This window comes from Stomoxys calcitrans, chromosome 2 (genome assembly GCF_963082655.1).
Source record: "Stomoxys calcitrans chromosome 2, idStoCalc2.1, whole genome shotgun sequence".
Lineage (NCBI taxonomy): Eukaryota > Metazoa > Arthropoda > Insecta > Diptera > Muscidae > Stomoxys > Stomoxys calcitrans.
In genome coordinates this window covers 210,960,714-211,249,071 of record NC_081553.1, presented here as the reverse complement: position 1 = coordinate 211,249,071, position 288,358 = coordinate 210,960,714, and the positions used below count along the sequence as shown (strand labels likewise).

At 37.4% G+C, this 288,358-nt stretch overlaps 1 protein-coding gene across 1 annotated transcript; it reads left to right on the top strand.

The window, feature by feature from the left end:
- The first annotated feature begins 76,654 nt into the window (after positions 1–76,654).
- LOC106087691 (circadian locomoter output cycles protein kaput) lies at positions 76,655–268,532 on the top strand. The gene is made up of 11 exons (XM_013252829.2): positions 76,655–76,985; positions 157,837–158,027; positions 211,608–211,741; positions 246,832–246,921; positions 257,237–257,634; positions 257,692–257,798; positions 261,878–261,956; positions 262,012–262,339; positions 262,401–262,784; positions 262,857–263,432; positions 267,345–268,532. Exons 1-11 carry the CDS (start codon positions 76,930–76,932, stop codon positions 268,044–268,046), a joined length of 3,045 nt encoding a protein of 1,014 aa, XP_013108283.1. The 5' UTR covers positions 76,655–76,929; the 3' UTR covers positions 268,047–268,532.
- The last annotated feature ends 19,826 nt before the right edge of the window (positions 268,533–288,358 follow it).

Here is a 288,358-nt window from a genome sequence, read left to right as displayed (position 1 = left end):
AATTAAAGATAGCACAGAGCATGAACCGATTGTTCAATTTGGCCGCCATGAATGTCCAAATACAATGTATTTTCTCATTATTTTCATAAAAGCTAAAGCAGCCATTTCTAGCTTATCAGCTATCTTTTTTTTTGGCAAAAGGGGAGAAGAGGACTTAATTTATATATATATTTTTATACCCTCCACCATAAGATGGGGGGTATACTAATTTCGTCATTTTGATTGTAACTACTCGAAATATTCGTCTTAGACCCCATAAAGTATATATATTCTTGATCGTCGTGAAATTTTATGTCGATCTAGCCATGTCCGTCCGTCTGTCCGTCCGTCCGTCCGTCCGTCCGTCCGTCTGTCCGTCCGTCTGTCTGTCGAAAGCACGCTAACTTCCGAAGGAGTAAAGCTAGCCGCTTGAAATTTTGCACAAATACTTCTTATTAGTGTAGGTCGGTTGGTATTGTAAATGGGCCATATCGGTCCATGTTTTGATATAGCTGCCATATAAACCGATCTAGGGTCTTGACTTCTTGAGGCTCTAGAGTGCGCAATTCTTATCCGATTGGGATGAAATTTTCCACTACGTGTTTTGTTATGATATCCAACAACTGTGCCAAGTATGGTTCAAATCGGTCCCTAACCTGATATAGCTGCCATATAAACCGATCTTGGGTCTTGACTTCTTGAGCCTCTAGAGTGCGCAATTCTTATCCGATTGGAATGAAATTTTGCACGACGCGTTTTGTTATGATATCCAACAACTGTGCTAAGTATGGTTCAAATCGGTCTATCACCTTATATAGCTGTCATATAAACCGATCTTGGGTCTTGACTTCTTGAGCCTCTAGAGGGCGCAATTCTTAACCAATTTGAAAGAATTTTGGCACGTAGTATTTCGTTATTATATCCAACAACTGTGCCAAGTATGGTTCAAATCGGTCCATAACCTGATATAGCTGCCATATAAATCGATCTGGGATCTTGACTTCTTGAGCCTCTAGAGGTCGCAATTATTATCCGATTTGCCTGAAATTTTGTACGACGGACTCTCTCATGACCATTAACATACGTGTTTATTATGGTCTGAATCGGTCTATAGCCCGATACAGCTCCCATATAAATCGATCTCTCTATTTTACTTCTTGAGCCCACAAAGAGCACAATTCCTATTCGAATTGGCTGACATTTTACACAGGTCTCCAACATAAATATAATTTAATTGTGGTCCAAACCGGACCATATCTTAATATCGCTCTAATCGCAGAGCAAATCTTTTCTTGTATCCTTTTTTTTGCCTAAGAAGAGATGCCGGGAAAAGAACTCGACAAATGCGATCCATGGTGGAGGGTATATAAGATTCGGCCCGGCCGAACTTAGCACGCTTTTACTTGTTTTTAATTAACTTTAAGAGTTTTGGTTTGGTTATACCATCTTAAAAAGGCCAACATTCCTATGCGGTGGCTGTTGTCATGGTGCATGGCAGCCAATATGGTTGCACTCATTCGCTCATTTGCTATGCATTTTGTGCACTGTCTAATTTCAGGCATTTTCGCTATTATTTTAGTGTTTTTTACTCTTCAGCGCAATCTAATTAAATATTTATAAAAAAATTTATAGTAAATAACAAAATCTCATATAACTAAGGTGCGCCTTTGAGCCACAATTTCTGAGGCACTTCTCTTGGGAAGTTGCCAGTAGCGCCTTATAATGATGGCTGCCAGTTTGCATCAAGGCAAGCCTTAATCACTTCATTGGTTCGTTGATGGTGGCGTTGCAGTTGACGGTTATTTTCTTCTATGGCGAAGAAAAAAATCTATAATCAACCGAGTTTTCTTGCTTGGTGACTGGGAAGAGGGGGCTTGTTTTGATGATTGTCTGCACACATAGTTTAAACTTTTTAATTGTTTGATATTATCTCAGAAGTTATGATAAGTTATAGACCATTCAATTTCATTTTAATGAAAGAAAGCAAAAGCTCTTGGAGTTCATAACACAGTCATCAGTTCTTTCAAGCAGAATTTATGTCGAATTCTTAGAGTGGATAACACATTTTCATTAAGTATTAAAATATTTTGCATGAGCCTGACTGAAAGCCGTTAAAAATCTAATGAAGATAGAGATGAGATATTTGGCCTTAAGATTAAAATTTCCTTAGAAGAGAAAAATCTTACACACACAGAATATATAGCCCTCGCATGGGAGCGTCTGTTAATAGATTGAGGTGAGAGTTCTTTTGCTTGCCCGTGCATACGGGCACCCAGCAGTTATTCCACATTTTTCTCTTCCTTGACTTCTTAAAAGCTTTAAAAATTGTTACTTGCAACCTTTAGTGTATCAGCATGTTTTCCAATCAGACAGTGACCTGTCATGACAGACACAATGACTGAGTCGTCTGTTCTAGCCAGCGACAGCAAGGCGATAGACCTCTTCAAGTCTAGATTAAACCACATAACTTTGAAAAGTTCACAATCTCCCCTTTGTGACCATCCGTCATTCGTTGCCCTTCGCATCTGTTCCTGAAGACTTAACCTCCATGTCGCTAGAGGCATACTCACAGATTCCTGTTGACCTTAAATTTGTATGGTAGTTGCTAGTCTTACAAGCTCATCTGCTCTACGACTCTCTGGAATGTCTCTGCAGACCTGCACCAAGAACAGGCGAAATTTTGAACTTTTCAGCCATCTTTGAGGTGAGAGTTCTTTTGCCGGCCAGTACATACAAGCAGATGTTCCATAGTTTTTTGTTCCTCGACTTCTTAAAAGCTTTAAAAATTGTTACTTGCAACCTTTAGTGTATCAGCATGTTTTCCAATTAGAATGTGACCTGTCATGACAGACACAATGACTGAGTCGTCTTTTCTAGCCAGTGACAGCAAGGCGATAGACCTCTTCAAGTCTAGATTAAACCACATAACTTTTGACTTCCTTTGGAACCCCTTTGTGACCATCCGTCATTCGTTGCCCTTCGGACCTGATCCTAAAGACTTAGCTTCTATGTCGCTAGAGGCATACTCACAGATTCCAGTTGACCTTTAACTTATTTGGTAGTTGCTAGTCTTACAAGCTCATCTGCTCTACAACTCTCTGGAATGTCTCTGTAGCCCTGCACCAAGAACATGCAAAATTTTGAACTTTTCAGCCAACTCATTCATAGAGTTGGGATAGTCAAGAGTGGCTTTTAAATCCAGAAATATATTCCCCAAGAAATTTAAGGGCTACCTATCCGTCAGAGAAGATATTAATGACAATCGTCATTATGACATTATATCTTAGCCAATCCACCGTTTAATTGCAAGGATATTCGCTTGATACAGTGGTCGGGTAACCTTCTCGATATGACCAGTCCTAGTTCTTCAGAGTACATCCCAAAGCTCACGTGGTCATCCCATCTGCAACCATCTGTATAGAAGTCTACGTAAATTCTTTTACCAGAGATATTGTTCGGTTCTATCAGGTGGATGAGCGTGCTCGGACTATGTGTAGTCCAGAGATCTGCAGCGTGGCATCGAATTTGCGGTACATCGCAAAAATATTTGTCTTTTTGAATCAACGCAACCTATGTATCCATTCAACGCAAACGCCTTGTACAAGAACACAAATGATTTTGCGGTTGTGCTTATGGGTAGGTGTAACATAATCTTCCAAATGGCAATACTAGGGTTCCGTCAATCCAAGACTGTACCGCTGGCAGCAGTGCCTTGCACTCGACCTCATGTTTCATCTCAGTTATCCGATCGGAAACCTCTTCCAGGTTCCCTATTGTTGCCTCGATTATAACGCGATGGTATGAGCTGCTACTATCCTCAATTCATTCTCCCATCGCTTTAAGTCTCACAACCGCAGTGGCTGCCTCTGGGGGTCTACTTTGAGAACTCAGGGACTGAGATCTGTTTTAGACTGTCTGACCATAATATGGTCCTGCAGGCGGAGATGCACACACGCTAGGACGTCGAATGTGAACACCATTGCAACATGAACATTCCATTAAGGAACTGGGGCCAACTTTTCACAAATCAAAGAGTGCTGTCCGATTCAATTTTATGCTCAATGATAAGGGACCTCCTTTTTATAGCCGAGTCTGAAAGGCGTGCCGCAGAGCGACACCACATTGTGGAGAAGTTTTTACATGGCAAAGTACCTCACAAATGTCGCCAGCATTAGGAGGAGATAACCACCGCTGAAAAATGTTCTGTAGGTCCTAACAGGATTCGAACCCAGGCGTTCAGCGTCATAGTTGGACATGCTAACCTCTGCGCTACGGTGACCTCCAAACATATTTACGGACAGTAAAATTGTCATAAAGGCAATAACAACCAGAACGGTAAGATCACGAACAATCTTGCGGTGTATATCGGCGATTAACGCCTTCTCTGAGAATTGCAAAATCCGCATCGTTTGGGTGCCGGGCCATAACGGAGTAAGGGGGAATGAAAGGGCAGACGATTTAGGGGTGAAAACCAGAGGACTGTCGTCAATAAACTTGGTTAAACCGAAATCTTTCGGGTCGACGCAGTTCGAGTTAAGGGCGTGGGCGACGAATGCGCATGCAGCACTGTGGAACAACGAAACGGTCGGTAGGACGGCGAAAATCCTATGGGGGGATCCATATAGTGAGAAGACGAGGCTATTATTGAAAGGCAGTAAGAAGGTACTCAGTATAGCAATTGGTGTATTAACGGGACACATTAGAATGCAAGCTCACTTAGGTAAAATCGGTGCGGCAAGTGATAGCATGTGTAGGGTATGCGTGGAAGATGAGACGTTGGAGGCTTCCTTCTGTCATTGCCCGGCACTTAGGGAACTGGCATGCAAAACAATAAAGGATTTTGTAAGTTGCACGGAATTCCTAATTTGAAATTTTCTTTTTCGAGGTTGCTCTTTTTGTATTTAGAGCGCACAACAAGCCGCTTACTAGCTTAGGTGTATGTCCATAGTGGCATGGGGCAGATCAATACCTACACCCTCTTTTCAACCTTACCTAACCCAACCTATGGGTAGGTGATTGTATCGCTTTCAAGCAAACGAGTGTTGCCTGAGTTGAAACTACCACCGCAAATACTTATGCTGATGTGTCTGTTGCATATGCGGTGGTATGATGAGTTTTTGACAGAAACAACGCAATCACAAAAATAGTAAAAATTTTTAATCAGAAACGAAAGTAAATATAAGCAAAGTTAAAATATATTTTTGTTAAAATAAATGGGTTTTCTCATCTCACCATAATTAGGATTCGGGTCAATGTGCTGTGTGTCGTCTTACATTTACTCATAACACCGCCATGGGTAAAAATGATGTTAAAAGCGGTGGTACGCGAAGCATACAAATTAAGGTACGAGAATTCATACGATCGCCATTCATATCAGAGTGTTGAGCATAACAACAACAACAAATTTGCCCATGAACATTCCATTAGGGAACAGGGGCAAACTTCTTACATATCAATGACTGCTGCCCTATTCAAATTTGAGCTCAATTATAAGGGGCCTCCTTTTATAGCCAAGTCCAAATGTTGTGCCGCAGTGCGACACCTCTTGGGAGAAAAGTTTTACATGACTGTCATACCATTTTTTCAAATGGCGTAGTTCCTCACAAATGTCGCCAGCATTAGGAGAGGATAACCACCGCTTAAGTTTTATTAAAAATGCATTTACTTTCTTTTAAAAAATCCGCAATTACTTTTTGGGCAACCCAATATATGCGAGTTTTTTGACCGTGCTCTAAACTGGGGCAGTGTCGCCCGAAAGATTTCTTAAGTTTACTGATGGCAGCTATTTAGCCCCCAATTCGTTGCCCTTTTGTTCGCTCAAACGATGTGGATCGGGCTATTCTTAGAGAAGATGTTAATCTCCATGTTTCACTTCTAGACTGCCCCTTACCTACCCTACTGTCTTGGTTGTTATAGTCCTGAAGGACAGTTTACTGTTTGTAATGATGTTCACACTTGATGTCCTTGTCATGCTACCTGACGCATTTCTTGATGTCCCAGATCTTTGCCTGCAGACCCGTATTATTGTCAGGCACTCGGAAACAGATCTCAGTCATTGGGTTTTCCACATAGACCCCAAGACCAACCCTGTCTTTTAGCTTTGATCCATGCGTATAGCATGAACAGCCAGATGCCAATACCAGACTATGCCGTGGGCAGCAGTCCCTTGCACTCGACCTCTTCCATTCCATACAGGTTTCCTATTGTAGTCTCGATTATATCGCGATGAAACTGCTGCGTCCTCTATCCATTCTCCCATAGTCTCTAGTCTCACAGATGACAATACCAGACTATGCCGTTGACAGCTGTGCCTTGAACTCGATTGAACTTCAATTCATTCAGGTTTCCTCTTGTTGCCCCGATAATATCGCGAAGATACAATGGCGCTCCTATTCTCTATCCATTATCCCATCGCCTTCAGTTTCATAGCAGTGACTGGCTCATACTGTGTCTATGGGCCGGATATCTAGAATAGTCCTCATCACCCCGCCTGACCTGTTGTTTGGTCCCTATGTTGCACTTCATCCATCCAAGTATTGATCTAATCTGATCAATGGCCTCCTGTAGAGTACCCCGTGCCACTTTGTCCATGATCTATATGTTATGGGACCCACAATTTATCCATGCAATCCTTAGAATGTGGTTTATCCAATCTCTGCAGACCCGGTTCGGCCGGTACTGTTCTAAGGATTGGATTGAATGAGGCCTTATATAATGTGAGGACCGACAACCTCACATTATTTAAGGCCTCTTCGATGTCAATGCATACCGGAAAAGTGTACATCTAGGCTTCGAAGGATTCTTCTATTTTAGGCACAACATGTGCAGCGTGGTCTCTACCGACCTTCCCTTGACATAGACATGCTTAGTAGGTTGCCCAAAAAGTAATTGCGGATTTTTTAAAAGAAAGTAAATGCTTTTTTAATAAAACTTAGAATGAACTTTAATCAAATATCCTTTTTTTACACTTTTTTTTCTAAAGCAATCTAAAAGTAACAGCTGATAACTGACAGAAGAAAGAATGCAATTACAGAGTCACAAGCTGTGAAAAAATTTGTCAACGCCGACTATATGAAAAATCCGCAATTACTTTTTTGGGCAACCCAATAGTTTGCCCGATGTCCAACTCTTTGCCATGGTATCCATGATTACTGGAAGAAATGGCGTAAGGCTTATAGGTCTATAGGCCTTTGGTACCATATAGCTTGCCTTGCCGGTCCTGCCAGGCTTTCGAAGTGTGTACGAGTCCTAGGCCTGCGGCCAGATGAACGCAATGATACTTCGCCTCTTTCTGTAGTGATGCCAGAAATATTCCATCAGGTCTGTAGAAATACCGGAAATATTCCACTATCCTATGGTGGTTTATACCTACCGCTAGGGGATAGTGGAATATTTGATATGTTGCATATTGAACTTGAATAAAATTATAAAAAATATTGGAATTCCCCATTAACCAATGCAAAGAAAAGAGACGGAGAGAGTGTCGAGAACTTTGCCATTTGCCAACGTTTTCTTGGTTTGGAGATTTTTGTCCTTTTTTCTTTTGTTGGTTGAAAACTAAATACAAAATAAAGTCATAATTCATAAATGATTTATTTAATGAATGGGAATGTACATAAAAATGCGCTTTAGCCTCACGAATTTGCAGTGAATTTGAGGGTTTTTTTTGTTTTTGTAATTTTGCCAACTTCTCTTTTGTTTTTGGTCATTTTTTATTTCATCTCAGCGGTTTGACTGCTTGTCAAGCCTTCTTTGGAAGGGTCTTTTACAAGCAATCGGAGTAAATATATGAAATGGGACATTTTATACACAGAATGGACGGGGAGACTTAAATGTGTCCACAAGAGCCCCTTATATATATGCACATGCTGGTAGGTATGTATGTAGGTGTATATGTTTATATGGTGGCTATATTGCCTATATCAACAGCATTAACTGCCAACAACTTGGCCATATTCATAATGTCGACAATGACGACGAATCGTCGACAACATTAGCATATCAGTGCACGCACGCATTAGCTTTAAAGTGAAGTGAATTGAGCCAACACCACCACCACCACCACCACTTCCACCATGGCCCCTCGAAAGAGGTGCAAAGAATACCACTTGCCAGGGAACAGCCTTTCTTGCCTTCCAAACCAGCCCAGCCCAGCTAGCTAGCCTTCAAAAGTTTTCAGTTTTCTTATTTAAGGCTTTATTCCTTTTTTTTTTTCTTAACATCCTCCACAATTTTCACTCGTTCCACCAAGTCACAGCAAGTGCAACTAGCAGGTGCCATATGTTTAAGCTTCACTTTGTGGTGAGTTGGGGGCTTTAGGTACATTTTTTCGCCTTAAGCTGAGGAGGAGTTTTACTAGAATGAATGCATCCAGCCATGAGTCTATATTTTTATCTGTTTTTGTTTTTTACACCAAAAAGAAGCAACAATGTTGTGAAAAATCAAAAAAAAAAAAAAAATCGAACTGAACATGCCAAAGGGTAACACTTTGACAGCATAGACACAACTGACAGCCCTTAAGAAACGTCTTCTGAGAAAATATGTTCTCAAGTGTGACTAAGTTTAAGAATTTTTTTTACAAGGTTTGTTAATTTTTTTTAATTAAAATTGACAACAATGTTTATAAATTTTACATAATATTTTCATAAACTCAATATAAGAAACTTTCTACGCTTGGGACAGAAAAAAGAAATTGAAAGCCTTGGATGTACATACAGATTGTAATGAGATCAAAAAATTGTAGCAAAGAGTGAAACATTGAATGCTTCTATATCTGTAGGTCAGGTAAGAGTGGCAGTCCTTTACAGCAAGTCCATTGCGATACCACAGTAGCGACACACCAAGGCTTCTGGCGGGAATCGAACCCACGACCCCTGCACTGGTAATCCAAGCACTCTACCAACTCGGCTACCGAGGCGCCCTATATCTGTAAAACAAATGCAAACTCAAATTTGGCCATGATCATTCCATTAAGGAACGGAGGTAAACTTCTCACATATCCGATTCAAATTTAAGCCTAATGATAAGGCATCTCCCTTTTATAGCCGAGTACGAACGCCGAGCCGCAGGGCGACGCCGTTTTCAGAGGACGCTTTTATATGGCATAGTACCTCACAAATGTCGCCGACATTAGGAGGGGATAACCACCTCTAAAAAAATTTTCAGATTTTTTCGCCAGTATTCGTACCCAGGCGATCAACTTCATAGGCTTGCATGTTAACTTCTGCTTTGGTAGGCTAGGAGCTAAGCACCTAGCTGAGCTCCTTCGAAAGCTGATGTGCTTTCCATGGACGGACAGACGGACGGATATACATATCTAGATCAATGTAATAATTTATTTACGAAAATTTCGTAGCATAATTTTTCGCAATGAAAATTTCCTTATGAAATTTTCGCTGTGAAAGTTAGCAACGAAATATTCACAGCAAACATTTACCAATGAAATTGTGTTAATGAAATATTTTTCACAAAATTTTTGCAGTGAAAATTTTTAATTCTGGGCGAAATTTTCGCAGCAGAAATTTGCTAACTAAAATTTCGCACGGATTATTTATCAACGAAATTTTCGTAGCAAAAATTTACAAATGAAATTTTTGGTTCAAAAATTTGCCAACGAAATTTTTCAAGCAAAATTTTTTTTTTTTAATGAAAATTTCGTAGCGAAAATTTTTTAACGAAAATTTCGAAACAAAAATATAGTAATGAAAGTTTAAGTCTACCAACGAAATTTTCGCTTTAAAACTTCGCCAACAAAATTTTCGTAGCAAAAATTTACTGACGAAATTTTTGCATTGCAATTTTTCTTGGGAAACTTTTATAAGTTGCAGCAAAAATTTACGTACACAATTTTAGTATTGAAATTTTTCTTACGAAATTTTTTAGTGACAATTGGGAACGAAATTTTCGCAACAAAAATATTTAACGAAATATCGCTGTTACAATGGGTCAACGAAATTATTGTAGTGAAAATTTAGCAAAAAATTTTCACAGTTAAAACTTTCTAATGAGATTTTCGCAACGCAATTGTTGCAGCAAAAATTTGGAAACGAAATTTCCGCAGCTAAAGTTTACTAACGAAATTTTCATAGCGAAAATTTACTTACGATGGTTTTACAATCAAACAGTGCAAACGAATTTTCGCAATGAAAATTTAGCAAAAATTTCCGCAGTCAAAATTTACTAACGAAATTTTTGCTGCGAAAATTTACTAACGATGTTTTAACAATAAAACATTGCCATCGAAACCCAGTTACAATTTACTAAAAAAGTTGTTAGCAAATAATGCGAACGAAGTTTCCACAGTCAAAATGTACTAACCAAATTTTTGCAGCGAAGATTTTCTTAAGAAGCAGTGCTAACGAAATTTTTGCAATGCAAATTTACCAAAAAATTTCCACAGTCAAAATTTATTAACGAAATTTTCGCAGCGAAAATTTACTTACGAAGTTTTCACAATAAACAGTGCTAACGAAATTTTCACAATGAAAATTTACCAACAAATTTTCGCTGTCAAAAGTTAACTAACGAAATTTTCACAGCAAAAACATTGCTAACGAAACCCAGTTACAATTTACCAATAATATTGTTACAGCAAAATAATACTATCGAAATTTTCGCAGTCAAAATTTATTAACGAAATTTTCGAAATTACGAAATTTTCACAATGAAACAGTGTTAACGAAATTTTCGCAATGAAAATTTACCAAAAAAGTTTTCGCATTAAAAATTTACTAACGAAATTTTCACATCAAAAACATTGCTTACGGAACCCAGTTACAATTGAAGAACGAAATTGTTACAGCATAATAATAATAACGAAATTTCCGCAGTCAACATGAAATTTTCGCAGCAAACATTTACTTATGAAATTTTCACAATGAAGCAGTGTTTACGAAATTTTCGCAATGAAAATTAACCAACAAATTTTCAGCAAAAATTTACTTACGAAATTTTCACAGCAAAAATCTGCTAACGAAGTTTTTAAAATAAAACAAAGCTAACGAAATCCAGTTACAATTTACCAACTAAATTGTTGCAACAAAATGACACTAACGAAATTTCCGCAGTCAAAATGTACTAACGAGTTTTCGCAGCGAAAATTTACTACGAAGTTTTAACAACGAAATAGCCCAAACGAAAACTACGACGTTTTCACAACGAAATAGCGCTAACGAAATTTTAGCAATGCAAATTTACCAAAAAATTTTCTCAGTCAAAATTTACTATCGAAATTTTCACAGCGAAAATTTACCAACGAATTTTTCGCGTGAAAATTTTTTAACGAATTTTTCGCGTGAAAATTTTTTAACGAATTTTTCGCGTAAAAATTTTAAGCTGTTAAAATTTACTGTTTAATAGTTTACTGCATATATTCCTCTTATTCTAGTTATACCCACCACTATAGGAAGAGGGGTGGGAGGTAACATACTCTAATCTAGTCATTCCGATTGTTACACCTTGAAATATTGATCTACGACTCTATAAAGTATATGCATTCCTGATCGTCTTGACTATCTGAGACGATCTAGCCATGACCGTCCGTCTGTCGTTCGAAATCACGAAAGCGGTGCATAAAGCTTTTGATTTTGCCAAGATATTTCTATAGGTCATTGGGGATTGCAAATGGGCCATATCGTTTCAGATTTGGATATATTGCCCAAAAAGTAATTGCGGATTTTTTAAAAGAAAGTAAATGCATTTTTAATAAAACTTAGAATGAACTTTAATCAAATATACTTTTTTTACACTTTTTTTCTAAAGCAAGCTAAAAGTAACAGCTGATAACTGACAGAAGAAAGAATGCAATTACAGAGTCACAAGCTGTGAAAAAAATTTTCAACGCCGACTATATGAAAAATCCGCAATTACTTTTTGGGCAACCCAATAGCTTACATATAAAATGGTCCTTCGGCTAGACCTATTGAGCCCATATAAGCTGCAATTGTTATTCGATTTAAACGAAATTCTGATGCTGAGTATGATCCAAATGGGTATATAACTTGATATAGCCACCAACCTACTCATACAAACGGATCTCATGATTTGATTTCATGAGACTCTGGAGGACGGTATTTTTATTCGATAATTTTTGCTTAATATGATTTTTATTACATTTTGCTATTCCATTGTGGAAATAATAACTCAAACTGCTGATAAAAATTTGTTTATTAGCCTAAGGCACGAGCCAATGAGCATGTATTTTTTTTTGTAATAATTAAATGCTCTTTTTAATCATAGGATATAAATAACAATAAGAAATATATTTCAAGTAAAGCAATAAAATAACCTGCTTATGCAGCGATTTCTATTTTTATTTACAAATTTCTTCTTTGTCTCTCGCTGAGGGGTTTCCGCTCTGGAAAACATAAATTCCAAATCCGTATGCATTTGTTTTCTAAGACTTCTTGTGTTTGTTTTTTTTTTTGTCGTTTTACTGTGGCTAACTGTTGTGTGGTTGCATCTTTATTAATATTTGCGTTTAAACGCTTCCTAAGCATGCGCACCTCAAAAAGAGTGCCAAGCGTTGAGCATGCGCACTAAGCGCCATCACAGAGCTAGTAAGCCTGGCACATCAAAACACAAATGTAGAGGAAAATAACCACAATCTGCATGTGGCGCCTAAGCACTCAAGCATGTGTGCTACACGCTGTTTGCCGTTGTTGCCCCCTGCTTCCTCAGCTCTTTTGCATTGCTGCTCAAAATCTTTTAGCTGTAGTTAGGGATATGGGTTCGCCTGGTAATGTAGTCTGTTTTGAAATGTAGAATCTTTCTGTGTTTCTTCTGATTTTATGAAGTTCAAGTCCAGCTGTTTTGATGCAGGTTTTTTGTTTGTTGGCTTGCAAATATATTTCGAGGACAGTTTTGTTCAAATAATGGGCTTGAAGGTATTTTGGTTTTTTAGGAACCTGGAAAGTTGTGCATTGCGAGGAACGCATAGAAACCACCGAATATTGGAAGAGTTTTAGTTGGAATAATATTGGGTTTTCTCCAGGGTCTATTAATGCCTTGACAGCCGGTCCTATGCATTGGATTGACTAGATGGGGTCCCTCATTATCCAGGGACTGCCACCTCAGCGTTTATTGCTTATGATAAACCTTTCACATTAGGATGGATTACAAATACGCCCTCTTGAATGTACTCTAACTGGATATGGCAGAACTTTGTCCCTTTAGCTTAAGACCTCTAGAGGCTCAATAAGTTGAACGGGTTTTAATGGGCCCTCTGTCGGGACGAATATCGATTTGGACTATTCTCATGGAAAGTTAGGTTGCCTCCGAAAGGCAGACAGATAGACGCAAGACAAAAGCCGTTCATTGTTAGTTCGGTAGTACCACCGAATTTACCACCGAATTCGTCTTTTAAATACCGTCCGACCTATTTTTTTTTATTGCGCTTTGCTATCCTGCGGCTTACTTAGTTTCATGTTGTTATTTTTTCTTACTCCCATTTTTGTTTTGTGGTTTTTTCTTCAATGTTGCAAATGTTTGCAACAACTATGTAGTGTTGTAGATATGATCATGTTGATGTTGTTGCTATTGCTGTTGCCGCTGTTGTGCATTGGCATTGCGGCGTTGTTGCCGACTGTTTGTCATTGTTGTTATCGAAACATATTTTATATGTTCGACATAACATCTGACAAATTTCTCTGTTGGACATTTTATACTGTCCCCTTGATTTGGGAACGGCCCAAATCAATGAAACAGGCAAGACAGCCTATAAGAAAAAAAAAACAAAAACAACAGCATTATAAAAAAAGACAACAATTGCAATCTAAAAACAAACACTGGGATACCCTTGATGAAGGCTAGGTAGCTTTCTTCTACATCAGATCTCTTGCTCCCTATCATTTATTGAAATGATTTGTTGATCAATTCAGATTTTATAAAGTGTTTATTAAGGCAATGGGGGTATATAACAAGGCGAAACAAGGAGATAAGATACTTGTGAGAATTTTTTTTAGAACGAAATAAATGGGGTGCTAGGTCTAAGTACAGTATAAGAACAATGTACAGTACATAAAGGGTTTTTATGCCTACCACCATAGGATGGGGGTATACTAATCTAGTCATTCCGTTTGTAACACCTCGAAATATTCGTCTAAGGCCCCATAAAGTAGATATATTCTTGATCGTCTCGACGTTTTGAGTTGATCTAGCCATGTCCGTCCGTCCGTCTGTCAAAATCACGATAGAAACCGAACGCGTAAAGCTAGCCGCTTGAAATTTTGCACAGGTGCTTAATATTGAAGTAGGTCGTTGGGGATTGCAAATGGGCCATATCGGCTCAGATTTAGATATAGCTCCTATATACACCAATCTCACGATTTGATTTCTTGAGCCCCTCGAAGCCGCAATTTTCATCCGATTTGGCTTGTGGTGTTCCGTTATGACTTCCAACAACTGTGTTAAGTACGGTCCAAATCGGTCTATAACCTGATATAGCTTCCATATGAACCGATCTCTCGATTTGACTTTTTAAGCCCCTGGAAGCCACAATTTTTGTCCGATTTGGATGAAGCTTTGCATGGGATGTTCTCTTATGACTTCCAACGACTGTGTTAAGTACGGTCCAAATCGGTCTATAACCTGATATAGCTCCCATGTAAACCGATCTCCCGATTTGACTTCTTTAACCCCTGGAAGCTGCAATTTTTGTCCGATTTGGCTTAAACTTTGCATGGAGTGTTCTGTTATGACTTCCAATAGCTGTGTCTAATACGGTTCAAATCGGTATATAACCTGATATAGCTTCCATATAAACCGATCTCCCGGTTCGACTTCTTGAGCCTTTATAAGCCGTAATTTTCATCCGATTTAGTTAAAATTTTGCATGTGATGTTCTGTTATGACTTCCAACAGCTGTGCCAGGTACGGTCCAAATCGGTCTATAACCTGATATAGCTCCCATATAAACCGATCTCCCGATTTGACTTTTGAAGCCCTTGGAAGCCACAATTTTTGTCCGATTTGGCTGAAATTTTGCATGGAGTGTTCTGTTATGACTTCCAACAACTGTGTTAAGTACGGTTCAAATCGGTCTATAACCTCATATAGCTCCCATATAAACCGATCTCCCGATTTGACTTATTTAACCCCTGGAAGCCGCAATTTTCGTCAGATTTGGATGAAACTTTGCATTGGATGTTCTGTTATGACTTCCAACAACTGTGTTAAGTACGGTCCAAATCGGTCTATAAGCTGATATAGCTCTCATATAAACCGATCTCCCGATATGACTTCTTGAGCCCCGGGAAGCCACAATTTTTGTCCGATTTCGCTTAAACTTCGCATATAGCGTTCTGATATGACTTCCAACAACCGTGTGAAGTACGGTCCAAATCGGTCCATAACCTGATATAGCTCCCATGTAAACCGATCTCCCGATTTGACTTCTTTAACCCCTGGAAGCCGCAATTTTCGTCAGATTTGGCTTAAACTTTGCATATAGTGTTCTGTTATGACTTTCAATAACTGTGTTAAGTACGGTTCAAATCGGTCTATAACCTCATATAGCTCCCATATAAACCGATCCCCCGATTTGACGTCTTGAGCCATTACAAGCCGCAATTTGTGTCCGATTTAGCTAAAATTTTGCATGCGATGTTCTGTTATGACTTCCAACAGCTGTGCCAGGTATGGTCCAAATCGGTCTATAACTTGATATAGTTACTATATAAACCGATCTGCCGGTTTGACTTCTTGAGCCCCTGGAAGCCGCAATTTTTGTCCGATTTGCATGAAATTTTGCATTTGGTGTTCTGTTACGACCCGGCCCGGCCACCACGAATACGATGAATGTCTCCTCACTCTCGGAATGCACAGTACATTGATGGTTGAACAATCTGCCGCATCCCTTCGGATCAGCCACAGCCACAGTTACGTCACCAAAAAGGACTGAGTTCCTGTCATCGCTTTTTTCAGGGTTCGAGAGTAAACCAGTACCTAAGTTACATTGCTCTAAGTGGTCTAGCCACAAATTTCGCTTGTGTTCGTTGACTACTACGTTGTGTATTGCCAGATTTCCTCGCTGATTAATAAACGTCCGGTGCTCAGAGATTATTTTATTTTTTTTTATTCTATTTTAATTTATTTTATTTTATTTTTTTTTTTTATTTGTATTTTAATTTTTTTTTTATTTTATTTTATTCTATTTTATTTTAATTTATTTTAATTTATTTTATTTTATTTTATTTTTTTTTTTTATTCTATTTATTTTTATTTTATTTTTTTTTTTGTTTTATTTTACTTTATTTTATTGGGTTGCCCAAAAAGTAATTGCGGTTTTTTTAAAAGAAATTAAATGCATTTTTAATAAAACTTAGAATGAACTTTAATCAAATATACTTTTTTTTACACTTTTTTTCTAAAGCAAGCTAAAAGTAACAGCTGATAACTGACAGAAGAAAGAATGCAATTACAGAGTCAAAAGCTGTGAAAAAATTTGTCAACGCCGACTATATGAAAAATCCGCAATTACTTTTTGGACAACATTTTATTTTATTTTATTTTACTTTATTTTTTTTATTTTATTTTATTTCATTTTATTTTGTTGTATTTTGTTTTATTTTATTTTATTCTTTTTTTTATTATTTTATTTTAATTTATTTTATTTTATTTTATTATATTTTATTTTATTTTATTTTATTTTATTTAATTTTATTTTATTTTACTTTATTTTATTTTGTTGTATTTTGTTTTATTTTATTTTATTCTTTTTTTTATTATTTTATTTTAATTTATTTTATTTTATTTTATTTTATTTTATTTTATTTTATTTTATTATTATTTTATTTTATTTTTTTTATTTTATTTTATTTTATTTTATTTTATTTTATTTTATTTTATTTTATTTTATTTTATTTTATTTTATTTTATTTTATTTTATTTTATTTTATTTTATTTTATTTTATTTTATTTTATTTTATTTTATTTTATTTTGTTTTATTTTACGCACCTCATGCGTGTATGTAGTGAACACTGTGGCTGAAGATTTGGTGGCAGATATCTTCAAATTTCTCCCCGCACTGGGGAACTCCCTGTTTATTTTATTTTATTTTATTTTATTTTATTTTATTTTATTTTACTTTATTTTATTTTATATTATTTTATTTTATTTTATTTTATTTTATTTTATTTTATTTTATTTTATTTTATTTTATTTTATTTTATTTTATTTTATTTTATTTTATTTTATTTTATTTTATTTTATTTTATTTTATTTTATTTTATTTTATTTTATTTTATTTTATTTTATTTTATTTTATTTTATTTTATTTTATTTTATTTTATTTTATTTTATTTTATTCCGACAGTTTTCTGGCCTTCACTGCTAAATCGTCCGCCCCTTCATTCCCCCTTACTCCATTATGGCCCGGCAATTAAACTATGCGGATTGTGCAATCCTCTGAGAAGGCGTTAATCTCCTTCTTACACTGCAAGACTGTGCGTGACCTTACCTTACTGGTTGTTATTTCCCTTATAGTCATTTTACTATCTCTAAAGATGTTCACACTCAAAGTGATCGCCCGGATCTCCGCTTGCAGGACCGTATTATGGTCAGGCAGTCTAAAACAGATCTCAGTCCCTGGGTTCTCAATGTAGACCGCCAGGCCTTGAGTATTAATGCAAGCTTATTCCGGTCCAAAGGACCAATCGCCGCTTGAACATGGTGCCCATTGGGTATTTAAAGGCGGCAATACCTCGCCTTGTCGTATAGAGCATCATAGGCACTCAGTATTTGTGCAAGAGCCTGTACCGCCCGGCCTCTCACTGAGATTCTCTGCTCAATACCGCGAATGCCGTTCCAGCTACTCCGTATAGGGCATTCCACTATCCGCAACCTGTGTACGCTCCCGTAACATCAATGAAAACCACACAGATTGGACCTCTATGTTCCAGCCTGTGTGGATCTCACAGCTATACCGTGCCGGGTGATTTTTACGGCATTGCCTTAAATTTAAAGCCAGCCAATGCCCTCCTTACTATTATCATTATCAACCTGTCATAATTTCTTTAGGGATTATGATTTCAAGCCGGTGTCTTTGGTTTGATCTGTTGTGGCGCCTCCTTCTTCCTCTATGCAGTAAAGTAGCATCATTGCAGCCACAATAGGTAATCAGGCAGCAATGACAATTAGGCTGCTTAGAAGAACCCAATGCAGATAATTGCATAGGACGACAACAAATGTCAATCAATGTCATCGAAAGATTCCCATCCTCATCCTCATCATAAGCATCAATTTCGATAGCAGGGACAAAGGTTGGATTTGATAGCAAAATGGATATGACAGCATCTTGCCACTACTCAAAATGTGGATAACTTTAAGAGCCATAACAAAAGCAACAACAACAACAACGACAAAAGACAACAGAAAATATGACGAATGAATAACCATAAATTAAGGTTAATTTTCTACTTTAGACGAGTAGCGATTCTCCAAATGGTCGAATGGCGGCAACAATTGATCTTCAAACACACACACACACACACACAAAACCACCAAGAAACACACAATAACAAAAATTCTAATTATAATTGTTTTTAATTTTTTTCCTTAAAAAACAATTATGGCAGAGCAGACCAGAGCAGGCATCGAACAACATGGCAAACACATATAAAAAATTTAGAAAAAAAATCTCAAAATCTTTAAATCATACAAAATCATAAACGATTTATTTCCTCTAGCCACGGCTAGGTAAAGAAGTATGGCAAGGCCTCCAGAAAAGGGTAATCGAATATCAGCAATCGTAAGAAAAGTCTTTTAATGAGAAATAAACGGAAATTTTTTTTTTTCGATTTTTTTTTTTGTTTCTCAAAAAAGTTTAATAGAGTTCACCTTACAATCGAATGTTCAAATCTCTCGAACAGCCTCAAAAAAAAAAAGCTCTTTAAATCACACAAAAATCAATCAGTTAAATATTATGTTGCTTTCTACTGCCAGCCTTAGACAAATAGAAATCCTTTGGAAATTTAAAACCTCCATTAGAAGGCGGGAAAAAAACTACATCTAGCCTTAAGGTCAGTCAGTTGGCTTTGTGTTTGAGCTATGTTTCTATTCGCCAAGATGTTCTCATAAAGATCTATGAATGAAGATCTCAAAAATATGAAATACTAGACTTCCACTTGCAGCATTGCGGCCAAGCATCATCACCAGCACCTACAACGTTTGCCGCAAACGTTGTTGTTTTTTGTTTGTTTTTTTTGCTTCGGTTTCCACCTTTGAGAAATTTGAGCAAACATTTAAGTTTGTGGTGTCTGCTGCCTAGTCAGTTATCTAAATTGTAAGTTTGTTTTTGAAAAAAGCCAAAGGAAAATATAAACACAGTGGTATTTCTGTAGGAATTTTTTTTTTTTTAATAATTTCTATGGCCTATTTTCCCAAAATTTTATTTCCAAACAAAATTGAGACAAAACTTTAATTCTAGAAGATATTTTGCCAGAATTCATTTCTATAGAAAGTTTTTCAAAAACTAATTTTTTTTGTTTTGTTTTCTCTTTTGAGACGAGCTCAATGATCGGAGATTTTTCTTTGCAAATGGAAAGCCAGATATAGCAACACACACCAACCACCATGGGACGCGTTTCGTAATTTGGTTTAGAATAACCCATCACCCATATTAGGTTTGAAGGCTTCAAGGGCCGTACGTTGGTACGTTATACAGAAACTAACATCCCGTTGGTCCGCTTCGTTGCCTCCGTTTATGACACCCCCTTTTTAGTGTAGAGTCCTACCTTGGTAGTCACTCGATTTATAAGATTATGAAGTTTTGTAATATAAATGTGTCCCCTCCTTATAGAAAGTACCAAATAGTACCAAGAATAAGAATACATCGGAAACATCATTAAGTCGCCCATTGTATATTGTCAAGGTATAAATGAATCCCAATTTTGAGCACTTCAGATCATTTCGTAAAGAAAGTACCATTGCGTATGTTTTTGTACCTAAATGTACGATTTTGTAAAAAATCTTCTGGTCGCCCAAAATTTATAGTCCTGGTGTAGCTGTATCCCAATTTTGAGAACTTAAGTTTGGTCTTAAGTAAAGAAAGTACCATTTTGTATGTTTTAGTACCTAAATGCACGAATTAAAAAAAATCTTCTTACCGCCAAAAATTTACTGTCAAGGTGGACCGTATCTTAATTTTGAGTGCTTTAGCTCAATTTGTAAAGAATGTACCATTTTGTAGATTTTAGTACCGAAATGTACGATTTTGAAGAATCTTCTGGTCACCCAATATTTATAGCCAAAGTGTACTTGTATCCCAATTTTGAGAGCTTCGGTTCAATCCATTAAGAAAGTATCATTTTGTACATTTGAGTGCCTAAACATTCAAATAAATAATATCTTCTAGTCGCCCAATATAATTCTTACAAGGTAACAGTTACACCAAAATTAGTACGTTTTCTTCCACATGACGTGTTTTTGTTAAGTCTAGAGAAATGTTTCTCAAATTACTTAATTTTATCGGTTATCGTTTGCTATAGGCGAAGGTTAGTTATTTCGTACTACTTTAAACATTTTGATACCAAAATGTACTAATTTTGACCTCTGGCTCCATCTGTAAAAAAAAGCACAAAATGGTTCGAAAATGTGCGTTTTCTGAATAGAATATTTAGTCACCCTAGTTGATCCTGAATGCCAAATTTCAGACCTCTAACTCCGTCTGTAAAGAAAGTACGAAATGGTACCAATTTTGGTACCAAAGTGTATGAATGTTGAATAGATAATTTAGTCACCTATCAAATATCCCTTAGTTTTACATACATGCCTAATTTCAGACCCCTAGCTCCATTTATTAAGAAAGTACCAAATAGTACCAATTTTGGTACCAAAATTTTTGAATTGCGAAAAAGTAATTTATTCGCCCATCATATATTTCTTAGTTTTAACTACATGCCATATTTCGGACCTCTTGCCCCATTTACACAGAAAGTACCAAACGGTACCAATTTTGGTATCCCAAATTTCAGACCTCTAAATCCGTCTGTAAAGAAAGTACAAAATAGTATGAATTTTGGTAACAAAATGTATGAATTTTTGATAGATCAGTGCCTACATGCGAAATTTCGGACCTCTAGCTCCATCTATAAAGAAGTACCAAATAGTACCAATTTTGGTACCAAAATGTTCGATTTGTGAAAAAGTCATTTATTCGCCCATCATATATTTCTACGTTTTACCCAGATGCCAAATTTCAGATCTCTACATCCATCTGAACAGAAAGCACCAAATGGTACCAATATTGGTACCAAAATGTCTTAATTGTAAAAAGCTCATAGTCACCCATCATAGTTTTCCTAATTGTACCCACATGCCAAATTTCAGACCTCTAGCTCCATCTGTGAAGAAAGTACCAAGTAGTACCAATTTTGGTACCAAAATGTACGAATTTTGAATAGGTCATTTAGTCACCCATCATATATTTCCTAGTTTTACCTACATGCCAAATTTCAGACCTCTTGCTCGATCTGTAAAGAAAGTACCAAATGGTACCAATTGCGGTACTAACGCACGTTTTCTGCCTTTACCTGTACTATTTTTCCATTTTTTCTTTTCATCCTCATCCTTTTGTACCAGATGTGTTTTAAGTCAAATTTAAAAATTTTACCTATATCCATCTGTACCATTTCGTACCTTTTTTGTACCTAAATGTACAAATTTCCAAAAACTCTTATAGTTACCCAATTATGGTGGCCAAAGTGTACCTAAGTTCCAAAACTGATGTCAGTTAGTCAGGATTTCGCAAATTCAAGGCCCCCTTGGTCGGAGCGGTTACCGACGGTAATCGATTTATAGTTGATCGGGAACTTTCGGTGGGCTTGGTAGAAGGCTTCGGTTATCGGTACGGGCTTCGGATGATGTTTGTGATAGATAGCGTGCGTGATAGATAGCGTGTTATCGGACTCCCGTTGTGAGCAAATTGGGTGCCGGCCTGGTTGACCTCGGGATAGTCGTGTCCGGTGGAATTGGAAAACTGGTCGGCGTATACGATGACGACATCTTATGTTTCGGTGGTAGGGAAAGGCAGGGACGTTCTATACCTATAAAGATATAACATACATTCGGGATTTCGCTACTACAAAGTCTACGGGATAAAAGATCTTTAGTAATTCTATCTAGAGACGCAACTAGGTGCGGATGCGAGCTAGGGGCGAATGCAACTGAGTGCAGATGCAAGCTAAGTGCGTATGCGAACTAATCGTGGATGAAACGGGGTGCGGATGCAGGCTTAGTGCGGATGCAAGCTAAGTGCGGATGAAGGCTAAGTGCGGATGCGAACTATACGCGGATGCGGATGAGTGCGGATGCGAGCAAAGCTCGGAAGCAAAAGGGTTAGGATGCGAGCTAGGGGCGAATGCAACTGAGTGCAGATGCAAGCTAAGTGCGTATGCGAACTAATCGTGGATGCAACGGGGTGCGGATGCAGGCTTAGTGCGGATGCAAGCTAAGTGCGGATGAAGGCTAAGTGCGGATGCGAACTATACGCGGATGCGGATGAGTGCGGATGCGAGCAAAGCTCGGAAGCAAAAGGGTTAGGATGCAACTAAAGTGGATACAACTAAGTGCGGATGCGAGCTAAGCGCGGAAGCAACTGGGTGAGGTTGCAACTAAGCGCGGATGCGAGTTAAGCGCGGAAGCGACCTAAGCGCGGATGCGATCTAAGCGCGGATGCGATCTAAACGCGGATGCAAGCTAAGCGCGGATGCGAACAAAATATCGCGGATGCGAGCTAGACGCGGAAGCGAGCCAAGCGCGGATGCAAGCTAAGTGCAGATGCAACTGGTTGCGGATGCGAGCTTAGCGCGGATGCAACTAAGTGTGGAAGCAGGCTAAGTGCGGATGCGAGCTAAGCTCAGATGCGAGCTAAGCCCGGATGCAACATGTTGCGGATGCGAACGAAGTGCGGATGCTACTAAGTGCGGATGCAGGCTAAGTGCTGATGCAGAGTAAGTGCGGATGCAGGCGAAGTCCGCTTCTGAGCTTCAGATGCGAGCTAAGCGCGGATTCAACTGGGTGTGGATATGAACTAAGCGCGGATGCAATTGAGTGCTGATGCAAGCTAAGTCCAGGGCAAACACCTGGAGCTATGTCGGGACAAGTTGTTTCGATTGCGGACACTGTCACTTATCTATTTAAGCCCGTCTTTCTCTAGAACCAGAGAGTACACGATTATGGCAACAAAGACCCAACTTTAAGAGCACTGACGAAAACAGACTGATTGAGAATTGTCACCAGCATTGGAAAAAGTGCAAAGAATAAGATAAACACCCAATGTCAATGCCAACACTCAATGGTCTTGGGGGAGTTGTCATGGATATGGTATAGTAGTAAAGACAAGCCATGTGTGTTTTTGTCTGATAGTATCAGTAATAGGCAGCCGGGGCGTAGTCATAACCAAATACGGTTCGTTTGACGGAATGAAGTAGCCGAAGAATAAACAAATGGTACGTATCGCCGACCCAATAAGTAGGAGGCGAACGAGTATTCACGAGGCATGTGAGATTGGTAAAACAAGTCGGAAATAGCGGGTAAATGTAAGTAGCCTGCTATGAAGAGTATCTATGTTTGGCCAAATGAAATTTGTCACGTTACTTCTTTTCCAAACGAATGTGTTTTTTTGTAGTGGCATATTTTTTGTCTACACAAATTACACTACTTCCATGATAAACACATGATTATGTGCATCTGTTGGAAGTTGTATTGACGGCTTCGAACGCACGACAACTGTTCTCGCTATTGCTCCGTGTGCCCGGGTTCGAATCCCGGCCGGGCTCTGACGATTTTCTTCGTTCTCAATTTTTTTGCCTTTTGAGCTAATATTAATTTTATTTAATTTTATTTTATTCAATTCTTTATTGTAATTAATTTTTATTTATTTTTTTTTTTATTTAATTTATTTATTTTTTTATTTATTTATTTAAATTTAATTTTAATTTATTTTATTTTTTTTTGTTTTATTTTTTTATTTTATTCATTTTTATCTAATTTTATTTTTATTTTTATTTCATTTTATCTTATTTGATTTTGTTTTATTTTATTTTATTTTATTTTATTTTATTTTATTTTATTTTATTTTATTTTATTTTATTTTATTTTATTTTATTTTATTTTATTTTATTTTATTTTATTTTATTTTTATTTATTTTATTTTATTTTATTTTATTTTATTTTATTTTATTTTATTTTATTTTATTTTATTTTATTTTATTTTATTTTATTTTATTTTATTTTATTTTATTTTATTTTATTTTATTTTATTTTATTTTAATTTATTTTAATTTATTTTGCAAATTTGTCCATGAACATTCCATCCAGGAACAGGAGCGAACTTTTCACATAGGTAACAATGAGTGCTGTCAAATTTTATGCTTTATGATAAGGGACTTATTTTTTTTAGTCCGAACGACATGCCGCAGTCGACACTTCTTTGGGGAGAAGTTTAACATGGTATAGTACCTCACAAATGTCGCCAGCATTAGGAGGAGATAACCACTGCTGACATTTTTTTCTGATCTTCTCGCCAGGATTAGAACCCAGGCGCCTAGCGTGATAGGCGGACACACTAATCTCTGCGCTGCGGTGGCCTACAAATTTTATTTTATTTTATTTTTCCCATATATCTCCGTCCATATCTTACCACAGTGCCTTAGTCTTATTTTTTAGAATTACTATCCACATAGTCTCCTGCAAGTCTATCGCTGCATATTAATCTTTGCTCCATACAACAAAAACAACAACAAAATATCTTTCGCACAACAAAAATAAAACAACAAAAAAAGAAATTATAAGTATATTTAAGATAAAATAGCCGCCTTTTTATTGATATCACTTCACTTTACAGCATTTTACTCGTACTTCACATTGGTCGTTGTTGTGCTTTTGTTTGGTTCATTTCTGGTTTCCCTCAGACGCAAAAGCAACGCTTGAACTCATTCTGCTTGCCACCATTCACACTGGCTGTATGTTCAGGCAGCAGCACAGAAGAGGTACGCATTCTTGGTTATTGTTACCTGGCGAAACGTTTTGTAGCTTTGAAGCGTTACAGAACGTGCTGGTGTTTCTTTTTTTTTCCTCTAAAACATATTTTTTGTAGGCATTTGTTTTGCTTTCTGGAGTTTATTTATTTACGTTGTGGCCTGGATTGAGATTGATCTGCGTTAAACTATTTTGTGCAGTTATGTGTAGTACTGTAAAAGGGGTCGAACCCAGTGAACAATTCGGAATTTAATGATTCTGTTTTTTGTCTGAGGGCTATATTTTTATTGTTATTGCATACTTAAGAGGGTTAAGAGGTTCAAGTTGCCTTTTCCAAAGTAAAGGCTAATTTCAGTACCCCTTTTCAAAGAACGGGGAAATTTAAGTACTCTTTCCCAAAGAAAAGGGTAATTTAAGTACCCTTTGCCCAAGGAAAGGGTAGTTTCAGTACCCTTTGCCAAAGGAAAGGGTAGTTTAAGTACCCTTTTGCTAGGGAAAGGGTAGTTTTAGAACTCTTTCCCTAAGCAAAGGGAAGTTTTTGCAGAGGAAAGGGTATATTTAGTAGCTTTTTCCAAAGAAAAGGGTAGATTTAGAACCCATTCGCAAGAAAAAGGGTAGTTTTAGTACCCTTTGCCAAAGGAAAGGGTAGTTTAAGTACCCTTTCCCAAAGGAAAGGATAGATTTAGTAGCCTTTCCCAAAGGAAAGTGTAGATTTAGTACCCTTTCCCAAAGTATATGGTAGATGCAGTAGCCTTTCCCAAAGGAAAGGATAGGTTTAGTACCCTCTCCCAAAGAAAAGGGTAGATTTAGTACCCTTTCCCAAAGGAAAGGATAGATTTAGTAGCCTTTCCCAAAGAAAGGAAAGGGAAGTTTTAGAACCCATTCTCTAAGGAAAGGGTAGTTTTAGAACCCTTTCCCTAAGCAAAGGGTAGTTTTGCGGAGGAAAGGGTAGTTATAGTACCCTTCCCATTGGGAAAGGGTAATAAATCTACCCTTTCCTTTAGGAAAGGGTACTAAATCTTCCCTTTACTTTGGAAGGCGTACTGTTAATCTGCCCTTCCCATTGGGAAAGGGTACTAAATCTAACCTTTCCCTTGGGAAAGGGTACTATAACTACCCTTTCCTCCGCAAAACTACCCTTTGCTTAGGGAAAGGGTTCTAAAACTACCCTTTCCTTAGAGAATGGGTTCTAAAACTTCCCTTTCCTTTCTTTGGGAAAGGCTACTAAATCTATCCTTTCCTTTGGGAAAGGGTACTAAATCTACCCTTTTAGTACCCTTTCCCAAAGGAAAGGATAGATTTAGTAGCCTTTCCCAAAGGCTATGGTAAATTTAGTACCCTTTCACAATAGAAAGGGGTAGATTTAGTACCCTTTCACAATAGGAAGGGGTAGATTTAGTACCCTTTCCCAAAAGGAAGGGTAGATTTAGTAGCCTTTCCCAAAGGAAAGGGTAAATTTAGTACCCATTCGCAAGGAAAAGAATAGATTTAGTAACCTTTCCCAAAGGAAAAGGTAGATATAGTAGCCTTTCCGAAAGGATAGGGTAACTTTAGTACCCTTTACCAATAGGAATGGTAGATTTAGTACCCTTTCCCAAATGATGTGGTAGATATAGTAGCCCTTCCCAAAAGAAGGGGTAGATTTAGTAGCCTTTCCCGAAGGAAAGGGTAGATTTAGTACCCATTTGCCGAAGGAAAGGGTAGATTTAGTACCCATTTGCAAGGAAAAGGGTAGATTTAGTAACATTTCCCAAAGGAAAGGGTAAATTTAGTACCCTTTCGCAATAGGAGGGTAGATTTAGTACGCATTCCCAAAGGAAAGTGCGGATTTAATATGCTTTCCCAAAGGAAAGGGTAGATGTAGTACCCTTTCCCAATGGAAGGGTAGATTTAGAAACGTGTCCTAATGGAATAGGTAGATTTAGTATCCAATGGAAAGGGTAGATTTAGTATTCAAAGAAAGGCTAGATTTGGTACCCTTTTCCGATTGAAAGGGTAGATTTTGTACCCTTTCCCAAAAGGAAGAGTAGATTTAGTAGCCTTTCCCAAAGGAAAGGGTAGATTTAGTACCCTTTCCCAAAGAAAAGGGTGGATTTAGTACCCATTCGCAAGGAAAAGGGTAGTTTTAGTACCCTTTGCCAAAGGAAAGGGTAGTTTAAGTACCCTTTTGCTAGGGAAAGGGTAGTTTTCGTACCCTTTCTCTATGGAAAGGGAAGTTTTAGAACCCTTTCTCTAAGGAAAGGGTAGTTTTAGAACCCTTTCCCTAAGCAAAGGGTAGTTTTGCGGAGGAAAGGGTAGTTATAGTACCCTTTCCCAAGGGAAAGCTTAGATTTAGTACCCTTTCCCAATGGGAAGGGCAGATTAACAGTACGCCTTCCCAAAGGAAAGGGTTGATTTAGAACCCTTTCCCAAAGTAGAGCGTTGATTTAGTACCTTTTCCAAGGAAACGGTACGTATAGAACCCTTTCCCAAAGAAAAGGGTACATATATAACCCTTTCCCAAAGGAAAGGGTACATATAGAACCCTTTCCCAAATGAAAGGATAGATTTTGTAGGCTTTCTCAAAGGAAAGAGTAAATTTAGTATCCTTTTTTAAAGGAAAGGTTAGTTTTAGCACCCTTTCTCAAAGAAAAGTGTAGATTAAATTGCCTTTTCCCAAAGAAAAGTGTAAATTTAGAACACTTTCCCAAAGGAAAGGGTAGATTTAGTAGCGTTTCCCAATAGGAGGGGTAGATTTTGTACCCTTTCCCAAAAGAAAGGGTAGATTTTGTACCCTTTTCCAAAGAAAAGGGTAGATTTAGTACCCTTTCCCAAAGGAAAGGGTAGATTTATTTGCATTTCCCAAAGGAAAGTGTAAATTTAGTACCCTTTCCCAATAGGAAGGGTAGATTTAGTACCCTCTCCCAATAGTAAGGGTAGATTTAGTAGCCTTTCCCAAAGAAAAAGATAGATTTAGAAGCCTTTCTCAAAGAAAAGGGAAGATTTAGTACCCCTTCCCGAAGAAAGGGATAGATTTAGTATCCTTTCCCAATAGGAATGGTAGATTTAGTATCCTTTCCCAAATGATGTGGTAGATATAGTAGCCTTTCCCAAAAGAAGGGGTAGATTTAGTAGCCTTTCCCAAAGGAAAGGGTAGATTTAGTACACTTTCCTAAAGGAAATGGTAAATGTAGTTCCCTATCCTAAAGTAAAGGGCAGATTCAATACCACTTCCCAAAGGAAAGTGTAGATTTAGTACCCTTTCCTAAAAGAAAGGGTAGATTTAGTACCCTTTTCTGAAGGAAGAGGTAGATTTAGTACCCTTTCCCAAAGAAAAGGGTAGTTTTAGAACCCATGCCCAAAGGAAATGGTAGATATAGTACCCCTTCCCGAAGAAAGGGGTAGATTTAGTACCCTTTCCCTTTTTTCATTTTTCGTTTTTCTATTTTTTTTATTAACAGTTTGTCTTTTTTAAAGATTTTTTGTTAAAATTTATGTTTGTTGTTTTTGCAAAAATAATCGAAAAGATCCAATTTTTTTAAAGGAAGTCTAAAGTTGTTATGGTTCACAATTGTATACATAGTAATAGTTAAGCTGCTTTCGAGTCACATGTTTTGCTGGGTTATCTTACAAATGCGTCACTCTGGCTGCGCTTTAATCTAACGCGTGAGTCTTTGTTTTCTAACATAGTCTTAGAGCTGTTTCATTACATTCTACACTATTGAACTTAGCAGTGATTGCAGTTAAGATTTATATATCCCCCCTCACTTCCATCACAATGAGCCGAGTGAGCCTTAGTTTTATGAAAAGGGAGTTTGGCTTAACTTCTTTTTGAACCAAAGTAGATTGATTATGGAAAGAGGCCTCTGTAGAAGGACCATTGACGCCGCTTAACAATGGGATTGACTTTATGCCCCCAAAGCCTTGTTTTCTTTCCTTCACCTAATGGAGTTTTCTTTGATTTTCTTCTCTTTCTTGGTCGTATTTCTTGTGTTTGCGAAATGAGATCCTTCAGCTGTGATATATTTACACACTGTGGAAGCGCTCATAATTTGTTATCATGATGATTTATGAACTGCGCTCTTTAAAGACCCAAAGACGAAACGAGAGGGATTTTCAAACAATTGCCGGGATCAATGATGGGCATGTAATACTTTTTTTTGCAAAGTCTAAGAAGGCAGCTCGGTTGGCTAACTGAAGTTTTTATTGCGAGTTTGGTGGTGGGTGGAAACGTAAATAAAGCCAATAATAAGTATTACATAATACTTATTCGCCGCTATTAAACATAAACCTTAAAACAACCAAAACAAGAAAAAAAACACATCGAAATGTTCGCACAGAAAATCTACAGACTCTGAAAGAAGGTTAGCAAATTGTTTATGGCCTCCTTCATTTTTGGTGTGAGTTTGATTTTCGCTTAGAAAAAAAAGAAAAAGATTGCAATGAAAAGCTTAAGGCCATATGTTTGCCTATTATTGGTGTGAGAGTGTTTGGTTGCATAGTTCGCAGGATGGAAAGATGCACAGACAGTCAGTCGCTCTCTGCAGATGGCGCTCAAAAGTTTGCAGTTGAAAAAAAGCGTAGCTTGGTTTGATGGATTTGTGCTAAAAAAGACAAAAATGGTCATAGTCAAGTAAATATATTTTTATTTCGGCGTTGGTGCTTTTTTTACCATTGGTTTTATGTTGTGGCCCAAAGAGATTTCAATCGGATTGGGTTAAATTCGCATTGTTTGTGTAATGGGGAGGTATATTAAGTTCGGATGAATTTTTATACCCACTACCATAGGTTGGGGGTGTACTAATATGATCTAAGTATATATATTCTTGATCGTCTCGACATTCTGAGTCGAACTAGCCATGTCCGTCTATCCGTCCGTCTGTCAAAATCACGATAGCGGTCGAACGCGTAAAGCTAGCCACTTGAAATTTTGCACAGATATAGATGTAGCTCGTTGGCGATTGCAATTGGGCCATATCGGTTCAGATTTGGATATAACTTCCCATATAAACCAATCTCCCGATTTGACTTCTTGAGCAATTGGAAGCCTCAGTTTTTATCCGATTTGGCTGACATCTTGCACACTCCTAACAATTGTGTCAAGTACGGTTCGAATCGGTCTTAACCTGACATAGCTCCCATATAAACCGATCTCCCGATTTGACTTCTTGAGCCCCTGGAAGCCTCAATTTTCATCCGATTTGTCTAAAATTTTGCACATAGTATTCTGTTATGACTTTAACAAATGTGCCAAGTGCGGTCCGAATCGGTCTATAACCTTATATAGCTCCCATATAAAGCGATCTCCCGATTTGACTTCTTGAGACCCTGAAACCACAACTAACCAAAAACTAAGGCAAGAACAGTCGGAATCGGTCTATAACCTGATATAGCTCCCATATAAAGCGATTTATTACCCTCTCCCAAAGGAAAGGGCAGTTTTAATACTCTTTCCCAAAGGAAAGGCTAGGTTTAGTATCCTTTGCCTAATGAAAATGTAAATTTAGTAAGGTTAGTGTTAGTAAGGTTGGATTTAGTAACCTTTCCCAAAGAAAAAAGTACTTTTACTACACTTTTTCAAACAAACAGTTAGATCTAGTACCCTTTCTCAAAGGAAAGGGTAGTACTAGTACGATTTCCAAAGAAAAGGGTAGTATTAGTTACAATTCCCGCAGGAAAGTGTAGATTTGGTACCTTTTTCCAAGGGAAAAGGTAGTTTTATTACCCTTCCCCCAAGGAAAGGTTAGTTTAAGGGTAGTTTTAGTACCCTTTCTTTGTGGAAAGGGTAGTTTTAGTACCCTTTCCCAAAGAAAAGGGTAGTTTTAATACCCTTTCCCAAAGCAAAGGGTAGTTAATGTATCCTCTCCCAAAGAAAGGGTAGTTTGAGTACCTTTTCTTAAAAGAAATGTTAGCTTTAGTACCCTTTCTATATGAAAGGGTTAGTTTTAGTACCCTTTCTTTGTGGAAAGGGTAGATTTAGTACCCTTTTCCAAGGTAAAAGGTAGTTTTATTATCCTTTCCCAAAACAAAGGGAAGTCAATTTCCCCTTTCCCAAAGCATAGGGTAGTTAATGTACCTTCTCCCAAAGAAAGGGTAGTTTGAGTACCCTTTCCTAAAAGAAAGGTTAGTTTTAGTACCCATTTCTTATGAAAAGGGAAGTTTTAGTACCCTTTCTTTGTGGAAAGGGAAGTTTTAGTACCCTTTTCCAAAGAAAAGTCAATGCCCCCTTTCCCAAAGCATAGGGTAGTTAATGTACCCTCTCCCAAAGAAAGGGTAGTTTGAGTACCCCTTTCCAAAAGAAAGGTTAGTTTTAGTACCCTTTCCTTATAATAGGGGTAGTTTTAGTACCCTTCCTTTGTGGAAAGGGTAAATTTAGTACCCTTTCAGAATAGGAAGGGTAGATTTCGTAGCCTTTCTCAACGGAACAGGTAGTTTTAGTACCCTTTCCCAAAGGAAATGATAGTTTAAGTACCCTCTCCCAATGAAAGAGTAGTTTAAGTACCCTTTCCCAAAAGAAAGGTTAGTTTTAGTACCCTTTCTTTGTGGAAAGGGTAGTTTTAGTACCCTATCCCAAATAAAAGGGTAGTACTAGTACGATTTCCGAAGAAAAGGGTAGTATTAGTACCAATTCCCAAAGCAAAGGGTATATGTAGTACCTTTCCCCAAGGGAAAGGTAGTTTTATTACCCTTACCCTAACGAAAGGTAGTTTAAGTACCCTCTCCCAAAGAAAGGGTAGTTTGAGTACCCTTTCCCAAAAGAAAGGTTAGTTTTAGCACCCTTTCCTTATGAAATGGGTAGTTTTAGTACCCTTTCTCAAAGGAAAGGGTAGTTTTAGTACCCTTTCCCAAAGAAAAGGGTAATTTTAATACCCTTTCCCAAAGCAAAGGGAAGTTTATGTACCCTCTCCTAAAGCAAAGGGTAGTTAATGTACCCTCTCTCAAAGAAAGGGTGGTTTGAGTACCCTTTCCCAAAAGAAATGTTAGTTTTAGTACCCTTTCTATGTGAAAAGGGGAGTCTTAGTACCTTTTCTTTGCGGAAAGGGTAGATTTAGTACCCTTTTCCAAGGGAAAAGGTAGTTTTATTACCCTTTCCCTAAGGAAAGGTTAGTTTGAGTACCCTTTCCTTATGAAAAGGGTAGTTTTAGTACCCTTTCCTTGTGGAAAGGGTAGTTTTAGTACCCTTTCTTTGTGGAAAGGGTAGTTTCAGTACCCTTTCCCAAAGAAAAGGGTAGTTTTAATACCCTTTCCCAAAGCAAAGGAAGTTAATGTACCCTCTCCCAAAGCAAAGGGTAGTTAATGTACCCTCTCCCAAAGAAGGGTAGTTTGAACACCCTTTCCCAAAAGAAAGGTTAGTTTTAGTACCCTTTCCTTATGAAAGGGGTAGTTGTAGTACCCTTTCCTTATGAAAGGGGTAGTTTTAGTACCCTTTCTTTGTGGAAAGGGTAAATTTAGTACCCTTTCCGAATAGGAAGGGTAGATTTAGTAGCCTTTCTCAACGGAGCAGGTAGTTTTAGTACCCTTTCCCAAAGGAAAGGATAATTTTAATACCATTTCCCAAAGTAAAGGGAAGTTAATGTACCCTCTCCCAAAGCAAAAGGTAGTTAATGTACCCTCTCCCAAAGAAAGAGTGGTTTGAGTACCCTTTCCCAAAAGAAAGGTTAGTTTTAGTACCCTTTCCTTATGAAAGGGGTAGTTTTAGTACCCTTTCCCAAAGAAAAGGATAGTTTTAATACCCTTTCCCAAAGCAAAGGGTAGCTAATGTACCCTCTCCCAAAGCAAAGGGTAGTTAATGTACCCTCTCCCAATGGAAGGATAATTTAAGTACCATTTCCCAAAAGAAAGGTTAGTCTTGGTACCCTTTCTTTGTGGAAAGGGTACTAAAACTAAGTTTTAGTACCCTTTCCCAAAGGAAAGGGTAGTACTAGTACGATTTTCGAAGAAAAGGGTAGTATTAGTACCAATTCCCAAAGCAAAGGATAGATTTAGTACCTTTCCCCAAGGGAAAGGTGGTTTTATTAGCCTTTCTCTAGAGAAAGGTTAGTTTAAGTACCCTCTCCCAAAGAAAGGGTAGTTTAAGTACCCTTTCCCAACAGAAAGGTTAGTTTAAGTACCATTTCCTTATCGAAAGGGTAGTTTTAGTACCCTTTCTTTGTGGAAAGGGTAGATTTAGTACCCCTTCCCAGATGAAGGGATAGTTTTAATACCCTTTCCCAATGAAAAGGGTAGTTAATGTACCCTTTTCCAAAGAAAGGTGTGGTTTAAGTACTCTTTCCCAAAGAAAATCGTAGTTTTAGTACCCTTTCGAAAAAGAAATCGTATTTTTAGTTCCCATTCCAAAGTAAAGGGTAGTTTGAGAACATTTTCCAAAGGAAAAGGTAGTTTTGGTACACTTTCCCAAAGAAATGGGTAGTTTAAGTGCCCTTTCCCAAAGAAAGGGTAGCTTTAGTACCTTTTCCCAAAGCAAGGGGTAGTTTTAGTACCCTTTCTCAAAGATACTGGTAGTTTAAGTACTCTTTCTCAAAGGAAAGGGTAGTTTTAGTACTCTTTCCCAAAGGAAAGGGTAGCTTTAGTGCCATTTTCCAAAGAAAAGGGTAGTTTTTGTACCCGTTCGCAAAGAAAAGGGTAATTTTAGCACCCTTTTCCAAAGGATAGGGAAGCTTTAACACTGTTTCCCAAAGGAAAGGGTAGTTTTAGTACCCTATCCTTATGGAAAGGCTAGTTTTAGTACCCTTTCCAAAAGAAAAGGGTAGTTTAAGTACCCTCTCACACAGGAAAGGGTAGTTTTACTTCCCTTTCCCAAAAGTAGGGATAGTTTTTGCACCCTTTCCCAAAGGAAAGTGTAGTTTGAGTACGGTTTCCCTTTCCTTGTGTGAAGGGTAGTTTTTTGACACTTTCTTTATGGAAAGGGTAATTTTAATAACATTTCCTTAGGGAAAGGGTAATTTTTGAATTTCCCTTTCCCAAAAGAAATGGTAGTTTTTATACCCTTTCCCTAAAGAATAGGGTTTCACTTATCCTAAGGAAAGGGTGGTTTTAATACTCTTCTCCTGCGGAGATGGTAGTTTTAATACCCTTCCCCTGCGGATCGGGTAATTTGGATACCTTTTCCCTAAGCAAAGGGTAGTTTAAATACGCTTTCCGAAGGAATTGGTAGTTTGATTACCTTTTTTCTACGGATAGGGTAGTTTCAATAGCATTTCTCCGAAGAACGGCTGGCTTTAATACCCTTTCTTTTAAGAAAGGGTATTTTTTATTCCCTTTCTCTTAAGAAAGGGTTATTTTAAAACCCTTTCCTTGAGGAAAGTATAGTTTTAATACCATTTCTTTTAAGAAAGAGTAGTTTTAGTAATTTTTGGCTAAGCAAAAGGTAGTTTTAATACCCTTTTCTTAAAATAGGGCAGTTTTAATAACCTTTCCCTCAAATAGGGCAGTTTTAGTGCCCTTACCCTCAAAAAAGCGCAGTGTTAGTACCCTTTCCCAAAGGAAAGTTTAGTTTTAGTACCCTTTCCTATAGTAAAGGTATCCTTTCCTAAGGTAAGGGTAGTTTTGAAAATTTTCCCCTAAGGAAGCGGTAGTTTTAATACCCTTTCTTTAAGGAAAGGGAAATTTTAATACCCTTTTCCAAAGGAAATGGTGGTTTTAGTACCTTTTTTAAAGAAAATTTTTGTTTTAGTACCCTTTTCCAAAGAAAAGTATAGTTTATAAGCACTTTTTGAAAGAAAAGTACCCTTTTTTGTAACCTTTTTTAAAAAAAGGTTAGTTTATGTACCCGTTTGAAAGAAAAGATTCGTTTATGTACCTTTTTTTTAAGGAAAAGGGTAGTTTAGGTACCCTTTTTATAGAAATTGGTGATTTATGTACCCTTTTGAAAAGAAAAGGGAAAGGCTATTTTTAGAGTTCTTTGTCGCAATTTCCCATTGGTATGCCCTTTACATACCTGCCTCGATTTTGGATGCACTCTATTCAATGGCCCAACGCAAGTTTTTCATTGATGTTAGATTTGCCAGCAAATTCCAAATGGAAGACTGGCATTATTTGTATGGATGCAGTCTTGGGTCCTATTTAGCAAAGATCGCAAACCAAAGCGATTATTAGCAGTTACTTATAGCACGTTTCCCCTATTAAAGTGAGACTTGGCTTAGGGCTTTTTCACTTGATAGAGCGAGTTTTAAAATATTTCTTGCTGAACTAAGCGCAGTATGCCGCTCCTTATGCTTCAGTCCCCCCCCATAACTCCATTGCCAGTGTAAATACATAGCCCCAAGGCCTGGAACTTTACAAGAATTGAAACGCTTTGGCTTCATTGTTTCGTTACTTGTTACCCTCAAATGGGTCATTCATTGTGGTCATCCAAGCTTCTGGCTGCAGTTGCCTTTATTTCGTGGCCACCACACAAAGCAAACAAAAACAAATACTCACACTTTGTCCGCTATTTGTAATGGCTGTATGGTGGTGTTTTTGCTGTTCCTGTTATTTAGGGGGCCTAAATAATATTTGTGTCTAATATGCTGTCAGATATAATCTTTTATTATTGGGCCCTGACCACAAGGCAACTATTGTAGATGAGGCAGCAGGATTGCAAGCATTACCATGGCAACCCACAATGCTTGTTTAAGCTGTCCGGCCCCAAGTTGATATCTAAATATTGGTTGTTTGCTTTGTTCGGTTGAGGCCAAAGAGGTCTTTAAGTCTAGAAAATAAAAATTCGTATTGATATGCTGACATAAAAAAATTAAGTTTTGAGCTGAGAAAGGCCACAGGGCTAATATACTTTTGCTTCACTTATTGTAAACATCGAGTGCGAAACTAAAAGTGTTAAATTGATTTCTTTCAACGGGGAAAAATGAAATATAGTGCTCAAAGAAAACTTTTATTAAAATTTTGTGTTCAGAAAAAATTTCCCAAACATTTTGTCCTTGGAGATAATTTTACTGAAATGTTTGTCCTTAGAGAAAATTTCCTTTTGTCCTTAGAAAAGTTTTTTTTTTAGAAATTTTATTGCACAGGAAAGGTTGTGCAAGTTTTACATTTAGAAAAAATTTCGTTAAAATTTTGCCTAGAGAATATGAATTAAAAATTCTGTCTTTAGGGAAATGGGGTTAAACTTTTTTGAACGGACACTGTACATTCTCCCTGATTTTTTAATTTATGATGATCTCATCCTTTTCAACACAGAATGCTCTATGTAAACGGTTTCCCAAATTGTCTTTGTTAGGGATTAGCCAACGGTTTGTTGTCGCTACTTGTTGTGCCTTTTTTCGGTTGTTGCAGGTTCAATGGCTGGCATGTGTGTGGGCGTATTGCCTCTGGCGATCTCCTTACCAGACCTTGGCTAAAGGGTATAGGCTTTCGCTAACCACAAACGCGAAATTCAAGTAGTCGATATCAAAGCCATAGAATTTCTATGTTAAAGGATATTTCGGATACGCAATGCTCCATTGCAAAGGAGCTTGAGTGCCTGATATCCCTAAAATGCGTTGGCGTTATGGGATCCGATGATCATGGCAATGGTTTGCTGTTGCTACTTGCCATTCGGTCAGAGTAAACGGAAAACCACAGAGCAGAGATGTTGTTGTGACAACAAGTTGTTAATGCGATTAAATTAAGCATGATGACCACAATAAAAATATCAAAGTCATGATCCTCGTTCCAAGATCAGATTACCAATTGTGGAGGATCACATTACCCAGCACACAGCTACACTGCTGCCAAAGGTAGTCAAAGATAAGGCAAAGGCAAAGGCAATGATGAAGCAGACAACAACAATGATGACAACAACAATGACGGCTGAATGACGTGCAACAATTTACACCCTCACATTGTAATCCGACCGCAACCATAACCTGTCAACTATACCACAGCTAGAATACCTCAACAAGTGAGTTGGGCCAACAAGTTTAGCTCGTGATATGCAGACAAAAAAGAGAGATAGAGAGAGAGTCACAGACGCGCAATGAAAACATTTACGGGACTTACGGCCATGTCGAGAGTTGTCAAATGCCTTTCATTGAATGAAATTATACAGTGGCTCAAAGAGAAGGTATCTTAAAACGAAAGGAAATGGTTGGGAAGATTAAAAGGGGATTCATTCACCTATCACCATAGGCTGGAGGGTAAGCTAATCTAGTCATTCCATTTGTAGCACCTTGAAATATTGATCTGCGACCCCTTAAAGAGAATGTATTCTTCATCGCCTTGACATCTTAAATTTATTTAGCCATGTCCGTCCGCCAGTCTATGGGAATCACGATAGCAGTCGAACGCGTGAGGCCACCATAGCGCAGAGGTTATCATGTCCGCCTACTGACTCTGAACGTCTGGGTTCGAATACTGGTAGGGGCATCAGAACAAATTTTCAGCCATGGCTATCCCCTCCTAAAGCTGGTGACATTTCCGCTGTACAAAGCTATGTTAAAACTTCTCTCTAAAGAGGTGTCGCTCTGCGGCACGTCGTTCGGCCTCATCTACAAAAAGAAGGACCCTTATCATTGAACTTAAATATGAATCGGACCTCACTCATATGAAGACGGAGGTCTCAGCTTTCTCAAATACGATATCTGTCTTCCAATGCTCTCTCCCGGGAAAGCGGATCCTGAAGACCATAACTTGAATTGGGCTCGGTGCGTGGTAGTCAGAGATCTTTGCTCATTTTGTCATCCGCATCTATAATACCCAGAAGGGATCTTTGGTCGTATCAGTGCTTTGGCCGTACCCGCATACCGAGCTTGGCGATACTAGAAGATGACGGTTAGGTTAAGTTGAATGGGTTGCCCACCATAGGTGAGTTTACTCGGAGGTAATTTTGACGATAGTCAGAGATCTTTGGTCATTTTGCCCTCTGCATCTACAATATAAAACCCAGAATGGAACTTTGGGCGTACCCGTCCTCGCATACCGAGCTTGGCGATACTCGTAAGTGAAGGTTAGGTTACGTTGAATGAGTTGTCCACCAAAGGTGCATTCATTCGGAGGTTAGTTTGCTGGTAGTCAGGGATCTTTGCTCATTTTGTCATCCGCATCTTTAATACCCAGAAGGGAAGTTTGGTCGTATTCGTCCTTTGGTCGTACCCGCATGCCGAGCTTGGCGATACTCGGAATTGATGCTTAGGTTAGGTTGAATGGGTTGCCCTTCATAGGTGAGTTCAACCGGAGGCCAGTTTGTCGGTTGTCAGAGATCTTTGCTCATTCTGCCATCTGCATCTATAATAGCCAGAATGGAACTTTGGCCGTACCCGCATGCCGAGCTTGGCGATACTCGAAGGTGAAGGTTAGGTTAAGTTGAATGGGTTGCCCACCATAGGTGAGTTCACCCGGAGGTCAGTTTGCTGGTAGTCAGGGATCTGTGCTCATTTTGCCCCCCGCATCTATAAAACCCAGAAGGGAACTTTGGTCGTACCCGCATGCCGAGCTTGGCGATACTCGAAATTGATGCTTAGGTTAGGTTGAATGGGTTGCCCTTAATAGGTGAGTTCAACTGGAGGCCAGTTTGTCGGTTGTCAAAGATCTTTGCTCATTTTGCCCTCCGCATCTATAATACCCAGAATGGAACTTTGGCCGTATTCGCATGCCGAGCTTGGCGATACTCGAAAGTGATGGTTAGGTTAGGTTCAATGGGTTGCCCACCATAGGTGAGTTCACCCGGAGGCCAGTTTGTCGGTAGTCAGAGATCTTTGCTCATTTTGCCCTCCGCATCTATAATACCCAGAATGGAATTTTGGCCGTTTCCGTCCTTTAGCCGTTCCCGCATGCCGAGCGTGGCGATATTCGAAAGTGAAGGTTAGTTTAGTAGTTGCATGGGTTGCCCACCATAGGTGAGTTCTCTCAGAGGTCAGTTCGATCCATTGTGATTCCCTAGAAAGAAAAAGAAGAGAGAGAGAGAGAAGATCTGAGACCTCGGATCATATCCAGAGATTATATACGAATAAAAGAAACAAAAGTAAATGAGAACCAGAGCGGGTGGGTTGAAACATCCTTCCCCACGTAAGCACGTATGTGCCATCGCCAAAGCTTATGGCACCCTCTGACGTAACCATCCCATCAACAAATCTCAGGGGACCTCCCAGAAGTACTTTCGCAAGATCACCCAGATCGAAGAATTGCGGCAACCCCAGATAGGAGAGCCTGCGTCTCTGCACACCCCCCCAGAGCAGGGGGGACGCCCTTCCTCACGGCACCCCGTCCCGTCAATAAATCTCAGGGGACCTCCCAGAGGTATGTTCTCAAGATCACCCAGATCGCAGAAGAACTGAATCCCCAGAAAGGAGAGCCTGCGTCCCTGCGGACCCGGACATGAACATATGAGCATAGGAAAACCAGAGCGGGAGGTGGATCGCACTTTCCCAGGCAAGCATGTAGTTTCCTTCGCCGGCGCTTACGGGACGGAATGATTACTTCGCACCCCGCGAAGTAACCATTCCGACCCGTCAACAAATCTCTGGGAACGTCCCAGAGGTGCGTTCGCAAGATCACCAGATCGCAGAATAACCGTCTCCCCAGAAAGGAGAGCCTGCGTCCTTGCAGATCTGGAAATTAACATAAGGGTGATTTTTTAGCTTATTGGCAACACTGGTCTAAACAGTTCACGCCCGTTACGTGTTTTGTTACATCTGTCAACCATCTTCAGTTTGGTCTCTTCTCATCTTCTGGCCTGCGTCCCTGCGGACCCGGACATGACCATATGAGCATAGGAGAACCAGAGCGGGGTGGTGGAACGCACTTTCTTAGGCAAGCACGTAGTTACCTTCGCCGGCGCTTTTGGTACCCCGCGAAGTAACCATTCCGTCCTGTTAACAAATCTCAGGGGACGTTCCAGAGGTGCGTTCGCAAGATCACCTGATCGCAGAAGAATCGCCTACCCAGAAAGGAGAGCCTGCGTCCTTGCAGATCTGGACATGAACATAAGGGTGATTTTTTAGCTTAGTGGCAACACTGGTCTAAACAGTTCACGCACGTTACGTGTTTTGTTTCACTGTCAAACATCTTCAGTTTGGTCTATATTTTAACCATGAATCGTTTTACCAACGAACAACGCTGGAAAATATTTGAATTTCATTATCAAAATGCGTGCTCTGTTAAGAAAGTTCATCGGCCACTTCTTCCATTTTATTGACGAAGCTAATTTTTGGCTCAATAGGTACGTAAATAAGTAGAATGGTCTATTTTGGAGTGAAGATCAGCCAGAAGCATTGCAAGAGCTACCAATGCATCCAGAAAAAGTCACAGTTTGATACGGTTTATGGGCTGGTGACATCATTGGGACGTACTTCATCAGAGATGATGCGAATCTTTGAAGATGATGCGAATCTTTGAAGATGATGCGAATCTTTGAAGATGATGCGAATCTTTGAAGATGATGCGAATCTTTGAAGATGATGCGAATCTTTGAAGATGATGCGAATCTTTGAAGATGATGCGAATCTTTGAAGATGATGCGAATCTTTGAAGATCATGCGAATCCTTGAAGATGATGCGAATCTTTGAAGATGATGCGAATCATACTTCATACCGTAACTGTGAAGGGTGAGCGCTATTGTGCGATACTATAAAACTTTTTTATGCCTAAAATGCAAGAGCTTGACTTGCATGACATGTGTGACATGCGGATATTAAACCCCCTACACGCTTACGTAGAGTGCGAACTGAAGAAAATATTGCAGCTGTATCGGTCAGTGTTATTGATGACCATCAACTATCGATTCGTTGCCGTTCGCAGCAATTGGGCCTCTGTTACTCAACAACGTGGCAAATTTTTTGAAAGGAATGAGGTGTGAAGCTTTTCAACATACAATTGATGCAAGAATTGAAGTCAAACGAACTACCGCTGAATTTTTGGTGAACGGGCTCTTGGAAAGTTGGTCGAAGATTAACTTTTTTTTATCGAAATATTGTGTTCAGCGACGAAACTCATTTTTGGCCCAATTGGTACGTACATAAGCAATTTGCGATTTTGGAGTGAAGATCAACCAGAAGAATTGCAAGAGCTTCCCCTTGGAAAAAGTCACAGCTTGGTAGGGTTTATAGGCTGGTGGCATCATTGGGACGTACTTCTTCAAAGATGATGCGAATCGTAACGTAACTGTGAATGGTGAGCGCTATCGTGAGATGATATCCAATTTTTTTTTTGAACAAAATGCAAGAGCTTGACTGGCATGACATGTGGTTTCAATAAGACGGTGCCACAGTCCACACCGCACGCATAACAATGGACTTAACTATGAATTTTATTTCACATTTGGGAAACCGTGACCGTGACTGCACCTCAAATGGTCCATCCGCTTAGTCCAAGTTCGGCATACTCTTTCTAACTTTCCGGCCGGTATCTCACGAATTAATACTTCAATGTTCCAACATTTCGGCCGGTATCTCACGAATAAATGCTTCAATGTTGTCTTCCAATGCGTCAATTGAAGTCGGCTTATATGTATAGACATGAGCTTTAACATCGCCCCACAAAAAATAGTTTAAAGGCGTTAAATCGCATGATCTAGGCAGCCAATTGACCGGTGCCTAAATCATGCGATTTAACGCCTTTAAACTATTTTTTGTGGGGCGATGGTAAAGCTCATGGGTATACAGACTAGCCCGCTTCAGTTGATGCATTGGAAGACAACATTGAAGCATTTATTCGTGAGATACCGGCCTAAATGTTGGAAAGAGTATGCCGAACTTGGACTAGGCGGATGGACCATTTGAGGTGCAGTCACGGTCAACATTTGCATGAAATAATCTTCAAGCTTTGAATAATATGGACCGTACCTTTGATTCAAATAAAGATTTCATGCATTTTTCTGAATTTGATGTGTTTTTTTTTTTTTTGAAAAACTTTCCTATAGCTCATTAGTAGGTCTTCTTCAAGGCAACTCCTGCAGAAGTCATTGTGCGGTATTCCAATGATCGCCGCCATGCGGTCTACGGCACAGTGTTCGGTTATGAGCCCTGTTAAGGTACTCTTCGACCTCTTATCGAACGCCGGTAACACCCTCGTCCTCCCCCGGTCGATGACGGGCCAGAGCACTCTAGCAGTTCGGCAACCATCCGCCGAGTCCCATCATGTCATCGTCACCGCTCTGACCATTTCTTTTACTTTGTTCAGTAGCTCGACAAATGGCCCGTAGGCAAAACCGTAGACTGGTTCGCCCGTCGAAGATGAACCCCTCCTGGCGCCTCATTTCCTGGAATCCTCTTCCGCCCGATAACCCATGCCAGAGTACTGACAAGTGAGATTCCCATTGAATTTTCTTCAAAGAAAATTTTTTTACAAAATTTTATCTTAAACCAAAATTTCTATTGGGTTGCCCAAAAAGTAATTGCGGATTTTTCAAAAGAAAGTAAATGCATTTTTAATAAAACTTTGAATGAACTTTAATCAAATATACTTTTTTTACATTTTTTTTCTAAAGCAAGCTAAAAGTAACAGCTGATAACTGACAGAAGAAAGAATGCAATTACAGAGTCACAAGCTGTGAAAACATTTGTCAACGCCGACTATATGAAAAATCCGCAATTACTTTTTGGGCAACCATAGGAAATTTACAAAATTTTATCTTAAACCAAAATTTCTAGAAAATTTTCTCTAAATACAAAATTTTTAGGAAATTTTTTCTAAAACCAAAATTTCTAGAAAATTTTCTCTAAAACCAAAATTTCTAGGAAATTGTCTCTAAAGGCAAAATTTTATGAAATTTTCTCTAAAAACTAAATTTTCTCTTTTTTTTTTGAAAAATTCTCATTAAATTTTTGTCGTTAGAGATTTTTTTTTTGGAATTCTCTTTGTATTTGATGTAGACACTGTATTCAAGTGGAACCCATCATTAGAACAAGTGTGAGTATATGAAAGTGATTGTTGAAAAGTGTGACATAGGATATTGAAAGGTAAACCACTTGAGACTTTATTTGATTTATGGTTCAAACGTGTGCCTAGTGAAGCCAAAGTTAGACATAAACAAACGCTTGGAAGGACAGACCGACAGACAGACAGAGAGACAGACAGAGAGACAGCCAGAAAAATATTCGCATAACATTAGGCAGGTAGCATGAGACACTAAGAAACCAGAGCTAAGAGCTCAGGAATGCAAAATATGAATGAGGGGCACGGTTGAGTAGATGTTTGCTACGACAGTATCAATGTCATGGCCATCATTGACTGCCAATGTCGCTGCTGTTGCTTATCATCACTCCCAAAAAAGGTGATCTCTTTCATAGCCTTGGTGGTTTAGTGGGTTTGGGTTCTGGTGATCTGGGTTTCGTTTTGTGACCCCAACTCCCGAACAAAGAAAAGAAAAAAAGATGTGTTGCACGTTTTGTTAAACATTTTGTCAACATTAAATGTGTTCTCAGTCAAATGGCATTTTGGGCAGACGAATATTGAATTACAGTAGCCCAGTGGAAAAAAAAGTCAACATTGTAATCATTGGTGACAGGCAAACTTGTTTTTTTTTTTCATTTAAACAGTGGCGGCGGCGACTGCGGTTGCCTCCATCAATTTCTGAACATTGCAGAAGCTAAAGTGAGCTTTTGCTGTCACATAAGTCACAAGGCTCCTTCAGCCAACTCTTGGGGAGACCGGCCGGTACCAATTCATAACTTAGGCTAAATGGGCCAGACATTGAAAGCAACGTTCATCACTTCGCTTCATATTGATTGTGATTATAGTCATTGTAACACAGATGATGATGACTTGTTTTGATGCCCGATTGGTGCTTCCTGGGCAACTCACCTGGTCGCGTAGTTGCTCTTTTGCCACCCATTGCCAGCCACTTTTATGTTTTGCCTTTATGTGGGGCAGCAGCCCATTTACTGCGTCACTTTAGTCAGAGCTCCCGTTTCATAATCATTATCATTTAAGGCTATTAGGACAAAAAATATCGTTGTGCGTATATGAGAAGCAAAACTTTTCCTTTGTAACTTTTGTGCCATCAATTAACCGCAACCGATTGCCAATGACGATAAAACCGACTGATAATACGTTTGATGTAAATTTTTATGGTTTTATGCTACTTATGAGCACCACCAAGGCCAGGGATGAGAGGATTTATTAGGGGGTCATCATAATGGCAAAATATTATGCAAATCGTTATGCCTGATAAACATCTGAGATATTTGCATTCCCTTTGTACTGTGCATCCTCTTGTGAAAATGCCAAGTGTTGGTCACTTGTAAATGCAAGGTGCAAACATTTTTCACCCTTGGATGAGGAAAATTTTTTCTGTGGAAAACCATGCAGTGATGATGACTCTTCTCCCGCCATTATTAGGACGAGCAGACCAAAAAGAGAGGGCTATGCGCTGTATTCAACTTGAGAGCACAAAACTATTGGGTTGCCCAAAAAGTAATTGCGGATTTTTCATATGGTCGGCGTTGACAAATTTTTTCACAGCTTGTGACTCTGTAATTGCATTCTTTCTTCTGTCAGTTATCAGCTGTTACTTTTAGCTTGCTTTAGAAAAAAGTGTAAAAAAGTATATTTGATTAAAGTTCATTCTAAGTTTTATTAAAAAATGCATTTACTTTCTTTTAAAAAATCCGCAATTACTTTTTGGGCAACCAATAGTACGAGATTTAATCAAGTAAGGAAGTGCTTGGCCGTGCCGTATCTTGGAAACCCACCACCATGGTTTCTGACACAAATGACCTTAGCAGAGGGAATCTTGTATACTTTACATACCAAATTTCTACCAAATTAGGCAACATTTAAAATTCTTGAGGCCTCAGAAAACTATTCGCTAGATCGGCTTATATGGCAGCTATATCAGGTTATAGATCGATTTGAAGCATACTAGATATGGCTATTGGTAGTCGTAACAATAAACACCGTGCAAAATTTCAGCCAAATTGAATGACAATAGCGGCTCCTGGGTGTCAAAAGGTCAACTCCGGTGATTGGTTTATTTGGGGGGGGTTTATTTAAAGACCTATATGGGCCGAATTTGGTGTTATAACCGTTAGTTACGGTTAGGTTGAATTGGTTGCCCACCAAAGGTGAGTTCATTCGGAGGCCAGTTTGGTCCATTGTGGTACCCTAGAGAGAGAAAGGGAAGAAAAAGAAAATGTGAGACCTAGCACTAGAGGTTATACACAAATAAAAGAAATAGACAGGAGGGGAGATACCTGAGCTTGGGGTGAAGAACCGCCCTTCCCTACGCTAGCACGGATCTACCTACCCTAGAGCTTGTGGCACCACCCGTCGGAACCATGCTGTTACCTCAACAAAACTCAGGAGAGATACCAGAGGTACGTTTGCAAGTTCACCCAGATCACAGAAGAAACATCTTCCCAGAAATGAGAGCCTACGTGTCTGCAGACCCGGACAAGAACACAGCAAGTGCTCAATAATCTCCTCTTCATCCTCATCGCGGCAACTCCTACAGAAGTCATTGTGCGGTATCCTAATGAGCGCCGCCATGCGTCCTATGGCACAGTGTCCGGTTATGATCCCTGCCAAAGTACTCATCGACCTCTTATCGAACGCCAGCAACTTCCTCGTACATCTCGATGACCGGCCATAGCGCCTTCGCAGTCCGGTAACCATCTACCGAATTCCACCTCGCCACCGACGCCTCCCTGGCCATCCCATCCACTGTGTTCAGTAGCTCGACAGTAAGACCGATGACTGGTCCGCCCAGCGCAGACGAACCCCTTGTCCGCCCTCTCATTTTCTGGAACCCCCTTATGCCCACCAACCCATATCAGCGTCACATCGATGACCGGCCATAGCGCCTCCGCAGTCCGGTAAACATCTACCGAATCCCACCTTGCCACCGACGCCGCCCTGGCCATCCCATCCACTGTGTTCAGCAGCTCGACAGCAAGACCGATGACTGGTCCGCCCGGCGCAGACGAACCCCTCGTCCGTCCTCTCATTTCCTGGAACCCTCTCATGCCCACGAACCCATTTCAGCGTCGCATCGTGGTCCCGGAGCCTATCCAGGGATTCCATACAGTCCGCCACTCATCTCGTCCTCACCATTCTCGACTCCAAGGCCTTGAGCGCCGCCATACTGTCCACATAAATTCTGAGTTTCGAGGGCGGTAAGCCCCTTACCAGAATTTCTATTGCGGCCACTGCAATGGCACAGACCTCTGCCTGAAAGACCGTACATTCGTCCGGCAGTCTCAGAGACATACTGATATTGAGTGCATCAGAGTAGACCCCCAATCCAGTACCTAACTCCTTGAAGCCATCTGTGTAGAACGAGTTCTCGTCCTCCTCAAGTACATCATCCGCCCTTCATTCGTACTTTGCGTACAAAATTTCAGCCAAACCGGCAAAAACTTAATCTTCTAGAGGCTCAAGAAGTCAAAACCGCAAATCGGTTTATATGGGGACTATAAAAGTTTATGAACCGATTAAGATCATACTTCGCACGGATATTTAGAGTCATAACAAAAGTCTTTGTGCTAAATTGGAGCCAAATCGGATAAAAATAGGGCTCTAGGGGCGGAGGGAGACATCTCTCTGAGGGGAAATTGTCGGGCAGTGACATAAAAGGATTTAATCATGTACAACTCCTACTCGTCACCGCCACTCTGCAAAAGCCTGCCTCTCCCTGTGTTCAGCGCTACATCAAAAATCTGATGCTGCAGCGACCAGTTCGGATTTCCATCAGCAGTTTGATAAGCACGGTCTGTTCCACGAAATGCTCGGCCGTAGGGCCTTTGTCACACTGCAATCCCCATCACCAGCACAGGCCTCATTCGCTTGGTTTTCGTAGAAGGTGTCCACCCTACCACAGCCTCCCTGTGTCCAGCAGGCGACGCTGCAGTGACCAGTTCGGAATCCTATCAGCAGTCCGAACTCCTTCTTCCTCAGTCTCAGAATAAACAACGTTCTGTTTCCCGAAATGCTCGGCCACAGGGTCTTTGTCACACTGTCACTGTCACCCTATAACCAGCTCAGGTCTCATTCACGCGGTTATCGTAGAAGCTCGCACAGGGTAGGGCTCACTGATAATGCACAGCCTGCAGAAGTCGGTCACTATCAGTGTTCAGCGCTGTCAATAAGGAATCGTATCAGCAGTCCGAAATCTTTCTTCGTCAGTCGCAGTATAAGCAATGTTCTGTTCCGCGAAATGCTCGGCTATAGGGCCTTTGTCACATTGCAATCCCCATCACCAGCCCAGGCCTCATTCGCTCGCTTATCATAAAAGGTGTCCAACCTACCAAGAAGGTCGCACAGAGATCACTGATTACGTACAACCTGCAGAAATCCGTCACTACCAGTGTTCAGCGCGACGTCAATAAGGACTTGTATTTACAGCCCGAAGCCCCAGGATAAGCAACGTTCTGTTCCGCCAAATACTTGGTCATAGGGCCTTTGTCACACTGCAATCACCATCACACGCCCACGCCTCATTTGCGAGGTTTTCGTAGAAGGTGTCCACCCTGCCAAGAAGCTCGCACAGGGTAGGGCTCACTGATTACTTACAGCCTGCAGAAGTCCGCCACTACCAGTGTTCACCTCGACGCCAATAAAGACTGGTATCAGCAGTCCGAAGTTTTTCTTCCTCAGTCCCAGGATAAGCAATGATCTGAGAGCCCTTCTCCCTCAGCAACTGAGGGTGGTTATTGTCTTGCGGGGTAGGGAGGGGTAGGCTAATTGATTACGCACAGTCTGCAGAAGTTTGTTACTACCAGTGTTCACCTCGACGTCAATAAGCAACTTTCTATGTCACTTTGTAATTGCCATCACTAGCTCGGGCCTTATTCGCGCAATTATCGTAGTAGTTGTCTACCCTACCAAGAAACATGCACAGGGTAGGGCTCGCTCACTGATTACGCACAGCCTGCAGAAGTCTTTCACTACCTTTGTTCAGCGCGACGTCAGTAAAGACTCGTATCAGCAGTCTTTCTTCCTTAGTCCCTGGATCAGCAACGTTCTATTCCACGAAATACTCCACTACAGGATATTTGCCACACTGCAATCCCAATCACCAGCCAGGCCTCATTCGCGCGGTTATCGTAGAAGGTGTTCACCCTACTAAGAAGCTCGCACAGGATAGGGCTCGCTGACTGCAGACGTCTGTCACTACCTTTGTTCAGCACGAGACAGTGAGGACTCGTATCAGCAGTCCGAAGTCTTTCTTCCACAGTCGCTGGATGAGCAATGTTCTGAAAGTCCTTCTCCCTCACTAACTGAGGGTGGTGATTGTCTTGCGGGGTAGGTAGAATTGGTCCGGAGGCGTTCCCCCATTCTTGGATCACTCTCTCTCTCTCACTTACATCTCACACGTCCCCATTTTTTGTTTAATTCCTGGGAATTAGGGAGTCACATTGACTTCTGGATGGGTACAGTGTCTTTCAGGCGGAGGTTTTTGCGATCCTCAGGGCCTTAGATGTGATTCTGAGTCAGGAGAGGTGGCCCTCTCAGACTGTCAGGGTATATGTGGACAGTCAGTCAGGTGGTGCTGAAGGCTCTGGCTGCGTGTCACGTAAGGTCGAGGTTTGTCGACTACTACACGACGGATCTTTCTTCGATAGCGACCTGTTGCTTGTCTTCCCCGGGTAGGGAAGTTTGGTCTGGGGGCGTTGTAGCATTCTAGGGTCACTCTCTCTCTTTCACACGCTTGGGTCCAGGCTGGATGGGGATTCCGTGGCAAGGCTTTTTGTTGAATACCGGAGAATTAGGGAGTCACATAGACTTCTGGATGGGTGCAGTGTCTTTCAGGCTGAGATTTTTGCGATTCTCAGGGCCTTGGACAGGAGCGGCGGTCCTCACAAACTTCAGTATTTATGAGAAAAGTCAGGTGGTGCTGAAGGCCATGGCAGCGGATCACGTGAGTTCGAGGCTTATCGACTACGTCCTGACGGAATATGTGCCAGACGGCAGCGGTTCGCGTGAGTTCAAGGGTTGTCGACTGCGACGCGGCGGACCATGTTCTCTTCGGATTTTTCATCGATGGCGAACTGGTGGTTGTCTTCCCGGTAGGGAGGTTTGGTCTGGGGGCGTTCCGGCATTCTTGGGTCGCTCTCTCTCTCTCTCTCTCACACGCGTATGGATGCAGTGTGGTTTAAACAGAGGTTTTCGCGATTCTCAGTACCTGGATGTGATCCTGAGTCAGGAGCGGCGACCCTCACAGACTGTAGAGATTTATGTGTACAATCAGGTGGTGAAGGTCATGGCAGCGAATCACATGAGTTCGAGGCTTATCGGCTACGTCGTGACGGACTATGTGCCACACGAATCTTTTTTCGATGGCGACCTGGTGCTGGTCTTCCCGGGTAGGTAGGTTTTGTCTAGGGGCGTTCTGCCATTTTCGGGTCCCTCTCTCTTGCACACGGATTATTGTTGAATTCGGAAGGTGCAAGGAGCGACTTGAGCTGCGTTCCGCGCCATCAAGAAGTGGCGGGAAACTGGTCAGCTTGTCAGCCGGTTCAGGTTTGGGTCGCGGAGGGACTCTCGGTGGGCGACGCCGTTGGTGAACCCCGCTCTGTGTTGGCTGTTTTGGATGGTGGATTTCTACTATAACTAATGTGCTGATTCAGCCTGAACTGGCGTTGTGGGCTGCAGGGTTGCCAAGGCCCTATGTCCTAGGTTTTCCGGAACGAGGACGTCGATTGTCGTCAAGCTGGGGAAGCGTGACCTTGGATTGTTGGTGGGAGTCCTGACCGGCCACTTCAATGACAGGTTGCTGACATGATGGCGGGTTTGGGAAGATGTGAATGAGGTCAATTGGCAGCGCAGAGGTTAGCATGTCTGCCTGTGACTCTGAACGCTTGGGTTGTCTTCCAAGAGTTGTCGCACTCCGGCACGCCGTTTGGACTCGGCTATAAAAAAGCAGGTCCCTTATCATTGAGCTTAAACTTAAATCGAAAAACACTCATTGATATGTGAAATGCTTGCCCCTGTTTCTTAATGGAAGATTCATGGCAAATTTGCCATTCACTGAGCTCTCTACAGTCTTTCTGGTTTTTCTGCAAGGGTCTGTAATGGCTGACGGGTCAACCCTCTAGACTTCTTTTGGTCTCCATGCCGGCTCTTTAGTTTTGCTTCATCTTTTTCTAATGGTTCGTCTCTCTCTCTCTCTCTGCTCTCAATTCCTTGTAGGACGAACACAATGGACCAGAGTTCTTTGAGTGAAGCGGTTGCTAGGCGTGTTTAACCTAACCTAACTTAACACCCTCCGGTGCTTGATTCATAGTCCCTAATCTCTATGAGACGCTTGTCGAGCACATTGTATTACAGACATGGCAGGTGTAGGTCTTCATCGATTCCAAGAGGCGAAGATTACTCTGTGGCATAGGGCTTCGGGAATCTGGCGCCCTCTTCGAATTTCGGATATTTGTTGTTTCTGCGCGATACTTCAAGTGCGTCACGGTTGCGGTTCATGGGTGGCATTACATACTACATTCCAGGGTAGTTATTCCAAGTTGACGAGTTGGAAGTCGTCTTCTTTTATTGCAAGATTTTGTCTGATGGCACCCCTCTCTTCATTTGACTCTCAATATGTATGGACTGAGGATGGAATCTTTGCTTAAGTTAAGAGTTCTTATAAAGTCCTTAAAGCCGTTTAGGCTCCTGGGAACAATTTCGGGACATAAGCGATTTCACTGTCGGACTGTCATTATCATCGCAGACATTCATAGAGATCATGTGAACTCGAGGCTTGTTGAGGCATACAAGGAACAACTCCGTAACATGGGGAAGATTGTCGGTCTGTGCGAGGCCTGAAGCCTTCAAGGATAGCAGGAAATGAGGTTGTTGTCGTTCAGGCTCCTGGGAACGATTTCGGCACCTAAGCGATTTCACTGTCGGACTGTCATTATCACTGTGGGCATTCAGAGAGATCATGTGAATTCGAGGCTTGTTGAGGGATACAAGGAGCAACTCCGTGACATGGGGAAGATTTTCAGCCTGTGCGAGGCCTCAATCCTTCAGGGATAGCGGGAAATGAGGAAGATTATGGGCTTATGGATAACTGATGTTCGTGTCACCAAATGTTAGATTTGCAAATTCAGGTTCGAATCCCTAGCGTGTGCTTTAGTGCGTGAAAAAGTCTAAGGCGTCACCTTATCTGACAAAAAGTCAGTGTGGACATGCGGTAGCGAGAATTGACGCCCTTACTTACTTTACTTTAATTGGCTATGATAGAACATTTGTTCCACTAGCCGAACGGAAAATAGCGTTTGAAGCGCCTCGATCTTCTGCGCTCATTTAAAATCTCTGACACCAAGTCTCGAATTGACATCCACTGCTGCTTATATTGACACACATCCCCAATGATTGCATTATGGAAGTGATTTAAGGACTTCCACTCCATACTTCGGTTACACCTGCCACTGATTTTAACAAACACAAAGTCCTGGATTTCGTAGCTAATGCACACCCAGTGATAAAAAAACGCCAAAACGTCTCTTGGTCACTTTCCATTAGAATTTTTTATTTTATTTTACCCCAACATTGCTATTCCCCCAATGATGAAAAAGTGAAAAAAATCGCACATCGATTATAGGCTTAAAACTCATAATCGTCTTAGCATAATAGTTTTAACATTTTCTTCCAAAGGCAAAATTATCATCTTTGTAGTCTTAACCTCCACCTGTTGTAATTTCAATACCGCCAACATTGTTTCTTTCATCAGCCACAACAAGAAGTGCCTCACCTACGGAGGCTTCTTCTGACATGGCCAAGAACAACTAATTGTGCGGCCCAAATCCAATTATCTTCTTAGCAAGGCTAAAGAATATTACAAAACATTACATTGAAGTACTTATGTACAAGTCAGCAAGCACCTTTGTAGGTACTTGTGGCTGGTGAAGTTAAAAACTACCTTCTTAAGCATATTCTTCAGGTATCAACTAAGTGGCCATCTTCACCTTTTTGAACTAAAAACTGTTCATATCATAGTCCTAGAACAAACAAAAACTATGATGAACACGCATAAAGGGGTGTAACCTTATAAGCCGCTTAACAATTGGCAATGGTGTAATAGATCCTTGAAAGCGCACAAGGACATACAGAATTTTTTTATTGCAAAAGTTGTCAGGCAAGCAGTTTCAATAGCCGTGTTTTCCACATGTCCTTTTTTGCACAAAGACTTTAAATGACTTGTTTAGACTATGAAAACTCATCTCTTTTGAAAATAATTTAGCCAAAGGCTGTATTTTCCCCTTCTATGGATATGGCAATCTTATTGTCTAGGTCTGAAATTTTGTCCAAACATGCATTTTTTGTTGTGTCTTCCTTTTGTCATATTCTGCCTTTTGCATAGAGTTCGAAATTACTTGATGACATGTGGCCATATTTACGTTGACCAAGAAGCAAAAAAGACAAAAAAAAACTAAGGACTTGCAACAGGAGAACGAGAGCTTTGGATATGCAAGAAATAATCTGACAAGTTTTTGTATAAAAAGAATTTTTTTTTAACAAAATCTTATACATAACCAGTAAGGAAAGGCAAAAGTCAGGCGGAGCCGACTAAATAATACCCTACACTACCCTACGTGGTACATTTAATATATAGAACTTATCTCCAAATCTAGTCAGACTTTAATTTGGATACCTATTGAAATACCAAACAGAACCTTTGTAAGATTTTCTTACGATAGGACAAAAAATTTTGATTTCCACATCCTTCAAAGGCCTTATCGGATTAATGGTTATATGGGAGTTATATATAAACCTGTGTCAATTTTTATGAAATTTTGCACACATCCTGGTACGTTAAAAAGAATATCTCACTCCCATTATTTGAGAGATGTGATCAAAATTGTGACTTTTACTGCCTTATATATTTTATCCGAATATATATATGGGAGCTATATCTAAATCAGGATCGATTTTAATGAAATTTTTTTGAAATTTCAAATAAAACGTCTCATCTCAATAATCGGACGAAAATTTTGACTTCTACAGGCTAAAAGTCTATTTCGGATGAAATATATATCTGGGACCTATATCTAAATCTAAACCGAATCTTGTTAAGATGGATCTAAAATTGTGGCTTCTATAGCCTTAAAAGACCATATCGGATAAAAGGTATATATGGGAGCTATATCTAAATCTGGACCGATTTGTATGAAATTTGCAACTCGCGTTGGGACTTTAAATAAAACACGGCACGCAAAATTTTTTAGAAATCGGACCAAAATTGTGCCCACTACAGCCTTAAAAGTTCAAATCGGATGAAAGATGTATATGAGAGGTATATCTAAATTTGAACCGATTTTTATGAAATTTTGCACACATATGAAGACGTCAAATAAAGCACCTCATGCCAAATTTGTTAAAGATCAGACCAAAATTGTGGGTGCTACAGCCTTAAAACTCCATATCGGATAAAAGATATTTATGGTTGCTATATATAAATTTGAAACGATTTTTATGAAACTTTAAAGAAAACACTTCTTGCAAAATTTTGTAAAGATCCGGCCAAAATTGTGCTCCTATGGCTATTCCACATCGGATGAAAGTTATATATGGGAGCTATATCTAAATATGGGCCGATTTTGGCGAAATTGCCAAATTTTGTAAAGATCGGACCAAAATTGTGGCTTCTACAGCCTAAAAAGGCCATATCGGATGAAAGATATATATGGGAGCTATATCTTAATCTAAACCGATTTTTATGAAATTTTTCACACATATGAAGACTTCAAAAGAAGCAGCTCATGCAAAATTTTGTAAAGATCGGACCAAAATTGTGGCTTCTACAGCCTTAAAAGGCCATATCGGATGGAAGATATATATGGGAGCTATATCTAAATCTGGACCGATTTTTATGCAATTTTGCACACATAAGAGGACGTTGAATTAAACACCCCATGCCAAATTTTGTGAAGATCGGATCAAAATTGTGGCTTCTACTGCCTTAAAAGGCCATATCGGATGAAATATATATATGGGAGCTATATCTAAATCTGAACCGATTTCGTTCAAAATCAATAGCGTTCATCCTTAGGCCAAAAAAGAAACTTGTGCAAAATGTCCTGACAATCGGACTATAAATGCGATCTGTAACTTGATAACAAGAATACATGGACATACAGACGGACAGACGGACATAGCTAAATCCAATCAGGAAGTGATTCTAAGGTGATCGATATACTTATCAATGGGTCTAGCTCTTCTCCTTCCAAGCGTTGCAAACAAATGCACAAAGTTATAATACCCTGTACCACAATGATGGTGTAGGGTATAACAAGTAAGAACGTGTTAAGTTTGGTCGTGCCGAACTTTGAATACCCCAGCACCATGGATAAGTTAATCATCATCTTTAATAAGAACTCCACTACCATATCCATAGTAATATGCAAATGGGGGCTAGTCTGGATCATATTTCATTCAGGTTCCGAGAACTCTTGAACAAGTTACAGTTTGAGCGAAATCGGCCAACAAATCCCGCTATTTATGAGATTAAAACCCTAAATTGGAAGATCGGTCTATATGGCAGCTATATCTAAATATAGTCTGATCTAAACCATATGCTGGTCGGATGATGGGATGCTTAATGGAAGTCACTCTGTAAAATTCCAGCGAAATCGGGTAATAAATGCAGGTTTTATGGGCTAAGACCCATAATCGGTAGATCGGTCTATACGGCAGTTATACCTAAATATAGTCCGATCTGAACCATATTTGAGTCAGATGGGAGGGAGCCTTTAAACAACTGACTGTTTTAAATTTCAGCGAAATCGGATAAAAATTACTGCTTTTATGGTCTTAAGACTTAGGCGGATCGGTCTATATGGCAGCTATACCCAAACATGGTTCGATTTGACCCTTTCAAGAACTTAACCTTCGTACCGCAAAAAGACGTATCTGTACCAAATTTCAGCTCAATATCTCAATTTTTGAAGACTGTAGAGTGATTAAAACAGACGAACCGAAAGACGGACAGACACACGGACATCGTTTAATTGCCTCAGAATTTTACGACGATCCAAAATATATATAATTTAAAGCGACAGAAATGGAAATTTCGAGGTCTTGAAAACGGAATGACTTAATGAATATGCCCCCTATCCTATGGCGGTGGGTATAAAAATCAATTTGTGCTTTTCTGCTATGCCATAGGAAGGGGGTATACTAATCTAGTCATTTCATTTGTAACACCTCGAAATATTGATCTGCGACCCCCTAAAGTGCATATTATCGACATTCTGCGTCGATCTAGCCATGTCCGTCCGTCTGTCGAAATCGAAGGCGTAAAGTGAGTCGCTTGAAATTTTGCACAGATACTAAGTATTGATGTAGGTCGTTGGGGATTGTAAATTGGCCATATCGGTTCAGATTTTGATATAGCTCCCATAGCCCCTAGAAGGCGCAATTTTCGTTCGATTTTGCTGAAATTTTGCATTGTAGTATTTTTTTACTGCTTGTAACACCTGTACTAAATACGGTCCAAATCGATCTATAACCTGAAATAGCTCCCATATAAACCGATCTCCCGATTTGATTTCTTGATCCCCTGGAAGCTGCAATTTCCGGATTTGACTTCTTGAGGCCGCAGTTTTTGTCCGATTTGGCTGGAATTTTGTATGTTTCGTTCGGTAAAGACTTCCAACAGTTAAGTATAGTTAAAATTGGTCTACAACCAGATATAGTTCCCATATAAACCTATCTCCCGATTTGACTTCTTGATCCCCTGGATGCCATATGTTTGTCCAATTTAGCTAAAATTTTGCACATAGTGTTCTGTTAAGTACGGTCCGGATGGGTCTATAACCTGATATTGCTCCCATATAAACCGATCTCCCGATTTGACTTCCTGAGCCCTTACAAACCGCAAGCACGTTTCAAATCGGTCTATAACCTAATATAGCATCCATATAAACCGATCTCCCGATTTTACTTCATAAGCCCTTACAAGCCACAATTTTTGTCTGATTTGGCTAAAATTTTGCACATAGTGTTCTGTTATCACTTCCAACAACTGTGCAATGTACGGTCCAAATCGGTCTATAACCTGAAAAAGCTCCCATGTTGACCGGTCTCTCTCAATAATCCTTGTTCGGTTCTTAGAAGCTTTAAGTTTTGCTGGTTAGACAGGAGTTTAGTATGTAGAATAAAATTATGGACATCAACAAAATTTTTTTTTTATAAATCTTTAGCCAAATCCATTATGGTGGGTTCCCAAGAACATAGCACGCTTTTACATGTCTGATATCGGAAGGGGGGCCCTTATCGCAAATATACCACTCAAATTCAGAAGTGGACCGATCGTGACAAAATGGGTATCAAATGAAAGGTATTGGAAAGTTGAAAACGAATGTGGTATAAAAAAATTTGGTCAAAGTAACCTAACCCCAAAACTCCTCCAAGCAGACAAATTGATCGTCCGTTTCAATATTGGGGCTCAAATGAAAGGTATTCGGGAGTATTTTACAAATCTGGTATACAAAATCGAACCGATTGTCTAGAAATTTTCACAGATTGTGTAGGTTGGTCTGGAGGGAAACGTAGGCTATACAATATGTTTATATTGGAAAGGGGCGGACCCTGTCCCGTTACCCCAAAAAACACCACCCAAAATCAAAAGATGACCGGCCACGACAATATGCGTATCAGAAGAAAGGTATTCAGAAGTAGAGTACGAATTTCACATTTAAAATTGGGTCCATTTAACTCGAGGTAGATGGTCGAGTTTAGCTCCCTGGTAAAAATAGGGTACCCCATTTTTGATATCCAAAGGGGGTGCGGACCCTCCCCCTTACAATCATTTTCGAAAACGCCACGAAGGTGGGTGCAGCGATTTAATCGAAATTTAGCATGTCACCTTATGGTACGCCAAAAACACAAAATTGGTATAAAATTTTGGAGTCAAATAACTTGGGTGGACGCCCTATCCCAGAACCCATCCGAACGGACAAGTTTACCGATTGAGTCAATATGGGTATCAAATGAAGGGTATTTAAGAGTAGAGTACGAACTTGGCATAAAAATATCACACTAAGTATTGGGGGGGTCCCCCACCCCCAAAAACACCACCCAACTCGGCACTTTTACCGCTTTGGGTAATATGGGTATCAAATGAAAGGTTTTTTAAGGTAGAGTACCAATCTGACACAAAATTGTTTTCCTTTGTGTGAGGGGCCTCCCCACCCCCCCAAAACCCCCAACAGAACACATTTACCGATTGGGACAATATGGGACTTAAATGAAAGGTATTTGAGAGTTAAATATGAATATGATATTAAAAATTGGGTCCAAGTATTTTGGAGGCCACCCCAGGCCCAAAACCGCCCCAAAAGTAGCAACCAAAATCAAAAGTGGACCGATCGGGACAATATTAGACTCAAATAAAAGGTATTTGGGAGCTGATAAATAAAAGGTATTTGGGAGTTGAGTTGAGCAAGCCGTGCAAAGCCCAATACCACCACAGAAATGCCACGAGAAAACAAAGTTTACCGATCGGTACAAAATAGGACTCAATTGAAAGGTTTTTGGGAGTAGAATACAAATATGGTGTCAAAAATGGAATCCAATTATTCAGGGCGACGCCCCAAGAGTACCGCCCAAAATAAAAAGTGGACCGATCGGGACAATTTTGCACCTCAATAAAAGATTTCCGTGAGTGGAGTATGAGTATGATATTATAAATTGGATCCAAGTAGCTAGGGAGAAGTCCCAAGCCCAAGAGTGGACCGATCGTGGCCATATGGGACTCCAATGAAATTACCAAAGGGGCCGCCCCAAAACCAAAACCGTCCCAAGTGGTCTTATTAGACCATCATAACAATATGGGACTCAAAAAAAAGGGTTTCGGGAGTAGATTATAAATATGGTATTAAAAATAAGCTGCAAGTAATAGGAGGTTGCCTACCCCCCAAAACACCTCCCAAAATTTTAATATTTGTCAATCATGGCTATATGGGGTTCAATAAAGGAATTTGGTAGGTGATAAACAAATTGTACTGGGGAGATACATATGAAAATTGCTTTTGGCTTGATGCTAATGAAGGCGCAGTAGAGAGGATCGGGTACTATTAAATAAACATTTTCGTATAGCTGAATGTTGAATATTTTTGCAGCGTGCAAAATTTTTTAAAACCAGATTTCTCAAAAAAAAAAATTTCTAAAAAAAATTCATTTGTAACAAATTTTTTATAAATTTTTAATTAGAAATGAAATTTTGGTAAAAATTTCAATAGAAAAAAAAAACAGTTGTACAAAATTTTCAAAATATTTTTTCAAATTTATCACCCCATTACCATTACCAGTGTTTTCCCAAAAGAGAGATCTCTCAAACTGCCTGTTGAAGATACTGCTTTTGCAGCTCCAAATATCATCATCACCACTACCATCCACTACCATTGCGGCAGCACTCACTCCGTCTTTAGTTTGAAATATCAGCAATTTTGTTGCGTGCAACAATTTTTGCTGCAACTTCTGAGGATGCAAAAGGAGAAACAACAAAAAAGAAAAAAAATTGAAGCTGAACCCACTGTTTTGGCTGCAGTTGTTACTTTTCAAACCAATAGGCGGAGAGATGTAAGAGGAGGCGAAGGAGTCACTCATACCAGAAGCCTCCAACTCCATAAAAACTTCTCTAGAAGGCAAACTATGCATATATTAAGAAAACTAAAACAAAAGCAAAAAAATTGCCATCTCCTCTTTAAACCTCGCATACGAGTACATGGGTGTATCGTATATAGAAAAAATGTTTAAAAATAATTTAATGATATTTAGCACTGCATACCAATACTCCAGCTATGGCAATGGCGACGAAGGATTTCAAAAACAAAGGCTTTTGCAGATGTACATAGGGAAAAAAATCATTCTGTAGTATGGTATTCAATGAAAATAGAACCATCAACCTAGGTAATTATTGATCTCAATGTTGCTATAGGGTGACTCCGAAAAAAGTTGCGGAGAGATGAACTAAAGATACCCATCTTTCCTATTGGGTTGCCCAAAAAGTAATTGCGGATTTGTCATATAGTCGGCGTTGACAAATTTTTTCACAGCTTGTGACTCTGTAATTGCATTCTTTCTTCTGTCAGTTATCAGCTGTTACTTCTAGCTTGCTTAAGAAAAAAAGTGTAAAAAAAGTATATTTGATTAAAGTTCATTCTAAGTTTTATTAAAAATGCATTTACTTTCTTTTAAAAAATCCGCAATTACTTTTTGGGCAACCCAATACATCCCATCAAATCTTAAAAATAATTTAATAGTTATGCCGACTGGCAAAAAAATCGTAAGCTCTCCCTCTCTAGGTCCTTTCGTCGTCCTTAATCTGATCCTCCGCTTTGATCACATGGTCACACATCAGATTAATTATGAAAAATTTAGGTTTTTGCCGCATAGAAACTAAAGATAAGCTGCTTAATAAGATAAGCTTACAGCTGACTATGAATCCACAGCCAAACTCACGTCCACTGTATACAGTACCCAATCTGCTCGGTACTATTGTGACACCTTTTTATACCAATTGCTAATATGTATATTATGGTCATTTGTAGTTTTTATGAATGGACTCCAAATTATTTTTTTCTCTGTGTACCTTCAGAGGCACTGCCTTTACAATTAAACTTCAACAGCAATTTTCATTTCACTTGAAAAAAATTAACACAAAAAAAAAATACAAAAAGCAGCACCAACCACTGATTGGTGGGTTAACTTACAGCTCCATATCAACATGGTTTGCTTCTAAGCTGCCATGAATCAAAACTTACATGGGCAGTGGCCAGGATAGAATTAACAAGGAGACATTAAGGCTGCTTGGTTGCTGTAAATGTCAGGTTTTCATATCTTACAACAAAAAAAAAGCTCTCATTTTCTTTCCGTATTTTGTTTTGAGCTAAGGTCCTGCTGTGTATCTTCTCAATATATTCAACGAAAATTTCCTAGGGAACTGCCAAAGTTGTCTACAGCTTCTCATGCAATTTGTGAACTTTGTCTGCCAATTCTCAGCCTGATTGTTTGAATGATGGCCTTTCTGTGATTATTTGCAACAATTTTGCAGTCATCATTTATGAAATGCTTCTTGCTAACTGATTGCTGACATTTTGGAATTGTCTTTGTCTGCGTTTTTATTTGTATGCCATGATTGATTCAGACATCGCCTATATGGCTGGGGTTTGAGGCAACAGGTGCAGCTCAAAAATTTACATAACCGACATAAAACAAGAGGTTCATCAATTGTTAACCATGCAATCAAGCAAATGACTGGTTGTTAAATCGGCTATTAAATGGAATCGTTAACGAAAGAAATGATACCCTTTCTCATGGGAAAGGCTAGTAAAACTAACCCTTTCAAAAGAAAAGGTTAGTAAAACTACACCCTTCCAGAGGAAAGGGTACTAAAACTAACCTTACTTTTGGGAGATGGTACTAAAACTACCCCTTCCTTTGGGAGAGGGTACTAAAACTACCGTTTCCTTTGGGGAAGGGTACCAAACCTTCGCTTTCCTTTGGAAAAGGGAAATAAAATGACCCTTCCTTTTGAGAAGGGTACTAAAACAATCCTTTCTTTTGAAAAAGGGTACTAAAGCTAACCTTTCCTTTGGGAAAGGGTACTCAAACTACTATGTTTTTGACAAAGGGTACTAAAACTATCCTTTCCCAAAACAAAGAGTACTAAAACTTACCTTTCACAAAGAAAAGGGTATTAAAACTACTTTTTCCCATAGGAAAGGGTACTAAAACTGCTCTTGCCTTTATAAAAGGGTACTAAAACTACTATTTTCTTCGGCAAATAGTACTAAAACTGTACTTTCCCATAGCAAAGAGTACTAAAAATACCCTTTCCCAAAGAAAGGGGTATTAAAAAACCTTTTCCCAAAGAAAGGGTACTAAAAATACCCTTTCCCAAAGACAAGGGTACAAAAACTAGCGTTTCTTCCTAAAGGAAAAGCTACAAAAGTCATCCTTTCCCAAAGGAAAGTGTACTAAAACTACCCTTTCTCAATGGGAATCGTACTAAAACTACCCTTTCTTAAAGGAAAGGGTACTAAAACTAGCCTTTAGCAACGAAAAGGGACTTAAACTGCACTTTCCCAAAGCAAGCTGTACTATAACTACCATTTCTTTGGGAAAGAGTACTAAAACTACCTTTTTCCAAAGGAAATGGTACTAAAACTAGCCTCTTCCGGAGGGAAGCGTACTAAAACTAACCTCTCTCAAAGGAAAGTGTACTAAAAATAGAATCTCCCAAAGCAAAGAGTAATAAAACTACCCTTTCTCAAATGAAAGGGTACTAAAACTACCCTCTCCTAAAAGGAAACGGTACTAAAACCACCCTTTCCCAAAGAAAAAGGTACTAAAACTAACCTTTCCCAAAAGAAAGGACACTATAACAACCTTTTCCTTTGGGAAATAGTACTAAAACTAAACTTTCCCAAAGAAAAGGGCGCTAAAACTACTCTTTCCCAGAGGAAAGGGTACTAAAGCTACCACTTCCTTTGGGAAAGAATACTAAAACTACACTTTTCCAAAGGAAATGGTAAGACTATTACCCTTTACCAAAGGAAAGGGTACTAAAACTACCATTTTCTAAAGGAAAGGGTACTAAAACTATATTTTTTCAAAGGAAAGGGTACTAAAACTACCCTTTACCAAAGGAAAGGGTACTAAAACTACCCTGTACCAAAGTAAAGGGTACAACAACTACCCTTTCTCAATGGAAAGTGTATTAAAACTACCCATTTTCAAAAGAAAGGGTACAAAAACTACTCTTTTCCAAAGGAAAGGGTACTAAAACAACGCTTAACGAAAGGAAAGGGTACTAAAACTACCCTTTACCAAAGGAAAGGGTACTAAAACTATCCTTTCCCAAAGAAAAGGGTTTAAAAACCACCCTTTTCCAAAGAAAAGCGTGCTAAAACCACCCTTTCCGAAAGGAAAGGATACAAAAACTATCCTTTTCCAAAGGAAATGGTACTAAAACTACCCTTTCCCATAGTAAAGGGTACTAAAAATACACTTTTCCAAAGGAAAGTGTACTAAAACTACCCTTTTTTTAAAGGAAAACTAAACTAAAACTAAGGACAGGATACTAAAACCACCCTTTACCTAAGGAAAGGGTACTAAAACTAACCTTTCCAAATGAACGGGTACTAAAACTAGCCTTTTTCAAAGGAAAGGGCACTAAAACTACTCTTTCCCAAAGGAAAGGGTACTAAAACTACCCTTTCTTAAAGAAAAGGGTGCTAACGCTGCACTTTACCAAAGGAAAGGGTACCACAACTATCCTTTTTCAATGGAAAGGGGTACTAAAAATACACTTTTTCAAAAGAAAGGGTACTAAAACCACTCTTTTTCAAAGGAAGGGGTACTAAAACTACCCTTTTTCAAAGGAAAGGTTGCCAAAACTACCCTCTCCCAAAGGAAAGGGTTTGAAGACCACCATTTCCCATAGTTAGGGGAACTAAACTATCCTTTCTCAAAGGAAAGGATACTGAAGCTACCCTTTCCCAAAAGATTGGGTAATGAAACCACCCTATCCCAAAGGAAAGGGTTCTAAAGCCACCCTTTTCCAAAGAAAAGCGTCTAAAACCACCCTTTCGGAAAGGAAAGGGCACAAAAACTAACCTTTTCTAAAGGAAATGGTACAAAAACTACCCTTTCCTTAGTAAAGCGTACTAAAAATACACTTGTTCAAAAGAAAGGGTACTAAAACTACCCTTTCCCAAAGAAAAAGGTACTAAAACTACCCTTTCCCAAAGAAAAAGTTACTAAAACTATCCTTTACCAAAGGAAAGGGTACTAAAAATAAATGAAATTTTATCTTAAGAAAAAATTTCCGAGAAATTTTCTCTAAAGACAAAATTTCCGTAAAATTTTTCTCCTAAGACAAATTTTCCGTAAAATTTTCTCTTAAGACAAAATTTTCTCTAAAGACAACATTTCAATGATATTTTTTTCTTGCAAATTTTGCAATCTAAAGCTAGTTAAGCCTATGCAGTGAGATAATTAAGTCTTAGTGAAAATTTTATGAAATTTTTTTTTCTTCTTAAAGAAAATTTCAGGGAATATTTGTCCTAGAAAAAATTTCATGGAAAAGTTGTCTTTAGAAAAAATTACATGGTTAGTTTATGGAAATTTCGTCTTTCATTGAAATTTTGTCTTCAATAAAAATTTTATTGAAAGTTTAATTTTTTCTTTTGAAAATTTCAAATTTTTTCTTTTGAAAATTTTCACTGAAATTAGTGAGTTAAGAAAAATTTGGTCTGAAGTTTTGTCTTAAGAAAAAATGTAATTAAAATGTTGTCTATACAAAAAATTTATTAAAATTTTCCCTTTTTAAAAATTTTCACTGAAATTGAGAGTTTAGGGAAATTTTCACTGATATTTATAAGCGAGTTTAGAAAAATTTGCACTGAAGTTTTGCCTTTAGAGAAAATTTTAATGGATTTTTGTCTATACAAAAATTTCATTGAAATAGTTTCTTTTTTAAAATTTTGACTAAAATTAGAGTTTAGAAAAATTAGCACTGAAGTTTTGCTTTAGAGAAAAATTGCAGTGAAATTTTCTCTTTAGAGAAAAAAATTTTGTAAAGAAAAAATTTCATTGAAAGAGTCACCGATGTTTTGTCTTCAGAGAAAACTTTGCAAAAATTTTGTCTCAAAAGTAAATTCCACACAACTGAAAAGTTCCATCATATTTCAAGCACAAAATCTTGTTTTTCCTCACTCATAAAATCTCTGCTACTTCAAATTTGTGACCATATTTCAGCGTCTAACCTTGTTTTGCGAAAAATGTTTTTCTTTTCCATGCTCCATTTAAGGCCGACAACGCCAACAGCCCTCCCACCATGGTGAAAAAAACCTCAGCAACAGCTATAGGTGAATAATTGTATCAATCACCATTAAAGCATAACTGCAGCCAGAGCATTTCAGGCGGCCTGACACTGTGCGTTTATAATGCGCCCACAAAACTACAAAGATAACAACAACAAAGAAAATAAATTACACATTGGACTTAAAAACAACAAATTAAAAGAGTTAAATAATAGACCATGGATGACTCCTTTTGCCCATGAACAACGACAGCGAACGACTACCATCATAGTATTACCCCCAGAGGCGGAGGGTGAGGTAGATCGGGGAAATATGGAACTGAAGCCGACAAAGCCGGCATTAAAAGTTGGATGGTCTAGACGCATTCATAGTCACTTGGCTGGGTGCACAATCATCAACAACAAGCAACAGCAACAACAGACGCTGCAGCGACATAAACTACTGAAGCGTGATTTATTGCGCGAAAGATGCAAATCCAAAGATAAGGCCAGATTGTTTAAATTTAAAGCAAGGCAACCCTAGCAACACAAATCTAACAACCCCAACGTATGTTTATACCAGCGACAATGACCCATTGTGACATCAACAACAACAACAGTAAGTAATAAAGTGCATTGAATGCAGAAAGAGCACTCCTCCAACAACAACATATACAAAGCCAACATTTGAAATAAAAGCCTAACCGCAAAGCCCGCAATGCCAAAATAGGCTTTGTATGTTGTTGTTTGGGCTTTTTGTTGTAGTTTTTGGTTGATTTTTAATTACCTTCACAAAACCATAATTAATTAGAACAAACAAATGGACAAGTAGCAACAACAACAGCAACAATAAATAAAAAAACCGGGAGCTACGTTGCTTGAAATGGATGTTGCCATCCATCGCAATAGCCAAAGAAAAAAACCCCAAAGTTTTTTTTGGAGTGGGTGGCTGTTGTTATTTTGGAGGAGGGCAAATGAAATGGTCGTCACACACACACATCCATACAAACTTCAAAGAAGAGCATAGCTTTATTAGGGCAAGGGAGACACATATTGCAGTAGCTTAATGAACTGTTATTCATTGAAAGAAACCAGAGAGAGAGAGAGAGAGAGAGAAATAGAGGGAGAGAGCGCAAAACTGGGAGTAAGTAAGTTACCTAGAGTTGCCATTAGTAATGAATGTGTGGGGCTTAAATGAAGGGTGTTGAAGTGTAGATGACGAATCTGATATAAACAAGTAGACTCAAGAGTTAAGGCTGCTCAACGATAGGGGGCGCTCAACCGTAAACACACCTCAATCGGGCATGTATATTTATACGAATTTTAAGATATTGAAAAGTCAATTCCAGTTATGGAGGAGACCTAGGTTAGGTTAGGTTTAAGTGGCAGTCTGCCATCAGACTCACTCAGACTTTTTCGTCCATTGTGAAACTATGGGAACAGAAGAAGAAAGATGCCTTCTTGTTCCTACCATTGAACCAGCCAGATCGCTTTAAAAAGCCCAAAAACTTGCGAATGTTCAGAACCGCTTAATCAGATAGGTTCTCAAAGAAATTAGGACCTAAAGTGTAACTCCTTCTGACTGCTAGTCAGAAGAAGTACTATAGTTTCTTCTTCTTCTATGTCGTCACAGCTTCTGAAAAAGCCGTTACTGGTAACCTTCAGTCTGTCAGCATATTTTCCGATTAGACAGTGACCTGTCATGACTGAGACGTCTGTTCTAGCCAGTGACAGCATAGCGGTATACCTCTTCAAGTCTAGATAAGGTCACATAGTTTTGTAATGCTCACATCCCGCTCTTTTTGACCATTTATCATTCGTTGTCCTTCGGGCCTGGCCCTGAAAACTTAAGTTACATGTCGCTTGAGGCATACCCACAGATTCCAGTTTCCCTGGAATGTGTAGGGTAGTTCCTTGTCTTGCAAGCTTGTCCGCTTTGCGATTCCCTGGTATATCTCTGTGGCCCGGCACTCAGAACAAGTGAATTTTGAACTGTTCAGCCATCTCGTTGAGAGATCTGCAACAGTCGAGGGCGGTGTTTTTTTGTTTAGAAAAACGATCTCCAGGGATTGAAATTTGGCGCATTAAGTTCTGGTAGACCCCTACACCTATTTGTTTAATGTGGTTCAAATCGAATCATATTTGGATTTAGCTGCCATATAGACCGATCTGCCGATATAGAGTATTGAGCTATAAAAAGAGCACTTTTCATCCGATTTCGGTGAAATTTGAAACAGTGAGCTTTGGTAAAACCTACCCATTCTTGTTAAATGTGGTGTAGATTGGATCATATTTGGATAAATACCCAACCATTAAGTATTTACCCGGTAAAACCCATCTTTCCAATTGAGCCATATGTCAGATTTGGATATAACTCGCTTGTAAAGTGATCCTTCGACTTAAATTCTTGATATCCTGGAAGCCGCAATTGCTATCCGATTTGGCTGACACTTATCATGTAGTGTTAAGTTACGACTTGCAGAAATAGTCCCAAGTACGATCCAAATTGGTCTATAACCCCATATAGCTTCCATACGAATCGATCTACCCACTTGGGTACTTGAGTTCATGGAAGCCGTAGTGTTTTGTTATGACTTCATACATCCATTATTCGAATTCCTAAAAGCTTAAATTTTGGTGCGTAAAATACAACTATGCTCTGCAAACAGGGCTGCAGAGTCGACCGGATTCGAGGTTGTAAGGGTGGACTCGAAGTCGGAGTTCGGTTCAGGGTTGAGCACGCTTGCCTTGACCCCAAACCGCTCTCCGACTCCGGCTTAATACCCCGACTCTGACTTAGATTCCGACCAGGGGTCGGAGTCGAGGTTCAGACTAAGCAGCCCTGTCTACAACTAAGCTATGTTCGGTTGTTCAATGTGCGACGAGGCCGAACTTGGCACATTTTTACTTGTGTTAACGTTAAGGTGATCAGTATGGTTCAATCGGTTTCATGAAATCAATTTCATGAAAATTGCCATTTCTAGGGTTTCTGATAAATCGGTTTCTCGCCAAAATTAACCGGTTTCTTGCTAATGGTTCATTTCAACAATAATTTTTGATAACCATCATATGTGTACACATCATAGATTTTTTTTAAATATTTCCTTAGGTTTTGAAATTTAGAGCAAATTTCCTATAAAAATTATCCAAATTCTGTCTTTAAGGAAAATTCAACGAATATTTTGTTTACAAAAAAATATCTATCGCATTTTTGCCTTTATAGAAAAATTAATTAAAGGTTGTTTTTTACTGAATTTTTGTCTTACAAAAATGTTATCGATTTTTTTCTTTTGAAAAAAATACGTTTAAAAACATTTAATTAAAAGTTATTTATGGGAAATTTCGTTGAAGTTTTATTTTCCTCTCAGGAACATCGATTAGGATATTTTTTCAGCAAAATTTTAGCTAAATATTTTTGTTCTGTATAGAAAAATTAATTAAAATTTGTTCTTTTTATTAAAATTTTGTCTTACACAAATGTGATCGATTTTTTTTTGAAAAAGTATGTTTAAAAAATTTCATCAAAATTTATTTATAATAAATTTCATTGAAATTTTGTCTTTAGAGAAAATTTATTAAAAATTTCTTTTCAGAAAATTCATAAAAATTTTTTCTTCAACAAAATTTTAGCGAAATGTTTTTATTTTGTTGTCTTCGAAACTAAAAAATTTTAGGCTGGTCGATTTTTTCATTTATCTAAAGAGGGTTTTATATAGCAAAATAATGCCGGTTTTTTGATCACTGTAGTTAACATCACGTCGCGATATAACCTTTCACATTCGGTTAAAGAAAAGTTTTATTTTATTAAAGCACAAAAAATTTTTAAAAATTTCTTACGGACAATTTCATTTAAACTATTTAATTACGGTTTTTTAACACACAAAATTTTATAAAATTCTTTTGCATATTTTACAGCTTTTTCGTTATGTATTCCTACAACATCTATGTGTATACAGTATGTGTATGTGTGTATCGACTATGTATAAGTAAAATTTTATTTAAATTAATTAATAATGTTTCTTTTACACACAACATTTTATATATATTTTTTTTACATATTTTAAAGGTTTTTAATTTTTTATTCTTACAAAAACTATGTGTGTATGCGGCAACTCTGTTAGCTTACTAGACTACAATATGCTGTTTGTATGACACATTGTACTAAACTCCGCCCCATATGCTATGTCAAGGCAAAAAAAGTTCCGTTTTCCCTTGCTTTGATAGAGGGAGTATGGAAGAGTATGTCAAACCTTGTTTTCTCTCTGAACATAAGCCAGAGAGGGGAATTAGATTTTAGAGAATTGCCATATGCCATTAAAAGAAACAAAGTGAGAATGAAACATAGGCGTTTAATTAAGGAAGAAAAGAATAGTCATTTATAGTCACTCATGCTCTCTCTGTTTATCTTTAGCATTGTTAGGCATCATTGTTTTCAAGGGCCATAGCCTTTGTTATTTTAACTCTCTTTAAGTCTCTCTCTCCCAGTTTACTGGAAGTTTGAGTTTGTTATACCTAACAATGGACTCAGTGTGTAGTAAGTAACCAGGACAACATGTGTTGGCTTTTGTTTTCAATTTTTGCCTGAATGAGTGAGGTTGCAATGTGCGGCCTCCCTCCTAAGAACCTGCTAAAGCCTAATGTTTGCGTTTCTATGTGTGTTTGTGCTCTTGTGAGAGGAGAAACATCATTTTATTTGAGTGCAATTTCAAGTCTTGTTTGCTGTCAGTGTTGGGGAGGTTTAATATTTCTTGTTGTTGTTGTTATGCTTGTGTTTCTTTATGTTTTCGAGCGTTGCTGTCTGTGCTTGCCCATTGTGTTTTGTTGTTGTTTATAGGGTATTTTTTGAGTGTTTTGTGGCTTTTGGCCAACAAGCAGGACTGGTTTTTCCCAACTTCAGTTCTTGTTGGATTCTCAAAGAGATCGCGTGTTTGGTGAATAGTAATAACAGGCGCGTGTTTAGTTGTTGTTTAAGTTTTGTTGTGTTTTTGGACTCCCTTTTTGGTGGATATGCCTAACGAACGAACGAACCACAGCCCCAACCGCGACCACATCATCATCTACGAGCCAAACAAACCAACCAACTGACCGACCGACCGAACAACCCAACTAACCATACATCGTTCTCAGCGCTGTTCTTTATTCGCATTCATTCATATTCGCCCGCTTACAATTACAAAATTTCTTTGACGGGCTCGGTTGCGTGCGTGCGTGTAAAACTTTTGATGATTTAACAAAAAAAGCAAAAAATAAACCAAAAACGAAAAATGAAAACCTCTAAAACAATGTAGTAAGAAAAAAAAAACAAAAATCGGTTAAGAAAAATTACATATAAAAAGAGAATTTGAAAAAAAAACAAAAATTGAAAAATGTGAAAGAAAAAAATTTAAAAAAATTAAAAAAAAATCAAAAAGTTTTGAAACAAATATGAAATTTAATAACAAATATTTAAAACCTCTGCAAAATCTAAAAAGAATTCTTAATGAGTTCTAAAGCCGTCGGCTTAAGTTTACCGTTATCATTGGAAATTGCAACATACAAGGCTTTAGGGTTGCCCCAGCAACGTTTACCCCACAAACGGAATTGAAACATTTTGTATTTCCGTTGGTTTAAGAAGGCTTAGCATTAAAATAACAACAACAAAATCAATTTGTCTTGTAGGAAAACAAGGTGCGTGTCATAGTGGTGTACATAAGTAATACTACTTTTTTTTCTTCTTATTTTTTGTAAATAAAAAAATAATTTTTGTTTTGTGCAAAAAAATAAACATGAACAAAATGTAAACAAAAAGTTGATACCGCCTGGGAGTGGGGTGACTGCCATTATACATAAAAAAATCGACGTCAACAGCAACAACAACAAGAATTAATATTTTGATATTGAAAATATTTGTCATAAACAACACGCAATGATTTTTTATTATTATTTATAAAAAAAAAGAATAAAAATAACTAAAGGTTTTAAGTTGTTGAATTATTTTCGCTTCATAAAAACTAATGAAACCTAAATTAAAAAATAAAAAATAAATAAAATTCTTCAAAATTTGCCTCCTTTCAATGTTTCGGACTCGAACTTTTATAGTAAGCAAATAAAATTGTGAAAATTAAAACCTCTTTGTTGAAGATGAAACCAGTAAGGAGGTCTCAAGTCGGGCGGTGCCGACTGTATAATAACCTACACCTACCCTGTAACCACAATGTGGGAACTACATCCAAATCTAAACCAATTTTGATGGACCTCGGCGGATGTTTTCAATTGGGATATTAAACATTCCGTATCACAATTCGAGCATATATTCAAACTTTAATAGCTACGGTTGACAAATGACAACATTAGTGCAAATTATCCAAAATCTGACGAAATTATGAGAGCTGAACCGATTTTGGGCAAACTTCTCAGATATTGTGGTAGTCGCCGATTTCTATGAAATTCACCTTTCTGCCAAATTTCGAGAGAATCGGTTAACAAATGAGCACTTTAATGTAATATTTCTCAAAATCTGACGAACATATATATGGGAGCTATATCCAAATCTGAACCGATTTCGAGCAAACTTCTCAGATATTGTTGTAGTCGTCGAGGAAAGCGTTGTGCAAAATTTTGGCAAAATCGGTCAATAAATGCGCTTGCAGTGGCTCTTGGAGTGAAAATTAGGCGATATACATATATGACAGCTATATCTAAATCTGAACCGATTTCTATGGAAGTCACCACAAATGTCGAGCGTCAAGAAAATATCCTTTCTGCCAAATTTCGAGAGAATGGGTTAACAAATGAGAACTTTAATTGAATATTTCTCAAAATCGGACTAACATACATATGGGAGCTATATCCAAATTTAAACCGATTTCGAGCAAACTTCTCATATATGGTGGTAGTCGTCGAGGAAAGTTTTGTTCAATATTTTGCCAAAATTGGTCAATAAATGCGGTTGCAGTGGCTCTTGAAGTGAAAATTAGGCGATATACATATATGACAGCTATATCCAAATCTGAACCGATTTCTATGAAAATCACCACAAGTGTCGAGTGAGAAGAAAAAATCCTTCCTGCTAAAATTCGTGAGAATCCGTTAACAAATGAGCACTTTATTGGAATATTTCTCAAAATCTGACGAACATATATATGGGAGCTATATCCAAATCTGAACCGATTTCGAGCAAACTTCTCACATATTGTAGTAGTCGTCGAGGAAAGCATTGTAAAAATTTTTGGGAAGATTGGTCAAGAAATGCGATTGCAGTAGCTCTAGAAGTGAAAATCGGGTGATATATATATGTGACAGCTATATCTAAATCTGAACCGATTTCCATGAAAATCACCAGTAATGTCAAGATTCAAGAAAAAATACTTCTTGCTAAAATTCGTGAAAATCAGTTAACAAATGAGCACTTTATTGGAATATTTCTTAAAATCGGATGATTTCGAGCAATCTTCTCAGATATTGTGGTAGTCGTCGAGGAAAGCGTTGTACAAAATATTGGCAAGATTGGTCAATAAATGCGCTTGCAGTGGCTCTTGGAGTGAAAATCAGTCGATTACATATATGACAGCTATATCTAAATCTGAGCCGATTTCTATGAAAGTCGCCACAAATGTCGAGAGTCAAGAAAAAATCCTTTCTGCCAAATTTCGAGAGAATCGGTTAACAAATGAGCATTTTATTGGAATATTTCGTAAAATCGGACGAACATATATATGGGAGCTATATTTAAATCTGAACCGATTTCGACCAAACTTCTTTGATTTTTCGGTAGTCATCAAGGAAAGCATTGTACAAAATTTTGGGAAGATTGTTCAAGAAATGCGTCTGCATTAGCTCTAGAAGTGAAAATCGGGTGATATATATATGTGACAGCTATATTCAAATCTGAATCGATTTCCATGAAAATCACCAGTAATGTCAAGATTCAAGAAAAAATCCTTCTTGCTAAAATTCGTGAGAATAGGTTAACAAATGACCATTTTATTGCAATATTACTGAAAATCGGACGAACATATATTTAGGAGCTATATCCAAATCTGAACCGATTTTTTCCAATTCACATACCTGCACCAAGTTTTAAGACTATCGGATGAAAACAGCGACCTGTACTTTGTACCTCTAGCATTTCAAATTTTGAAGTGCTGCCAAATTGGGATTTATCGATCGGCACGATTTTACAAAGGATTTTTTTTTACATGTCTGGATGTCTGTATTATCTATAACGGTTTATGAGATATTGGAGTTATAACATTTTTTTTTGTAAGATTTCAGTCATGATATGGTCGGCATGTTTGGAAAGGTTACAAAGTTCTCCGATTAATAAAAACAAGTAAGAGCGAGCTATGTTCGGCCGGGTCGAATCTTGTATACCCTCCACCATGGATAGCATTTGTCGAGTTCTTTGCGCGATATCTCTTTTTAGATAAATAAAGAATAATAAATAAGAACGGTTATGCTATTGGAGCTATACCAAGTTGTAGTCCGATTCGGACCATAAATGAAATGAATGCTGAACATTGTCAAAGTCATTGTGTAATATTTCAGTCCATTTGGACAAGAATTGCGCCTTGTAGGGGCTCAAAAAGCATAATCGGAAGATCGGTGTTTATATGGGAGCTATATCAAGCTATAGATCGATTCAGACCATATTGGACACGTATGTTGAAGGTCATGGGAGAAGCCGTTGTACAAAATGTCTGCCAAATCGAAAGAGAATTGCGCCCTCTAGCGGCTCAAGAAGTCAAGATCCCAGATCGGTTTATATGGCAGCTATATCAGGTTATGCACCTATTTGCGCCATACTAAGCACAATTGTTGGAAGTCATAACCGTACTAAGCACAGTGGTTGGATGTGACATCAAAACACAACATGCAAAATTACGGCCAAATTGGATAAGAATTGCGCCCTCTAATAGCTGAAGAAGTCAAGAGCCAATATCGGGTTATATGGCAGCTGTATAAGGTTATGAACCGATTTGAACCATACTTAGCACAGTTATTGGAAGTGATACCAAAACACCACGTGCAAAATCATTCAAATTCAATCAAATCGGATTTGTATTGCGTCCTCCAGAGGCTCAAGAAGTCAAGACCCAAGATCGGTTTATATAGCAGCTATATGTTCGTCAGAGTTTGGGTAATTTGCAATAATGTTGCCATATGTCAACCGAAGTTATAACAGTTTGAAAATATTTGCTCGAAATTTGATACGTAATGTTTAATAATTCATCTGAAAACATCCGCCTTCCAGTTTGTACTTATAGGGTAGGGGTAGGTGAAGTGTCATATACAATTGGAACCGCCCGACTTTTGCATTTCCTTACCGGTTTTGAATTTCAATAGGCTTTGTCTCTAGGCCAAAAAAGAAAAAATACCTGTGCCATTTTTTATGACAATCGCTTGAAAATTGTGACCTATAGTTTGTACACGGATAGACAGACAGACGAGTTTATCTCTGCTTGCAAGGGTACAGCTCACCGGTGGCAGGGTCACTCACAGAAATGTCCTTATTTCAGTGACAGAGAGAAAAAGGTTATATTCGTTTTTGTAGGATTTTTTTGCGGACTCAGCGACTTTTATGTCTGAAGGCCAAGTAACCGAGGTCTTGGCTATGTGGTTCTCGGTGATGTTATTCATACTACACTAAATCACGGTGTGGCGGTCGAAGACAGATAGTTCGAGCGTGTGTCCGTGGCAGCCCTTATGTCTGGGGGACAAAAGCGCGGTGGTGGCGGTCGTAGACAGATGGCATGATTGTGTGTTCGCGGGCTCAGCGGCTTTTATGTCTAAAGGACAAAGGCGAGGTGCTGGCTACATGTATTTCGGTGACGTGATTCACTCACGGCGTGGATAGGGCACTAAGTCATGAGGTGACGGCCGTAAACAGATGGTACAAGCTTGTGCTTGCTAGCTTAGCAGCTCTTATGTCTGAAGGATAAAAGCGGGGTGCAGGCTACATGTATTTCGGAGACGTGATTCACTCACGGCGTGGATAGGGCACTAAGTCATGAGGTGACGGTCATAGACAGATGGCACGAGCGTGTGTTTGCAGGCTCAATGACTCTCATATCTGTAGGATAAAGGCGAAATGCTCGTTACAAATAGCTCGGTGACGTGATTCACTCACGGCGTGCATAGGGCACTTAGTCATGAGGTGACGGTCTTAGACAGATGGTACGAGCTTGTGCTTGCTAGCTTAGCAGCTCTAATGTCTGAAGGATAAAGGCGGGGTGCAGGCTACATGTATTTCGGAGACGTGATTCACTCACGGCGTGGATAGGGCACTAAGTCACGGGTTGGCAATCGTAGACATATGGCACGAGTGTGTGTTCGCGGATTCAGCGGCTCTTATGTCTGTAGAATAAAGGTAAACTGATATTACAAAACTGTATTCGTGGCGTTCAGTGGCTCTTATGTCTAAAGGACAAAGCTGAGGTGCTGGCTACGTGTATTTCGGAGACGCGATTTACTCACGGCGTAGGTAGGGCAATACAACGCTACCCACATTCCGACGATATTCAAGGGAACCAATACAGTTGGATAGCCCACTGTCCTCAACAACACCATCGCTCTCTGTTGAACCCGGTCAAGTAGCTCCAAGGATGATTTTGGAGCTCCTGTCCATATATGTGAATTATATTCCATCCTCGGCCTGATGTGGGTAGTATAGATATTGAGAAGATCAGAAGAGGTGAAATATTTCTTGCACCGCTTAAGAAAGCCCAGACACTTGAATGCTTCTTTCGACAACGGACATCACATTGTATCTTCATGTCCAGAACATCAAGAGCATCTGACTGCTCAATATCTATACCGTCGATAGATATCGACGATTGTAGTGGGTCAGTGATTCGCTTGTGAGACAAGAAACAGCACTGCGTCTTCTGTGCATTAAAGTCTACTCTGTTCATTCTACCCCACTCGAAAATGGCCATCAAATCCTGGGAGAGCGTCTCATCCATAATGCGCCTTCTGTTCACAATTTCTTGAGGACTGGGCCTATGATCGAATGAATATGAATGACACAAACTACTGTCGTCGGCAAATGAGTAGACTGAATTCGAAGTCTGACCCAATTGATCGTCAATGAAAATAAGAAAAAGGGAAGGGGAAAAGATAGAGCCTTATGGCACATCTGCGGTCAATGTATACTCATCGGATGAAAACCCATCTACAACAACTCGTTTAGTGCGATCTTTGAGAAAGCTCGATATAAATCGAACAAAGTTATTACCGACTCCAAAAGCGGCAAGCTTTGATAAAAGTGCACCGTGCCAGACCCTATCAAATGCCTTGGAGATATCCAACGTCACGACCTTACTCTCAACAAATTGGTGGATAGAGCGACTCCATCGTTCCGACAAAAATGCCATTAGGTCTCCCGTAGAGAGTTTTCTGCGGAACCCATACTGTCTATCGCTAAGAAGGCCATTGGACTCTAAGTATTTGACAAGATGATGGTTAACCACACTCTCCATAACCTTGGAGAGCGCGTAGCATATCGCAATTGGCCGGTAATATGCAGGGTTGTTCGCCGCACCTTTTTTGGGGATGGACTGAACGTTCGCAACCTTCCAACGCGCCGGGAAAACTCCCGCACGGTAACTGAGGTTGAAAAGACACTTACACTTACAAACACCAGTGTTGATATACCGTCCGGGCCCCTGAGATTTATTAACGTCGAGATCCGCATATCGGGAGATCGGTTTATATGGAAGCTATATCAAGTTATACACAGATTTTGACCGTACTTAGCACAGTTGTTGAAAGTCATAGCAAAACACTACAAAAATTTCGGCAAAATTTCAGCCAAATCGGACAAAAATTTCGGCTTCCAAGGGCTCAGGAAGTCAAATCGAGAGATCGGTTTATTCGGGAGCTATATCATGTTATAGACCGATTTGAACCGTACTTGGCACAGATGTTGGAAGTCACAACAAAACCACCACATGCCACATGCAAAAATGCAGCCAAATCCGAATTGCGGCTTCCAGGGGCTCAAAAAGTCATATCGGGAAATCGGTTTATATAGGACCTATATCCAAATCTGAATCGATATGGCCCATTTGAAATCCCCAATGACCTACATCAATGTAAGGTATCTGTGTAAAATTTGAAGCGGCTAGCTTTACGCTTTCGACCGCAATCGTGATTTCGACAGACGGACAGACATGGCTAGATCGAGTCAGAACGTCGAGACGATCAAGAATATATGTACTTTATGGGGTCTTAGACGTATTTTTAGAGGTGTTTCAAACGGAATGACTAGATTGGTATACCCCTATCCTATGGTGGTGGGCATACAAAATGTCGAAACTAAATTTATTGAAAATTAATTACAGAAATCGGTAGGCCTATGAGCAGTAAGACGGACAGGGCGAAGTGTCATGAGAATTGACAAAAATTTAATACCATATACACTACTGTTGTGAAAAACAGAACCCAAAGTTGTATTTTAATTTTAAGTTCCATTCTCCTGAGTTTTTTTTTTAATTGTTTCCCTCTGGAAGCCTTTAAGCACCAGCGAAATCTAAACTTGAAATAGTTTTTTCTACTTATTTCCCATCAACACACTTTCTAACTCAGTCTTTAAACTTTTTCTTTGCAGATCTTAATCGTTATATCAAGACAAAACAAAACTTCAAGAAAAACAAAAATAATAAAAAATGTGCAATAATTAAAAGTAATAAAAAAAAAGAAAAACAAACAAAGAAAAATCATTTGAAGTGAGCAAACAGCAACAACAACAAGAAAAAATCACAAGCATTTTTTTTATTTAATTAATTAAAAAATCTCTTAACTAATGACAATCGTGTTAAAAATAACATAAATTTTAAGATAACAAACCCTCGACAAAAGCCTCCACACAAAAAAATACCAAAAGCAAAAAAACAGATAAAGAAACTTCAAGCTTCCAGCTTCCTTGGCAATAAAACTCAAAAAAAGGAAGAATTCTTTCAAATCCAACTAAAAGCAGAAAAAAATCAAGCAACACAAAAAAAGTAAATCTCACGCCTTAAAAAAATTACAGAAAAAAAACAACAACAAACCGATTGCAGAGGCAGCATAAAAGGAGATTTTTTTTTGGAGAAAAAAAAAAAAAAAAACAGACACCAAACAGCAACCCAAACCCTAAGTGTTTGGGTGTTGCTGCTGCACTTTGTTTGAAGTTGCTGTGTTACTGCTGCTTCTGCTGGCGGCGTATACTTTGCTGACGCCACCGTAGCCGCTGTTGTTTTTGTTTTTAGTTTTTAAGTTTTTTTTTTTTTTTGCTTATCCTACGGGAGGTGAAATCTTTGCTGCACAGTGATCCCCACAGAATCCTTCAAAACGGCGACCATAACGAACTCCGCCTTAGCAATGAGCCAACTCGGCACCGTTTATGCCACCAAACGGAGGCGACGCAATGGCAAAAGGTAAGTGCAACACCTTGAGAAAACCCCTATCATTTACACTTTATCAAGGAACAAAAAGCAAAACAACTGAAAAAAAACCAAATCTTTATTCATTCAGAAAAACGGTTTCTTAAGAAAGTCTCAAAAGCAGATAACCAAAGATTTGGAAATTGTGGGATTTTGTGTGATTTTAATTTCATTAAGAAAATCATTCACCAGAACTTACTTTTAGTTGTAGATGGTGGTAGAAAAATCCTAATATCATAAAGACCTAGAACTGGACATTAGGGTGGGTTTATATTAAAGGACCAAAAAGCAAAAGTGTAACCATGGGCCTAAAACCAACTTCTAGGATGTTTTGCCCAAGAAACCATGGGTCTCAAAACAAAAGTGTCATCAACTACAATTTCTAAGGGGTTTTGCCCATGTAACCAAAGGTCTAAAACCAAAATCATCAAAAGTGTCATCTACGACAATTTCTAAGGAGTTTGCCCAAATAACTAAGGGTCTTAAGCCAAAATCAAGGTTCGACAGACATGGAAAAATAGTTATTGGGTTGCCCAAAAAGTAATTGCGGATTTTCCATATAGTCGGCGTTGACAAATATTTTCACAGCTTGTGACTCTGTAATTGCATTCTTTCTTCTGTCAGTTATCAGCTGTTACTTTTAGCTTGCTTTAGAAAAAAAGTGTAAAAAAGTATATTTGATTAAAGTTCATTCTAAGTTTTATTAAAAAATGCATTTACTTTCTTTTAAAAAAATCCGCAATTACTTTTTGGGCAACCCAATATATGGGACCAGAAGTAAAGTTTGTTGTTGAAAAGCCCGAAGCTCAAATTTAATTTTAGTCTTAATGCAGGTGGAATATTGAATTGGGCTTGGATTGTAAATATTAGGGCAAGATGAGTTAAAAGACTTAATTCTTCCGAATTCTTCCATTAAAGTACTAAAAAAGTGCAAATTAGTACCAAATGGCTCAATTTCACCAAGGGTGCACAAATATACATAAAGTTCCTTAAAATTAAGTTCTAGTAAAATTAGTTTATTGAATAATCACATAAAATTTTTTTACAAAGAGTACATTTGATAATACTTTTGGTACCATTTGGTACCATTTTATGTTGGTACCTTTTTGTACAATTTTACTGATTGAGCTGGAGCATAGAAGTGAAGTGCCTGGATATCTATAGAATATTCAGAAGATAGTTAAAAAAATGTTTTTTTTTTCGAAATTTTAACAATTAGCTAAAAAAAGTACTAAATAGTACGAAAATGGTACTAAATTATATAACTTTTTAGCCAGAGGAAACGGATGGAGCTTAAGCGATGAAAAATTCGGAAAAAATTCAATGTCATCTCGAAAATATAATTATTGAAAAATCTCACTAAAAGTGATAGAAAAGTACGTTTAATCCCACAATTAGTACCATTTCGGTACTTTTTTTTACTTTGGTACCATTTGGTACTTTTTTACGTATAGAACTAGATCACCGAATTTTGGTACTTTAATATCTCATGCGAATTTTGAGCTGATGACTAAATGTTTTTTTTTCAAAATTCGTACATTTAGGTAACAAAAAGTACAGAATAGTACGAAAATAGTACTAAATAATAAAATTACATCCGGAACTAAGGGATATATCTACCGCTATGAAATACGGCAGAATTCATGGTCGTCTCAAATAATTTTTTTTTTTTTTTTAGTTTGTACTGAAAGTGACAAAAATGTACGTTTAATCCCACAATTAGTACCATTTCGGTACTTTTTTTACTTTGGTACCATTTGGTACTTTTATACGTATTGAACTAGAACTATGGAACTCTTCTACCTCACGTGAATATTAGTCACATAACTAAATTATATTTATTTTTTTTTAAATCCAACATTTAAGTAATAACAAGTAAAAGCGTGCTAAGTTCGGACGTCCCGAATCTGGGGTACCCACCACCACAGATTCCGTTAACTAAGTGTGTATTTGAATTATTTTGGTCTCAAGAAGTTATATCGGGATATCGGTACTTAGGGGCGCCTATATCATCACATTGACAGATTTGGGATAAAACTTGGCACTGATATTGCAAGTCATAAGATAGATTTCTGAGTCAAATTTCAGTCAAATCAGATGAAAATTTAGGCTTCTAAGGACTGAAGAAGTCAAATCGGGGGATCAGTTTATATGGGGGCCATATCTGTTTATAGACCGATTCGGATCATAATTGGCATGGTTGTTCGTACATTTAAGTAACAACAAGTAAAAGCATGCTAAGTTTGGCTGTCCCGAATCTTGGGTACGTTGGGTAGTTATATTGGGATTGGTAAGGGAGCTATATCAGTTTAAGAACCGATTCGGATCATATTTTGCATGAATATTGAGAGTCATAATACAAGTATTTGTTTCAAATTTCAGCCAAATCAGATGAAAATTGAGGCTTGTAAGGGCTCAAGAAGTTAAATCCGGGGATCGGTTTATATGGGAGCTATATAAGGTTATGAACCGTTTCGAATCATATTTGGCATGGTTGTTCAAAGTCGTAACTCAAGTCTTTGTTTTTGGATGAACATTGCCAAATTGGATGAACATTGATGCTTCTAAGGGCTTAAGAATTTAAGTCCGCGGATCGGTTTATATGGGGGCTATATCTGTTTATAGACCGATTCAGATGTATGTTGGAAGTCATAACTTAAGTCTTTGTCCCAAATTTCAGGTAAATCGAATGAAAATTGAGGCTTCTAAGGGCTCAAGAAGTCAAATCCGTAGATCGCTTTATATGAGGGCGCGAAATCTGTTGATACACCGATTCGGATCATACTTGGCATGGATGTTGAAAGTCATAAAACAAGTCTTTGTTTCAAATTTCAGTCAAATCGGATGAAAGTGGGGGCTTCTAAGGGCTAAAGGAGTCAATTTCGGGGATCGGTTTATATGAGGGCTACATCTGTTCATAGACCAATTCGGATCTTACTTGGCATGTATGTAGGAAGTCTTTTATAGTATTACCTAAAAGGATTATTGTATTTTGTAGTTTAAGTTTTAAAATGACTCTTACACCCAGAGAAAAGTTGATACCGAACGTGCTCATTTCAATACCATACGGTATTGATAGTATAGCAACACCGTATGGTTCAAAAATAATACCGTATGGTATGGATGAAACATAAAATGATTAGTAGCTTTTGGTACTAGACTTATTACCGAACTGGTATTGGTTTTAATACCAATCTGTTATTGGTTTTAGCACCAGACCGTTATTGGTTTCAGTACCAAACCGTTATTGATTATTCCAACCCCTAATGAACCAAAAAAAGTATGGCGAAGGGCTTAACACAACTCACTGTCCCCAATTTTGGCTATATCGGACAATAAATGCGCCTTTTATGGGCCCAAAACCTTAAATCGAGAGATCGGTCTATATGGCAGCTATATCCAAATCTGAACCGATCTGGGTCAAATTGAAGAAGAATGTCGAGGGGCCTAACACAACTCACTGTCCCAAATTTTGGCAAAATCGGAAAATAAATGTGGATGTTATGGGACCAAATCCTTTAACCGAGAGATCGGTCTATATGGCATCTATATCCAAATCTAGACCGATCTGAGCTAAATTGAAGAAGTATGTTGAGGGGCTTAACCTAACTCACTGTCCCCAATTTCGGCGACATCGGACAATAAATGCGCCTTCTAGGGGCCTAAAACCTTAAATCGAGAGATCGGTCCATATGGCAGCTATATCCAAACCTGAACCGATCTGGCTAGATCGTCTTAGATTTTTACGCTTCTCAAGAATATATACACTTTATAGGGTCGGAAATGGATATTTCGATGTGTGTAAACGGAATAACGAAACATTTTATTGATTAAATATTTAAAGATGGCATCAATATTTTAAGAACAAAGCTCAACAACATTTCTGGCACGATGATAAGAATGGAAATGTGACGCCGTCAGTTCTTAATAGCCTCCTTTGTCTGATATTAAAATGATACCAAATGGTATTAAATACCTTTGCCTAAGACGCGAACAAAATAATACCAGGCGGTATTGGAAAAGTACCGTCATTTTTCTATCAATGTATAGTTACTTTCTCAACGAAGAGAGAAAGACGCAGAATAAAATGACAATTGTGTGAAGGATTAAACGTAAAGGCTGATAGAGAAAGTGTGATGATAAGGCGGAAAATGCATAAATGGAAGGACGGACATCTACATGTCGGGTTGCATAACAAACTTTGCCTCTTATAACAAGCGAAAGGAAATCGAAGGATACTGATTACAGCAACGTAATTTTGTTTGCCTCTATTTAAAAAAAAATCCTTTACCACCAATTAAGCCTTTTAATGGCCTCAAGAGAGATGTTTCACACAAAGAGAATGATACATAGAGACATTTTAGACATTTCTTCTATTTCAAGATGACAAATTATCCTTCTTTAACAACAAAGACCTTGCCTTTGATATTGAAATCCTACTGATTTGACTTCATGACTGCATAAATGTCATAACATCATTTCATCATCATTAATATCGGCTGTTGAACAAAACTCGAGGGTTAAGAAATCCAGGCAACAACAAAGGAAATGACTACCTAACTCCTTCTAACATTTCTCAAATACCATAGAGAGTCTATGGGGGAGAGAAAGAGAGAGAGAAAGAGTGCGAGAGTTGAAGAGAGAGTGAAGCCCAACAATTTGTTATAATAAATAGTTAACAATTACACAATCATTAAACAATTACACAAAGGGAATGGATGGTAATGCCAGGAAAGGAAGCCACCATTTGAGGAAAGGGTGTTAGCAAGAAGAAATCAAAATTTTCTAAGGCCAAGAAGTGCGAACAAGCAGGAAGTGTAGAACCCCAGGAGGCTTTTCACAAACACAGAGCCTTGTATCATTTGGGGTTTTCTTTTCTTTTGCTTTGTTAGGATAAACATGCTGTTTGCACAGAGTTTATGATATGAGGCAGATTAATCAAATTTCAATAACAAGCTGTTCAAAGCAGCCACTCAGCCAGCCAAGTCAAGCCATATCTTAGCCATAAACTCTGGGTTTTATGAAATCCATGCCCTTTTCCATCCATTCAAACCATTGAAGTTGGAGCTGGCATTGAAGGTGGACAAGTGTAATAAAGTTATCACCAATGAAATCTCAATCAATGAGGAATTGATTGAAGAATTCAAAATGCAGCAAAACTGAGAACTGAGAACCGAAACCATTGACTGGCTTCGGTTGCCTTTAAATGGCAATTGGCGTTCAATGAGTTGCTGCTTCGAATGGAAAGGGTATATGGGGAAAAGCAGACAAAAAAGACCCAGCAGGTGATGTGGTTGCCAATAGAAAACACACACCCCGCCCCATGACCATAGTAATCTCTTTTAGCTTATGAATATCATTTGCTGGCAGTGTTTACACATGTCACAAATCAATTAATCAGTCAACAGATATCAATTTGAGGCAATTTGTGTCTTTGAAGAAAAATAATTTTGAGATTGTAAAGAAAATCGGACGACAGGAATAAGCCATAGACTTTGAAGGAGAAAAATTGTAGCCCTGAACAATTTAAAGCATGCTAAGTTGGGCCGGGCTGAATCTTGGGTACCCACCACCATGGCTTCCGCTAAAAATGTAACCAAATTAACTCTGTTGGTATTTGAATTATTTTGGTCTCAAGAAGTCATATCCGCACATAGGGTGGGCCTATAACACCATATTGATCGATTCCGAAAAAAACTTGGCACTGATGTTGTAAGTCATAAGATATGGTTTTGGGACCAATTTCAGCCAAAAAAATTAGGCTTCTAAGGGCTCAAAAAGCCAAAACGAAGGATCGGTCTATATGGGGGCCATATCTGTGTATAGACCGATTCGGATCATATTTGGCATGGACGTTGGAAATCATGACAGAAGTATTTGTCCCAAATTTAAGCCAAATCGGAAGAAGATTGAGGCTTCTGAGGTCTCAAGAAGTCAAATCCCGAGATCGGTTTATATGGGGGCTAAATCTGTTTATAGACCGATTTAGATCAAACCCGGCACTGATGTTGGAAGTCATGGCATAAGTCTTTGTATGGGGGCTATATCTGTTTACAGACCGATTCGGATTATACTTGTAATGAGTGTTGGAAGTCATAACGTTAGTCTTTGTTCCAAATTTCAGCCAAATCGGATGATAATTGAGGCTTCTAAGGTCTCACGAAGTCAAATTGGGGGATCGGTTCATAGGGGGGCTATATCTGTTTAAAAACCGATTCGGATCATACATGGAATGAATGTTGAAGTCATAACGTTAGTCTTTTTTCCAAATTTCAGCCAAATCGGATGAAAATTGAGGCTTCTTAGGGCTCAAGAAGTCAAATCCGGAGATCGGTTTATATGGGGGCTAAATCTGTTTATACACCGATTCGGATCATACTTGGTACGGATGTTGGAAGTCATGACAGAAGTATTTGTTCCAAATTTCATCCAAATCGGGAGAAAATTGGGGTTTCTAAGGGCTCAAGAAGTCAAATCCGGGGATCGGTTTATATGGGGGCTGTATCTGTTTACAGACCGATTCGGATTATACTTGTAATGAATGTTGGAAGTCATAACGCTAGTCTTTGTTCTAGATTTCAGCCAAATCGGATGAAAATTGAGGCTTCTAAGGGCTCAAGAAGTCAAATTGGGGGATCGGTTCATAGGGGGGCTATATCTGTTTATAAACCGATTCAGATCATACCCGGCACTATATCTGTTTACAGACCGATTCGGATTATACTTGTAATGAATGTTGGAAGTCATAACGCTAGTCTGTGTTCCAAATTTCAGCCAAATCGGATGAAAATTGAGGCTTCTAAGGGCTCAAGAAGTCAAATTGGGGGATCGGTTCATAGGGGGGCTATATCTGTTTATAGACCAATTCGGATCATACATGGCATGAATGTTGGATGTCATAACATAAGTCTTTGTTCCAAATTTCAACCAAATCGGATGAAAATTGAGGCTTCAAAAGGCTCAGAAGTCAAATCCGGGGATCGGTTTGTAGGGGAGCCATATCACGTTATATACCGATTTGGACCGTACCTAGCACAGTTGTTGGAAGTCATATCAAAACACTACATGCAAAATTTAAGCCAAATCGGACAAAAATTGCGGCTGCCAGGGGCTCAAGAAGTCAAATCGGGAGATCGGTTTATATGGGAGCTATATCAGGTTATGGATCGATTTGAACCGTACTAGACACAGTTGTTGGAAGTCATAACAGAACACTTCGTGCATAATTTTAGCCAAATGGGATAAAAATTGCTGCTTGTAAGGACTCAAAGTTTTAAATCGGGAGGTCGGTTTATGTGGGAGCTATATCAGGTTATAGACTGTTTTGGACCGTACTAGGTACAGTTGGGGGAAGTATGTGTAAAATTTTAGCCAATTCGGACAAAAATTGCGGCTTCCAGGGGATCAATAAGTCAAATCGGAAGATCAGTTTATATGGGAGATATATCTAAAAACTGAACCGATGTGGCCCACTTGCAACCCCCAACTCAAGTAATCAAATCGGGAGATCGGTTTATATGGGAGCTATATCAGGTTATGGATCGATTTGGACCGTACTAGACACAGTTGTTGGAAGTCATAACAGAACACTTCGTGCTTAATTTCAGCCAAATTGGATAAAAATTGCGGCTTGTAAGGACTCAAGAAGTAAAATCGGGAGATCGGTTTATATGGGAGCTATATCAGGTTGCAGTCCGATTTGGACCGTACTTGACACAGTTGTGAGTAGTCATAACAGAACACTATGTGTAAAATTTTAGCCAAATCGGACAAAACTTGAGGCTTCCAGTGGCTCAAGAAGTAAAATCGGCAGATCTGTTTATATGGGAGATATATCCAAAACTGAACCGATGTGGCCCACTTGGAACCCCCAACTCAAGAAATCAAATTATATCAGGTTATGGACTTATTTGGATAGTAATAGGCACAGTTGTTGGAAGTAATAACAGAAAACTAAATGCAATTTTTTAGCCAAAGCGGACAAAAATTGCGGCTTGTAAGGGCTCAAGAAGTCAAATCGGGAGATCGGTTTTTACGGGAGCTATATCAAGTTATAGATCGATTCAGACCGTACTTGGCACAACTGTTGGAAGTCATAACTGAACACTATGTGGAAATGTTTTTGCCACATCGGACAAAAAGTCCGGCTTCCAGGGGCTCACGAAATCACATCGGGAGATCGGTTTATATGAGAGCTATATCAGCTTATAGACCGATAAGAACCGTACTAAGTACAGTTGTTGGTAGTCATAACAGAACACTTGACGCAAAATTTCAGCCAAATCGGACAAAAATTGCGGCTTGTAAGGACTCAAGAAGTCAAATCGGGAGATCGGTTTATATGGAAGCTGTATCTAAATCTGAGCCGATATGGCCCATTTGCAACCCCCAACGACCTACATCAATGGGAAGTATCTGTGCAAAATTTCAAGCTGCTCGTTTTATGCGTTCCACCGCTATCGTGATTTCGACTGACGGATGGACGGACATGGCTAAGTCGACTCAGAATGTCGAGACGATCCAGAATATATATGCCTTAATGGGGTCGCGGATCAATATTTCGAGGTGTTATAAACGAAATGACTGGATTAGTATACCCCCACCCTATGGTGATGGATATAATAACAAAAACAAAACAAAAGGGATTTTTTGGCATTTTTATACCCACCACCGAAGGATGGGGGTATATACATTTTGTCATTCCATTTGCAACACATCGAAATATCCATTTTCGACCCTATGAATATACATATTTTTGATCGTCGTAAAAATCTCAGACGATCTGTTAGAATCACGCTACAGTCTTTAAAAATAGAGATATTGAGCTGAAACTTTGCACAGATTCTTTTTTTGTCCATAGGCAGGTTAAGTTCGAAGATGGCTTATATCGGACTATATCTTGATATAGCCCCCATATAGACCGACCTCTCGATTTAGGGTCTTGGGTCCATAAAAGCCACATTTATTATCCGATTTTGCTGAAATTTGTGACAGTGAGTTGTGTTAGGCCACTCGCAATTCTTTTTCAATTTGGACCTGATCGGTTCAGATTTGAATATAGCTGCTATATAGACCGATCTCTCGATTTAAGGTTTTGGGCCCGTAAAAGGCGACTTTATTGTCCAATGTCGCTGAAATTTGGGACAGTGAGTTGTGTTAGGCCCCTCAACATCCTTCTTCAATTTGGCTCAGATCGGTTCGGATTTGGATATAGCTGCCATATAGACCGATCTCTTGATTTGAGGTGTTGGGCCCATAAAAGGTGTATTGATTATCCGATGTCGCTGAAATTTGGGACAGAGAGTTGTGTTAGGCCCATCGACATCCTTCTTCAATTTGGCTCAGATCGGTTCAGATTTGGATATAGCTGCCATATAGACCGATCTCTTGATTAAAGGTCTTGGGCCCATAAAAAGTGCATTTATTGTTCAATTTTGCCAAAATTTGGGACAGTGAGTTGTGTTAGGCCTCACGATATCTCTTTGCAATGTTGCCTTGATCGGTCCAGATTTGGATATAGCTGCCATATAGACCGATCTCTAGATTTAAGGTTTTGGGTCCATAAAAAGCGCATTTATTGCCCGATGACGACGACATTTGGGACAGTGAGTTGTGTTAGGCTTTTCGACATCCTTCTTCAATTTGGCCCAGATGGGTCCAGATTTGGATATAGCTGCCATATAGACAGATCTCTCGATTTAAGGTTTTGGGCCCATAGAAGGCGCATTTATTGTCCGATTTTGACAAAATTTGGGACTCGGCGAGATTTGGATATAGCTACCATATAGACCGATCTCTCGATTTAAGGATTTGAGCCCATAAAAAACGCCTTAATTGTCCGCCGTTTTACTTGTTTTTTCCAATTTAGGTCTTCATAGGAAATTTTGGAAAAATTTAGATTTTTGGACAAAATTTCTTCGAATTTTCATTTCTTTAACAATGCCATAGAAATTGGACTTTCATAGGAAAAACAAGTTTCAGCTAAAATTATTTTTTTTTGCTTAGCTTTGTTTTGTTTATACTCTTATTCTAAAGCTAGAGAGCATTTCCCCTATGCTTCTCTATTCTCTATAAGCATAACTATTTTTCATTGCTGTGCTATTGCTACCTTTCATCTTTGCCGCTTTCTATTACAAACTCCTCTGCTACTCTCTTCTTCCCCCCTTTTCCTAGACCATTTCCCTTTTTTCATATCAAAAAATCCATTATGTTTTTATGCCATATTTCATAAATTATATCAATTACATAAAATTTAAAGCAACCACCACCACCACCACCACACATAATAAAATCATAAAAATAAAAAATGTTTTATGGCATTCTAGGTGAGCATTTTTCTTTTTGTTTAAATTTTTAAGCTTGAAAGCGTAAATTAATTGTTTAAAATATACAATCCCTTATAAAAAAAAATAATAAAAAAACATTATTTATGCAAAAACCCCCAATGGCATAAAAGAACCTAAAAGCCCAGCAACTAAAGTCACATAAACCAATGAACGTTCACTGGGTTTTCAGCAGGAAGATGTCGATTTTAAATGCTGTTATTAAAAGGCCACCGTTGCATAAAAAAAGTTAAAAAAAAAAATACAAAACACTTACATATTACAAGCGGCAAATGCTCATACAGGTTGTGCCATTCATGTTGCCACAAAAATATCACAAACGTTGCACAAACGTATGCAACTTATCGGCCCCACAAGATCTGCCCATCCATCCATCCATCCGTCGTTGTAATGATGAGGACGAATGAAGACGTGCCGCTGATCTTCTTTTTATATAAATTGTTGCAACATTTTTTTTTTTTTGGATGGGAATTCCATTTGAGAAAGGGTAGAGGGGTAGGCCAATGGCGTAGGAAGTGAAAAGGGGCCAAAATGAATAATAAAAAAAAATTAAAAAAAAAATCGACACGAATGTCGAAGGCCTTAACACAACTCATGGTCCCAAATTTCGGCGACATCCGACAATAAATGCGCCTTTTATGGGCCCAAAACCTTAAATCGAAAGATCGGTCTATATGGCAGCTATATTTAAATCTGAACCGATGTGGGCCAAATTGAAGAAGGATGTCAAAGGCCCTAACACAACTCCCTGTGCTAAATCTCGGCGACATCGGAGAGATCGGTCTTTATGGCAGCTATATCCAAGTCTGGACCTATCTGGGGCAAATTGAGGAAGGATATCGATGGCCCTTACACAACTCACTGTCCTAAATCTCGGCGAAATCCGACAGTAAATGCGCCTTTTATCGCCCCAAAACATTACATCGAGAGATCGGTCTATATGGCAGCTAAATCCAAGTCTGGACCGATCTGGGCCAAATTGAGGAAGTATATTGAAGGCCCTTACACAACTCACTGTCCTAAATCTCGGCGAAATTCGACAGTGAGTGCACCTTTCCATGACATTAAATCGAGAGATCGATCAATATGGCAGCTATATCCAAATCTTCACCGATCGGAGCCCAATTGAAGAATTAAGTCGAGTGGTCTAACACAGTTCACTGTCTCAAATTTCAGCAAAATCGGATAAAAATGTGCCTTTTATGGGTCTAAGACCTTAAATCGCCTGATCGGTCTATATAGGGGCTATATCAAGATATAGTCCGATACAGCTCATCATCGAACTTAACTTGCCTATGAACAGAAAAAGAATCTGTGCAAAGTTTCAGCTCAATATCTCTATTTTAAAAGACTGTAGCGTGATTTTAACAGACATACGGACGGGCATGGCTAGATCGTCTTAAATTTTAGCGACGATCAAGAATATATATATACATTATAGGGTCGGAAATGGATATTTCGACGTATTGGAAACGGAATGACAAAATTATTATACACCCATCCTTCGGTGGTGGCTATAAAAATAATAGAAAATTGGAAGAAAAATTTACTGTATGAAACACTGTGGAACAGCGAAACAGTCGGTAGAACGGCGAAAATCCTTTTGAGTGATCCGGATCGTGAGAGGACGAGGCTATTACCTAAAGGTAGTAAGAAGGAGGTCAGTATGGCTTTTGGTATCATAACGGGCTACGAGCTCATTTATTTAAAATCGGTGCGGTAATTGATAGCATGTGAAGGGCATGTGGGGAAGATGATGAGACGTTGGAGCATGTCCTATGTCGTTGCCAGGCATTCGCGTCTAAAAGATACCGGCATTTAGGTGGGGACATAATACCTTACTTAAAATTTTCGTTTTCGAGGTTAGGTTTTAGAGTGCGCAACAAGCCGATTACTGGCTTAAGAGTATGCATGGGACGGATTAATATCTGCACCCTCTTTTCAACCTAACCTAACCTACTCATGTCAATGTGCTGATCATATCACCGCATCAATTGCATTGGCGATGCGTACAAACACCGCATTATTATGAGTATACCGCAAAGCAGAATAATACCACCGCTTGCAGTTCTCTGCACCTGGGGGTGGAGCAATCCCCAAACACTTGACCCGAAATTGGATATTAGATTCGATTTTTTTGTGGGGCGGATTGTGGGGCGGATTAATATCTGCACCCTCTTTTCAACCTAACCTTATCTAACACCAACTTGGACAAAGATTACGTTGGAAGCTTTGGTACACGATGCTTGAAAATGAATGTACGAGCACTCAAATGATCGCTACTCATGTCAATGTGCTGATCATAACACCACATCAATTGCGTTGGCGATACGTACAAACACCGCATTTTTATGAGTATACCGTAAAACAGAAAAATACCACCGCTTGCAGTTCTTTGCACCTGGGGGTGGAGCGATCCCTAAACACTTGACCTAAAATTGGATATTAGATTCGATTTTTTGTGGGGCGGATTATGGGACGGATTAATATCTGCACCCTCTTTTCAACCTTACCTTATCTAACACCAACTTGGACAAAGATTACGTTGAAAGCGTTGGTACACGATGCTTGAAAATGAATGTACGAGCACTCAAATGATCGCTTCTCATGTCAATGTGCTGATCATAACACCGCATCAATTGCGTTGGCGATACGTACAAACACCGCATTTTTATGAGTATACCGCAAAACCGAAAAATACCTTCTAGAGGGCGCATTTACTATTCGATTTGGCTGAAATTTTGCATGAAGTGTTTTGGTTTGCCCATTAACAACTGCGCCGAGTATGACCTTAATCGGTTCATAACCTGATATAGCTCCCATATAAACCGTTCTCGGATCATGACTCCTGGAGCCGCTAGAGGGCGCAACTACTATTTGATTTGACTGAAATTTTGCATGAAGTGTCTTGGTTTGACCATTAACAACTGCGCTGAGTATGGCCTTAATCGGTTCACAACCTGATAAAGCTCCCATATAAACCGTTCTTGGATCATGACTTCTTGCGCCGCTAGAGGGCGCATTTACTATTCGTTTTGGCTGAAATTTTGCATAAAGTGTTTCAGTTTGCTCATTAACAACTGCGCCGAGTATGGCCTTAATCGGTTCACAACCTGATATAGCTCCCATATAAACCGTTCTCGGATCATGACTTCTGGAGCCGCTAGAGGGCGCATTTACTATTCAATTTGGCTGAAATTTTGCATGAAGTGTTTTGGTTTGACCATTAACAAATGCGCCGAGTATGACCATAATCGGTTCACAACCTGATATAGCTCCCATATAAACCGTTCTCGGATCATGACTTCTTGAGCCGCTAGAGGGCGCAATTAGCTGAAATGTTGCATGAAGTGTTTAGGCGTGATCATCAACAACTGCTCTAAGAATGGTTCAAATCGGTTCTTAACATGATATGGCTCCCATATAATCCGATCTTGGATCATGACTTCTTGAGCCGCTAGAGGGCGCAATTATTATCTGACTTGGCTGAAATTTACCTTATCCATTATCGGTCAAAGAACTTGTCAAATGTGATGCATGGCGGAGTGTATATAAGTTTCGGCCTGGCTGAACTTATCACGCTTTTACTTTATAAGAAGTTTGTATACAAATTTTCTTTCTTATAGAATTTTTTCAAGATTCCTTGACTCTTGTTCCTACGCCTCTGTAGAAAGTATCATAGCTGCGGCGTCTTGCCACACTAAAAATTAATAATAATTATAAAGTGCAGTATTTGTGGCTCATTTTTGCCTTTTACAGCTAGTGCTGCCAGTGAGCCTGCTGCTGCTGCTTCACATCTTGGGCCTCCCTATTCATGTTGCAACATAAAATGGAGGAAAATGAACAAAAAAAATTTTTGCTATAAAAACATAAAACACCAACAACAAAGGAATGCCAGCTTACAAAGTTTGGTATGAATTAAAAAGAAGAACCCCTCTAGACCCTTGTGGCCAGCAAGCCAGGCAGTTCAAAAAGGGTTCTTTTTTAAAGTTAAAGAAGCCCAAGCAAGGTGTCTTCGCCTTGCACTTCCATTTGTATTCTGAATAAAAGGCTAATTGCAAAAACGAATTGACAGCAAGGCGGACGCAGGCTAATGATGAATGGACAATGGCGATGGGGCAAGGGGTTTAAAGGCAGCAGCAGCAGCGGCTGCGTCGACTGCCATAAATTGTAATATCCACATTATATTACCACACTTTTATAGGCAAAACACTCAATGGCCAAACAACCCTTCTGCTCTCCGCTCAAAGTGTAATTATGTCAATAAAAAGTTTTTGGCCGATCTTGAGGGTACCCTCTGACAACCGTGCCATCTACAATTACCACTAAATATGAGCCTCAAAGGCTTTAAGTAAAAACTCTTGACAAAAAAGTAGAAAAAATTTTCAGAAAAATTTTATGATCATGTTTTGCTAAAACTTTTAATCACAAGTGGAGTGTAAGAAACTTAAGAAAAAAAAAACACAAAACAACTTAAATTAGCAGAAGCAAAACAATTTCATTTATTTTGAAATTTATAACAACCTTAGGGTGCAAGAACCTGCACTTTTCTAAGCTGTGGGGTTTTTGTTTATGGTCGAATGCCAATTTGAAAGTGTCACCAACCCTTTTTAGCAGAGAAAAATAAAGAGCCTAGGGTTTTTATTTCAAACAAAGCCGACGTTGATAACAATTTAAGTGTGGGTTTATTTAATGGACACCTGTAATTAAAACAGAAACTTATTTTAGCACAAATTCCAAGGTGTAGTAAAAAATGGGGTGGAGGCCACCGTAGCGCAGTGGTCCGCTACGACGTTGAAAACCTGGCTTCGAATCCTGGCAAGACCATTAGAAAACATTTTCAGCGGTGGTTTTCCTCTCCTAATGCTGGCAACATTTGTGAGGTACTAAGGCCATGTAAAAACTTCTCTCCAAAGAGGTGTTGCACTGCGGCACGCCGTTCGCGTGAACTTGAATCGGACTGCACTCATTGATATGTGAGAAGTTTGCCCCTGTTCCTTAGTGGAATGTTTATGGGCAGCATTTGTATTTGGTTCTCCAATGAAGATTGGAAGGAATTGGAATTGGAAGGAAGAAGGAATCCAGTAAGGAAAGGCAAAAGTCGGACGGAGACGACTGTATAATACCCTACACCACCTGGTGTCAGGTTAGGTTAGGTTGAAAAGAGGGTGCAGATATTAATCCGCCCCATGCCACTATGGACATGGACATACACCTAGGTCTACGTAGTACTTTTTATATGTAGAACTTATCCCGAAATCTAGTCAGACTTTTATTTGGTTACCTATTGAAATATCAAATAGAACTTTGAAAGATTTTCTTACGATGGGACAACAAATTTGGTTTTCCACATCCTTTAAAGGCCATATCGGAAAAAAGATTATATAGGAGTTATATGGAAACCTGTGACAATTTTGATGACACATACTGGGACGTCAAATAGAACATCCCACCCCCTATATTGTAGAGATGTGACCAAAATTGTGGCTTCTACCGCCTTAAAAGGCCATATCGGATGGAAGATATATTTGGGAGCTATATCAAAATCTGAACCGATTTTTATGAAATTTAGCACACATATGAGGACGTTGAATAAAACACCCCATGCCAAATTTTGTAAAGATCGGACCAAAATTGTGGCTTCTACAGCCTTAAAAGCCAAATCGGATAAAAAATATATATGGAAGCTATATCTAAATCTGAACCGATTTTCATGAAATTCAGCACACATATGAGGACGTTGAATAAAACACCCCATGCCAAATTTGGTAACGATTGAAGCAAAATTGTGGCTTCTATAGCCTTAAAAGGCCATATCGGATGAAAGATATATATGGGAGCTATATCTAAATCTGAACCGATTTTTATGAAATTTTGCACACATGTGAGGACGTTGAATAAAACACACCATGCCAAATTTGGTAAAGATCGGACCAAAATTGTGGCTTCCTCAGCCCTAAAAGGCCATATCGGATGAAAGATATATATGGGAGCTATATCTAAATCTGAACCGATTGTTATGAATTTTTGCACACATGTGAGGACGTTGAATAAAACATCCCATGCCAAATTTTGTAAAGATTGAAGCAAAATTGTGGCTTCTATAGCCTTAAAAGGCCATATCGGATGAAAGATATATATGGGAGCTATATCTAAATCTGAACCGATTTTTATGAAATTTTCCACACATGTGAGGACGTTGAATAAAACACACCATGCTAAATTTGGTAAAGATCGGACCAAAATTGTGGCTTCCTCAGCCCTAAAAGGCCATATCGGATGAAAGATATATATGGGAGCTATATCTAAATCTGAACCGATTTTTATGAATTTTTTCATACATGTGAGGACGTTGAATAATACACTTCATGCGAAATTTTGTAAAGATCGAACCAAAATTGTGGCTTCTACAGACTTAAAAGGCCATATCGGATGGAAGATATATATGGGAGCTATATCTAAATCTGAACCGGTTGTTATGAATTTTTGCAAACATGTGAGGACTTTGAATAAAACACCCCATGCCAAATTTTGTAAAGATCGAACCAAAATTGTGGCTTCTACAGCCTTAAATGGCCATATCGGACGGAAGATATATATGGGAGCTATATCAAAATCTGAACCGATTTTGGCGAAATTTAGCACACATATGAGGACGTTGAATAAAACACCCCATGCCAAATTTTGTAAAGATCGAACCAAAATTGTGGCTTCTACAGCCTTAAAAAGGCCATATCGGATGAAAGATATATATGGGAGCTATTGTATATCTGAACCGATTTCGTTTAAAATCAATAGCGTTTGTCCTTGGGCCAAAAAAGAGACTTGTGCAAAATTTCATGACAATCGCACAATAAATGCGACTTGATCCCAAGAATACATGGACAGACAGACGGACCGACGGACAGACAGACGAACAGACAAAAAATTGCAAATTTTGCCCATTAACATTCCACTAAGGAACAGGGGCAAACTTCTCACGTATCAATGAGTGCAGTCCGATTCAAGTTTTAAGCTTAATGATGAGGGGCCTCCTTTTTATAGCCGAGCCCGAACGGCGTGCCACAGTGCGACACCTCTTTGGAGAGAAGTTTTACATGGCATTGTACCTCACAAATGTTGCCAGCATTAGGAGGGGAAAACCACCGCTGAAAATTTTTCTCTGATGGTCTCTCGAACCCAGGCTTTCAGCGTCATAGGCGGACATGCTAACCTCTGCGCTACGGTGGCCTCCATACGGACAGACGGACATAGCTAAAGAAGTGATTCTAAGCCGATCGGTATACTTATCATTGGGTCTAGCTCTTCTCCTTCTAAGCTTTGCAAACAAATGCACAAAGTTGTAATACCACAGTGGTGGTGTAGGGTATAAAAAATGAATCCTAAATATCCTATATTGAGTCGACCTTAATATTGTTTCCTAATACTGATCTGATAATCTGAGTATCCCGCTATTCTCTTACAGCATGCCTATTTCCCTCAGCCTATGCGCAACCTTGGCATTTTATAGACCTCAAGGGGGTTGCCTTTTCAGCCTAATGAGGTCTGTATTGAGTTTGGCCTTCAGGGGTGGACCTTAGGGATTTTGTTATGCCCTCGTAATCCCATCCTTAAACCTTCTAAGCTTTTCTACCATCCCTTGGAAGTTTTTTTCTTAAACTTTGACACCTCGACTTAAAAGTACGAATATCTTGAGTAAACACCAACTTAATTCTCCACATGACTAACAAAGATTTGGATAAGAGAAAAACAAAAAAAAATAAGCGACCAACGAATGTGTTATGCAGCAAAAAGGCGTTGACTGTTTGCCATGGAATGAATGTTTAGCTACCTTTTCTGTTCGAAAATCTTCATTGTGAGACAAGCAAAAGGCAGCATTAAATAAACTCTCCAACGGTGGTTGGCATTTTTTGTTCTTTTTTTTTATTTTATTTTTTAATCAAACCGACTTGCAGTTTGTTTTGTTTTGTGTGTCTTGAAAAAAAAAATTGAAGAGGCGTTTCGGTGGCATTTAAAACTGTGCCGAATGATTTATAGAGCAAATGCTTATTAGAAATAAATTAGAGCTTGTTCATTGACTTGGGAGAAAAACTGCTTCATTTTAAGGAAGTGATGAGTTGAGTAATCGAAAAATTGCAACTAAGAACTTTTTCTTTAAAACTTAAAGGCCAACTGTGGTACAATTAGTATAAGCCAAGTCTCTATAAAAAAAACTTTAATTCGAATTTTCTTCCCTGGGCAGTAGAAAGGTGCTATCATTTAATTTTTTTGGTCTTCTTTTAGTCTTTGTTAACTGGCTGGCCAAAGGCTTGGGGCAAATTATTTCTCCGCGTAACTGCAGTAGTAATGAATATCATAGATATTCATTAGCTCTGCTCAGCATAGGTGTTACGAAGTGCCAGTAACTTTAAGCTTTGTAGGGTAGCCAGAGAGAAAAGATATTGATATCAAACTCAAACCACAGACTTCACATGAAATTTCATAGAACAATTTTGCAATTTTAATCCCTTCTATTGTCCACTTGGAAATAATGTCCTGAGATGATATAACAAGTAAAAAGGCGTTAAGTTTGGCCGGGCCGAACTTTGGATACCCCCCACCTCGGGTATATATGTAAACCATCTTTCATCAAAATTCGGTGAAAATTTCATACCTTATACTCATATACCTCATACCGATCTGAACTATATACGACACGGATGTCGAAAAGCCGAACATAAGTCACTGTGTCAAATTTCAGTGAAATTGGATTATAAATGCGCCCTTTATGGGGCCAAGACTTTAAATCGAGATATCGGTCTACATGGCAGCTATATCCAAATCTGGACCGATTTGGGCCAAGTTGCATAAACATGTCGAAAAGCCTAACACAATGCACTGTCCCAAATTTCGGCGAAATCGGACATAAATGCCTCTTTTATGGGCCCTAAACCTTAAATCGAGAGATCGGTCTATATGGCAGCTATAGGCAAATCTGGACCGATCTGGGCAAAATAGAAGAAGGAAGTCGAAGAGCCTAACCAAACTCACTGTGTCAAATTTTAGCGACATCGGCCAATAAATGCGTCTTTTATGGCCCCAAAACCTAAAAAAACTAGATATCGGTCTATATGGCAGCTATATCCAAATCTGGACCGATCTGTGCGATATTGCAGAAGTATGTCAAGAGGCTTAACTTAACTCACTGTTCCAAATTTCGGCGACATCGGACAATAAATGAGCATTTTATGGGCCCAAAACCATAAATCAAGAAATCGGTCTATATGGCAGCTATATCCAAATCTAAACCGATCTGGACCAAATTGAAGAAATATATCAAAGGGTCTAACACAACTCGCTGTCTCAAATTTCAGCAAATCAGATAATGAATGTGGCTTTTATGGGCCTTACACCATAAATCGGAGGATCGATATATATGGCAGCTATATCCAAATCTGGACCGATCTGAGCCAAATTAACGAAGGAAGTCGATGGCCCTTACATAATTCACTATCCCGAATTTCATCAAAATCGGATAATAAATGTGGCTTTTGTGAGCCTAAGACCCTTAACCGGAGGATCGGTCTATATGGCAGCTATATCCAAATCTGAACCGATCTAAGCCAAATTAACGAAGGATGTCGACGGCCCTTACATAATTCATTATCCCGAATTTCATCAAAATCGGATAATAAATGTGGCTTTTGTGAGCCTAAGACCCTTAACCGGAGGATCGGTCTATATGGCAGCTATATCCAAATCTGAACCGATTTGGGCCAAATTGACAAAGGATGTCGAAGGGCCTAACACAACTCACTGTCCCAAATTTCAGCGAAACCGGATAATAAATGTGGCTTTTATGGGCCTTAGACCCTAAATCGGAGGATCGGTCTATATGGCAGCTATATTCAAATCTGGACCGATCTGAGCCAAATTGACGTAGGATGTCAAATGGCCTAACACAACTCACTGCCCAAAATTTTAACAAAATCGGATAATAAATGGCTTTTATTGGCCTAAGACCCTAAATCGGCGGATCGGTCTATATGGGGGCTATATCAAGATATAGTCCGATATAGCCCATTTTCGAACTTAACCTGCTTATGGACAGAAAAAGAATCTGTGCAAAATTTCAGCTCCATATCTCTATTTTTAAAGACTGTAGCGTGATTTCAACAGACAGACGGACAGACGGACGGACATGTCTAGATCGTCTTAGATTTTTACGCTGATCAAGAATATATATACTTTATAGGGTCGGAAATGGATATTTCGATGTGTTGCAAACGGAATGTCAAAATGAATATACCCCCATCCTTCGGTGGTGGGTATAAAAATGGTCTTCACATGGTTTAAACCATATCTATGGGGCCGTCGGTCTGTCTGTAAGTCTATTCGTCCGTTCGCCAGTCAGATTGTATGTCTGTCCGTCTGACAATCTGTCCGTACCCCGTATGTTAGTCTCTCCGTCCGTCTGTCTGTCCTTGTATCCGTCTTTCTGTCCTTATGTCCGTCTGTCTGACCTTCTGTTTATACCCTACACTACCACTGTGGTATAGAGTATTATAAGTTTGCGCATTTGTTTGCAACACTAAGAAGGAGAGGAACTAGACCCATTCATAAGTAAACCGATCGACTCAGAATCACTTTCTGATTCGATTAAGCCATGTCCGTCTGTGAGTCCATGTATTCTTGTAATCAAGGTACAGGTCATATTTGTTGTCCAATCGTCACGAAATTGTGAACATGTCACTTTTTTGGCTCAAAGACGAACGCTATTGATTTTGGTAAAAATCGGTTCAGATTTAGATATAACTCCCATATATATGTATCACCCGATTTGCACTTTAATGACTGTAGTAACTACAATTTTCAACCGATCTGCACAAAATTTGGCACGGATTGTTTTGTTACTGATCTTAACATTTCTGCAAGATTTCATCAATATCGGTTCAGATTTGGATATAGCTCCCATATATATGTATCGCCCGATTTGCACTTTAATAGCTGTAGTAACTACAATTTTCAATCGATCTGCACAAAATTTGTCATGGATTGTTTTGTTTCTGATCTTAACATATCTGCAAGATTTCATCAAAATCGGTTCAGATTTAGATATAGCTCCCATATATATGTATCACTCGATTTTCACTTTAATAGCTGTATTAACTACAATTTTCAACCGATCTGCATAAAATTTGGCATGGATTGTTTTGGTACTGATCTTAACTTATCTGCAAGATTTAATCAAAATCGGTTCAGATTTGGATATAGCTCCCACATATATGTATCAGGCGATTTGCATTTTAATGGACATAGTAGCTACAATTTTCAACCGATCTGCATAAAATTTGGCATGAATTGTTTTGGTACTGATCTTAACTTATCTGCAAGATTTCATCAAAATCGGTTCAGATTTGGATATAGCTCCCATATATTTATATCGCCGGATTTGAACTTATGTGGCCGCAGTAACAACAATTTTCAAACGATATGTTCGAAAAAATTCGGATCGAATTTAGATATATTGTAGCTCTCATAGACATATCTCTATTGCCCGATAGGGATAGGGTATTATATAGTCGGCTTCGTCCGACATTTGCCTTTCTTTACTTTTTTTTTTTTGTTTTTGCATCTCTGGAGGTGTGGAATCTTCTAGAGATGTATTCAGCCCTTGCTGAAAAAAATGCACGATTTCTAAGTACTAAACCTCACCACCATCTTCTATCTCCGATCCCGCACAATTGTCAGATATTATTGGGTTGCCCAAAAAGTAATTGCGGATTTTTCATATAGTCGGCGTTGACAAATTTTTTCACAGCTTGTGACTCTGCAATTGCATTCTTTCTTCTGTCAGTTATCAGCTGTTACTTTTAGCTTGCTTTAGAAAAAAAGTGTAACAAAAGTATATTTGATTAAAGTTCATTCTAAGTTTTATTAAAAATGCATTTACTTTCTTTTAAAAAATCCGGGCAACCCAATATTACTTTGCGGATAGTGCAGATAGTGTTCCACTTTCTCAGACACTATCTGCACTTTGGTAGCTCTGTGTTGCTTGTAACGCCTTTTGGGCAATCTCTTCTTTTTTTAGACTTTTTGGAACTGTCGTTATTTACGCATCTATTGCGTTCCAATTCTCTGCCATTAACCATTTCACAGTGCGGTAGGAACAACAAAAAACCAGCATAAATATGTCGTGTACAATCGGGTAGGGATATCTCTTTGAAATTCGGAATGGTAAGAGTTTTGTGGGAGATTTTGGCCACTATCCAGAATTGAAAATTGGACCACAAAAGAAGATTTGGCTGCCCCAACATATTTTCGAAATACCGAGCTGAGCCACTTTTGGGCGGTCTGTCAAAATGTGCCCGGACAACCTAGGGCCTTGGGCACGATCTCGCTAACACCTCTCTCATTCGTAGCAATGACCATACTTGACGCACTTCCGTCTTGAATACTCTCCCATATATATTGGAATGTTCCCTAGCAAGCATATCTAAGTGGATCATCCCTGCTACCTCAGGTGCTGCGTCATTTGAGATGGTTCTGCTTAGTCGGATATAGTTTGTAGTCTAGCCTAGGATGTCATGTGGGATCTTGAAGATGTTTTAAGCTTCGGTTCCCAAATAGGGTCTCTATACAGTAGACAAGGATTCACGACACTTGCGAGCAGCACTCTTTGAATTTTTCTTGGGTCTCCTATGTTTGGCATCATTTTGAAAAGTGCGCTATACACATTCGATGCCTTTTTTACAGTGTGCTGATTGAATTTCAAACGTTCGTCTATCAGGACTTCAAGGTATTTCAAACTTTCGGCTGATTTTATATTCACTCAGCTCACTTTAGTAGATACTTTCTTCTTTTACCTCTTCAGCCTCTGTTTTATGTTCCACCAGATGTAAGTTCATTGTTGTTTACCAGTTTTTAACTATTGGGTTGCCCAAAAAGTAATTGCGGGTTTTTTAAAAGAAAGTAAATGCATTTTTAATAAAACTTAAAATGAACTTTAATCAAATATACTTTTTTTACACTTTTTTTCTAAAGCAAGCTAAAAGTAACAGCTGATAACTGACAGAAGAAAGAATGCAATTACAGAGTCACAAGCTGTGAAAAATATTTGTCAACGCCGACTATATGAAAAATCCGCAATTACTTTTTGGGCAACCCAATATTTTGGTTGCCTCGTTCGAGTACAGTTCTACCTTATATAAGTGAGTTGCTTACGAGTTGCAACGATTGTAGCTTCTTCTGGTAATTTAATCATGCATGATGTTTTACAGAAACGGACCAAGTAAGATCATTGTGGCACTCCAGAGGTTACATCAAATGAAACGACGCCCTTGTCAGTGTCGACATATAGTACTCGGTTCGAGAAATATCTTTTTATAATTGCTATAAGGTACTCGAGATCAGTCTATCTGTGTGTCTGTCTTTCTTTCCATCTGTCTGTAGGTCCTTCTGTCCTTCGATCTGTCTGGCAGTCTGTCTGTCTGTCCACTTGCCCAAATATGTTGAAGCTCCTAAATTTTCTACCTGTCCATCTATCTGTATGTCTATCTCTCTCTCCCAGTCGGTCAGACAGGGTTCGTCTGTCCGTCCTTCTGTATACCTAATCGTCTGTCTGCCTGTCCATCCGTCTGCCAGTCAGTTTGTCTGCCAGTCAGTTCGTCTGCCTGTCCGCTCGCCTGTCCCTCCCTCTGTCCTTCCATCTATCCGGCAGTCGGTCTGTCTGTCCGTCCGCTTGTTCAAATCTATCAGTGCAGGTAAATTGTCTGACTGTCCTCCTATCTATAAGCCTATTCGTCCGTCCGTACATCTTTTTGTCTATCTGTCCACACGTCTTATAGCCAGTTCGTCTGTATGTCTGACTGTCGGTCTGTCCTTCCATCTGTTCGATAGTGTGTCTGCTTGTCCGTCCAGTTCTCCAAGTCTATTCATGCCAGTCTGTCTGTTTGTCTGTTTGTCTGTCCGTCTATCCGAATGTCTGCCTATCTGTATGCCTGTCCGTACGTCCATCTGTCTTTTTGTATGACTGCCTATCTGACTGTCCGTCTCTCCATCTGTCGATTCGTCTGCCGTCCGTTTGTTTGTCTATTCATCTGTCTGCCTGTCCATCCATCTATTAGAGAGTTCACGTCTGTCCTACCATTTGCCCCGCATCTGTCCATCCACGAGTCCACGTCTTACCATGCTTGAACATTTACCCATGCTGGTAAATTTGTCCATGCTTGAAAATTCCATTAAGAGTTAGAGAACTTGTACGAAGGGAATGCAGCTGGGCGACACCACTTAGAAAAAAAGATTTTGATGGCAATGTTAAAGCTACAGCTGAAACATTTGGTTGATAGTTTTGTCCGGGTTTAAGACCAGGATTTTATGCATATAAATCTTTACGTCTCGGTGATCTCCAGTCTGTCATGATAAATCCTCCACATTTTGGCATTAGCATTTGGCCTATTGGTCCTATTTCGCAAGCTTACTGGGTTCGATCCTGGCCTCTACCTTTCTGTTTTTCCTTTGGAAGTTCGCAAATGCAAATTTGCCCACCAACATTTCTTTAAAAAATAGGGGGCAAACTTCTCTCAAATCAATGATTGATGTTCCATTTAAGTTTTAAGCTCATTGAAAAGGGAGATTCTGTATATTGAGGCCGAACGGCATGCCGCAAAGCTAAAACTCTTTGGGGAGAAGTTTTTGCATGGCTTCTATTGCATAAAACCTCACACATTTTCCTAGCCATGGAGGGGAACACCACCGCTGAGTATTTTTTTTGATGTTCTCTCCAGGATTTCAATCTGAGAATGTAATTCCGGCGGGCATGTTAACCTCTGCGCCACGGTAAAGCATCATTAGTAATCAGGAGTTCTATTGAGCCCACGCCCATAAGTCATGGTTTGGATAACAACATTGAAACATGGGTGGAATGACCTCTCAAGTACCAAAATTTGTATTCTACTTTTCAACTACTTTCATTTGAGCTCCATATTGTTTCGATTGGTCTACATGTCCTCTTAATGAGGTTTTGGGGTAGGGCGTTCGCCCTTGTTGGTTAAGTTAAGAGAATGATGCATTGCTGACTTAGTTCTAATGGACCTAAGGCTCCTGCCAAATTCCTTTTTTCCGAATATAAGCGCGTATACCTACTTATTATTGTTTTGTTGTTCTAAAATGCATCCAGGTAAACCGTAGGCTCCTGTTGCCCTAACCTGATTTCTCAAAATTCGTGTTAGTTCATTGGCTCTTGCTTATTGCTATTTAGCCGGGTAAACCATCGGCTCCTGCTGCATTATTGTTCTTAGGCCGGATATCTGTTAACTCAATATAATCAGCTTTTGCTGCCATAACCTAAGTTTGTACAAAATATGATGCAATATTAGCTGAATATACCATCGGCTCCTGTTGCCATAACCCAATTTTGTCAAAATTTTACGTTTTTAATTTCTTGGATACTGCTTCCTTATTGTTTTAAATGGGAAAACCATCGGCTCCTCCTCCCTAATTGTTCTTACGCCGTAGGCCTGTTAAGTTGATATCATCGGCTTCTGCTGCTGTAACCTTAGTTTGTCAAAATATGACGCAATATATCAGTTTCTGCGACCTTATCATTCTTTAGCTATGTAAACCGTCAGCTCCTGTTGCCATAACCCAATTTTGTTAAAATTATGCGTTGTTTGTTGGCTCCTGCTGCCTTATTATTCTTTTTGTGGGTAAACCATCGGCTCCTGCTGCCTCATTTTTCTTAGGCCGGATGTCTATTGATTTGATATCATTCTACACTACACTCAACATCGTTGCAAGAGATAACCGATAAAACGATGTCTTATTATTTTTTAGTCGAATAAACCATCGGCTCCTGCTGCTTTCTTGTTCTTGAGCCATGTTACTTTGCCACTGTTACTTGTCGAATTCCGCTGCCATAACCCAAGTTTGCCATAATTTGATCCAATCTACTACTGCATTATTATTCTTTGGCCGAGCAAACCATCGGAACCTCTTGGCAAAACCCAATTTGATCGAAATAAGAGGCAATATTTTGGCTGCTGGCGCCTAATAATCCTTTCATCGGGTAAACAATCGTATCCTCTTGCCAAAGCCTAATTTGTTCAAATTTAGAGGTAATTTTTTGCCTGCTGCCTCCTTATAGTTCTTTTTATAAGGTAAACCATCGGCTTCTGCTGCACTAGTGTTATTGAGCCGGGGATTCTATTTATTTGCTATTAATCTCGAACGATGATTTTGGTTATAGTTACCAAAGTCATGAACGAAATGTTCCTTCGATATCCTAGACACAAACCATACGTATGAGTTAGCAGGTTACCTAAACTACCACTATAGGAGGATGCAGCTGAACTTAAGCTTTTACAGTATCTTGGTTGTACCATACATATGTTATCACATTTATGAGGAATGTCGAAGATGATATTCGAAAACTTTGATTTTTCTTTAAATTTCTACCCCCGATTCCCAAAATTTTTCATTTTCATATATTTTAAGAACACTTTAATGTAATTATGGTTACCCTTTTTTATAGCCTTCCTCAGCTCGTTCTCCCTCGAATGTATGAGTAAAAAAATCTCATAAAATATGCATAAATTTTCAATTTAATTTTTTTTCATGGCTTTTCAAAACCGCACCATGAGTGAGTAATAAACCTAGAACAACTGGTGTCCGTCCTTTGAATTTCTGTATGGGCCTCAAAGTAAGACAAAATATCCTACACTCCAAACAAAAAAATTATCTCCTAGATTTTCTTGCTTTGCTATTTTTTGTCTTCGATATCTGGTTCTTGGCTTTGAATTTTTATTGGTTGGATTTTTAGCCAACATTGGCAAACTGGCATTTTTCAATTGCCAAATTGGCTTGCTCCCCTAAGATATCTCCACAATTCATGGGCAGAATTCTTAAAGCATGCGTTTGCTCTTGCATGGGCTTTACATATAGCGCACATTTACTTTGTGTGTTAAATTGAAGTTTATGAGTGTCGAGCATTTGCTACCAATTGAAAAATTTTTAGTTGATTTTTTTTTGCCCATGTTCTGTTTGTTTGTTTATTTGTTGGCTTGTTGTGTGTTTATGCTACTAAATTTTAATAAAATATTAGCACGCAATCGGCAAATTCAGGTAAAATAGATGTTAAAAAATAATTTTCGTATAGAAAAAATGTGTGAATGCCGGGCGGAAGAGTTTGTGATCTTTGAAAGATGATGGTAATGATAGTTGGGGTGGTAGGAGCATGAAGTAGGGTTAGCAAAATCAGAAAGGATGTGGGGGGCAGATTACTATTTATATCGATTTTTAGTGGAAAATTGGTTTGAGTTTAACAAATTCAGATTGGATCTGTTTTCGGCCTCTTGAGTTAGAATCAAAGTCATTTTAAATTTCTTTAACTATATTTTTATACCCTCCACCATAGGATGGGGGTATACTAATTTCGTCATTCCGTTTGCAACTCCTCGAAATATGCGTCTAAGACCCCATGATCGTCATGACATTTTAAGTCGATCTAGCCATGTCCGTCCATCTGTCTGTCGAGAGTACGCTAACTTTCGAAGGAGTAAAGCTAGACGCTTGAAATTTTGCACAAATATTTCTTAAAAGTGTAGGTCAGTTGGGAATGTAAATGGGCCAAATCGGTCCATGGTTTGATATAGCTGCCATCATTAGCAAAGCCGGCACAGCTTTCTTGGGGGGGCTAAAACCCTTTGAATAGCAATAAAATTAGCAAATTTTGACGAAAACATTGACATTCCTGGGGACGGGGGCTAAAACTTTTCGGGGGTTGCTTAGCCCACCCCCAGAGGCCCTTCTACACTTATGGCTGCCATATAAACCGATCTTGGGTGTTGATTTTGTTAACTTCTAGAGGTCGCAATTCTCATCCGATTTGGTTGACATTTTGCACGTGGTGTTGTTGTTGGTATCACTTTGAACAATTACGCTAAGTATGGCTCAAATCGGTTCATAACCTGATATAGCTGCCATATGAACCGATCTCCCGATTGGATTTCTTGCGATTCTAGAGGGCCCAATTCTTGTCCTATTTGGCTGAAATATCACACATATCATTTTGGTATGACTTCCAACAACCTTTTTAAGTAAGGTCCAAAACGGTTGATAATTCATGATAGAGCGGCGATATGAACCTATCTCTCTATTTGACTTTCTGAGCCTCAGACTTCTTTTGACTTCTTGGGCTTCTAGAGGGCGCAATTCCTATCCAATTTAGTTAAAATTTTGCACATATCGTTTTGGTATGACTTCCAATAACTTTTTTAAGTAAGGTCTAAATAGGTTCATAACCTGATATGGCGGCCATATAAAACGATCTCTCAATTTTACTTTCTGAGTCTCAGGAGGGCTTAAATTGTACTTAATTATCGATTTGCCTGAAATTTTAGAGGTGGTGTTTTCTATGACTTCTAACAGCCATGGCAAGAACGCTCCATATTGGTTAATAACTTGATATAGCTCATATATCTTTGAAAAAAAGATTCAAAGAATTTGACAAATGCGATCCATGGTAGAGGGCATAGAAGATTCGGCTCAGCCGAACTTAGCACGCTTTTACTTGTTTTGGCTATTCTATGTAAGATGAAACTGTTGTTGTTTAATTCAAAATGCTTTGGTTGAATCGAACTACGTTGATTGAAATCAAGCTACTCCGGTTTGAATCAAACTACTTTGGTTTGAATCAAATTTCTCTGGTGTGAATCCAACTACACTGGTTTGAATCAAACTACACTGGTTTGAATCAAACTACTCTGGTTCATACTATTTTCGCTTGGGTCAAACTTCTCTGGTGTGAATCCAACTACTCTATTTTGAATCAAAGTTATTTGGTTTAAATCGAACTACTTTCGATTGAATCGAACTGCTTTGGTTTGAATCGAACAACTTTAGTTTGAGTAAAACCATTTCCCTTTGAATCAAACTACTTTGCTTTGAATCGAACTACTTCAGTTTCAGTAGAGCCATTTCCGTTTGGATCAAACAACTCTAGTTGGAATCAAATAACTCTTGCTGGAATTAAACTACTCTCGTTTAAGCTTACCTACCTAGTCCTAGCTTAAGTTAAGTTTAAGGCACAGTGTACGATCAGACTCACTTTGAAGTCTTCCTTCATTGTGATCCCCAAGTCCTCACAGCTTCTGCAAAAGTCATTACTGGTGACCTTCAGTCTGTCAACATGTTTCCCGATTAGATGGTGACCTGTCATGACGGACATAATGAATGAGACGTCTGTTCTTGCTTTAACTCTCCAAGTCTATAATGCAAATTTACCCATTTAGGGGGCAAACTTCTCAAATATCAATGAGTGCTGTCCGATTCAAGTTTAAGCTCAATGATTAGGGGTCTCCTTTTTATAGCCGAGTCAGAACGGCGTGCCACAGTGCGACTCTTCTTTGTGGAGAAGTTTTTACATGGCTTCTTTGCATGGCATAGTACCTCAAAAATGTCGTTAAAATTCGGAGGGGAAAACCACCGCTGAAAATTTTTTCTTATGGTCTCGCCAGGATTCGAACCCATGCATTCCACGTCATAGGCGCTACGGTGGCCAACATCTGCTAAATCAGACAAGTTCGTAAGTTCGTAAGAAATGCAAACTTGAAGTAGAACTCCTTTTGACACAGCAGATGTTCTATAGTCTTTTCTTCCGCAAGTCCTCATAGTTTCTGCAAAAGTGGTTACTTGCAACCTTCAGTCTGTCAGCTTCAGTTTTACGATCAGACAGTGACCTGTCATGATGGACACTATGACTGAGACGTCTATTCTTGCCAGACCTCTTCAATTCTAGATTATGCTACATAATTTTGAAATGTTCACAACCTCCGCTTTGTGACCGCTATCAGTCGTTGCCATTCGGGCTTGATCCTGAAGATTAAGCTCACATGTTGCTAGAGGCATACCATGGACACCTAGTCTTAAAGAGAATGATTTTGGTTTGATTTGGAATGCTAATGAATAAATTCGCTGTTTCGGAATCAAACTTCTCTAATTTGGGGCAAACTACTCTAGGTTGAATCAAACTACTATTGTTTGAATTAAACTTCTTTGACTCAAATTACTCTTGATTGAGTACAACTACTTAGGTTTGAATCAAACTGCTAAGGCTTAAAGTAAATTACTATTTTTTGAACCAAACTTCTCTAGTTTGAAACAAACTACTCTAGTTGAAATCAAACATACTTAAGTCCAAATTATTTTGATTTGGTTCCAACTACTCTAGTTCGAATCAAACTACTTAGGTGGGAATCAATTTTTTCTGTTTGAATCAAACAATTCCTGTGTGAATCAAACCATTCCTGTGTGAATCGAACTATTCCGGTTCTAATCGAACTATTCCGGTTTGAATCGAACTACTTTGATTGAAATTAAACTACTCCTGTTCGAACCAATCTATCTCAGTTTAAAGTGAATAATTTTGGTTCGAATTACAATTCTAAAGAAAAATTTGACCAATTGGCTTACTATTATCCCCTTTTTTACAAAAAAGAAATCCAATTGAGTTTAAAGATATCTCTCTATTAACTTTATATTTCAATTTTCATTTTAGCGCTAACTTTTTTATATTCACATCCTTTTCATTTCTTCATCTTATTAATTTTTTATTTTTCCCCTCTCTCTCTCTCTGTATTATGCTCAAAGGATAACATCATACAACTTCTTTCTATACTCTACTTCATACAAGTTTTCCCATACAACAAGCAAGGTGCTTTGTAAGAAATCCTCCAAATGAAAGAAAAACAATGTTAAGCACCTAGCCTCTGTTACTTGCAACGAGAGAGTGAATGTTTAATCGATAAAAAAATAAATGAATCTTTTTAAGCTGCTTTCGTTGCTCAGCACTGCAAAGGTATAGAAATGCCTGCTTAGGTGCTTACTTGGTTGGTTGACGTTGTTTTGCAAGTTTGTTGTCTGATATTCCCATCGTCTCTCCTTGTGGCTGGCTGTCTGCATATATCTCTACCCTAGGAATTTCAACTAGACTGTAGTCTTTGTTATTGTTTTCCTCATTTTAATTCCCTGCTACCATTGAAGGCAAATTTTTATATGATTTTTATTGTAGTTCCTTATGGAGTTTCTTATTTGGCAAAATAGTTTTCATAATATTTACGACAGTTTTATGGAAAACTTTTTGTTTTTGTTTTTTCGATATTAAAGCTAAAAAAAAATCGTATGAAGATGGAGAAACATTGGATTTTCTTTAATATTTGAGGAATTTTATAGGAATTAAGGAAAATTTAGTCTTCAAGTTTTTATGGTTATAGGGACGAAATGAAGAATCTCTCAAATGTCTTATGTATTATTCAAACATGAATCAAACCAATCCTATTGGAATCATACCACTCCAGTTTGAATCAAACCACTCCAGTTGAAATCAAATCACTCCAGTTTGAATCATACCACTCCAGTTGGTATCAAACCATTCCAGTTCTTGCCAAGCCCATCTTATTGGAATCAAGCCAAGTCAGATAAAATCGAGTGCTCTTAAAATTTGGATCAAACTCTTCTACAGTATGAACAAACCACTCCAGTTTAAAAAAAAGTATTTTCTAGTTTGAATAAAACCATTCCCGCTTAAGTCAAATCATTCCACTTCGAATCAAACCACTCCAGTTGGCATCAAACCATTCCAGTTCGAATAAAACCACTCAAGTTTGAATCGAATTCTTCTCCCACTCCAGTATGAATCAAATTTTTCTCCAGTTCGAATAAAACCACTCCAGTTTGAATCGAACTCTTCTCCAGTTCGAATCCAACCACTTCAGTATGAATGAAATTTTTCTTCAGTTCGAATTAAACCGCTCCAGTTTGAATCGAACTCTTCTCCAGTTCGATTCAAACCACTCAAGTTTGAATCAAACCTATGCAATTTGAATCAGAACACTCCAATTTGAACAAATCCATTCTTGTTCGAACCAAATCATTCTCATTGATATCAGGCGACGATGCACAGTGGGAAGAAATTAAAAAAAATAGTAAAAAATATGTGGGAACAAAAAGATTTTTTGGGGAATTTTTGTAAAAAAAAATGGAGCATAATTTATTTTTGGTTTTTTATGACACTTTATTGAGATATCTCTATTCGTTTTTTTTTTTTTTTGTGGAACTATTTTTCTAGAAATATCCACTAAAATTGTGATATTCGGACCAACAACAAAGTTCTGGCTGTCCCAACAGATCTTCGAAATAGTGAGGTGACCAACTTTAGTGGCTTGAAATTTTTCTCGCTAAACTTCACGCTTGCTAAAACCTCAGCGATCTCGCTAAACCTCAGCTCCAATAATCTTAAATAACTCTACCCGTTGTCATACGGTGTATTTTTTACTAATTTTTTCGATTTTCTCCCACTGCGCGACGTCAGATAAAATCAAAGGCTCTTTAAAATTAAATCAAACACATCTCTGGTTTGAATAAAACAACTCGAGTTCGAACCAAACCATTTAAGTTGGAATCAAACCACATTTAATCGAAGGATTTTTTAATTTCAATCAAACTCTTTGAAATAAGCTATTTCGGTTTGAAGTAATCCACTCCAGTTTGAAGCAAATCACTTCCGTTTTAATCGAGATACTCTGGTTCAAATAAAGTTTTTCTGGTTCAAGAGATGCAAATTGGTGTCAAAACATAGACGAAATACCATTAATCTCTTTCCGTACAGAAAAGAAATTAAGGGTATTTCGTTTATGTTTTGATTGATATATTTTTATGCTCCAAAAATTGTAATCGGAAGGATCTAGTATGAATAAAACTAATCCAGTTCGAATCAAACCTCTCTAGGTTGGATGAGACTTCTCCAGTTTGAATCAAACTAGTCCTGTTTGAATCATACTAGTCCAGTATGAATCAAACTAAACTAGTATGAATCAACCTAGCCCAGTATGGATCAAACTCCTAAAATCTGAAGCAAACCACTTTGGCTCGAAGCAAACCAGAACTGTTCTAGTCAAGCCATTTTGGTTCGATATAAGATAGTCAACAAAAAAAATGTTGTCCGATTCAAACTTTCCAATTTTAAATCCAATTTCATCAGTTTAAGTCGAACTTAAGTTAGAATGAAACATAAGAAGTCAACTTCCTCTTCACTTCACCAATCAAACATCAATCACTTTTTTGTTATTTAAAAATTCTCCTTCTTTTTTCTTCAATGATATCATCATCCTTCGAATTGATGTTTTGTCGTTTCCACATCCCTACCACATTAAAAAAAAATAAATTTCACATTCTAACCGAAAATAGCTAAAAGTAGAATTTAATCCATAATAAACTCTTGGTGATGACCATTCAAACAGACCATACGGTCTGTCGTTTGGCTGGTTGGTGGTTCAAATTGAGAGTTCATTAATAAACTACAGCCATACGAAGAGGATGAGGTAAATAAAAGTGGGGTTCCCTTGAGGGAAGTAACCATTGACCATATGTTCTTTCTGGCAAGAGCCAAAAAGGTGCTGGGGTGGTGAAATGGCCAGACGGTCATCGGTCACCAGTGACCACCATACTCCATACAAATGTTTCGAATGAAAGAAAAACATAACAAAAATAAATTTCCGAAAACGTAAAACATTTATACAAAATAAATAGTTGCAAGAATACAAAGAGAGCGAGAGAGAGAGAGAGTAGTAAAAAGTGAAATGTAAGAGGGAATAGTGTGGCCAACAGAAAGGACTTTTGGAAATAGGAGAACTCCAATTTTGTCTGACTTTCATTGACTTCGAAATTGGATTTTTAAAGAAAATGTTTGCCAAACTATTTTTATAAAATTGGATATTATCCAGCTGCAGACCTTGGGGTAATCTGTTTCTATTATAAATACAAAAATCCTTTTTTAAAGCTCAGCCGAATACGGGTTTTAGCTTTGCAATAGCATTTGACTGGTTTTCTAGATCGCGATGTCGTTTGGTCGTTTGGGCAGTCCAAAAGACAATTGGGGACTAATTTTTGTATCAAATTCGACTCTACTTCCAATTACTTTTGAGTTGATACTCCTAATGTCCTAATCGGTAAGCACGCCCGTTTGGGTGGGGCGTTCCCCCGTTGAACCCACATTTTTGAAAAAATTCACATTTTTAGGCTACCATAAAATTGCTAACAAAGTTTTCTTTAAAACGGTGGTCCTGTTTAGTTCTCTGGATGTGAAAGTGGAGTGCCCTTTGGGGTTAAATTCTACACGCTACAATTTCAGGATAACCGGTTTCGTTGTTTTTGTGTCTATACATGCAAGCAAACTGTATCATCAATATTGGCTCTTTCTCCCATTAACTTTGTTCTAATATTAGTTTTGGATTTTTCTCAACTGACACAGACCCACCATTTGAGTCCCATAAAATCCCGATAGATTTATATGTGATTGTTGGGGGTTTTTATGGAAGAGAGGGGTGCCTAAAGATACATACTTGAGACCTGATTTTTTTTGTATCAAATTAGCACTGTATTTCCACAGACCTTTCATTGAATGCTCATATGTCAGTTTAGGGCGTGTTTTGGTTGTGGGCCGGCTCCCCATACACTTGGAGTCTAGTTTCTACACAGATTAGCACTGTACTTCTAACAACCTTCCATTTGATACGAATATTGTCTAAATCGGTAAACATGTCCGTTTCGATGGGGCGTTCCCCCATGTTACTGGCACCAAAATTTGGGCTACCATAAGATAGCAAAGAAAATGTAGCTTAAATCCGGACTTCCATCTTCGAGATCTGTCGTTTGTGGAAATAATGGTAAATATGAGGATTCTCTTCCCCTTCCTTTGGATATGAAAATGGAGTGGCGTTTTTCAATGGGAAGTAAACTTCACGTGTGAAAATTTCAGGAAAATCGGTTCAGCCGTTTTGGAGTCTATACGGAGCATACAAACAAGCCGTAGACTAATAGGGGCCCGTTCACCCAGATACTTCGTCCCTAATATTAGTTTTGGGTAAGTCCTCTGCTGACAACGACCTTTAATTTAAATCCCATATTGTCCCGATTGGCCTATATGTAATTTTTTGGGGGTCTTATGGATGTGGGACGGCCGACAAGTTTTTTTTTTTAGATTGGCACTGTACTTCCACTTACCTTTCATTTGATACCAATGTTGTCTCAATCGGTAAACTTGCCCATTTGGGTGGGGCATTCCCCTGTTTGCTTGTATCCGAATTTTAGAACCAATTCGTGCTTCGATTCGTGTTACCATTAGACTGAAAAAAAGTCTCGCTTAAATTGGTGGTCATATCTCCGAGTTATGCCATCTATGAAAATTAAGGTAAGTTGGAAGGTTCGCTCCCTCGTTGTAAATCAAAATAGACTACTCTCTTTTCAACGGGTGGTTTAGAAAAATTGGTTCAGTTGTTTTTGAGTCTATATGGAACATAAAAGCAAACCGTTCGCTCCTCGTTACGTATCAAAATGGATTAATCTGTTTTCAACAGGTGGCTCAGGAAAATTGGTTCAGTCGTTTTTGAGTCTATATGGAACATAAAAATAAACCGTAGCACTAATATTGGGCTGTTCTCCCACGTACTTGGTCCTTAAAATTGGTTTTGGGTTTTTTTCTTTACTATATGGAGCTGGGACTCCAGCCTAGATACTTGGGACCTAATTTTTGTTTCAGATTCCGACAGTTATTTAAATAGCTTTCGCTTGATACCCATATTGTCCCAATCGATAAACATGCCCGTTTGGGTGGGGCGTTCCCCCCGACTACTTGACCCCAAATTTTTTCGTGTTTTTGGGCTACCGTAATTGCATTAAATTGATTACCTTACATGTCATAAAAATAAACCGTACCACTAATATTGGGCTGTTCTCCAACGTACTTGGTCCTTAAAATTGGCCTCGGACGCCAGCCCAGATATTTAGGGCCTAATTTTTGTTTCAGATTCCGACAGTTCTTTAAATAGCTTTCACTTGATGCTCATACTGTCCCAATCGACAAACAGGCCCGTTTGGATGGGGCGTTCCCCCCGATTACTTGACCCCAAATTTTTTTGTGTTTTTGGGCTACCGTGATTGCATTGAATTGATTATCTTACATGTCATATTGGGGATGTTTTTTTTGTGAGTATGGCGATCCCAGTCTTTTGGGGTTTAATTTTAAGACCGGATTGGCACTGTACTTTCCAATACCTCTCATTTGATGCCTATATTGCCCGTTTTGGTGGGGCGTTCCCCCAGTCTCTTGGCGTTTAATTTTAAGACCGGATTAGCACTGTACTTTCCAATACCTCTCATTTGATGCCTATATTGCTCTGATCGGTAAACATGCCCGTTTTGGTGGGGCGTTCCCCCTTTTAAGCTTAACTCCAAATTTTTGCCGTTTTTGGGTTACCTCAACATTGAAAATCAAAATTCCGCTTATATCAGTGCTTTCTATTTTGCGATATAGCATTTGCGAAAATTAAAATAAAGGCGTTGGTTCGCTCCCCCTATGGCTATTTTTTCACAAAAAAAATTTGTCGATATTTGCCTTTTTTCAATTTGTTTTTAAATTTTCTTAAAATTGTAGAATTTTCAGAAGTTTTCTCGAAACTATTTTCACAAAAGAGAATTCAAAAATTGATTTTTATAAAACAAAAAATTTTTTAAATTTTTTTTAATACAAATTTTAAATAAAATATTTAGTTTTCATAAAATTTTTTCGATTTTTTTCATGAAAATGTTTTCTATATTTTTTTTAAATTTTGTTGAAAATTACCAGCGAATTTTCTGAAAATTTGTCCATATTTCTTTAAATTTTTTTTTAATTCATTAAAAAAGTGTCGATATTTGATATTAATAGAAAATTGCTTAAAAATTAAGTTTTTTAAAAGTTTTAATAAAAATTTGATTTTTAATAAACATTTCTTAGAAATTTAAGAATTTTGTTTTTTAAGAAAAAATTTTACCAATTTTTTTTTTGTTTTAAGAAAAAATTTTAACAAAATTTTGTTTTCTGACAGAGTTTTTGCTAACCTGAAATTTTCATAGAAAAATTGTGAAAAATAAATAAAATTTCATACAAATAATGACTCCCTTCAATTTGAAGTGATGACCGACCGTCTATGTTTTATTACCTTAGGGAAATTCAAAATAATTCGCTCTTCCCCTGCCCCTCCCCAATGAAAAACATAAAAATGTTTGTAAAAGAAAACACCAACTGACCACACCAACAGACCAGAGAAAATCTACTATGAGTGTCCTAACCATAGTTTGATGATGAATGCAAGGAAATGCAGGAAACTCTAGAACACATGGCCATGGTCAGCAAGCGACAGCGGTTACCACTGCCTTTGCATAACGAATGCAAAGGCAATGGTGGTGGTGGTGGTTGATGTTGCATCTGATGGCTGGTAAATGATAGCCAAAAATTCAAATTGAAATTAGTTAAGGCTGAGTTAAATGTAGAACAAATATCACAAACATGATCTATGACAGGGAGCAACAACAAAACTACAATAAAAGGCAAAGGACCCTCTTGAAGGTGTATGTGTGTGAGTTTATTTTTCAAGAGTGTGAATTAAGTTCATGGGGTTAAAGGTCGAACAACATTATTTTGTGAAATAATTAACTAATATCACCAGCACTAGGGTTAGAATATGAAAATGAGAACACTCTTTGTTTGTTTGAAGGTTAAAGGACAAAGAAAGAAGAAAAAAGAAGGAGCGAAAAATATTCCTAATTAAAAATTAAATTTTCAAACGTCAGCTGTTTTGGCTTGTGGGCTAGGTAAATGAACCTCCATACCACCCTTATCATAGACAGTGTAGATGTAGAGAAATGTTGGTAGCACTTTTTCATTTTCCTTATCCTTTTGCTAAGTGCCAGGACCTTTAGTTGTTTTTTGATTTTAAAGCTGACACTAAATAAAATTTACATTTTAATCCTTTTCTAAATGTCTGTTGCTTTGAAAATGCTTTCTTTTTTGTTTCACTTGTTATCCTGTCTGCCATGTTCTGTGTCCATCGATTGCAGTCTTTTGCCAATGTGCCGTATTGCCATAATGCTTAGCAGATTAGTTTCTTAATGCCCTACTAAGCTTTGTCCACAAAATGGATTTTAATACCCCAATGCTTCATATCGAGGAATTTGTGATTTGTTGTAAGGATTTTGTTTGGCAAATGGGTGTGTGAGCTAAACCACATACAGTTGGGTTTAAATATATAGCAACACGTGAAATAATCAAAGCTTACAGCGAACAAACAGAGCCAGCATTATAATATTAAGTTAAGTCTCCACCATTGGCATACACCTTAGCCAGTTTTTGGCTTTTAATACGCTCTTAGTATAAAAAGTAACCAAAATCTAGTTCAGGAACTTCGTGCTACTTATTTTCGTAGCTTCATTTTATTGTAAACTAGCCGAACCGGGCCCGCCTCGTTACCTCTTCTTTAACTCTCTAATATCTTATTAGGTTGGGGACCCTTCGCCCTGAATGTGGATATCGAATTCGTGTTACTGTAGCCCATGTCCGCCTATGACGCTAAATGCCTGCGTTCGAATCCTGGCTGGACACATTTGCGAAGTACCATGCCATGAATGGTTATGCAAAAAATGCTCCTCAAAGAGGTATCGCACTGCAACACGCCGTTGGGACTCGGCTAAAAACAAAGTTTAGACTTGAGTCGGAAAACACTCATTGATGTGTGAGAAGTTCGCCGCCCCTGCTCGGTTCATGGGCAAATTTTAAAACTACTCCCAAATGCCTTTCTTTTGAGTCCTTTTTTTACTATATTGGTAAATATTTCCTGTTTATGGGGTTTTTCGGGGTTGGACCTTAAAGTAAATATAAGCTTCGTGCTGTTGGGAGGAGAGAGTCGCTCTCCCCGACGCTAAGAGCCAAAAGACAATTTATTTCAGTCCTTTATTGTCGCGATATACATGTCCTGCTGAACAGCAGAACGGAAGGACGTGACCCAGATTCTTGAATCCTTATATCAACATTAGATTCGAACTCTACTGACATAGTCCTTTCTTTTAATTCACATATTATCCCGCTCGAACTACACGTCCTATTGAAGGGTATTTAGTGGGTGGGCCGGTCTCAGACTCAATTCCAAATATGTGTACCAGATTTGTAGTCAACTCACAAAGAACTCGGACACCAAGGAATACATTTTTATGTCAGATTTGTACTCTACTTTTAAGTATCTTTCATTTGATACCCACATTGCCCAAAGCGGTGAAAGATTTATGTTGGTGAGTTTTTTGGAGATGAGGGACCACCCCGAACACTTTGGGTGAAATTTGTATATCAAGTTTGTACTCTACTCTTGAATACCTTTCGTTTGATACCCATATTGTCCCAATCGGTAAACATGTCCGTGCGGGGAGGTTTTGGGGGGTGGGGAGGCCCCTCAGATACCAAGGACTAAATTCCTATGTCAGATTTGTACTCTACTTTTAAATACCTTTCATTTCATACCCATATTGCCCAAAGCGGTGAAAGAGTCCTGTTGGGAGGTTTATTGGGGGTGGGGTACCCCCCCCCCCCCCGAACACTTTGAGCGAAATTTGTAAACCAAGTTCGTACTCCACTCTTAAATACCTTTCATTTGATACCCATATTGTCCCAATCGGTAAACATATCCGTTCGGGTGGGTTTTGGGATGGGGCGTCCCCCCAGGTTTTTTGACCCACAAATTTTATGCCAAATTCGTGTTCTTGGGGTACCATAAGGTTTCATACAAAATTTCGCTGAATTCGGTGCACGCATCTCCGAGATCAGGTGTTTTTGAAAATTGGGGTATGGGGGAGGGTCCGCTCCCCCTTCGGATATCAAACTCTACCATCTGTGTAAATTTCATGAAAATTGGTTCTGCCATTTTTGAATTTATACGGAACAGACATACAAACAAATAAACAAAGCGCAAGAAATTCATTTTTTTATAATAGATTTATTTTATTTTTATTTAGTTTTTTTATGGGGGATGGTCCGCTCCCCCTTCGGATATCAAACTCTACCATCTGTGTAAATTTCATGAAAATTGGTTCTGCCATATTTGAGTTTATACGGAACAGACATACAAACAAATAAACAAAGCGCAAGAAATTCATTTTTTTATAATAGATTTATTTTGTTTTTTATTAAATTTTTATTTATTTAATTACATTTTATAATTTTTCTAATATCTTATTTTATTTTAATTTATTTTATTTTATTTTATTTTATTTTATTTTAATTTATTTTATTTTATTTTATTTTATTTTATTTTAATTTATTTTAATTTAATTTATTTTATTTAATTTTAATTTATTTTAATTTAATTTATTTTATTTTATTTTATTTTATTTTATTTTATTTTATTTTATTTTATTTTATTTTATTTTATTTTATTTTATTTTATTTTATTTTAATTTATTTTAATTTATTTTATTTTATTTTATTTTATTTTATTTAATTTTATTTAATTTTATTTTATTGTATTTTAATTTATTTTATATATTATTGTATTTTAATTTATTTTATTTAATTTAATTTAATTTAATTTAATTTAATTTAATTTAATTTTATTTTATTTTATTTTATTTTATTTTATTTTATTTTATTTTATTTTATTTTATTTTATTTTATTTTATTTTATTTTATTTTATTTTATTTTAATTTATTTTATTTTATTTTATTTTATTTTATTTTATTTTAATTTATTTTAATTTATTTTATTTTATTTTATTTTATTTTATTTTATTTTATTTTATTTTATTTTATTTTATTTTATTTTATTTTATTTAATTTTATTTTATTTTATTTTATTTTATTTTATTTTATTTTATTTTATTTAATTTTATTTAATTTAATTTTATTTTATTTAATTTTATTTAATTTTATTTTATTTTATTTTATTTTATTTTATTTTATTTTTTTTTTATTTTATATATTATTGTATTTTAATTTATTTTATACATTATTGTATTTTAATTTATTTCATTTTATTTTATTTTATTTTATTCTATTCTATTTTTATTTTATTTTATTTTATTTTATTTTATTTTATTTTATTTTATTTTATTTTATTTTATTTTATTTTTATTTTATTTTATTTTATTTTATTTTATTTTATTTTATTCTATTTTTATTTTATTTTATTTTTTTTTATTTTATTTTAATTTTATTTATGGCTATGTTGACTAAGCACAAGTGTTATTTTTGTTATTCAATTGCAAACAGTTTCCATTTCTGTTTTCTCTGGCCAATATCTATGCAATGAAAGTTTTAGTGCAGCCAGAATAGATAGCATGGAGTGTTATCGGTTTATTTTAAATCCTACAAGTTTTAGTTAATAACAAGAATAGCACAACAAACCAATGGAATGTTTCCTCTAGGACTTTGAGAGCCCCTCAATGGGGAGGAAGTATTTTTGCCCTCTCAGCTGTCTAATGATTAGCACTGCTAAAGGGTCATGTGTGGGTTATTGAATGTTGTTGGATGGGTGTGTCGCCTTAGAGTTGGGAGTCCTTGTCCAACGTTCAGTTGGCTTAAAAGCTTGCTACGACTAAAGGTTCAGACATTTTTATGCGCCCTTTTTGCTATGGATTTTCAGCTTTTATTTTATTTTTATTTTTTTTTTTTTGCTTGGGATTTTATTCACCTTTCTAATGTGGCCATATGAAGGGTGTTTGCTGTATGACAAGTGGTGGCAGCTGATATTCTAAAGGTGGTGCGGCTAAGGTAGCCTGTTACCCTAGCATAGGGTGTTGCTGGCTGACATACCCCCTGATATGAGGAAATAGAAAACAACCACACTTAAATCCAACTCCCTTTAGCATATGGCGATTTGCTGATTTGAAGGGGAATGAATGAATGAATGAATGAGTGAATGAATGAATGCCTTAAATGCCATTACTAACGTTGTTTTGTGCTAAGCTAGTGCCAGTGTTGTTGTTATTATTAGACGCTTATCTAAATCTGTCGCTAGCTGACAGACGACTGACTGACTGTTGGCAGGATTGTTATTGTAAAGCTTTTCTCTTTTCGTTGCATATGGCTGGCGGTTTGTTGTTTTTCTGTTTGTTCTGCTCCATAAGCGGTCTATTTGTATTGGAATTTACCGGAAAGGCAGCCGTTACCAAAGTGGGTGAGTGGCTGGGACTTTTGATTAAAAGTAGAAGGTAGGAGGTGGCAGTAGCAGGTAGCAGTCATATTGTGTTAGTAATTAACACCATTGCGTAATGTAGCGTATCGAAGCCACTGTAATGCCCCGATTCAATTCTTTCTCCCCTTTGTTTTTTTTTTTGAGCTTCAACTCGGTGCAGCACAGTTAAGATTGGGTTCTGATTTGTAAAATTACTTGCCTTTACTGCTGCCTGGGGCTGTTGCTTTCTCTTGAAGAAGGTCCATAGGTTTCAGTTGGTTTAGGTTTTGATGTTGTACGCAAAACTGTAGCCAGTGTTTATGCCTTTGTCGTTTGGCGATTTTTTCTCCTTCATGGCTGTTAGAATTTGTTTTGAAATTGATTTGATTGACAAGGTTTTTGGAAAGGGTGATGATGATGTTGACGACCCTATAACCCAGTCGCAGATTAGTTGAGTTAAATGACTTTTAAAGCAGCAGCAGTCATATTAATGCAAATCTTGGGCGACATAAAGGATTACAGAAATTAAAGCAATTCGGCAATGGAGAACACATTTGAAATGACATAGAAAATTTACAAAAAAATCATAAAAGAAGTAAATTTTAAATCAAAATTCAGCACAAAATGTTTGTTAATGTGCTTGAAGTCATTTCAATAGAAATGGAGTAGAAGATCTGCTGGTATTTGATGAATGATAGCACAATGCAACTAGTGTCTCCTTCTCAGACTATATTTGGATGCAATAGGGAGGGAGAGAGAATAATCTCCTAAAGAGAGAGTGATCTCGCCAGAGAGTGTCATCTCGGCAGAGAGTGTGATGTCGGTAGAGGCAGTGATATCGACAGATAGCTTACTCGGAATAGGGAGGGAGAGGGAATAATCTCGCAAAGAGTGAGGTATCTCGTCAGAGAGAGTGATCTCGGCAGAGAGTGTGATGTCGGCAGTGGCAGTGATCTGCTCAGAGTGTGTGATCTCGGCAGAGAATGTGGTCTCGACAGAAAGAGTTGTGTCCGCAGAGAGTGATCTCGAGTGAGAGCGAGAGAGAGAGAGATAGTGATTCCGGTAAAGAGAGCGAGAAAGGCAGAGAGGTCCCCGTAAAGGGAGAAAGATAGTGAGCTTGGCATAGAGAGGGAGAGAGTGTGATCTCGGCAGAGAGAGTGATCTCGGCATAGGGAGTGATCTGATCAGAAAGTGTGATTTCGAAAGAGAGAGTGATCTCTACAGAAAGAGTGAGCTCGGAATAGACAGGAAGAAAGAATAATCTCGCAAAGAGAGAGTGATCTCGGCAGAGAGAGTAGTTTTGGCAGAGAGAGTGATATCGGAAGAGAAAGAGATCTCGGCAGAGAGAGTGATATCGGCAGAGGGAGTGATCTCGGCAGAGGGAATGATCTGGTCAGAAAGTGTGATCTCGGCAGAGAGAGTGATATCGACAAAAAGAGTGAGCTCGGAATAGGGAGGGAGAGAGAAGAATCTCGCAAAGAGAGAGTGATCTCGGCAGAGAGTGAGTAATTTTGACGGAGAGAGTGATCTCGGGGAGAGAGAGTGGTATCGGGAGAGAGAGTGATCTCGGCAGAAAGTGTGATGTCGGCAGAAGCAGTGATCTGGTCAGAATGTGTGATCTATGTAGAGATTGTGGTCTCGACAGAAAGTTTTGTGTTCGCAGAGAGTGATCTCGAGTGAGAGCGAGAGAGAGAAATAGTGATTCCGGTAAAGAGAGCGAAAAAACAGAGAGGTCCCCATAAATAGAGAAATATAGTGAGCTCAGCATAGAGAGGGAGAGAGTGTGCTCTCGGCAGAGGGAGCGATCTGTTTAGAAAGTTTGATCTCAGAAGAGAGAGCGATCTCGACAGAAAGAGTGAGCTCGGAATAGACAAGAAGAGAGAATAATCTCGCAAAGGGAGAGTGATCCCGGCAGAAAGAGAATAATTTTGACGGAGAGAGTGATCTCGGGAGAGGGAGTGATCTCTGGAGAGAGAGTGATCTCGGGAGAGAGAGTGATCTCGGCAAAGTGAGTGATCTCGGCAGAGGGAGTGATCTGGTCAGAAAGTGTGATCTCGGAACAGAGAGTGATCTCGACAGAAAGAGTGAGCTCGGAATAGACAGGAAGAGAGGATAATCTCCAAAAGAGAGAGTGATCTCGGCAGAGAGAGTGATCTCGGCAGAGAGAGTGATCTCCGCAGAGAGAGTGATCTCGGCAGAAGTGTGATGTCGGCAGAGGCAGTGATGTCGGCAGAGGCAGTGATGTCGGCAGAGGCAGTGATGTCGGCAGAGGCAGTGATCTGGTCAGAATGTGTGATCTAGAGAGAATAATCTCGCAAAGAGAGAGTGATTTCGGCAGATGGACTGGTCTCGGTAAAGAAAGCGTGATTCCGGTAAAGAAAGCGAGAAAGAGAGAGAGGTCCTCGTTAAGAGAGAAAGATAGTGAGCTCATCATAGAGAATGAAATAGAATTTTTTTAAAAAGAGAGAGAGTGATCTCGGCAGATGGAAAAGGCGGGGACTTAGAGGCCCGATATCATTCTTTGTTTTGCATTCGCGAGACCTGGTCTCCGAATTCCATGTTTATATCTTTGTAATATTGAGTGACATTGCCAGTTTAGTACTTGCCTTTCACGGTAAATACATGGCCTTATGAAGGATTGCATTACTGCTTAAAAACATCAAAAGTTCAATAGACACTCATATGTGTCCCATATGTTTTATGGGGTACTTGGGAAGGATTACATAAAGATGGTAGAGGAATTCATTGCTAAAGTTTTAGATGTTGCAAGGTAGTCCTGTTAGAGGCTTCCTTTTTTAGAAGGATTTGAAACCTAAGAGAGGCTTCCTTTTTTAGAAGGATTTGAAACCTAATTTAAGTTGGCCTTGCTAGTTTTCCCACTGGGAGGAGTGATTGGGATATGCCCAATAGAGTTCGGAATATTATCACAACAAAACAACATCGCCAGGAGTATAGCAGAAGTTGTTTCCTTATCTAATGTTGTTTCCTTATCTAAAGCAGTAGGGGCAGATGGATTTCCGGTTCAGTGGTTCCAGCGACTAGTTGATAGACATATACAAGGTCTAGTCGCTTGAACCTCTGAACTGGAAATCCATCTGCCCCTACTGCTTTATTATTGGTCGTAACTAAGTTGAACAATAACTGAAACGAAACGGGAGTTGAACAAACACTGAACTGGAAATCCATCTGTCCCTACTGCTTTATTATTGGTCGTAACTCAGTTAAACAATAATAAGAGCAGTAAAAGCCGATGGATTACCGGTTGACTATAGATGTTGAAGCAACAGTCTGATCAGATCATTCCGGCTATACTTTATACACCAAAAGCTCATAATTTTGATGAAATATTCTGTCTTCATAACCCTCTAAAAGCAAAAATTCTCCTCCGATTTGGTAATTTATGCTTTCGAATTTGTCTGATTAAAATTTTACCATAACAAATCAGTTCATAGCAAATATTGAGTAATGGCCATATTAAAATAACATATCACCTCTTGATTACGATAGTTTTATGTCTTTTAAATGACTGCATACAGAAGTAAAATAAATTTTATTGTTACAACTGCTACGATAGTTCTTTTTTGTTTGTTTGTTTATTAATTCCACCATTTGAGTGTTATGGTAAACATTTTGTTTCCAACTTTAATATTCTTTTTTCTTCCTTTATTTACCACTTCTTTGAAGTTGTACTGTTTTGTTTATACATTTGATTATCTCCATATAATCGCTAATATCGATAAGAGTGCTACCCCATAACAAAAGCTTAGGTAATAGAACGACTCTGACTGACCATTCAGGCAACTGACCGCCCCCCCCCCAAAAGCAAAAAAGGTCATTGTCAATAATGTCTACAAATTTGTGCTGTTATTAAACTCAATGACCCCATAATCAAATAACTATTGGGTGTAGGATTTTCTTTTTTTAGTTACTTTTATGAGAAAGTTGAAGCGTTACCAACTGAATGGGAAGAGTTTAGTTTTAGGTAAAAGTTGATATAAAAAGGATACACATTTCATTTGAAATGATTTTTTGTGTGGAGAAATAGATTTTTTAAAAAACAATTTTTTTTTAAAAAATAAAGTAAAGTAAAATAAATTAAAATAAAATAAAATTAAATAAAATTAAATAAAATAAAGTAAAATAAAATAAAATAAAATAAAATAAAATAAAATAAAATAAAATAAAATAAAATAAAATAAAATAAAATAAAATAAAATAAAATAAAATAAAATAAAATAAAATAAAATAAAATAAAATAAAATAAAATAAAACAAGTAAGAGCGTGCTATGTCGGGCTGTATCTTGGGTGCCCACCACCATGGATTCGGCTAAAAATTTACCCTTCTTTACTGAGTTTGTATTTGTATTATTTTGGCCGCGAGAAGTCATATTGGAATATCGGTATTTGGGATATCGGTACATACTGACCGATTCGGATATTGTAGGCATAAGATGGGGTTTAGGACCAAATTTCAGACAAATCAGGTAAAAATTTAGGCTTCTAAGGGTTGAAGAAGTCAAATCTGGGGATTGGTTTATATGGGGGCTATATCTGTTTATAGACCGATTCGCATAATATTTGGCACGAATGGTGGAAGTCATAACTCAAGTCTTTGTTCCAAATTTCAGATAAACGGATGACAATTGAGGAGTCCCTTGGGCTCAAGAAGTCAAATCTGAAGTCGGTTTATATGGGGGTTATAGCAGTTTATGGATCGAATCAGAACATACTTGGTATGGATGTGGGAAGACCTAACACAAGTTTTTTTTTCCAAATTTCAGCCAAATTAGATGAAAATTGAGGCTTCTAGAGGCTCAAGTAGTCAAATCCGGGGATCGGCTTATATGGGGTATATATCTGTTTATAGACCGATTCGGATAATACTTGTCGTGGATTTTGGAAGTCATAACTTAAGTCTTTGTTCCAAATTTATCCAAATCGGATGAAAATTGAGGAGCTCCTAGGGCTCGAGAAGTCAAATCAGGAGATCGGTTTATATGGGAGCTATATTTAAACCGATATGGCCCATTTGTATATTTAAGTATCTGCGCAAAATTTCAAGAGGCTAGCTTTACACGTTCGACCTCTATCGTGATTTCGACAGACGGACGGCCTGACATGGCTAGATCGACACAGAATGTCGAGACTCTCAAGGAATATCTCGAATATTTCGAGTTGTTACAAACGCAATGACTAGATTAGTATACCCCCATCCTATGGTGGTGGGTATAAAAACAAGTGAACACGTACTAAGTTCGACAGCATCTCTGCATTCCCGGTTAAACCAAATTTTATCTTTTGATTTAACCGATAAAATTGATTTAACCGATAAATGAACGATCTCATTCCTATTAATATTACTTCCTGCACCATTTCGGCTGCAGCATTTACGTTACCTTTTAGAAATCAAAGTTTCCAATTAAAATGCTGGAAAAATTCGTTGAGTTCATGCCAACGTGCTCTTTCGTATATACAAAAATTGACCGCTTCGGGGCTGGGAAAGAGGCGACGCGAAGAGCAAAATACGAAAAGGACGCTAAATTGGTGTAGTGATCGGAGTTAACAAGAAGCGTAAGGACATTACCTTCATACTTCTCAGGGTGCGAAGTTAAGAAAAGATCAATAGTGTTATGTTGGTGCCCTTCGACACATGAAACGTGTGTCGGTTCATTCATTAGTTGCATCAGACCATTCTGCGCGGCGAATAGCTCGGCGTATTGACCCTCCGGAGTCGTATGTGCCGAATGGAAAAGCCAAGAGGAATTATGGACATTGAAATCGCCAGCAACAACGATTTAACGGCTTTAAAGCTAAGACAAAGAACTTCTCAATGCATTTAAATGCAAAAATTGGTATTTTATTGCCCAAACATCCACAGTGTTATAAGACATCAATCTAAGTAGAATATACTATCATTTAGGACAAAAAAACTTTAAAATTAAGTAAAAAAATCTTTAAACAAAGGAAATTTTTCCTTAAAAATTCGGAAGTTTGGGTGTCGTTAAAGTTAGAGCAAATAAGTTTTCAATGTAGAAAAATACAGAAATTGGATTTTTATTACCCAAACATCCACAGTGTTATAAGACATCAAGTTAGGAATCTAAGTAGAATATACTATCATTTAAGACAAAAAATTTTAAAATTAAGTAAAAAAATCTTTAAACAAAGGAAAATTTTCCTTAAAAAGTTGGAAGTTTGGGTGTCGTTAAAGTTAGAACAAAGAATTTCTCAATGCATTCAAATGCTAAAATTGGTATTTTATTGCCCAAATATCCACAGTGTTATAAGACATCAAGTTAGGAATCTAAGTAGAATATAGGACAAAAATATTTTAAATTAAGTAAACAAATTTTTAAACAAAGGAAATTTTTCCTTAAAAAGTCGGAAGTTTGGGTGTCGTTAAAGTTAGAGCAAATAAGTTTTCAATGTAGATAAATACAGAAATTGGGTTTTTATTGCCCAAACATCCACAGTGTTATAAGACATCAAGTTAGGAATCTAAGTAGAATATACTATCATTTAGGACAAAAAAAATTAAAATTAAGTAAAAAAATCTTTAAGCAAAGAAAAGTTTTCCTTAAAAAGTCCGAAGTTTGGGCGTCTTTATAGTTAGAACAAATAATTTTTCAATACAGATAAATGCAAATATTGGTATTTTATTGCCCAAACATCCACAGTGTTATAAGACATCTAGTTAGGAATCCAAGTAGAATATACTATCATTTAAGACAAAAAACTTTAAAATTAAGTAAAAAAATCTTTAAACAAAGGAAAATTTTCCTTAAAAAGTTGGAAGTTTGGGTGTCGTTAAAGTTAGAGCAAATAAGTTTTCAATGTAGATAAATACAGAAATTGGGTTTTTATTGCCCAAACATCCACAGTGTTATAAGACATCAAGTTAGGAATCTAAGTAGAATATACTATCATTTAGGACAAAAAAAATTAAAATTAAGTAAAAAAATCTTTAAGCAAAGAAAAGTTTTCCTTAAAAAGTCCGAAGTTTGGGCGTCTTTATAGTTAGAACAAATAATTTTTCAATACAGATAAATGCAAATATTGGTATTTTATTGCCCAAACATCCACAGTGTTATAAGACATCTAGTTAGGAATCTAAGTAGAATATACTATCATTTAGGACAAAAAAAATTAAAATTAAGTAAAAAAATTTTTAAGCAAAGAAAAGTTTTCCTTAAAAAGTGGGAAGATTGCGCGTCTTTAAAGTTAGAAGAAATAAGTTTTCAATGCAGATAAATACAGAAATTGGCATTTTATTTCCCCAAAAAAAAAGCCCACAGTGTGAGATAAAGTTTGAGGTCTTATATAGTAAAAAATCTTTCAGCTAAGAAAATTTTCCGTTGGCAAGCCGAGTTGCTTTAAATGAATGAATGAATGAATTTCAATACAGATAATGGTAGATTGTTGGAAAAAAAATCGAGACTGTAGAAACATAGGCCAAAAATCCTTTACTTCACTTGTCAGCCATTAACTTAAAACATTTGCTAAATTTTTACATCTTACTGACATTGCTTTCTGTTGACTGGGGAGACCAAAGTAACCGCCATCAGTTATATCATATCTTAAATATTTTTTTTCTCATGTATCATCACTTGACATTTAGCCTTAAAAGACCAGACCTTGACTCAAAAAAAAAAATTGCAAATTTCAATTAAAATGTACACATGCATCGGTGATCAATTAATATGCAAATGTGTAACAACATTACTGCCCAAAAACAAAAAAACAATCGCACCTTCATCATTGCAACGTTTAATGAATGGCAAGGAAAGATGAAGGGAATATAAAATAAAGATATCAATGGCATAAAATAACTTTTAAGAAACAATCAAGGGCCAATATCTCAAAAGATACGGAAAGCTTTAAGAAAAAAAAAACACCAAAAAAGGATAAAAATAAAAAGGGAACAAGAAACAAAAAAATACTTCAAATATGCAAATAATGTGTTGACAACTTAATTCTTTTCTTTAAAGCAAAGGACAACAACGGCGGCGGCGGCATTTAAATTCAAATACATAACACACAAGTGTAGCATATTTCGCAGCAGTACGAGTATAGCTTTGAACCACAACTCTAGCCAGTAAACTCCACTAAAAATAAAAGCAAAAAATTGGAAAAATGGAAATAAAAAAAATCAATTAAAATTCATGGAGATCAGACAATACGACAGACAGACAGACGGACAGAGAGACCACAACAATACGCAATGCCTTTCAGCCAGTTTGCTGTGAAGCCAGGAATTCGAAAAACTTTAGCATTTACAAAACGTTTTTTCCTTTACTGCCCGCAGCCCGCAGAAAGGAAAAAACCAAAACAAGAAGCTTTGCTTAGGGTATCTCTACAAGTTTTTGGTGGCAAACAGTAGCCCAAAAGGCCAAGAAGATTTGTTGCCATTGAAGTTGGGAAATGTATTTTGCATTTGCAGCTTCCAAGCCTCCTCAGGGACCGACCATCTGCACTGAAACTTATTGTCCGTCCTCAACTTTGTCTGTCTGTCTGTCTTAGCATCTCTAAGCCATATCTCTTTTGCAGTAGGATTTTGGTTTTTTTCATTTTAGTAAGACACTATTAAAATCCTATAGTCTTGGCCAAATGAAGATCTGCTATGGCTCATTCATACCGCCAGAGGAACCCTTAGTGGTCCCTCTTATCTGCGACACTTTTTGCACGTTTTTTTTTTTTATACTCAGCTTTTCTGGTCTTTTCCTTTTTTTCCCAGTTTGATATGGACTTTGTTGGTATTTTATTCGCTTGCTGCGATGATGGTCCATTCGAGTTCATAGCTACTGTAGTTTTTTAATGATTTTTTGCCTACTGCCTACCACCAATGTCTGTCATTGCACCAAGAAAAAACCTTTTAACCAATTTAGCTGTTTTGGCTAAAAATCCAAAAAAAAAAATCAAAACCCAAACAAACTCTACCAAATAACGAGTCATTTTGTCTGCTTGATTTGGCCAAGACTCTGTAGGCTTTTTAAGAGGTGACAAATATTTTTTCACAGCCAATTTTATTTTAGCCTGATTTTTTGTTTTGTTTTTGGGGATCCTCACTCCACCAAAAAAAAAAAAAAACCTTCATTCATTTTAATGAGTACCAGAGAGGTATCTTTTTGAAGCCATTACTTAACACCAACTCTTTGCTGTTTTAAATATCCGCGCCTTTTTTTGTTAAGTGCGAAATTTATGCGTGAACTTGACACAAACGCATTAAGTTTGCCATCAAACCAATTTTTAGTCACAAGAAGGTGGTGCTGGTATTGCTTTTTGCATATCTGGCAGTTTAAATGGCCAACAAACCGTTGCCAAAACAGTAGCCACCCGTTGTCGGAGTTGACTGAGTGCTTTGATATTTCTGGAAATTTTAAGTTGATTATTTTTGATATCTTGTTTTTAGTGACAGATATTTTACATTTAATGGCGCTTCATTTGAATTTTTCAAAGTCAAAACAAAACATGGAAAGGATCCTGGTAGCCCATTTTATGGTTGCAGCAAGTTCAGGAAGATGGGGGTTAGGTTAGGTTAGAGTGGCAATCATTTACAGACTCACATAGACAATTTTGGGTCCATTGTGATACCACAGTAGTGACAGACCAAGGCTTCTGGCGGGAATCGAACCCACGACTCCTGCCCTGGTATTCCAAACATTCTACCAACTCGGCTACCGGAGCGCCCTTAGTTGGAGGTTATAAGAAGTCAAAATGGATGGTCATTAATAAGGGGGCTAGATACATACTCGTGGCCAACGTAGCGCAGAGGTTGAAGTGTCCGCCTATGACTCAAAACGTCTGGATGTGAATCCTAGCGAAAACATCTGCGGGGGTTGCAAATACAAATGTGCCCATGAACATTCCATTAAGGAACTGGGGCAAACTTCTCAAATATCAATGAATGCTGTTCGATTCAAATTTTAAGCTCAATGATAAGGGGCCTCCCATTTATAGCCGAGCCCGAAGGGCGTACCGCAGAGCGACACCTCTTTGGGGAGAAGTTTTAACACGACATAGTACCTAATAAATGTTGCCAGCATTAGGAGGGGATAACCACTGCTAAAAATTTTTTCTGATGTTCACGCCAGGATTCGAACCCAAGCGTTTAGCGTCATAGGCAGGCATGCTAAGCTCTGCGCTACGGTGGCCACCATCTGCGGTTATTCCCTCCTCATGCTGGCAACATTTGTAAGGTACTATACCATGTAGTATGGCAGCCCTGCAAAAATTTCTCTAAAAGAGGTGTCGCACTGCGGCACTCCGATCGGACTCGGCTATAAAAAGAGGCCCCTTATCATGGAGCTTAAGCTTGAATCGGACAGCAATCATTGTTTTGTGAGAAGTTTATGCCTGTCCCGTAATGGAATGTTCATGGGAAAATTTTAAAAAATTCGCAGGTATATACCATAGGGGGCAAAGAAGTCCTTTAGTGGGCTTGAGCCCACATATGCACCCTCTCCCTATAAAATTGGGAGAGTGGTCCATATGCCTGAGGTCCATAATCATGCAGCTATAAAAAGGAGGGAGATCGGTCCATATGCCTATATAAATCGGTCCATATCTTCCTATAAAATTGGGAGAGCGGTCCATATGCCTGAGGTCCATAATCATGCGGCTATAAAAAGGAGGGAGATCGGTCCATATGCCCGAGGTCCATAATCATTCAGCTTAAAACTTGAATTGGACAGTACTCATTGCTATAAGAGAGGTATCACTGTTGTTCCCTAATGGCATGTTCATGGGCAAATTTGCAATTTCAGGTGGAGGTCTTAGCGATCCTGAAACTTGCCGCCCGTTCTATGGTGTTGATGGTTCTGGCATCGCGCTATGTGAGTTAGAGATTGATGAAGCGGTGCAATGAATTTCTTCGGGTCTTGGGAAGGCGGTCAAGCACTGCTAGGTCCCTGACTGTCAAATCGGACGGCACTTATCGCTATGAGAGAGCTATCACCGTTGTTCCCTAATGGAATGCTCATGGGCAAATTGGCAATTTCCATGGGCTTCTTAACCGGATTAGCATATTTCAGGTGGAGATCTTAGCCATCCTGAAACCGGCTGCCTATTCTGTGGTGTTGACGGTTCTGGCATTGCGCCGTGTGAGGTTGAGAATGGTGAAGAGATACAAAGAATTTCTTCGGGCCATGGGGAAAGCGGTCAGGCTCTGCTAGGTCCCTGGCTGTCGAATCGGACAGCACTCATTGTTATGAGAGAAATATCACCGTTGTTCCCTAATGGAATGCTCATGAGCAAATTGGCAATTTCCATGGGCTTCTTAACCGGATTAGCATATTTCAGGTGGAGGTCTTAGCCATCCTGAAATCGGCTGCCTGTTCTGTGGTGTTGACGGTTCTGTCATAGCGTCATGTGAGTTTGAGATTGGTGAAGATTTGCAACGAATTTCTTCGGGCCATGGGGAAAGCGGTAAGGTTCTGCTAAGTTCCTGGCTGTCAAATCGGACAGCACTCACTGTTATGTGAAAAGTATCACCGTTATAATTTTTCATGCGAAGGCCTTAGGGTTTCTGGACTGGCTGCCTGTTCTGCGGTTCTGGCGTACCGCTATGTGAGCTTAAGATTGGTGAAGATATGCATAGAATTTCTGCGAACTGTGGGGAAAGTAGTCAGGCTCTGCTTGGTCCCTGGTCATCCTTGGCGGGGAATAAGACAGAACAAGTAAAAGCGTGCTAAGTTCGGCCGGGCCGAATCTTATTAACCTTCCACTATGGATCGCATTTGTCGAGTACTTTTCCCGGTATCTCTTTTTAGGCAAACAAAAGATGAATGAAACCTGTGACTAACCCTATGCTAACTTCTTGAAGGGATGACGCATTCTACAATAACCGTTCAATTGAGGCGTAGGCTTGCGCCATGTTTCCAGGTTGTCAAAGGCCCTGTGATCGAGTGTTTTGCGGAACAGGACTTCATTTATCCTGTAGCTTAGAAATCATGATCTTAGAAGTCGCGCTATACACAGGGCAAAGCAGAATGTTGAAGGTTCTGTGGTTATCAGGACATGTTGAAGAGCACGTTGCGTATAATTGCTTAGCAATTGGGAACAAAAAACAAAGGATTTTGGGTGAATACCTCATTTAATACCTGGATTCCATCTAAGCACTCAGCCTTCATGTCATTCTGAAGAACTGTAGAAGTATGAAGTGTATAACTCAGCTAAGTTCTCGCATATGAGAAAATGTTGTAGCTTCTGTGGTGACGAGTTTGCGTCATTGCTTAGAAATTGCAAGCGGGGGGATTTTGGGTGAATACCTCATTTCATACCTGAATTCCCTCTAATCACTCAGCCCTTTCGTCATTCTGAACGACTGTAGGAATCTGAAATGCCTAACTGGCTATGTTCTCGCCTATGAGAGAATGTTGTAGGTTCAGTGGGGACCAGGCCGAGTTGAAGAACACATTTTGTGTCATTGCTTAGCAATTGGGAACAAAAAGCAGAGGATTTTTGGTGAATACCTAATTTCATACTTGGATTCCCCCTAAGCAGAGAGACCTCTCGTTATTCTGAACTACTACAGAAGTCTGAAGTGTCTGACTGGGCTAAGCTCTCGCCTATGAGAGTTACTTTTTGGCCCGCCTGGTTCCCATAATTTTTTTCTTTTGGGGGTGGTCCCCTCTTTACTTCTATTTATACCCTACACCACAACTGTGGTACAGGGTATTGCAACATTGTGCATTTGTTTGCAACGTTAAGAAGGAAACGAACTAGACCTATTGTTAAACATACCAATTGGCTTAGAATTACTTCCTGCTTCGATTTAGCTATATCCGTCTGTCCGTCCGTCTGTTTGTCCGCCTGTCTGCCTATGTATTCTTGTAAACAAGGTGGAGGTCGCATATGTAGTCTGATTACCACCAATTTTTGCAATTGCCATTTCTTTGGCTCAAAGACAAACGCTATTGATTTTGGAAAAAACGGTCCAGATTTGGACATAGCTCCCATGTACATATATCTTTCAACCGATGTGAGCTATTATGGTTCTAGCAGCCATAGTTTTGACCTGATCTTAACAAAATTTTGCGCAAAGTGTTTGATTTGATGTTTCAACTTGTTCGCAAAATTTCAGCAATATCGGTTCAGTTTTAGATGTATATCCCATATATATCTTTCATCCGATATGGCCTGCTATTGCTGTAGCAGCAACAGTTTTGGTCCCACCTTTACAAAATTTTGCATGAAATGTTTGATTTGACGTTTCGACTTGTCTGCAAAATTTTATCAAAATCGGTGCTGAAAATTTTCTGATGTTTACGCTGGAATTGAAACCCATGCGTTCGGCGTCATAGGCGAACATGCTAACCTTTGCGCAATTGAGGCCTTAATTAAAAATCACTCTTCATAAACATTTTTGAACAATCCTTTTTTTAATTTTCCAAATTCACTCATGGTTACTTTTCACAACCATTTCATTACTTGAAGTTCAAGAAAATTTTACAAAAGTACTTAATATGAAAATAATCATTTTGCGTACTTGGTTACGTATGATCATTATTTATTATGGAGTTTTCTTTTCTATTTCCTTATATCTCTAATACTAATAATGATATTTTTATGTTTTTAACGGAAATTGAAAGATCACTGTTGAGGCTTTTAGAATAAATTGAAAAGGTGTCAACATTGATCCTTAAAATCTTCCGCAAAGCTCAAATATTATTTGCTTTTCAACTCCAACTCGTCACATTAGTCGAAAACTGCGTGTAATAATTTCAATGTCATGGTTAAAATTGCGTATGCGTGCCACAAATATTCCGCATGAAACAGTTAAAACAGCAAAAACAGGCTAGGTGGTCTAGTATGTCTGTATATAACAGCTCTTGACTCTTGGAGAGCAAAATACAAAAAAAAAACCAGCGTCTGTCTGCATGCAACCAACCGCTAAGAGAGTGTTGAAAAATACCTCCAGACACGCCGACCACTTGACACACATACTGACTGACATATAACCAAAATGTCTGGACGGGCTGAAAGACAGACAGACAGAAATCATTCACGATTTTTCAAATTCAAACAATACGTTTTTATTTTGATTTTGAAATGCCAGCAGAAGAAGAAGAAGAAGAGGACAGAAAAAAGCAAGTAAATAACAACAAAATAGAGAGTACCAAACAAACAGTAATGGAAATAAAACGCAAGTATAGGAAAAACGCAAGTTAGCGTGTCCAAAAAATTATGCGAATCCCTAATGTTAAGCAATTTTGGTATGAATGAAACGCAATCGGCCAATAAAGCCGACGGCACAATGTTAATGCCTTATAGAGGCTGAAGCTAAAGTCAAGGATAATACCAAAGGGTTAAAAGGCTATCTGAAGCTCCTGTCAAATGACATCAAAAGTTCAATTCTGGTTATCTTAACTCAAACCATGAGCTAACTAAGCTAAGATTCTGCTATGCAATTCTTCTTTTTTCTTTATCCCAGCTGAGATTTTTGTCTTTTCTAATATTTGCTCTAATTTAGGTTTGGGGGTGTATTTGGCTCTCTGTTTGTCTTGATTGGTGGTTAGTTGTATGCGTGCGTGTTACTATTTTCAAGTGCATGTCGATTACTGACTGCATGGTTTTTTGCATGCATTAAAGCAGCGACGGCAAAGACGCCCAAAGGCACTGCATGTCGCAGCAAATTCTTAGGTTCGTGTTAAAATATTATTTCACACTAGCTCATGCTCTCTCTCTTTCTCTCTTGTTGAAAGAGAAGCACGCACACACACACCTAAAAATACCAAAGGAAATTTTCTGTTTTTTAAATTACCACACACACACCTATACATATGTACTCTCGCCCATATACGTGTTGATAATTTGTTATATTTGTTAACAATTTTTTTTTACAAATTGCAATTGTGTTGGCAACAATGGCAGAGAGCAAGGCGCTCTAGTTCAGTGGGTCAGGTTTGCATGAAATTCATCAGTTTTCATGTTGTTTGTAGTCACACTTCTGGGGAGGACCGCCGCCAAGCCAACCTACTAAACCATAGAGATATTCTTTGCTTTAACAGCCTGATCATGCGAAACATGCACAAAACCAAACAATAATACCTGGTCGATTTTTTTTTTGTTCACTGTTGTTGTTGTTGTTGCCATTATTCTGTGTTTCACTTTCGTCCAGTGCGTATAAAAATAATGCCGTGTCGTGTTGTAAACCACAAAAAAAAGAAGAAAAATAAATACGAAAAAATATGACGTGTTTCGTTTTCGTCAGACACATACGCGCAGAGGCCATCATATCTAACACTTGGCTATGAAAAAAAAAAAAAATACCAGAGAACCCCGTTTTCTTTGTCGTCATCAATGTTGCATGTTTGAAGGAATCAAACGCAACGAGAAGAATAAAAAATAAAACGTGAACAAATTAAACGTACATAGCACTCACTCAATGTCTTTGAAGTAAAAAATACAACATTCATGCGAACACACATGTTTAGCTGTAGCAAACTGACATGTCATGTATAAGAGTCAATGACGTATTGGCAAATGTGAGTGGCGCATTTGCCTACATCAAAAGGTGAATGACCTATGTGCCATGCAGAATATTTTAATTTAATCAAGAAATTTTATCAGTCAATAAAGAAGTTTTTATGGTTTTATAAAAGATGAAAAAGTTCAAAATATTTTTCTAAACAAAAAAAATTCTTAAAAATATTATACACTCAAATAGATGCTTTTGTTTGTTACAAAAAAAAAGACTGAAATGTCACCTTGCTGCTGTATTTTAAAACTTCAAAATACCTTAGCTGGTTCCAAAGTTATAATCAATTTATTCGAATAACTTGGGAATTAATAACAATCATACGCACCCTACAACGATATGCGAGTATTCAAAATTAAAGATATTGCTAAAAATTAACTACTTTTTTTTAATATTATATGCTATTGAAAGTTTTTTTCTTAAGTTTGAAATGTCACCTTGCTTCTGCATTTTAAAATTTCAAAATATCCCTTTTGGTTCTCAAGTTATAGTTAAATTAGTCAAATGATTCCACAACAAATAACAATCATACGCAACCTAGCACCATTTAGTAAATTTTATTGATATGGCTATAAATATTTTAATACCCACCCCCATAAGATGGGGGTATACTAATCAAGTCATTCCGATTGTAACACCTCGAAATATTCGTCTAAGGCCCCATAAAATATATATATTCTTGATCGTCTCGCCGTTCTGAATCGATTTAGCCATGTCCGTCCGTCCGTCTCTCTGTCAAAATAACGATAGAGGTCGAACGGCGCTTGCACAGATACTTACTATCGATGTAGATCGTTGGGGATTGCAAATGGGCCACATCGGTTCAGATTTAGATATAAACCGATATCCAGATTTGTCTTCTTGAGACCCTGGAAGCCACAATTTTTGTCCGATTTGGCTGAAATTTGGCTCGTAGTGTTCCTTTATAACTTTCAACAACTGTGTCAAGTACAGTCCAAATCGGTCTATAACCTGATATAGCTCCCATATAAACCGATCTCGCGATTTCGGATAAAACGGATAAAGCGGATAAATTTTTTTATGGTAAATGTACTCAAAATTAAAGAAAATTTACTTTAAGGCATGATAACGCAGATAAATTTTATTCGTTATGGTCAATGGACCCAAAACTATCATAAGGCATGATCAAAACGAAACAAGTAGAACGGCGTTTAGTTCGACCGGGCCGAACTTTGGATACCCACCACCTCGGGTACGAATGTAACCCACTTTTCGTCATAATCCGGTGAAAAGCAGCTTTATCGAAATATGGTCCGATTTGGAAAAAATTCGACACGGATATTGAGAGGTCTAATAAGTACAAGTCATTGTTCAATTTTGTAGATCAAAATATTGGTCTTTTTGGTAGCCATATCCAAAAATAGACCGATCTCAACCATATACGACACAGATGTCGAAAAGCCAAACACAACTCACTGTCCCAAATTTCAGCAAAATCGGACAATTAATGCGCCCTTTATGGGCCCAAGACTTAAAATCGAGAGATCGGTCTATATGGCAGCTATATCCAAATCTGAACCGATCTGGGCCAAATTGACGACGAATGTTAAAGGGCCTAACACAACGCACTGTCTCAAATTTCAGCAAAATCGGATAATAAATGTGTCTTTTAGAGGCCAAATATCCTAAATCGGCGGATCGGTCTATATGGGGGCTATATCCAACTAACGGCCGATCTAGGCCAAATTGAAGAAGGATGTCAAAGGGCCTTACACGACTCACTGTTCCAAATTTTGGCAAAATCAGGCAATACATGCGCCTTATATGGGCGCAAGACCTTAAATCGGTAGATCGGTATCTATGGCATCTATATCCAAATCTAGACCGATCTGGGCCAAATTGAACAAAGATGTCGAAGTGTCTAACACAACTCACCGTTCGAAATTTCAGCAAAATCGGATAATAATGGGTTTTATGGGCCTAAGATCCTAAATCGGCAGATGGGTCTATATGGCAGCAATATCCAAATCTGAACCGATCTGGGCCAAATTGCAGAAAAATGTGGAAGGGCCTTACACAACTCACTGTCACAAGTTTCAGCAAAATCGAATAATAAATGTGGCCTTATGGGCCTAAGACCCTAAATCGGCGGATCGGTCTTTATGGGGGCTATATCAAGATATAGTCCGATATAGCCCATCTTCGAACTTAACCTGCTTATGGACAAAAAAAGAGTCTGTGCAAAGTTTCAGCTCAATATCTCTATTTTTGAAGAATGTAGCGTGATTTCAACAGATAGACGGACGGACATGGCTAGACCGTCTTAGATATAGGATATTTTGATATTGTTGCAAACGGAATGACAAAATGAATATACCCCCATCCTTCGGTGGTGGGTATAAAAAACAGGGATTAGCTGTGTTATTAATTTAATATTAGTTTTCCATAAAGCTTTGCTATGATTCAAATAAAAAAAAATACACAAAATCTTTTAAAGAAATTCTAATTGATATCTCTTACTTAAAAACCTCTACAAACATGAGTTTCTCTCAAGAGTTTTTGGTATTACTACAGAAATTATTACGAAACCTGTTTTTGAGCAGAACACTAGTGGACATATCTAAAACTGCCATTTCGGATAAAACGGATAATGCGGATAAATTTTATCCATTGTAATAAATCGACTTAAAACATAGCGAAAAGAATTTTAGGCATGACTTAGATATAAGCCAATGAAAAATTTTTAACAAAATTTTTATAAAAACATTTTCTTTTATTTTATATTTATTAAAAATTCTTTAAAAAATACTTTCATTGAGCGTAAAGCCGAATCCTTTAAAATTCCATTTTATACCAACAATTTGTTTTCTATTGCAATGAAAAGTGGTTAGAACCGTGTTTTTGAGTAGAACACTCATGTGAATTCCAAAAAATGCCATTTCGGATAAAACGGATAATGCGGATAAATTTTATCCGTTGTGCCCAATGGACCTAAAATGATGGAAAATCAATTTCTAAGCTTGATTTTCGCAAGAATTTTCAAAAAAATTAGCTCGGATAAGCTCTTTTAGAAGTTTATTAGTGGTTTTTTCCTTCATATCCCATCCTTCGTGAACATATCTAAAACTGTCATTTCGGATAATGCGGATAAATTTTATTCGTTGTGATAAATCGACTTAAAACATGGCAAACAGACTTTAAGCATGACTTAGATATAAGCAGGTGACAATTTTTTCATTTATAAAAACATTTTTTTTATTTTATATTTATTAAAAATTCATTAAAATAGATTTTCATTGAGCGCAAAGCCGAATCCTTTAAAATTCCATTTTATACCTAAAATTAGTATTCGTTACCATGAAAACTGGTTGAAACCGGTGTTTTTGAGCATAACTCTCATGTGAATTCCAAAAAATGCCATTTCGGATAAAACGGATAATGCGGATAAATTTTATCCGATGTGCCCAATGGACCTAAAATGATGGGAAATTGATTTCTAAGCTTGATTTTCGCAAGAATTGGCAAGAAAATTGGCTCGGATAAGCTCCTTTAGAAGTTTTTTAGGAGTTTTTTCCTTCATTAGAATGTGAAAAAAAATTTTTTTTACAAATATTCTAAATATAAAATTTTTCATATGTTTCTGTTACTTATTATTTTGTAATTAGACGATTAGCAATAAAATCTCTGATTTTCTAATTTAAAAAAATTACTTACAATTTCATAATTACCAGTTTAATATGCCTCTAAATATATACATTGCAAAGTTTGAAAAGGCCTTGCAATTGACCGGCATATAAGCTTTTTTGACTTATCATCAAAATACTTTAAACTCATCTATTAAATTATTTTAGGCCATGTGATTCTCAAAACAACAACAAAAAATAACCTTTCGAAAAAACTTGTCACAATAACAAATTACAAAGATTGGAAATCAACAACCCCATTCAATAGCAAATAACTACAAAAAAAAACTGAAAGCTATGAAAAAACAGACCATACAATGACATCTAATAACAAGCAATTCTAACAACCCTAATAATGGCTTAAATAGCAACAGCAACAACAACTTCAACCAAGCGATGAGGTTTGCTTTGGTATAAAGGCAAAATATTCCATGGATAAATAAATAACCTGTAATTTTTTGCAGTGCTTTTTTTTGTATTTTTGTAAAATGTTGAGAAAAAAATGCACAGCAATCACATAAATATTTGATGAGATAAAAACACCCTTTTTCCTGAGGTGCCATACTAGGCGACTACAAACTGCCGAGTGAGTATCCATCCATCCAATCAACTCTATGTGAAATGTTGATGAATGTAAAACTATTAAGTATGGAGCTGCCATAGTATTAGTTTTGTGCCTTGGGTGAACAATTGAGCTGCATTTAAATGTAAGAAATCCCCATTGCAATGCCATAAATGAAAATATGAACGAATAAATGAATGACATACATAGATTGTTTGCCCTGTCAGTTGATTTTTTTATGACAACCTTTAAATATGATATTTTTTTTAGAAATGGACAATATTGGCTCACAGGATAAAGGGCTTGTCAAATGTTTACACTTCGTTTAGTGGGGAAACAAGTGTGTTTAAATATATTTATTGTAAAGAGCAAAAAGAAGAAAATGGTCAATGTTTAAATTTTAAAATTTCGGGAAGGACTCCTATTGTGAAATCTTCTAATGAAATAACTTAAAATGCTTTTATCTCCTGCAACAAAAATTAACAGGCTCATAAAAGTTCCTTTCAACTAAAGAAAGCTTTCTTTTGAGTCTGATTTAATTTTTAGAACATGGTTGCGTATGACTATTATTAATTAATAAAATGTTTAGGAAAATACTTCAAATCTATAGAAATATTGATTTTTTTGATACCACCCACCATAGGATGCGAGTGCACTGTCTTCGTCTTTCCCTTGTAATATCTCGATGTATTGTTTTAAGGCTTTATAAAACATATGTTGAACTGGCGATGTCCGTCCGTCTATAGAAAAAGCTATACATTTATAAAAAATGAAGCTATATGTTCCCAAGTACATATTATTGATCAATGATGTTGAGGATTCTAAAGGCCCAAATCGAGCGATGTTTGCCTATAGTCTAATCAATCTTCAAACCATATTCTTACTGGTGGTCACTGGGCCCAAATATTAGATTATTTTCATTATGACCATGGTTGCGTATGACTATTAATAATTATTGTAATTTTCAAGAAAATCTTTTGTATCTTTGGATATGTTCTATATTTTTTAATGGTTTTAAGTGCTTTCGATTTTGTAGATTGTCGAGAATTAACAACTATAAAGGCAACGTGCCAAACTTTGGTACCTACCACCCCAGATATATATAAATATAAATATTTCGTCAAAATCAAGTGAAAGAATGTACCATTTATAGACCCATAGCAGCTCTGTCGAAATATGATTCGAAAGATAGTGCTAGAGAAAATTCGGTATATCCAGGGTTTCGTAGCGGCCCTGAGCGGAGAATGGATGGAGCATAGATGGGGATTGCAAGCCATTCCGCCCATCAAAGAGAATTTTCACTCCCTCTACGGCAAAAACTGGGCCGCTTCGCTTTAGCCTCGACCCCGCTCCGCGGCCGGAGCGGTATTGAAATTGCAATCTATTCCGCCCATCATAGTAAATTTTCACTCCCTCTACGGCAAAAACTGGGCCTCTCCGCTTTAGCTCCGGCCTCGCTCCGAATCCCTGAATATAACTCATAGTACGATATTTCATCAAAGTTATAGTTGCTCATTTTATAGCTCCAAGACCCTAAATCAGAAGATTGGTATATATGGACGATATATAGAAACATAGTCCTATCTGACCCATACCCCGAAGGGTTGTCAAGGGACTTAACTCACTGTGCAAAATCGGGTGACAAATAGGTCATTTATCGCCCCAAAAGTATCAATCGGATGATCGGTGTACATGGGCGCTATATACATATAGAGTCCAATCTGAATCATACATCTCGAAAACGTCAATGGGGGTAATAAAAATTCATGTGGAAAATTTCGACGAAATCGTATAGGGTTATATGGCGGTTCTATTCAAATATAGATCGATCTAGAAGATATTAGCAAGTTATCGAGGGTCTAACAACAATCATTGTGAATCGCAGAATCACTCATATCAGCGAAATCGGACAAAAATGCGCTTGTAAACCATACGCAGTACGGACGTACAGGGGTTTTATACAATTCGCTGTGCCAAATTTTTACGGAAATTAGACAATCTAGACGGCTTTAGGGGCGCCAAGAACCTAAATAAGAAGTTCGGTATCAAGGGTCATAACATAATTCGCTGTGACAAATTTCAGCATAATCGGGTCGTAAATATTTCTTTTATGAGCATAAGACCCTAATTCGGAAGATATTTCTATATGAGGGCTATACCACGATATAGTCGTATATAGCCCACAATCGTTACGGATGTCAAGGGGCCTTTTACAACTTACTGTGCCAGATTTTCAAGGAAATAAGACTATCGATACGGCTTTTATGGGTCCAAGATGCTATAGAATTGCGCTCTTTAGAGGCTCGATAAGTCAAAATCCGAGGTTGGTTTATATGGCAACTATATCAGGTTATGAGGCAATATGGACCATCCTTGTTACAGTTGATGGAAGTCAAAACAAAACATCTTATGCCAAATTTCAGCCAAATCGGTTGAGAATTAGGCCTTCTAGAAGCTCAAGAAATCAAGATCCGATTTCGATTTATATGACAGCTATAACAGTTTAGAATGTTGAGTTTCAAGAAGTCAAGATACTAGATAGGGTTATATGGGAGCTATGTCAGGTTATAAACCGATTTGAACCATTCTTTGCAGAGTAATTGGAAATCCAGAAAAGACCTCATGCGAAATTTAAGCCAAATCGGATAACAGTTACGCACTCTAGAGGATCAAGAACTCTTATCAGGAGATCGGTTTATATGGGAGATATATGAGGTTATAAACCGCTTTGGTCCATTATTGGCACAGTTATTGGTCGAAACAAAGTCGAAACAAAAAACTTCATCCGAAATATAAGCAAAATCTGAAAAGAATTCCGCCTTTAGGGGTTCAAGAAGTAAAGACCCGAGATCGGTTAATATGGCAGCTTCTCAGTTCATTAACCGATTTGATCCATTCACGCCACAGTTTTTGAAAGTCAAAACAAAACACCTCATGGGAAATTTCAGCCAAATAGGATAAGAATTGCGCCCTCCAGATGCTCAAGATCCGAGATCGATTTATATGGCAGTTATAACAGCTAATGCACTGATTAAACAATAATAGCACAGTTACTGAAATCAATTTTTTTAATTTTTCCTAGCTTTGTTATGCCTATTATGGGTAATTTTCATTGACTTACTTTCATGAACATGGGTGCGTATGACTATTATTAATTATTATGATTTTTAGAAAATCCTTGATATCTATGGACCTATGGGGATTTTTTAAAATATTTAAATTGAATTTTAATTTCAAAATGCTAGGCAATTATTGGAATATTGCAATGCCTGCCATTTTTTTCTATATGCACAAAAAATATTAAGATTTTAGGAAGTAGTTAAAGCACATGCTTAACTAAAGTGTGTTTCATTCGAACTCAAATATGGTATAATCCGAGATGGAACTCGAATTTATAAATTTCAGAAAAAATTGCCTGCCTTATTACTAATTATTTTTTAAGCTTTTCCTTGCTTAGTTTTCTCAAATGCAAATTTTTCCCATGAACTTTCCTTAAAAGAACAGGGACAGACTTCTCAAATGTCAATGAGTGCAGTCCGATTCAATTGTAAACTCAATGATAAGGGGTCTATTTTTTATAGCCGAGTCCAAACGGCGTGTGGCAGTGCGACACCTCTTTTGGAGAGAGGTTTTTTCATAGTACCTCAGAAATGTTGTTGGCATTAAAAGGGGAAAACACCGCTGAACTTTTTTTCTGATGTCCTCGCCAGCGTTTGAAGCCAGGCGTTCAGCGTCATAGGCGGACATGCTAAACTCTGGGCTACGGTGACCTCAGAAATGTTGCCAGCATTAGAAGGGGAAAACCACCGCTGCTAAACTCGCGCTACGATGGCCTCGAGTTTCCGCTTAGTTTGTTCTATTCAGGCTAATTTGCATTAATTTCAATTGTATGAACATGGGTGCGTATGACTATTATTAATTATTGTAATTTTAAGGAAAAGCCTTGATATCTATGAAACTATTGGAAATTTTAAATACTTTTAAATTACATCTAAGTTTTAAGAGCATAAGAAATTGAAGTACTTCGATGCCAATATGCGTGGAACTCGTTTACTTTTGCATGGTCACCACGGGCACGATTGCAGAAATCCAGATACTGAACGCAATTTTCGCTGATTTTCGAGCATAAATTGGCTGATACTGCTTCAATTTTACGTTTGATATTCGTACGAAATTTATCAATCGTCGCACAGTAGGATGGTAAAAAAATAAGTGGAAATAAGTCTGCCATTGTGGAACGGATAGAGATAGCTTCATGAAATTGCATATGGTTATAGCTGAGGTGTTGTCCAGTTTATTTGCAATAGCCTCTGTGAAAATTTCAAAAAGGAAAATTTGTTAGTAAAACTTCTTGGAAACTTTAAAAGATATCCCGCACATTTAGGCCTGGTTTTTGCCTTTTTAAGCACTTTTTAGCAGCCCGAACAAAATTTTGGTAGGTCCAAGGTGACCAAGTTTGAAGGCTCACCAATAAGCGTCTGGGACTTTTAAGGCCCTGAAATAAACTGGATAACACATTTGCTATAACCATGTAAAATTTCATAAAGATATCTCTATCCGTTCCAAAATGGCAGACTTATTTCCACTTATTATTGTCCCCATACCACTGTGCGTCGCTGGCTTGTTGGACTTCTAGGGTCCTGATTTGCATATAAACTGAATAACATCTCGGCTATAACCATGTAAAATTTCATAACGATATCTCTATCCGTTCCAAAATGGCAGACCTATTTCCACTTATTTTTTTTTTTCGCCATCCCAATGTGCGTTGCTGGATTGTTGGCATTGACCATAGACTTGACGTAGCCCCACAGGAAGTAGTCTAACGGCGTCAAATCGCACGACCGAGGCGACCAATTCGTGAGATAACACTTTCTCCAAATTTGGTTTCCAATAAATTGATTGTGACATTCGCAGTGTGGCTGGTGGCGCCGTCCTGATGGGACCACTTGTCCTCCAAGTCCATATCATCCAATTGGGGCCAAAAATATTGTGCTATCATTGAACGGTAGTGATTCCCATTCAAAGTAACGTGTCGGTCTTGATTATTGCGGCAGAAGTACGGCTCAATGACGCCGCCAGCCCATAAAACGCAATGATGCAATGATGGCTCATGGAGTACGTGTGGATTGCTGTCTGCCCAACAACGCATATTTTGCTTATTGACGAAGCCACATGAGCCTCATCGTAGCACTCTTAACTGTCTCCGAATTTCGGTAGTAAATTTTAATCTAATTTAATCTTTCCATCATGAAATGGTGGGAGGCCACCGTAACGCAGAGGTTAGCATGAACGCCAGGGTTCGAATCCTGGCAAGAAGATCAGAAAAAATTTTCAGCGGTGGTTTTCCCCTCCTAATGCTGGCAACATTTGTAAGGTACTATGCCATGTAAAACTTCTCTACAAAGAGGTGTCGCACTGCGGCACGCCGTTCGGACTCGGCTATAAAAAGGAGACCCCTTATCATTGAGCTTAAACTTGAATCGGATTGCACTCAATTATATGTGAGAAGTTTGCCCCCTGTTCCCTAATGGAATGTTCATTTGAAAGTTGCATTTGCACCATGAAATGGCAAGCTTAACTGAAGAGAAATATCAAAGGAGCGGCAAAAATATGGCGTCGTTTGCTGTCCCTATTGGTCTTATTTTGTAGCGTCCCCGTTTAAAAACCCCTAATTATGCTCACTCATATAAGTCCAGAGTTTATTTTCGACTTTTCACTGATTATTATTAGAATTTTTCCTTTTTTAATTTAAGGAACATGGGTGCGTATGAATTATAATAATTATTCCAATTTCTTAGAAAATACTTAATACCTCTGGAAAAAAAGAGAATTCCTAAAACTTTTAAACTGCATTTCAATTCTCAGTTCCTCAGCAAGACTTAAGATATCTAAAAGCTTCTCATTTCCTGGTGTATATCACCAAAACTTGCCATTTTTTGCAGGAAATTGAGAAAAAAAATCCTTAAAATAATTAAAGTTGTTTTCATATACCATATGCCTCTTCAACTATTAACATTTCAATACAAAATTCTGCTTAAAACGCCAACACACATAGTTCTATGCTCAATAAATAATGAATAAAGAAAATTAAATGTGTTTTTTTTTTTAGGTCTGGTTAGGGTTTGGGTGAAGTAGGGTTGATGATACAACCCAGTAAGGCCAGGCAAAAAAATCAGAAAAGAAACGAATAGAAAAAACTGTATAATTTTCTTATTATCTATACAAACCCACAAAAGTATAACCTCCCATCCAACCATCTAGCCAAGCAACCAAACAACCAGTCAGTAATCCATTCATCCCTTAACCCCTGGCACCCCCCCATTCAGATGGAAATTCATCGAAAAAAATGCCCTTCAACCCATACCATCTTTAAAGAAACCCCAAAGTTTTGGATAAAGACAGAAGCAAACAAAACAAAAAAAAAACTCCAAGTAAAGAAAATTTGTAATAAACAAAATATATTTCAACAAATTTTCCCAAAAATGCCAGGAGAAATGCCAAACAAAAAAAAATTTTTTTTCAAACTAAAAAAACCGAAAGAATATGGAAATAAAAGCAGTAAGTAGTAGAAAGAGAAGTAGTCATGGTATTTCACCAGCAAACAAAGGATAAACGATGGGTATAGCACATAGAAAAAGAAAAACAAAATTGGCAGGATCTTACTCTGCCCTAAGAGGAGAAGAGGTGAAGGCTATTCACTAGAAACTCAAAACCACTGAAATACAAAGGCCAGCAAAGAAAGAACTTTGCAGTAACATTTGGCGAAATTACCAACACCATCAGCACTACCATCATGAAAAACCAGAGCAGCTATTGTATTTGGACATGTTGTTGACCAAAAATTCTATACAGCTAAATAAAACCGAAAACGTTTAAAGGTTTTATCTGTGCAATAGCTGCTTGTTATGCTGGTGTTTGTGGAATGTATTGTGTTGCTTTTGTTTTTTCCCATTGCCTTAACTAGACTTGAAGCAAAAATGCTTTTACGAAAATTACCTTGTCCAAAAAAAAAAAAAATGAAAAGAAAAGAAAACATCCACGAAATAGTAACAATTACAGTATTTCCCTGGAAAAATATCAAGAAAAACGAAGGAAAATGAAATGTTTAGGAAAATGACCACAGTAGATTTTTGTCTGCTTTCTTAGTTGTAAACATTGTGGAACAGAAAAGGCGTGTTTGGCACTGCAGCATTTTCCGCCTCATATACCTCATCGTTTAATTTGAATGTTGTATTTAATATTTTCGTATTATTTACTATTTATGACTACTTTAGGGGAGTTCTTGAAGTGCAATTTGTTGTTGTTTGTAAGGCTGTGGTTAAAAGAAACTTGAATAAGGATTGTATAATTTGTTTATCTTCTACCAAATACCTTTTATTGAACCCCATAGAATTATGAATGACAAATATTCACATTTTGGTAGGTCTTTTGAGGGGTAGGCAACTTCCTATCGCTTGAACCTCATTTTTAATTCCATATTCGTAATTTACTCCCGAATACCTTATATTTGAGTCCCCTATTGTTATGATAGCTTGAAATAGCCCACTTGGGACGGTTTAAGCTTTGGGGTAACTGCACCCAATTTTTAATATTCGATAATCATATACGTACTCTACTCTCGAATACCTTTCATTGAAGTCTCATATGGTCCCGACTGGTCCACTTTTATTTTTGGCGTGTAGATACTTGGACCCGGTTTAAAATATCATATTGATACTCTACTTCCGAATACCTTTCATTGGAGTCCTATATTTTCTCCATCGATCCAATTTTTATTTTGGGAGTACTCTTGTGGCGTCGCCTTAGGTACTTGGATCCAATGTTTGACACCATATTCGTATTCTACTCCCGAAAACCTTTCATTAGAGTGCCATATTGTCCCCATTGGTTCACTTTTGGTGCGGATTTAGGCTTGGAGCGGCACCCTATGTACTTGGATTTAGTTTTTGACATCACATTGGTATTCTACTTCCGAATACCTTTCATTTGAGTCCCATATTGTCCCGATCGGCCACTTTTATTTTGGTCGGTACTTGTGGGGCGGTTTTGAACTTGGTACGGCTCCCTAGGTACTTGAACCCGATTTCAAATATCATATTCATACTCTACTCCCGAATACCTTTCATTGGAGTCCTATATTTCCTCAATCGGTCCACATTTAATTTTGGGCGGTACTCTAGGGGCGACGCCCTAGGTACTTGGATCCAATGTTTGACACCATATTTGTGTTCTACTCCCGAAAACCTTTCATAAGAGTCCCATATTGTCCCGATTGGTTCACTTTTAATTTTGGGCGGTACTTTTGGTGTGGTTTTTGGCTTGGGGCGGCGCCCTACATACATAGACCCAATTTTAAATATCATATTCATACTCTACTCCCGAAAACCTTTCATTAGAGTCCTATATTGTACCGATTGGTTTACTTTTAATTTTAGGCGGTATTTTTGGTACGGTTGTAGGCTTGGGGCGGCGTCCTATGTACTTGGATTCAATTTTTGACATTATATTGGTATTCTACTCCCGAAAAACTTTCCTTTGATTTTTGGCGAAAATTTTGGGTCGGTTTTGGACTTGGAGCGGCTCTCTAGGCATTTGGAGCCAATTCATTCTCTACTCCCGAATACCTTTCATTTGAGTTCTATATTGTCCCGATCGGTCCACTTTTTATTTTGGGCAGTACTCTTGGGACGGCATCCTAGATACTTGGATCCAATGTTTGACACCATATTCGTATTCTACTCCCAGACGCCTTTCACTTGAGTCCCATATTGTCCCGATTGGTCCATTATGATTTTTGGCGATACTTTTGATGCGGTTTTGGACTTGGCACGGCTCTCTAGGTACTGGAACCTAATTTTAAATATCATACTCCTACTCTACTCCCAAATACCTTCCATTTCAGTCCCATATTGACCGTACTGGCCCAGTTTTGATTTCAGCCACTACTATTGGGGCGTTTTCGGGCCTGAAGCGGTCTCTTAGGTACTTGGACCTAATTTTTAACACCATATTCGTATTGAACTCCCAAATACCTTGAATTTTAGTCCCATATAATCCCAACCGGTAAATATGTCCTTCTGGGCGGTATGGGGGGGGGGATGGGGTGGCTCCTGAGACACCAAGAAATAAATTTTTATGTCAGATTTGTACTCTACTTTTACACACCTTTCATTTGATACCCATATTGCCTAAAGCGGTATAAGAGTCCTGTTGATGGGTGTTTTTGGGGATGGGGGGTATCCCCGACACTTAATATACCATTTTTATGTTAAGTTTGCACTCTACTCTTAAATACCTTTCATTTGATGCCCATATTGTCCCAATCGGTAAATATGCCCCTTCGGATGAGTTTTGGGATGGGGCGCTCCCACAGTTTATTTTACCCTTGGGTTTTTGGGGTCCCATAAGTTGGACTACAAAATTTCGCTTACATTGGTGCACGCATCTCTGAGATCTGTCGTTTTTGAAAATTGTGGTAAAGGGGACGGTCCGCCCCCTCTTTGTATATCAAAAAAGTAGTACCCTTTTTTCAACGAGGGCTTCAGCTCTACCATCTGTGAAAATTTCATGAAAATCAGTTCAAACAAACAAACAAACAAAGCGCAGCAATTTCATGTTCATAAAGGGTGATTTTTTAGCTATTATCTTTTTGACAACACTGGTGAAACATGTTTAGTTTGGTCTATAATTTAACCATAAATCTTCTTACAAAGGAAGAACGCTTGCAAATTATTGAATTTTATTATCAAAACGCGTGCTCCGTTAAGAAAAGTTAAAAAAAGAAAGGAAGTGCACGGCGAAGAAGCTCATTTTTGGCGCAATGGGTACGCAAATAAGCAGAATTGTCGATTTTGGATTAAATACCAGCCAGAAGCATTGCAAGAGTTACCAATGAATCCAGAAAAAGTCACAGTTTGGTGGGGTTTATGGGCTGGTGGCATCATTGGACCGTACTTCTTCAAAGATGATACGAATCGTAACGTAACTTTAAATGGTGAGCGCTATCGTGATGATATTCAACTTTTTTTTCCCAAAATGCAGGATCTAGACTTGCATGACATGGGATTTCAACAAAACGGTGCCACCTGCCACCCAGCACGCTTAACAATGGACTTATTGAGAGGGGAGTAAGGTGAACATTTTATTTGGTCGCCTAGATCGTGCGATTTAACGCCTTTTTTTCTACCGCTATTTGAAAAAGAAAAGCAAAACAACAAAATCACTTTAAAGGGTAAGGGTAAAAGTGGTGTGTAAATATATTGGGGATGTCTGCACTGATCGCGATTTCGGCCTTTGTCAGAGGACTTATTGAGAGGGGAGTAAGGTGAACATTTTATTTGGTCGCCTAGATCGTGCGATTTAACGCCTTTTTTTCTACCGCTATTTGAAAAAGAAAAGCAAAACAACAAAATCACTTTAAAGGGTAAGGGTAAAAGTGGTGTGTAAATATATTGGGGATGTCTGTACTGATCGCGATTTCGGCCTTTGTCAGAGGTCTCATCAGGTTGCGATGCCACCAAAAGATTACATCTTCCACCCACTCACTTATCAGTGACAGTGGAATCTTTATCAGAAATTCTTAAAATTTCATCTATGTAAAAGATGTTGCAAAAAAAAAAAAATTATAAAAATTTTGTTTTTAAGAAACCCCCAGAATTTTAAAATTTTTAATGTTTTCACAATATTAAATTTGATAACTTTATAGCTATTTAAAGGGTGCCGAAATTGGCATATTTTTACTTGTTTATTATGTTTATTTATATTCAAATATAGGCCGAACTGGATCATATTTGGTTTAGTTGTCGAGAGACCTTATTGAAGACACTATTTCAAATTTCTGCGAAATCGGGTAATAAATGGGGCTTTCATGGCCTTAAGACCTTAAGCAAATCGATCTATATGACAACAGTATCCAAATATGGTCCGAACTAGACCGTAAGAGGTTCGGATATCGCGGGGCACAATAAGTTTGCTGTTGAAATTTTCAGCAAAATCGGGTTATAAATGGGGCTTTTATGGGCTTAAGACCCTAAATCGGCATATCAGTCTATATGTCAGCTATATGTAAATGTGGGCCGATATAGACCATATTCGGGTGGGATATCGACGGACCTAATAAAACTCCATGCACAAAATTTCTGGAAAATCAGGTAATAAATTCGTCTTAAAACCCTAAAAAGGCAAATATGGGCCAATTTGGACCATATTCGAGTCGTATATTGGCGGCTTTGGAATAACTCACTGTTCCGAATTTCAACGAAATCGGACAAAATATGGGACTATTATAGGCTTAGTCCCCAAATCGGCAGATCGGTCTATATGGCGGTTATAAAGGGTGATTTTTTTGAGGTTATGATTTTCATGCATTAGTATTTAACAGATCACGTGGGATTTCAGACATGGTGTCAAAGAGAAAGATGCTCAGTATGCTTTGACATTTCATCATGAATAGACTTACTAACGAGCAACGCTTGCAAATCATTGAATTTTATTACCAAAATCAGTGTTCGGTTCGAAATGTGTTCATTCACCGTTCAGCGATGAGGCTCATTTCTGGTTGAATGGCTACGTAAATAAGCAAAATTGCCGCATTTGGAGTGAAGAGCAACCAGAAGCCGTTCAAGAACTGCCCATGCATCCCGAAAAATGCACTGTTTGGTGTGGTTTGTACGCTGGTGGAATCATTGGACCGTATTTTTTCAAAGATGCTGTTGGACGCAACGTTACGGTGAATGAACACATTTCGAACCGAACACTGATTTTGGTAATAAAATTCAATGATTTGCAAGCGTTGCTCGTTAGTAAGTCTATTCATGATGAAATGTCAAAGCATACTGAGCATCTTTCTCTTTGACACCATGTCTGAAATCCCACGTGATCTGTCAAATACTAATGCATGAAAATCCTAACCTCAAAAAAATCACCCTTTATATAAGTATGACTGGATATATGGTTCATATTCGGCTCGGATATCGATAGGCCTAATAAAGCACCCCGATCCAAATTTCTTGGAAATCAGATAATAAATGCGGCTTTTACGGACTTAAGGCCCTATATCGGCAGATCAGTCTATATGTCAGCTATATGTAAATCTGACTCGAATTGGCCCATTCAAGAACTTAACCTAAGTATGGAAGATGTACGAGTCTGTGCCTAATTTCTGCTAAATATCTCCATTTTTAAAGACTGTAGAGTGAAAACAACTCGGGGACACATTGACGGACGGACGGACAGACACACGGACACCACAAAATCGTCTTAGACTTTTAAGAGATCAGAAATATATTTGCTTTGTAGGTTCAGAAATGGATATATCGATGTGTTGCCAACGGAATGGCTTAACGGGTATACCTCTTATCCTATGATGGAGGGTATAAAAAGATTCTTAATTATTTTTACAACTTCGTTACAATAAATTTATGGCTATAATGGTGGTTGAAAATGCTTGTTAAGCATATTTGCTACCTTCATTCACAGCCTAACAACCCTTAGAAGAATACACAATAAATTGAGATAAATGAGCAGCACCATTCTGAATCATCCACAAATTGCACAATTGGCCTATTAAGGCCTTACACCATGGAAACTTAGAAGGATACATGCCCTAATTTCCTCTGAGGGTGTTTGTAACAAATGTTCTTGAAGCACAAACAATTAAAAGATCAAGTGGCCATGAATAATCGACTTGGAAACCTTAATGCACACAACTGAAAAGGTTAAGGCATAACACAAAATGTAAGGTAATAACTACAAGAATTTAAAGAGCGTTATTTTGGAGGTTGTCAACATAACATGAAGGCTGCTGAACAGAGCAATGTGAAATGGGGAATTATGACTATAATGGATAATATTGAAATATTTTTTATATTATTTTTTTTTTTTAATTTAAAGTAATTTTTTTTAACTTTAAGTTTAAGTTTTCTTAAAATTAAGTTTCTATACCCTCCACCATAGGATGGGGGTATACTAATTTCGACATTCTGCTTGTAACACCTCGAAATATGCGTCTGAGACCCCACAAAGCAAGCATATTCTTGATCGTCATGTTCTTGATGTCGATCTAGCCATGTCCGTCCGTCTGTCTGTCCATCCGTCCGTCTGTCCGTCCGTTTTTCCGTCCGTCCGTCTGTGTGTCGATAACACGCTAATTTTCTAAGGAGTAAAGTTAGTCGCTTGAAATTTTGCACAAATACTTCTTATTAGTGAAGGTCGGTTGGGATTGTAAATGAGCCATATCGGTTCATGTTTTGATATAGCTGCCATATAAACCGGTCTTGGGTCTTGACTTCTTGAGCCCCTAGAGGGCGCAATTCTCGTCCGATTTGACTGAAATTTTGCACTTGGTGTTTTAGTATCACTTCCAACAACTGTGCTAAGTATGGTTGAAATCGGTGGATAACCTGATATAGCTGTCATATAAACTTATCTGGGGTCTTGACTTCATGAGCGTCTAGAGTGCGCGGTAGTTCCTATCCGAATTAGCTGAAATTTTGCACAACGTGTTTCGACATGATTTCCAACAACTGTGCTAGGTATGCTTTAAATTGGTCCATAACCTGATATAGCTGCCATATAAACCGATCTTGGGTCTTGACTTCTTGAGCCTCTAGAATGCGCATTTCTCGTCCGATTTGACTGAAATTTTGCACGTGGTGTTTTATTATGGCTTCCAACAACTGTGCTTAGTATGGCGTAAATCGGTACATAATCTGATATAGCTGCCATATAAACCTATCTTGGGTCTTGACTTCTTGAGCCCTTAGAGGGCGCAATTCTCATCCGATTTGGCTGAAATTTTGCATGTAGTGTTTTGGTATCACTTCCAACAACTGTGTTAAGTATGATTTAAAACGGTTCATATCCTGATATAGCTGTCATATAAATCTATCTTGGATCTTGACTTCTTGAGCCAATGGAGCGCGCAATTCTCATTCGATTTGGCTGAAATTTTGCACGAGTTGTTTTGCAAATCGGTCCATAATCTGATATAGCTGCCATATAAACCGATCTGGGATCTTGACTTCTTGAGCCTCTAGAGGGTGCAATTGTCATCCGATTTGTGTGAAATTTTGTACAACGGTTTCTCTCATGACAACATACGTGTCTTACATGATCTGAATTGATCAATTGATTGATACAGCTCCCATATAAACCGATCTCCCGATTTTGCTTCTTGAGCCCCTTCAAAGCGGAATTATTATCCGAATGGTACTTAAATATTACACAATGACTTCTACAATGTTCAGCATTCATTTAGGGTCCGAATCGGACTATAACTTGATATAGCTCCAATAGCATAACAGTTCTTATTCAATATTCATTGTTTGCCTAAAAAGAGATACCGCGCATAGAACTCGACAAATGCGATCCATGGTGGAGGGTGTATAAGATTCGGCCCGGCCGAACTTAGCACGCTTTTACTTGTTTTAAATATTTTTATACCCACCACCGTAGGATAGGCGGTATATTCATTTAGTCATTCCATTTGCAACACATATCAATTTCCGACCTTACAAAGTATATATATTTCGGATCGTCGTAGACGATTTAACGATGTCCGTGTGTCTGTCCGTCTATCCGTCTGTGCTTCTATCCGTCTGTCCGTCCGTCTGATGTTATCACTCTACAGTCTTCAAAAATTGAGATATTGAACTGAAATTTGGCACAGATACGTTTTTTTGATGCACGCTTATTAAGTTCTTCAACGGGCCAAATCGGACCATATTTAGATATAGCTGCCATATAGACCGATCTCCCGATAAAGGGTGTGAAGACCATAAAAGCTTTATTTATTACCCAATTTCGCTGAAATTTGAAACTATGGGTTATTTTAAACCCCCCGACATCTGACAGAAATTTTGATTAGATCGGTCTATACTTAGATATAGCTGTCATATAGTCCGATCTCTCGATAAAGGCTATGAAGCCCATAAAACCTTTATTTATTATCCGATTTCGCTGAAATTTCAAACAATGGTTTATTTTAAGCCCCCCGACATCTGACCCAAATATGGATTAGATCGGTCAATATTTAGATATAGCTGCCATATAGACCGATCTCCCGATAAAGAGTATGAAGGCCATAAAAGCTTTATTTATTACCTGATTTTGCTGAAATTTGAAACAGTGGGTTATTTTAAGCACCCCCGGCATCTGACCCAAATATGGATTAGATCGGTCTATATTTAGATATAGCTGCCATATGGACCGATTTCTCAATAAAGGGTCTGAAGCCCATAGAAGCTTTATTTTTTATCGGATTTCGCTGAAATTTGGAACAGTGGGTTATTTTAAGCCCCCCGACATCTGACCCAAATGTGGATTAGTTCGGTCTATATTAAGGTATAGCTGCGATATAGACCAATCTCCCGATAAAGGGTCTGAAGCCCATAAAAGCTTTATTTTTTAACCGATTTCGCTGAAATTTGAAACAGTGAGTTATTTTAAGCCTCCCAACATCCGACTGAAATATGGTACAGATAGGTCTATATTTAGATATAGCTGTCATATAGACCGATCTCCCGATAAAGGGTCTGAAGGCCATAAAAGCTTTATTTATTACCCGATTTCGCTGAAATTTGAAACGGTGAGTAGTTTTAAGCCGCCCGACATTTGACCTAAATATGGTTTAGAACGGTCTATATTGAGATATAGCTGTCATATAGACCGATCTCCCGATAAAGGGTCTGAAGACCATAAAAGCTTTATTTTTTAACCGATTTCGCTGAAATTTGAAACGGTGAGTTATTTTAAGCCTCCCAACATCCGACTCAAATATGGTACAGATAGGTCTATATTTAGATATAGCTTTCATATAGACCGATCTCCCGATAGGGGGTCTGGAGCCAATAAAAGCTTTATTTTTTAACCGATTTCGCTGAAATTTGGAACGGTGCGTAGTTTTAAGCCTCCCAATATCGGACTCAAATATGGTACAGATCGGTCTATATTTAGATATAGCTACCATATAGACCGATCTGCCGATAAAGGGTCTGAAGCCCATATAGGCTTTATTTTTTAACCGATTTCGCTGAAATTTGGAACGGTGCTTAGTTTAAAGCCTGCCAACATCCGACCCAAATATGGTTCAGATCGGACTATATTTAGATATAGCTGTCATATAGACCGATCTCCCGATAAAGGGTCTGAAGCCCATAAATTTTTTAACCGATTTCGCTGAAATTTGAAACAGTTCAGTTGTTCTGATATCCGACCTTAATATGGTTCAGATCGGTATATATTTGGATATAGGTGACATAAAGACAAATATTTTGATCTACAACATGTAGTGTCTTATACATATTACACCACTCAATATCCGTGCTGAATTTGGTTGCTTAAGTTATCCAATTTTCACCGGATTATTTCGATAGGGGGTTAACATATATAACCGAGGTCGCGGGTATCCAAATGCCTTTATTATTTTTTTTATATTTTTTTTAATTTTTTATTCTGTTGTTTTTTTTTGTACTACAGATTTCACATATAGATACGGGTATATGTATATCCCTTCCCCCTTTTATATTTTGATAATATGTCTTGGTTTTGTTTTAATTCTTGAGAAATTTCCACTTGGCCCTCATAAAAGTTTGATAATAAACGGTTTTTATAATTGCATAAAATATTTGCAGGAGCATTAACAATGGCTTTCATAGCTAGGACAAAAGTAAAGCAACACACTCAAAGAAAAAAGTTTGTTCAAGCAGAAATTAGAATGTTATTGCTCAACTTTTGTTAGAACAAACTCGTTTCCCCCAATGTGTGCTATGTTGAATTAAGGATTTTTCATATGCCAAACTTCTTAGTAATAAAAACAATTTTTCTTTATTTTTTCGAGCGTATTTACTAAAGAAACTGCTTTCCTGTTACTACCCTAATATTTATGAAATGTTGTTTTTTATTCACTTATGTTTGTGCGCTTTATTCTTTTTCCACAACAAAGGAATACCCACCGCAACGAAATATCCATGGCAAATGGACAGACACTCCGTCATTGAGACCATTTGAAAGAAGGCAATAATAAGCAAAAAAAAAAAAAAAAGAGCCACAATAAAGCTCACAGTAATGTTAGCCCCCGCATCAGTTTAGACCAAGAATTTGGGGCCATTAGAAGCATAAGAAAGAAATGCCATAAACGCCACCAAAGCAATCAGACATACGAAAAAAAAACTTAAAAAAAATCGATACGTGCATGAATCCCAATAAACTTGAAGCTCTTCCAAAAGCCTTCTCTAGGGTAGCATACTCTTATTTCTGCTAATTTATTTAATTAAATGAATAAACGAGTCACTAATTTCATTTCATTGGGATTGAGGGTGCCATGAGTGATGATGTTCCATAACACCGTGCAGCACAATCATTGGCCATGACTTGAATTTCATTCATTCTTCATTATCCTTTGGTTGTCTTCATACTCGCTCACACCCAGCATGGATTGTTATTATGTTGAAGAACAATCATTTGATGGCCAATTATCAGAGCCCAATCCAAAAATCATTAAATAAAAACTCAATGAATTCAACTGTGATTTTCTAATATAAAATTATACAAAATTCCCCATGGCAAAAATTTTACAGTTTAGTTAGTTAAGTGCTCTTTCAATTAAATAATGCATAACGGCATATTTTGAGTTTAAATAAAAAGGCTTAAGAGATTTTCATTTGAACTTTGAGTATTATTAAGCCAGATTCAGTGAAGGATAGGAGGCACTACAATAGACAGACGGGAAAGATGCGAGATAGACAGATGGCTGGGCAGCCAATGAATTGAAGCAAATCAATCATAAGAAACCTATAACACACCGTATGGAAACAGATGAATGAAAGAATAATAGAATTCCACATAAGCATGGATTGTGGGAGAAAATTTAGCCCAAGTAACGAGCAAAAGCGTCCTAAGTTCGGCCGGGCCGAATCTTGGGAACCCACCACCATGGATTCTGCTAAAAATTTATACAAAATAAATTTAGTTGAGGACCATAATTTTATTCTAAATACTTGGAGCCATAGCGAGGTGGATCCCACTAACCACCATCCCCCACCCGAAAAGAAATTCAAGCTACGGGCCTGATTGCCACACATATTTATGCCCCAATTTACGCATATGAGAATGTAGTCACCATAATTTTCCACCGATTGAGGGGGTCTCTGTGCGACATAATTTTTTCTAATGCCACATTTAAGAAAACCCGTTTTTGAGCCAATATGGGGGGGAGGTGGGGGTTTCTCCACCTCTCTACCCAAAAAAAGAAAAATATCTGTCTTTGGGCTTTGTTGCCATACATTTTTATAGCCCGATTTATACATATAAGGATGTAGTGAACACAATTTTCAACTGATTTGCGCGAATTTCGGTATAGAATGTGAGTGTCACCCATCTGAAAGCCTCTGCTAAATATCATCTGATGGTGGTATAGGCCTAAAAATTTTATTAAAAATTTTTCTGTAAAAAATTTTTTTAATTTTTTTTTTAACAAAAAATTTTAATTTTTTTTTTTAATTTTTATAACAACTGGTGACTTTAATCGTCAGAAATTAATTTCGTATTCATTAAAGGACGACCTTTGAATGGTTTTCTTTTTTCTTCGTTTTCAATTTCAACCATCTTGTTTCCCATAACAGAAAAAAAGTACCACAATTAATTCTAAAAATAAAATTAAAATTTTGTCACTACTGTTGCCTTGGTATGTGATGGTGGCATTCAAAATGATTTAAAAATACAAATTATAACATTACATATTGTAATTATGTTCCATTTAATGAGTTATTCTTACGTTTTTCTTCTTCTGGTTTTTCTTTTTAATTCACAGTTTAAAACCACCCCCCAAAGATGGCGTCACAAAAAGTAATCCCTCAAAACGTCATCGAGAGCGTTTAAATGCCGAATTAGATTTATTGGCGTCATTGTTGCCATTCGAACAGAATATTTTAAGTAAATTGGATCGACTGAGCATATTAAGGCTGTCTGTTAGTTATTTAAGGACAAAAAGTTATTTTCAAGGTGAGTACACATAAATAATTTAAGAAAAACAAAATTATATGGGAAATTTACTGGAAATTGGGTATAAATGTTGAAATTTCAATAAGAAAAGGAGTATTTACCTCAAAAGCATTTTTTTTTTGTTTTATTCTGTCAAAACTACATCCCATCAAATCTTAAAAATAATTTAATAGTTATGCTAGCTGGCAAAAAAAAATCCATTAAAAATCTGTGTGAAAAACTTAAAAACTGTTTTATTTTCCACAGAAATCACTTTCAAGTCACGCAATTTATGATAATATTTGCCATAGCCGACCATCGGGGTTGGTATTTCATTCGTTTGACTTCGAGCTGATGTTGACGTTTTTATTTTAGCCTTAAAACTAGCGTGACCGACCGTCAACACGGACTGTTTGACTGACTGACACTCCACTATTCTTTTTTCACTTCCTACCATGCAATCAGAAATAGCAAAAAAACAAAAAAAAACGAAAAAAAGACAACAAGAACATTAAATGTTGTATGAAAGATTGTTGCCATTTTGCCGGGGAGTATGTCAAAATTTCAAGGAAAAAACCAACAAAACTGGAGCAAAAAATTGGAAAAAGACAATTTTTCTGTAAGCATTCAAAATTTTTTTAGTTAGTGAGTCAAAATTGATTTTTCAAAAATTTTATATAATGTCCAAATTAAATGTTTATAAAGTTTTTATTTTAGATTTTATTGTCACAAACTATTGAATATTTGATTTTTTTCCATAAACAAAAAAAAAATATTTTGTGCAATTTTTTAAAGATATTGGGTTGCCCAAAAAGTAATTGCGGATTTTTGCATTCTTTCTTCTGTCAGTTATCAGCTGTTACTTTTAGTTTTCTTTAGAAAAAAAGTGTAAAAAAAGTATATTTAATTAAAGTTCATTCTAAATTTTATTAAAAATGCATTTACTTTCTTTTAAAAAATCCGCAATTACTTTTTGGGCAACTCAATAGTAGATGGGATCAGTAGGAATCTAATCATTCCAACTTATACGTTATTGACAACAAATATTAACGATTTTATTTTTTATACTCGACTGTCGCAGATCTCTCAACGAGTTGGACGGACAGTTAAAAATTCACGTGTTCTCGGTGCCGGGCCACAGAGATATCCCAGGGAACTGTAAAGCGGACGAGCTTGCGAGACTAGGAACTACCCTACACATTCCAGGGGTACTGGAATCTGTGGGAATGCCTCTAGCCACATGTAAGCTAAGTTTTCGGGACCAGGCCCAAAGAACAACGAATGATTGATGGCCACAAAGAGGGGGCTGTGAGCATTCCAAAACTATGTGGCCTAATATAGACTTGAAGAGGTCTACTGCTTTACTGTGATTGGCTATAACAGACGTCTCAGTCATTGTGTCTGTCATGACAGGTGACTGTCTAATCGGAAAACATACTAACAAACTGAAGGTTGCCAGCAACGACTTTTGCAGAAGCTGTGAGGACATCGAAAAAGAAGAGCCTAGAGAACACCTTCTGAGTGTGTGTCCCACACTATCAGTCAGAAGGAGTTCCACTTTAGGCTCTCATTTCTTTGAGAACCTATCCGATTTAGCGGATATGAACATTCGCTAGTTATTGGGCTTTTCAAAGCAATCTGGATGGTTCAACGGAAGGAACTAGAAGACATCTTCCTTCTTTTGTTCCTGTGGTATCACAATGGACGAAAACGCTTGAAATTTTGCATAAATACTTCTAATCAGTGTAGGTCGGTTGAAATTGTAAACGGGCCATATCAGTTCATGTTTTTATATATCTGCTATATAAACCGATCTTAGATCTTGACTTCTTGAGCCACTAGAGGGCGCAATTCTCATGCGATTTGGCTCAAATTTTGCACGAAGTATTTTGTTATGACCTCCAACAACCGAGCGAAGTATGGTCAAAATCGGTCCTTAACCTGATATATAAATCGATCTGGGATCTTAACTTCATCAGCCTCTAGAGGGCGCAATTGTTATCCCATTTGGCTGAAGTTTTCCATGAAGTGTTTTGTTATGAATTCCAACAACCGAGCGAAGTATGGTCAAAATCGGTCCTTAACCTAATATAGCTGTTATATAAATCGATCTGGGATCTTCACTTCTTCAACCTCTAGAGGGCGCAATTGTTATCCCATTTGGCTGAAGTTTTCCATGAAGTGTTTTGTTACGACTTCCAAAAGCTGTGCTAAGTATGGTTCAAATCTGTCCATACCCTGATATAGCTGTCATATAAACCGATTTTGGATCTTGACTTTTTGAGCCTCTAGAGGGCGCAATTGTTATCCTATTAAGCTGATGTTTTCCAAGAAATGTTTTGTTATGACTTCCAATAGCTTTGCTAAGTATGGTTCCAATCGATCATAACCTGATCTAGCTGCCATATAAACCGATCTTGTATCTTGACTTCTTAAGCCACTAGAGGGCGCAATTATTATCCGAGTTAGCTGAAATTTTGCATGTGGTGTTTTGTTATAACTGTGCTAAGAATAGTTCAAATCGGTCCATAACCTGATAAAGCTGCTATGTAAACCGATATAGGGTCTTTACTTCTTGAGCCTTTAAAGAGCGCAACGACTTCTCTCATGCCCTTTAACATACGTGTCGAATATGGCATGAATCGGTTTATAGCCTAATAAAGCTCCCCTATAAACTAATCTCCCTATTTTACTTCTCCAGTCCTAAAGTGCGCAATTCTTATTAGATTTGGCTCAAATTTGACACAATGACTTCTTCTAGGTCTCCAAATACAGATCAATTATGGTCCGAAATGAGCCATAACTTGATATTGTTCCAATAAAATAGCAATTTTTTTTTATACTTTGTTTGCCTAAATGAGATACCGTGACAAGAGCTCGACAAATGCGATCCATGGTGGAGGGTATATAAGATTCGGCCTGGGCCGAACTCCCTCCCTCAGTCTACCCGCCACATCCATAACACCCAGAATCGAACCGTGGCCGCAAGCATCCTCCTTTAGCATGCCGAGTTCCCTCAGCCTAAGCGCGACCTTGGCGGCGCAATTCCGAACATAGGCCCCAATGGACTGCATATCCAACATTGCCTCCATACCTGCCTGCGGTGCGTATCGCAGTGCTCCTATGACCCCGATGCAGGCAAGTCTCTGGACCTTCTTGAACTCCCTCGCTCGCGTCCTCTTCTCTACAGCATACCACTGCACTATAGGTCAGTACTAGTCTCACGATGGCAGTATATATCCAATAAATCATCTCGGGGTTTACCCCCCACTGCCTACCGAACATCCACCTGCAGGAGGTAAAAGCTCACAGTACTTTACGCCCTCTTTCCTGGTGTTCCACTTCCGGGACTGTTTCGAATCGAGAACTATCCCTGTGTACTTCGCCTCCTTCGACAGCCGCAGGGTGACCCCGTCCAAAGACGGGAGTCTGAACTCCGGTTACTTATATCTGCGTGCGAAGAGAACCAGCTCCGTCTTCCCTGGTTTGGTCGTCAACCCATTTCTGTTAGCCCATCGCGACAACCTCCTCAGTGACCCTTCCATGATCTCGATAATCGTCGACCGAAACCTGCCTCGGACCATCTAAATTTTATTCAAATTTGATTGTCATAGAATATTTAGTCAAAATTTAAATTTTTTAGAAATTTTCATCACAATTCGATTTTCATAAAGAATTTTGTCCAAATGTGTTTTTCTAGAAAATTTTATCCAAATTCGAATTTTATGGAAAAATTTTGATTTTCATATAAATTTTGTCCGAAGTTGATTTTCTCTGAAAATATCACCAAAATTTATTTTTCATAGTAGATGCAAATTTGATTTTTTTCGCAAATTTCGTCCAAAATTATTTTTTTCTTTCAAAAATCTGGTCCTTAATAAGTTTTCCTAGAAAATCTCGTTCTTTCAGAATGAATGTCTAACTTTACCTTCAATTTAAAAAAAAAAAACTACCCATCAGAATTTCATCAAATGTGCGTTTGAAAGCGTTTCGCTTTCATTCTAAACCCCCTTCCCGGTAGAATGAAAACCAAATGCAAATTTCTGTGGGAATTCACAAAGAGATTGCCTTCAAAATCACTCCCTTTTTGTGGTTCATTGTTGTTGATGATTTTTTTGCTTTATTTCAGACTAATAGGCCTCTTTTGAATGTAGTTGTTAACAATTTGTTACCAATTTTCATACACTTTAGAGTTGCTTTTTGTATGTTGTATTTTGTTTCCATGTAGCTGAAGTTTCGGCAGAATATATGCCTGTGTGTGTGTGTGTGTGTGTGTGTGTGTGTGTGTCTTTGTGTGTGTATGCGTCTTATACTGCCATGGCCTTTTTTTAAACACGCAGGTTCCTCCCAGCGGCTATGGGGCTCAATTTGCGTTAAGGCTTCAATTTGAAGTTGGCCTATCTACTGTCCGTCCCTCCTCTACCTCCATGCCTGCCGCTGTCTGGCCGTTCGTTCGCTTCACTTCTGCTCCTTCTGTCTGATTGTCTTAGAACCGTTATGTATTTATGTTGATTATAGTCCTTTTTTACATTGACCAGATGACCTTGAAAGGCGCTGGCAATAAAGGTAACAATTTTCTTTCACTCTCGCTCTTGCTCTCCCTCTCTCTCTCTCTCTCTTTCACTTTAGAGCAATTTTAGCATTTATTCGGCTCAAGTTTGATAGCTGTAAAAATATGCCGCAGTTTGAGTGAATATTGAGAAACAAAGTACCAACAAAATAATCATAATTTTGCAAATTGAGGTGGTGATTTTTGGGCAAAAAAAAAAAAAGTTTTAATAGATGAATTTAAAGAACTGCAATATATAAGCTAAAATATTGGAAATTTCTACAAAAAAAAAAAAAACAAAAATAAAAAACATTAAACTAAAGCAAATATACTCGAGTGTTGTTTGTAAACTGCGCCATGCAACTAATCGATCCAAACGAAATTGGAGGAATAAAGAAAAAACCATTTATAAATTGGATACTGGTCTCACCGAAAATGACAAAGACTGAATTTTTTGACTAAAATTTTTTTTCGCAAATTTTCATGGAAACTCTTGATTAAGGCAAAATAAATCACAAGAAAATAAAAAGACAGGAACTTCTTAATATCAACGAAATAAAAAAAAAAAATACCAATACAAATGACTGAGTGTGAATGACGATATTCCTACTGATCCCATCTACTATCAACAAAAAATCATTTAAATATTGTATGAAAATTAAATTAAAACAAATTTCTCTATTTATTTGATTTAAATAGCAAAATTTTGTCATAATTGAATTTTTTTTACAACTTCTGAATGATTTTTTGTTGATAGTAGATGGGATCAGTAGGAATATCGTCATTCGCACCCAGTTATAAGTGTTAGTATTTTGTTATTTGTATTTACTTTTTTTAAATTATTTTATTGCTATTAAGAAGTTAATGCCTTTTTATTATACCCTCCACCATAGGATGGGGGGTATACTAATTTCGTCATTCTGTTTGTAACTAGTCGAAATATTCGACTGAGACCCCATAAAGTATATATATTCTTGATCGTCGTGAAATTTTATGTCCATCGAGCCATGTCCGTCCGTCTGTCCGTCCGTCCGTCCGTCTGTCTGTCGAAAGCACGCTAACTTCCGAAGGAGTAAAGCTAGCCTCTTGAAATTTTGCACAAATACTTCTTATTAGTGTAGGTCGGTTGGTATTGTAAATGGGCCATATCGGTCCATGTTTTGATATAGCTGCCATATAAACCGATCTTGGGTCTTGACTTCTTGAGCCTCTAGAGTGCGCAATTCTTAATCGATTGGAATGAAATTTTGCACGACGTGTTTTCTTATGATATCCAACAACTGCGCCGAGTATGGTTCAAATCGGTTTATAACCTGATATAGCTGCCATATAAACCGATCTTGGGTCTTGAGTTCTTGAGCCTCTGGAGTGCGTAATTCTTATCCGATTGGGATGAAATTTTGCACGAAGTGTTTTGTTATGATATCCAACAACTGTACCAAGTATGGATCAAATCGGTTCATAACCTGAACCTCGCAATTATTATCCGATTTGTCTGAAATTTTGGACGACGGATTCTTTATGACCATCAACATACATATTTATTATGGTCTGAATCGGTCTATGGCTCGATACAGCTCCCATATAAGTCGATCTCTCTATTTTACTTTTTGAGCCCCCAAAGGGTGCAATTCTTATTCGAACTGGCTGACATTTTACACAGGTCTCCAACATATAATTTAATTGTGGTCCAAACCGGACCATATCTTGATATCGCTCTAATAGAAGAGCAAATCTTTTCTTATATCCTTTTTTTTTGCCCAAGAAGAGATGCCGGGAAAATAACTCGACAAATGCGATCCATGGTGGAGGGTATATAAGATTCGGCCCGGCCGAACTTAGCACGCTTTTACTTGTTTTCTTGTGATTTCTCTTTAACAAGTTCATAGTTTTTGTTGTTATCAGTAACTTCCTCGAATATTTGATTGCCATGAAATATATTTTAAATGATTTTTTTTTCTTTGTTGATAGTAGATGAGATCTGTAGGAATTTCGACATTCGCAGTTGAGTACTTGTTTTAGCATTTGGGTCTTTCTTTCATTGAGTTGATGTCCTTTTTATGATTTTTGCTTTTTATTTTTGTTCCTGTAAAGCGACTTCCTCAAATGCTCAAATGTTTTGCGAAACTTTAGTTTAAAATCAAACTATAGTCGAAATTAAGTATTTTTTTCTTTAATTTTATGGTTATAAGAATGTAGCGTGCTTGGATTACCAGTGTAGGAGTCGTGGGTTCGATTCCCGCCAGAAGCCTTGGTCTGTCGCTACTGTGGTATAAAGAACTGCCACACTTACCTAACCCAACCTATAAGACTGTCGTTGAAATTGTTGTACGGACAATGAGGAGCGAGTAAAAAACGCATAAAAATGGAAAAAATTTCTGGTTAACAACGGACGGAGCACATTAAGTTCGCCTGTACCGAATTTTGGAACCCACCACCTCAGTTTATTTATTAACCACATTTGGACAAAATCTGGTGAAAATTCACCATTCAAGAAACCGTGTTAGCTATATCGAAATATGGTCTGCTTATGATCAAACCCAGTACGGGCTTCAAGGGTTCAGCGCAGTTCACTGTTCCAAAATTCAACGAAATCGGATAATAAATAACTCATTTATGGGTGAAAGACCATAAATCGGTAAATCTGTCTATATGGCAGCTTTTTCCAACTATAATCCGATCTGAACCACTTTTTGCATGGACGACAAAGGGGCTATCACAGCTCACAATAACGAATTTCAGCAGATTCTATGGGCCTTATACCTTAAATCGGGTGATCGGGGAATAGAGGGGCTATATCAAGCCATTGTTCGATCTAGACCATATTCGATAGCAATGTCGAAAGCCTTAAGACAACTCATTTTGCCAAATTTCAGCGAAAAAGGGTGATAAATGCGGCCTCTATGGGCCTTAGACCATTTATCAAGAGATCGATTTATATGGGAGCTGTATTAAAATTTTTTCCAATCTGAACCTTATACGGATTTCGAGGTTTCCAAAACAACTCACTATGCCTCAAATTTTAGCAAAATCAGGTAAAAAATGAGGCCTTTATGGGCCCATGACTTTAAATCTGGAGATCGGTATATGTGACAGCTATATCCAAATATTATCCGATCTGTACCATATCAAGGGTCTTAACATAAGTCGCTTTGCCAAATTTCAGTAAAATCGGGTAATAAATGAGGCTTCTTTGGGTCCGTAACCTTAAATCGGGAAATCGGTATAGATGGCAGCTATATCCAAATATAGTCCAATCTGAACCATGCTATGAACAGATATCAAGGGTCTTAACTCGCTGTGCGAAATATCAGTAAAATCGGGTTATAAGACCTTAAATTGAAAGATCGGTCTATATGGGGCTATATCTAAGTATAGCTCGATATAGCCCAACTTCGAAACTGTCTACAGACCAAAAAAAAAAAGAATTTGTGCAAAGTTTCAGCTCATTATGTTAATTTTTAAAGACTGTAGCGTGATTTTGACAGGCGGACAAACGGACGAAGAGACGGTTGGACATGTCCAAATCGTCTTATGATTTTACAACCATATGGGGTCGGAAACTTAAATTTCCATATCTGGCACCCTCGTCCTTTGGTGTTGGGTACAAAAAGACATAGATTTTGATAAAAATTCTTAAGTCAGAATGACGAAGTTCCTACTGATATCCCTTCTATTAGTACCAAAAAATTAATAAAGTTTTTTATAGAAATAAAAATTCAACAAAATTTTAAAATTTTTTATTATACCCTCTACCATAGGGTGGGGGTATACTATTTTCGTCATTCTGTTTGTAACTTCTCGAAATATTCGTCTGAAACCCCATAAAGTATATATATTCTTGATCGTCGCGACATTTTATGTCGATCTAGCCATGTCCGTCCGTCCGTCTATCCGTCCGTCCGTCTGTCCGTCCGTCCGTCTGTCTGTCGAAAGCACGCTAACTTCCGAAGGAGTAAAGCTAGCCGCTTGAAATTTTGCACAAGTACTTCTTATTAGTGTAGGTCGGTTGGTATTGTAAATGGGCCATATCGGTCCATGTTTTGATATAGCTGCCATATAAACCGATCTTGGGTCTTGACTTCTTGAGCCTCTAGAGTGCGCAATTCTTATCCGATTGGGATGAAATTTTGCACGACGTGTTTTATTATTATATCCAACAACTGTGCCAAGTATGGTTCAAATCGGTCCATAACCTGATATAGCTGCCATATAAACCGATCTTGGGTCTTGATTTTTTGGGTCTCTAGAGGGCGCAATTGTTATATGATTTTATTGAAATTTTGCACGTTGTGTTTTGATATCACTTTCAACAACTGCGCTAAGTATGATTTAAATCGGTCCATATTTTGATATAGCTGCCATATGAACCGATTTCGGATCTTGACTTCTTGAGCCTCTAGAGTGCGCAATTCTTATCCGATTGGAATGAAATTTTGCACGACGTGTTTTGTTATGACATCCAACAACTGTGCCAAGTATGGTTCAAATAGGTTTATAACCTAATATAGCTGCCATATAAACCGATCTGGGGTCTTGACTTCTTGAGCCTCTAGAGTGCAAAATTCTTATCCAATTTGAATGAAATTTTGCACGAAGTATTTTGTTATGATATCCAACAACTGTGCCAAGTATGATTCAAATCGGTCCATTATCTGATATAGCTGTTAGATAAACCGATTTTGGGTCTTGACTTCTTGAGCCTCTAGTGGTCGCAATTATTATCCGATTTGCCTGAAATTTTGTAGGACGGATCCTCTCATGACCATCAACATACGTGTTTATTATGGTCTGAATCGGTCTATAGCCTGATAGAGCTCCCATATTTTGGACCATATTTTGATATCGCTCTAATAGCAGAGCAAATCTTTCCTTATATCCTTTTTTGCCTAAGAAGTGATGCCGGGAAAAGAACTCGACAAATGCGATCCATGGTGGAGGGTGTTACTTGTTAAAAATTAAAATTTTCCTTCTTGGAAATCGTAAAATATTTCCAAAATTTAATTTTCATCCAAATTTGTGTTTATATTTGATTTCCATTTTAAGTTTGTCGTTTTGAGATTTTTATATAAATTACAAAAATATTTTTTGTATAGTAGTTGGGAACAGTAGGAATATTGCTTTTACCCTTAAGTATCCATATCAGTATTTGTTTCGTTTTTATCTTTTAATCAATTTGTTTTTAATCTCATTTGATTGTAAACACAAAGATTACGCCATTTTCTTTATGTATATCATTTTCCTCTCATTTTTTTTGTGTTTTGGTTTTGTCTCTTCTTTTGTGTGTTTTTCTCCTGGGGTTACATCTTTGGCTGATATGTGATTTGTTTTTGTGTGTTTGTGATATTTGCAGCACTATTGAGGTGGGGTTGTTCTTCATTCCACCTTAAAGCAGAGATAAATGTGCCTTTTGCGATTTCCTTCAAGCGGAAATTCTTTTTAGGGTGTGTTTTCTTCTACTTCGTTGTAATCGTCTTCTATGGATGGCTCGCTAAATGCTGTGGGCAACAGCAACAACAACAACAACAGTGAAAACATAAAAACCCATCTAAAACAGCACCCAACGGCGACGACGCCATTTTTGCCATTGTCTATATCGTCTTTTTGCTCTTGGGGGCAACCTTTATGACCCTTGCCGACACTCTTTCCTCCCCACCTCCCATGGTCTTCTTGCCACCCTTAATGGCAAGATTTCTTTTTATGGCTTTTCTTGGGATGGAGTTTACCACCAATTTGGCTTTCATAAAATTTTATACAACTTTAATCATTTTGAAGGATTTTTCATTCAAAATTAGCAGGAACCACAATGAAAACAAAAACAAAAACACAAAAATGTAGAACGCTTTTAACCTTTAATATAGAGACTCTTGGGTCGATTAACCTATCCTACGGCAGTCATCCTGGCTGTGGCCAACATTGGGTTTGAGTTTGAGGGTCTTTAAGTTTTGTTTTCTGTGTAACATGCCCTGTCATTTCCTAACGCTCCCCAGGTGCTACAGCAAAAAAATTAACAACAAAGAGCCAACAACAACAAGGAGAACAACATAACGCCAGCACACTTTAATAGCACTTTGTCTGACGCACCCGTTCCTTAGAAGGCAAAATGAAAAAAAAAAAACAGCTAAACGTAGCAGAATAGAAAAACAAAAATGCCAAAGCAAGCAGCACAAATGGTCGTTTCATACAGCCAGAGTGGGGGGAGGGCTTTGGACTACATAAACAAAAGAAGAGCTTTTGGGAAATGGGCCACAAATATCCAAACACACACACACACATACGCACACACACACACCATGGCCATAGAAAGACAATATATCTCATACTACTCCCTCTGACCAACAGTTACTACTCCCCTAACTCCTACTGCTAATCCACAGCAGCAGCAATAACAGCAGCTGAGTATAGAGCCCAGCAGACCGACCGACCGACCTGCCGACCCTGCTGTCTCTAATCGAGGGTTGTTCTGCTTCTTCTGTTGTTGTTGTTTTTTCGACTTCGTTTAACGCTTAAACTCCGGGCCAAAGCAAAGCCACTATGAATTTCTATAGAAAATACATAAAAACTGAAATAACAAAAACAAAAGGGATAAGAAAAGCGAAAACAAACGCCAACAACAACTTCTAACAACAGCAACAACACTTTGACCCTGACTTGCGCAGTTTTTCGCAAAAATCATATAAATTGTTCAGCCATCAAAAGATATGCCGAGGCTATATGATAGAGAATTTTCCAAGGAAGTCTTCGAAAGAAAAATCTCAAGTTAATGAGTTTTTGGAAAATTAGCAAAAATGTTTATTTTCGAAATTTTTCTTATTTAACAAAAATACATAAAATTTGAAAATTCGTAGAAAAATGGGAAACCTTTTGATTTTTATACCCTCCACCATAGGGTGGGGGTATATTAATTTCGTCATTCTGTTTGTAACACCTCGAACTATGCGTCTGAGACCCCATAAAGTGTATATATTCTTGATAGTCTTGTCATTTAAGTCGATCTAGCCATGTCCGTCCGCCTGTCCGTCCATCCGTCTGTCTGTCTGTCGAAAGCACCCTAACTTTCGAAGGAGTAAAGCTAGCCGCTTGAATGGATGGGGGTATACTATTTTCGCCATTCTGTTTGTAACACCTCGAAATATGCGTCCGAGACCACATAAAGTATATATTTTCTTGATCGTCATGTCATTTAAGTCGATCTAGCCATGTCCGTCCGTCCGTCCGTCCGTCCGTCTGTCCGTCCGCCTGTCCGTCCGTCCGTCTGCCGAAAGCACGCTAACTTTCGAAGGAGTAAAGCTAGCCGCTTGAAATTTTGCACAAATACTTTTTATTTGTGGAGGTCGGTTGGGATTGTAAATGGGCCAAGTCGGTCCATGTTTTGATATAGCTGCCATATAAACCGATCTTGGGTTTTGACTTGTTGAGCCTCTAGAGGGCGCAATTCACGTCCGATCTGACTGAAATTTCGCACGTGGTGTTTTGGTATCACTTCCAATAACTGCGCTAAGTATGGTTCAAATCGGTCCATGTTTTGATATAGCTGCCATATAAACCGATCTTGGGTCTAGACTTGTTGAGCCTCTAGAGGGCGCTATTCTTATCCGATTTGACTGAAATTTTTCACGCAGTGTTTTGGTATCATTTCCAGCAACTGTATTAAGTATGGTTTAAATCGGTCCATGTTTTGATATAGCTGCCATATAAACCGATCGTGAGTCTTGACATCTTGAGCCTCTAGAGGGCGCAATTCTCATCCGATTTAACTGAAATTTTGCAAGTGGTGTTTCTGTATCACTTCCAATAACTGTGCTAAGTATAATCCAAATCGGTTCATGTTTTAATATAGCTGCCATATAAAGCGATCTTGGTTCTTGACTTCTTGAGCCACTAGAGGGCGCTATTCTTATCCGATTTGACTGAAATTTTGCACGCAGTGTTTTGGTATCACTTCCAATAACTGCGCTAAGTATGATCCAAATCGGTCCATGTTTTGATATAGCTGCCATATAAACCGATCTTGCATCTTGACTTCTTGAGCCTCTAAAGGGCGCAATTCTCATCCGATTTGAATGAAATTTGGACGTGGTGTTTTGGTATCACTTCCAACAACTGCGCTAAGTATGATTCAAATCGGTCCATAATCTGGTATAGCTGTCATATAAACCGATCTTGGGTCTTGACTTCCTGAGCCTCTAGAGGGCGCTATTCTCATCCGATTTGGCTGAAATTTTGTATGAAGTGTTTTGTTATGACTTCCAATGACTGTGCTAAGTATGGCGGAAATCGGTTTAGAACCTGATATAGCTGCCATATAAACCGATCTGACTTGACTTGACTTATTGAGTCTCTAGAGGGCGCAATTCTCATTCGATTTGGCTGAAAATTTGTACAACGGCTTCTCTCATGACCTTCAATATACGTGTCTAATGTGGTCTGAATCGATCAATAGCTTGATATAGCTCCCATATAAACCGATCTCCCGATTTTGCCTCTTGAGCCCCTACAAGGCGCAATTCTAATCCGAATGAACGGAAATTTTACACAATGACTTCTAAAATGTTCAGCATTCATTTATGGTCCGAATCGGACTATAACCTGATATAGCTCCAATAGCATAACAGTTCTTATTCAATATTCTTTGTTTGCCTAAAAAGCGATACAGCGCATAGAACTCGACAAATGCGATCCATGGTGGAGGGTATATAAGATTCGGCCTGGCCGAACTTGGCACACTCTTACTTATTTTTTTTCATAGTATAACGCATTGCATCATTGTATATTGACATACTTGCAACTCAGCATTCGTTTTCTTTTTCGCTTAATAAGCTTTGGGATATCAAGTTTCCAAAATACATTTTATTTATGTCCCGATTTTATTTTTTTCTCCTCAATAATCTTAACGGTACGGCATGTCTTTGCAATAGCTTTAATATGAAAAAAATTTCTGTCGGTCTCTTTTGTTCACAGCGCGGTATCATAATGCGCTTAAATCGATTTTATAGTAAATGCAACTGTCTACTTTTGTATTGCGAAAATTTCCCATGAAAACTAGGATGGATGTGTGCGATTGCTTTTTTTGTATCTTAGCACAATAATGAGACTTTGACAACATTGTATGAATTATGGTATGTCGCAATTATTTGGTGGAATTGCCAAAGTCGTAAATTTTTATTCTCATTCATTAAAAAGGCCAATCAACAATTGTGCAAAATTTTCTAAGAAATTTGCAGTTTTAAGTTAGGAATTCCATGGCATTTTACAAAATCCTTAATTGTCTTCAATACCACTCCCCTGAGTTGGTTCATATCTGATATTGTGTCTCCACCTAAGTACCGGTATCTGTTGGACGCGAAAGCCGGGCAATGACAAAGGAAATGCTCTAACGTCTTATCATGTTTCCCGCATGCCCTACACTCATCATCTTCCCCGTATGCCCTACACATGCTATCACTTGTCGCACCGATTTTACATAAGTGAGCTCGTAGTCCTATGTGTCCCGTTTGTGATACCAATAGCAATACTGACCTCCTTCTTGCTTCCTTGCACTAATAGCCTCGTCTTCTCACGATCTGGATCCCCCCATAGGATTTTCGCCGTCCTACCGACCGTTTCACTGTTGCATGCGCATTCGTCGCCCACTCCCTTAACTCGGACTGCGTCGACCCGAAAGGCTTCGGGTTAATCAAGTTTAATGACGGCAGTCCTCTGACCTGCACCGCCAAATCGTCTGCCCTTTCATTTCCCCTTACTCCGTTATGGCCCGGCACCCAAACGATGCGGATTTTGCCATCCTCAGAGAAGGCGTTAATCTCCTGTATACACTGTAAGACTGTTCGTGACCTTACCGTCCTGGTTGTTATTGCCCTTATGACAATTTAACTGTCGGAAAAGATGTTCACACTCGACGTCCTCGCGTTAGCCCCACACCACTTCACGTATTCCGTGATCGCCCGGATCTCCACCTGCAGGACCGTATTATGGTCAGGCAGTCTAAAACAGATCTCAGTGCCTGGGTTCTCAATGTAGACCCCCAGTCCCACTCTGTCCTCTAGCTTTGATCTATCCGCGTGACATGATCTTCCAGATGTCAAAACTAGAGTTCCTTCAATCCAAGGATGTGCCGATGGGAGTAGTGCCTCGCACTCGACTTTAAGGTTCATCTGAGGTATCCGATCGGAAACCTCTTTCCTTCCTCTTTCCATCCTTCTCGTCGCCTCGATTATACCGCGATGGTATGAGCTGCTCCCATCGCCCTAAATCTCATCGCTGCAGTGGCTGCCTCACACTTAATCTGTATGTCAATGGGCCGGATATCTAGAATAGTCTCCAGTGCCCTAGTGGGCGTGGTCCTCATCGGTCCGCCTATGCCAAGGCAACATGTTCTCTGAACCTGTGTTGCACTTTTTTTCCATAGCAGTCCACCAAACTACTGAGGCGTAGGTAAGTATTGGTCTAATCACGCTCCTGTAGAGCCAGTGGACTATCCTAGGATTTAGGCCGCATTTCTAACCTACGCCCCGTCTACACAGTGCCCAACATCTGTGAGCCTTCTCAGTACGCTTCTGAATGTGACACTTCCAATTCAGTTTTCTGTCCAAGATCACACCTAAGTAAAGGGTGATTTTTTTGAGGTTAGGATTTTCATGCATTAGTATTTGACAGATCACGTGGGATTTCAGACATGGTGTCAAAGAGAAAGATGCTCAGTATGCTTTGACATTTCATCATGAATAGACTTACTAACGAGCAACGCTTGCAAATCATTGAATTTTATTACCAAAATCAGTGTTCGGTTCGAAATGTGTTCATTCACCGTAACGTTGCGTCCAACAGCATCTTTGAAAAAATACGGTCCAATGATTCCACCAGCGTACAAACCACACCAAACAGTGCATTTTTCGGGATGCATGGGCAGTTCTTGAACGGCTTCTGGTTGCTCTTCACTCCAAATGCGGCAATTTTGCTTATTTACGTAGCCATTCAACCAGAAATCAGCCTCATCGCTGAACAAAATTTGTCAAAATTTGAACACATTTCGAACCGAACACTGATTTTGGTAATAAAATTCAATGATTTGCAAGCGTTGCTCGTTAGTAAGTCTATTCATGATGAAATGTCAAAGCATACTGAGCATCTTTCTCTTTGACACCATGTCTGAAATCCCACGTGATCTGTCAAATACTAATGCATGAAAATCCTAACCTCAAAAAAATCACCCTTTATTTGACCTTGACAGATATCGAAATCGTCTTATTGAGGAAACGTGGTGCGTTAAATTGGCCCACCTTTGTCTTCCTCGTGAACAGGCATATTTCAGTCTTCTCTGGGTTAGCATTGAGATCGCTGGGTCTAGCCCAGTCATCTTATATATAAAAATCTATTTGTGTTTGTTTGTTTGTTTGTATGTTTGTGTGTTCCTTGTAGACTCTGAAACGGCTAAACCGATTTTCTTGACATTTTCACAGATGGCGCATAATGACCCCATGGTGAAAATAGGGTACTAAATTTTTTGATATCTGAAGGGGGGCGGACGCTCCCCCTTACCCTAATTTTCAGAAACGCCTGATCTCGGAGATGGGTGGTGTGATTTAAGCGAAATTGTTTGTGCTCTCTTATAGTAACCTAGAAACAAAAATTTGGTATCCAAATTTCGGATGGGATACCTAGGGTGAACGCCCCACCCCAAAGCCTACCAAACATATATTTAGACCAATCACGACAATATGGGACTCAAATGAAAGGTATTTAGGATAAGAAAACGTATCTGATATCCAATTGTCGGATCAAGTGCTAGGGGGACCACCCCAACCCCCAAAACACCCCTAAATCGGACATATATACCGACCATGGCAATATGGGACTCAAATGAAAGGTATTTGCGAGTAGAATACGAATCTGATATCCAAATGTGGGACCAAGTTACTGGGGGTCTATCCCTTCTCCAAAACACCCTCAAATAGGAGTTATTTACAGACCATGGCAATATGGGGCTCAAATAAAAGGTACTTGGGAGAAGAATACGAATCTGATATCAAATGTGGGACTAAGGGGCAGCCTCTCCCCCAAAAAAACCCTCCAAGAGGACAAATTTACGACCATAGCAATATGGGTCTCAAATGAAAGGTCTTTGGGAGTAAAGCAAGAATTTGTTATCAATATTCAAAGGCGCCACCCCAATTACACCACCCATATAGAAGGACGTATTTGCTGACCATTCCAATATGGGGCTCTAATAAGAGGTATTTTCGAGTAGAGCACGAATGTGATATACATTTTCAGGGCGAAGTCACTGAACGGCCGCCCCCTCCCCCAAAACGCCTGCCCAAACCGGTCATGTTTGCCTACTATGGAAATATGGGGCTCAAATGAAAGTTATTTAGAAGTAGACCAAGAATCTGATATTAACATTCGGGACCAACTGCCTAGGGGACGTTCCACCCCCATAACAAACCCCAAATAGGATGTATTTGCTCACCATAACAATTTGGGTCTTAAAGGGGGTGGATCTCGATATTGATAGTTTTTAGGCCCCATACCCCAACGGACATATTTGCTGGCTTTTTCATTAAAGGATTTAAGTGAATGGTATTTGAGATTAGAAAACGAATTTGATATCCAATTTTAGGGCCAATAGCAATATGGCGTTCAAATATATGAAAATAGAGCACGTTGCTGATATATTTTCAGGGCTAAGTGTTTGGGGGACCACCCCACTCCCCAAAACACCCCTTAATCGGGCATATTTACCGACCACGACAATGTGGGACTCAAATAGAAGGTATAGGAGAAGAGGAAAAGAGTACGAAATTGATACCCACTTTCTGGATCAATTTTCTGAGGGTCTACCCCTCCCCATTTTCTGAGGGTCTATTATTTACTGACTATCGCAATACGGGGCCCAAAAAGTAATTGCGGATTTTTCATATAGTCGGTGTTGACAAATTTTTTAACAGCTTGTGACTCTGTAATTGCATTCTTTCTTCTGTCAGTTATCAGCTGTTACTTTTAGCTTGCTTTAGAAAAAAAGTGTAAAAAAAGTATATTTGATTAAAGTTCATTCTAAGTTTTATTAAAAATGCATTTACTTTCTTTTAAAAAATCCGCAATTACTTTTTGGGCAACCCAATAATTAGAATCTGATATCCAAATGTGGAACTAGGCATTTGGGGCGCCGCCACTTTCTCAAAACACCCCGAAAAGGGTAAACATTTTGGGGCCAAGTGCTTGAGGACGCCTCATCCCATAAACTCTCCTTAAACCAATGGCAATGGCAAGACCACGATGCTGATATTTTTTCCAGGGCCAAGTGTCTAGGGGACCACCTCACCCCCCATAAACACCCTAAATCGGACATCATGACAATATCGGGCTGAAGCAAAGACTTGTAAGAATGGAGTATGTCTAACATCCAAACGTTAATGAGCCTAAACCCTCCGAGCGAATTCATAGACCAATAAAGATCAAGGCATTTACACTGTTACTTACTTTAATTGGCTATGACAGAACATTTGTTCCACTAGCCGAACGTAGAATAGCATTCCAAGTGCCTCGATCTTCTGCTCTCATTCTAAAACCTCTGACACCAAGTTTCGAAGTGTCTCCCACCACTTGATCTTTCCACCCGGCTTGCGTGTACCACCGTGTTTGCCTTCAAAAGACTACTTTCCTGGAGCTTCTTCATCTATTCTGACAACATGACCTAGCCAACGCAGCCGTTGTATTTTGATGCCTGTTACTATAGTATCGTCGTCATATAGCTCATACAGTTCGTGGTTCATACGTCGCCTATATTCTCCATTAACGCACACTGGTCGATTTACGATTTACGAAGAATCTTTCTCCCAAATACTCCAAGCACTGCCTCATCTGGGTCTGTAACCTGCTATAGCTCCCTTACCATCCATTTTGATATGATTTCTGGAGCTCATTTGTTATACGCTTTGGTTTGAAATCTTATATTTGGTTTGCGCTATAGCTTTTTTTCTTTTCATATCTGCCGCCAGAATACCTACCTCAGCTATTAACCCAGCTGACCTCTCATGCGCGGGGTCATCAATAATAAAGAAAATGGTTGTGATGATAAATTTTGTGCGTTTTTGTGATATCTTTGCAATTGGTTTGCTTGGTGTGTTTTGCGTTTTGGTCTCACATAATTTGTGAAAGACATTTGCTGATCATTTGTCCGTCCGTCCATGCCCATGTTCAACCATCCATCCACCTACCCATTTGCCTTCTTTCATTATTTGAGTATTCTTTGTGTGTGCTTGCGTCTGAAGAGGCATATTTAATGAAGACATTGTTTTAATGATCAAAAACAATTCATCAAATTATTGTCGCTTTTATTATTGTTTTTGCCACTGATGTTGGTATTTAATTAATTTAAATTTTTTTCCCTTCTTTTTTTTCCAATTTGGTTTTCCCCCTTGGTCTTTGATGTCTTTCTTTTGTTTGTAGTCATTCATTCATTAATGGGTATGGCCCCTAAAAATCATCAACGTCATCCTCATAGTCATGAACGTTTTGTGGGCTGAGTAAATTTTCCTAAACCTCCTTGAAGAGGATTGGTTGTCATCTTTCGATGTAAAATGCGTGAGGCTATTCTTCTACTAGGAGGTATTGGAAATTTTGGGTTTTATTTCTTATAAAACCCTCCACAAAACAAAGACTCAGTCCTTTAATACCTAAAATGATTGTTATTAATGCTGCTACCGCGTTTTGCATTTTTTTTATTCCTTATTTTTGTTTAGCTGCTTATGAGTCAATGTCCTCAATGGTCGGTCTATTAACTCTTACTTTTTATATTCATTCAAATGTTTTATCCTTTTTGTGTGTAGTGCTGCTGCTGCTGCTGCTGCTTTTCTTTGGCCCGTGCTAGCCCAGCATTGAGGCACCATCAAACCACCCTCGATTTAGGCCATTAGTTACATGTCCGTACGGCCACTTCAAATTGTGGCTCTCTTTGGCATTTTGTTAAGTCTGTCCGTCCCTTCGTCCGTCCATTCGTTTGTCTGTCTGCCTACCTCGGCTAGTGACCTGAACTTAGCAGGATAAACAAGGACCCTTAGAGAAAACATATGTTTTGCTTTTTTCTTTTGCTCTTATTGTTGTTGTAGTTGATGTTAATGTTAATGTTATTTTTTGTTTGTTAGTTGTTGTTATGGCCTTTCATGTGTGTGTGTGTGTGTGTGTGTGTATTTGTTGCTTGGGAGGATTGTATTTGTATCTAATTTTTCTTTTTCTCATTTTCATTTAGTTTTGGGTAATATTTTAACCGAAAAAACGTAAAATGCCAACTCAAATATTCCATTTGTAATTCATGTTAATCCAGCTTTAGGTACAGTGGTTAAATGAAGGAAAAAATTTGAAGAAAAAAGAATTGAAAGGGGAAAAAATCGAGATTTGCACAAAATGTTTATAAAGGCAAATTTTTCTTTTTTTAATATTTTAACCGAATAAACGTAAAATGCCAACTCAAATATTCCATTTGTAATTCATGTTAATCCAGCTTGAGGTACAGTGATTAAATGAAGGAAAAATTTTGAAAAAAAAACTTTAAATGGGAAAAAAATCAAGATTTGCACAAAATTTTTATAAAGGCAAATTTGTCTTTTTTTAATATTTTAACCGAAAAAACGTAAAATGCCAACTCAATTATTCCATTTGTAATTCATGTTAATCCAGCTTTAGGTACAGTGGTTAAATGAAGGAAAAAATTTGAAGAAAAAAGAATTGAAAGGGGAAAAAATCAAAATTTGTACTAAATGTTCAAAAGGCAAATTTTTCATGAAAAAAATCAAAATTTGGACAACATTTTTAATAAAAAGAAAATGTTCACGAAATCTGATTTATAAAAATCAATCAATTGAAAATTTTTCAGAGGGCGTAGAAAAGGTAAACTAGGGTATTAAATTTTTCAATATTGAAAGGGGGGACGGACCCTCCCCCTTACCCTAATTTTCCAAAACGCCAGTACTCAGAAATGGGTTGTGGGATTCAAGTGATTTGTATTTTTAAAGTGACCTAAAGATAAAATGTGGTTTCTAAAGTTGGTTTGGGATTCCTGGGGGGAGGGCCCGTCCCACTCCCAAAATCGAAATTTATACTGATCAGCACATTACAGGACTCAAATGAAAGGTAATTTAGAGCAGAAAATGAATCTGGTATCAACTTTTGGTCCCAAGACTCTATGGGCCCCCTACCTCAAAAACACCCCCGAACGGTTCATATTTACCGACTATGGCAATATAGAGCTCAAATAAGAGTTAATTGAGAGTAGAGCGCCAATCCAATAGCCATTTTCAGGACCAAGTGCCTGGGGTGCCCCACCGCCAAAACACCCCCCAAAACAGGGCTTATTTACTGACCGCGGCAAAATGGAGCGCTAATAAAAGGTATTCAAGAGTACAGCACGAACATTTTCGGGGCCAAGTATCTAGGTGGCCACCCTGTCCCCAAAAATTCCTCCAAACCGGACATATGTACCGACCATGCCAAATTTTGCCCATGAACATTCCACTTAGAAACAGGGGCAAACCGACCATGCCAATATACTCAAATGAAAGGTATTTGGAAATAGAGAATGAATTTGATATCCAAGTTCGGGTCGAAATATCTGAGACACCTTCCAACCCTAAAGCACCCCCAAAAGTGGCTTATTTACCGCTCATGGCAATCTAGGGCTTATATAAAAGGTATGAAGGAGTGAAAAATCAAGCCATAGTGGAGCAGGCCAAAAAATTCCAAATTTGATAAAACTTTCTATAAAAATCACATTTGAGCGAAAATTTCCAAGATAATCGTAACTTTAGCAAAAAAATCGAATTTGGACGAATTTGGACCCTCCCCCTTACACTTATTTTCAGAAACGCCAGATGGGTGTTGCGATTTTGTGTGATCTCTCATAGTAACCTAAAAACAAAAATTTGATCCAAATTTCGGATGGGGTACCTAGGGGGGGCCGCCCCAACCCCAAAACCTACCAAACATATATTTACACCAATCACGTCAATATGGGACTCAAATAAAAGTTATTTAAGACTAAAACCGTATCTGATATTCAATTGTCGGATCAAGTATTTGGGAGACCACCCCAACCCCCAAAACACCCCTAAATCGGACTGCAATATGGGATTCAAATGAAAGGTATTTGCGAGTTAAATACGAATCTGATATCTAAATGTGGTATCAAGTGTCTGGGGATCCATGCCTTCCCCAAAACACACCCCAAATAAGACTTATTTACTGCCCATGGCAATATGAGACTTTAATGGAAGGTATTTGCGAATAGAATACGAATCTGATATCCAAATGTGGGGCCAAGTGTTTGGGGGGGTCGCCCCTCCCAAAACCACAAATCTACGATCATAGCAATATGGGGCTCAAATGAAAGGTCTTTAGAAGTAATGCACGAATTTGATATCAATATTCGGGAAAGAGTTTCTATGGGACCACCCCACCCCCATAACACCACCCATATAGGACGTATTTGCTGGCCATTCCAATATGGGGCTGTAATAAGAGGTATTTAAGAGTGGAACATGAATCTGATATATATTTTCGGGGTCAAGTCACTGAACGGCCGCTCCATTCCCCAAAACACTCCCCAAACCGGTTATGTTTGCCGACTATGGAAATATGGGGCTCAAATGAAAGGTATTGGGGAGTAGACCACGAATCTGATGTGAAAGTTCGGGACCAACTGCCTAGGGGAAGTCCCACCCCCATTAACAACCCCCAAATAGGATGTGTTAAAGGGAGTGGTTCTCGATATTGATAGTTTTTAAGGCCCATGGCTCAAACCGGACATATTTGCTGACTTTTGCATTAAGGGGTTTAAATGAAAGGTATTTGAGATTAGAAAACGAATTTGATATCCAATTTTGAGGCCAATGGCAATATGGAGTTAAAATAAATGATATTTGAGAGTAGAACACGATGTTGATATATTTTCAGGGCTGTTTGGCGGACCACCCCACTCCCCAAAACACTCCTTAATCGGGCATATTTACTGACCAGGTCAAAAAAAAAAATTAAACCAAAGCTTATTTGTCCAAATATTATTTAAAATCCGAATTTTATACAAAATTTTTATAAACATCGACTTTTAGCTAAAATTTTCAAGAATATCTACTTCTGACGAAATTTTGTGTGGAATCGAATTTAAACGAATTTTTCCATAAAAATCAAGTATCGACGAAATTTTTTATAGAAATCAAATTTTGACAAAATTTTCTAATAAAATCAAATTTCGAGGAATATTTCTACAAAAACAAATTTTGAAAAAATTTTCCATAAAAAACAAATTTCGACGAAATTTTGAAAAAATTTCTTTAAAAATCGAATTTTCATAAAAATCACTATGGACGAAATTTTTCTTAAAAATCAAATCAATCAAAAACAAAATTTTCGAGGGAAATCAGTACAGCAACAAATGTTGATTAAAATTTCCATGAAAATCAAATTTCAACAAAATTTTTCTATGAAAACCGAATTTCGGCAAAATTTTCGATGAAAATCAAACTTCGACGAAATTTTTTAATGGAAATCTAATATGGGCGAAATTTGATTCAGACGAATATTTTATAAAAATGGAAATTTTAAAATATTTTCTATTAAAATCGAATTTTTATAGAAAATTCAAGAGAAAATCTGCTTTTGGTGAAATTTTGTATTAAATTCAAGTTAAGACGATTTTGTCTACAAAAATCAAATATGAAAGTACTTTTTAATGAAAATAAAAATTTGGCAACATCTAATATATAAAAATGGAAGTATTGCGCTTTGTTTGTTTGCTTATTTGTTCCGAATAGACTCAAAAAAATTTTCATGAAATTTTCAGAGATGGTAAAGTTTGGCCCCTGGCGAAAAAATCGTACTCCATTTTGTGATATCCGCATGGGGCGGACACTCCTTTAACTACAATTTTCAAAACCGCCAGATTTCGGAGGTGGGTCCATCAATTTGAGTGAAATATTGTCATTTGCTACCTTATGGCAACCCCAAACCACAATCCTTATATACAACTCTGGGATCAAATTACCGTGGGGGGACGCCCTACCCCAAAACCCACCCAAACGGACATGTTTACCGATTAGGACAATATGGTTATCAAATTATAAGTATTTAAGAGAAGAATACGAACTTGATATAACAATTTGAGCTCACATGTCAGGGGGACCTCCCCACCACCAAAACCCGCCCAAAAATTAAATGTTTACCGGTTGGGGCAATATGGGTATCAAATGAAAGGTAATTGGAAGTAGGAAGCAACCCCAAAATTATGGCCCAAATGGGCATGTTTACCAAGCGGGAAACGTAGGATTCCAAGAAAGTTATTTAAGAGCTAGGTTAGGTTAGGTAAGAGCGGCAGTCCTTTATGGACTTATATGAACATTTGGAGTAAAGACCCCGGGTGGACGCTCCACTCCAAAAATCACCCTCAAAAGGACCTTTAGACCTATCAAGACAGTATGGGATTCAAACGAAAAGTAGTTGAGAGTAGAATACGAAACATTTATACGCCACCCCAAAATTATGGCCACCCCAAATGGACATGTACAGCGAACGGTACAAAATGGCATTCAAACGAAAGATATTTAAGAGCAGAATACGAAAATGAAACTAAAATATGGGGTCGATTCTCGAGTGAGGGGTAATCCCAAAATTATGGCCCAAATGGGCATGTTTACCAAGCGGGGCAATGAAGGATTCTAAAAAAGTTATTTGAGAGCTAGGTTAGGTTAGGTAAGAGTGTCAGTCCTTTACAGACTCACTTAGACAATTTTGAGTCCATTGTGATACCACAGTAGCGACAGACCATGGCTTCTGGCGGGAATCGAATCCACGACCCCTGCACTGGTAGTCCAAGAACGCTACTAACTCGGCTACCGGGGCGCCCGTATATTAAAGAGCTAAATACGAATATAAATAATTTTCAGAGTTGGAACATGTCAAGAGCATAGTTTTTGATGGTTCCAAACGAAATCGCGATCTAGGAAACCAGTCAAATGCTTTAAAAAACAAGGGGTGCTCCATTTGTAATAGAAACTGATTGGCCTATGGTCTGCAGCCGAACAATATTCGATTGTATAAAATCAAATTTCAACAATAATTTTTTTAAAAAAGTAAATTTTCAAAGCTTTTCTTGAATATCAAATTTTGAAAACATTTTCCAATCAAAACTAAATTTTAATAAAATTAACAAGTAAAAAGGCGTTAAGTTCGGCCGGGCCGAACTTTGGATACCCACCACCTCGGGTATATATGTAAAGCACTTTTCATCAAAATCCAGGGAAATTTGCATACCTTCTGTCCAATAGCAGTCATATCGAAATATGATCCGATTTGGACCAAATACTAATAAGTACAAGTCAATGTTCAATTATGTATAACAAAATATTGGTCTTTTTAGTGGCTATATCTAAAAATAAACTGATCTGAACCATATACAACATGGATGTCGAAAAGCCTAACATAAGTCAATGTGTCAAATTTCAGTTAAATCGGATTATAAATGGCTCTTTTTTGGGACCAAGACTTAATCGAGATATCGGTCTATATGGCAGCTATATCCAAATATTGATCGATCTGAGTGAAATTGAAAAAGGATGTCGAAGGGCCCAATACAACTCACTGTCCCAAATTTCGGCGACATCGGACAATAAATGCCCGAAAACCTAAAACCGAGAGATCGGTCTATATGGCAGCTATATTCAAATCTTGACCGATCTGTGCCATAATGTAGAACTATGTCAAGGGATTTAACCTAACTCAATGTCCCAAATTTCGGCGACATCGGACAATAAATGCGCCTTGTATGGGCCTAAGACCCTCAATCGAAGGATTGGTCTATATGACAGCTATATCCAAATCTGGACCGATCTGAGCCAAATTGACGAAGGATGTCGAAGGGCAAAATATAACTCACTGTCCCAAATTTCGGCGACATCGGATAATAAATGCGTCTTTTATGGGCAAAAACCCTTAAATCGAGAGATCGGTCTATATGGCAGCTATATCCAAATCTGGACCGATCTGAGCAAAATTGACAAGGGATGTCGAGGAGCCTAACATAACTCACTGTCCCAAATTTCCGCAACATCGGATGATAAATGTGGTTTTTATGGGCCTAAGACCCCAAATCGGAGGATCGGTCTATATGGCAGCTATATCCAAATCTGGACCGATCTGGGCCAAATTGACGAAGGGTGTCGAAGGGTCTAACACAACTCACTGTCCCAAATTTCAGCAAAATCGGATAATAAATGTGGCTTTTATGGGTCAAAGACCCGGCGGATCGGTCTATATGGGGGCTATATCAAGATATAGTCCGATATAGCTCATCTTCGAACTTAACCTGCTTATAGACAAAAAAATACTCTGTGCAAAATTTCAGCTCAATATCTCTATTTTTGAAGACTGTAGCGTGATTTCAACAGACAGACGGACAGACGGACGGACATGTCTAGATCGTCTTAGATTTTTACGCTGATCTAGAATATATATACTTTATAGGGTCGGAAATGGATATTTCGATGTGTTGCAAACGGAATGACAAAATGAATATACCCCCATCCTTCGGTGGTGGGTATAAAAAAAATAAATAAAATTTTGACAAAATTATCCATGAAATTCAAATTTTGAGGAATTCCTTTTGATCTCTCGTTTAATTTTTTTTAGTTTTTAACCACAGTGCAACACCGCCAATGCTGTTGTCAATTTTTAAGGCACGTCTGTCTTTGTCTATATGTCCGTCCGTCCGTCTGTGTTCTGTCTTTCTTGCCTTTTCGAGTAGTAAAAATTCCAATTGGTTACGCAGTAACCCAAAGACCATAGAGCTGAAAACAAACCAAAAACCAAAAAGAACCTAAAACAAAACAAACCCACCAAAGGGTGTTGAACCATGGTGTACCGTTCTTAAGCACACCTGGATAAAGAATACAAAAAGAAAATTCTTGTTCGATTTTTCCTATTTGCCACGAAAAAAGCTTAATTAAATTCTTAAGACAGATTGCATAAAAATTACCACCAGGTTAATGCTAACATTCAATATGTTGAGTCTCTCCTTCGATGTTTGCATTTCCCCATGGAACAATGATGAGTCATGGTTTAATATCCTTTATGTCCTTTTTATCCTTACTCATTGGATTTGGTGCAAACAGATGACGCGCTACAACAGTGTTGTCCATATGGTCATTAGGTAAAAGCATGATTTGTTCCAACAATCCATGACTGGGGTTTCATGCATCACCGACATGGATACGGGTAATCATCATAAATTGAGATGATGTTTAATTTTGAGAAGGGGTGTGAGATGGGATATTGGATGGCATACAATGTTATTGTTGAGATGAAAGGATTTATCATTGCTGGTTATTGGAGATAACATATGTATAGTCAATATAAAAATTGATAATTGATATGAAAATAAATATACTTAGGCCATAGGTAAGCATGATGTTCAGTAACTAGGATAGAAATTTGGGAAGAACATCAAAACATAATCCATAGAATATTATGGAATTTTGATTGTAATATTCTCCGCTAGCTTGACCCTGTTCCTTAATAGAATGTTCATGGGCAAATTTGCATACCTTCCGTCATAGAAAGAGGGTATACTAGGTTGCCCAAAAAGTAATTGCGGATTTTTTAAAAGAAAGTAAATGCATTTTTAATAAAACTTAGAATGAACTTTAATCAAATATACTTTTTTTACACTTTTTTTCTAAAGCAAGCTAAAAAAAAAAAACAGCTGATAACTGACACAAGAAAGAATGCAATTACAGAGTCACAAGCTGTGAAAAAATTTGTCAACGCCGACTATATGAAAAATCCACAATTACTTTTTGGGCAACCCAATAACATCTCCATTCCGTTTGCAACTCATGGGAATATTGAGCTGAGACCCACCAAGGTATATAAATTCTTCATCGTCTTGACATTCTAAGTCGATTTAGCCATGTTCTTCCGTCTGTGGAATGCACTCTTATTTTCGAAGGAGTAATGCTAGACGCTTGAAATTTTGCACTAAGATTTCATATTAGTGTAGGTTAGTTGGGATTGTAAATGGTTTAAATCCGTCCGCCCGTCTGCCTGTCAAAATAACGCTAACTTTCGAAGGAGTAAAGCTATCCGCTTGAAATTCTGCACAAGTACTACTTATTAGTGTAGGTCGGTTGGGATTGTAAATGGGCCATATCGGTCCATGTTTCGATATAGCTGCCATATAAACCGATATGGGATCTTGACATCTTGAGCCATTAGAGGATGCAATTCGCATCCGACTTGGCTGAAATTTAGCATGAGGTGTTTTGTTATAATTTCCAACAACTGTGCTAATTATGACTCAAATCGGTCCATAACCTGATATAGATGTCATATAAACCGATATGGGGTCTTGAATTCTTGAGCCTCTAGGGGCGCAATTCCTATCCGATTTGGCTGAAATTTCGCATAACCTGTTTCGTTATGACTTCCAACAACTGGGTCAATTATGACTCAAATCGGTCTATAATTTGATGTAGCTGTCATATAAACCGATATGGGGTCTTGACTTCTTGAGCCTCTAGAGGCCGTAATTATTATCCGATTTGGCTGAAATTTCGCATGAGGTGTTTTGTTATGACTTCCAACAACTGCACCAAATATGGTTCAAATTGGTCCATAAACTGATATAGCTGCCATATAAACCGATCTGGGATCTTGACTTCTTGGGCCTCTAGGGGGCGCAATTCCTATCCGATTTGGGTAAAATTTTTTACAACGGCTTCTCCCATGACCTTCAACATACTTGTCAAATATGGTCTGAATCGGTCTTTAGCCTGATACAGCTTCCCTATAAACTGATCTCCCGATTTTGCTTCTTGGCCCCCTACAAGGCCCAATTCTTATTCGATTTGCCTGAAATTTTACACATAGACTTCTACTGTGGTCTCCAACATTCAGTTAAAATAGCATAGCAATTCCTTTCTTTTATCCAGTGTTTGTCTTAAAAGAGATACCGGGAAAGAACTCGACAAATGCGATCCATAGTGGAGGGGATATGCCCTCTTTAACGCTCTTATACCTTTTATTTGAGCCCTATATTGCAATGCTCAATATAAAAGTCCCGTTTTGGTAAAGTTTTAAGATGCGGACATTTCGCCCCGAATGCGGACATCGAATTTGTGTGATTGAAGCGCAGTGCTAAGGAACTCCGACAATGATGCTAACCGCGTGGGTTCAAATCAAATTGAAAAAAAAAATGTAAGAGGTGGTTATCCCCTTCTAATGGTGGCGACATTTGTGAGGTACTAAGGCATGCATAGAAGTCATGTAAAAACTTCTCCCCATAGAGGTGTCAAACTGGTGACGTCTTTGGGACTCGACTATGAAAAGGAGGTCCTTTATCATTGAGTTAAACTTGAATCCGACAGCATTCATTGATATGTTCTTTAAGGAAATATTCATGGGCAAATTTTTGCTCTACTCCCTTAAACATTTCTTTGGACTCCTATATTGTAGTGGTAAATGTGTCCGGTTTGGGGTGTATTTTGGGAGTAAAGTGGCCAACCAGACACCTGGCCCTTAAAGTAAATATAAGCGTCGTGCTAAACTCTCCAATACTTTTTATACGTATTAACAAAGTCGGTAAATAAGTCCTGCTTCATTTAATCCCTAAATTGTTGTGATTGGTCTCTATATCCATTTGCGGGGGGTTCTTTTTGGAGAAGAGAGGTACCTCAGACCTTTCGCATTTGTCAAATTCGTGCTCTACTCCCAAATACCTTTCATTTAAGCCCAAATTTTGGCATGGTCGATAAATATGTATGGCGCTCCGCAATTTTGCCCTAAAAATAGGTATCGACTTCGTTCTTTACTCCCAAAAAGCTTTTATTTGAGCCCCATATTCATATGTTCGGAAATAAATTCAGTTATGTGTGTGCTTTAGGATTTACCCACAAACTTTAGGGTTTACCCCAAAACCGTATTCCTTTTCTACTCAAAATACTCAAATACCTTTGATTTGAGTCCCACATTGTCGTTTTGCGTCAGGTTACTTGAGGTGATTTAAATAGGTTGAGTGCCACCTAGATTCCTTACCACAAATTTCAATGTCATTTTCCTAATCTACTCCCAAATTCCTTTCGATTGAGTCCCATATAGGGGGTGAGAAACCACCCATTACATGGATTTAATTTTTTGCTATATTCGTAATCTACTCACCGATGCCTTTAATTGGACATGGATTCCCAACGTCTGTTTGGAGAAGTTTTGTGTTTGGGGCAGCCCGCTGAGTACTTAGACTCTAATATTTAGACCATATTCATATTCTACTCTTCAATACCTTTCGTTTGATACCCATATTGTTCCGACTTTGAATTTGGGTGGTGTTTTTGGGGTAAGGGGGAGGGTGCGCCCCCCTTCCGATAGCGAAAAAATATTTAGCCTATGTTTCCTTACGGACCAACCTAAACAATCTGTGAAAATTTGGAGAAAATCGGTTCTTCCGTTTGAGTCTATGCGGAATAAACAAAGAAACTGATTCTTATATGGTCGTGATTGGTTAATATGCCCATTTGGGGGGTTTTGAGGGGTGGGATGACCCCCTATACTTCAACCTGATTTTGTATGCCAGATTCATAATCTACTCCCAAATACCTTTCATTTGAGCCCCATATTGATATGGACGTTCAATATATCTGCTTTAAGACATTTTGGGGTTAGAACCACTTCCTGGGTACTTGGACACAATTTTTAATTCCATATTCATATTCTTCTCTTCAATACCTTTCATCTGATATCCATATTGTCCTTATAGGTGCACTTGTGATTTTGGGTGGTATTTTTGGGGTAACGGAGGAGGGTCCGCCCCCTTCCGATATCAATAAATTATAAAGCATATTCCTTCTTGCTGACCATATTCGTAATCTACACCCAAGTACCTTTCATTTGAGTCATGATCGTCCAATAAGACTATTTTAGGGGGTTTTGAGGTTGGGGCGGCCCTTCAGTTAGTTGGACCTAATTTTTATGAAGAAGTTCGTACTCTACTCGCGAATACCTTTGATTTGAGTCCCATCTTGAAACGATCGGTCGACTTTTATTTTTGGGGTAATGGGGAGGGTCCGCCCCCTTTCCGATATTTACAACTTATAAAGCCTATACCCCGTTTCTGACCAAATTCTTAATCTACTCCCGATTACGTTTCATTTGAGTCCCATAGTGTCATGCTCATCCAATAAACCTTATTTAGGAGGGTTGGGGTTGGACCCTATGTTTGATATCAAATTTGTATTCTACTCGCGAATACCTTTGATTTGAGTCCCATCGATCGGTCCACTTTTATTTTTAAGGTAATGGGGAGGGTCCGCCCCCTTCCGAAAAGAACAACTTATAAAGCATATACCTCCTTTCTGACCAAATTCGTAATCTACTCCCGAATACCTTTCATTTGAGTTCCATATTGTCACGATCCGTCTACTTTTATTTTTGGGTGGTACTTTTGAGGTAAGGGGGACGGTCCGCCCCCCTTGCGATATCAACAAATTATATAGCATATACCCCCTCCTGACCATATTCGTAATCTACTCCCGAATACCTTTCATTTGAGTCCCATATTGCCATGCTCGTCCAATAAATCTATTTTACGGTGTTTGGGGTTTGAAGCGGCGCCGCAGTTACTTGGACCCAATTTTTAATACGAAATTTGTGAACTACTCCTGAATACCTTTCATTTGAGTCCCATATTGTCACGATTGGTGTAATTTAATTTTTGGGTAGTATTTTTGGGGTAGGGGGAGAGTCCGCCCCCCTTTTTCCTTCGAAATCAACCTATACAATATGGGAAAATTTTAAGGTAATCGGTTCGGCCGTTTTTGAGGCTATACGGAACAAACAAACACAAATTGATTTTTATACCCACCACCATTGGATGGGGGTATACTAACCGTTTGTAACACCTCGAAATATTGATCTGCGACCCCAAAAAGGTATATATATACTGGATGGTCTCGACATTCTGATTCAATATAACCATGTCCGTCTGTCGAAATCACTATAGCGGTCGAACGCGTAAAGTTAGCCGCTTGAAATTATGCATGGATATTAAATATTGATGTAGGTTGTTGGGGATTGAAAATGGGCCATATAGGTTCAGATTTGGATATAGCTTTCATATAAACCGATCTCCCGATTTGACTTCTTGAGCCTCTGGAAGCAGAAATTTTCATCCAATTTGGCTGAAATTTTGTACTTGGTGTTCCGTTATGATTTTCAACAATTTTACCAAGTACGATCCAAATTGGTCTATAAACTGATATAGCTCCCATATAAACCGATCGCCCGATTTGATTTCTTGAGCCCTTACAAGCCGCAATTTTTGTCCCATTTGGCTGAAATTTTGCACACAATATTCTGTTATGACTTCTAACAATTGTCTAAATCGGTTTATTACCTGATATTGCTCCCATATAAACCGATCTCCCGATTTGACTTCTTCAGCCCCTGGAAACCGCAATTTTTGTCCGATTTGGCTGAAATTTTGCATGTAGTGTTCCGTTATGACTTCCAACAACTGTGCCAAGTACGGTCTAAATCGGTCTATAACCTGATATAGCTCCCATATAAACCGATCACCCGAATTGACTTCTTAAATCCCTGAAAGCCGCAATTTTTATCCGATCGGGCTGAAATTTACGGTCCAAATCGGTCAAGAATCTGATATAGCTCCCATATAAACCGATCTCCCGATTTGATTTCTTGAGCCCCTGGAAGCCGCAATTTTTGTTCGATTGTGCTTAAATTTTGCACATGGTGTTCTTTCATGACTTCCAACAACTGCGCCAAATACGGTTTAAATCGGTCTATAACCTGATATTGCTTTTATATAAACCGATCTCCCAATTTGACTTCTAGAGCCCCTGGAAGCCGCAATTTTTGTCCGATTTGGCTGAAATTGAGCATGTGGTGTACCTTTATGACTTCCAACAACTGCGCCAAGTACGGTCCAAATCGGTCCAAAACCTGATATAGCTCCCCTATATAAACCGATTTCCCGATTTGACTTCTTGAGCCCCTAAAAATTTTATTCTATAGAAAATTTTGTCTAAATATAATTTTGTAAAATCCTTTTTATTTAAAGAATTTTGTAAATTTTTTATACCCACCACCGACGGATGGGGGTATATTCATTTTGTCATTCCGTTTGCAACACATCGAAATATCCATTTCCGACCCTATAAAGTATATATATTCTTGATCAGCGTAAAAATCTAAGACGATCTAGACATGTCCGTCCGTCTGTCCGTCTGTCTGTTGAAATCACGCTACAGTCTTTAAAAATTGAGATATTGAGCTGAAATTTTGCACAGATTCTTTTTTTGTCCATAAGCAGGTTAAGTTCGAAAATGGGCTATATCGGACTATATCTTGATATAGCCCCCATATAGACCGATCCGCCGATTTAGGGTCTTAGGCCCATAAAAACCGCATTTATTATCCGATTTTGCTGAAATTTGACATCCCTCGTCAATTTGGCTCAGATCGGTCCAAATTTGGATATAGCTGCCATATAGACCGATCCTCAGATTTAGGGTCCTAGGCCCATAAAAGAAACATTTTATATCCGATTTGGATGAAATTTGGCACAGTGAGTTGTGTTAGGCCCTTCAACATTCTTCGTCAATTTGGCCCAGATCGGTCCAGATTTGGATATAGCTGCCATATAGACCGGTCCTCCGATTTATGGTCTTAGGCCCATAAAAGCCTCATTTATTATCCGATTTTGCTGAAATTTGGGACAGTGAGTTGCGTTGAGCCCTTCGACATCCTTCGTCAATTTGGCCTAGATCGGTTGAAATTTGGATATAGCTGCCATATAGACCGATCATCCGATTTATGGTCTTAGGCCCATAAAAGCCACATTTATTATCTGATTTTGCTGAAATTTGGGACAGTGAGTTGCGTTGAGCCCTTCGAAATCCTTCGTCAATTTGGCACAGATCGGTCCAAATTTGGATATAGCTGCCATATAGACTGATCCTCCGATTTATGGTCTTAGGCTCATAAAAGCCACATTTATTATCCGATTTTGCTGAAATTTGGGACAGTGATTTGCCTTAGGCCCTTCGACATCTTTCTTCTATTTGGCCCTGATCGGTTCAGATTTGGATATAGCTGCCATATAGACCGATCTCTCGATTTATGGTTTTGGGCCCATAAAAATCGCATTTATACTCCAATGTCGCCGAAATTTGGGATAATGACTTTGTCTTCAATTTGGCTCAGATCGGTCCAGATTTGGATATAGCTGCCATATAGACCGATCTCTCGGTTGAACAATGACATATACTTATAAGCATTTGGTCTAAATCGGATGATATCTATAGAGCTGCTATGGGGCATAAGGTATGCATTTTTCACTGGATTTTGACGAAATGTGGTTCACATATTACCCCAAGGTGGTGGGTATCCAAAGTTCGGCCCGGCCGAACTTAACGTCTTCTTACTTGTTTGTAGAAAATTTTGTTTCCATAAAATTTCCAAATAAGAGATATTTTAAAAATTTTATTTCTTTGAAAAATTGTGTCAATTTCTGAATTCTATGGGACAAGTATCAAAAATTTTTAAATATTTTTTAGAGATATTTGCAACTAATTAAAAAAACCTTTAACCTCACTTTGATCTTCAAAGGTCATTGGATCATTACACAAAGGTTCAGTGGCCCTTGACATTCATCCCCTAGCGGGCTGTATTGAGTAGATGGGCCATAAGTAAAACATTTGACATTATTTCTGGTCCATTAACTTTTCAGCGAAAATACACTAAAACCAGGCATAAATAAACAACGTCGTTGCCCCGACGGAGGGCACAAGAAAACAACTCAAATGACAATAAACAAAAGACCACAACAGAGGAGAGCAGAGCACAGTACCACTTAAGTAGTCCTTTGAAGGGTTTAAGCGTAAAATGAACTACAAAGGAGCAAAGAGGGCAAGGGAGAAGAAGGTATGAACGAAGGAACAAATGAACGTATGCCGGTTAATCAACGTAAACTAAAAACAAACACAAATGACAACAATAAACATGAGAAAGGAAAAAAATGTGGAGGAGGAGTTCTGCTGCTACTACAACGAAGTATAGGAACTTCTAATACCAGCCTGTGTTAGGATTGGCAACACCAACCACAGCATGTCAACATATGTATGTCCTAAAAGGGCAACCGAGCGCGCTCTCATGCTTACCTACAGACACGTGCCAATGGCCAAAGGACAAACAGGAACTTTAGGACAAACATTTAAGAACAAAATCTAACAAACAAAAGGTGAAATGCTCCTCAAAGTCCAGTTCATCAATAAAGTACTAAAATTTGTGGCACACGTGTTATAGATTTCCCAAGGACTTTGTTTTGGGGGGGGGATCATACCAAAACCAAGAAAAGTTGCAATAATTTTTTGTCTAAACTATTAATTGATGAAGACCCTGGCGGCAAAGACACTTCCAAGAGTTCTTCTTTGAGGCCCCCCCCCCCAACTTTGGCAGACGATTTCCATTTAAGATAATTAAACATCAAAGTTATTTGACCGCTAATTGTCCAAATATTTACTTTGGCAATTATTTTTCAAACTTTTTTTTTTTTTTTTGTATTCTTAACTTTCTTATGGACTTGAAATAATAGCCTGCCTAGCAAGGGGTGGGGAGGGGAGGAGAGGCAGAGGCAGGGGTTGTATGAGACTTCATAAAATTGCAATTGTAAATTGGAAATTAAAGGTGACCATCTCCGGCACGTGATTAAGTCATTTACGTTAATGTCAATACAATTGTCTCGAGGGTTATACTGCTGGATGTTCTGGGGAAGGGTAGCGGGTTTCCACCGACATTCTACTAAATTTGTATACCTTTTTCGTTTTTCCCCACCCCAACAAAGGGTGATGAGTTAAAGTAGCTATAAAAACTATGCACGCATTTTCGAAATTAATACCCGTTGGTGTTTTTCAAATGCCCGCGTTTAACCCTTTTCGGTCAGGTGGAGGGGGAAGGGGGTTGTGTGGGAAGGCTATTGCTATCACAAATAAAATAATAGAACATTTATTGATAATTTAATTAAGCTCTTCTATAGGCAATTAAGGCAATTTAGGTTGTAAATAAAGGCAAGCAACAAAAACATTTCTTATATGAAGTGCTTGGGAGTTGTTTTGCCTCAGGTATTGATGGTACGGATTGTTCTAAAGAGCCTCAGGCTCTCAGCTTAACAAAAAGCAAGAACAACATAGGGTGAGCATGCTATAATAAAATGGTCAAACTTTGAGTTTTTGATATCATGGAGCCCAACGTAGTGTAGAGGCTAGCTTGTCCGCCGATGACGCTGTACGTCTGGGTTCAAATTCTGGCGAGAGGAGTTAAGGAGTTAAGTGCTTTTCCGTCGATTTTTAACCCCCTTCTCGACGTTCCTTCTCCAGCTTAATTTCTGGTCAATGATCACGCTTCAGTGGAGCCCACCATGGTGCAGAAGTAAGTATGTCCGCTTATGACTACGAGCACCTGGGTTCAAATCCCGGCGTAAACATCAGAAAAATTTTTCATTTATGGTTCACCGGGGTAATGCTGGCGATATTTGTGAGGTACTTTGCCAAGTAAACATTTCTCCCCAAAGAGGTGTCGCACTGCGGTACGCCGTTCGGACTCGGCTATAAAATGGATGTCCTTCATCATTGAGATTAAACTTAAATCGGACAGCACGTATTGATATGTGAGAAGTTGTTGTCAAAATCTGATATTAACTGCATTTTTGTTTGGAAAATGTTTCTGAACTTTGTTTTTGTGCTTTTTATGAAATTTACATAATTGTGGTTAAATTTACGTTGAACGACCAGTAGAGTGCTCTCTATGACAAAAACTTGTGAACCCGCCACAATGGATTCTGCTAAAAGTTTACTCATATCAACTTAGTTGAAGGGTATATTACTTAGCAAGTTTACCGCCACAGACTTATCTGGAGATTGGTATATATAGAGGCATATCAGGTTATAGGCCGATTTGAACAATACTAAAAATGGAATTTGGAAGTGATAAAAAAACCCAGTGTAAGATTTCAGAGCATCTATTGGGTTGCCCAAAAAGTAATTGCGGATTTTTCATATAGTCGGCGTTGACAAATTTTTTCAACGGCTTGTGACTCTGTAATTGCATTCTTTCTTCTGTCAGTTATCAGCTGTTACTTTTAGCTTGCTTTAGAAAAAAAGTGTAAAAAAAGTATATTTGATTAAAAATGCATTCACTTTCTTTTAAAAAATCCGCAATTACTTTTTGGGCAACCCAATATATTAGGTTATAAACCGATTTGAACCAAACTTGGCCCGCCTGATGGGAGTGTTACTAAAACATTGCGTGCTAAATTTCACCCAAATCGGAAAACAATTGGGGCTTTCAGGTATTAAAGATGTCAAATCCGAAGACAGGTTTATATGGGAATTATATCAGGTCACAGACCGATTTGAACCGTTTTTGGCATGCTTAAGTCAAAACAGAATACTACGCAGTTTGCATGCGTTTGAACCAATTGTCACAGCACTTTTAGCACTCTATTTGAGATATCTCCAAAACACGTATTCTGAAGCATCCGCTTCTTCATGTGCCGAAAAACGTTGGCCTCTTATTTTATTTTTTACATACGGCGCCACACCACTTTGCGGCGGATGACTCAACAAATCGATGTTTTGAGCCCTCAAAAATGCAGTTATTTGAGCCTATGTGTGAGAGCTCGCATTGTCGTGGCGAAGCGTGATCCGTCTTCGACGATTGGTTTTCCTGATTTCTTGGAAGACAACTCAGTGTACAACTCAGAATTGATCGTTCTGCGTTGTTCTAGTGGTACGACTGCGACATGTCCAGTTTTTCCGAAAAAACAGACTATCATTTGCTTGGAAATGCTTCGTGCGCGAGCAACTTTTGTTGGATTTGGCTCATCTTGAAACACTCATACAGTCGACTGCTGTTTACTTTCGGGCTCATATGCCTAAATCGACGACCATCACCTGCCACGATGTCATAGACGTGTTTCGAAGCACCGCGTTCGTATTTATAGAGCATTTCTTTCGATCAATCGACACGAGCCTTTTTTTTAAGCGATTGAGAAATTGTGTGAACTATACGTGGCACGTTTGTTCTTTGGCATAACAGAACACTACTTGCGAAATTTCAGTCCAATTGGATAGCATATCCGGCTTCTAGGGGCTCAAGAAGTCGGGTCAAAGTAACTCTTTATATGGCAGCTATATCTTAATCTGAACCGATATGACCTATTTGCAATCTCCAGTGACCTACATCAACAGGAATTAGCTGTGCAAAATTTCAAGTGGGCATCTATATTCGTTTGTATAAAAACTGTACAATACATGTTGTCAGAATGTGAACAGCTGTGGACCGTTTCGAACGTTTTGTTCACAAAAGACAATGGTTGATTTATGGACTTTTGTGATTAATCTGATAACATCTGTGTGTTGATTGACTTTTATGAACCTTTGGTGTGAATTTGACACCGCCGTGTTCGACTTTTTTATGCAGGATTTCTGAATTGGAGAAATGTTTGCTGTTTGATGAGAGAGAAGGAAATAGGGAGAAAGAGAGGGTGACAAAGTGACAGAGAGGAAGATAGAGTGAGAAAAAGGAAGAGAGAGACAGAGAGAGGGAGAAAGAGAGAGCCAAATAAATTCATCTAAGGCACTCACAAAGTGATGCAGATTAATGTTCACCCTTCCTACCTCGTTTTTAATACCCACCACCATTGGATGGGAGTATACCAATCTAGTCATTCCGTTTGTAACACCTCGAAATATTAATCTAGAACTCCATAAAGAATATATGTACTTGATATCGAAATTATGATTCGAACTAGCCATGTCCGTCCTTCCGTCCGTCTGTCGAAATCACGATAGTGTCAAACGCGTAGAGCTAGCCGCTGGAAATTTTGCACAGATACTTTATATTGATGAAAGTCGTTGGGGATTGCAAATGGGCCATATCGGTTCAGATTTAGATATAGCTCCCATATAAGCCGATCTTCCGATTTGACTTGAGTCCATGAAAGCCACATATTGGTCCGATTTGGCTAAAATTGAGTATTGTAATGACTTCCAACAACTGTTCTAAGTATGATTTAAATCGGTCAAGAACCTGGTATAGCTCTCATATAAAGCGATCTCCCGATTTGACTTCTTGACCCCTGGAAGCCTCAATTTTCATCCGATTTGGCTGAAATTGTGCACATAGTATTCTGTTATGACTCCCAACAATGGAGCCAAGTAGGGTCCGAATTGGTATATAGCCTGATATAGATCCCATATAAATCGATCTCATGATTTGACTTCTTGAACCCCTGGAAGCCTCAATTTTCATCCGATTTGGCTGAAATTTTGCACATAGTGTTCTATTTTGATTTCCAACAACTAAGCCAAGTACGGTTCAAATCGGTCAGGAACATGATATAGCCCCCATATAAACCTCCCGATTTGACTTTTTAAGCCCTTAGCTGCGATTTTTATCCGATTTGGCTGAAATTTTGCATAAAGTTTTCTATTATGAAACTGCGCCAAGTACGGTCCAATTCGGTCTATAACTAGATATAGCCCCCATACTTTAGCAGAATCCATGGTGGTGCGTTCCCAAGATTCGGCCCGTACGAACTTAACACGCCTTTACTTGTTTTCACTTCGGGAGTCGGTCATGGCAAAACCGAAAGCCTACCTTACCCTGTGCTCCCTATTGCGAGCATCCCTTTCTACCGATGTCCTGTATTTCTTCAACTTTTTGCCATATTTTAGCAGAATCCATGGCGGTGGGTTCCCAAGATTCGGCTCGGCTGAACTTAACACGCTTTTACTTGTTTTCACTTCCGGAGTCGGTCATAGCATAACCGATATCCTACCTAAGCCTATGGCTCCCTATTGCGAATCCCTTTCCACCGATGTCCTGTATTTCTTCAACTTTTTGTCGAGAAACGTTTACCGAGACATTAAGAAGAGAGAGAGAGAGCGGGAGAAAGGGAGGGAAATAAAGAATCAGTTAAATTTCATCCAAAACATCCACGAAATGATGCAGACTAAATTTTACCACTCCAACCATTCTCAGTTTAACTTTTCTTTGACTTTGGGAGCTGAAATCTGATCTAAGCCTCCGCTCCACATTCCGCGTTCTGAGTCATAGTCGATTCTCACATTTTTGGATATTTGATTAAAGTTCATTCTAAGTTTTATTAAAAATGCATTTACTTTCTTTTAAAAAATCCGCAATTACTTTTTGGGCAACCCAATAACATCCGCACGCAGTGCCCCACAGTGTCAGCAGCCTTTTACTAATGCGTTTATAGGTGGTTCAGATATTGGTATTGGATACATGGTTAAAACGTCAAGATTTCATATTTGTTGGGTCCACCGATGTGCTTTGCCAGCACTTCAGCAGGTCCCACCCAATACCTTAATTCGACAAACACGAACGTAGTGAATTTCCGAACATCGCGTTCTCTGACAGGAGAACATTTCCCAATTGAGCACTTCGTAAACACTCAAAATGATCGTGTTTACTTAACCGATCGCACCTACGAGAATTTGAGCCTACGAACGGATATTCGAAATAATTTTCCATCTCAAAGGGAAAATTATTTCGGATGGGTAACACTTTGTTTCGACTACCCTGTAGATGGAAAACATTTAGGACGAAGCTCCTAAAATAAATCTGACGCCTTACTAAACGAACTTTTATTTATGAGGTGTATATATTCTCCATCTTTTCAACAATAGTGTGTCCATCCTTCTTTGTTGCGATAAAATTTATTTTATAGAAATATGTGTTTCGGGTGTCTTGTGGGAATTTTGCCGTCTGAATAGCTGTAACCACTCGATATGGGTCAGACATTTTTTTCATTTCATTGCCTTTTGGCTAATCAATTTATCATCACAGGAGTCTGTGCCGAGGTAATTCTCTCTAAAAAGCAGAGTGGCGTGTATCCTACGGTTCCTTTAAGTGTGTCAAAGGGACCGACTTCATTGGTTTCTTTCACCCAGGGTCATAACTTTGGCTTTTCTTAGGCGCTGGTTCATCTGTCCCTCATTATGGAAGTCAAAGTCGAGATAGTTCTCGCGAGAGAATCTGCCTGTTGAAAAGTAGACTGTTACTCGGCCTTTGGCTGACCGAAAAAGGAGCCTTCTTTAAATTATCGGTAGTTTTCTCTCCCTCTCTTTCTCCCCATTTCCTTCTCTCTTATCAAACAGCAAACATTTCTCCAATTCAGAAAAAAGTCGAACACGGCGGTGTCAAATTGACTCCAAGGGTTCATAAAAGTCAATCAACACACCGATGTTATCAGATTAACCACGAAAGTCCATAAATCAACTATTGTCTTTTGTGAACAAAACGTTCGAAACGGTCCACAGCCGTTCACATTCTGACAGCATGTAGTGTAGAATTTTTATACGAACGAATATAGATACCCACTTGAAATTTTGTACAAATAATTCCCGTTGATGTAGGTCACTGGAGATTGCAAATAGGTCATATCGGTTCAGATTAAGATATAGCTGCCATATAGAGGGGTCCTTCTACTTGGTTCTTGAGCCACTAGAAGCCGGATATGTTATCCAATTGGACTGAAATTTCGTAAGTAGTGTTCAGTTATGCCAAATAACAAACGTGCCACGTATAGTTCACACAATTTCTCAATCGTCCAAAAAAAAAGGGTCGTGTCGATTGATCGAAAGAAATGCTTCTTTTCTCTTCCCTAGGCTGGCATCAGAATCCGTAGGGTTGATATGGCAACACTGGTCGCAGGCATTACCTTTTCTAGCTCTCTGCCCATTCGTTTGACAACTATCTGGACAACCTTTCGTCCTTCGGGTATCTCATGTGGTGTTAGGTAAGGTTTGGTTGAAAAGAGTGTGCGGATATTAATCAGCCCCATGCCACTATGGCTTGTAGTGTGTTCTAAATGCTAAAAAGCAAACTCGAAAAAGAAAATTAAAGTTAGGAATTCCGTGCTGCTTACAAAATCCCTAATTGTTTTCCATACCACGCCCCTAAGTTGGTTCATGTCTGGCATTGGGTCCCCATCTAACTACCTGTGTCGGGAAAGGCGGGAAAGCCGGTCAATGACATAGGAGTTCTTCAACGCCTCATCATCTTCCCCTCATGCCCTACACATTCTATCACTTGCTCGCAGTTCTATGTGTCCTATTATGATACCGAAAGCCTGGTCTGGATCTCCCCATATGATTTTCGTCGTTTTACCGAACGTTTCGCTATTCCATAGTGTTCGTCGCCTACGACCTTAACTCGGACATTGTCAACCCGAAAGGCTTCGGGTTAACCAAGTTTATTGAGGGCAATCCTCTGCCATTCACTGCCAAATCGTCTGCTCTTTCATTTCCGCTTACTTCGTTATGGACCAGCACCCAAACAATGCCAATTGTGTCGCCCGCAGAGAAGGTTTTAATCTCCTTCGTACACTCCAAAACTGCTCGTAATCTTACCGGCCTGTTAGTTATTGCCCTCATGGCCAGTTTACTGTCCGTAACGATGTTCACACTCGACGTTGGCACTACACCACCTCACGCATTCCGTCATATCCGGCGATCACGGAATACCTGCAGGACCATATTAACATCATTTAGTAGGAAATGGATCTTAATTCCTGGTCCCCCAGACTTACTCTGGCCATGCATACCAGTCCACCCTACAGGAGGGCATTTTATCGCCATTCCTATGAGTGACCATCATAAAAAACCTATTACGGATGCTGGCTGAGGAGGGAATTTAAACTTGTCCGGCTACATGTCGGTCAGTTCAAACCTCTCCTCAGTCAGCATACGTAATAGGTTTTTCATGGCGGTCACCCATAGGAGTGCCGAAAAATGCCCGCTTGTGGTGTATCCCGTGCCATTTTCTTCCTTATCCTTATGTCATGAGACTCACAATTTATCCACCTTTTCCTTTGACTTTGACTGGTTAACCCAGTCTCTAAGGACCCGTTACCGGTCTAAGGATTGGATCTGTGTGGTGGTCCACACATTGTACGGGGCAAGGTATTGGGTTTTTAATACTCACATTTTTCATCCGATTTCGACGAAATTTGGATAAGATGCACATTTATGATGGCGACCGTAGTGCCGAGGTTAGCATGTCCGCCTATGACGCTGAACGCCTGGGTTCAAACCGCGGCGTTAACATCAGAAAAAATTTCTGTGGTGATTATCCCCTTACTAATGCTTGGTACATTTGTAAGGTACTTGGCCTTCTCCCCAAAGAGGTGTCGCACTGTGGCACGCCGTTCGGATTCCGCTATAAAAAGGAGGCCCCTTATCAATGAGCTTAAAATTGAATTGGACATCACTCATTGATATGTCAGAAGTTCGCCCCTGTTCCTTTGTGGAATATTAATGGGCAAATTTGCATTGCATTGCATATCGATGATGCCTGTTTAACTTACTTTTATAAAATTTTCCTAGAAACTAAAACCCAAACATCGTCTATCCTATAGCCTCTTGGAGTCAACAAGGAGTTCTAATATTTTTCAGCCACCTCCCATAAGCTATGGCATTTCTTTTCTAATTAGCACTTGTAAATGTGGTTATATTTTAGATTACCCTAAATAAAGTTTATGACATTTTTTTGTAAGGTCTGCTAAACCCACACCCTCAAAGGCAATTGTCCGTAGCAATAATTCTAGGAATGTTTGTTTTTTTTTTTGGTCAGTTATCAAAATTAAAAACAAAAACTCAAAAGTGACCCCAAAAGAAAGGTGGTTTGAGAGAGGCCAGCAGTGATTCATTGAAGTGTAAGAAGGGCGATAAGGTGCAAAAAACAGAAACAATGTCAGCAGAGTGCAGATTGTATGACTGACCAAGAGTTCATATGAACGGCTGTAGGTACTCCCTTTCTCTATGGTTTTTGGGCAGAATGTTGAGTGGTTGGTTGTTGTTGTTTTTTTTTTTTAGTATTTATTTAAAGGGATTTGCTGCTTACAAGCCCTGTCGGTAATAAAAATCCAACTGAGATTGCATCACATCACATCAAGGTGCGTGTTCTTATTTAGTATCGCTGGCAGTTGATTCGTTGTCGTCCCTACGTTTGTTTTTTTTTTTTTTTTCTTCATTCATTTTGCAGAGCCTTGTTGTCGCCCAAGTACTTTTACATTTAATTTTTTTTTTTTTGTGTTTTGGTTAATTTTCATATCAGCGTAATGCGAAACCCTTCCTTCCTCTGGCACAGAGAGAGGGCCAGAGTATGAAAACAAGCCGCTATAAATGTGGGCTTTCTACACCTTTCCCCTCCCAAGAATGAGAAACTAAGTGAAAATCCCCTGCCAAAGTGCATGTAGTGCTGCGGGGTGGGAGTATGAGTGGGTGGGTGGTCTGGGCTAAGTAAGTAATTAATTCATAATTTTAATTAGACCCAACATTATTTTATTTCATATTTAATTTGAGCCATTTGTTGTTGCCATTGTTGTGTGGTTTCTTACGTGCTTAAATATATTAAATTAATTTTTTTTTTATATGTCCACTTTTGCATATGATTTTCCTCTACAACTACACCCGCCGCCATGGGTATGTGGGAGTATAGAGTATATGGTAATCCGCTTGTAGCTGTTACCAGAGCAGGAGCAAGGGGTGGGGGGCTCATAGTGTTGCTGTTTGGCTAGAGGCCTTTTGTTTGCCACATTTTTATGATTTCGGATAACAAATCTGTGGCCGTTGTTTGTGGCAACCGTTTTTAGTTTTTTGTTTTATTTTCTTTAGTTTTTTTTTTTGGTTGTTGTAATTAGGCTTTTTTTTCATTTAAAAAAGGGAGTGTTTTGCTTACATTTGTAAAATGAGCTCAGTTTTTATGACCTCAAAGAAATGTGTATTATTTTTTTTTTTTTACATGGGGAGCTCCTTTTTTGCAGGACCCCCTTTTGTTTGCCTCTAATCTGTTAGTAAGTCCTTGTTGGGTTGTTGTTTTTTTTTTGGTAAAGGAAGTTTTATTGTAATTTACACAAAATTTATTACATCCTTTTTATGCGTTTCTTCCGGCCGTGAAAGTGTGCCTCAGATAAGCCGCCATGGAAGGGGAGGAGCTTCGCATTTCTTATAATATTTCTATTAAAATTTTTTTCCCAGAAAATGAAAGTTTCGCAATTGTGTTGCCGAGTGTGAGAAAGGTGTTGCTGGAGGTGGTTTCGAAGAATTTTAACCATACGCCCAAGATTTTTTTGGTATAACACAAAGGCCTTTTTTATATTTCCAAGTCAAATAGGGGTATAAGTGCACTTCACAAAAAACAAAAAATGTCATTCACTTTGGGCAAAAATTTAATCAAGAAGCAAAATCAAAGAAACCTGAAGAGAAAACTTCAATTAAATTTTCCCTAAAGACAAAATTTCAATGAAATTTTCCCTAAAAACTAAATTCAGTGAAATTTTCCCTAAAGACAAAATATCAAATTTCATTAAATTTAGTTTTATTGTTTAACTGAAATTTTGTCTTTAGAAAAAATTTTAGTGATTTCCTACAATTCCCTACAATTCTGTTTTAATGAAAAATTTCACCGAAATTTTGTCTCGAGAGAAATCTCACCAAAATTTTGTCTTTGTAGAAGTTTTACAAAATTTTTGTCTTTAGGGAAATTTCACTTAAATTTTGTGTTTAGGGAAAATTTCACTAAAAATAAATAAAATTTTATTTTTTGTCTGCAGAGAAAATTTTCTGGAAATTTTGTCTTTAAAATTCTTTCATTAACATTTTGTTTCTTGTTTTACTGAAATGTGGTTTTTTGAACAAATTTTACTGAAAAATTATTTTGTCTCTAAGGAAAATTTCGCAGGTATTTTGTTTTTAAGGAGAATTTCTTCGAAATTTTGTCTTAGAAAAAAACTCACCGGAATTTTGTCTTTGGGGAAAATTTCCCTGAAATGTTGTATATTTGAGATTCTATTGCAGGTCATTGTCCGGCCTTAGATCATTGTTTAATGCTTTCTATTCAAAGAATAGTATAGAAAAAAACATTTTAAAATCAGTCTTGTGGTGAAAATTTCCCCAAAATGTTGTCTTTAGGAAAAATTTCAGTGAAATTTTATATATAGCGAAAATTTAACCGAAATTTTGTCTCTATGAAAGGTTTTACTGAAATTTTGTCTTTATGAAAAATTTCACTGGAATTTTGTCTTTAGGAAAAATTTCTCTGAAATTTTGTCTTTGTGAAATATTTCACTGAAAATTTGTCCCTAGGGAAAATTTTACTAAAATTTAAACATAAGAGAAAATTTCACTAAAACTTTGTCTAAGGAAAAATTTAAAGAAACTTCTCTGTACTTGTCCTCAGGAAAATTTTACTTAACTTTTGTATTTAAGAACAAATTTTACTGAAATTTTAGAGAAATTCTTACTAAAATTTTGTCTGAACGAAAAATTTCACTAAATTTTGTTTATTAAGGTACCGGGCCATAATGGAGTAAGGGGGAATGGAAGAGCAGACGATTTGTCAGTGAAGATGAGGCTATTACCGAAGGGAAGTGAGAAAGAGGTATCATAACAGGACACATACGACTAAGAGCTCACTTATGTAAAATCGGTGCGGCAAGTGATATCATGTGTAGGGCATACGGGGAAGATGATGAGACGTTGGAGCATTTCCTTTGTCATTGCGCGGCTTTCGCAGGTAACAGATCTTGATTCGATTCTAGGCGAATCCCCTAATTAGACCGGTAACATTAGTGCGATATTCAGTCATATAAAACTTCTCTATGAGGCCACCGTAGCGCTGAGGTTCGCATGTCCGCCTATGACACTGAAAGCCTGGGTTCGAATCATGGCGAGACCGTTAGAAAACATTTTCAGCGGTGGTTTTCCCCTTCTAATGCGGGCAACATTTGTGAGGTACTATGCCATGTAAAACTTCTCTTCAAAGAGGTGTCGCACTGCGGCACGCCGTTAGGACTCGACTTTAAAAATGAGGCGCCTTATCATTGAGCTTAAACTTGAATCGGACTGCATATATAAGTGGTATCGCGCAGTGGGATTAGATCAAAAAAATTAGTAACAAGTAAAATCATGCTAGGTTCGGCTGGGCCGAATTTTGGGAATCCGCCAAAGATTCTGTCTAAATTTATACAAAATAAATTTAGTTGAAGGGCATAATTTTATTCTTCTGTCAAAACAGCAAAAATTATAGATTCTAGGAACCGAACAAGTATGATCGAGAGACCGGTTTACATGGAAGCTATATCAGGTTATAGACTGATTTGGACCGTATTTGGCACAGTAGCTAGAAGTCGTAACAGAACACGAATTCGATATCCGCATTCAGTGCGAGGTGTCCCCACCCTAAAAAGATGTGACAGAGTTAAAGAAGGCGCAGAGGAGCGGGCCCGCTTCGGTTAGTTTGATATACAACAAGTTTTCGTTTGCCATAACCAAAGTTTGTCTTTCCTGCAAACAACCATTCGTTTGGTACAACCAAAGTTTTTGTTTGCCACAAAAATAGACAAGACTTTGAGACATATGTATATGGATTTCTTTCTAAAAATATTATCTTAACACATAAATTTATTTGAGGAAGAGATAATGAAGTCCCAAAAATCTTTTTCAGCACTATTATAACTTTTGTAAATATAGTGAAATCATTTTATGTTCTAATTTTTGGAATCTTAAATTTAAAACGAATTCTCAAGTAAATCTCGGGCAACAAATTTTTTGTAAGCAACTAAATTAACACCCCTTTCTGCGAAGGTCTGGCAATAATCATCATTTCTGTTTCTAAAATTTCGGGGAAATGTTTTCTTCCCTTGAGCCTCCTTGTGTTGCTGCGGAGTTATTGAGGAAGTTATTTGTCATATAAACAAATAACAATAACAATTTAGAAATTTTGTTTGACATTTGACAATTTATATTGAAAATTATATTGGCTATGATGATTTTGATGGCTTTGATTGTTCCCCTATGCTTCACAACGATTGGAAATTTTGGCTTGTTTTTTGTTTTCACATTGCTTTGTTGCCTCTTTGTTACTTTTTTGATTGATTTTCGTTGTCGGAATTTGGATAGACTATATCTATGGTTATGACAGTTGTAAAAATTGTTCACTCACCCCTGCGTTTGCCACCGCACCCCCTTTTAGAGAGTAAGGCAAGGTGAACTAAGGTTGCTAAAACTTATTTAGTTGGCATAAATACTCAACAATAAAAAAATTTATTAACTAAAATCACCATAGTAACACGATTTGGAAAAATGTCGAGCCATATCAACAAGGAGTTCACAAAACAAAACAAAATACCACACAGACGTTATAAATAAAAAAAATGCTAGCTATTTTTTTGGATTTTGCCTGTAGGTATTTTTGCTAGGCAAACATAAAGTATGGAATATAAATTTTAATGGTGTCACTAATATTTTATTACAGACCTACTTTAGATTTATTATAAATAGCAAATCTACTATGGGGGCTTTCTACGGCAAAGGGGCAAAAGCAAACCATAGTTGTGCCAGAAGGATGATGGAGTTCAGTGCTGCCATAGTAGAGAAAACCGCAATAACCAAAAATGTGAGCCTTATCAGAAATTTTTGTTTTCTTGCTTGTGCCCTTTCTCCAAAACCGAAAAGCTATCATTATTACACTTGGCCCAGGGGCAGGTGGGGGGAAGCTTGGGCTACAAAAACAAGGAAAACTAAAGGCAAATGGCTAAATTATGTTTTTTTTCCTTACTCTAAAACAAAAGGAAAACTTTCTACTACTACTGCTGCCAAGCTTTTGGTAGCTAAGGGGGCATGAGGGGAAATAAGAGGGTGCTTGCCAAGAAATGTTTCTGCGGGTGAGTGTTTTGTTTTATTTTTTGCACAGGTTCCACACAAAAAATAACCCCTAGGAAAACTAATGTCTCCAACTAAAAACAGAAAACTTTAATAAATTTGTCAAAAAATTGATTTATAGACTCAAAGTAATAGCGATAACAAAAAAAGTGGAATTTTTATTAACAGAGAAGTTTTGTGTTCTTTCCATACGTTGCTGTTTCACATTCAGCTGTGTGGTGTGAGGGTGGCCTAGTTGAGGGTGGAGAAAAGTCTATGGGCTTTGGTGACATTCCTACATTCATACCTTCATCAAATGATGTCATAAATTATGGCGATCATTATCAGTAATCAAAAATGTAAAATACCAAAGCAAAGGACATTCAAGTCTCCCACACACACACACACACACACACACACACACACACACACACCCACACTTCTAGGACCAACATTTCATTTCCAACTAATTTACGCACATTTTTGTTAGCCGGCCGCTCAGAGAGATTTGTGTTGAGTGTACATGCCCTACCACCCCCAGGATTAACTATCCCCAAAAACAAAAGCTAAGAGAAACTCTGCTAGCCCACCCTCGTATGCAGAAAAACTGCTAGTCTAACACATTTTTCGTTTAATTTAAATATTTTTTTTTTGTTATTCTTATGGTCTCAGCTCTTCATCAGCTTAACATGACATTCCTCTTAGCCTTTTTGGTGAGATTTGTTGTTTTTTTTGCCAAAAAAAAAAACATAATTCCTTTTACAAGGATTAGTGTAACATTTCGTAGAATTATGTATGAGTATGTTGCCTGAAATGGCTCATAAAGTGGACACACCTTTGACCCAGCCAAAAGGTAAAATTAAATTTCTTTATAAATTTCTACATAATAACAAAGATAGAGATCATGAGTTTGGAAAGAGAGGGAAAAAGTGGAACGTTATGTTAAGTAACTAAAAAGTTAAAAGTGTTAACAAATTTTAGCGATAGGTTTCCCCCCTGTGTTCTGGGGTATAACTCGCCATAGAAATTTATATTTAAATTTATATTTACAGCTATCAGAGTAGAGAAAGACGTTTTGTTGTTTTTCAGTTTTGTAATCTACTTCAAAATACCTTTCATTTTATACCCATATTATCCGAATAGGTAAACATGCCCGTTAAGGGGGTTTTGGGATAGGGCGTTCCCCAAAAGATTGCAAATAAAATTTTGCTTACATCGATGCACCCGTTGTCGTTTAAAAAAATATTTGGGGAGGTTCGTATCCCTCTTCGCATATCAAAACTTCATATCTGTTTATTGAGGTTGAGGCCGCTCTGCGTGGTAGCGATGAAGCGTCTCTCATGGCGATCCTCATGGAGGTGATCTCTAGCAGATGCTACCTGGTAAGGCACTTCATGTGGTTGGCCAAGGGTCGGTGTGGTCAGAAACGGAAGATGGGTCGCGTCAACATTGAAGTTAAGTCTAGGGGTCTTGTCTAGTTCCCCGCGCATGATAAGAGCAACTGGTACTTTGAATCCTGGCACGTCGTCTCATAAGAATGCCTGAATGGTCTTGGCACTAAGTAAGTTGATATGTGAGAACATTAATGGAATGATCATGGGCAAATTTGCCCTTTAACATCCAAAGACGTTCCATTTGAATCCCATTTTGTATCAATCATTGTTTGTCCTTTTTATACCCACCACCATAGGATGGGGTGGTAATCTAGTCATTCCGTTTGTAACACCTCGAAATATTGATATAGGACCCCATAAAGTATATATATTCTTGATCGTCTCAAAATTCTGATTCGGACTAGCCATACCCTCCGTCCGTCCGTGTGTCGAAATCACGACAGCGATCGAACGCGAAGATCTAGCCGATTGAAATTTTGCACAGATACTTTATATTGATGTAGGTCGTTGGGTTTTGCATATGGAACATATCGGTTCAGATTTGGATATAGCTCCCATCAGGGACGTAGCCAGAAGGGGGGGGGGGGGGGGGGGGGAGCCCGCGCCCAAGACCCCCCAAAATAATTTTGTGTAAACAAAAAATTTAAATTAAATTTATTCTAAACAAAAAATTTCATTTCAAAGACAAAATTTTACTAAGGGCCACCTTAAAATTATTTTTCTTAAGGACAAAATTGTAATGAAATTCTCAGTAAAATGTAAATTTTTAAGGGCATTTTTTCTAAAAAAAAATTTTATGATATTTTTTATAGACAAAATTTCAGCGTAATATTCTCTTATGACAAAACTTCAGCGCTGACCGGACACTCATCGAAATTTTTTTAAAGACAATATTTAAAGACAACATTTTAATTAAATTTTTTCTAAAGACAAATTTTTTATAAAAAAAATTATTAAATTTTTTCTAAAGACTACATTTTAGTAATTTTTTTTAAGGACTAACTTTCAGCGAAATACTTTGACTTTTTACCCAAAATTATGATTTTGTACTCAAATTAAAGAGCGTCTCGAAAAAATAAGATTTGGTAACAACTATTTCCCAAAATTGGACCGGAAGTGGAAAAATAGTTCTTTTAATACCGCAAATGGTACTTTTTGGTACCTTGTTTTTTAATTCTGCTAGAGCTTTGAATTTTGGAATTTAGGTACTCTATTGGGATGCCAAACTAGTTTTTGGACTCTTGGACGTTTAGGAACAAAAAAGTACCAAAAAAGGTACGAAGTAGGTGAACTTTACATAGGGCGAACGGGTAGAGCCAGAACTTCGAAATTTGACCTAAATGATTGTTGTGGCGAAATAAAGGGGGTAGTTAGAAAAAATATGAAAAATAGGAATGGAAACGGAAGAACCGTACGTTTAGTACCGTATTTAACATGTTGATTCTCCTAAGAAATATATGTTGGCTGACTAAGTGATTTTTTAACAAGTCATACATTTTGGTACCAAAAAGGTACGAAATAGCTTATTTACCTTTACAGTAAATTTGCTAAAAAATGATCAAAGTCATGACAAATATACGATAAGTTGTACCAAATATGATATGTTGAAATATTACCAGGAGTGGAATAAAAAGTACTGTATTTGGTACTATTTATTACTTTCATTATAGATTGAGCTACAGATTTGAAATTTTGGGATACAGCCACATCTTCGCAGTATGTACCGGACGACTGGAAAATTTTGTTGATATTCGCACATTTTGGTACTAAAACATACAATATGGCACCTTTTTTACGGATTGAGCTACAGCTCTGAAATTCGGAATACAGTTACATCTAGGCACTATGTATCGAGCGACTAAATTTTTTTTTTTTTGATATTCGTTCATTTTGATACTACAGCGTACAAAGTGGTACTTTCTTTAAAGACTGAGCTACATCTGTGAAATTAGAGATACAGGTACATCTTGGCAGTTTGTAACGGCTGACTTGAAGATTTTTTTGAAATTTGTACATTTAGGTACTAAAACGTACAAAATGGTACTTTATTTACGGATTAAGCTAAAGATCTCAAAATTGCGATTCAGTTACACCTTGACAGTATTTATCGTCCGACTAGAGGTTTTTTCTTTTAAATTCGCACATTTAGTCACTCAAACTTTCAAAATGTTCTTTCTTTACAGATAAGGCTAAATTTGAATTGCAGTTACACTTTGATATTGGGCGTTCCATCAGGGGCAGGGAAGCGACCGGGCTTATGCTTGTATAGTCATAATTTGGATTATTTATATTGACATAGCAATTTTTTGAAATATATTTAATTTTATAAATTTTTGAAAAAAAAATTTAATATTTTATGACCATTTAGCGAAGAAACCTTCTGTCAAAAGTAGTAGGATTATTGCCATACATATATTTTTTATGGAATCATCAAATGCAACAAGACATTAAAACGGATTCCAGAAATCTCACTCCTAAGAATTTTGGTAAATTTTTTCGTTTGATTTTTGGGATTCAAGAAAATGCCGACTTTCGATAATTTTCCCCCAACACATGACGGGGGAAATTTCATGGCGATACCTCCTTCCTAACTCGAGCTAAAGGCAGCTCTATTCTTGGATATTTTTCGTCGTTAATGTAACCTGGGCACACGGAGGAGCAGCAACAGCCGTTGCCGCTGTCTGGCGTTCGAAGCAATTAATTGCACTGTTTTGGCAATCAGTGCAAAATTTAGCTCTGATTTTATGATCAAATAACACCGCCGATGAGTCAGTTCCTGCACACAATAGCGACTACAATTTTCGAAAAAAATTTAGGTATTTTTTACCAATTTCACAGGAACAGAAGAATTTTGGCAATTTTCGATTTTGAAAAAAAAAGTGTGGGGTGGGACCCTTTCTGCTAAGATGGCAACGTACTACGATTTAGATAAATGTTACTGACTATCAAGTAATTAGTCTTTCACCAAGGAATATTTTTCTTAATATGTTGGAAAGTTGTCTTTAAATTTAGTTTAAAAAAATCTTTCAAAAATTTTTAAAAATATTTTTTCCCAATAAAAATTTAATTCTTTAATGAAATTAAAACAGGAAAATTGGGGACATTTACATTTAAATTTAGAACAAATATTTTTGATTATAGTTTAACTTTTTGCTAAGATGGTAAAGTACTACGATTTAGGTAAATGTTACTTACTATCAAGTATTAAGTCTTTCGCCAAGGAATACAAAATGTTGAAAGGTTGTCTTTAAATTTAGTTAAAAAAAAAATTCTTAAAAATTTCTATACATTTTTTTTCAGAAATTTTTTAAAAAATATTTTTTCCAATTTAAATGTTATTCTCAGTTTGATGCACATCAAAGGAATTGGAATTTCGTGCTCATTTAATTTTAGTTTAACAAATCTTTACAGTTAGGGCAAATATTTTTTGTAATAGTCACATTTCAGGTTTAATTCAAACCTTTAATATGCAACTTCAAATAGTTTAAGGCAACCAACATCAGTTTGCTACAACCCCCAGAGGTTTGATATCGAATCTTGTGAAGGCAATCTACTAAAATTAATTCTTGTTTCTTTTTTTTCTAGCGTAAACGTTTAATAACAAATCTCGTCTACTGTCTGTGTTACCTAGACTTTCTATGGGGCTATGTAATCTTAATGAAATTATCTAATGTGTCATAGCGTAGCACACATACAGCAAACTCCAACTAATTATTCATAAAAATTAATTTGATTAATTATCTTTGCATGCGTGTGTGTATTTGTATGAAAGAAAAAAAGACCAAACAGACGGACGTTCATTCATTTATTTATTCTTTGTACTCTCACATTCATTGATGTTATTTCTCATCCATTCTTGGGATTTATTTCATTTCAGTTGTTATGCATAAGGAAAAGGAGGAAAATGGTGGCAATTCAGTTTTACCTCATATACACGCACATGATGGCTATCGGACACGAGAGTTGGGAGCTTTCGAACATGGTCTATTAGATGGTGATATGTTCCTGCAGGTAAGAAAGAAACTAAAACTATGAAAAAAAAAGTTTCCCTCAAATTGAGATGTTTCTCCACAAAGATGATGATGATGCTGCTACAGCAGCTGGTAGGTTGTCGTTTTCTGGTTGATTTGTCTTGTGATTGGATGGCCAAAGTCTTGGGGTATTCTCTAGTATAGTTGCTAGTTGGAAAAATAGCCAAAACTAGAGAGCCACTATGGAATCCAATAGAAACCAACGGACCAACCAGCTAGCAAAGCAACCAAAGCGATAGCATTCAACTCCTCGAATGAATGATAATTAAATTGATGTGTTAATTAATTATTTAATTAGCAAATGATGGAAAGGGAGAGCGAGACTAAGACTCTGCCACAAATGTAGTTGTTTTGACTGTGGGTTGGCCATTTCGCCTCATATTTGAGTTAATGAATGCCTTCTTTCTTCGAACTTCGACTAACAGAAGCCATGAATGACTGATTATGAAGACGACAATAGTCGTCTATTCATATTCATATCTCTTATGTATGAGCGTATTTATATTTGATGAAGACAAATTATCTATGCCTTCACGATTGATTAGCGGCTATGAAAGGAAGAGGAAAAAAAAAAACATTGTATTTGACTATTTACGAATTATTTTTGTTTAGTCTGCTTAAATATTCCAGAACTATTAATCATTATGGAGTGTAAGCTTCGTCATTGATTATGACTGTATATGGAGTAAAAATGTAAGCCTTTGAAGAAAAGCCATAGTTAAGACTACAGCAAACTTTTTTTAGTCCAATTTTGTCTAAGGACTAGATTCATACGAGAGCGCACCAGTAGCAGAGCTGCATCTTCCTCAGTTTGGCCTTAGACTCTTGTTCACATTTTTGAAGTTCAGAAGGGCCTTGGAAATCTGTTGCAAATGCAAATTTGCCCACAATCATTCCACTAAAAAACAGGGGAAAACTTTTTGCATATCAATGAGTGCTGTCCGATTCAAGTCTAAGCCCAATAATAAAGGGCCTCCTTTTTATAGCCGAGTCCGAACGGCATGCCGCAATGCGACACTTATTTGTGGAGAGAAGTTTTTACATGGCTGCCATACCAAATGATACCGTACCTGAGAAATGTCGCCAGTATTAGGAGGGGATAACCACCGCTGAAAATGTTTTCTGATGTTCTTGCCAGGATTCGAACCCAAGCGTTCAGCGTCATAGGCCGACATGCTAACCTCTGCCCTATGGTGGCCTCCTAAATCTGGAAATCTGTTGTTTATGCGTTTAGCAAAACTGAAATGGTTTGATCAAACAAAAAGTGGTTGCATCAAGCCAGACGTGGTTTGACCCAATCAGAAGTAATTTGATTGAACTAGAAGAAGTTCGATACAACTAGATGCGGTTTGATTGAACAAGTTGGTTGGTCAAACAGAAACCCTTCTTCTGACTGCCTTCAAATTACTGCAAGCGGAAATCCAGAACATTAAAGACCGCGTATAAAGGGAGGTGATTAAATAGGCCATTGGGACAAACAAACCTCTAAACTTCAAAATAATGTAAAATTTTGAAATGTAGGTACCGAGCTATTGGGTTGCCCAAAAAGTAATTGCGGATTTTTCATATAGTCGGCGTTGACAAATTTTTTCAACGGCCTGTGACTCTGTAATTGCATTCTTTCTTCTGTCAGTTATCAGCTGTTACTTTTAGCTTGCTTTAGAAAAAAAGTGTAAAAAAAGTATATTTGATTAAAGTTCATTCTAAGTTTTATTAAAAATGCATTTACTTTCTTTTAAAAAATCCGCAATTACTTTTTGGGCAATCCAATATAACGACGTCATTTGATCAAACAAAGAGTGGTTTGATCAAACTACAACTAGTTTGATCCAACTAAAAGCGGTTTGATCAAACTACAAATGGTTTGACCTAAGTAAAAGCGGTTTGACCGAGCACCACCGACATGCAACACGAGTTAACTTTCCGACTGCCTGGCTATATCAAGGTTCTGTACGCGAAAATCCAGAATATTGTAGTGTGTGTAAGGTGATTTAGTGTAAACCCAAGATAACACAAGTTGAACAACTTACGAATTCAGTTTATATAGAAGCAATATCATGAAGAGACCGACTAAAACCAAATTTAATAAAGTCAGTTGGAAATCATGGGAGAAATCATTGTACAAAATTTTAACCTAATCGGATGAAAATTGCGCCCTCTATAGGCTCAAGAAGTAAAAACGCGAGATTTATTCAGGTAGCTATATCATGTTTTTGGCTGATTGAAATACTCAACAAGAAAAACGATTACAATGTGTATGATTGGGAAACATTCACGATCGAATTGCAAATTTTTTGTTAAATTTTACAAATAATGTAACTTTGCCGTTGTGTCGATAGGAAAATATCAATCTATATTCAGCCAAAACTAAATTACCGATAGCGCCATCTATATTTAGCCGTCTCTAATGTGGACGAGGCCATACTAGTGAAGTTGAATAGGAGAGCAAGCTTGTTTCGGCCTATGGTACCGATCGTCGCAGAACATTAACTCGCCTTGACATTTCCTTTATCACTGGCACTCTTTATTTAAGCAAGAACCGATGCCGGCCTGCCTTTATACTCGATACCGCTGATTGTCCGCTACTGCAGTAGCAGCTACTCCGTATACGAAGCATTCCACTATCCGCAGCTTGTGGATGCGCCCGGAAGCTCTCAGCTGCGTTCGTGATGACGATGACGAGAGTTCCAACCCGTATGGTACTCACAATCATTCCGTGACGGGGAAAGAAAGAGTTTAACATCATCTGTGAATATAGCACAATCAGCATCATTTGGTGCCAAGCCAAAGCGAGTTATTGAGGTTTGATTCAATCCAAAGTGGTTTGATTCAACCCGAAATGATTTGATCCAGCCAGAAGAGGTTTGATACAACAATAAGTGGTTTGATCCATTAATAAGTGGTTTGATCCAACAAAAAGGGATTCGATGATTTGATCCAACGAAAAGTACTTTGATCGAACAAGAAGTGACGAGATCAAACTTAAGGTTTCTGTTTTTTTCTGCAGACACATGGCAATGTCTGCAGAAAAAAACAGAAACCAGTCCCGTGTGGGACTCATTTAACATATTAACATCAATTGTGAATATGGCATACTTAGCACCATTTAGGTGCCAAGCTATTGCGAATTGATTCTATTAAGAAAAGAATGACTTGACCCAACCGAAAGGGATTTGATATAATCAGAAGTGATTTGACCCAGCCAGAAGTGGTTTGGTCCAACAATGAGTGGTTTCATCGAACAGAAAGTGGTTTGACCCAACCAAGAAATAGTTTGATCAAACAAGAAGTGGCTTGATCAAAATTAAGACGCTTTTTGCTATGTGTCTACATATAAAAAAAAACCCAGAAACCAAATTCAAACTTTCGTCTTTCTGACCATAAGAGTGTCCTTCATTCGTAAATCACAGAGTGTCTAGGTAGCAAGGTATTGTAGCAAGATGAGATAATGAAAACTTCTTCAGAGAGAGTAGTTTGGTTATTCGAATAATAGACACCCGAAAGACGAAATCATGGACAGTCATGGAATATAAGAAGAAGATGAATGCCTACTCTACAGCATAATCTGCAAATTCAAATTTGCCCAAATTTCACATATCACTGAGTGATGTCCGAATCAAGTTTAAAGCTCAATGATAAGGGGCCGGTCTCCTTTTTATAGTCGAGTCCAAACGGCGTGCCGCCGACACCTATTTGGGGAGAAGTTTTAACACGTCATAGTAACTCACAGATGTCGGTAGCATTAAGGGAAGATGACCAACGCTGAACAATTTTTTTATGTTCTCGCCAGGATTCGAACCCAAGCGCTCAGCGTCATAGGCAGACATGCTTAACTTTTAGCTACGGTGGCGACCGCAGAATCTTCATCATATTATTGCCGGGCCATAGCGTAGTTAGGAGTGAGCCAAACGATGGAAGCCATTGACTTAGAGGATTGTCAACAATTAACACCAAGGAATACAAAGTCATTCAAGGCGGTACAGTTCCAGTTAAGTTCGTGATCCAATAACGACTACCTGCAGAACTATAGAGCAGTGAAACGGTCACAAAGATAACAAAAATCCTATGGAGATATAAGGATCATCACAAAAATGGACTTTTAATATGGATAGCTAGGTAGGAGATCAGTATAGTTTTTGGTATTACAACGAGACACATAGAACAACGTGTGCACTAAGGTGAAATAGGGCGACAAATGACAGCGTTTGTAGGGCATGTGGTGAAAAAATGAGACATTTGAGTATTTTCTATGTCAATGCTTGATTTTGGAGAAGAAATATTGAAGAAAGGGTTAAAATCGGATTGAACGCGCTCTACTCCTGTCGCAACATAATGGGCAGAAGTTGTGGGCATAAACAGGGGATGATACATTGAATATTTACGACGGTTGTTCGGCCAATTCCCACCACACCCTGAGGTGTCTAGTTTGGCAGCAACAGACCTGCAGGAATTCCTACCCATCTCTCTCACTTCCATAGGCGGCAAAGATAAAGCCAGCAGGCTTTCATCATGAACTGGCGCCTGCTTAGTAAAGGTCCTCCAATTTTCCTTGCAGGTCTGCTGCGTTTATTTTTCATTCCTTCTATTCATTCCTTCTATTTGGTAATATAAGGGCATCAATCTACATTTGGAATGTATTGAGTTGCCCAAAAAGTAATTGCGGATTTTTCATATAGTGGGCGTTGACAAATTTTTTTACAGCTTGTGACTCTGTAATTGCATTCTTTCTTCTGTCCGTTATCAGCTGTTACTTTTAGCTTGCTTTAGAAAAAAAGTGTAAAAAAAGTATATTTGATTAAAGTTCATTCTAAGTTTTATTAAAAATGCATTTACTTTCTTTTAAAAATCCGCAATTACTTTTTGGGCAACCCAATAGATGCATTTTCTCGTGAACAGGAGTAGCTCACCCTTTTGCATTGCCAGCTATAGCCTGTGTGACTGACTGGGAGTGTCTGGTTATGTCAAAATCCGCTTCGCCCGTATTTCTTGCACTGATGACAGCGGCAATGTTGTCTACATATTAGACTAGAAATGTATTTTCTGGCATCTCCATCATTATTGGGCGGGCCCAAGAATGAAGTTCTATACATTTACCCGTACCCTCGGTAGGTATAGAAAAGTACGCTCTCCTCTCGGATAGAGTCTCATGATCAGCAGATACTCTAGCATGTTAAAGTTAACTTCCATGCCCTGTAATGCGTCTACCCATTTAGCAATCGAAGGCATTCTTGGCGACTAACGTTGCACAGTGGGATAATATCGAAAAAAGTAGTAGCAAATACCGTTATTTGAGAACGGCTAGAGTCAACTACGAGGGTTGCCTTTTATATTTCGCGATTGGACAACCTTTGTGTTGCAATTAGCCAACTGACAGCTCTATCGTTAAGCCTGACATTTTTGAGGTTATACGTACTCAGAACGTTTTGACACACGAGCGCTATTTGTGTTGTTTACAGTGACTTAAAAGATTATTTTTTACAACTTTCGACGTGGATTAACTCAACAACAGTGCATCGATTAACTTAATTCAATGTTTGGCGATGAAACTCCATCAAAGATCAGTATTTATCGATGGTATTGTGAATTCAATCGAGGTCGTAGTTCACTCCAAGGCGAATTTCGTAAAGGTCGTTCAAAGTCAGTTGTTCCTAAAACCATTGATGCTGTACTCCAAATGATATTGCTAGATCGTCATGTGACCTATGGTGAGATTGAGACAACCTTAGGCATAATGGGACCAGCATATATTCAGTATTGCCTGAACATTTGAAAAAAACTTTGTTAGCCTTGGATCCCACACAGTTTGTGAATCGTTCAAAAAAGGCTCGTGTCGATTGGTCAAAAGAAATGCTCCAAAAACACGACTGCGGTGCTTCGAAACACGTCTATAAAATCGTGACTGGTGATGAATCGTGGATTTACGCATATTAGCCCGAAGGTTAACAGCAATTGACTGTATGGGTGTATCAAGATGAGCCAAATCCAACAAAAGTTGCTCGTGCACGAAGCATTTCCAAGCAAATGATCGCCTGTTTTTTTCGGAAAAACTGAACATGTCGCAATCGTACCACGCAGAAGAGTCAATTTTGAGTAGTACACCAACATTTTTTGCCAGTTGTCTTCCAAGAAATCAGGAAAACAAATCGGCCAAGATGGATCACTCTTCACCACGACAATGTGAGCTCTCACATATCGGCTAAAAACAATTCATTCTTGAGCACTCAAAACATCGATTTGATGAGTCATCCGCCGTATAGTCCTGATTTGGCACTGAAAAATAATAAAATGAGAGGGCAAAGTTTTTCGACACCTAAAGAACCGGTTGATGCGTTAAGAATTCAGTTTTGGAGATACCTCAATAAAAGTGGCAAAAGTGCTTCGACAATTGGTTCAAACGCATGCATAAATCTTAATGGGGAATATTTTAAAAACAACAAAGCGATTTTCGATGATTAATATTTGTTTTAGTTCTCTAATCCCGAAATATAAAAAGCAACCCTCGTATTTGCTATTTTGAATAATTGAAGCTGAGAAAGGTTAGTTAAACTAAACTTGGTCCAAACAGACAGACCAGACTACTCAACAATAAATTGCTCCCTTCCCCTACTACCCCTACTATCTTATGACTTAACTTCTGCCCCTTTTAGAAGTCACTCCCATCCCTTTGCGGCATTTCAATGTCAATTTATAGTTTTCTAATCAAAACCAAAATTCATTCAAAATCATATGCAAATTTATGTTTCATTTTTTATCTGCAGCTTTTAGTCAATGCATTTAAACACACAACAACAACAAATGCCAAGTGTTTTGCATTTCCCCGTGTCCAAGCTTTTTCCGGCAACCGAAAAAATGCACCTGCGTTTTTATGTTAGTGTTGGGGTGTAGTCGTTGTTGGTATGAAAAGGGTGGGCCACTTGGTGAGTGTGTACAGCCATAAATTTACCACCTTTCGTCCTGGCAACGGGCGTGCAACACAATTTTTATTTTGTTGTTTTTCGCCTTTTTTTTTGTCTATCAAACATGTGTAACATGTCCTGCAAATGAATCGTCCTGACATTGTCGTCGTCGTCGTTGGGCATAGTGCATTTCGTTGTTTCTTAGGAAAAATGCACCTTTTTTTGTCCACCTTTGTGCATATACATGTGGGAAGTTTTCACAAAGGAAACTTTAGCGCGGCGATTTGATGGAAATATGCCAAAATTTTATCAGGCCTGAGAGTTGTTGTACTGCCACTCTGGTGCTGTTGTTGTAGTTGTTGTCAATAACACCTCTCATGTTTTCTAGTACTAATTGCTGAGTTGCACAATTGTGCACTTCCGGCCATATTTGTCCTGACACGTCACCCAACGTATCCTTGCAATATAGCCAGCTCCAGCACCAGCACTCCTGTCACACTCACAACCGAGCTAGACCAACAGGACGAACGACAGTTTTTGTTTTTGTTTATGCTCTACTCAAAAAACCAAAGGAAATGCATTTTTGTATGCAATTTTTAGCTTTATTGTAGCTAAGGTTTTTGTTGTTGCTTAGCATTTCGTGTCCTGCATGAATTTTCAAATCCCCTGTCCTCCATAAGGGAGAGGAGAGGAGCAAGTTCTGTTTTTTTTTTTTATCTTACACTGTCAGTCTTGGCCTTTGGCGTAAGGGAGAGAGGGAGAACGAGCGAGTACCGACCTATGTCCCCTAAAGTTGTTAGACTTTTAATTTTTGGTTTTAGTTTACCTGTTGCCTTCTACATTGTGGCTGGCGATATTTTTTTCGGAGTTCGCCTAGTTGTAGTAGCGCGTCATATGGACACATACTCAATTTACTCACTCGCCGCTCTAATCATTTTTAAAAATGGCATTTTGTCACGCATCCATTGGATGCATAGATGTGCATTGGAATGCCCTGCATGTGTAAAAAGGTATATGAGTGTGTGTGTGTGTGCGATTTGAACAAGTGAACTTGTTGGTTTGGAGAACTCTCACTCACACACACACACACACACACACACACCATGAGCAAAATAATTTTCCACAATAGTCAAACAGCAGCAATCGGTAGTTGTTAAATATTAAAGGAATTTTTATGTTTACTATTTGATTGTTACTTTAAAGTATTTGCATTTCCGAATAGACACACACATGTATGCACTTAAGCTATAGTGACCCATTGTGCAATGGAAACACTTCAATTGGTATGAACTAAAAATGCAAAGTTTATTGGGGAAATTGCTTAGATATGGCGTTTCCTGTGTGTATATTGTGATTTGACATTGAAACTTGTTGTTGTGTTAACAAGATGAGTTATAAGATTTTAAGAAACTTTTTTGCTATTGACTAGCAAGGCTCCTTTTACTTGTAATTTATCGATATAGCCACCAAATTCGCTCGAAACTTCAAATAAGACAATTTTAAGCTAGACGATACATCAATAGTACAATGAAACTTATTTTCATTTGAACAAACTATTTTTTTTTTGATGGAATCAAACTACTTATGGTTCGATTCGACCACATCTAGTTTGATCAAACGAGTTTTAGTACGATCAAACTACTTCTGGTATGAAGAAACCACTAAATGTAGTTATCACGAGAAGCTCGACTGAGAGCAGGCAGGAGCGTCCACCGGTTGCGGATAGTGGGATGCTTCGTATTTGGAGTAGCTGAAACTGCAGTCGCGGACAATTAGCGGTATCGAGTGGAGAGTCTCAGTGAGAGGCCGGGCGGCACCGGCTCTTGCTTAAATACTGAGTGCCTATGATGCTCAATATGACAAGGCGAATTTTTTGGCGCCTTTTATATAAGCAATGACCATTACGTTCCCGCAGCGATCGGTGCTGCGGACCAGAGGAACGAGCTTACTCATATTTATGAGTTTGTCGAGCAACGCTACCTCCACATGCAAAGTGGCTACAAAAACAAACCACTTCCAGTTCAATCAAACTAATTCGAATATGATCAAACCACTACTAGTTTGAACAAACTACTCTAAGTTGGATCAAACTACTTCTAGTTGAATCAAACCACATATAGTTTGATAGAACCATTTGTAGTTTGATTAAAATACTTCTTGTGCGATTATACAACCTCAACGAGATGTTCCCTTTTCAATAATGGGCTGCGGAGTCGAAATCGTCGGGTTGGAGTTAAATACGGAGAATTACCCTGAAGTTGAAACTATCTCTTTCCACATGCAATGTGACTACAATAACAAACCACTTTTAGTTCTATCAATCTAGTTCTAATAAGATCAAACCACTACTAGAGTGATCAAACTACTCTAAGTTGGATCAAGCCACTTCTAGTTGGATAAAACCACATAAAGTTCGATAGAACTAATTGTAGTTTGATTAAAACACTTCTTGTGCGATCATACAACCTCAACGTGGTGTTCCCCCTTCAATAAAAGGCAGAGGAGTTGAAATCCATGGGTTGGAGTTAAATTCGGAGAATTACCTTGGAGTAGAAATTAACTCTCTCCACATGCAATGCGACTACAATAACAAACCACCATTAGTTTGATCAAACTACTCTAAGTTGAATCAAACTACTTCTAGTTGGATCAAACTACAATACTTCTAGTTGGATCAAACCACATAAAGTTCGATAGAACCAATTGAAGTTTGATTAAAACACTTCTTGTGCGATCATAGAACCTTTTTAATAAAAGGCAGCGGAGTTGAAATCCATGGGTTGGAGTTAAATTCGGAGAATTACCCTGGAGTCGAAATTAACTCTTCGACTACACACTGGAGTTATACCAATGATAGCTTCAGCTGCAAAAATAACCATGTGCTGACCCGAGCGGCATAGGTCGGTGATATGCTACAAAAAAGCATTTATATTCGAAGACATGTTCGTATGGCATGGCGAACTGATGTGACCATTTGCCTTGGCATTAGCTAACACTGGCGTGTTATATACATGGATGCCGTATGGAGAGTGGTGTCCCCGTAGGCCTTTTAATTGCATGGTCTTGTAATGAGTTGGATGGTTCTTTGAACAACGCGGGAGAACTTTTTTTCAAGTGTACGGTGTATTTACTGAAGAGTTTAAGGATGTATGAAAATATCTAAAACTAGTTTTGCTCAGAAAGAGGAAAGATAATTCAGAATCACCTTCGTCATACCGGCCTCTGTATATACTTGCCGTCCGTCCGTTGCTCTGTCCGTCCGTCCCTTTGTCCGTCCGTCTCACTGTCCGTTCGTCCGTGCATTCTAACGAAAAACTAATTCGCACAGATAATTCTTATCGATACCACCGCGCTAAAGGTAGCATGTCCACCTACGACGCTGAACGCCTGGGTTCGAATCCTGGAAAGAACATAAATAAAAATTTGTTTCAGCAATGGCAGCAATCCTAATGCTGGCGACATTTGTGAGTTACTATTCCATGTCAAAACTTCTCCTCAAAGAGGTGTCGCACTGCGGCACTCCGTTCGGGCTCGGCTATAAAAAGGAGGACCTTCATCATTGAGCTTAAACTTGAACCGGACAGCACTCATTGATATGTGATACGTTTGCCCCTGTTCCTTAATGGAATGTTCATGACAAGCGCGCCGCATTGCGACACCTCTTTGGGGAGAAGTTTTTACATGACATAGTACTTGCCAAATGTCGCCAACATTGGAAGGTGAAAAATACCGCTGAAAATTTTTTCTGATGTTCTCGCCAGGATTTGAAATAGGCGCTTAGCGTCATAGGTGGATACCTCTGCGCTACTCCGAACCGAACTCCGAATTCCGCTTAATAGTCCAAATCCGACTTCAAAACTTCGACTCCGCAGCCCTGATTGGAATAATTCCCTACTGGCTGACCTCAAATGCCTTCGTAAATTGCAGAATACAAAGCAGATCTCGGTCAAAACTTCAAAAAAAAAATTCAAAGTCGAATATTCCCTAAACAAGATAAGATATTGTAGACTTCAAGCGGAGTTTTTTGTATGAAAAAAGATTTTGGAAAAGGGACCACAGACAAAGATTTGGCAGCCACAATCAATTTTCGTAATACCGAGATGACAATTGGCGACCAAATTTCAAAGAGATATCTTTGCCAGTTCTCGCACGACATATTTTTTACAAGTTTTTTATGTACTATTCACTGTGCGTCCGAACTGCTATTCAGGTGGCGAAAGGCCATGCGATCGGACAACCTAGGGCCTTGATTTTACACACGCTTTCGCTTACACCTCAGCTCTTACCAATCAAAATTTCAAAGATATATCTTTACCCATTCTCACACTGCATATTTGTAATTAGTTTTTTTCAGTTCTATCCCACTGTGCGTCGGGCTCAATCTGCTAATCAGATGGCAAAAGGCCATGCAATTGCTCATTTCTTTTTATAGGCCAGTGTGATGGGCCACATACAATTCGTGAGGACTCAATATCCCCATTGGCTGGCGTCTTTCATGACCATTCGGTGATTGGCGGCCGAGGATGGTCCATGTATGAACCTCCCGTTACAGGAATATCTGTATTCGCAGTTGCTTGTCTAGAGTGTGCTCACTTACGGATTGGTGTCCACGGGATGCATCCTCCTCACCTATAGCTTTTAGAATCCTCACCTCTAGGTCCTTAAATCACCACGACCCATTCACGTATCTGTGTCTATCGTTGGTGTCGATTTTAAAATACCTGAAAGGCCAGCCATGGTTAACCTTGCACCATTCTTCGCTCAAAAATCCAGGCCAAGAATGAAATCTTCGCGTTCGGCATTTTCTGGAACCTGATCGTCCGTCCCTCTGTCCCTCAGATTTTCCAGCAATATGGACTTGATAGTATGACTTGACTAGGTTGCGCGCCAACGTCTCGCTGACATAACAGCCGGTCGAGCCTGTATAAGCAGTAGCCGAAATACGACGATCTCTTGGGCCGATGGTCGCTACTAAATTCGTCGGCACAACACAGCTAGAGGGTGCTTGAAGGACCCCTACGCTTACGTTTCCCGAATTTCGGCAATAGCATCGTATGATGCTGATTGCCTGTCGCCTAACTCCTAACAAAACAGGAACTGTGGCATAGTGTCTCCCTTTTCTACAATTGCGACTGCCTATACGTGGGTGTAGTTCTGGCGTGTCAGGCAAATTCTGCAAAGTTTTAAAATCTCGACGTTGGGTATACTTCGACAGAGCATTCCGAAATATTCTTGCCACCTTATACTCCTCGGTATATTTTGTTTGATGCAACAGCTTCTGCATACTGAGCGCGTAGTCACGGAAGAAAAGTACTGACAAAAAGTAATGAATAAAATCCTTTCGGAAGCCATGGAGGTCCCTTATTAGAGAAATAGAATGAGAAAACAGAAATTATTAATGTGCGAGTAGTCTCCCCGATGTTCCCTAATGGGATGTAAGTGTAAATCTAGCCATGTCCGTTCGTCCGTCTGTCGAAATCACGGTCGAACGTGTGAAGCTAACCGCTTGACATTTTGCATAGATACTTAGTATCGATGTAGGTCATTGGAGACTGCAAATGGGCCATATCAGTTCGGATTTGGTTATATCTCCCATATAAACCGATCTCCCTGTTTGACTTTTTGAGCTCTAACGAGCCGCAATTTTTGTCCAATTTGGCTGAAATTTTACATGTTGTGTTCTGTTATGGCTTCCAACAAGTGTACCAAGTACGGTCCAAATCGGGGTATAACCTGATATAGCTCCCATAAAAACCGATCTCCCGATTTGAATTCTTGAGCCCCTGGAAGCCGCAGTTTATGTCCGATTTAGCTAAAAATTTGCACATAGTATTGTGTTATGGCTTGCAACAACTGTGCCAAGTACGATCGAAATCGGTGAATAACCTGATATAGCTCCCATATAAACCGATCTCCCGATTTGATTTCTTGGGCCCCTGGAAGTCGCAATTTTTGTCTGATTTGGCTGAAATTTTGCATGTTGTGTTTTGTTGTGACTTCCAGCAACTGGGCCAAGTATGGTCTAAATTGGTCAATAACCTAATAAAGCTCCCATATAAACCGATTTCCCTATTTGACTTCTTTAGCCCCTGGAAGCCGCAATTTTTGTCCGATTTAGCTAAAAATTTGCACATAGTTTTCTGGTACGGCTTTCCCCCGATTTGGACTGTACCAAGTACAGTCCAAATCGGTCTATAACTTGATATAGCTCCCATATAAACCGGTCTCTCGATTATCCTTCTTCGGTTCCTAGAAGTTTTTATACTTGCTGGTTTGACAGAAGTTTGGTATGAGGAAAGAAGTTATGCCCTTTAATTAAATTTATTTTGTATACATTCTAGCAGAATTTGTGGTGGGTTCCTAAGGTTCGGCCCGGCCGAACTAAGCACTCTTTTACTCGTTTTAAGTTTTTATTTTACTTAATTTTATTATTTAATTTTTTTTTTTGCAGTATTTTATTTTATTATATTTTGTTTTATTTTTCTTTATATTATTTTATTTTATTTTATTATATTTTTACATCATTTTATTTTATTTTAATGTATTTTATTTTATTTTTTTTATTTTTTTTTTTTATTTTATTTTATTATATTTTTACATCATTTTATTTTAATTTATTTTATTTTATTTTGTGCTATTTTATTTAATTTAATTTAATTTAATTTAATTTAATTTAATTTAATTTAATTTAATTTAATTTAATTTAATTTAATTTAATTTAATTTAATTTAATTTAATTTAATTTAATTTAATTTAATTTAATTTAATTTAATTTAATTTAATTTAATTTAATTTAATTTAATTTAATTTAATTTAATTTAATTTAATTTAATTTAATTTAATTTAATTTAATTTAATTTAATTTAATTTAATTTAATTTAATTTAATTTAATTTAATTTAATTTAATTTAATTTAATTTAATTTAATTTAATTTAATTTAATTTAATTTAATTTAATTTAATTTAATTTAATTTAATTTAATTTAATTTAATTTAATTTAATTTAATTTAATTTAATTTAATTTAATTTAATTTAATTTAATTTAATTTAATTTAATTTAATTTAATTTAATTTAATTTAATTTAATTTAATTTAATTTAATTTAATTTAATTTAATTTAATTTAATTTAATTTAATTTAATTTAATTTAATTTAATTTAATTTAATTTAATTTAATTTAATTTAATTTAATTTAATTTAATTTAATTTAATTTAATTTAATTTAATTTAATTTAATTTAATTTAATTTAATTTAATTTAATTTAATTTAATTTAATTTAATTTAATTTAATTTAATTTAATTTAATTTAATTTAATTTAGTTTGATTTAATTTAATTTAATTTAATTTAATTTAATTTAATTTAATTTTATTTTGTTATATTTTATTTTATTTTATTTCATATTATTTTATTTTATTTTATTTTATTTTATTTTATTTTATTTTATTTTATTTTATTTTATTTTATTTTATTTTATTTTATTTTATATTATTTTATTTGATTTTATTTTCTTTTATTTTATTATATTTTATTTTGTTTTATTTTATATTATTTTCTCTTTTTGTTTTATTTTATTTTATTTTACTTTATTTTATTTTTTAGTTTATATTACAAATTGTTAGCCATTGCTCTTTAATTTCCTTGCCATTAAATTTAAACATTTTATTTTATTATTCGCACTAATTGTTGTCAATTAAAGTTACAAATTTCCCATATCAATTAACATCAAATCTGCTCATTTCTTCTAAATACCCTGTAAATTTTGGAAACATTGTGTGGAGGGCAAGGGGATTGGCAGCAACTTCAACGAAAACAAGATAAATTTCATCTACACCTAATGACGACAACACAGTCATTTGTAAAGCAACACTGGCAAGCTCACATTTCTTAAAACCTGGCACCGCCAAAGGATATGGAATGGTGAAGCAGGAGGATCAGGGTACAAAACAGAAGTAGTATAATTTAAGCAAAGTAGTAACAATTAATATTTGAGTATTTAAATATCACTTGGTGGTGGTTGCAAGTTGCAAGAAAAATGAATGAAATCACATTATGTTCACGGCGTTTGGCAATACAATGTTTTGCGCATGCTCATGCGCCTTGGGGAGGTAACTGAATGTTGAAGTAGATAAATGACACCAAAGCCACCACCATAGAATCACAAGAAAATTAAATGAAATGAAACGATGCACACACTTGCAGTCGAACATAATGCAAAATACTTGGAGGCCAAGAAAATGAACAAAACAAAATGGATGAAAGATGAGGCAAAATAAAACCGGGCACAGCATGCATCATTAACGCCCTGGTCAGGTCATTTTGTTAGTTAGGTTGCAACAACTGATCACTGAACACTGACCACAGGCGTACAGTTTCCTTTATCTCCCTGATGAGGGTAACCTCCTTCCACATGAGCTCCATTTCTTATGAAAGGGAAAAGCAGGCAGCAATTGCTGTTGCCATCTTCATTCAGGGCCATCCTGCCATCATATAAACTTAAGTGGCGTCATAATTTAAAATGCATCAGTGTTAAATCTTGTCGGTTATACCTTCAACCCCACCCCTCTTCTTTTCCTTTTCTAAATACTTTGCGATATTAACATACAAACACACATCTATTTGTGTTGCGAGTTTTTTAAGGATATGCGTTGTCATCAAGCCCATGGGGCATTTCCTCACAAGCTCACCAACTCATCAATAATCATCATAAAGATCACAGACCCACACCGACGACAACAACTTCGGCTAAGGCGACTGGACATTCAAAGAATCACTATGTGGCTGTGACTACACTGCTTTGCTTTGCTTCACTTAAGCGGCGGATGTTGCCTTGTGAATATTGTTGTGGAGTGTAATATAAACCAGACATCATCAAATCAAAACCAACTCGTCTATGGCCATCAAGCCAAAGAGGGGAGGTTAAAGCTTAGAGAGATTTACTTCTATATTCTCGGAGAAATATTTTTAGTATCAAAATTTTGCAATAAAAAGATAATTTAAATAAAATTTTCTGAAAAAAAAAAAACAAGTAAAGGCGTGCTAAGTTTGGCCAGGCCGAATCTTGTATACCCTCCATCTTGGATCGCATGTGTAAGTTCTTTGTCCGGTATCTCTTTGTAAGAAAACAAATGATAATGGATAAGAATTGCTATACTATTGGAGTTATACCAAGGTTTAAACTGATTTGGGGTTAGCTGTTGGAGACTAAAGTGGTAGTCATTGGGCAAAATTTCAGCAAACTCGGATAAGAATTGCACCCTCTATAGAAGTATAATCGGGAGATCGGACATGGGATCTATACCCATTTGTACCATACTTGGCACAGTTGTTTAAAGTTAAAACAAAACACTTCATGCAAAATTTCAGCCAAATCGGATAATAATTGCGCCCTCTACCAGCTCAAGAAGTCAAGATCCGAAATCGGTTTATATGGGAGTTATACAGGTTATGGACCGATTAAAACCATATTTGGCAAGTAAATTGCCAAATATGGTTTTGCTTTCAGCCTACTCAGACAAGAACTGCGCCCCCTAGGAGCTCAAAATATACAATCGGGAGGTCGCTATATATGGGAATTATATCAATTTTTGGACCGATTCAAACCATATTTACCACGTATGTTAGCCGAATCTGATAAGTATAACGACCTATAGGAGCTCAAGAAGTAAAATTGGGAGATCGGTTTATATGGGAGCTTTAGCAGGTTTCAGACCGATTCAGACCATATTAGCCAAGTATGTCAGAGGTCATAGAAGACGTAATTGTGCAAAATTTAAGAACAATTGGATAAGAACTGCGTCCTATGCGAAGTGCAATCGGGAGATCGGTTTATATGGGAGCTATAAAACATCGCAGAAAAACATCTCCTGCAAATTTTTAGCCGAATTGTATAAGAATTGCGCCCTATAGAGGCTCAAGAAGTCAAGTTCTGCGATCGGTTTATATGGTAACCAAAACATGGGCCGATATGGCCCATTTACAATCCCAACCGAACTATTGGGTTGCCCAAAAAGTAATTGCGGATTTTTCACATAGTCGGCGTTGACAAATTTTTTCACAGCTTGTGACTCTGTAATTGCTTTCTTACTTCTGTCAGTTATCAGCTGTTACTTTTAGCTTGCTTTAGAAAAAAAGTGTAAAAAAAGTATATTTGATTAAAGATCATTCTAAGTTTTATTAAAAATGCATTTACTTTCTTTTAAAAAATCCGCAACTACTTTTTGGGCAACCCAATATACTAATAGGAAGCATTTTGCGCCATTTCAAGCGCCTATCTTTTCTCCTTCGAAAGTTAGCTGCTTTCGACAGACAGACGGACGGACGGACAATGATCGCCTAGGCTGTCAACATTGATCGCCTTGGCGGTCAATATGAAAAATGTTTTTTTTCTCGTCTAAGCCCTATTTTTATTCTGACGAGATTTTCTTAGAACTATAATTTTCATAAATATCAAATTTCAAGAAGCTGTTTTTTAACAAAAAATTTGGTACATTTTCCATAAAACTCAATTTTCATCCAAATAGGACAAAATTGCGGCTTGTAAGGACTCAAGAAGTCAACTCGGGAGATCGGTTTATATGGGAGCTATATCAGGTTCTAGACTGATTTGGACCGTACTTAGCACAGTTGTTGGAAGTCGTAACGGAACACCGCATACAAAATTTCAGCCACATCGGATAAAAATTGCGGGTTGTAGGGGTTCAAGAAGTCAAATCGGGAAATGGGTTTATATGGAAGCTATATCAGGTTATAGACCAATTTGATCCGTACGTGGCAAAATTGCAGGAAGTCATAGCAGAACACTACATGCAAAAATGAAGCCAAATCGGACAAAAATTCCGGCTGGTAAGGACTCAAAAAGTCAAATTGGGAGATCGGTTTATATGGGAGCTAAATCAGATTATAGACCAATTCGCACCGTTCTTGGCACAGTTGTTGGAAGTCATAACAGAACACCCCATGCAAAATTTCAGCAAAATCGGACAAAAATTGCGGCTTGTAAGGGCTTAAGAAGTCAAATATGGAAATCAGTTTATATGGGAGCTATGCCTAAATCTGAATCGATGTGGTCCATTTGCAATCCTTAACGACCTATATCAATACTAAGTATCTGTGCAAAATTTCAAGTGTCTAGTTTTACGCGTTCCACCGCCATCGTGATTTTGACAAACGGGCAGACGAACGAATATGGCTAGATCGACTCAGAACGTCGAGACAATCAAGAATATATATAATCTATGGGGTCTTAGACGGATATTTCGAGGTATTACAAACGGAATGGGTACATTAGTAAACACCCTTCCTATTCAATGAAAATTGATTTATGACGAGATTTATCCGAAGCAAAATATTTACCAAATTTTCTTAATTTGCCACAGAAAGAATGTCATTACACAAAAATACATGCATTAAGGTAATAGACAGTGTTGCCGAGTGTGGTTAATGTGGTAATTGTATCATAGATGCGTTTTCGCTATTAATACGATTCGAATACAACGTACCAACGCACGGCCCTTAAAGCCATCACACATGATTGAAAAGTCTTCTAACCAAAGCGAAACGCATCCCATAGTGGTTGATGTGTGTTGCTATCTTTGGCTTTCCTTTTCCATTTTCATCTCCGATCATTGAGCTCGTCTCGAAAGAGAAACAAACAAAAAATCAAATTTTGACAAAATTTTGCTTGAAAAGTATTGAGGGCAATTATATTTTTTTTAAGAAAATGACGTCAAGATCTCGTTATCGGCGAGTGAAACGTTTTTCGGTAGCGCCTATATGCCATTTGTGGAGTAATTGATTCTAGTAGAAGGGATGGGCAACGAAGCGGCAATATAAAGTTGATATATACAGCACTATTTGGCCTACCATCTACCGGCAAGGTTGGGTTAGGTAAGCTAAGCTACTTAGACAATTTTAAGTCCATTGTGATACCACAGTAGCGACAGACCAAGTTCTCTGATAAGAATCAATCCCATGACCCCCGCTCTGGCATTCCGATCACGCTACCAACTTGGCTATTGGCGCGCCTTACTACCGGGAAAGCACGGTCGAACTACTTGCTTTCGTTAAGAGGTCACTGTGTACTACACAAGAGTCAAAACCCACAACTGGGCGATCAGCTCTATACCAGTGCTTATGTGAATTTAAGACTATAACGGCTAAATCAGGCGACAAAAATTGGTTTAACCAGAGATGCTGTTAGATCGAAAGAAGTTGGCGCTTGAATAAAAATGCCAATACTGAACTGCTGTGCAAGCAGGCAATATCTTCGTATGCCAATGTGCTTAGGCGCGAAAAATTTCTTTACGAAAAAAAAGTAAGAGCTTTAGTTGTTCGTGAAAAAGGTAAAGCGTAGTTCTTCATCTATCGCAAATCTTGTTAAGGATGATCAAACGTTCACTGACCCGTTTGATAAGGCTAACCTGTTGGCTGATATATTTGCAGGGAACTCTTCCCTGTCAGATGGCAATCACCCACTCTCCTCAATCGAAAATGTATCCAGGATCATGCCCCAGATATTTTTTCCAACTCGTGAAGTTAAAAGGGCTCTTGAGAATCTAGACGTAAATAAATCCCCGGCCCAGATGTGATATCAACACTTGTCTTGCGCAGGTGTTCTTTGACACTTGCTCGTCCATTACGCAACCTTTTCAACCTTGCTTACGGTGCGGGAGTCTTCCCGGCTCGTTGGAAGGTTGCGAACGTTCAGCCGTTTTTAATTGATTGGCCAGCGGACCGCACAATGCATTGTAGAAAGAATACTTATTTCGCGCAAACCGTTCGCATTTGGAATCGACTTCTGGCTAAAGGTTTTCCCACCCATTTTGATTATTTATTTGATTTGATCAAACTGTATCTTGTATGATCAGACCAGCAAATCACCAGAGTGTTGGTTTTTGGATACCCTTTTCCACACGAGGGATTCCTAGATTGAGCAAACTGCATCTTGTATGAACAGACCAGTAAATCCACCGAGTGTTGGTTATAGGATTTCCTGTCCCGAATGAGGGATTCCTAGTTTGATCAAACTGCATCTTGAATGATCAGACCAGTAATTAATTAGAGTATTGGTTTAGGATTCTCTTGCCCACATGAGGGATTCCTAGTGTGATCAAACAACATCTTGCTTAATCAGACCAGTAAATCAACTGAGTGTTAGTTTTAGGATTTTCTGTCCCACACGAGGGATTCCTAGTTTGATCAAACTGCATCTTGTATGATCAGACCAGTAAATCACCAGAATGTTGGTTTTAGGATTACCTTTCCCACACGAGGGATTCCTAATTTGATCAAACTGCATCTTGTATGATCAAACCACCAATTAACCAGAGTGTTGGTTTTAGGATTCCCTTTCCCACACGAGGGATTCCTAGTTTGATCAAACTAATTTCTTGTATGATCAGACCAGTAAATCAACAGAATGTTGGTTTTAGGATTCCCTTTTCCACACGAGGGATTCCTAGTTTGATCAAACTGCATCTTGTAAATCGGAAGAGTAAATCACCAGAGTGTTGGTTTTAGGACCTCCTGTCCCAACAAGGGATTCCTAGTTTGATCAAACTACATCTTGTATGATGAGATCAGTAAATCACCAGAGTATTGGTTTTGTGATTATTTTCCTTTTCCCACACGAGGGATTCCTAATTTGATCAAACTGCATCTTGTACGATCAGATCAGTAAATCACCAGAGTGTTAGTTTTAGGATTTTCTTTCCCACACGAGGGATTTCTAGTTTGATCAAACTACATCTTGTATGACCAGACCAGTAAATCACCAGGGTGTAGGTTTGAGGATTCCCTTTCCCACACGAAGGATTCCTAGTTTGATCAAACTGCGTCTTGTATGACCAGACCAGTAAATCACCAGAATGTTGGTTTTATAATTTCCTTTCCCACACGAGGAATTCCTAGTTTGATCAAACTGCATCTTGTATGACCAGACCAGTAAATTACCAGGGTGTAGGTTTTAGGATTCACTTTACCACACGAGGGATTCTTGTATGATCAGACCAGTAAATCACCAGAGTGTTAGTTTTAGGATTCCCTTTACCATGCGAGGGATTCCTAGTTTGATCAAACTGCATCTTGTATGATGAGATCAGTAAATCAGCAGAGTGTAGATTTGAGGATTCCCTTTCCCACACGAGAATTCCATTTCTTAACATTGACTTGTATTTTATTATAAAGTTTGGGTATATGCCTATAAAAAATCTCTCAATAGTATCGCCTTGTCTTTTGTAAATGAGCCACAATTTTTGCTCTATAAACTTATCCATATTTTTTCAGTTTTTCCCTCCATTATAATTCCACCCTCAATTTTACAGCTTCCAACAAAGATTTTATTTCATATTTCCCGTTTGCCTGCATAGAGAGAAAGAGAGTAAGATGGGCAACAGAATGGTGGGCAATTAATCTCCATATTTATATGGATATCATTGTTATGATGCCGAAGTAGTAGGGATGGTGATGATGATGATGGCAGTGGTAGTGGTATCATTATAATCACTTTGTCTTAATTGTTTTTCTGCTTCGTTTAAATCATTTCTGACAACATTTCAGTACAGGAACTTTTTTCCCCTGACCTCTTCTTTTGGATAAACTCCAAGTGTGGTATTTTATTAAGGTTTTATTACTTTAATGTTTTGATTATTTTTGCAAAAGATTTATAGTATGGCCAGTTGCTTTTAAGGGAAATTCCTTTCTACTGAAAGACTTCTTTTTGAGAAGAATGATAAGTAGGATGCTTAGATTTTCTTTCAAATGGTTTTGCTATACAAACAGTTTTGCCATCATCCCACATAATTTTAATGAGTTTTGTTTTTTTTTTTATTTTATTTGCCTAAATTGGCAAGATGATAGTTAATTTCTAATGCGTTTTTAATAATACTTGCCTTCTGAGATGTTTAGGGCCAATATACAAAGATTACTTTAAGCTAGATGAGCTGAAGTTATCTTGGGTTACAAATTTATAGGAAAATTGTCTATGTGAGTTGTTCATAGATTACCTACAATAATTTGACTCGAATTTGAGAATTGTTCTTCCTAATATAGAAATGACTTGAGCACTGAAAAGCTAGGCAGAAATTGGGTTTTTATGTTGGAAGGTGATTTTCTATGATGATCAAACAAGTTTCATTGGATTCAAACCAGTTTTAAGTTCGATCCAACCTTTTTACGTTTGGTCCAACTTTTTGATTTGATCAAACCATTGTTTGATCAAACCATTTGGAGTTTTACTTAACGGTTTTATGCTTGATCAAACCATTTTGATCATATTCAGAAGCGTATTGAGTAGGTTCTACACTATATACGCTCGAAATGGGTAGTGAATTCGAAGATGTTTCACTGATTGTTATTGTAGCCTCATATTTGTATGTGGAGGTATCCATCGCCGTCAAGCCCCATATGTGAGCAAGAATGGGTTTCATGAGACCGATTACCATGGGAACGTTATTTAAAGGCACCACTAACTTGCCATGTCGTATCGAGCATCAGATACACTCATGATTTAAGCAAGACCCGGTGTCGGCCGGCCTCTTACAGAGACTCAGCACTCCATACCGCTGATTTTCGGCGATTGCAATTGCAGTTACCCCTTATACCAAGGCATCACGGTAGCGTGGTCTGATTTTCAGTGCGGTGGTTCAATTCCCACCAGAAACCTGGGTCTGCCGCTACTGTGGTATCACAATGGGCTTAAAACCCCTTATACCCATAGAGCATTCCACATACGCAATATAAGACTTTCCAACAAGTTCAGAGAACAAGTTGTCTTGGCACAGGTGGTGCAATGAGGATCACATCTACTAGGGCTCTGGAGACCATTCTATGGGTTGCCCAAAAAGTAATTGCGGATTTTTCATATAGTCGTCGTTGACAATTTTTTTCACAGCTTGTAACTAATTCTTGTTTAATTCTGTCTCAGATCGTTTCAGATTTGGACATAGCTGCCATATAGACCGATCTTTCGATTTAAGATTTTAGACCTATAATTTATTGCATTTATTGTTCGATTTCGCTGAAATTCTGTATTACAAGTTGTGCTAGGCTCCACGACAGCCCTGTTCAATACGGCCCGGATCGGTCCAGATTGGATATAGCTGCCATATATACCGATCTGCCAATTTAGAGTTTTAGGCCCATAAAGGGTGAATTCATTAACAAAATTTGCTGAAATTAGACATTATGAGTTGCATTAGACCCTTCGACATTTGTACCGAGTATGGTTAAGATCCGTCTATATTTCGATATAACCGCCATATAGACCGATCTCTTAATTTAGGATCTTGGGCCGATAACAGGCGTGTTTATTGTCCAATTTCGTTGAAATTTGGTACAACGAGTTGAGTTATACTCTTGACATCTATGTTAAATACGGCCCAGATCGGCCCACCAGTTCGGCCTGGCCGAACTTAATGCCTTTTTACTTGTTTTGTATGAAACTTTATTTCGTTGAATCAAACTATTTTTGGTTGTATGAAACTATTTTTCGTTGTATCAAACTATTTTGAATTGTATCAAACGATCTCTGGTTGTTTCAAACCACCTTTGGTAACATCAACTTCTTTTTGATTGAATCAAACTTTTTTTGGTTGTATCAAACTTTTTTTGGTTTTATCAAACTTTTTTTGGTTGTATCAAACTCTTTTTGGTTGTATCACATTACCTTATATTGTATCAAACAATATTTGGTTGTATCAATTTTTTTTGGTTGTATCAAACCACCTCGCTTTCCATCAAATTGCCTTGCATGATATCAAACTACCTTGGGTTGTATCAAACTATCCTAGTTTGTACAAAAAATATTTTGTACTATCAAGTATGGTTACAAAAATATCATTGCCAGCATAAAACAATTTTAAACAGATTTCTACACTAATTTTCTAGGAACATTACCGTTTACCCAAGCTTGTTTTTCAAATACCCCAAAATCGTTTGCCTAAAAGCCTTCATAAGATTCAGATTGTTTTATTTTTTTTTTTTTTTGGTAGACTGTAAACTTAGAAACATACTCAAATTCGAAGACTCTCTCACATGTTGTCATATTACCTCCTACTCTGATTTTAATCATCTTACAGTTTTCTTAGACCAAACCAGCTTGTCAATCTTCTCAAAGATATATAAACCAAAATAAATGAAAAAAAAAAATATGTAACAACAGCAGCTAGCGAAACGATGCCAGATTCCCAGAGCGTGAAAATACATGACTTTAGTTTTTATTTCTTGATGGCGTTTTTTGGGGCCAACTGGCTGGTTGGCTAGCAAACTCCCTGGCTGGCAAGCAAAGTGTCTGCCTTAAACTTACTTTAATATTTATGATTAACTGTAATTTAAGATATAAATATTTATTAAAAAATTTCAAACACCAATCGCAAAACAACACCGACCATACGGTTTTTAATTGCCACTCTGGCAAATGGTTGACTGGCTGGGAGCAGACTTCGGGAAGCAGCCGCAACACAAAAAACGAAAAAACAAAAAAAATCTCTTTTAACACAAAATGATAAAGAAGTAAATAACGAATCATATAAACGTAAATTTCAACTAATATAGATAGATACCTTAGTTTAGATTCGCATGCGTTTCAACAATTAACAGCTACTAAAACAAAAAATTAAAAAAAAAATAACCGTGTGGAAAAATGGAAAAATCTAACAGCAATAAACAAGCTAGCTAGACATCGCTTCGAACATTAAAGCTCATGCTTTAGCTTAACATCATATAGGATGAACATCTCAGCAAGACATATGTGAGACAGACGCATGGACAAATGGTTTTGCAAACGCACTTTTTTTTTTGCCACTCTATGAGTTCTTTTTGCATAATTTATAGACAGATGCTTAAATATTGGCATTAATATTTCACACATGAGCCATGCAAGGAAAAATGTTGGTCAATACAGAAAATGTCTAACAAAAAATTTGGTAAATATTGTTGGGTACACATAAAAAATAAACAGATTACTGTTTTAAAATATAAACATTTTTTATTTGTCACAAACCATTTCAGTCATCATTTCTTAAAAAAAGGGGGAAAACACATAAATAATTTTTTTTTTTAAATAAAAATTTTAAGTTATGCTTTAATAGTATCAGTTTTGTTTGTTTCAAAATATTTTTGCTTGTAGCCAACTATCTATGTTTGTTTCAAACTACTTTTGGTCGAATCAAACTACTTTTGGTTGTATCAAACTGCTTTTGGTTGTATCAAACAACTTTTGGTTTTATCAAACTACCTTTGGTTAAAATTGCCTTTGGCTTATCAAACTATCTTTGGTTTTAACAAACGGCCTTTGGTTGTTATACCCTCCACCATAGGATGGGGGTGTACTATTTTCGTCATTCCGTTTGTCGCACTTCGAAATATTGATCTCAGTCCCAAAAAAGTAGTCGATGTAGCCCTGTCCGTCCGTCTGTTTGTCGAAAGCACGCTAACTTTCGATGGAGTAAAGCTAGGCGATTGAAATTTTACGTAAATACTTCTTGCAGGTCGGTTGGGATTGTAAATGGGCCAAAACGGTCCATGTTTTGGTATAGCTGCCATATAAACCGATATCGGTTCTTGACTTCTTGAGCCTCTAGATGGCGCAATTCTTATCCGATTTGACTAAAATTTTGCTACGAGTGCTTTATTTTGACTTCCAACAACCCTGTAGGGTTTGATCTTAATCGGTTCATAACCTGATATAGCTCCCATATAAACCAATCTCGGATCTTGACTTCTTGAGCCGCTAGAGGGCACAATTATTATCCAATTTGACTAAAATTTTGCTACGAGTGTTTTATTTTGACTTCCAACAACTCTGCCGAGTACGGTCTTAATCGGTTCATAACGTGATATAGCTCCCATATAAACCGATCTCGGATCTTGACTTTTTGAGCCGCTAGAGGGCGCAATTATTATCTGATTTGTTTTGGTTTGACCACAACAACTGTGCCGACTGGTCCAAATAGGTTCATAATCCGATATGGCTCCCATATAAACCGATCTCGGATCTTGACTTTGTGAGCCTCTACAGGGCGAAATTATTATCCGTTGGCTGAAGTTTTGCATGAAGTGTTCTGGTTGGATCATCAATAATGGTACGTTTAAAATATGACCTGAATCAGTCCATAACCTGATATAGCTCCTATGTAAACAGATATTCCAGTTTTATTTCTTGAGCCACTATAGGCACAATTCTTATCCGATTTGGCTGAAATTCTGCCGAGTACGGTCATGATCGGTTCATAACCTGATATAGCTCCCATATAAACCGATCTCGGTTCTTGACTTCTTGAGCCGCTAGAGGGCGCAATTATTATCCGATATGGCTGAAATTTTGCACGAAGTGTTTTGGTTTAACCATAACAACTGTGCCAAGTATGGTCAAAATAGAGTCATAGCCTAATAAAGCTACCATATAAACCGATTTCGGATCGTGACTTCTTGAACCGCTAGAGGGCTCACTTATTATCTGATTAAGCTGAAATTTTGCATAACGTATTTTCTTCTAACTTCTAACAAGTGCGCCAAGTATGGTTCAAATCGGTTCATAACCTGAAATAGCTTCCATATAATCCGATCTCGGATCATGACTTCGTGAGCCTCTATAGGGCGCAATTATTATCTGATTGAGCTGAAATTTTGCATGAAGTGTTCTGGTTTGAGCATCAAGAACTGCCCCAAGTACGGATCAAATAGGCTTACAATCTGTTATAGCTCCAATATAAACCGATCTCCCAATAATACTTCTTGAGCCCCTAGACGGATTAAATTTTACCCGATTTGGCTGAAATTTCGCACAAGGACTTCTTGTATGACCTTTAATGTATGTGTTAAATATGGTCCCTAATCTGATATACAATAGCTCCCATATAAACAGATGTCCCAATTTTTTTTTTGAGCCACTGTAGGGCACAATTTTTATCCGATTTGGCTGAAATTTTGCTCAATGAATTCCACTTTGGTCTCCAACAACCAAACCAAGTATGGCACCCATCGGTTCATAGCTGAAATAGCAAGGCTATTCTTATCCATTATCATTTGTTTGTCTATAAAGAGATATCGGCCAAAGAACTTAACAAATGCCATCCATGGTGGAGGGTATATAAAATTCGGCCCGACCGAACTTTTAAGCGTTTCAAATCATTTTTGGTTCTATCAAATTATCTTTGATTGAATCAAATCATCTTTGATTGAATCAAATTATCTTTGATTGAATCAAATTATCTTTGGTTGTATCAAACTGCCTTTGGTAATATCGAACTAGCTTTGGTTGTATCAATCTGCCTTTGCTTGTTCCTAACTTCCTTGGCTTGTATCAAACTACTTTGGTTGTATCAAACTGCCTTTGGTAATATCAAACTATCTTTGGTTGTATCAATCTGCCTTTGCTTGTTCCAAACTTCCTTTGCTTCTATCAAACTACTTTTGGTTGAATCAAACTAATTTTGATGGCATCAAATTGGTTGCATTAAATTGGCTTTCGTTGTATCAAACTAACTTCGTTTGTGTGAACAATCTGAAGCAGTAACAAACTACATGTGATTATACTAAACTAACTTTTGTTGTATCAAACTATTTTTGTTTGAATCAAACTGCCTTTGATTTTATCAAACTATCTTTGGTTGTATCACACTACCTTTGGTAGCATCAAACTATTTTTGGTTGTTATGGTTGCCCATATGGCGTGGTTGCCTATTATGAAGGCCACCGTAGCGCAGAGGATAGCATGTCCGCTTATGACGCTGAAGGGCTGGGTTCAAATCCTAGCGAGAGCATCATAAAATGTTCAGCGGCGATATTTTTGTATTACTATGCCATGTAAAAACTTCTCCTCAAAAAAAGGTGTCACACTGCGGCATGCCGTTCGGACTCGTCTAGAAAAAAGAAGTCCTTTATTGTTGAGATAAATCTTTAATCGGACAGCACTTATTGAGAACTTTTGCCCTGTAGCTTAATGGAATGTTAATGGCTAAATTTTCATTATGGCTTGGTCATTGATTTAATATATTTTCCATTAATCTCTCAAAGGGGAGAGATACCGGCTGTTTGACCATGATAGTCAATATCACTAGAATGAAAGATTCTTATTGATTATGGAATAGCAATTGCCATTTATACTATTTTTTTCATGTGTACCAAACATGATTTGCCCATATTTCCCCCACTCCCTGGTAACATCCAATCTTTAATTGTTAGGCATGCGCATTTAATGTTAGCCGAGACTGTGACAAACATCATAATCTTGTTAAAAATTTTTCTTCACACTTTACAGTAAATGTAACGATTAACGTTTGCTTTTTTTTTGTTTTTGCAAAAAAATAGTGCAAAGAAATATCACGTTACATGAACAAGACACACATTGTTGCCATTTTCATTCACGCGATTATTGCAAATGTTTTCGAACATGTTTTTGTTTAAATCATTTAATTGCTTTTAAGTGTTTAAGTTTAAGATGATTTTATGCTTTTAATGGTTGTTTGGGACAGGCATTCAATTACGGCTGTCTCAAACGGCCATAAAAATTGGAAACCTATATGCCAAAATACCGTGTTTTATAGAGGGGTTTGACATAACATACATAGTAATTTTTTAAATATGAAGTTTCCTGCCTTAAATAATGTTTTTTTTAAGTAAAATTTCGACAAAAAAATTATTCATAATTTCGAAAATCTATATGTATGACAAATTTTGACAAAACTACCTATAAAAATAAAATTTTGAAAAATATTTTGGTTAAATCCAATTTAAGTTTAATTTTCTGTAAAATATAATTTAAATAAAATTTCGAATAAGTTTTTGCAATATTTTCTTTAAAAAAATTGTAAAATGGTGACCCCGCGAACTTTTATGGATTACAAAACCTTTTTTATATAGAAATAAAAAGTTGACAACATTTCTTATAAAAAGTTTCAACAAGAATTATTATAAAAAAATTTAAAAAATGTTTTTGTCAAAAAATTTAAAGAAATTTTTCTTAAAAAAATTTAAAGAAATTTTTTCTTAAAAAAATTTAAAGAAATTTTTTTCAACGAAAGTTTACTTTTATGCAAAATTTCACAAACGATAGACAATTTGTGAAATTTCCATAAAAGCTGTAAACTTTTTTCTTGAGAAAAATTTCTTTAAATTTTTTAACAAAAAATTTCTTAAAATTTTTTGACAATTTTTTTTTTTTAATTTTTGACAAAAATTTTGTTTTTTGACAATAATTTCTTTATAATTTTTAAATAAAAGTTCCTTCAAATTTTTTAACAATAATTTTTTTTTTTAAATTTTTTGACCAACATTTTTTGATAAAAATTTCTTTAAAAATTTTTTTAAGGAATTTCCTTAATAAAATTTTTTGGCCAACATTTTTTTAAAAATCGAAATTAAAAATGTTGTAAATTTTCCTATACTAAATGGCCATGAAATGCATATATTGGGTTGCCCAAAAAGTAATTGCGGATTTTTTAAAAGAAAGTAAATGCATTTTTAATACAACTTAGAATGAACTTTAATCAAATATACTTTTTTTACACTTTTTTTCTAAAGCAAGCTTAAAGTAACAGCTGATAACTGACAGAAGAAAGAATGCAATTATAGAGTCACAAGCTGTGAAAAAATTTGTCAACGCCGATTATATGAAAAATCCGCAATTACTTTTTGGGCAACCCAATATAATAATAATTCACTAAGGAACAGGGGCAAACTAATAATAATGCAGTTACCAATAATCCGTATGAAACCAGCTCATGTTCTGAAGAGGTTGGCGATTTTTCGAGGATTATAAAATACTACCTGGCCTAATGTGCTTCGCTACACCCACAAGTGTTTGCGGCACTCTTTTGACATCAAAATTTGAAAATTATTTATATACGTATTTAACTCTTAAATAACTTTTATTAGAATCCCATATTGTCCCGTTTGGTATACATGTCCATTTGGGCCATAATTTTGGGGTGGGCTACTCCTTGGGAATTGACCCAAATTTTTGTATAATTTTTGTATTCTACTCTCAAATACCTTTCGTTTGAATCCCATATTGCCCCGATCACCAATACGTCAGGTTGGGCGTGACTTTTGGGGTGGGGCGGCCCCTCTAGGACTTGACCCCAAATTTTCAAATAGGCTTTATAATTTGTAGATATTAGAAGGGGGCGGACTCTACCCCTTACCCCAAAAGTACAACCCAAAAACAAATATGGACCGATAAGAACAATGTGGGTATCAAATATAAGGTATTGAAGAGTGTAATACGATGACGGGTCCAAGTACCCAGGGAGTCGACCTAACCGCAAAACTCCTCCAAGCAGACAAATTTAACGATCATATCAATATGGGGCTCAAATGAAAGGTTTTCGGGAGTAGATTCCGCATATGGCATAAAAATATCAGATTGAAGTAAAAAAAAAAGAAAAAGACCGTTTTACTGTTCCAGAGTTCTATATGGGCGTTTGTCGTTTGTCGTCTGGTCTTCACTGTTAATCGTCTGCGAATCTTGCTTTCCCCCTCGCGTTAACATAAATATCTCCACCCGCATTCCGTGATCGCCCGGATATCCATCTGAAAGGCCGTATTATGGTCAGGTATACGAACCTGATCTCAATGTTGACAACCATTCGCACTCTGTCTATCCGTTTAACGTGGACTTCCAGATTGCAATACAAGAGTTCGGTCAACCCACGATCTTTCCACTGGCAGTAGCGCCTAGCACTCAACTTCAAGTATAGACTCAGGTATCTGATTGGAAACCTCTTCAGCCTGTATGGTTCCTCGATTATACCGTAATGATATGAGACCTTGAGTCTCATAGCCGTTGTGGCCGTCTAATACTAAATCATTGTTAAACATTCTAATTGGTTACCTAATTAATTTTTTGTAGTCAATTAATTCGTTCTACAAGATTACCCTTCTTCTGTATCTACATACAATACAAGATTTGTATTGTTATACTTCAATTATATTGTCAATCATATGCAGCACTTCAAACCAATATTAACTATTGTTGAACATATCGAATACAATTATACTGATTCTGGCAAAGGTGTTTGCTGTCAAGAAGCTTGAAAAAAAATCAACAACAATGTTAGAGATTTTAAATCGTAATTACGGGGGTATGTAAAATGTTAATTAAAAAATTGCCATTTGATTGATATGCATAGTAAGATCCATAATTTAAAATGAGGAAGTTGCAATTTATGTTAAATTGTTTATTATTATTATTGGAGACTTCATTATATTTAGTACAATAGGAATTTTTTTTTATACCTAAAACTTTGCCTTGCCTTTGGAAAATACAAGTCTGAATGAAGTAAAACGTATTACTTAAGCGTTTACAATGCAAATATTATACATTGAATGAAGTATTGATATTGTTAGAATAAAAACAGTTAAAACCCCAGGAAAAATCAATAGCAGCTGATTTGGAAACTTTTTCATCCACAACACATTTATTTTACAACTTTAAGGGGAGAGGAAAAAATATGTTTAAATATGCCCCCACTCGAACTTCTTCGATGATTCCAATTCCTTATATCCCACATTAGTAATGAATACCAAAGTTTAGAGAAAAGTAATGCAATTGGATATAAAAATCTTAAGATTCAAACATTGTACTCGAAAATGGCCAGCCTTGTCATTCTTTCTGTCTAGTCCATTTCCTTTGGCCCACAAACGCTCTTCTATTAAAATGTCATTAAACAATGAAATTATAGAACAACTCATATCAAACCAAATACTGGGAGAAAGGTCTGCAGACCAGATTTGAAGCTGCAAGGCATCAATGATTTGATACCTGAGTGATATTTAAAATGTAATCAAGGGGAGATGTGTAAAACTAGTAGTTTTCGAGGTAATTAACCTTTTGAGCAAAGGCGTGGGTTGCAGAGCAGAAAAGGGGGCAAGAATTTTGGCAAAATTTTATTTTTATAGAATATTTTTTTTGAAATGTCATTTATTTAGAAAATTAAAAAAAAAATGTTTTTATTGCAAATGTGATAAAACTGATTAAACGTTAATTTTTAGGGAAATATTATTAAAAACTTTATCTTTATAGAATTTATTTAATTATATCCCTTTTTCTATACACAATTTTATCGAAATTTAATTTTTATAAAAAACTAGCTGAACCGGGCCCGCTCCGCATCGCCTTCTATAACTCTCTAATATATTTTTAGGGTGGGGACACTTCGCCCTGAATGCGGATATCGAATTCGTGCCATTGTAACCTATGACGCTGAACGCGTTCGAACCCTGGCGAGAACGTCGGACAAAGCGGTGTTTATCCCCTCTTAATGTTGGCGACATTAGCGAGGTACAATGCCATGCATGGCAGTGCGGGACGGTTCCTGATGGTAATGTTCTTCCTTAGTGTAATATTCTCATTAGGGGAGGGATGGCATCTCAGACATTTCGACTCAAATATGGATATCAAATTCGTGCTGCATTTCCAAATCCGTTTAATTTGAGTTCCACATTGCCATGGCCGGTAAATATGAACCGTTTGGAGGGTGTTTGGGGTTGGGGAGGCCACCGGCAATTTGCACTGAAATTATATATCAAATTCGTTCTTTATACCCAACGGAAATGAATTTCAGTTGAGAGGGTGCTTTAGGGCGTACCCCAAAACACTTGGCTCCAAAATTGAATATCAAATTCATTTTCTACCCTCAAATACCTTTCATTTGAGTCCCATATTGTCATAAAGGGTCAAATAACCCATGTTTAGGAGGAAAAATGCCACCTAGACTTGAACGCAAATTTTAATGTCATACTCCTAATTTCCTTCCTAATACCTTTCATTTGAGTCCCCTTTTAGCCATGGTTGGCTAATATGCTCATTTGGGGGTATTTGGGGTTGGGCGACCTCCCATTACTTGGACCTAATGTTTTATGCCATATTTGTAATCTACTGCTTAATGCTTTTCATTTGAGTCCCATATTGACATGTACTTCGAATGTATCTGTTTAGAGGAGTTTTCTGGTTGGGGGGGCCCGCTGGGTACTTGGACCCAAATTTTAATACCATATTTGTTCTCTGATCTCCAATACCTTTTATTTGAACCCTTATTGTGCCCATCGGATATGGGTGGCATTTTCGGGGTAAGGGGGAGGGTCCGCCTCCAGCCGATATCTAAAAATTATATAGCCTATGTTTCCTTCCAGACGAAGAAACACAAACACACAATTTTAAGAAAATGGGTTCAGCCAAGCATCATATAGTCATAATGGGTCGAACGACCGTACGCTCGTTCGCCAATCTCAGAACCTATCGATATTGAGGGCGTCAGAGAAGACCCCCTATCCAGTCCCTGACTTTATCTTGGAGCCATCGTTGTAGACCAAGTTCTAATCCTCCTCAAATACAGCATCCCTCCCAGGAAAACGAATCGCGAATGCCCTCATTCCAGTCGGCATTGGTGCCTGGTAGTCAGGGATGCTCCTCAGTCTACCCTCCCCGTCCATAACACCCAGAATCGAACGGTGGCTGCAACCATCCTCCTTCAACATGCCGAGCTCCCTCAACCTAAGCGCAACTTAAGCGCTGTTCATTCATCCCTCGCAGAAAAACGAATCGTGATTGCCCTCACTCCTGTCGGCATTGGTGCCAGGTAGTCAGAGATCCTCCTCAGTCTACCCTCCCCGTCCATAAAACCCAGAATCGAACGGTGGCTGCAACCATCCTCCTTCAACATGCCGAGCTCCCTCAACCTAAGCGCAACCTTGGCGGCGCAGTTCCGAATATAAGCCTCAATGGGCTGCATATCCAGCATCGCCATTTATATAGAAACCTTTGTCAAAATTTTATTTTTATCCAAAAAAATCCAACATTTAATTTTTGTAAGAAATTTTATTTTTTTTTTAATTATATATTTTTTTTTTAAAATTTTAGTTACGTAGAACAAAATTTTTTTTCAAAACTTGTAGGAAATGTTGTAAAATTTTCTTTTTAAAGAAAATAAACACAAAACTTTAAATCTCACAAATCCATTGTAAAATTAAATTTTTCTTATATACATCTCATACATCCCCCCCATTACGTCTATGGCTACGCCAATGTTCTTCAATGAGACAGAATGCCACTACAATCAAAACTTCAAAACCAAAAAATCTTATTTTGGAGAAACATCAACACCGCAATTCCAATGGCTTGTAATTACCAACAATTTAAGATTAAACAAAGACTTGGATAAGACAAACTGACATACATTTTAGCCTGATGGGCAAATAGACAGGCAGACACACAGACACAGAGAGAAATCAACATAGACCAAACATACTTGCAATGAAATTATGAATGAAATCCAAAAAGTCAAACAAAAAAAAAACCTGTTAACAAATCAACTGAGAGGCAAAAAAAAAAAACAAACAAAAAACATACCCCATCTGAGATGAATTAAATTTGAAACCAAGAAAAAGAATCCATTGATTTAATTGGCTATCATTTCCTGGACGCACTCATGGCACTCGCACCAAAGACATGCCGCTCATATAGCAACAGCTAAACATTTGGGTATAGACTGGTCGATTGACTGGCTGTCGGTCGAGGTGATTATCATTCACGATGGCTTGCGGTAATTGCGAGGTAGAGTAGTGTAGCCCACCAAGTAAATAAGCCACAACAAATATTTAAAGTCAACTTACCAACAAGCAATGAACGAAAGAAATCCCTCGTTTGAAAGAAATCGCATTGAATGGTGGTGGTGGCTATCATTGATGAATTTCTTTCATTCATTCATTCATTCATGTATTTGTTAATCTAGGAAAGGCGGCAAGATGGTAACATTTCGTTTTAAACTCCTTTCCATAAGAGATTAGCCAATCACGCATCTATCAACATCTATGGCTAATACTTATACAGTAGCTATTATATACGAAGAAGATGATCGTCGATCGTCAATGGCCATCTTTTATTGAATAATTAAATTTAAAAGTTCTTTTTCGTTGAGTTTTTAGCAGCAATTTTAATATCTAATAACATGATAATACTTCTCTACCAAAAACCAAATTAAAAAAAAATAGAAGAGACTTATTTTCATAAAATTTATTTTTAATTGAACGTATTTTCATAAGACTATAATATAATCTTTAAAACAAAATTGATTTAATTATTTATTCTTTTTTTCTAAAATTTGTTTTTTTTATTGAAATAAAATTTTTTACTCAATACCAATTGAATATTCTGTTTTCCTTTTCTCTTTTTAGGCTTTAAATGGTTTTCTCATGATACTCACCTGTGATGGCGAAGTATTTTTTGCCACACACAGTATTGAAAGTTATCTGGGGTTTCATCAGGTAAGTTACCTTAGTTTAAGAAAAAAAGAATAAATTTATTCTATTTCTTACAGACAAAATTTCTATAAAATTTGCTCTGGAGACAAAATTTCGATATATTCTTCCTCTAATAACAAAATCAGGTTGAAAAATTCTTATAAGACAAAATTTTGATAAAATTCCTCTAAAGGCAAAATTTCGATCAACACTTGTCATTTTCGATATAATCTTTTCTAACTACAAAATTTTGATAAAAATTTGCTTTTGAACACATTTCGATAACATTTTCTCTTAAAAACTTTTCTCGATAAAATTTGCTAATAAGAAAAAATTTCTCGATAAAATTTTCTAATAAGAAAAACTTTCGATAACATTTTCTAATAAGAAAAAATTTCGATAACATTTTCTAATAAGAAAAAATCGATAAAAAAATTCTAATAGGAAAAAATTTTCTTTATGGACAAAATTTTGATAAAACTATCTCTAAAAAAATTAAACACATTGTGATAACAATTTCTCCAAAAAATTTTCTAATATGAAAAAAATTTCTTTATAAAACTTTCTAATAAGAAAAAATTTCGATAAAATTTTCTAATAAGAAAAAAATTCGATAAAATTTACTTTATAGACGAAAGTTCGATAAAATTTTCTTTATAAACAAAATTTTGATAAAATTGTCTTTATAGACAAAATTTTCTTTACTACATCGATAAAAATTTTAGTAAAATATTCTTTAAAAACAAAATTTCGATAACATCAGTTTTTAGAGACATTTCTCTTGAGACAAAAATTTCTATATGGTAGCTAAAATTTTTTCTGAAAAATAAATTTTGTTAATAGCTTTGCTAAAAACAATGAAAAAAACTTCGGTAAAAAAATCGAAAAAATTTCGATAAAAATGTTTACAAAAATTTTTTTTGTCCAAAATAGAAAGAAATGTAAAACAAATAAAAATGTTTTTGAACAATTTTTTGGGAAAAATTCTCTCCAAGGAATAATTTTGGAGGATCTTTCTCAAAATTAAAGTTTGTATGAAGTTTCTCTAAGGGGAAAAGGTCACTTTGTAGTGATGATGAAATAAGTTCGTACTACAAAGTCTTACTTTTTCCTTATTCGCAGGTAAACTGCCAGTATCTGTGTCTTTAAGTTTTTTCCAAAGATACAATTTTCGATAACATTTTTTTCTAACCACAAAATTTCGATAAACATTTATCGAAGAAAAAAACCGATAATTCTATCTGGCATTTAAAAATTTCTCCGAAGACCAAATGTTATTGAAAGCTTTGCTTAAAACGAAACTTCGATAAATGTTTCGTTTAAATTATTAATAAATATTTTGATTCAATTTTGTACTAATTTTTTTGTCCAAAATAAGAAGAAACGTCAAAAGGAATAAATATATTTTCTAAAAAATTTATAAGAAATGTATCCTCTAACATCATTGAAATCTTTTCTATAGACAAAATTTCAGAAGAAATTTTCTCTAAGAGCATAATTTCGGAAAAACTTTTTTAAAGACCAAATTTTGATAAAAATTTCTCAAAACAAAATCGATAAAAATTTCGATAAGAAATTATCAATAGCATTTAAAATTTTCTCCGAAGACCAAATGATATTAACAGCTTTGCTTAAAACGAAATTCCAACAAATATTTCGATAAATATTTCCATAAATATTTGTGCTAATTCTTTTTGTCCAAGAAACGCAAAAACGAAAAAAAAAATTTTCCAAAAAAATTTTTAAAATATGTATATTCGATTAAAATTTCGATAAAAATTTGTACTAAGATTTTTTTGTCCAAAATAAAAAGAAACGCAAAAACGAATAAAATTTGTTTCTAAAAAATATATAGGAAATGTATGCTCTAATATCGATGAAACTTTATCTATAGACAAAATTTCGGAAATAAATTCTCTAAGGGCATAATATCGGAAAAAGTTTCTTAGAGGATAAGGTCACTCTAAAGTGATGATGAGATAAGTTCGCACCTCGAAGCTCCCATTGTCTTACATCGCGACTTAACTGCTGGCATGTCAAACTTAGTCATGACTTTGATTAGCTTCAAACGTCGAATGCCGTCGTAATTCGCAATTGGCGGAAGGTACCCATCTGTACCTTTCGCCAATTTGTAGTGTGAATATCTCGAAGAATACTAAACCCACTCTGAAAGGGACCAATTGTCTCACTGACTTTAGGTCTTAATTCCTTTGCGATAATATTCAACATGCAAGATGTAGGAGATTTATTCATCCGTATTGTGCACATCTTGTGTACAGTATGTTGATGTTCTCATCATCGAATATGTGCTCTTTAAGCCATATTGAGTAAACAATATGATGCATATGCTCTATTAGAGTGTCGTCTATAGTTATAAAGTGCTCAGTTGGTAACCCATCGGCTCCTGCTGCCTGCTATCTCAAGTCTAGTTATTACCATGTTGCTCTCATTCTGGCTACCAAAACCTTTGAGATGTGTGTTTCTCCGTTTTTGTTACCAGAATGCCATCTTTATCTCAATAGGAGACTCTGCCTGTACCAAATCTAATCGTTTTGTTATTATACTCTTTAGAAAATTTTCGGACATCTTTTCTATTCCTACGGGCTCAGACTCCCGTCTTTAATCTCTTTTTTCTTACACAATAGGCTTTTCTTCTCTCAACTTTCCTCCCAATTTTTGCCTCAATTTTATTTTTTCAGAATATCGAAAATTTTCATTGTAACAAGTGTGAAATTTGCTACGCATCGCTTTAGCTAAGATTTTAGATTGCAATTTGTGAATCTAGAGTTAAATTCGCCATGTATCATAAAAATTCTCACAATACTGAACTATTGAATTTTCCCAGTAACATAATAAACTCCTTTTCTGTTATTACAAAAAAAAAACAGCTACAGCTTTGAAATACAATATCCATAATCCCATCGATGTACGAACTAACATATTAACTATCTTAAACATTTACACATTTCCAATACACAAGTGATGTAAAATTATTTTATAAATTCAACCTGTTGGCTTATGCATTGCTTAGTTGAGTCTTGCCGCTGAAGCAGTGGCGGCTGATGGGTTAAATTGATTAAGTCCAGAACAGCAATAATCAAATGCAAATTTTCCCACGATTATTCCCTTAAAGAACAGAGGAGGGGGGCATACTTCTCATATGATTGAATGCCATCCGATTCAAGTTTTAGCTCAATGATAAGAGACCTCGTTTCTATAGGCGGACATGTTAACCTCTGCGCCACGGTGGCCTCTAAAAGCATAAGCGAAGCCAGCCCACCTTTCTGGGGGGCTGAAACCCTTTGAATAGCAATATAATTAGCAAATTTCTCCGAAAACAATGAGTTTTGAAAATTCTGGAGGGGTGCTTAGCCAACCCCCCAGATGCCTTTCTGCGCTTATGACTAAAACTAAAACCCGGGGTCAGAGTCAAGGGCTGGACTCCGCAGCCCTGATCAAAAGATAATACAGGGGTACAAGGTTGTAAAAAAGTCATCAGCCTAGTTGGGAGTCGAAGTCGGACTATTGAGTCCGACTTATGTTCGAAGTTGAGCACTCTATCCCTGACTCCGAAAAGCTGTCCAACTCAGAACCGAGGGCTTGACTCTGCAGCCTTAATCAAAACATGATGCAGGTATATTAAGTTGTAAAAAAGTCATTAGCCTAGTGGGGAGACTTTTCTCATTTTCATGGTTGCTGTTAGGGCTGAGATTTCGCTACCAAATAAGATGGGGAAGAGCTTTTTTATAGACATGGTTTGAGAACTTACACAAGACACCACAGAAAATTAAAAATGTTGTTTAATGTTCTTGTCAGAACAGCACATTTGCTCTCATATTTTTTTTAGAATTTTTGACATACAATATCTTTATTTTTTTTTTTTCAATGTGAATTAGTCCATTATCACCTTTAACCGCTCATTGCTATCATTGTGGTATCTTCGATAGTTTTGTGCGTTATTGAAGTAATAAATAATAAATCAGTTCAGCGGGAGGATTGCGCAATCGCCTTACTAGTATTGTGGTTGCATACATACTCGTTCCGTCTGTCCGTATCTCCTACCTTCCTTACAGCTGAACACTAAATCCTCTGTCTGTTTGTCCGTCTGTTCTTATGACCATTCATATGTTCTGTTACGGTTATTGCTTGAGATCAAATGCAGCACACTTTTTATTATTTACTCGCTTTGGTGTTTTCTCTAGAGCGGCATAGCGTGGCGCACCCTTACCGCCACCATCACCACTAGTCTTCGGTCCAATCATATTGATAGCCGCCTGTACAGCAGCCATGTCGGTTGTGTTGTATGGTTTGTTTGTTTTTTATTATTTACATACAACATACAATATTATTAACTTGTTTATGAATTTGAATTATACACAAGGGGTTTTTCGAAAAATTCAAGAGGCCAGTAGGAAAAATTAAAGATGGGTGTTGCGAAAGTAAAGTTTAAGTTGGAAGAGATTGAAGAACATGGGCAAATCAAGGATGATAAGGTTTTTTGTATAACATCTTTAAAAACTGAACTGAAAAAGTTTCATCGAACATCCGACTACAATAGAATAGTTTGATAAAACTACTTCAGTTTGATAAAACTACTTCAGTTTGATCGAACTTGAGAAATTTGATCAAACTGATATAGTTTGATCAAGCTGAAGTAGTTTCATCAAACTGGAGTAGTTTGATCAAACTGGGGAAGCTCGAACATATTGAAGTATTGTAAACACACTTGAGTAGTTTGATCAAACGAGAGTAATTTAGTCAAACTGGAGAAGTTTTTTTAACCGGGAGAGTTTGATCCAACCGGAGCAGTTTGAACCAACTGAAGTAGTTTGATCAAACTGGAGTAGTTTGATCAGACTAAACTCTTCTTGTTTGATCGACCTTCTCAAGTTTGATCCATTTGGCCCATTATAATACCCAAATTGTGAGTCCCTAGATTAGACCTAGAAACGAGACAAGGAGACTTATAAACAATTAAAAACGCGATAAGTTCGGTCATACCGACTCATATATACCCTCCACTATGGATCGCATTTGACACTTTCTTTGAATGACTTTTTCTAATGTATAGGGGATACATGTACAGATGGGCTGTACTTCTAAGAATATTAAAAGTCATAAAAATAAAATCGTTTAAAATTTCAGCCAAATAATTGCTCCTCTATGAGAGCTATATGAGTTTATAAACCTATTTAGACCATACATGGCACGGCTGTTGGAAATCATAGCAAAACATGACGTGCCGAAAATTCAGCCAAATCGGGTGATATTTGCGACTTCTAGACGCTGAAGAAATCAAATCTGAAGAAAAGTTTATACGGCTGTTTTTTCGGACTGTTCTCATTAATATGAGAGAAGTATTCCTTAGTGAAATGTTCATGGGAAATTTGGTAGTAGTACTTTATCAGGTTATAAACCGATTTAGACAATTCAACAAACACAGACATGGCTAATCGACTTATCTAGAAAGCTTCTAGTCCTCATTGACCTATTATCAAATCCCAGCAACCCCTTCTTCGACGGCCGATATTTCTGAGAGTCCTGGCAATTTGGCTTCCATACACAGATTGCCACTTCGCCACCAAATTCGCTCAGACCATCCCTTCCACAATGATAAGGTGCTTCACAAATGACACATATGCAAAACCGGCGACTGTCTTTACACCTCCTCGAACTCCCTGGTTTTGTCAGCACGTTTCTCACAATGGCCTTGTTCATGCAGTAAATCATCTTTGGGTTAACTCCCCACTTCTTACCGAACATCCTTCTGAAAGAGGCCAGTTTAGAGACTAGGATTTAGCCTAGATATTTCGCTTCTTTGTGATGTCCCTAAATGAAGGAATTTTAGAGGAAAAATTTAGTTCCTAATTTTAAAAATCAAGAGATGAAAAAATCTTGCTGACATGTAAATCTTTCGAAAACCTTGTGCTAGTAAAGAGGATTCAAACTTCTCCTGTTCAATCAAACAACAATACTTTTGTTTTATTAGACTACCCTCGTGTTCATCTATGGTAGTTCGATTGTAAAAGTGTAGTTCGATAATACTAGATCTTGCTGGAGTACTTTAATAACAGAGTAGTTAGAGTTTGATCAAACTTCTGGAGCATGATCAAACTACTTTTGTTTAATCAATTTGCTGGAGCATGATCAAACTACTATTTTATGATCCAATTACGCTTGCAGATGATCAAACAACTGTAGTATGATGGAAAGAATCTATTATGATCACACTACTCTAGTATGACCAAATATTCTTGCATGATCAATCTATGCTTGCATGAAAATCTCTAGAGCACCATTAGACGTCGGACTACCCTCGTGTTCGTCTTTGATATTTTGACTATAAAAGTGTAGTTCGATCATTCAACATCATACTGGAGTAATGTGAAAACAGAGTAGTTAGAGTTTGATCAAAATGCTGGAGCATGATCGAACTACTCTTGTATGACCAAACTATTATTTAATGATCAAACTAATCTTAAGTTGATCAAACAATTGTAGTATGATCAACTCTTGCGTGATCTATCAATTTTTGTATCATCAAACCACTCCAGTCTGATCAAACTAATCTTGTCTGATCAATCTTCTTTTGTATGATCAAACACCCTTCCATGATCAAACTACTTTTGTAGGATCAAACTACTCTTGCATTACCAAACTACTCTTGTATGGTCAAACTACTTTGTAATGTCAAACTACTCTTGTATAGTCAAACTATTCTTCTTTGGTCGAACTACTCCTGTATTATAACTACTACTCTTGTAAAACAAAACTAATTTTTTATGAGCAAAATTCTCTAGTAGTTAAAAATTCTCTCGCATTATCAAATTGATCTTTTATAGTCAAACTACTTTTGCGTGCTCAAATTACCCTTGTATGTTAAAAGTACTCTAGTATAATCGAACTACTCTTATGTGATCGAAATAATATTGTATGATCAAACTACTTTGTATGGTCAAACTACTCTTGTATAGTCAACTACTATAATAATGATCGAACTAATCTTGTATGATCCAACTACAATATTTTGTATGGTCAAACTACTCTTGTATAGTCAAACTACTCTTGTATTGTCAAACTACTCTTGTATGATAAAAATACTGTACAATGATCAAATTTCTCTCATAGTATGGTCAAACTGCTCTTGTATGATCAAAGTACTCTGCATGATCGAAACACTCCTGTATGATCCAAAGTACTCTAGTATGATCAAACTGCTCTTACATGAACAAACAACTCTCTCTACTTTGTATGGCCAAACTACTCTTGCATAGTCAAACTACTCTTGTATGACGGAACTACCCCTGCATGATTAAACTACTCTTGTGCCACCAAACTATCCTACTATTTCAGGAACAAAGTACTTTAGTAAATCAAAGACCTTTTGTATGATCAAACTACTGTAGTATGATCAAAATTCTCTCGTATGGTCAAACTACTCTTGTACGATCGAACTAATCCTGTATGATTAAACTACTCTTCTATAGTCAAGCCACACTTTCATGATCAAACTAGTCTAGTAGATCAAAGTACTTTTTTATCATTAAACTACTCTAGTATGATCAAAATTCTCTCGTTTGATCAAACTACTCTCGTATGATCGAAATACTCTTGCATGATCAAACTTATTTTGTGTGTTCAAACTACTCTAGTATGATTAAATTACTCTTGCATGATCAAACTATTCTTGTATGATCGAATTTCTCTCTGTATGATTTAACCACTCTTGTATGATTGAACTATTCCTGTATGATTAAACTAGTATTGTATCACCAAACTACTCTTTCATGAGTAAACTACTGTAGTAGATCGAAATACTTTTGTATGATCAAACTACTCCAGTATTATCAAATTCTCTTGTTTAATCAAACTACTATTGTATGATCAAACTTCTCTTGCATGATCAAACTTCTCTTGCATGATCAAACTTGTTTTGAGTGTTCAAAATACTCTAGTATGATTAAATTACTCTTGCATGATAAAACTACTCTCGTTTGATCGAGGTAATTTTGTTTGATCAAACCATTCTTGCATGATCAAAATACTCTTTCATGATCAAACTACTTGTCTATAACAGCTCTAATATTCAAATCTAAGTTTCAACCCTGTTCAAAGTTTGTTTATTCACTATTTATCCCATTGGGTACTTTTCTTCTCATCGGCAACATGTTTGCCGGCATTGTTGTGTCGGTGTTGTTTGCTTAACGATAACTAATATTACAAGCATACATATCATCATCATCATTATCATCATCATACTTGTACTGGTACTTATGGTGGTCGTTGTGGTCTGGTCATCTTTAACAGCATCACAAATAACCACCATATGAGAATTGTTGATGGAGGTGTACTACACCATGCCATTATCGAGGCGAACAAATGAATCGAAACCAAAGCAGAAATTCACAGTAACGATGGGGAAAAATTGTGCGCATACGCTTAAGAGAAGGCATACACGAGCCACTACAAGTGCCGGCCAGCTATATGGCTATGGTAGACACCCAAGACCTACCCTCGCAGAGGCATACAGTACGGTGGTGGATGAACAACAAGCTTAAGAAGGAATTGGAGTACAAATGCCAAATACAATATGAAAGATTTTTATTGCCCAAATTGTTGCAAGAGCAATAGTGGCGCTGATGGCGGAGGCAGCATCAACAGCTTTAACAATAATGCTTGGGTTTTTAAACCCAACAACTTGGTTAATATTTGTTTGGAACGTGTTGCCGCAGATTAACTGCCTTGCAATGAGAATTGCAGGAGCCAGTTACCAACATGTGCTGGTGGTTTGCTGCTTGTTCCTTTACTCCTCCTAAGCCAGATACTACTGATCTCCGACTGCTCTGGGTCTGCAGGTTTTCTTTTCAAACCATTTCACCAGATAGAGATGTTCAAATGAAAAGGCAGTCAAAGATTTCCATTATTCCTGGGGTCGAGCAACACTCATGCTTTTCGCGAGGGGTTTTTTTGTCTTAGATCTTTTTTGCTCTTTGTATTGGTATTAGGCATCCTTGCGAGTGCGATTTCTTCTCTTTAGCTGTAAATGTGTAAAACGGCAAAAATAGTTACGCCCACTTTGGTATCTCAATTAAAAATATTTGTTTTACTATGACCAGGGCCAGGAGAATGTACGGCGAGGATTAAGGAAGACATAGCCTTATGCCAGAGTTTGCTAAGAGTTGCTTTGGTTTTTTGTTTTGTTTATTTGGGCGAATTACCCAAAACAATACATATTGAAGTAGTTTTGAAGTTAGGAGGACGAACGAGAGGTTAGGATATGAAGATGTGTAAATTTCTTGGGTTAATGAAAAATTAATTTGATGTACCCTACATTAGGTGATAATGGGACATTAATTTTATGGACAGCTACTAAAGATAGGAAAATGAGTATGCTTCCCTCCACAGAACTTAACTTTCATCTGATATGGTCTTTTATAGCTGTAGTAGCCAGAACTTTAGTTCATCGTTAAAAAATTTGGTATGGGAGGTTTTATTTGACATCTCAACAAGGGTGCAGAGTTACTATAAGTGAGCAAAATTAGGCCAAAATCGGTTCAGACTTTAATATAGCTCCCATAATTATCTTTCATGTGGTATGGTAGCCACAATTTTGGCTCGATCCTTTCAAAACTTGGCACGAGGTGTTAGGTTTGACGTTTCAATAAGTGTGCAAATTTTCATCAAAATCGTTTGGAATTTAGACATAACTTCCATATTATGTTTCATCCGATATGACCTTTATGGCTGCAGATGTCCCAATTTTGGTTTTATATCTATCAAAATTGCCATAAGGTGTAGTTAACTTCTCAATACTTGTGAAAAAGTCTGAGGAGCCGACTATTATACTTCTGGTGTAGGGTATTACATAGTCGTCTCCCCCCAACTTTAGCCTTGTTTTACTTGCTGCGTCTTATTTTCATAACACAATATCTTTGAATCATAACAAAGAAACCTCCTTCTTACAAATTTATATCTCAATTTCTGAGCTACCTGTAGAGTGGTGTTTTCGGGGCAATTGGCCACAAGTAACCAAAAATGCATCAAAACGAAAACAATGCTGCAACTAAAGCAAAAAGGCCGCTTACCAATGAACAACCGAAAAAATAAGTTTTCAATTTAACATTGGCAATGATTTATAAACCCCGTAGCAGTGGAAAAAAATCAATAAATTCGGGGCAAGGAGTAGAATAAAAACTAAAGGAAGCCAATAGCCTTTAAAACAATCAAAGCAAAGGTGTTTTCTACACTAAATCCTAACCAGAGAGCCACTATACATAAACACTTGAGTTTTTTAATCTGATTTCGTTTCATTGTCCGTTTTTTTTTTTCTTCCTTTCAGTCTGACATTGTACACCAATCGGTGTATGAATTGGTACACTCCGAGGATCGCGAGGAACTGCAAAGACAATTACTATGGAATTCTTTTTTACCCGCTGACATGTCTAGTATGCAATTAGCCGAAACATTGGCTCCCGACAAGGCCCTGTATTTGGAGCGTAGTTTTACAGTGCGTTTCAGATGTCTGTTGGACAATACCTCGGGGTTTTTGCGCCTTGATATACGGGGGCGTATCAAAATTCTCCATGGTCAAAATCGCAAGACCGAAGAGCCCCCTTTGGCTTTATTTGCCTATTGTACACCGTTTGGACCACCCAGTTTGTTGGAGATACCCCATAAGGAGAATATGTTCAAGTCGAAACATAAATTGGATTTTTCATTGGTTTCCATGGATCAGAGGTAAGTTAGGAAATTGATTTTAACTCTAAGACATTTGCTTACTTTGTCTATTTACAGAGGCAAACATATTTTGGGTTATTCCGATGCTGAGTTGGTCAATATGGGCGGCTATGATTTGGTGCATTATGATGATTTGGCCTATGTGGCGAGTGCTCATCAAGAACGTAAGTAGAAGAAACATATCTATCGTAGACTACATTGATGCAGCATAAGCTGGTTCGATGCGAATGAAAGTTTCCCTAAAGAAAGAGTACTAAAACTATCATTTTCCTAAGGAAAGGGTACTAAAACTACCCTTTGCCAAGGAAAGGGTACTTAAACTACCCTTTCCCAAAAGAAATGGTACTAAAACTACCCTTTTCCAAAGGAAAGGGTACTTAAAGTACCCTTTCCCAAAGGTAAGGGTACTAAAACCACACTTTCCCTAAGGAAAGAGTACTACAACTATCCCTTTCCAAAGGAAAAGGTGCTAAAAATACCCTTTGCCAAAGAGGTGCAAAAACTACACTTTGCCAAATGAAAGGGTACTAAAACTACCCTATCCCAAAGGAAAGGGTACTAAAATAACCCTTTTCCAAAGGAAAGGGTACTTAGATCACCATTTCCCTAAGGAAGAGGTACGAAAACTGCACTTTGCCAAAGGAAAGGGTACTAAAACTACCCTCTCCCAAAAGAAAGGGTACAAAAACTACCATTTCCAAAAGGAAAGGGTACTAAAATTACCCATTACCGAAGGAAAGTGTACTAAAACTACCATCCCCTAAAGGAAATGGAACTAAAACCACCCTTTGCCAAAGAAAAGTGTACCAAAACAACCCTTTTCTAAAGAAAGTATGCTAAAATATACCCTTTTCCAAAGGAAAGGGTACTTAAACTACCCTTTGCCACACGAAACGGACAGTGTACTAAAAATACCCTTTGCCAAAGGAAGAGGAATTAAAACTACCATTTCCCGAAGGAAAGGGAACTAAACTACCACTTTCTCGAAGGAAAAGCTACCAAAACCACCACGTCCCTAAGGAAATGGTACTAAAAAAACCGTTATCAAAGGAAAGGTACTGAAACTACCCTTTATCAAAGGAAAGGGTACTAAAACTACCCCATGCCAAAGGAAGAGGTACAAAAACTATACTTTGCCAAAGGAAAGGGTACTAAAACTACCCTTTCCAAAAAGAGAGGTCACTTAAAATACCCTTTCCCAAAAGAAGGAGTTTTAAAACCACTTTCCCAAAGAAAATTTACTGAGAGTACCTTGTCCCAAAGGAAAATTACTAAAACTGCCCTTTCCCAAAGAAAAGGTTACTAAAACTACCCTTTCCCAAAGAAAGGAATCTAAAACTACCCTTTCCCAAAGGAAAAGGTACTAAAAGTGCCCTTTCCCAAAGGAAAGGGTACTAAAACCACCATTCAACATAGGAAAGGGTACTAAAACTACCCATTCCGAAGGAAAGTGTACTCAAACTACCCTCTCCCAAAGGAAATGGAACTAAAACCACCCTTTGCCAAAGAAAAGTGTACTAAAACAACTCTTTCCTAAAGAAAGTGTACTAAATATACTCTTTCCCAAAGGAAAGGGTACTAAATATACTCTTTCCCAAAGGAAAGGGTACTAAAACTACCCTTTCCCGAAGGAAAGGGTTCTAAAACTACCCTTTGCCAAAGGATAGGGTACTAAAACTACCCTTTCCCAAAGGAAAGGGTACTAAAACTACCCTTTCCCAAAGGAAAGGGTACTAAAACTACCCTTTCCCAAAGGAAAGCGTACTAAAACTACCCTTTATCAAAGGAAAGGGTACTGCAACTACCATTTCCAAAAGGAAAGAGTACTATAAGTACCCTTTGCCAAAAGAAGAGGTACAAAAACTGCACTTTGCCAAAGGAAAGGTTACTTAAACTACCCTTTTCCAAAGCAAAGGTTACTAAAACAACCCTTTCCCAAAGGAAAAGGGTACTAACTTGTCTTTGCAACCGTTAAACATATTTGACGCTCGATACACTCACTCAGTCCCGCGTCCACAGTCCTCTTGCATGGTTTACCAGATGGCAATTGTACTAGAACAACTGGCAGTAGTATTTCGCATCTAAAAACTTCGCTTATTTAAGTTGCTATTACGCGATAAGACTTGTCATAGTAATTTCAATAATAAAATATGATACCCCTGGCAAAGGGATTTTTTTTATTTCCTAGGAAAGCTGGACTATTCAATGCTACAATGGTGACCCATATGTTGCGCAATCTCTATACCCTCGCCCAATATCCTTCCAAGCTGTATCGCTAAAACCAACCACACAACTTCTTCTCTGACAGAAGTTACTACTACCCTGCTTGAAGCTTTATCGAAATTTTGCCGCTATTATCCCCTCCAGTACTCTTGCAGTACAATGAAGAGACTGATGCCTTGTAACAATCTTGGATTGCTCCTTATTCGATCAAGAGAATTTACAACGTTGACTTAAAAAGGACTGCGACTCGGACTCATTCTCACAATCGAGGAAAATAATCAACGTCGACACACTCTGTAGGAATTGGATCGTTCATGATCTGGTAAAGCCTTTCAAATGCTTTTTCATATCCGCCTAGTCAAACCATTCATGCAAGGAGACCCTCCGCATCATTCGTTGTTTACCTATTCCCCATGGATCATTGTCCTGTACCTTCCAGATGATCATTCAGCGTGAGGCAAGATTCTCCGGATTGGAATTCTTGGTTCTTCGGTCGCTAACGCAGACGTTTGACATTCCGAGGTATAGCCTTCAGCTCAGGATTCCACCTCTTGACCTTACTTAGTTTGGTCTTTCGATGTACACCTAGAAACACGCCGTTCACCGCACTTATCCACTCGTCTTTCTTCGTCTATCGTCAACTCCCTTAAGCTTTCTAAAGACTCTGTCTGAGCAATGGTTTTACAAAACTTAGGGCATGTGTTCGCGTATTTTTAGAAAAATTCTTTTTTTAACTTAACCAAAAAAATTAACATTTAAAGACGCTCCTTTTTTGTAAGGCTATTTTGCGTTTTTAACTACGGTACTCTGTTGTCTTGTCCCAAGGTCTATTTCCTAAACTTTTAAAGATATTTTGACCTTCATTTTAGATTTATGTCTTTAATAACAAGACGCAAACTTAAGGATTTATTTACCTACAATTTAAAATAAAAAAACCTCAATATGCAGGAAAATATTTCTCACCAAAAGGAATTTTTCCTTAAAAGTTGGAAAATTATCTTTAAATTAAGTTTGCTAATCTTTGGCTCGAATCTTTGAATTTAGGACAAAAATATTTTCAGTATGGTCTGGATGAATTTTGTCGCATACTCTTCTGGCTACTTTGGAGTAAGAGGGCGTCGACTACCTTTCTCTTTCAAAGTGGCTGTGGCATTGTTTTAAGAACTACTTTTCCTTAAAAAGTGTTCAGACTTTACCTACCTCCAAAGAATTTCTCTTGGAGTCTCTATTGTGGGCAGTAGCTAAAGCGGATAGTTAATTTTCCTTTCATTTCGCTCCTAAGTATAGCTGATCCTCTTACCATCTTTCACAATTGCAAGGAGTATCCGTAGTCTTCTTGGGAGCATCCTTTACTTTTGCCAATTCGTTTCCCGCTTTAAGTATTTTCGATTTTCTTGTAGCCTTAGCAATGTTATCGCTCAATTTTGCAATCATTCTACTGGCTAAGTCTTTTAATTTGGCTATTGCATCTATTGTGCTTCCTGGCTGCCTGGACGTAAGAAAGCAGCTTTTATCAGCGACCCTACTCCAAAATGTCTATGGCATATTTTTCTTCCTGCGGCTTATTTACAGTAGTCCCGGACGGCCTGGGAGTCTGCGTTGGAATAGGAAACTCCACTTTTATCTAATGGATGAGGTTGATCAGCACCCATCCTTGGTTTTCCCCGTCTCTTCATTAGTTGCTAATCTGGCGATCATTCTACGAGAATCACTACTCTTGGAGACTCTGCAGGTCTTGGAGCCTAGGTAACTATAGCATAGATACAGGCTTACACCCGGTATGTTAATCTATGTTACCTAGGCCCCAAGACCTGCAGGGTCTCCAAGACTAGTGAATCTCGTAGAATGATCACTTGCGGTCCTTATTGGGATTATCTGTCCCTGCACTCTCATTTTTTTGTGTACTGACAACTGCGACATCAGACTTTGTTTCAGCTTAAGGTTGAAGGTTTAAATCATTGGAATTTGAAACCCTTATTCTTTTTTGGCTCATCTAATTCCATCCTTCCATTTTTTGCAGTTCTTAAAACTGGTGCTTCCGGTATGATTGCCTACAGATACCAAAAGAAAGATGGCGAATGGCAGTGGCTGCAAACGAGGTAAGCATCTCCTGTAACCCAAATTTTTCCATCTTCAAAACTCTCCTCTTTTTAGCTCTCGCTTGGTTTATAAGAATTCCAAACCCGATTTTGTCATTTGCACACATCGAGTACTCATGGATGAGGAAGGTTTCGATTTGCTGGGCAAAAGGACCATGGATTTTAAAGTCAGCTACTTGGATACGGGTTTGGCTTCCACCTATTTCTCAGAAGCCGATCAATTGGTGGTGCCGCCCAGTGGTTCGCCCAACTCCTTGCCACCACCAGTGACACCTACAAGACCAAATCGCCGTTATAAAACACAATTAAGAGACTTTCTTTCCACCTGCCGTTCGAAACGTAAAATGCAGCAACAAAATCAGCAATCCTCTCCCTTGGGGCAGGTAAGAAACACCCATAATTTAACTTTTAAGCAAGTCTTTATAAGTTTATTTCCATTTTCAGGTCACTTCTCCCGCTCCCGTTGTTGAATATCTTCCAGATCCTGCTGCCGCCGTAGCGGCTGCCTATTCCAATCTCAATCCCATGTATACCACATCGCCATATGCCACTGCAGCGGATAATATTTATATGGGCACCTCGGTGCATTCCACAAATTTCTATCCAGTAACCGAAAATCTCTTCCATCAGTATCGCTTGCAAGGTGTGAGTGGCTATTATGCTGATTACCATCATTCGGCGGCCCCGGCCTCAGCTTATGTGGCGGCCAATGGGTTTTTATCCTATGATGGTTACACTATAACCTCTAAGGAGGAGAAATGGCAGGATAGTAGCAAGTATTATAGTGGCTATAGCAGTGGTTATGGTAGTCCCACTTCAACGCCGCAGGTAACTTTACCCCATCCAAGAACATTTTCATACATATTTTTTGTAATATTTTTTTTTTTTTGGAAATTGCAGCAAGTTCCTTTGAAAACGCCAAAGTCTTCGCCCCATGTCATGGAGGTGGTTTCCTGTTCCTCGAATGGTCCTTCTCCCGTTGGTGGTGGAGCCATAGTGAATAATCTCAATAACTCACATAGCTCTTCGAATGCCCACTCCAATGGGCCTTCGGCGGTGATAACACCCAAAGTGGAAATGGCCTCCCAGGATCAATATGAACGCCAAACAGTGCTGATGTGGGGTTCTCAGTCCAGTGGTATACCCATTAACACTCTCCACACTTCCTCCTCCACAGCTTCGGCAACGAATAGACACAGCGTTCAGGAGCGTTCACCCCAAACTACTCCCTTGTCCAATGGCTTGGCCTATGCCAATGACAGCGAATCAACAGCCAAATGGAATGGTTCTGCATCAAAGGAGGCCAAAAGTTCTTCCACCCCTGATTCCAGCTATCAAATGCATCATGATGACTCCGGCCTTTACTCGGCCTCATCGCACACCACCTCACCTCAACATCGTCTCAGCAGCAGTGGCAGCAGTTCTGGCGGTGGCGGAGGAACAGGACCTGGTGGTTCTTCTCTATCGCACAATACGGTGGCTGAAACCCTTTCCTCTACAACAACAACAGCACATCACAATACGCTACAACACTCCAAAGCACCCAAAACCTCAGCACCTCCCTCATCCACTGCCGCACCCACGGCGGCAACGGTGGCCGTCACACTTGCGGAATCCCCAAGTGCAGCAGCACTTTTAGCTGTGCAACACACCACCACTACCACTACCTCGGCTGTTCATATAATGCACCAACCCAATCACCATTCCCATATACACAACTCCCTAAATCACCAACAAATATCACCCTCCCAAGACCATAATACACAACTACCAACACACCACCATCACCAGCAGCAGCAACAACAACAACAACATCATCAGTCACATCAAGCGCAGGCGCATAATCAGCACCAAATTCATAGCTCTTCGGCAGTTTCACCCCATTCGCATTCGCAGCATCATCATCATGCAACAACACCCCATCATCATCACCACCATCACCATCATCCACCGCACCATGCTCATGGTGCACCAGCACATCACCATCACCACCATCATCCGCATCATCATCCCCATTCAGTGGCAGCATCAGTAGGTTCAGTGGCCAGTGGCGGCAGCAGTGCTCATGCTTCAGGCATTTCTGCTGCTGCTACGGCAGCCACAGTTGCATCCAATGGCAGCGAGGTATGGAGTCCGGCAGCTTCCTATGCCACCCAATATGCCTCACAGTATTTCTCCTATCACCATCACCATCATCATCACTCGGCTGCGGCGCATCATCATCACCATGCACATGCAGCGAGTGCGGCAGGCTCTATAACGGCACCATCTCTACCACCACCACTACCACCACACATAAGTAGCAGCACACAGTAGTTCTTCCGTTGTTGTCTATGTAGTTGAACTTTTTCTTTCTGCAAAAGCAAAAAAAAAAAAAATCTGTACCAATCAGCACCACCACCACCATGACCACCAAGAAAAATCAATCTCGGGTGTGTACCTCATCTATCAGCCAACTATCTATCCATATGTAGACCATTGTTGATTTAACTTTTGACATAAGTTAGAGAAAATGTTTCTAAAATTCCTGGTAGGGTTCAAACCCCAGCATCTAGGTTATAGGACAACATGGTAACAGAATTTAACGTAACCACATTTTAGCTAGAACCCAAATCGATTTGCAGTAATCGACTTAAGGGCCAAACCAAAGGCCGTTACTTAAGCGAATGGCTTTTGTCCTCTTGATTCTGCTAAATAAACTGTTTTTGATGTACCAAAGCATAGAACGTGGTTCCTTCGAGCTGTTATCGAATGATATCGATAACTATGCAGCACACTTTGCACTACATTTTACATATGACTGGATGGAGCAAAAAAAAACAGGGCCAAATTGATTTGCACAATTACATATTATCAGCTGTTATCGCAAGATATCGATAACACAGTACTTTTAACACGGTTAAGGTGACTGTTAGAATGAACTGAAAAACCTTTGGTATCGATTGTGTGATCTTTGATTCCTTTTTTTCTCACAACAAAACAACAAATTTTAATATAAAAATCGCCTAAGCGAAAACCGTTTGTTGAAGCCAACAGCCCGTGCTTTATTTGTATAATAAACATGGCAAATCAGGTCTTATCGGCTGTTATCGAATGATATAGATTAGCATGTAACACTCTTCGCGTTAAAAATTAATCCAGAACGAAAGCTGAACGTTCGAGCGGCGCAGCTTTTCTTTTGCTTATGTACTTAATGTACAAATCACGTATTATCGGCTGTTATCGCATGATATCGAAAAGAATTTATTACAATTTGCACCACAAAATCTATCAATTACTTTTGACATTTGACTGGATGGAGTGAAAATTAAAGATGGCCATATGTTAACTCTCCTTGGCTGTTAATATTGGCTACATTGGCTTTGTTATCGATTACGGGATTTTTCGTTCTTCCATATCGGCTGTTTTCTCACAAAAAAGTCAAATGATTTTGATAAACTAACGAATACTGTTCATCCGAGCGACACAGCTCATGCTTTTTTTTATAGACTATACCGTAGAAATCACGTATTATAGGCTGTTATCGAATGATATCGATATTTATTTATGACAATTTGGGCAAAATTTATGCAGTACTTTTGATATTTGACTGGATGTAGTCAAAATAAAAGATGGCCACATTTTTATTCGCTTTGGTTTTTTTTGCGACGGCATAGGCTTTGATATCGAATACATGATCCTTAGTTCCTCTAAATCAGCTGTTTTTGCACTAGAAAATCGGCTGATTTTATTTTACCAAGCTGCCAAGGGAAAGCCGTTCGTTCAAGCTACATGTTTTATTTTGTATTATTCTGTGCATTGCAAGTATTAACTGCGATTATCGCTTGATATCGATAACTATGTAGTACACTTTGCGCTAAAAATCTATTCTGACTTTATTTGACTGTTATCTATCTTGTATATTTCGCTGTTCATATCGACTGCATAGGCTTTGGTATCAATTATCCTTGATTCTTTCATATCAGCTGTTTTCTCGTAATAATATCATCTGATTTAGATATACATACATACGAAAGCCGTTCATTCATGCGACACAGTCCTTACTACATTTTTATACAGCATACAATTCGAATCACTTGTTATCGGCTGTTATCATAATATCGATAACTTTGATTGGATGGAGTAAAAGTAAAAGACTGTTAAGGTGGAGTTACATACTATGCGAACGCATCAAAAAGCAACTCTGCAAACAAATCCCACAAAACCGACGTCCAAAAGTTAAGAATTATCAACTTTGATGATTGAACTCGAGCGTCATTTTTTGTTGCCATACGTGAAGTAGTTCTTAGGCGTCAAAGTTAAAAATTGATTAACTCTTGCGCGTTGCTTTTGTGGGATTTGTTTGCAGAGTTGCATTTTTAACGAGGGCGCATAGTATGTAATGTATCTTATAGGATACATTCAGTGTCAGATCGTTTATTTTTGTTAAATTTTGCAAAAATTTGAACTTTGCCGTTAGTATCGATAAGAAAAATATCAATCGATATTCAGACAAAAAAAAAATATCGATAGTGCCATCGATATTTTGCCAGTTCTACCGCAAAGGCTTTGTTAACGATTACGTGGTCCTCGTTTATTTCACAACAGCTGTACTTCCACTATAAAATCAGCTGATTTTGAAATACCCAGCTATCGAAACCCCTTCACTAGATAGACCGTGAATTTATGTTTTGTTTTAAACACTATTTAATGTAAGTTAGATTTTACGAATAGAATTTTAGTGCAACGTTGTACTGGATAGTAACCGATATCATGCGATAACCGATGAAAATAATATTGTTATTTCCACTGTAAAGCTGCTGTGCTATATTTAAGTACCACATATACAGTGAAAATCACTATTAATCGATTATTATTATTTGGTTATCGCATGCTATCGATAACTATCCTGTAAAACGTTGCACTAAAATTCTATTCAGAACATCTCACTTGCACTGGATAATACAGAAATAAACATAGCAGGTTTTAAAATTGAAAACTACAAAAACGATACTATACAGAGCAAATCACGTGTTATCGAACAATATCGATAACGTTCAAACAAAAGAATGATCAGAATGAATGATATAGCCAATTTTTAGACTTCATAATAAGTAGAACTTCATTAGTAGTAAAATAGCTTAGATCATTTGTTAAGCTCTGTTTTTTTTAGTTTTTAATCTTTTTAAGCACTTGCACTTTCTTAAAAAATAAAAAATAATTAAAAATTTTTTTTAATTTTAATACTCTCCTTTACCGTCCCTTAAGAAGACAACACTAACGCCCCCATTTTATTTTCTTTCTATATATCTCTTCCCAACTCGCTCAATATCCTTCAACTCCTACTTGAACTACTGGCGTCAACAACAACAACACAACCAACACCATATATATCTCAACACACTACAGATCATGCTCAGCCAACAGTCACAACAACAACAGCAACAAGTATTACAACTCAGTCCCTATAACCATCATCATCACCACCACCATGCTGGCCACCACCATCATCATCACATACAACCGTTAGCCTCCTTGGGAGGATCAGTGGGCCAATGTAATAGTACGATTATAACCACGGCAGCAGCATCGGCCAGTTCTTCGCCTTCCTGTACCTCACCCATACAGACACAACAATTACCGGCCATTAGCAGTGTTATCAATGGCTTAAATGGTGGCAATAATGGTGGGGGCACCACAATACATCACAATGGCTCAACGGGTGGAGTAACGGTGACCGCAGCACCACCCTATCATCAATTGGCCATTATAGCTTCGCCCATAGTTATAACCTCAACGACGTTGGATAATCCCTCAGAGCTAGGGGCCCAAGGTGTGGCACTACAGTCCCTCAGCTCTGGCCGTGTAGGCACTCTAAATCGTACAGGTGATATATGTACTTCAGCCTATAAATCGCGTAATGTGGCAGCCACCGCTGCGGTGATGCATCCTTCAGCTTTGGCCTATGCCACAAATGCCTATGTAATCGGTGCCGGACCGACAGCAACCACATGTGCCACAGCTTCTCTGGGTGGTCTGGAGCAGCAGCAAATGGATGGCAGTCCTTTGCTATCGTTCTCGGAGGTGACAAACACTTTGTTGAATCAATAAAACGAAGTCCCAAAATGGTAAAAGAAGCCATTCATAGCAGAACAAGTGGCAACAGAAACCGATTATTAAACTTTTGTAAGAAATTTTCCAAAATGTCAAGGCCAAAGAATTGCCAATATTTTAAAAAAGTCAAAAATCGATTTTTTTTTTGCTTTTTAATCGAAATTTCAGCCAGATAAGTCATTTATTGATGCTTGCTATTATATGTTAACGCATGATATCGATAACTGTGTATTCCATCCCGTACATCTGATTTGCACTAATTAAGACAAAGATAACCCGAATTGATTTCAGATTATCTTATAATGGCCGTTTTAATTTTTTCATAATCGATAAAAGCGATAACACTTGTCGTGATTTATTCTAGTTCCATCCAGTTCAAGTCAGATATGATGAATAGATATACAGTGCAAAGTTGTACTATAAAGTAATCGACATCATGCGATAACAGCCGATAACATGTGATTTGCACTGTATAGAACTAAAATAAAACGCACAACTGTATCATAACATATGCTGCGTTTTATTTTAATACTATATAGTACAAATATCTATCAATCGTTTGTTATTATTTGTTATATCATATCGATAACTAACCGGTACAAATTGTGCATCTCTTCACATGAAAATTTATCGATATCGTGCGATAACATCCGATAACACGTGTTTTGCACTATATTGAAGTGAAATAAAACACAACAACTGTACTGTAAGATATGCAATGTTTTTATTTTTATTTTAGTACTATAGAGAGCATATCACCATTAACCGTTAGTTATCGCATAATATCGATAATTTTTCAGTACAACTTTACCCTGATATTCTATACAAAACAACTTACTTGCATTGGATAGGACTAAAATATATACATATACAGCAATAATGAAACAGATGTTCCGCATACTGTACTGGGTAGATATCGATTGTACTGGTAGATAGCAATAGCAATTACCGATTAATCGTGATTTTCACTGAATAGTTGTAAAAAAACACTGCAATAATTAATGTATTGTAAATGTAAATCACCTGGTATCAGCTGTTTTCACATGATATCGATAACTACCCAATGCAATTTTGTACTAAAAATCTATGGCATCGGACTTGCACAGCAGCAAAGGAGAACACACTGACAGTATCCCAAATTAAAGCTATCTTGTGAAATATTAAGCCATGTAAAGTTCTCCTAATAGATGGTATCGCTCGGCGGCTCCAAGTTAGCACTTCATTAAGTAAAGAAGGACCTCATAGATATTAGAGATATATCCCCGCCGTTTTCTTAATTGGATATTTGAGGGAAAACTTGAACTAACACACTCACTTCCTAAATTTTGTGATATGTTTGTGTGATGTAATGGAAATTATAGGACGAACATCTTCTCGATCTGAAGCGGCTCCATAGACACTGGTCCCAAAACTACACTCTCTTACCGGGAAGTAGTTCTTAAACTGCCCTTTCTTAGGAAAAAGCTACAAAAACAACCCTTTCACTTGGAAAAGGGTACTAAAACTACCATCTTTCGCTAGGAAAGAGTACTAAAACTACTCTTTTTCGCCGGGAAAGATTACTAAAACTACCCATTATTTTGGAAAGAGTACTAAAACTACCCTTTTCGAAGGTAAATAGAATTAAAACTACCCATTCCTTAAGAAAATTGTACTAAAACTATCCCTTCACTTGGAAAAGGGTACTAAAACTACCCTTTCCTTTAGAAAAGTGTACTAAAACTACCCCTTCACTTGGAAAAGGGTACTAAAACTACTCCTTTCCTTGAAAAAGAGTACTAAAACTACCCTATGCCTTGGAAAGGTGTACTAAAACTATCCTTTCCTTTGGGAAAGTGTACTAAAACTACACGTTAGCTTGAAAAAGTGTTATAAAAACTATCTTATCTCTTGGAAAAGTGTACTAATAGTACCTTTTTACTTCGGAAAGGGTACTAAAACTACCCTTTCCCTTATAAAAGTGTAAAAACTACCCCTTCCCTTGGAAAAGTGAACTAAAACTACCCGTTACCTTGAAAAAGTGTACTAAAAACTACCTTATCTCTTGGAAAAGTGTACTTAAACTACCCTTTTACTTCGAAACGTGTACTAAAACTACCCTTTCCTCTGGGAAAGTGTACTAAAACTACACGTTAGCTTGAAAAAGTGTCATAAAAACTGCCTTATCTCTTGGAAAAGTGTACTAATAGTACCTTTTTACTTCGGAAATGGTACTAATACCAACCTTTCCCATAGAAAAGGGTAAAAACTACCCTTTCCCTTAGAAAAGTTTACTAAAACTACCCCTTCCCTTGGAAAAGTGAACTAAAACTACCCGTTACCTTGAAAAAGTGTACTAAAATCTATCTTATCTCTTGGAAAAGTGTACTTAAACTATCCTTTTACTTCGAAACGTGTACTAAAACTACCCTTTCTCTTAGAAAAGTGTACTAAAAGTACCCGTTCCCTTGGAAAAATAGACTAAAACTACTTCTTACCTTGAAAAAGAGTACTTGGTAGGTTTTGGTAGGATTTTTCTTAAATTTTGGTAGGAAATAATTTTCTTGAGTGCCGGCACTGATTGGAGCTACCACTTACTACCCATGTTATCTACACGTCGACTGAGTTACTGATACTCCTTCGTGCTATTGAACATTTATTGTATATCGTATACACGTCTACGAGTATATAGGGAGCTTTTTAACATTTGTCCATCAGCTGTTTTATCACTTCTCCTTGAAAGTCGTCGAAGTCTGCATTGTTTTTAGATTTCAATTTTAAGGCAACTTCATCGTCGGTTTTTTAGACTGAAAAATTTCTCTGTTTCTGTCTGTTTTTATACCCTCCACCATAGGATGGGGTTATACTAATTTCGTCATTCTGTTTGTAACACCTCGAAATATTCGTCTGAGAAATCGGTCCATGTTTTGATATAGCTGCCATATAAACCGATCTTGTGTTTTGGCTTCTTGAGCCTCTAGAGGATGCAATTCTCATACGATTTGGTTGAAATTTTGCATGAGATGTTTTGTTATGACTTCCAATAACTGTGCTAAGTATGCACAAAAATCGGTACATAACCTGATATAGCAGCCATATAAACCGATCTGGGATCTTGACTTCTTGAGCCTCTAGAGGGCGCAATTCTTATCCGATTTGGCAGGAATTTTGTACAACGGCTTCTCTCATGACCTTCAACATACGTGTTCAATATAATCTGAATCGATCAATAGCTTCATACAGCTCTTGCACGTTGAGTTTTGGCATCACTTTCAACAACTGCGCCAAGTATGGTTCAAATCGGTCCATGTTTTGTTATAGCTGCCATATAAACCAATCTTGGTCTTGACTTCTTTAGCCTCTAGAGGGCGCAATTCTTATCCGATTTGACTGAAATTTTGCACGTTGTGCTTTAGTATCACTTCCAACAACTGTGTTAAGTATGATTCAAATCAGTTCATAATCTGGTATAGCTATCGTATAAACCGATCTGGGGCCTTGACATCTTGAGCCAATAGAGCGCGCAATTCTCATACGATTTGGCTGAAATTTTGCATGAGATGTTTTGTTATGACTTCCAATCACTGTGCTAAGTATAGGGTAAATCGGTACATAACCTAATGTAACTGCCATATAATGGATGTGTGAAGTCAGGGGATACCACAATACCAACTATGATATGGCGAGTTTCGAACTCTTGGTGAAGAAGGTCATTGTCGGATACCTTAACGTGTGGAGGCCTGAACTGGATGTCTGGGGTTTTTTTTTAATTTAATACCCAAAATTAATGACAACCTCTTTGGCATTGAAAAATGGAAAATTTCTCGTTATATAGAAATTGTAGCACAATTTATATACAAAAATAATTAAAGGAAAATACCATACAGTATAAAAACAAAACAACTGAAGACGATAAATAAAACAAATCAAATTAAGAATAAAAACAAATTCCAAATAACCAAAGATTTTCTTTTTAAAATAAAGAAAAAATTTTCAATAAAAACTCTTTAAATAAACAAAAACAACAACACAACAACATGATAAACATACAAAAAATTAAATGAAAAAAATTTAATTGCTTTTTTTTTTGTTAAAAATAATAAAAATCCAACACCTAGGTTGTTAATTAAAAAAGCCTAAATAAAGCAATTTTAAAAAATTTTATTTTTTTTTTTTTGTTAAAAATTTATAAAAAACCAACACCTAGGTTGTTAATATACCATTAAAAAACCCTAAATAAAGCAATTTTAATTTTTTTTATAAATAAAATAAAATCACCAACCGTAAACTATGAAATAATTTCAAAATCACTTTAAAGTTTCCTATCATTATAGTTATAAATAATTATAATTATAAATATTATATACAATTTAGTTAATATTATAATTCTTAGCTATATTTTAGCCAATATGTATAAAAGAAACACAAACAACAAACAAAACAAAAAATTGCAAACTGAATATTTCCAATCAATCCAATCAATTTACCATACAGTAAAACAAAATCCACTAAAATAGATATGAAACATATTTTTTAGAAAACCAAAATGTCTAGTCGTATAAAAATTTAATCTATTAAATTAAAAAAATAAAAACAAAACAAAAAAACATTTTCTTAAATATAAATATCAAACAAAACACTATTCTCTAAACAGCATTATACATATATTTATAGAAAAATAAAAAAAAATTGTAAATTTTGTCAAATATTATTCCATATAATTATTCTTAAAATTAAAAAAACATAAATAAATAAATTGAAGATATCTACATATGCCGTGCATAAATGCAATAATAATTCTTTCAAATTGATAAAGCATCAAACAACTTAACTCATATTTTTTATTCTATATTAAATTAAAAAACTAATATTAAATAAGAAATTTTTGAAATTAAAAAATAAGTTCTCAAAAATTAGGAAAAACCAAAATCGATTCGAATGATATTTAACCAGTCCAGAATTTATAAAAATTCAATTTAGTTCACTAAGTAAGTCCAAGCTTAAATTAAAAACAAAAAAAAATATTTTATTTTCAACTTTTTCGAAAACATATCAAATTTTGAAACACTAAAAACCAAAATATTTTCAATTTATTATCTAAATTTAATAATTCTCAAAATAAAGAAAACAAACAGTGAGTTATGATGGAAAGAAGTATCAAACAAATGAAAACAAAAAAAATAAAAACAACTGTAATATAACAATCAATTCATAATAAATTAAAGAAAATATTAAAAAAAATAATTTAAAAACAAATGTGTTTAATTAATTGTTTTGAAAACAGGAAGGGTAGGGAGGAAAGGAGGGTCTAAAAACTACACTTTCCCATGGAAAAAAGTGCAAATTGTAGTTACTATGGCCATTAAAAGTCAAATCGGGCCATACATATATATAGGAGCTATATCTAAATCTGAACCGATTTTGATGAAATCTTGCAGATATATTAAGATTAGTAACGAAACAATCCGCGCTAAATTTCGTACAGATCGGTTGAAAATTGTAGCTGATCAAATCTTGCAGATATTTTAAGGTCGGTAAGAGAACAATCAATACCAAATGTTGGGCAGATCGGTTGAAAATTGTAGATACTACGGCCATTAAAGCGCAAATCGGGCGATATATATATATATGGGAGCTATATCCAAATCTGAACCGATTTTGATCAAATCTTGCAGATATGTTAAGGTCGGTAATAGAACAATCAATACCAAATTTTGTGCAGATCGGTTGAAAATTTTAGCTACTACGGCCATTTAAGTGCAAATCGGGCGATACATATATATGGGAGCTTTATCCAAATCTGAACCGATTTTGATCAAATCTTGCAGATATGTTAAGCTCAGTAATAGAACAATCAATACCAAATTTTGTGCAGATCAGTTGAAAATTGTAGGTTCTACAGGCATTAAAGTGCAAATCGGGCGATACATATATATGGGAGCTATATCCAAATCTGAACCGATGTTGATAAAATCTTGTAAATATGTTAAGATTGGTAATTAAACAATCCATGCCAAATTTAGTGCAGATCCGTTGAAAATTGTAGATACTACGGTCATTTAAGTGGAAATCGGGCGATGCATATATATGGGAGCTATATCAAAATCTAAACCGATTTTGATGAAATCTTGCAGATATGTTAAGGATGGTATTTAAACAATCCATACCAAATTTGGTGCAGATCAATCCATACTTAATTTGGTGCAATTTTTTGATATAATTAATATCGTCATTCTGATTGTAACACCTCGAAATATGCGTCTGAGACCCCATAAAGTATATATATTCTTGATCGTCATGTCATTTTAAGTCCGTCTGTCTGTCGAAAGCATGCTAACTTTCGAAGGAGTAAAACTAGCCGCTTAAAATTTTGCACAAGTACTTTTTATTAGTGTAGGTCGGTTGGAATTGTAAATGGGCCATATCGGTTCATGTTTTGATATAGCTGCCATATAAACCGATCTTGGGTCTTAATTTCTTGAGCCCTAGAGATCGCAGTTCTAGTCCGATTTGACTGAAATTTTGCACGTAGTGTTTTGGTATCACATCCAGTAACTATGCTAAGCATGATTCAAATCGGTTCAAAATCTGGTAAAGCTGCCATATAAACCGATCTTGGATCTTGACTTCTTGAGCCAATAGATCGCGCAATTCTCATCCAATTTGGCTGAAATTTTGCATGAGGTGTTTTTTTATGACTTGTTTTTTTTTTATTTTAACAATTTTTGATAAAAGGGTTAACCTTATACAATTTTCAATTTTTGAAGGCTTAACAAATTTTTGATTTAAGTATACAGTAGTGAGGTTAATGACATAAAAATAGGTTTAAACGTGAGTTTTTTCTTCAAAAAACAAGCTCAAGATCGTATAATTTTTAACCAAAAAATTCCAATTTTTTGCAATATTTGGATATTAATTATGTCATTTCGAGCTTGTTTTTTGAAGAAAACACTCAGGAATTGAGCCAAAATGCATTTTTTCGCCACTAACATTACTGCTGTGCACTCAACTCAAAAAATTTTGTGGCATCAAAAATTGAAAATTTTCATAAGGCTAACCCCTTTCCTAAAAAAATTCAAAAAAAATAAAAATTAAAATTTATCAAATTTTTGTTTGTTGTACGATTCCTCTACGAATTTCAAATCGCCGAATGCTTTTGGATATTCGCAATTCGAAAAAATGAAGGAGTTACAGTGTTTTTTTAACTTAAAAAAAAACCTTCAACATTCTCGCAAAAAAAATGTTTTTGCAAAAATAAGCAATGAGATATTGCTTTAACAAGCACCATCTCGGAAAGAATATTTGCTCCCTAACCCATATTTTCGAATATTACAAACGATTTTTAACGAACAATAGCTACAATATGGAATATAGAAGAATACAAGTTACCAAAAAATAAATTACCTTTTACTTGGAAAAGGTACCAAAACTACCCTTACCCTTAGAAAATGGTACCAAATTTACCCTTTCCCTTAAAAAAAGCTCCCAAAACTACGCTTTTCCTTGAAAAGGGCACTTAAAAGACTCTTCCCCTGGAAGTAGGTACTAAACCTACCCTTTCCCATTCTATAATTGTTATCCAAAAAATGCAGATTTTTTGCAATTTTTTGATATAAATTATGTCATTTCGGGCTTGTTTCGTAAAGAAAATATTCAGGAATTGAGCCAAAACGCATTTTTTCGCCACTAACATTACTGCTGTGCACTCAACTCAAAAATTTTTGTGGCATCGAAAATTGAAAATTTTCATAAGGCTAACCCCTTTCCTAAAAAAAGGAAAAAAAAATAAAAATTAAAATTTATAAAATTTTTGTTTATTGTACGATTCTTCTTCGAATTTTAAATTGCCGAATGCTTTTGGATATTCGCAATTCGAAAAAATGAAGGAGTTGCAGTGTTTTTTTACTTAAAAAAACCTACAACATTCTCGCAAAAAAAAATGTTTTTGCAAAAATAAGCAATGAGATATTGCTTTAACAAGCACCATCTCGGAAAGAATATTTGCTCCCTAACCCATATTTTCGAAGATTTTTAAGGAACAATAGCTACAATATGGAATATAGAAGGATACAAATTACCCTTTCACTTAGAAAAGGTACCAAAACTACCCTTACCCTTAGAAAATGGTACAAAATTTACCATTTTCCTTAAAAAAAAGCTGCCAAGACTACGCTTTCCCTTGAAAAGGGCACTTAAAAGACTCTTCCCCCTTGAAGTAGGTACTAAAACTACCCTTTCTCTTTATATATGTAATTGTTATCCAAAAATATGCAGATTTTTTGCAATTTTTTGAATATTATTTATGCCATTTTGAGCTTGTTTTTTGAAGAAAACAATCCGGAATTGCGGCAAAACGGATTATTTTGCCATAAACTTCACTGCTGTATACTCAACTCAAAAAATGTTGGGGCATCAAAAATTGAAAATTTTCATAAGGCTAAAAAAATGCAAAAAAAATAAAAATTAAAATTTATAAAATTTTTGCTTGTTGTACCATTCCTCTTCGAATTTCAAATCGAGCAATGCTTTTCGGTTTTTGAAATTCGAAAAACTGAACGAGTTACAGAGGTTTCACTTTGAAAATAATCAAAATTTGATTTTGCAAAGGCCACAGTGAGAAATTGCTTTAACAAGCACCATTACGGAAGAAATATTTGCTCCCCAATCCATTTGTTTTCGATATCTACAAAAACTTTTGACAAACAATAGCAACATTATAAAAAGATCTAAACCTATCTCTAAGAAAATAGTACAAAACTGTCCATTTCCTTGAAAAAAGGCACAAAAACGACCATTTCACTTGGAGAAGTGTACTAAAACAATCATTTACCTTGGAAAAGTGTACAAAAAATAACCTTTCCCTTGGATAAGTTTACCAAAAATTCCCTTTACCTTGAAAAAGTGCACTAAAACTACCATTTCCATTCAAACAGTGTACTACAAATAACCTTTACTTTGAAAAAGTGTACTAAAACTACCATCATCCATAGCAAAAGGTACAAAAACTACGCTTTTCTTTGGAAATGGGTGCTAAAACTAATCTTTTCCTTAGAAAAGTGTACTAAAACTACCCTTTACCTTCAAAAAGTGTACTAAAACTACTCTTTACATTGAAAAAGTGTACTAAAACCACCATTTACCATGGAAAAGTGTACTAAAAATAACCTTTCCCTTGGAAAAATGTACTAGAACTACCCTCAACTTTGAAAAAGTGTACTAAAACTACAATTTCCATTCAAAAAGTGTACCACAACTACTCTTTACTTTGAAAAAAATTACTAAAACTACCATCATTCACAGAAGAAGGTACAAAAATTACCCTTATCTTTGGAAATGGGTTCTAAAACTACCCTTTCCTCTTGAAAAGTGTTTACAACTACGCTTTCCCTTGGAAACGTGTACTAAAAGCAACCATTCCCTTAGAAAAGTGTAATAAAACTACCTCTTCGCTTAGAAAAGTGTACTAAAACTACCTTTCCTTTGGAAGATTGTACTAAAACTAACCTTTCTTTTGAAAATTGTATTACAATAACCCTTTTCCTTGAAAAAGTGTACTAAAAAACCCCTTTCTTTTGAAAAATTGTACTAAAACTACATTTTCCCTTAAAAATGCGCACTAAAATTCCCTTTAACCCTGAAAAGTGTACTAAAACTACAGTTTCCCATGGATTAGTGTACTAAAACTACCCTTTCGCTTTGAAAAGGGTAATAAAATAAAAAAAAGGGTAATAAAACTACGCTTTCCCTTGGAAAAATGTACTAAATCTACCTTATCTTTGGAAATGGGTTCTAAAACTACCCTTTCCTCTTGAAAAGTGTTTACAACTACGCTTTCCCTTGGAAACGTGTACTAAAAGCAACCACTCCCTTAGAAAAGTGTAATAAAACTACCTCTTCGCTTAGAAAAGTGTACTAAAACTACCTTTCCTTTGGAAGATTGTACTAAAACTAACCTTTCTTTTGAAAATTATATTACAATAACCCTTTTCCTTGAAAAAGTGTACTAAAAAACCCCTTTCTTTTGAAAAATTGTACTAAAACTACATTTTCCCTTAAAAATGCGCACTAAAATTCCCTTTAACCCTGAAAAGTGTACTAAAACTACAGTTTCCCATGGATTAGTGTACTAAAACTACCCTTTCGCTTTGAAAAGGGTAATAAAATAAAAAAGGGTAATAAAACTACGCTTTCCCTTGGAAAAATGTACTAAATCTACCCTTTCCCTTGGAAAAATGTACTAAAACTACCCTGTCCCTTGGAAAAGTGTACTAAAATGTTGCTTACCCTTGAAAAAATGTACTAGAACTACCCTTTCTCTTGGGAATGGGTACTAAAACTACCATTATAAGTAGAAAAGGGTATTTTTTCCGGGATACTAAAACTACCCTTTCCCTTTCTATAATTGTTATCTAAAAAATGCAGTTTTTTTGCAATTTTTTTATATAAATTATGTCATTTCGAGCTTGTTTTTTAAAGAAAATATTCAAGAATGGAGCCAAAACCCATTTTTTCGCTACTTACTTCACTGCTGTGCACTCAACTCAAAAATTTTTTTGGCATCAAAAATTGAAAATTTTCATAAGGCTAACCCCTTTCCTAAAAAATGCAAAAAAATTAAAAATGAAAATTCAAAGAATTTTTGTTTGTTGTACGATTCCTCTTCGAATTTTAAATCGCAGAATGCTTTTAAATATTCGGAATTCGAAAAAATGAAGAAGTTACAGTGTTTTTGACCGTAAAAATAAGCTTCAACAGTAACGCCGAAAAACAATATTTTTGTAAAAAAAAACAGTGAGGTATTGCTTTAACAAGCACCATTTGGAAAGAATATTTGCTCCCTTATACATCTTATCGAATAGTACAAAAGAGTTTAACGAACAATAGCACCAATATAGAGAAGGATACAAAAACTACCCTTACCCTTAGAAAATGGTACCAAATTTACCCTTTCCCTTAAAAATAAAGTATCAAAACTGTGCTTTCCCTTGAAAAGGGTTCTTAAAAGACTCTTCTCCTTGGAAGTAGGTACAAAAACTACCCTTGCCCTTTCTATAATTGTTATCCAAAAACTGCAGATTTTTAGCAATTTTTTGCATATTAATTATGCAATTTCGAGCTTGTTTTTCGAAGAAAACGCTCAGGAATTGCAGCAAAATGGATTCCTTCGCCATAAACTTCACTGCAGTATACTCATCTCAAAAAATTTTTTGGCATCAAAAATTGAAAATTTTCATAAGGCTAACCCCTTTCCTAAAAAAATGCAAAAAAAATAAAAATTAAAATTTATAAAATTTTTGTCTGTTGTACGATTCCTCTTCGAATTTCAAATCGCTGAATGCTTTTGGATCTTCGGAATTCGGAAAAATGAAGAAGTTACAGTGTTTTTTTTAACTTAAAAAAAAACCTTCAACATTCTCGCAAAAAAAATGTTTTTGCAAAAATAAGCAATGAGATATTGCTTTAACAAGCACCATCTCGGAAAGAATATTTGCTCCCTAACCCATATTTTCGAATATTACAAACGATTTTTAACGAACAATAGCTACAATATGGAATATAGAAGGATACAAATTACCCTTTCACTTGGAAAAGGTACCAAAACTACACTTACCCTTAGAAAATGGTACCAAATTTACCATTTTCCTTAAAAAAAGCTACCAAAACTACGCTTTCCCTTGAAAAGGGCACTTAAAAGACTCTTCCCCCTTGAAGTAGGTACTAAAACTACCCTTTCTCTTTGTTATTGTTATCCAAAAAAATGCAGATTTTTTGAAATTTTTTGAATATTAATTATGCCATTTTGAGCTTGTTTTTTGTAGAAAACTATCCGGAATTGCGGCAAAACGGATTATTTTGCCATAAACTTCACTGCTGTATACTCAACTCAAAAAAAGTTGGGGCATCAAAAATTGAAAATTTTCATAAGCCTAACCCCTTTCCTAAAAATATGCAAAAAAAATAAAAGTGAAAATTTGCAGAATTTATCTTTATTGTGCGATTCCTCTTCGAATTTCAAATCGCGCAATGCTTTTCGGTTTTTGAAATTCGAAAAAATTAACGAGTTATAGAGGTTTCGACTTTGGAAATAATTAAAATTTGATTTTGCAAAGGCCACAGTGAGAAATTGCTTAAACAAGCACCATTACGGAAGGAAAATGTGCTCTCTAATCCATTTGTTTTCGATATCTACAAAAACTTTTGACATACAATAGCAACAATGTAAAAAGAGCTAAACCTATCTCTAAGAAAATAGTACAAAACTATCCATTTCCTTGAAAAAAGGCACAAAAACGACCATTTCACTTGGAGAAGTGTACTAAAACAATCATTTACCTTGGAAAAGTGTACATAAAATAACCTTTCCTTTGGATAAGTTTACCAAAAATTCCCTTTACCTTGAAAAAGTGCACTAAAACTACCATTTCCATTCAAACAGTGTACTACAAATAACCTTTACTTTGAAAAAGTGTACTAAAACTACCATCATCCATAGCAAAAGGTACAAAAACTACGCTTTTCTTTGGAAATGGGTGCTAAAACTAACCTTTTCCTTAGAAAAGTGTACTAAAACTACCCTTTACCTTCAAAAAGTGTACTAAAACTACTCTTTACATTGAAAAAGTGTACTAAAACCACCATTTACCATGGAAAAGTGTACTAAAAATAACCTTTCCCTTGGAAAAATGTACTAGAACTACCCTCAACTTTGAAAAAGTGTACTAAAACTACAATTTCCATTCAAAAAGTGTACCACAACTACTCTTAACTTTGAAAAAAATTACTAAAACTACCATCATTTACAGAAGAAGGTACAAAAATTACCCTTATCTTTGGAAATGGGTTCTAAAACAACCCTTTCCTCTTGAAAAGTGTTTACAACTACGCTTTCCCTTGGAAACGTGTACTAAAAGCAACCATTCCCTTAGAAAAGTGTAATAAAACTACCTCTTCGCTTAGAAAAGTGTACTAAAACTACCTTTCCTTTGGAAGATTGTACTAAAACTAACCTTTCTTTTGAAAATTGTATTACAATAACCCTTTTCCTTGAAAAAGTGTACTAAAAAACCCCTTTATTTTGAAAAATTGTACTAAAACTACATTTTCCCTTAAAAATGCGCACTAAAATTCCCTTTAACCCTGAAAAGTGTACTAAAACTACAGTTTCCCATGGATTAGTGTACTAAAACTACCCTTTCGCTTTGAAAAGGGTAATAAAATAAAAAAGGGTAATAACACTACGCTTTCCCTTGGAAAAATGTACTAAATCTACCTTATCTTTGGAAATGGGTTCTAAAACTACCCTTTCCTCTTGAAAAGTGTTTACAACTACGCTTTCCCTTGGAAACGTGTACTAAAAGCAACCACTCCCTTAGAAAAGTGTAATAAAACTACCTCTTCGCTTAGAAAAGTGTACTAAAACTACCTTTCCTTTGGAAGATTGTACTAAAACTAACCTTTCTTTTGAAAATTATATTACAATAACCCTTTTCCTTGAAAAAGTGTACTAAAAAACCCCTTTCTTTTGAAAAATTGTACTAAAACTACATGTTCCCTTAAAAATGCGCACTAAAATTCCCTTTAACCCTGAAAAGTGTACTAAAACTACAGTTTCCCATGGATTAGTGTACTAAAACTACCTTTTCGCTTTGAAAAGGGTAATAAAATAAAAAAGGGTAATAAAACTACGCTTTCCCTTGGAAAAATGTACTAAATCTACCCTTTCCCTTGGAAAAATGTACTAAAACTACCCTGTCCCTTGGAAAAGTGTACTAAAATGTTGCTTACCCTTGAAAAAATGTACTAGAACTACCCTTTCTCTTGGGAATGGGTACTAAAACTACCATTATAAGTAGAAAAGGGTATTTTTTCCGGGATACTAAAACTACCCTTTCCCTTTCTATAATTGTTATCTAAAAAATGCAGATTTTTTGCAATTTTTCATATAAATTATGTCATTTCGAGCTTGTTTTTTAAAGAAAATATTCAGGAATGGAGCCAAAACGCATGTTTTCGCTACTAACATCACTGCTGTGCACTCAACTCAAAAATTTTTTTGGCATCAAAAATTGAAAATTTTCATAAGGCTAACCCCTTTCCTAAAAAAATGCAAAAAAAATAAAAATTTTAATTTATAAAATTTTTGTTTGTAGTACGATTCCTCTTCGAATTTCAAATTGCCGAATGCTTTTGGATATTCGCAATTCGAAAAAATGAAGGAGTTACAGTGTTTTTTTAACTTAAAAAAAACCTTCAACATTCTCGCAAAAAAAATGTTTTTGCAAAAATAAGCAATGAGATATTGCTTTAACAAGCACCATTTGGAAAGAATATTTGCTCCCTTATACATCTTATCGAATAGTACAAAAGAGTTTAACGAACAATAGCACCAATATAGAGAAGGATACAAAAATTACCCTTTAACTTAGAAAAGGTATCAAAACTACCCTTACCCTTAGAAAATGGTACCAAATTTACCCTTTCCCTTAAAAATAAATTATCAAAACTATGCTTTCCCTTGAAAAGGGTACTTAAAAGACTCTTCCCATTGGAAGTAGGTACTAAAACTACCCTTGCCCTTTCTGTAATTGTTATCCAAAAACTGCAGATTTTTAGCAATTTTTTGCATATTAATTATGCAATTTCGAGCTTGTTTTTCGAAGAAAACGCTCAGGAATTGCAGCAAAATGGATTCCTTCGCCATAAACTTCACTGCAGTATACTCATCTCAAAAAATTTTTTGGCATCAAAAATTGAAAATTTTCATAAGGCTAACCCCTTTCCTAAAAAAATGCAAAAAAAATAAAAATTAAAATTTATAAAATTTTTGTCTGTTGTACGATTCCTCTTCGAATTTCAAATCGCTGAATGCTTTTGGATCTTCGGAATTCGGAAAAATGAAGAAGTTACAGTGGTTTTAATCCTTAAAAAAACCTTCAACACTAACGCCAATAAAAAATTATTTTTGCAAAAAAAAACAATGAGCAATGGGAGCAATATTTGCTCCCTAATCCATCTTTTCGAATATTACAAAAGATTTTAACGAACAATAGCACCAATATGGAAAAGGATACAAAAATTACCCTTTCACTTGGAAAAGAGTACCAAAACTACCCTTTACCTTGGAAAAGGGTACCAATATTACACTCTTCCTTGAAAAAGAAAAATTACACTCTTCCTTTAAAGGAAAGTGTACTAAAACTACCATCATCCATAGGAAAGGCTACAAAAATTACCATTTTTGTGAAAAATGTTCTAAAGCCAACCTTTTCCTTAAAAAGTGTACTAAAACTACCCTTTCCATTCCAAAAGCGTACTAAAACTAGTCTTTACGTTGAAAAAGTGTACTAAAACTAACTTTACCCTTGAAAAAGGGTACTAAAAATTCCCATTCCCTTTTAAAAGTGTACTTAAGCTAACCTTGAAGTTGAAAAAGTGTACAAACATTACCATTTACGTTGGAAGGGTGTACTTAACTACCCTGTCCCTTGGAAAAGTGTACTAAAGCTAGACTTTACCTTGTAAAAGTGTACTAAAACCACCCTTAACCTTTGAAAAGTGTACTAAAACATCCTCTTCCCTTTGAAACTACAACTACATTCCCTTGAAAAAGTGTACTAAAACAACCATCATCAATAGAAAAGGTACAAAGACTACCCTTTTCTTTAGTGATGGATACTAAAACTTACATCGGGAAAGTGTACTAAACTACCCTTCCCCTTGGAAAAGTGTACTTAACTACCCTTCCCCTTGGAAAAGTGTACTAAAAACAACCCTTTTCCTTGATAAAGTGTACTAAAACTTACCTTTCTTTTGAAACATTGTACTAAAACTACGCTTTCCCTTAAAAACGTGTACTAAAAATCCCCCTAACCTTGAAAAGTGTACCAAAACTACCTTTTTCTTAGGGAAATGAGCTTAAACTACAATTTCCCTTCCAAAAGGGTGATAAAACTACACTCTCCTTTAGAAAAGTGTTCTAGATCTACCCTTTCCCGTGTAAAAGTGTACAAGAACTACCATGTCCCTTGGAAAGTGTACTAAAACTACCCTTACCCTTGGAAAATGGTACTAAAAATGCCCATGCCCTTTGAAAAGTGTACTAAATCTACATTTTACCTTGGAAAATTTGTCTAAAACTACCCTTTTCCTTGGAAAAGGAAAAGTTTCTTCTAAAAAGCATAATTAATATTTAAAAAATTGCAACAAATCTGCATTTTTTGGAAAACAATTACAGAAAGGGAAAGAGTAGTTTTAGTACCATGGAAAGAGTAGTTTTAGTACCATGGAAAGAGTAGTTTTAGTACCATGGAAAGAGTAGTTTAAGTTCCCCTTTCTATTTATAATGGTAGTTTTAGTACCCATTCCCGAGATAAAGGGTAATTTTAGTGCACTTTTTCAAGGTAAAGGAAAGTTTCAGTATGCTTTTCCAAGGGACAGGGTAGTTTTAATACCCTTTTGGTAGTTTAAGTATCATTTTTCAATGGGAAATTCTAGTTTTAGTACACTTTTCAAACGCAAAGGGTAGTTTTTGTACACTTTTCCAAATTAAAGGGTAGTTTTACTACCCTTTTCCAAGTGAAATGTTTGATTTAGTGCTTTTTTCAATGAAAGGAGTACTTGTGTACTAATTTCTTAGAGATAGGTGGGTAGTATTAGAACACTTTTCCAAAGGAAGTTAGTTTTAGTACATTTTTCTAAGCGAAGGGGTAGTTTTATTGCGCTTTTCTAAGGGAAAGGTTGATTTTAGTACAATTTTCTAAGGGAAAGCGTAGTTGTAAACACTTTTCAAAAGGAAAGGGTAGTTTTAGCACCCATTTCCAAAGAAAAGGGAAGTTTTTGTAACTTTTTCTATGGATGATGGAAGTTTTAGTACACTTTTTCAAGGTAAAGGGTAGTTTTAGTACACTTTTCTAAGCGATGGGGTAGTTTTATCACAATTTACTATAGGAAATGTTGCTTTTAGTACATTTTTTCAAGGGAAAGTGTAGTTGTAAACATTTTTCAAAAAGAAAGGGTAGTTTTTGTACCTTTTTCTTTGGATGATGGTAGTTTTAGTACACTTTTTAAAGGTAAAGGGTGGTTTTTGTACACTTTTCCAAGGGAAAGGTTATTTTTTCCAAGGGAAAGGTTATTTTTAGTACAGTTTTCCAAGGTAAATGGTGGTTTACTACCCTTTTCCAAGTGAAATGTTCGATTTTGTGCCTTTATTCAATGAAAGGGGTACCTGTGTATTATTATTTATTTAGAGATAGGTTTGGGCTCTTTCTACATTGGTGCTATTGTTTGTCAAAAGTTTTTGTAGATATAGAAACCAAATGGATGAGAGAGCAAATATTCCTTCCGTAATGGTGCTTGTTAAAGCTATTTCTCACTGTGGCCTTTGCAAAATCAAATTTTGATTATATTCAAAGTCGAAACCTCTGTAACTCGTTCATTTTTTCGAATTTCAAAAACTTAAAAGCACTCCGTGATTTGAAATTCGAAGAGAAATCGCACAGTACTTTATTTTATTTTATGTTCACTTTTATTTTTTTTTTTCATATTTTTAGGAAAGGGGTTAGCCTTATGAAAATTTTAAATTTTTGATGCCACAAACATTTTTAAGTTGAGTGCACAGCAGTGATGTTAGTGGCGAAAAAATGCGTTTTGGCTCAATTCCTGAACATTTTCTTTAAAAAACAAGCTCGAAATGACATAATTTACATCAAAAAATTGCAAAAAATCTGCATTTTTTAGATAACAATTATAGAAAGGGAAACGGTACTTTTGGTATCCCGGAAAGCGTATCCTTTTCTATTTATAACGGTAGTTTTAGTACCCTTTCCCAAGAGAAAGGTTAATTATAGTACACTTTTTTATGGGTAAGGAAAGTTTTAGTACACTTTTCCTAGGGACAGGGTAGTTCTAGTACATTTTTCCAAGGGAAACGGTAGATTTAGTACACTTTTCTAAGGAAAAGTTTAGTTTTAGTACACATTTCCAAAGAAAATGGTATCTTCTGTATGGATGGTGGTAGTTTAAATATACTTTTTTAAGGTAAAGGGTAGTTTTAGAACACTTTCGAACGGAAAGGGAAAATTTAGTACACGTTTCCAAGTTAATAGGTGGTTTTAGTACTCTTTTCTAAGGGAAAGGGTATTTTTAGTACCCTTTTCCAAGGGAAAGGGTAGCTTTAGTACACATCTCCAAGGAAAAAGCTAGTTCTAGTACACTTTTTCAAGCTAAAGTTTAGTTTTAGTACACTATTTCAAGGTAAAGGTTAGTTTTAGTACAATCTTCCAAAGGACGGGGTAGTTTTAGTACATTTATCCAAGGGAAAGGTTAGATTTGGTACACTTTTCCAAGGGAAAGCATGGTCTTATTATACTTTTCCGAGCGAAAGGGTAGATTTAGTAAACTTTTCTAAGCGAAGGAAAGTTTTAGTACACTTTTCCAGAGGAACCTGTAGTTAGAGTACAAATTTCAAGGTTAAAGGGATTTTTAGTACACTTTGCAAAATCAAATTTTGATTATTTTCAAAGTCGAACTCTCTGTAACTCGTTAATTTTTTCGAATTTCAAAAACTTAAAAGCACTCCGTGATTTCAAATCCGAAGAGGAATCGTACAATAAAGATAAATTCTGCAAATTTTCACTTTTATTTTTTTTCATATTTTTAGGGAAGGGGTTAGCCTTATGAAAATTTTCAATTTTCGAAGCCACAAAAATTTTTGAGTTGAGTGCACAGCAGTGATGTTAGTGGCGAAAAAATGCGTTTTGGCTCAATTCCTGAACATTTTCTTTAAAAAACAAGTTCGAAATGACATAATTTACATCAAAAAATTGCAAAAAATCTGCATTTTTTAGATAACAATTATAGAAAGGGAATGAGTAGTTTTAGTATCCCGGAAAGAGTACCCTTTTCTACTTATAATAGTAGTTTTAGTACCCATTCCCAAGAGAAAGGGTAGTTCTAGTGCACTTTTTCAAGGGTAAGCAACATTTTAGTACACTTTTCCAAGGGACAGGGTAGTTTTAGTACATTTTTCCAAGGGAAAGGGTAGATTTAGTACATTTTTCCAAGTTTTATTACCCTTTTCAAAGCGAAAGGATAGTTTTAGTACACTAATCCATGGGAAACTGTAGTTTAAGTACCCTTTTCAGGGTTAAAGGGAATTTTAGTGCACATTTTTAAGGGAAAGTGTAGTTTTAGTACAATTTTTCAAAAGAAAGGGGTTTTTTAGTACACTTTTTCAAGGAAAAGGGTAGTTGTAATACAATTTTCAAAAGAAAGGTTAGTTTTAGTACACATTTCCAAAAAAAAGGGTATTTTTGTACATTCTATGGATGTTGGTAGTTTAAATACACTTTTTTGAGGTAAAGGGTAGTTTAAGTACACTTTTGTAAGGAAAAGGTCAATTTTAGTACACATTTCCAAAGAAAATTGTAGTTTTTGTACTTTTTTCTATGGATGTTGGTAGTTTAAAAACACTTTTTTAAGGTAAAGGGTAGTTTTAGAACACTTTTCCAACAGAAAGGGTAAATTTAGTACACGTTTCCAAGTTAATGGGTGGTTTTAAAACTCTTTTCTAAGGGAAGCGGTAGTTTTAGTACCCTTTTCCAACGTAAAGGGTAGCTTAAGTACACGTTTTCAATGGAAAGGATAGTTTTAGTACACTTTTTCAATATAAAGGTTAGTTTTAGTACAATCTTCCAAGGGAAAGGGTAGTTTAAGTACACTTTTTCAAGGTAAAGGGTAGTTTTAGTACACTTTTCGAAGGAAAGGAGTAGTTTTATTACCGTTTTCCAAGGAAAAGGTTATTTTAAGTACACTTTTCCAAGGGAAAGGGTAGTTTTAATATCATTTTCGTAGTTGAAGTAACATTTTCAAGAGGAAAATCTTGTTTTAGTACACCTTTCCAATGCAAAGGGTAGTTTTTGCACACTTTTCCAAATTAAAGGGTAGTTTTATTACCCTTTTCCAAGCGAAATGGTCGTTTTTGTGCCTTTTTTCAATGAAATGGATAGTTTTGTACTATTTTCTTAGAGATAGGTTTAGCTCTTTTTACATTGGTGCTATTGAATGTCAAAAGTTTTTGTAGATATCGAAAACAAATGGATTAGAGAGCAAATTTTCATTCCGTAATAGTGCTTGTTAAAGCAATTTCTCACTGTGGCCTTTGCAAAATCAAATTTTGATTATTTTCAAAGTCGAAACCTCTGTAACTCGTTCAGTTTTTCGAATTTCAAAAACCGAAAAGCATTGCGTGATTTGAAATTCGAAGAGGAATGGTACAACAAGCAAAAATTTTATAAATTTTAATTTTTATTTTTTTTTGCATTTTTTTAGGA

Coding starts and splice junctions, on each gene's coding strand:
- LOC106087691 (XM_013252829.2), top strand. CDS start 76,930: ATGAGCCAACTCGGCACCGTTTATGCCACCAAACGGAGGCGACGCAAT. Junction 262,340..262,400: donor AATCCTCTCCCTTGGGGCAG/GTAAGAAACACC, acceptor TTCCATTTTCAG/GTCACTTCTCCCGCTCCCGT. Junction 262,785..262,856: donor GTCCCACTTCAACGCCGCAG/GTAACTTTACCC, acceptor TGGAAATTGCAG/CAAGTTCCTTTGAAAACGCC.